This window comes from Panthera tigris, chromosome B3 (assembly GCF_018350195.1).
Source record: "Panthera tigris isolate Pti1 chromosome B3, P.tigris_Pti1_mat1.1, whole genome shotgun sequence".
Taxonomy (NCBI): Eukaryota; Metazoa; Chordata; class Mammalia; order Carnivora; family Felidae; genus Panthera; species Panthera tigris.
This window is the reverse complement of record NC_056665.1, coordinates 48,819,702-49,061,531: the sequence shown is the minus strand read 5'-3', so window position 1 is coordinate 49,061,531 and position 241,830 is coordinate 48,819,702. Positions and strand designations below refer to the sequence as shown.

Below are 241,830 nucleotides of genomic sequence, written 5' to 3'. Positions count from 1 at the left end.
TTCCCTTTCAATCCTCCCCACTCCTGAAGCCAAGCAGAGCTGTGACCAGGAGTTTACCTAGCAGGAGATCAAAAAAACAGACAATGGTAATGTGGCCCATTCACTATCTTTTCATTCACTGAACAAATCCAGGTTAGGAATTGGAGATGCAATAGCAAACAAGGTAAATTGGTCCCTACACTCAGTGGCTTGGTAGACCAACAAGTAAGCAGGTTAACTCCAGTGTGGTGAGACAAGATCCCTGAAAGTGGAAGTTAGAGTGTTATTGGGACACAAATAAGTGACACCAAATCAAAATTCCCTAGAGAAACTGTTGCATAAATTAAGAAGGATAAATAAGGTAGGAGGATAAAGAAGAGAATTTTAGGAAAAGAGAGCAGAGGAAAGACCTGGAGGCAGAAGAGAGCATCAGATATTAGAGCAACTGAAAGAAGTTCAGAAAAGCTGAAAAACTGAGTAGAATGAATCAATCAGAGAAGAAACTGGAGGAATAGCAGAGGCTGGATTTTTAATAACGCTGGAATGATTATAATGATAATAGCTAACATTGACTGACCATTTACTACGAATCAGCCAATATGCTAAGAACTTTGCATATATCCCCTCATATACTTCTCACAAGTGCCCTCTGAAATAAGTACTATTCCAGTCTCTATATCACAGATAAGGAAACTGAGCCTTAAAGCAATGAAACAACCTGATCAAGATCATACAGGTGAAAGTGGCACAGCCAGGACTAGAACTTAGAACTCATTTTCTAAATGGCTATAAGGCTAAGAATGGGTTTCAGAGGCCAATTAGCATGCTGAAATCCAAGTAAGGGATAACACTAATCTGGCTTAAGACAGTGATCATGAGGATGAAGATGAATAAACAGATTTGAGATATTTAGGAGAATAAATCAAGAAGACTTGATTGTAGATGAGGGAGAGAGAGAAATCTATGGAAATGCCCATTTCTGGTTTCAGTAACTAGGAACCATTGAGCAAAAGGAAGAGAGCCCTGTTGCAAAAGGGTAAATTTGGCCATAATGAACAAGTTTAGGACATTTTAACTTTGACATATCGGCATCAGGAGAACATACAAGTGCAACTGTTCAGTGTGCAGTTGAATAGGCTGATCTGAAGCACAGAAGACATGAACTGAAGCAATTGCACAAAGGGTACTCAAAGACATGAAAGTCATTGAGGTAGTCTAGAAAATGCACTACATGGGCAAAGAGGGGGCTTGGTACAAAACCCAGAGGATCACTCCGTTAAAGAAGTCTAAGAGTGCCCAGAGAGGTAAAAAGAAAACAAAGAGAAAAAGTTAATTACAGAAACTAAATATTTTGAATACATTTTGTGTATCAAATCAAAATCCTCTCTATACCACTTACTCTAGTCACAGAACTGGTCACAGCATACCTCTTGATTCCCACCCTGGGGCTTCTGTGACAATGCAGGCTGCTGCTTGAAACATGCAGAATCTGTTTCCACTATCACTAATATGGTTGAAATTGGAGGTATCAGTAAGAACTCATGCTTTTTAACACATAGACCTAGACAGCAATAGGATTATATATTGATATGCAGGTATGTATGTACTTTCCAGTAGTGTCTGCTAAGATATGCTAAAAGCAATTATATCACAGGAGTTGTGAATACACTTAGCACCCAGATTTTGATTTCTAAATACCCTTTTGCAATACAAGCAACAGGCACATGATTACATCTAAAATATCAGGAAAAATAAAACCTTAGAGCTAATAAGTGAAATAAGCAAAGATGCAGAATACAGGATCAGTTTTTTTCCCCTATACATTGGCAATGAGCTATATAAAAAAGAAATTAAGAAAAAATCCTATGTGAAGTAGCATCAAAAAAAAAATACTTAGGAATCAGTTTAACCAAGGAGGTGCTGGGCTTATACGCTGAAAACTACAAAAAGAAATTAAAGAAGACCTAAATAAATGAAAAGATGTTCCACGTTCATCATTACATAATATTATAAAGATAACAATACCTCCCAAAAGAAGTTACAGATTCAACACAATCCTTCCCAAAAGGAATGATTTTTGCAGGAATGGAAAAGTTGATCCTAAAATTCACATTAAATTGTAAAGCACCTCAAAGAGCCAAAACAATCTTGGAGAAAAAAAAAAAAAAAAAAGTTGATGGACTCACTTTCTGATTTCAAAAATTAATGCAAAGCTGCTAATCAAAACAGTGTGGTACTAACATAAGAATAAGCATATAAATGAATGGAATGGACATGAGAATCCAGAAATGAACCCATAAATCTGGGGTCAAATGGTTTTCAACAAGAATGCCAAGATCATTCAATGAGGTAAGAACAGTCTCTTCAACAAATAGTGCTGGAAGAACTGGATATTTAGATGCAAAAGAATAAAGTTGGACCCTTACCTCACATAATATATAAAAATTAACTCAAAATAGATCACAGACCTAAATTATAAACAGAATACTATAAGACCCATAGGAGAAAACATAGACATAAATCTTCATTACCTGGGATTTGGCAATGGCTTCTTAGACCTAATAAGAAAAGTATAAGCAGCAAAGGAAAAATGGGTTAAGTAGGCTTTATCAAAAATTTAAAATTTTGTTTAGCAAAGGACACAAGAGAGTGAAAATACAATATACAGAATGGGAGAAAATATTTGCAAATCATATATCTGATAAGAATTTAGTATCAGAATATAACAAAGAGCTGTTACAAATAGAAAAGACAAACAACCAATTAAAAATTGGGCAAAGGACTTGAAGACATTTCTTCAAAGAAGATATAAAAATGGTCAACAAGCACAGGAAAAGATGTTCAATGTCATTAGTCAATAGGGAAATGAAAATCAAAACCAGAATTAGATACTCATTAACATCTACTAGGTTGGCCATAACTTTGTTTAAAAAAAGAAAAAAAAAATTACAAGTGCTAGTAGCCTGTGGAGAAATTGAAACCCTTATACATTGTTGGTGGGGATGCAAAACGATAGTCACTTTGGAAAGCAGTTTGGCAGTTCTTCAAAATGTTAAACAGAATGACCATATGATCCAACAAATCCAATGTGATCTTGGATTAGTTCCCAGACAAGAAAAAAAAAAATTGTCTATTGACCTAAAGAGCACTAAAAGGACTTGGTAGAATTTGCATAAAATCTGAGATTAGATAATATTGTATCAATCTTAATTTCCTGATCTTGATCATTACACTGTAATTATGAAAGACAATATCCTTGTTTTTAGGAAGTACACACTGAAATATTTAGTAGTAAAATGGCATCATGTGGGCAATTTACTCTCAAAGGGTTTAGAAAAACAATAATGTGTGTGTTCATGTGTAAGTACACATATATGGAGAGAGATTAAAGCAAATGTAATAAAATGTTAACATTTGTGGAATCTGGGTAACAAGTAGATGAAAATTTTTTGTACTATTTTTGTAACTTTTCTCTAAGTGTGACATTATTTTGCAATAGTTTAAAAAAAAAAAAACTTTCAGAAGTCCCTTTAGAATATCCCTTTGGATAAAGTCTAGTGGCCCACTTAAAAATCTACCATTTTTTTTTGGCTTTCTCTCTCACCCTTTTACTCCCATTATCTGCCCTGCTGATCTTAGAATTGGAATTGATTTGTGATGAGACTGGAGAAACCACCACCTGATTGTTACATGGATGACCCTGATGATACTCCTTTCACGGAGGCACTGGTGAGGAGGCCTGACATCTTTGAAAAGATCAATGGTCGTTGCCCTTTATGGGTTGAGATTGACAGTTGAAGATGCTGCTGCAACAGGTCTCCCTAGTATCAACCAGAAATAAAAGAATCCCCACTCACTAAAGCTACAGGCATTTCCTGTTCCCAGCACTTGTCCCAAGCCTTGATAAAGCCTGCAGGTAAACACACTCCACACAGGGAGCACCTGAGGAATACCTGACTCTGGTGACCAGAGGGGCTAATCTGGTGGCCAAAATGGCTTATGTTCCTGGGCACCACAGGATTGTAAAAACTAGAAAAACATTTCAGGGCAAGGTACTATACCAAGAGCATTACATAGAAAACTGACCAAAACACAACCCCTGACTGCCTGCAGATAAGCCCTATTTACTTGTTCTGTAGCTTTAACCTGATGGACAGGCTTTAGGTTTGTCAGATATCTACAGACCACAGAGGCATTACCTGGGAATGTAGGCAGGGAATCACCGTCTTTGCATCCTCCCTTGACTTCATCACAGCTTACTGGTACTTCCCAGAAAGGAGTTTATACACTCATCTGAAGTCCTGATTTTTACGACTCTTACCCAAGAGAACCCTCCAGATCGCCTGACCTAGAGGTCAGCAGGGTCTACAATTGTGTGCCAAAGGACTATATATATTTACATATGTTAAAAGCTGCTGCCTAAGGATCTGGCTTCCAATCAGCCTGAACCCAGGTGCTGACTGAGATCACAGGTCTTAGCACACCGTCAACAACTGGAACCCCTCAAGAATAAATCAGTCTACTTAGGCAATCACAAAGATTCCAAAGACAAATAAGATCTAGGGCAAGGTTGAACAACAAGTTTCACCTCCTATCTCCTTCAAAGTAAGATACCTCCTTCAAGGCTGGGAAAGGTAGCTAGTTTGCATTATACTCAGAAACAAGCATGAAGAGTCAAGGAAAAAGAGGAAACAGTAAAAGTATGTTCCAAATAAAAGAACAAGACAAAACCTCAGAAAAAGACCTTAATGAGATGCAAACAAGTAATCTACCTGCTAGAGTTCAAAGTAATAGGCATAAAGGTGCTCTCCAAACTCAGGAGAAGAATGGATGAATACAGTGAGAACTTCAACAAAGAGGTAGAAAATATAAGAAAGAACTAAACAGAAGTCACAGAGCTGAAGAACATAACTGAACTGAAAAATACACTATAGGGATTCAACAGCAGGCTAGATGATGCAGAAAAATGGATCAGTCACCAAGAAGACAAGGCAATGGAACTCACTCAAACAGAGCCACAAAAAGAAAATGGAAATTTAAAAAGAGAAGATAGATTAGGAGACTTACAGAACAACATCAAACAGAATAACATTAGTAGTGTAGGAGTCCCAAAAGGAGAAGAGAGAAAAGGACAAAAAACTCCAAAGAGATCCACATCCAGACACATCATAATTAAAATGTCAAAAGTTAAAGAAAAAGTCTTAAATGCACCAAGAGAAAAAAAAAATATGTACAAGGGAACCCCTTAAGACTACTGGCTAATTTTTCAGCAGAAACTATGCAGGCCAGAAGGGAGTGGCATGATATATTCAAAGTGCTGAAGAAAAGAGAACTTCCAACCAAGAATATTCTACCCAGTAAATCTATCACTCAGAATTGGAGAGATAAAGATTTTTCCATGCAAGCAAAAGCTAAAGGAGCTCATCATCACTAAACCAACTTTACAAGAAATATTAAAGGGATATCTTTAGGCAGAAAAGAAAACACACTAATAACAAGAAAATATAAAAGTAAAAATCTCACTGGTGAAGGCAAATAAATATATAGTAAAAGCAGGAGACAAACCATTTATAAAGCTAGGATTAAGGTTAAAAGACAAACGTAACAAACATAACTATAATAACTAGTTAACAAATACACTAAATAAAAAGATATAAAATATGACATCAAAAACATAAAACATGGGGGAGGGGGGCACCTGGGTAGTTTAGTCAGTTAAGCATCTGACTCTTGATTTCTGCTCAGGTCATAATTTCTCAGTTTGTGAGATCGAGCTTCACATCAGGCTCCATGCTGACAGCATGGAGCCTGCTTGGGATCCTCTCTCTCTCCCTCTCTCTCTCTGCCCCTTCCCTGCTCTTGCTCTCTCTTTTTCTCAAAACAAATAAACCTTAAAAAAATTTTTTTAATAAAAACAACATAAAACATGGTAGGGGACTAGAAATGTAGAGGCTTTAGAATATGTAAAAATTTAAGTTGCTATTGACTTAAAATATACTGATTTTATATATATATATATATATATATATATATATAGGTTATTATATGTGAACCACATGGTAAGCATAAAGAAAAAACCTATTATAGATACACAAAAGATAATGAAAGGAAAAAACTAATCATAACACTAAAGAAAGTCATTAAAGCACAGAGAAAAAGAGTGAAAGAAGAAAAAAGGAACAAACAGGAAATACAAAACCAGCTGGAAAGCAATTAACAAAATGACAATAAGTACATACCTATCAATAATTACTTTAAATGTTGGGAATGCAGGCTGGTGCAGCCACTCTGGAAAACAGTATGGAGGTTCCTCAAAAAACTAAAAATAGAACTACCCGACGACCCAGCAATTGCACTACTAGGCATTTATCCACGGGATACAGGTGTGCTGTTTCAAAGGGACACATGCACCCCCATGTTTATAGCAGTACTATCAACAATAGCCAAAGTATGGAAAGAGACCAAATGTCCATCGATGGATGAATGGATAAAGAAGATGTGGTATATATATACCATGGAGTATTACTCAGCAATCAAAAAGAATGAAATCTTGCCATTTGCAACCATGTGGATGGAACTGGAGGGTATTATGCTAAGTGAAATTAGTCAGAGAAAGACAAAAATCATATGACTTCACTCATATTAGGACTTTAAGAGACAGAATAGATGAACATAAGGGAAGGGAAGCAAAAATAATATAAAAACAGGGAGGGAGACAAAACAAAAGAGACTCGTAAATATGGAGAACAAACTGAGGGTTACAGGAGGGGTTGTGGGAGGAGGGATGGGCTAAATGGGTAAGGGGCACTAAGGAATCTATTCCTGAAATCATTGTTGCACTATATGCTAACTAATTTGGATGTAAATTTAAAAAATAAATAAATAAAACAAGTTAAAATTTAAAAAATTACTTTGGGGCACCTGGGTGGCTCAGTCGGTTGAGCAACCAACTTCAGCTCAGGTCATGATCTCATGGTTTGTGAGTTCGAGCCCTGCGTCGGGCTCTGTGCTGACAGCTCAGAGCCTGGAGCCTGCTTCTGATTCTGTGTCTTCCTTCCTTTCTGCCCCTCCCCCACTCATGCTCTGTCTCTGTCTCAGAAATAAATAAACATTAAAAATAAAATAAAATAAAATAAATATAAAAAAATTACTTTAAATGTAAATTCTCGAATTAAAAGACACAGAGAAGCTGAGTGGACTTAAAAAAACAAGACTCATCTATATACTGCTTAAAAGAAACTCTGCAGAAGTAAGGACACACCTAGACTGAAAGGGAAGAGATTAAATAAATATTCCATATAATAAAAATGAAGAGAAAATTGGTGTAACTATACTTATACCAGAAAAAACAGACTTTACAACAAAGACTATAAAAGACAAAGGGCATTACCTGTTGAAAAAGCAGTCAACCCAACCCAGGATATAAAAATTATATTTGTGCACCCAACATAAGAGCACCTACATATAAAACAAATATTAGCAGATCTAAAGGAAGAAATTGTCTGCATCAATAATTGTAGTGTGCTTTAACACCCTACTTACATCAATGGATAGATCATCCAGATAGAACATCAATAAGGAAACATTGGCCTAAACCACACATTAGACCAGATGGACTTAATAGTTAAATCCAGAATATTTAATCCCAAAGCAGCAGAATACTCATGCTTCTCAAGTGCACATGAAACATTCTCCAGGATAGATCACATGTTAGGCCACAAAACAAGTCTCAATAGATTTAATAAGACCGAAATCCTATCAAGCATCTTTTCTGATCACAATGGCATGAAACTAAAAAAAATTACAAGCAGAAAACTAAAAAAAAAAAAAAAAATCACAACTATGTAGAAATTAAACAACATTCTACTGAACAATCAATGGGTCAACAAAAAAAATCAAAGAGGAAATCAGAAAATACCTTGAGACAAATGAAAATGTAACTATAACAATTCACAATCCATGGGATGCAGCAAAAAATGTTCTAATAGGGAAGTTCATAATGATACAAGCTTACCTCAAGAAACAAGGAAAATCTCAAATAAACTAACTTTACATCTCAAAGAACTAGGAAAGAATAAATAAAGCCCAAAGTTAGTAGAAAGAAAAAAATAAGAAAGATCACAGCATAAATAAATGAAATAGAAACTAAAAATAAAATCTAAAAATCAATGAAACTAAGAGTTGGTTCTTTGAAAGGATAAACAAATTTGACAAACCTTTAGCTAGACTTACCAAAAAGAGAAGGCTCAAGTTAGTAAAACTAGCAAGAGAGGTTATAGCTGGTACTAGAGAAATACAAAGGATCGTAAGAGACTTCTATGGACAATTATTTGCCAATGAACTGGACAACATAGAAGACATGGATACATTCTTAGAAACAGATAATCTTCCAAGACAGAATCAATGAAGAAATAGAAAATTGGGATAGACAAATTACCAGTAAGGAGGTTGAATCAGTAATCAAAAACCTCTCAACAAACAAAAGCTCAGGACCAGATGCTTCACCAGTGAATTCTACAAAACATTCAAAGATTCGATACTTATCCTCAAACTTTTCCAAAAACGCTTAAGAGGAGGGAATGCTTCTAAACTCATTTTACAAGGCTCTAATACCAAAACCAGGTAAGAATGCCACAAAAAAAGAAAATTACAGGCCAATATCCCTGATGAATATAGACACAAAAATTCTCAATTAAATATTAGCAAACTAAATTCAACAATACATTAAAAGGATCATACAGTATAATCACTGACCTTATGGAACCCTGCCTTAGACTGTTGTAACAGGATACCATAATATGGGTGACTTAAACAACAAATATTTCCTACAGTTCTGAAGGCTGGGGAGTCCAAAATCAAGGTGCTCATGGATTCAGTGTCTGGTGAGAAGGCCCTTTTCCAGTTTGTACCTTCTTGCTATAATCCTAACATGGTGAAAAAAGTGATCATCTCTCCTGTATCTCTTCTTATAAGGGCACTAATCCCATTCATGAGGGCTCCACCTGCACAATCTAATTACCTCCCAAAGGCCCCACCTCCAAATACCATCACACTGGGGATTAGGGTTTCAACATATGAATTTTGCCAGGGGTGTCACATTCAGTCCCTACCAAATCCTTATTGTAGAAAGAACCAACTGAAAGCCTCTGAATATGATTTCCCTGGCTAAAACAGTAAATGAGAAGCAATTTAAGCAAAGAACTGCAGACATTAATGCCATCTTTAAAGATTTTAAGGATGTGGGCAGTCTCTATATCTCCACTGAATTCACCTCTCTGGGCCTGGCAAAATTTAAATGGAAAGAGTTCTAGAGAAAAATGGATGGTGATGGTTACACAACAGTGTGAATGTACTTAGTGCCACTGAATTGTACACATAAAACCTGTAAAAATAATGAATTTCATGCTATGTATTTTTTATTACACATAAAAAACAAACTAGATGGATTGTGGCAGAAAGAATGAACTATCTCAATTGCAGCTATTCTGGATGCTGTATCCTTGTTTTCTTTTTTTTTTTAAGACAGCTTTATTGAGATAGAATTATTATAAAGTTCACTATTTTATAGTGTACAATTCCGTGTCTTTAGTATATTGACAAAGTTGTCACTGATCACCACTATCTAGTTCCAACACATTTTCATCACTTTGAAAAGAAACCCCATATCCTGGCAGCCACTAATCTTTGTTTCTCTCCATTTGCCTGTTCTAGACATGTCATATAAATGGAATTACAATATAGGGTCTCTTGTGACCATCTTCTTTCATGTTTTTCCAAGTTTATTCATGTTGTACCGTGTATCACTATTTCATTAATTATGGCTGAGTAATATTCTACTGTGTGGAAATATAATTTGTTATCCATCCATTGATAGACATTTGTGTAATTTCTACTTTTTTAGTTATTATAATAATGAAGCTATGAACATTCATGTATAAATTTTTGTGTGGACATGTTTTCACTTCTCTTGGATATATACCTAGAAGTAAAATTACTGGGTCATAAGGTAACACTGCTTAACTTTTTGAGGAATTGCCAAATTGTTCCACAGCAACTGAAGTTTTACATTCCCATCAGCAGTGGATCAGTGTTTCAATTTCTCCATATCCTTGCTAACACTTATTATTTTTCCATCTTTTTTGTTTGTATGTCAAGTGGGTATCTCATTGTGACCTTCATTTAAATAGCTGCAATATCTTTATTAGAAAAAAAAATTAACTCATTCTCTGCCGCTTGGTATGTAAATGCTAAACTGACAATGCCATCATTCTCAGGAATATCAAAAGCAGTTCAATTTAATTTGATGCTACATATATGGGTTTATCATTCCTTGGATATAACAGGATCATATATTCTTGCCCATTGTCATATGACTTGACTCTGTATCCTGTATGAAGTCTGTGTCCCTGCCCTTGACTCTGGGCTTGACTATGTGATGTGCTTGCTATAAACCAAAAGAATATGACAAGGCTTGACATTTGCCACAGTTGAGCAGAAGCTTACAATTCCAAGTTTCCTCTGTCTCTCAGTCCTATATTGTCATATCCCAGAAAGGGGATGCTCCTTGAGCCTGGGTTCCATGATGAGAAAACTCATGCAAGAGAATCCAAGCAAAGCTAAACCTATCACATAGTAAATACGTGGTAGATGAATTAAAATTTTCATGTGTATTTTTAAGTTAGCAAGAACACCATGGGGGAGGGGAAGGAAAAAAAAAAAGTTAAAGAGGGAGGGAGCCAAACCATAAGAGACTCTTAAAAACAGAATAAACTGAGGGTTGATGGGAGGTGGGAGGGAGGGGAAAGGGGGTGATAGTATTGAGGAGGGCACCTCTTGGGATGAGCACTGGGTGCTGTATGGAAACCAATTTGACAATAAATTTCATATTAAAAAATAAATAAAAAATAAAATAAAATTATCATGTGTACTTTTATGTGCATAGAGGAAAAACAGTCACAAAAGCTCACACTAAACTGTTGGAGGGACAGATTAAATCAGTATATGCATCAATAATTTTCACTTTTCATTTTGTTCATTTCTGTATCGTTTGAATTTTTAATGAACATGTACTATTTTTGTAATTTTTTCTTCACTCTTTTTAAAAAAAATTACCCATGCTGGCCTCCATTCAACATAGATAGCTTAGATTAAGTTATAATAAATTTACTTTTAAAGAAAAAGAAACAATAAAAGAGTTGCTTTAAATAAAGCATTTTGTACATGTGATTACATTGATAGCTCTCAATGAAAATACAAGCTTAAGATTAGAATAAAAATTATTAGTTCTTAGTGATTTCAAAAAATTCTTTACATACATAAATAATAGATTCATAACAAATTAATTCCACCTTTACCACCATTATTAATGTAAATTTGCTTATGTTAAACAGATCCTGTGTCATATCTGCCATCTTATATAACACTATCTTCTCTAAAACCCCACCTTGCTCTGGGCTACCCCAATTCTCAATTTATTCCTCCATTCTGCCTGGGGCTGAAAGACTGCTCAAGTATATTAAACCAGGCTAATTGTAGGCTACTTGAGGCACATTCTGCCTAAGGTAGTTAACTTGATCCACTTCATCTATAAACAGTGCTATAAACATCATTCTCAGCTATTTTAAAAATATAAAGGATCTTCCCATGATTCTGTATATGCTGCATTCCCAGAAAAATTAACCTCAACTAGGAAACAAAATACTCCTTAAGACATTCATTTTAGTCTTTAAAAAAATTACTAGGGTCACCTGGGTAGCTCAGTTGGTTAAGTGTCTAACTCTTGGTTTTGGTTCAGGTCATGATCTCACAGTTAGTGAGTTTGAGCCCTATGTCAGGCTCTGTGCTGACAGCGCAGAACCTGCTTGGGATTCTCTCTCTCCCTCTCTCTCTCTCTCTGTCCCTCCCCCACTCACACACACCATGCATGCTCTTTCTCTCTCTCAAAATAAATAAATATATTTAAGACAATACTAATCTGTCTTGGTTAAAAGACATAAGATGGCAAATAAAAGTAAACACAAAAATCGACAATGTTTGTTTTAAAATCATGGCCTATGATTTATTTATGTTTAAAATAGATTTGAGAAGTTCTTACTACATTATTTATAGTCAGTGTATAATTTCAATAGAACTTTAAACAATTGCAGTTCAATTCCATGTAGTATTAACTTTTCTTCTCTTCTGATTCTTGTGTCAATTTCAACTTTTCTTTAAATTCCACCTTATCTCGGTAGTACTCTTCAAATATTGGTTGATAAATATACATTCCTCCAGCAATTCCAAGGATGCTAGCAAAAAGCAGTTGTGGAAGAGTCAATCTCCCAAACATTTTGCAACAAATGTATTCAGTGCTTCTGCCACACACCGGTTTTGAAAAATTATACTCCACATCCAGGAAAGATCTTCAGATCTGCGTACAAAAAAAATGGGAAGCAAAGCAATAACTTAGCACAGCATCCCTGAAAAGATTCTATGTCTCTACCTTGTTCCAGAGTGAATAGTATTTTCATCATAATATGTACATATCACTTGATTTAACTAAAGCACGAATAGAAATATACAGGGAGTATGGCAAATGAGGGTTGGGGATGGTGTGAGACAAAGCTAAATCCTATTACAGCATATTCTCCATAGTTTTAAATGGATAATTTTTAAAATGGCAAAAGTGAGGGGGCGGAGAGAGACATACTGTTTACACCTTCACATACTACATGAAGCTAACTACTGTAATAAACAGCTCCCAGAAGTTGAAAGTGACTGTCAATCCAATCTGAAGTAGAAGAAAGAGAAGTGTTACTTTTCATTATTGCCCCCCCCCTTTTTAAAACTATTTTATGGGTTTTGGTAGTATGTGTGATTAAAAACAATTTTTAAAAACAGGCTAAAAGATTTTGTGAGTTCCCTTTGATGCTTTAGAAGGTACAAGTAGACATCAAACATAAATAATTTCCATCCACTTTTGATAAAAATATAAAGGAGATCTGGCTGGGTTTACTTTTAAAAGCTGAGGAGTTAAAACTCCACTATTTCTCAGAAAATTATACCTGAGAACACCTTAGTTTCTGGAGAAAACATGTTTATGAAAGAAGAAAGCAAAGTAAAAGATTTTCATGTTTTCTCATAGCAATCTTTCACCGTCACCTAGACCAGCCCCCGAGGTTACAAAAATTAGTGGCAGAACCGGTACTAGAAACCAGGTTGTCCTTAATATCGCTAAAATGGAGAAGAAATCTAAATAAATGACAGCTTACGAAGCATGCTATGGTTAATCGCCTGCTGAATGTAACAGAAAAAAAAAAAAAAAAAAAAGCAAGTCAGCTGTTTGGAAGATAAGCCACACCAAATAGTGAGATTCCCTCTTTTGCCGCTAGCTTGCTAAGTGACCCTACCCAAGTCATTTAACCTTTCCGAACCTCATTTCCCACATCTGTACATCAGCTTAAATCATCCTACCCTACCCACTTGGTTCGACAGTTACTGAGCGACCACCCAAATAGTGAAATGTCACGCAAACACGTTTACTATTTTCTTTACCACCAAAACGTCCCGGACGCGCGGCCGTGGCTTCGCTGACCCCGCCTCCTGCCTGCCCCAGCGCAAGGGAGCTCCGGCTCCTTCCAGCAGCTTCCGGAAGAGAAACCTGGGCTCAGAGACCTAGAAGCCAAGTCCGGGCAGCAATCTCACGAGAAGGAGAAGCCAAAGGAAAAACGCAGGCGAGCTGACGACAAAGCTTACCCGCGCCAGACAAACGTGCAGTATTCCGAAGCAAAGACAAACTTCGCAGGCCGGCGTGAGGAGGCTGCCTTTTCCCAGGTATCTCCGCGCCTGCGAGCTACGGCTGCTGCAGTGGCCAAACTTAATGAGCGGAAGAGCAACGCGCGTTACTTCAGGGTCCTTCTTCCGAGGGACTGAGGTGTCAGGGGATCCTCAGTAGGTATCGAAATAGGTGCAGGATGGAGCAAGAAGGTGGCAACGGCCGACTCTTTTTCCGCGGTCTGCAGAACCGCTCCCACGAGAAGATGAAGCTGCGAAAGAGAAAGTCAACTTTGTACCTCAGCCCCCCGAATAGCTCCGAGCGCAGCGGAGGTGAGTGATGGGGTGCCGGCGCGGAGCTCCGAGGCAGTGGCGGGAAGCCGCGGACCCTGAGCTAGGGCTCCATCTGCTGGGTAGGGTTGCCAAGAAATCGTGCGATCGAGACCGGATTCTCGATCCCTGCCTCTTGCAGGGTGCTTTTCTGCATCAGTTAATTCTGCCGCCGCCGGCCGTGTGGAGTGAATTTACAGGACGTTGCCACCCCCATTTTAGAAAGGGGGTACCCAGTCTGGGAGTTACCTGAGGTTTCGTAGCCGCGGAGGGGTTGATTCCTGGATGGGGTGAGACCAGGTCTGACTCCTAACCCATTTATTTTTCCCACCGCCCCCTCTGTCTTCTCTTTGGTATGTCGTGATGATGTTGACAGGAGAAAAATCACCCCAGCAAGTGGGTTTTTGATATGTCGGAGGGGGGTTTTAATATAAAGATGGACTTCTCATTCATTCAGTAAATATTTGAGCGCATTATATATACCAAGCACGGTGTAAGTGGCTGAAAAGAATGCCGCGTTTCTCTTCTGGAAACCTGAGACCAAGAAAGGGGAGAATCATTTTGCTAAATGAAGAAGGAGGGTTGTGACGCGGGGAAAGGGAGAGGCAGCTGGACAAATAGTTGAACTTTTAGGGATTCAAGATCACCTGTCCAAGGGCCAGTTCTGTGTACTGTTTATTCTCCCCAGTCCACAGAGTAAAAGGGTTTTTTTCACAAGGTATGCTTTCAGCAGATATATTTCAGTCGGGAGGTTTCTTTAAGTGTTTCTGAAAGATGAAAGTTGAGATGGGGCATGTATGTTGTGTTGAATGTACCAGTTGTTTGGAAAATGTTTAAATGTGATTCCTGGAGAAGAAAGGAGGAGAGTGGCAGGAATCTAGAATGATAGCAAAAGACTCAAAATGGATTAGAGTGCAAACACAAATGCTCAGGAGGCCAGACAGGCACGTCTAAGTAAGTTAAAGCACCTTATATTTCAGAACCAGCCAGTTGCTGCCAGTTGAGCTCTGCGTCAGTTCTTAGTTTTGAAATGCTACAATATAGATTTTAATATAAAATAGGATTTTAAAATGTTGGCAACTAGGTTCACATTAAAAAACAACAAAAAAACCCCAAAAACTCTGTATTCAGCCTGCAGACTGTCCACTTGTGGTAAAGAGCAGGGCTTTGGATGCAGCAGATAGACCTGTGTTGAGTCCTGTTTAGTCATTTACAACCTTTTTGACTTTGGACGAGACAGTTTAATGTCTTAGTCTCAATTTCCTAGGTAAAACGGGACCAATATCTACTTTTTAGCATAGTTTGGAGGGAGGATTAAACGAGGTAAGGCGTGTGAAGGAATGAACTCAGCACCTTGCATAAACATCAATAAAGGCTATTTAAAAACATACAAAGGACCATTTGATATGCCACTGTTTGACATATATAGAAGAGTTGCTCCTTAGTACTTTGTTAGCTGGTTTCTTTCATTAGATACCCATATAGCCTCAGGCTTTAGTTAACCCAGTCTCTTTTTCAGTATTTATCTTACTATTCTCTTTATACAGTTAGTTCCAAGAAAGATGAAAGGAGTGGCAATTACCCAATGGTGAGACTCTGGCCCTTGTATAACTTTCAGCCCAGTTCTGTTTTGACGGGAGAGGCCAGAGTGTAGAGAGGCCAGAGTTCTCTACGGTGACTTAACAGAATCTAAGCAAGGGGCCAACCAGAGCATTAGTTCTGCAAGTGGAACTTGCCTGGCTTTTATGCCACAATTACCTGTTTTGTTTTGTTTTTCAGATCTTCTTGGTGAAAACATTTATCTGGTCTTGTTTACTATAGCATTACGAATATGTAACTGTTTTTTAGTCCAGACAAGTTTTGTTCCAGATGAATACTGGCAGTCTCTTGAAGTTGCACATCACATGGTTTTCAAATATCCTTTGTAGTTTCTTTCCTATATTGCGAATGTATATTCATCTTAGAAATTGTGTTAGCTTCTATTATGTATTTTTAGTCGATTTTCCATATATTCTCTAAGTAATTTTAACTTATCAAAGTATACCATTATTTTATACTAATATTTCTTCTATATCTTTCTTTGATGTTAATATACTTGACTCAGCCTTTAACTAGCATGTATTCCCATAGTGCTCAGTACTGTGGAGGATGTAGATGAAGTAAAAAAGCACATTCTCATCTTGAAGAAGTTATGAGTTTAATTGGTCGATTCTATTTTTAGTTTGAAAAACCAGTATAAAATGCTGTGTTTTTAAGCTTCTTTGTCAAAAAAAGAGTTTTATGCATAGAAATGAAAATAGGTTTTGTTTCAGTGCTAACATTAGTCCTTAATATTACTAATTATGGTTATTTGACCTGGGAATGGACAGAACGATTGAGGGGTTACACTTATCCCTTAATCTTTGCAAGCATTTACAAGATTCTACATCTTTTGGGGAAAGATAGCGTTCAGCTGCTGGTAAGTTTAAATAAAAGTAATCAAAACAGTTATTAAAAGTAGACTTACTCCATCCTTTTAAAAAGGCTAACAATCTATATTAACTGATAGTAATTAAAAATAGATTTATTCTACCCTTTTTAAAAGGCTAATGTATTTTAACCAAATGATAGTGGTATCAGAATATTTGTTTTTAGAAAGATACTGCTAAACTCTGACCATATCTAGGAAGCCCACAGTTCCAAAGACATACTGTGATGTGTAACTCTTCATTACATGCTAAAACACAAAACCGAGCATGGAAGTGTCCTCCTTCAAGGAATCCTGTTAAGATATGCAGACTTTGAGGATGACTACATTGTATATTCATTATTTGGACTTTAGAAGTATTCTTCCTTCATGAAAGAATCACATGACAGCCGTGTTGTAGCTAGTTTTGTTTTTTTTTTTAATTTGCCAGCAGAAGACCATGTTATAGGAGCTTATGAAAACTAAATACATATAAACCTACTCAGGATTTAGTGTTGAAATTAAAACCTAGGGAAAATTAATTTCACAAGAATTTAATGATATACACAATCATTGTGCTATGTATGTAGTAATTAGGCAGCAGTAGTAAGTTAGATTGTAATTACCAGATCATAAATTTCTGGGGTCATTTGCCAAGAGAGGGTACAAAAGAAGAACTAATGGTGCCAAAGATTCTCTAAACTCATTTTCCTTTAAGCTGTCATCAGGTTAGACTCAGAAGTTTGGGACTTCCCCATTTTCTGTTAGGGAAGTGGCCCAGAATTCCAAAGGTAATACAAATCCTGAGGGGTTTTTGGAGCCTGGAAAGAAAGACACATGGAAGGATCATGGCGAAGGAGAATTTACAGCAGTTGCAGAGTTTCTCCCATTGATACATGCAGAAGTTAGGAGCTGTGAATTCTCTTCTCCTGTCAGGGCTTCTAGATTGTGTAGGATAACTATAAACTCTGGAAACACTGGCATATACATATTAAGGATATCTTATATGCCAAGAAGTAGGTTATATTATGAATGAAGGAGTCTTCAAGATAGAAAACTTCCTATTCCTTCAGAACCAACCCACTTTCCTCAACATGTAGCTGACCCACCTGGCCATTTTGTGATTTAAAGTAAGCCTCCTATAGTCCCCATCCCCACCCTGCTGTGTTCCCCAAAACCTCTGTCCTATCTGGAACTTGACCAGGTGGAGAAACATTAAGATGCTATCACTTGGTCACTCATACTGTCATAATTGATTGTTTTAAACATAGATTACATAATTTTGAAACTAGAAGTGGTCAGAGAAGTAAGGTAAATAGACCAAGGTCACAGCATGTCAAAAGCAGAGCTAGGAGAGCCAGGGTTGCTCAGGTGAGCGTCCAACTTTGGCACAAGTCACGATCTTGTGGTTTGTGGGTTCGAGCCCCGTGTCAGGCTCTGTGCTGACAGATCAGAGCCTGGAGCCTGCTTCAGATTCTGTGTCTTGCTCTCTCTGCCCCTCTCCTGCTCGTGCTCTTTCTCTCTCTCTCTCAAAAATAAACATTAAAAAAAATTTTTTTTAAAGCAGAGCTAAAACTAAATCCTAGGTCTACTTATTCACAGCCTAATGCTCTTACTAGATAGCTTCTCTCCAAACTGCATAAAGTGTGTATACAGAATTAGGAATGGCTTAGAATTGCACTAATATGGTAGCCACTAGCCACATGTGTCTATTAAACATTTGAAATGTGGCTAATCCAAATTGAGAAGTGCTGTTAGTGTAAAATACATACTGGATATCAAAAAATAAGTATAAAATAAAAATGTAAAATATTTCTGCAATTTTTTATTTTGACGAAATGATAATATTTTAGATATATTGGGTTAAAATAACTAAAATTAATTTTACCTGTTTGGGATTTTTTTTTTTTTTTTTACTTTTTAATTTGGCAACTATACACTTTTAAATTATGTGGCTCATGTTATATATAGTTCTGCTGGACAGCACTGGCTTAGCACATGTGAGAGGAAAGGGATATAGAAGGGAGACCTGAACAGGTTACCACACTGGGGGCTTTCAATAGTCAGAAGATGCACAAGGGCATTCGGCTTCTGGAGTTTAATGGAGGAATCAGGAATTTAAAGAACAGGAGAATGGTAAGCTGGCAACACAGCATCATACTCAAGGTTTACCCCTTGCATGTTCCTTCATACGCCCCATCCCACTACTTTTTATTTTCAAGGGCCATATGTAACCATTATTTAATTCTTCTCAGGTCCTTACTATAACCTAGAAAATTATGGTATCTTAAAAGTCTGGAGAGGGGGTTCTCTGTGCTGACAGCGTAGAGTCTGCCTGGGATTCTCTCTCTTCCTCTCTCTCTCTGCCCCTCCTCTGCTCTGTCTCTCAAAATAAGTAAACTTAAAAAAAGAAGAAAAATTAAATGTCTAAAAAAAAAAAGTCTGGAGAGACTTCTAATAACTGAGAGTTTACATCTCCATTTATTTTTGTGTTGTACTAAAAATCAACCTTCTTTTAAATTCAAGATTCCTACATGACAGCCATTCAAAAAGTTTTATTTATCCAGGATAAACGTCTCCAGTTTTAAGTATCATAATCAGATAATGTGCTTTAGACATCCTGTAATTTGTTAATATCTGTCTTAAAATGTAGGTCTCCAAACTGAATACATTATTAAAAGCTAGAGTAGGAGCACCTGGATGGCTCAGTCAGTTGAGCATCTGACTTCGACTCAGGTCATGATCTCACAGTTCGTGAGTTTGAGCCCTGCGTCAGGCTCTGTGCCGACAGCTCAGAGCCTGGAGCCTGCTTCAGATTCTGTGTCTCCCTCTTTCTCTGCCCCTCCCCCACTCACTCTGTGTCTCTCTCTCTCTCTCTCTCTCAAAAATAAACATTAAAATTTTTTTGAAAAAAAATAGAAAGAAAGCTAGTGTAACTACTTCAGAATACAGTGTAACCATTAACTCCATAAATACTATACTTCTGTCAATGCACAAGGATTCTTTTAGTTTTAGTGACTTCCTCATATTGTTGGCTTATATTATTTGTAGCCAAATTGGCTTTTCACATGAACTACTTTCAGGCCTGAAAGATAAGACATAAGCATATAGATCTTTATGCAGAGTAAACAAGGTATGTACATAGATGTCTTTTGCTGTATTTTACAGGACACAGTTTAAGTGAAATTATGAAGTACAGCATACCTTTAAGACTTAAACATTAATTTACAGATTTTTTAATTTACAGATTATTGACAAAGAAAAGGAACATAAAGTATTAGAAGCCACTGATACCTGATAGTAAAGCCACTCTAACTATAAAGTTAATAAAGACTGATCTAACAGAAATACAAATTTACATATATTTTTAGAAACACATCTTTTGAACAAACTAAGTTTAAAAAACCTGTTTTTAGGGGCACCTGGGTGGCTCAGTCGGTTGAGTGTCCGACTTCGGCTCAGGTCATGATCTCGTGGTCTGTGAGTTCAAGCCCCGCATCAGGTTCTGTGCTGACAGCTCAGAGTCTGGAGCCTGTTTCGGATTCTGTGTCTCCCTCTCTCTCTCTGCCCCTCCCCTGTTCATGCTCTGTCTCTCTCTGTCTCAAAAATAAATAAAACATTAAATTTTTTTTTAAAAAAACCTGTTTTTACATTTATTTATTTTTCAGAGGCAGAGCACAAGTTGGGGAGGGGCAGAGAGAGAAGGAGACACGGAATCTGAAGCAGGTTCCAGGCTCTGAGCAAGAGTTCAGCACAGAGCCTGACACAGGGCTTGAACCCATGAACCATGAGATCATGACCTAAGCTGAAGTTGGACACTTAACCGACTGAGCCACCCAGGCACCCTTGAACAAACTAAGTTTAAATTGTGTTCTATCATTGTGTTATTTTGTTAATAATAACTGACATTGTTTTAAAACTCTCAAAGATGTCAATGTGTAGCATTAGAATTACTAACTGTAATTAAGTTATAGTACATTTATTCTTTAGTTTTACTCTTAAATTTACTTTTTTTTAAAGTGTTCATTTATTATGAGAGAGAGAGAGTGTGAGCAATGGAGGGCCAGAGAGAGAATCCCAAGCAGCCTCTGGCTGTCAGCACAGAGCCTGATCCAGGGCTCAATCTCACGAACAGGGAGATCATAACCTGATCTGAAATCAAGAGTTAGATGCTTAACCCACTGAGCCACCCAGGCTCCCCTTAAATTACTTTTTAATGTCATCTGATTACTATGTTTCTATAACTGTGGAATACTTGTCCTTTTATGAAAAAAAAAAGTAATTTTATCATCTTTATTGCAGGATGGGGAAGTAATGTAACTTAGTAGTTAAAAGCACAGGCTTTAGAAGTAGGCAGACTTGGGTTTGAATTCTGGTTTCCACACTAACTAGCTGTGCAGCCTTGGGAAAATTATTTAACCTCTCTGTACCTCAGTTTCCTCACTTATAAAGTAGTACCTATCTCACAGGGATTGTTAGCAGGACTGAATGAGCTGATACATATAAAGTACTTAGTATGATACCCAGTACACATTACTGTATATAGTTCATAAAAATGTAACAAAAACCACTAAATGTCCTTGTAAAATAGAACCTTAACACAATGAAATGTTTTGCTAAATTAAAAGTAGTAGTGTTGTAATATATAAATTACAGAGCAAGAATGAGAATGATAAAACTACCTTGGGCATTTCCCTGAAAAATTAATATAATTTTTGTAAAAAAAAACAAAACTATTTTTGCAGAAGAATACTATATTGTCTATTTTTGTACTAAGAATGGCCTTTAATTGATAGTTGGATCAGTTTGTTGATTTCTTATGATAATTCAACATGAACCATTAAGATGTTTTTAATATCTTTTTTTTTTTTTTTAACTGTTGAAGATTTGGATTCCTAGACTTGCCCAAGCACTTCTGTCTGCTGTAGCAGACATCAGGCTTTATTCATTAATGAAGCAACTAGAAAATCAGCAAATGGCAAAATGGGTGGTAAGTCCTAAACACTTTAGAAACTATGTCACTTACTTCATTCCTACAGGCGTGAAACACATGGAAAAATATCAATTCTCAAAACAGCTTCAAAAGATAATTTATACAACTTTTTCGAGGTACTTCCATAATGAAGAATAACAAAATGCAAGTGGTGCATGCCATATATTTCCTTCTGATTGCACCTTGGGTGACAGAAGCCACTGATGCCCTCAAAATCTGTGAGAGGCTGAACCCTAGGAACAGCCTGTTTAAGGACCTTCACTCATCAAACCTGTCAGAGTCCTTGCCTCACCTTCCATAAAATTCAGTAGGAATTGCTAGAGGCACCTGGGTGGCTTGGTTGGTTGAACGTCAAACTTCGGCTCAGGTCATGATCTCGCAGTTTGTGGGTTCGAGCCCAGTCTTGGGCTCTGTGCTGACAGCTCAGAGCCTGGAGCCTGTTTCAGATTCTGTGTCTCCCTCTCTCTCTCCCCCTCCCCTGCATGCTCTCTCTCTCTCTGTCTCTCTCTCTCAAAAATAAATAAACATTAAAAAAAAAAAACTCTTAAAAAAAGAAAACTCAGTAGGAATTGCCTACCTCACAGATCACATCCACTGTTTACAGGCTTTGTTCACTACCTCTAGCTACCTGAGACTGAGCCTAAGAAGTACATTTTCACTGAAGCATTCCTTCACCTCTAGCTAGAATGTTTGAAATAGACTCTGTAAGGGAGAGAATGTAGTGTAGAAAACTGTCTTTTGTCAGACTTTTTATTTCACAGTACGGAGATTCCTGATCTCACACTCAGTCTTGGATTCAGCCATTCAGTGGTTCCCATTGAAACCATATTCTGAAGAGTGATTGGATTCTTTAATATTGTGGTTAACCTCACTTGGCTCTTTCCTAAATTAAATAAACTTATATGAGCCAGCTTAGAAATCTTACTGCCTTTTTAATCCTGTCTACTGGAAAATGTGTTCCAAGTTCCAAGTGACCAATCAATCAACACATTTCTGGAATATAATTTATTAAATATTTATTAATAAATATCAATAATTTAGTAATCATTAATAAGACATCTGCTGGTAGGGTGTTTGTTTGCCTTAAAAAGACAGATTGGAGTAGTGATTGACTCCTTCCTAATTTGATTCAAGGATAAAATCAGTCTCTATATACTGTACATTGCTGAAGGCTCAACCTAAAATGGCAAAAGCATAATGCCTTTGAAATCCTTACTCCATAGTAGCAGTACTAGATTCTTCTGGTTTAAGAAAAGTCTTTAAATCCACAAACAATTGGAACATTTTTTAAAGGCTACATTTCAAGAGACAGGAAGCTAGTTTAACATCCTTGCACCAGCTAACAAGCTTTTTGGAAGACATTTGCTTTGTAGACTTGACGGTTCTGTTTGCATGTTCTCCCAAAAACTGGTTTATTATTTTAGTCAATTTCCAAATTAAAATTTAACGATACATCCTGATAGTCATGTTTTTATTCTCTCCTGTGCTGTCTTAATTTTTCATCAAAATATAAGGCAACATTCCCAACCAAAGTCAATAAAAAACCGTCAAAAGACTTGTCAGTAATAAAAGGCAATTTTCAGGAATACTGACTGGAAGAATCTACTTATGAACTTCAGTCTTCTCTAAGCTCTATCATCAACTTGTTTTATGCCTTCTCTTAGTGGGAAGTGAGACTTCAATCAAATGCAATGCCATAAGAATTTACCTGAAAATATAAACTTAACTTTAACATATATATATGTGGAATCGTCACAGACCTGTGTGTAATATAACTTCTTGGAAACAATGTTTGGGCATGTCTGTTTTCAATATCATTTACCTTTTGATGTGATTTTTGCAGTATGTTGACTTGCTGTTTTCCATAGAAGAAGGTAATACCGAGCTTTTCCACTTCCCATTCAATATATGTTTGCTTATAATTGTTCTTAGTTTTTTTGCCAGTTATGCTCTTGGTTCACGTGGTATTGCTGTACCAGAACTCTTACAAACACCATGGAAACTGTTCTCACTATAATTGCTCTTTTCTACTATCCTTTGGAAGGTTCGAAGTCTATGAACAGGTGAGATATATTACTGTTAATAATCATGTACGAAACTTGAAAAATCTTAAATATCAACATATGTAATGTCTGGTGGACTCCCTAATGTTCAAGTTTATTAAAACCACACATTTTCAGTTGATATATTTATTATAGAAGGAAACAGATATATGCAAACTAGGCAATGAAGGGCAGTTTAATAAAAGGACTATGTACAAATGTTTAGTCAGTGTTTAGAAAAGTCAATAAGGAGATAATCAGAGTACCCCCGGGCTAGTCACAGGAGGAGATTTCTGTTACTCCTTCGTCCCCAAGGAGAGGAAATTGTTACAGGAATCCATATAGAACTGTAACGTTCAGAGAGGACCCCAATAGGAGACAGGCACAGCCAGCCTTTAGCCATAGCAAGGAGAAAGCTGGGGGGGGGGGGGTGGTGGTTAAAATACTCTGACTCAACTCTTCTGCCCTCCAGTTAACCAAAGCCAACCAGAAGCCAGAAAGCAAGTGGGCTCATTGATGTAGTCCAGACAGGTCAGCATCCCTCCACACAGAACAAGTTTAGAGTAAAGGAAAAGAGATATGGAAGGGCAGACAAAAAAATTTATGGATCCAGGAGATTAGGTCCAATATGGCAGCATAAGAAGATCCTGAACTCACCTCCTCCCTCAAACATACCAACTCTACAGGAACATATGGATTATTGCCTCCCAAAAAAGATCTAAAAATGAGATGAACTGCTGTCCACAACAAAGGGTAAAGATAGGTAAAAAAGGCAGAGACACAGTCTCACGACCCCCCCCCCCCCAACAGAATGGCAGCACCCAATAGGGAGGGTTCTCACCAGCTAGGCATTTATTACAGAAGAGCAAGAGATTGGTGCTCCACATCAGGCACTCCAGGTCCTGGGATCTGTACCAGAGAAACAAGCGCCCAGTACATCTGGCTTGGAAAATCGACAAGATTGATGTCCGGGGTCCCCAAGTGCTATCGGAAACTGAGATTCCCCACTTGGAAGGCTCACATGTAGGCTTGCTTACCATTTAGACCCAGTGGAAAAACAGTAGTTTGAGAAGTATCCAATAGTGACCCACAGCAGGAGGGATATCACAGGTGTAGAGGTCTTCTCTGTGGAGAAAGGGGATCAACTCCACATCAGGAACACCCCCTTCTTGGGGATCTGCATCAGGAATATGGGTCCCTATGATGTCTGCTTTTGAAATCAGTAGGGTTTAACTCCAGAAGACCCGAGGCCCATAGGAAATCTAGACTCTGCTGTTTAAGGACCTACAGACAGTATCACTTGATCCAAGAACCAGCAAAGAGGCAGCAGTTTGAAAATCACCTGAGCCAGACATAAGATTTAATGACAAATTTTAGTGTACTGGAGAGGCTGGGCACTTTCTTCAGGAACAGAAGTGCCAGTAGACACCATTTTTCTTGTCCACCTTCAGCCCAGCTAGCCCAACACTGGCAAGCAATAATTTAGTACTTTCCATTTACCTCGCTAGCATAGCTCATCATTCTCCTGCAGACCTGCCCCACCCAACCCACCCACCCTGGCAGGTGCCCCTCCAAAGCAGCTCCCACCCAGGGGGCAGCCTCTGTTGGGACTGGTACCCCTTCACAGTGACTCCAGCCCTGGGATGGGGGTAGACAGCCCTGCCCACCAGCATACCACACTAGTTGTGGCTGGGTTTCGGAGCCAGCCACACTGAGGCCTAATGCCATCCATCAGCATGTCCACAGCAGCCACAGCCAGGCCTCTCAGCCAGCTGTGCCAGGGGCTAGCCTGCCCACCAGCACGCCCACAGCATTTGTGGGCTAATCACAAGAGGTCACACAGCCCATACAGAGGATACCCCTAGAATGCCTGGTTCTGGTGACCAGGGAGAATTGTACTTCTAGGCCCACGGGACACTACCTTTAACACAGGACACATAGCTAATCTACCTAAAACCAAGAAACAAACACGGAGAGATAAAACAAGATAGAGGAATATATTGTAAATGAGAATAAGACAAAACCTCAGTTAAAAAAAAAAAACAAAACCTAAACTAAATGGAGACAAGCAATCTACCTGATAAAGAATTCAAAGTAATAGTCATAAAGATGCTTACTGAACGTAGAAGAGTGGATGAACTCAGTGAAAACTTAAGGAGATAGAAAAAAAAAAATATATATATATATACACACACACACCAATCAGTTCTTTACAATACAATAACTGAAATGAAATATATACTAGAGGGAATCAACAGCAAATTAGAGGATGCAGAAGAGCAATCTAGAAGACAGGGTAGTGGAAATCATCCAAACAGAAGAACTAAAGGAAAAGGAATTTTTTTAAATGAGGAAAGGTTAAGGGACACTAGGACAACATCAAGCAGACAAACATTTGCATTATATGGGTCCCAAAAGAAGAGAGAGAAAGGGGTAGAAAACTTATTTGAAGAGAAAATAGCTGAAAACTTCCCTAACCTGGGGAAGGAAACTGATATCCAGGTCCAGGAAGCACAGGGAGCCACAAAGAAGATGAACCTAAAGAGGTCCAAAACAAGACACATAATAAGGAAGATGCCAAAAAGTAAAGTTAGAGAATATTAAAAAACAGCAAGAGAAGAGCAACTACTTACATACAACAAAACACCCATACAACTACTAGCTGATTTTTTACCAAAACTTTGCAAGCCAGAGAGACTGGCATGATATATTCAAAGAGCTGAAATAAAAATAACCTATAATCAAGAATGTGCTACCCACTAAGAATTAAAGAGAGATTAAAAGTTTTCCAGACAGAAGTTTAAAGTTCATTACCACTATACCAGTGTTACAAGAAATGTGGAAGGAAATCCTTTAAGCAGAAAAGTCCATAACTAGCAGTAAGAAAATTATGAAAGAAAAATTTCACTACAAAAGCAAAATACAGTAAAAGTAGTAGATCAATCACTTAAAGCTAGTATAAAAATTCAAAGACAGTAATTATTTTTTATTGTCTTTTTACTTGTAAAAGTAAAAAGACAAAATTAGTAAAATCAACCACATCTATAATAATTAGTTAAGGGCTACAAAAATAAAAATATGTAAAATATGATCTCAAATACATAATCATGCAGAGAATAATGTACTGTGCTTTTAGAATGTGTTCAAATATAAGCAACTGTCAATTTAAACTGTTGTATACATAGTGTTATACATGAACCTCATGGCACTAAAAATCAATAACAGATACACAAAAAAATAGGAATCCAAGCAAAGCACTATGAAAGTCATCAAATCACAAGAGTAAAGAAACAGAGAGCTACAAAAACAAACAATAAACAGTTAACAAAATGACAATAAGTACATATCTATCAATAATTATATTAAATGTAAAGGAACTAAATGCTCCAACCAAAAGATATAAAGTGACTGGATGGATTTAAAAAAAAAAAAAAGACCGGTCTATGTGCTGCATAGAAGAGACTCAATTCAGACCAAAAAATATGTACTGAAAGTGATGAATGCAGATATTCCATGCAAATGAAAGTGAAGAAAAAAGTGGTGGTAATACTTAGACAAAAATAGACTTTAACACGAAGACTATAATAGGAGACAAAGAAGCACATTACATAAGGATGAAGGGATCACTCCAACAAGAGGATATAACAATTGTAAATATGAATCCAACAGAGCAGGACCTAAATATATAAAGCAAATATTAACAGACCTAAAAGGAGAAATACAGTAGTAGGAGGACATTTTAATGCCCCACTTACAACAATGAATAGATCGTCCAGACAGAAAACAGTAGCTCTACTGACACATTAAATCAGATGGGCTTAACAGACATAGAATAGTTCATCTTCAAACACCAGGATACGTTTTTTTTTTTTTTTTTTTTTTTAAGTACACATGGAATATCCTCCACAATAGATCACATATTAGGCTAAAAATTAGTCTCAATAAAGTTAGGAAGACTGAAATCTTACCAAGCATCTTTCCTGATCACAACAGTATAACACTAGAAATCAATTACAGTTTTTTAAAAAATGGAGAAAAAAAAACGTGAAGGTCAAAAACATGCTACTAAACAAGCAATAGGTCAACAAAGAAATCAAAGAGGGAATCAAAAAATACTGAGACAAATAAAAATGGAAACAACATTGCAAAATCCTTAGGATGCAACAGAAGCAATTCTAGGAAGGAAGTTTATAGCAAAACAGGCCTACTTCAAGAAATAAGATAAATCTCAAACAATCTAACCTTGTACCTAAATGAAGTAGAAAAAACAAAGAAAACCCAAGGTTAGTAGAAGAAAACAATAAAAAATCACAATGGAAATAAATTTAAAAAAAGAAAATATCTGTGAAACTAACAACTGATTCTTTAAAAGGGGGTGCCTGGGTGGCTCAGTTGGTTAAGCATCTGACTCTTTTTTTTTTTTGATTTTTTTTTAGAGAGAGACAGAGCATGAACGAGGGAGGGGCAGAGAGAAAGGGAGACACAGAATCGGAAGCATGCTCCAGGCTCTGAGCCATCAGCCCAGAGCCCTACGCAGGGCTCGAACTCACGGACCGTGAGATCGTGACCTGAGCTGAAGTCGGACGCTTAACCGACTGAACCACCCAGTCACCCCATGCATCTGACTCTTGATTTCAGCTCAGGTCATATCTCATAGTTTGTGAGTTCGAGCCCCACATCAGACTCCACGCTGACAGTGTGGAACCTGCTTGGAATTCTCTCTCTCCTTTCTCTCTGCCCCTGCCATGTGTGCATGCTCCCCCTCTCTTTCTAAAACAAATAAACTTAAAACAATTATAAAAAAATAAATAAAAAATAAAAAGATAAGATAAATAATGTTGATAAACCTTTAGCCAGACTCATCAAGAAAAAAAAGGACTTAAATCAGAAATGAAACAGAAGTTACAGTCAACACCATAGAAATATAAAGGATTATAAAAGTACTACAAAAAATTATATGCCAACAAATTTGACAACCTAGAAGAAATGGATAAATTTGGAAACATGTATTCTTTCAAGACTGAATTAGAAAGAAATAGAAAATCTGAACAGACTGATTTCTATTAATGAAATTGAATCAGCAATCAAAAAACTCCTAACCACTAAAAGTCCAAGATCAGATGGCTTTACAAACAAATTCTATAAAACTTTTACAGAAAAGTTAGTACTTATCCTCAAACTGTTCCCAAAAATTGAAGACAAAGGAACACTTCTAAGTTCATTCATTGTGAGGCCAGCATTACCCTGATAACAAAATTAGACAAAGACACTAAAAAAAGAGAAGGAGAAGAAGAATATTATGAGCCAATATTCCTAGTGAATATAGATGCAAAAATCCTCAACAAAATATTAGCTAACTGAATTCAACAATACATTAAAAGTTATCATTTACCACAGTCAAGTGGAATTTATACCAGACTTGCAAGGATCAATATAAGCAAATCAACATGATATATATACCACATTAACAAAATGAAGGTTAAAAAGCATTTGACAAGGGGCATCTAGTGGCTTAGTCAGTTAAGCATCTGTCTCTTAGTTTCAGCTCAGGTAATGATCCCACGGTTTCATGGGTTTGAGCCCTGCATCAGACTCTATGCTGGCAGCACAGAGCCTGCTTGGGACTCCCTCTCTCTCCCCCCGCTCTCTCTGCCTCTCCTCCATTCACACTGTCTCTCTCTCAAGATAAATAAACTTTAAAAAAAAATTAAGAAAAGCATTTGACAAAATTCAACATCCATTTAGGATAGAAACTCACAACAAAGTGGATACAGAGGGAACATACCTTAACCTAATAAAAGCCTTATATGACAAACCCACAGCTAAAAGCTTTCAGCTTTTCATCTAAGATCAGGAACAAGACAAGGCTGTCCACTCTCACCACTGTTATTCCACATAGTACTGGAGGTCCTAGCCACAGCAATCAGACAAGAAAAAGAAATTGGTATGGAAGAGGTAAAACTCACTACTGCAGTTAATATACTACATATCAAAAACCATAAAGTCTACACACACACACACACACACACACACACACAAACTATTAGGACTAATAAATGAATTCAGTAAAGTTATAGGATACAGAATTAATATATAGAAATCTGTTGTGTTTCTATACAAACAAACTAGCAGAAAGAGAAATTAAGAAAACCATTCCATTTATAAATGCATTTTAAAAATACCTAGGAATAAATTTAACCAAGGAAGTGAAAGACCTGTACTCTTTTTTTTTTTTAATTTTTTTTTAATGTTTGTTTATTTTTGACAGAGAGAGAGACAGAGCATGAGCAGGGGAGGGGCAGAGAGAGAGGGAGACACAGAATCTAAAGCAGGCTCCAGGCTCTGAGCTGCCAGCACAGAGCCCGATGCGGGGCTCGAACTCACGGACCGCAAGATCATGACCTGAGCCGAAGTCGGACACTCAACCGACTGAGCCACCCAGGTGCCCCAGACCTGTACTCTTAAAACTATAAGACATTCATGAAAGAAACTGAAGATGACACAAGTAAATGGAAAGATATACCTTGTTCATGAATTGGAAAATTAATATTGTTAAAATGTCCATATTACCCAAAGCTATCTCATCAATGTGCCAATAGCATTTTTCTCAGAAATTAACCCTAAAATTTGTATGGAACCACCAAAAAGCCCTGAGTAGCCAAAGCAATCTTGAGAAAGAACAAAGCAGTAAGTATCACACTCCCAGATTTCAAACTATACTACAAAGTTATGGTAATCAAAAAAGTATGGTACTGGCACCAAAATAAAAACATAGATCAATGGATCAGAACAGAGAGCCCAGTGCCTAGGTGTCTCACTAGATTAAGCATATGACTTGATTTCATCTCAGGTCATGATCTCACTGTCATGAAATTGAGCCCTGCATCAGGCTCTGCACTGGGCATGGAGCCTGCTTGAGATTCTCTCTCTCCCTCTCCCTTTGCCCCTCCCCCATTTTGTGTGCTCATGCTCTGTCTGAAAGAAAGAAAGAAAGAAAGAAAGAGAAAGAAAGACAAAGAAAAAAGAAAGAAAGACAAAGAAAAAAGAAAGAAAAGAAAGAAAGAAAGAAAGAAAGAAAGAAAGAAAGAAAGAAAGAAAGAAAGAAAAGAGAGCCTAGAAATAAACCCTCACTTCTGTGGTCAATTAATCTATGACAAAGCTAGGCAGGAATATACAATGGGTAAAAGACAGTCTCTTCAAAAAGTAGTGTTGGGAAAACTGGATGGCTACATGGAAAAGACTGAAACTCAACCACTTTTTTCAAACCATATACAAAAAAAATAAAACAGATTAAAGACCTAAATGTAAGACCTTTAACCATAAAACTCCCAAAAGAAAACAGGTTGTAAACTCTTGGATGTCAGTTTTAGCAATATATTTTTAGATCTGTCTCCCCAGGCAAGAGCAACAAAATTAAAAATAAGCTATTGGGACTACCTGGAAATAAAAAGCTTTTTTGCACATCAAAGGGAACCAACAAAATTTAGAGGCAACCTACTGAATGGGAGAAGATATTTTCAAATGATATATCTGGTAAGGGGTTAATATCCAAAATACATAAAGAATACTACAATTAAAAATCACATGAAAAAAATGGGCAGAAGACCTAAATAGACACTTTTCCAAAGAAGACCTATAGATGGCCAACAAACATGAAAATATGCTAAACATAACTAACCATTAGAGAAATGCAAATCAAAACTACAATGAGATATCACCTCACACCTCTCAGAATGGCTATATCAAATAGACAAAAAAATAAGTGCTGGCTTGGATTGGAGAAAAGGGATCCCTCATGCACTGTTGGCAGGAATGTAAATTGTTGCAGCCACTATGGAAAACAGTATGGAAGTTCCTCCAAAAATTAAAAATAGAAATACCATACATATAGTCCAGCAATTCCACATCTGGGTATTTATCCAAAGAAAATGAAAACATTAATACACACTTCTGTTTACTGCAGCATTATTTACAATAGGCAACATACAGAGGTGACCTAAGTATCCATCGATAGATTAATGGATAGAGAAGGTTTGGCATGTGTGTGTGTGCACGCACATGCGTGTACACACACACACACACAGACACACACAGTGGAATATTACTTAGCCATAAAAAAGAATGAAATCTTGCCATTTACAACAACATGGATGGACCTAGAGGATATTAGTGAGGTAAGTCAGACAGACAAAGATAATTACCATATTATTTCACTTAAAAGTGGAATCTAAAAAACAAAACAAATGAACAAACTTAACAAACAGACTCACAAATACAGGGAACAAACTGGTGGTTGCCAGATGGGAGGAGGGGTGATTGGATGGGAAAAACATGTGAACGGGATTATGAGGTACAAAGTTCCATTTATAAAGTAAATAAGTCATGAAGATATAAAGTATAGCATTGGGAATATAGTCAGTAATGTTGTAATAACTTTGTATAGTAACAGATGATAACTATATTTATTGTGGTAAGCATTTTATAATGTACATGTCAGATCACTATATTGTACACTTGAAACTAATAATACTGTGTATCAACTATACTTCAATTTTAAAAAGTAAATTAAAAAATATATATGGGCCTGATTTGGGCTTGTATAACAGGGGAAGCAAATGCCAAGCAAAGGGAACAACATGAGCAAAAACACAGGCTGTAAAAGGGTTTTATCTTATTGTGGGCAGGTTGTCCATTCTGCCACACACTCTAGTATTCTCACTTCTGTAGTGAGAAGAGAAGAATAAGGGATGAGTCAGAAATGGGACTCTGCCCTTCTGCAGAATTTAGACTTTATTCTGTAGGTTGTAAGAAACTATCGAATATTGAAGACTTTTGAAAAGCATGACATAACCAAATATGATTTAGAAAGAATTCTCTTGCAGTACCAGTATTTAGGATATAGTGAAAGGGGGAAAGCCAGAATTTGATCTAATTAAAAAACTAGTATCCATTCTTCCTATATAAAAAGGTTGTTGGGAGAATCAAATCAAATAAAATCGTTTCTGCATTAGACTCCTGATTGCAAGAATAGGCATTCAGTTAAGCATACCTATATGATGAGAGCGTTACTGTAAGGTTAAAAATAAAAAATAAGGAAAAGAGGCACCTTGTAGCCAGGCGCAGAAGAAAATTATAGAATATCTCAGCCACATAAATGAAATGAATGAATTTTATAGAATCCAAGGCAGTTTTGAGGAAAAGTCTGTTCTGTTGTGTCTTTATAGCCTCGTCTGTGAATCTGTTTTGGTTGTCTAATTTTAAGCTTATAGCTAGTCTCCCTTTCTGTCCTCACTACCAACTGTCCAACATTCTCTATACATTCAGTTTGAGAAAATCTGATTAGGTCTGTTAAATGCATTATCCCTATTTGGACATAGTTTCACACTAGCCTGTCTTAGATTGCCTGGGTTCAGATGCCCTCCCCTGATTCAGTCAAGCAGGGAAGGTCATGTAGAACAGACGACTACTGCATAAGCATTCTTCCCTGGATAAGCATGACAGGTACTATTCCTGGCCTTAGAATATATGACATTTTGCAAACTTCTTTAAAAATGCAGTTATTACAGGAGGGCCTGGGTGGCTCAGTCGGTTAATTGTCTGACTTCGGCTCAGGTCATGATCTCACAGTTGGGGAGTTCGAGCCCCGCGTCAGGCTCCTCATTGACAGTGCGGAGCCTGCTTGGGATTCTCTCTCTCTCTCCCTCTCAAAATAAATTAACTTAAAAAAATTTTTTAATAAAATAAAATGCAATTATTATAAATGAAAGATTTAATGATGGTGTGAGAATACCTAAGCATTGATTTCGGTAAAATGATAATAAAATGTCTCTCATTAGAATTCAGTGAGAATCTATATAAAACATATAGCACAGGGTCTCTTACAAAGTAAGTGCTCAGTAAGTGTTGCTGATGACAATGATGTTAATTAAGTAAAGGAATATTTGAGGGCAATACAAAGGAAGGAAGGAAGGAAGGAAGGAAGGAAGGAAGGAAGGAAGGCAGGCAGGCAAGGAAGGAAAGCTTGACGAAGGGGAGGAGGGGGGAGGAGAGGAGGAAAGGAAGGAGGGAGGGAGAGGGACGAAGGAAGGAAGGAAGGAAAGAAAGAAAACAAGAACTATGAAAATATTCCTGACAAGTGACAGAACTTGATGTAAAATGATGGGAATGGGAAGGAAACAAAGTGGATGTGTGGGATGAGATACTGCTATTTAAGGGACTCTAAAATTTTAAGACTGAGAAACTGAGTGATACTATTAAATATTAGACACTGAACAGTTTTCAGAGAAGGTTTGGAGCTTATTTCAGACACTTTGATTTTGAATGCCAGTAGAGATCTGTGTAGAAATACTCAGAAAAAAAGTAAGAAATACAAGTGTGAAAGTTTGGAGTGAGGTTAGGACTACAAGTGTACATCCATCCGGGGATGCTGTTAGTAGTTTCACTACAGCAGAGGTTGCATTAGGATGTATGCAAAACAAACCAACCTATGAATATATTTTATTTCACCTGCACAGTGGCTTTTGTTTTGTTTTTTGAAGAAACTACTTGGAAACATTTTAAAATTGGGAGATCCTACATAAAATCTGGATTTCTGGTTTCTTTTGAAAAAATGAGAGGCCCAGCAACATTTTGGGCAAGGATTCCTTCGTGTATCAGAGCCTCCCCATGGTCTGCATCACTCATTTTTATTTATGTGGTCTCTGTAGGCACTTGAATTTGAAATCCCTGCTCTTATATCCTCACCAACATCAGAAATTTCTCTATAGCTACTTATTAGTTAATAGATATATAATGGTACCATAAAGTTGTTTTGTTTTCCTTGCTTTAAATTTTAAGCAGGGCTAAGTCTATTTCCATGTAATAATCTACTGTCTGTAGTCCTCATGATTAAATTATTAGTCTCCTTTAGCCAGTTACTGAGAGAAGTCCTAATAATAAAAATCCACATTTCTATCCATGCTCTTAGAGTTTGTATAGTAGGGTTTGTTTTTTTAAATCAATTATACATACATATTTTTCATTTGGATAAAATTAGCAGCTTACTTTCAAAAGAAGATCATATGTACTCAGAAGCTCATCATTGCCTAAATAATCCTAATGTTTCCTTAAATGCATTTATTTTCTTTTTCTTAGAGAATGGTTTTGTGTGACTTTCTTTTATCTCCTTAAGAGAGACTTGATCATTTTTCCATCGGGAAAGCAATTGGCAGAGTTGTATAGCTAAAAATTATTATACCTTTCAGCAAACAAGACCAACATTAAGACAATGAATAGCTTCTTAATTTAAAAGACTAGAATTGGGATATCAGAGCTGGAAAAGACCTTAGATATTACCTCTTTTTATGGATAAGAAAAATTAAGAGTCAGAAGTATAAGTAACTTACCCAAGATCACATAGCTATTTATACCAAAAGGAAAATGCTATTATTTTTTTAAATGTTATATTACAGCATAAATTGTAGATCACTTCTAAACTTGTTTCCTATAACACATTTTCCTTGCTTATAGTGTCAAGTACTCATCCCTGGTGGCACTTGCCTTCATAATTCGTCCCACAGCTGTCATTCCATGGATACCTTTGGTCTTCAGACATTTCTGGCAAGAACAGAAAAAGCTTGATCTTATTCTGTATCAGTTTTTACCTATAGGGTAAGTATGGCTACAATCCATCCATTAATTTTAATAACCTATAAATTATAGATTATGAACAAGATTTTACATTTGTAGTCAATTATTATATCTTTTAATGTCAATGAGAATTATCAGACTAAGGAAACAATATTTCCAAATTTATATTTTATATTTTTATATTTATGATTATGGTTAATTGTAATTAATTTGCTTCAGTGGGAATCTTTGCAATTTTTCTAATTTAGAACTTTTTATACTTCATTTCCTAAATATGTCTCAAATACATTTTAGAAATATGTGATTCTTTTATATTTGTGTAAGGCTTTATAATTTATAATGTGTATTTAAGTATCATTTCATGATCACAATTCTTGGATCTAGACAATGTAGGTATTTTTAGTTTGTAGTAGAGGAAACAGACAAAATTAAAACCGAGTTAGCTAGAGTCATTGGTTGGTAGCTGTGATAGAACTGGGATTGAAACCCATGTCTTCTGTGCTCAGTTCACCAGCATATATACTAAAGTTAGGGGGGCGCCTGGGTGGCTCAGTCAGTTAAGCATCCAACTTCGGCTCAGTGCATGATCTCACAGTAAGGCTCTGTGCTGCCAGCTCAGAGCCTGGAGCCTGCTTTGGATTCTCTGTCTCTGTCTCTGTCTGCCCCTCCCCCACTTGCACTCTGTCTCTCTCTCTCTCTCTCTCCCTCTCTCTTTCTCAAAAATAAACAGTAAAAACAAAAAGGTTTATACTAAAATTGGAACAATACAAAGAAGATTAGCATGGCCCCTGTGCAAAAAACAACCCGTTTCTTCTAATTTTGAGCTCCTAGGATCATACATATCCCAAGTATCTAGTAGAGTATTCAAAATAATTATTTATTGAAAGGGCTGCATGCATTCTCTTATAACAATAATCTTTTTAATATACTAGTATTCATGCTGTCTGAGTATTTTTGGGTAGGAGTTAAAAAGGGCTAAATCATCTGGAAGCCAAGTTGCCACTGCTGTCATTTCTCAGATTAACATTGTTTTTAATGTATTATATTCATTCAGTAAATATTTGTTTAATCCTAGTATGTGCCAGGTACTGTCCCAGGTGCCAGAGATATAGCAACTTAACAAAGTCCCTGCCTTTATGAAATTTATATTGTAGTGGGAGAAGACCATTAAAAACATGAGTAATATATATTTGTCAATTGATAATACATGCTATAGGGAAAAATAACAAGAGATAAGCATAGAATGCTAGTGTAGGAGGGAAGCAGTTATTTTTTATAGGGTAAATGGGGAAGACCACCATGATAAGGTGACATTGGAGCCAAAACCTAAAGGAATTGAGATAATGAGATAAGGAAAGAATATTACAGGCAGAGACCAGCAAGTGCAAAGACCTTGACATAAGGGTGTATTTGGCATTTTTGAGGAACAGCAATGAGACTGAGCTAAAGGAAAGTGAGTTTGGGAGAACATGATAGTGAGGTCAGAGAGACAGCAGAGGCTCAGATCATGTAGGCTTTTACACAGGGAGATGAAAAGCCTTTTTTCTTCATCAGCAATACGATGTATAGTTTATTCATTCAACAAGTATTGATGTTTTGTATCAAGCATTTGATGATTCAGAAGTGAGGAAGATGCAGTGTCTGCTCCCAAGGTCAAAATTGGTGGAGGGAAAAGAGATAGAACAATAATTCTTGACCAGCAATATAAAGCGTTCTAAGTAGTTATATAACAAAATGTTATAGGAAAAAAGATAATAAAAAGCCTAATTCTGCTTGAAGGGGAAACATTATATAGGGAAACATTTATAAAGTAGGGGAAGTTTTAAATAACATCAAACATGAACATGAGTTTGCCAGGTCTAGGGAATCAGCATGCTTCAAGTTGTAAAAGGCCTGAAGGAGCCTATTCATATAGATCAAATACTTGTTTATTTTGAAGGGAAATATAGGAAAGAACAAATGAGATAATGTATATGAAAATACTTTGAAATTGTACAGTGCATGACAGATATGATTCACAGTCCTAATTAGTCTTACACTCTCAAGTATTGGTACATAGAGTTTGGCCCTAGCCAACAGCCTTTTATGTATTAAGGACACTTTATTTTTTTTTAATGTTTTTTTTAAGATTTATTTTGAGAGAGAGGGAGAGAGAGAGAATCCCAACCAGGCTCCACTCTGTCAGCGCAGAGCCTGACATGGGGCTCAAACTCACAAACTATGAGATTATGACCTAAGCCAATATCAAGAGTCAGACACTAAACCGACTGAGCCACCCAAGCGCCTCATGCATCCTTTCAAAATAACCAGTTGCAGGGTGCCTGGCTGGCTCTGTTGGTAGAGCATGAAATTTGATCTAAGGGTCATGAGTTCAAGCCCCACATTGGGGGTAGAGTTTACTTTAAAAAAAAAAAAACAACACAAAATTCATCTAATCTAAACACCCCCACTTTGTAGATGAGGCAGTGGAGGTTCAGGGAAGAAAATGATACCTGCAAGCTCTTTTGGCTGATCAGGGTCAGAACTGGGACTAGAACCAAAAACCTCTACACTTTGGGCTTTTTATTTTGAAAAAAAGAAAAGAAAAAACAAGCAAACAAACAAACAGTTGCATATCCAGACAAGAATAGTATCTCTAAATATGGAGAAAAATCTTGCTTTAGTCTTAGGAAAATTTCTAATATGTATGGACCTACTTCTTTTTGCCTTTTACATGACCTTGAGAATTTGGGACATCATTTTGTCATTCATTCTGTAAAATCAAACATAATTCAGTTGTCTTTCAGCTGCCACATTCTCTCACCAACAATTAGCAAGACAAAACATAGTATGGGACATCATTATAGATCATGTAGACATTAAGGAGATAAGAGGATAATATGAACAACTTTTTGCTAATAAATTTGACAACTTAAATAAAATAGATGAATTCCTAGGAAAATACAACTTACCAAAACTGGCAAAAGAGAAAATAGTAAATATGAATAGTACTATATATAATAAAGTGAATTTGCAATTAAGAACTTAAAGAAACGCCAGGCTCAGATGGCTTCACTGGTGAATGCTACCATATATTTAAGGAAGAAAAAACATTAATCCACACAAAATATTCCACAGAATAGAAGAAAAAAAAATTCCCAACTCCTTTAATGAAGATCCCATACCCTTGATCCCCAAATCTGACAAGGAACCTTGCAAGAAAAGTCAATTATAAATCAATCTCTCTCATGACTATGAATGCAAAAATCTAAACAAATCTTACCAAATTGAATCTACTGATATATTAAAAAGGAGAATGAATACATAACCAAGATTGGTTTTAGCCCAGGAATGTGAAGTAGGCTTAGTATTTGAAAATCAATCAGTATGAGTCATGACATTAACAGAATAAAGGAGAAAATTCATCTGACTATCTTAATAGGCACAGAAAAGCCATAGGATAAAAGCCTATTCATGATGGGAGAGAAGGGAAGAACCATTAGAAAATGTGTAATAGAAGGGGTCTTCATTAACATGACAAAGATTTCTATAAAATGTTAAAGCAAAATCACACTAAGTCTTGAAGCACTGAAATCCTTTTTTCCAGAGACTGGAGACAATACATGGATGCTCATTATTTCCATTGCTGTTTAACAGTATATGTCCTAGCTAGTGCTGTAAGGCAAGAAAAACAAATACTTGGAAAAAAAGAAGTAAAACTATATGGCATGACTGTATGTAGGAAATCCAAAAGAATCTAAACAATTAGGATTAGTAAATAAATTCAGCATGCTCACTGGATACAAGGTCAATATATGAATACTGATTGCCATTTGTATACTAAAACTAGTGGGTAGTCTCAATGTATCTTGCTATAAAATATGTATTAATTACAAAAGATAATTTTACAGTAGAGAAACTTGACAGATACTTCCTTAATCAAGTGATCAAAGTTAAGGGGCGCAAGCCTGGCTCAATCGATTGGTAGAGCATGCAATTCTTGATCACAGGGTTGTGGGTTTGAGCCCCACATTGGGTGCAGAGATTACTTAAAAATAAAAATCTTAAGTAAATAAATAAATAAATTTTTTGGAAGTGATCAAAGTTAACATTGCCAGTAATTGGAGAGGTCAGTATCCTGAAACTCCTGATTAGAAGCAGAGAAAACACCTTGACCCTTCTGTGGTATTACTGCCATAATGCATAGCCTGAATCTAATCATGAGAAACCATCAGGCAAACCCAAATTGACATACATTTTAGAAAATAAACTGACTTGTATTCTTCAAATATGCCAGTCATGAAAGATAAGGAAAGATTAAGTAAATATTCTAGATTAAAGGAGACTACAGACATACAACAAGTGAATACAAAAAATAATCAGGGTTTTCTTTTTCTTTGTATAAAGGACACTATTGGGCCAATTGGCAGAACCTGAACAAAGTGTAAATTAGATAGCCATAAAAATTTAATATTAATTTCTTGGTTCTCATTATTTGTGGTTTATGTAAGAGAATTTTCTTATTTTTAGGAAATACCACTAAAAGTATAGAGATGAAGGCAAATGATGTCTGCAACTTGTTAAACAGTTCAGGAAAAAATGCATATTTAGAGAGAGGAAAGAAAAAGATAAAGCAAATATGTAAAATGTTAACTTTTGGGGAATCTAGGTGAAGTATATATGGGAATTCTTTATACTATTCTTGAAACTTTTCTCACTCAGAATTATGTCAAAATAAAAAAAGGAAAACTATAATTTACAGTGGCATCAAAAAACATCAGATTTCTATGAATAAAATAATGAAAGGCGTACAAGAACTCTACACAGGAAGTTATAAAACTTTGGGAGAAACTAATGAAGACCTAAATAAATGGAAGAGTATATATACTATCTTCATGGATAGAAGACTCAATATTTTAAAGATATCAGTTCTCTCCAAATTGTGATCTATATATTAAGTGCAATTCCAACTAAAGCCCAGTATGGGGTGTGTATATGTATGAATTGATAAAGCTGATTTTAAATTTTTCAGTGGAATGCAAAATACCAATATTAGCTAAAAGAATCATAGAAAAAAAATGTTGGAAGACTTACACTAATAGATATTAAGACTTATTACAAAGTTATAGTAATTAAAATAACTTAGAATTATTGCAAGGTAAAACAAATAGACTGGTGGAACACAATAGTCCAGCAACAGGCCCAGACATATAGTCGCTCATTTATAACAACAGTGATAAGGCAGTAGAGAAAGGATAATTTTTTTCAATAAATATATAATTAGCTGGATATCCATTTGGAAAAAAATTAACTTTAACTCCTCTTCCCATAAGCAAATAAATGAATGAATAAATATCCAAAAGAATTATAGATCTTAACATAAAGGTAAGAGAGTAGCACTTCTTCAGGATATAATAGAATATCTCCATGAACTTGAGGCAGGCAAAGATTTCCTAAATAGAATATAGTTAAGTATTAACTATAAAGGAGAAGATAAATACATTTGAATACATTAATATTTAAGACTTTTGTTCATCAGATTCACCACTGAGAGTGAAAAAGCAAGCCGCAGACCAGAAGATATATGCAATACAAAAAACATCACCAAGAAAAAAATTCCAATCAATTATATACAGAACTTGTAAAAATCTGCAAGGCAGCAATAGAAAATTGATTAAAAGACCTGAACTTCAAAAGATAAAATTTAAGTGGCCAAGAAGTATAAAGATACTCACCTCATTAGTCATCAAAGAAATGTAAATTAAAACCATCATGACATGCTAGGGTACATCTACCCAAATGGCCTAAAAAGATACAGAGCCCTTACATATTCCTGTGGGAATATAAATTGATACAACCACTTTGGAAAACTGTAAGAATTTATTAAGGCTGATTGCACCTAAACCCTAGGGTCCAGTAATTTCAATCCTAAGTATATACTCAGCAGAAATGTATATGGGAAACAAAAGTTGCATAAAAGAACATTCATAGCACTGTTCATAATAGTTAAAAAAGGGAAGCATAGTGTTCATCAACAGAATACATACATTGTGGTATGTTATTCGTATTCAGTGGAATACTATATAGTATTGTAAATGAATGAGCTACTGAAATATACAAAAAACTGTGGCTTAATCTCATAAACATAATGATCGAAGGAAACTGGACATAGTACATATAGTGTGATTTCATTTTTGTAAAACTCAATAAAAGGCAAAACATCTACACTATCAGAAGTCAGGATAGTGGTTACCCTTGGGAAGAGAGTAGAGATTGGTTGGAAAGATGAAGAAGCCTTTTGAAGTGCTTCTAATGCTCCATATCCTGTAATCTATATGACAGTTACACAGCTGTGTTAATATAGTGATGATTCATGAAAGCTTATATTCATAGTGTACTTTTCTGTGTATATGTTTATGGCAGCCTCTGAGATGGCCCCCATTGATCCCATGCCCTTGATATTCATGTACTTGTGTAATTCCCTTCCTTTGAGCATGTGCTGGACATTTTGACTCCATTCTGACAAGTAGAAATGTGGCAGAAGGGATGACACTTCCAACATTGGGTTATAAAAGGACTGTGGCATCCAGGTTGGTGCCCACCTTATTACTCTGTCTTGGCTGGCTCACCCTGACGTGCCGATCTCCATGTCAGGAGGTAGTCTTAAGAAAAAGGTCACATGTGGGAGACTGATCCCTGATCTCGACAGCCATGTGAGGGAGTGTGGAAGCAAATTTCCCCACCAGGACCAGTGAAGCTTTCAGATGAAACTGTAGCCCCAGCCAACATTTTGACAGTTCATGAAAGGCTCTGACTCAGAGACACCAGCTAAGCTCCACTTGGATTCTTGACCCACAATACTGTAAGATAATAAATATTCATAGTTTTAAGTTGCCAGGTTGTGGGGTAATTTTGTACAGCAATAGATAATACAGTGTTTATTAATTTAGAAACTTTCCTTAAATACAGCCACTGTCAGTGGAAGATCTTTCAACATGTGTAAATCCACATTCAGTTGGCAAAATTGTAAAGCATTTTTAAAGTGACTTTTGATGCCAAGCATTTGCGAAGCCATATGCCAACATTGGGTTTTCAGTAGGTTCAGAATATTAATCACTCTTCTGTTTTGTTTTCCAGATTTATCACTTTAAGTTTGTCTCTGATAATTGATCGGGTTTTTTTTGGTCAAGTAAGTAAAAACATATTAAACTAACAGCTATTTTTAATTTAACCATTTATTACACTAAAAACTCAACCTGACTTCTTAATCTGTGAATATCTGGGAACACAGGCAAATCACTTTTTTAAAATTTTATGGGATACATTAAAAAAAAGCTATTGGCATATACCTTTCATTCAATTTGCTGTGCTTTCTATAAAACATAATTTTGTATTCCTAGTTGAAGTTAAAAGGAGTCTATTTTATGACATTTTTGTCAAGTTTGTACAATTAAGTCAGGTTTGTTAACAATAAAGTTGAACTTTTTAAATGATTTTAATTGCCCCCAAGTTAATCATTCAGAATTCCAAATTAAGCCAAATACTCTCTATTCTTCAAGCATTTTGTTTGACATTTTAATGTCATGACTGTTGATAATGGCCTTTGGTTGTTTTAAGTTCCCTGATTTTAAGGCACTTAGGGGCTCTGGAATCAAACAGCCACAGTTTGAAAGCTAGTGCCCTCATTATTACCTATGTGACCTTGGATAAGTTATGTACTTTTCTTGCCATATTATGTACGTTCCCTATCTGGAAATAACTGTGGTATCTGTCTCATAAGGCTGAAGAGTTAAATGAGATACTGCATGTAAAGGCTTACTTACTTACAACAGTGCCTGGGAGAAATGACCACTTACTGTTAACTGCTGTTGTTGATGTTACTATCTTCTTTGTGCTTTAATTCAAATGGTAATGTTTTCAAAGCTTTATCTTAATAATGTGTGATGTCATAAGGTACTAAAGTTTTGAATATCAGTAACACTCACATAAAAACTATTTTTGAGGATCTTTATCTATTATTGCATGTAAAACTTATATTATCAAAATACACATCAACATTTAATCATGCTTTCTTAAACTGCAGAAACTAGCTTATAAATCAAAAGAACACATTAAAACTTGGAATTTAAAAAAAATGAATAAAGAATGATTTCATGTGGTCATTAGTCAAAATTATTAATATAAACTATCATCTTCTTTTTTTTTTTTTTTAACTTCATTCCTGATTTAATGTCAAGATTCTGCCAAATTCTCTAATGCCAAAGATTCATACCTGGCACTAATACAATTCTATTTCTTTTTCCATCAACTATCCCAGTGGACCCTGGTTCAATATAATTTTTTGAAATTTAACGTGCTACAGAATTTGGGAACATTTTATGGTTCTCATCCATGGCATTGGTACTTCAGTCAAGGATTTCCAGCTGTTTTGGGTACTCACTTACCATTCTTTATTCATGGCTGCTTTCTGGCCCCAAAGAGGTACCGAATACTTTTGGTAACTGTACTGTGGACACTGCTAGTTTACAGGTAAGATTCTATTTGTCCAAATAATTAGACTTTTTTAATGCTACCAAGAAATTAACTAAATTCTTCAAAAAGTAAACTGTCTTCTGGAGATGTATTAACTCTTATGATTTGTTAATGATATTACTTAGCAGACAGAAAAGATAATAATTATGCTGATGCTCAGAATGAATACTTCTGATATCTTTAGTTCACTTGTCAAGGATTACAATCAATTTTTAAGAAGTTGAAAACATTTTATTTGCTTCTAAAAACTGAAACTACCAAAATTTTAAGTACTGAAGGACCAGAGAAATTATATTTTTCAATGAAAATGTATATATCTTTATTCCAAATTTGAGTAATAGGACTTAGTTGGATTAGTAATAGAAATATTTTTTAGAATGTAATTGTACTTTAGAATTTCACATTGACATCAAATGTTAGGATTACTTTTAACACATCATCTCATAACTAAAAAAGAGACCGCTTCCTGAAGCATGAAATTCAGTCTCAGTATTTAGAAAAACAGATGTTAACTATATTTCATTTTAAATATATTTATTTCTCAAACTGTCATGTAATATGAGAAAACACTATTTTCTCTTAATATCTGTTTTTATTATAGCATGTTGAGCCACAAAGAATTCAGGTTTATCTATCCAGTTTTACCATTTTGCATGGTGTTCTGTGGTAAGTATTTTTATTTAATATAGAAAAAGTTGTATTTATATAGAAATAGTTAAGACAATAAATTTTCCATAAAACACAAAAATAGTTTTTAACTAAGCTAAATGAGAAATTCCTAATTACAAATTATATTACTGCAGTATTCCTTTTGCAGCCTACTTTTTCCTGTGTCCTGTAATGTGAAATAAAAACAGGATTTAATATCCAAAGCCTTTGGGTGGTAATATTTCTGGCTGTTAGAAATCTTTCCCTATAAAGTAATGGAATAGGTCTATTTAGCACTTTAAGTTTATGATTAGACTATGAAATTCTTCATTCCATAAATGAAAAATATATTTATAGCTGTTGAAACTACTTTTTAATGTTTCTTTGTACACATCTACCCCTTTAAGACTCACTCTAATGCCTATGCAATTTTTAAAGTGATGCATACCTCTGATTTTATTTTTGACCTTTTCTCCATTTTTCCACTAGGTCTTTGCAGTAATTTTTGTTTTTACATATGACTTGTACAAAGTCTTCTATTCCTCAACTCTGGAAAATGTGAATTTTTACATTGGTTGGTTTGGAAAAACTGAAATTGAAATTACTAACTGCAAGTTTAATTCAGAATAAATGACTGTTGGCTTCTTTCAAATAATCACTAAAAAAAAAAAAAAATCACTGAACTAGGGAGGGAAGAAATAAGTAATCAACTGAGACTGGAGGCTGGGAAAAACTAGGTAGTCAATGGCATCAAACTTTTTACTTAAAAAACAAAACAAAACAAAACAAAACCAAAAAACAGCAAACCACCCAAGGTTAAGCAGCCACCTTTGACCAAGTATACATCATCTCCTACAGATCTCAGATGTACTGTCTTCAGTTGATAGACACACACACACACACACACACACAATCTAAATATTTGATACATCTGAAGTACTGAAACCAAAGGTCATTTGTGTCTCTATAGTCTTACGTCATATAAAAATGCAGGCACAAAAATATAGGCATCAAACAGAACAGCTATTTGGCAAGTCTTAAGAATACTGGGGCCATTCACCAGAGCAAATCTGTTTATGAACCACTATTCAGATTAAAATTTTTGCTTTACAATGATGTGAATTGGAGTTAAAGTTATAAATTGTTTGGTTTTTGCCCAGGTATATTGCCATACTGGAGGACAAATATTTGTGTGTGGTGTTGTTGTTTGGCTAATTTAGGAATTTGGTTTCATTCCATTTGTATAATTTGAGTTTTTCCAGCATTCCACTTCTGTGCCTTCTGTCTTTAGAGAATGTTTTAGAGAAAGACTGAGTTGTGTGAATCCTCATTCCCAGTCCAAAACAATGAATTGTTTAAATGGCAGGTTCCTGGTGACATTTCCAGTCCCAGAGATTGAGATAAAATGCTGATGAGGGTTGAAGAGATCCCCGTCTAATGAACGATAATCAGCCTTTGTGCCATCCTGTGTCCACTCAGAAGGATCCCTAAAGGACCAGGAACTAGCAAAACCCCTCATCTTCTCAGAGAATGTGATCTTTTCCTGTGGACACATGTATCTACAGTCCTTGAATTAGACCTAAAGATTCTAATTCCTAGGAGACTTGTATTCCCACTAAAGTCCGTAGTGAACCAACAGACATTAATCTTTGGATGTTCAGGAACAGTAGCAGGCAGTAGTTCTCTTTTGAGTTGTTTTAAATGGTCCAGTCTGTGTCATGAAATTTTGAGTTTTATTATATCTCAAATCTCAGTTTTTGTTCTTTTGTGACCTCTTTTAACCTGATTTTTATATAAACACAACTCTATCATCAATTGCTATGTAACAGCCACCTTTTAGTGGCTTAAAACTTCACTTATTATGTCTGTAGTTGGCACACTGTCCATTCCACCACATTCTTTTGGTCAAAGCAAGTCGCAAAGCCAGGCCAGATTCGAGAGGAGAGATAAACTTCAGGCTCAGGTAGGGACTGGACACATGAAGAGGAAAAACTGCAGCCATTTTTCAATCTCCAATAATTTCTCTTGCCTAATTTGAATTTCCCTGAGTACTATTCAAAATAGGACCTAACTCTGGAAAACATATCTTCTATATTTGGCTCTTATCCTTAGTGATCTAACCTGTGTCAGTTTCCTCATCTGTAAGACAGGTGCCATTGGTCTAGTAACATTGAAATTTTTAGTTGAACCTCTGTCATTTGTGCTGATGAGGTTCCAAACACCTGCTACTAATTCTACATTGGGTATCTGCTTAATTTGTTTCTACCAAAGTGGCCAATGCAAACTTGCTGGTCTCCGATTAGGCCACTTTGTTTCTCCATATACTATTTTTGTCAAAATTGCACATGCCTGTTGTTTCAAAAGCCATTCCCTAAGTTTGTTTTAAAAAACAATGGTACCCTTCCCACCCTCCCAGTTCCCCTTCTCAGAATCACTTAAACTCTTTTAGGTGGTCTGATATTCATCTCTTTAAATAAAATGCTCATAATGCCTTTAAACATCTTTGTTTTTGGCATTATTTAGGACTTCTCGCTATGAAGATGAAAATAGCTTTATTTCCTCAGCAAAGTAGGAAAACAAAATTCTTCCCGATACCACCCTCTGTGCCCAATATTCTTATTACTCTTATTCTTAATAAAGTCTCCTTTCAAATAAAAATAAAGCCTCTCTTCCCCAGGCCCATTCTCCTGTATGTTACATTACAGAATTAAACCACCCTTTTTCTCATGTAAACACTGAATTTAAGTTAACCTAACAGCTTTCCTAGAGTATTTCAAAATGAAAAGTTCAACACAGAGAAACACCTCTGGTTGGTAGAACCTGGTGGAGACCTTTTTCTTGGGCTTTTAGATTGGGTTTTCTATTACAACTTGCCAAAACCAGGATGTGTTTGATGGGATCAGGAATATACAGCCCCTTACTTTCTCATCCTCTCCATTACAATGAACCTTACCTTGGGAAGAAGGAACTCATCAGTTACTGCTTAAGAATACAGATTGTAACATTAAGTATCCAAAACTTAAAAAGTAATTGTGTATATCAAGATAAATCATGTGATGATTAGAAGATATGGCTGAGTAAAAAAGGAACCAACTCATGCAGGGCCTTCTTTGCATATTCAAGTTTTTAGATTTTATTCTGGAGAGTGGTCAACTGGGACATAATGGTTTAACAATAGTCTGATAGTGATTGGATAAGAACCAGTGTGTGTATTATAAAAATATACTCATGGTACAAAAAGACAAAACCCTATAGTTGTCACCCTCTGAATAATGTAGCCCCATTTCCCAGAGAGAATTTTCACTTTCTTATAAATTCTTACAAAAACTTCCTGTATGCCCTTTTTTATGTACCTTTGTTGGCATAGATAACAGAAGAAAATTAAATATTCTGGGATGTTATTTAGCACTGAGTTAGAATTTATGGTAGGCCTGCCTCGATTCATGGCTCACTTTCCACAATATCAGTTACCTGCAGTAAACTGTGGTTCAGAAGTACATGATCTCCTTTCTGACCATCCTGAGGTCAGTAATAGCCTAATGCTACGTCACAATGCCTGTGTCATTCACCAGACTTCATCTCATCACATAGGCATTTTATCATCTCACATCATCACAAAGAGGATGGCTACATAGAATAAATTTTGAGACCACGTTCATACAACTTTTATTATAGCATACTGTTATAATTGTTTAGTATTAGTTATTGTTAACTTCTTACCATGCCTAATTTGTACGTTAAACATCATCATAGGTATGTAGGTATAGGAAGAGTATAGGGTTCTCAACTATCAGCAGTTTTAGGCATCCAGTGGGGGTCCTGTAATGTATCCCCTGCAGAGAAGGGAGGACTACTGTATGTGAAGTGAAGGAATCTGTATCCTGACAAGTAGTCACTGGGTTCTTACCACGTCTTTATTCTCATAGAAATTACATTCCAGGCTGACAGATTTCTGTAAGTGGTTTATAGAACAGACAGAAAGCTCCCAGAATCTTCAGTAATTGGGAGAGAGGTCTCACATTTCAGGTTAGGTAATGCTTACATTACATTGTGAGGATTATTCCTTTCAGAAGCTAGTTCATTTTAGGGTGGATCCTTTCAATGAGAGCCGCATCTCCATATTATTTGTACATACAATTATGTAAACTTACTGGGCAGCAGTTACTAGGATCTTGTTAATTGCCTCTTTAAAATGGTGAAGAAACCATAGTACTTCCCTGTAAGAAAACCATGGATCCTAAGCTTCTCCTGTGGCACAGACTAGCACTGTAGCTATACTATATTTCAGACTCTCCCTTTAACAACTCCAGTTTCAGAAATCCCCTTGGAAATGTTCAATGTCAGTTTGAAAACCCTCAGTATTCAAATTCAAGTCTGTTCAACTGTTCGTTCTTTCCTTCTCTTCCCAGCATTTTCTATGTATTATTTCCACAAATAATATGGAGACTGAATTCTCTCTGAAAGAATCCACCCTAAAATCACCACAAAGAAATAGAAGCATTACCTAACTTAAGACTCCTCTCCTTACTGAATAAGCTGGAAATACAAGCACATTTTCTTCCAGCATTCTACCTCAAATGCCATTTTTACAACATTCACCAACCACCATGTACTCCAGTTTTGTATCAGTCACTCATAACATTGTCTCCCTAATGCCAGTTTCTGAAAAACTTTAAGGAACATTTAGTGAATGAACAAATTGTTAACTAGTGTACCACTTCCCAGATGCCCAAGTTATACTTTCTTTGAATATTCCTGAGGGCAAGCTGTCTTCTAAAGTACCTTGCCAGGATAGACTTGATAGCTTTTTGTAATCTGAGGCACTAGGTGAGAGGGATCTGTGATACTCCAACTGATGAATAGACTGAACTACAGGTAATGTTATCTAAAACATTTTCTCGAGGAACAAAATTGGGTATCTAAGATTTCTTGCACAAATTTGATTCAGCTATCAAGTAAGTGGCAGGTATCAAATGTCTTGGAATAGATGAAGTTATTTTCATTATTATTTTCAATAGCTGTATTTTCAATTATATTGTTTATATGCATTATGTTATCTATAATCTTCAAAGCAACGAATACAGATAAAAGAAAAGCTGTTAAGGCCCCATATCTAATTAACATTTAAGTGTACAATGAAAGGTGTCTTCAGTTTTTCCTAAACTGAATGTTAACAGTTTTCTTAATCTGCAACAATGGTAACTTGCAAGAATGAGTGTCTTCAGTTAGTGTCAAGTACTAGATGTGATTCAAGTGAAATACAGATCTTAATTTACTCCTGTTTTTGAAACAATCCCTCCTAGGCCAACCTTATGTTAATGTCCTTAAATGGGAATAGTTCAAAATTAATTTTATTCATGTTCAATTGTTTTTAGTGACTGAGCCAAGCTAAAACAGCTGATAACAGTCAATTAGGTGATAATCATGGAAAACAGTGCCTTGGCCCCAGTGGGAATTAGTGCTAAAATTTCAGGCAAGCCACAGACTAGATTCTGGGTACCCAAATTCCAAAAGAACAATGATCTAATTCCAGGAGACAGTACATGTGGATGGAGAATGAGCAAAATGGCAAGAAAGCTTTTTCTTTCCCAGTGGAAAGGCCTGTTCTTTTATGGTATTTTCATCAGATCCTAATGTGCTCATTATCAATGATTATTACTGGGGAGCAGGACTATAGGGGACTTTTACTTTTCATTTACTCTGTTCTGCTTGGGTTTTTTTGCCACATGCAAGAGTTATTTTACAAATGGCAAAAGTGTTCAGCATCTCCAAATTGCCCAACATTGTAGCAAAAGAAGACATAGTTCTTTCAGAGAACGATATCCATCCATGCCACCAAACATATAGGAACTACTGAAAATCTCCCCGGTAGTTTATTTTTCTAAGAGGATACTCTGCTGGTCTTCGTCCAGAATTACTGAGACTATATGTATGCAATCCAATGCTAGTGCTTGGGAGATGAAAGAGAAGAGATAGGTAAACAAACTACTATGTACCATGACAAGCACAGGACATACATTTTTCTAATACTTGGAAAAGTTACTGTTATCCCATTTGCAGATGGGAAACCTAATGCTCAGCAAAGGAAAGCAACTTGTGCCAGAGTTAGAATTCAAATCTGGGTCTGTTGGACTCCCTAGCCATACTTTTTCCACTATCATTTTTTCTAGAAAAAGGTCAAGACCAGAGGACAATGATAGTGAATGGTTTAGAGAAATTATAAAGATCACCTATTGCTTATTTCTTGTTTGTCTATGACAGCATTACAGTTTGTGCTACTTCCATTAAAGATTACAAACATATCTGCAGTTAACATTTGCTTAGCTATCCTAAAACAAGAGTGCCAGTATTATGGTTCAACATGTCTATCTTCATACAGGGTACTCACTAAACCACCTCAAAACGTGGAAGAAACCAGCACTCAGTTTCCTGTTTTTATCAAATATGCTCCTCGCCTTCTATACTGGTTTAGTTCATCAACGAGGTACTCTTGATGTCATGACTCATATTCAAGAACTCTGTTACAATAATCCCAATATATCTTCAGCCTCAGTGTTTATAATGATGCCTTGCCACTCTACTCCTTATTATAGGTAATACAAATTGTTCCACTATATGCTATTAAGAAAATGAAACTGACTACTTAAATTCCTCAGATTCCTGAGTTTAAATTAACTGACCACTGATCAAGTGATCTCTTTTCATATCAGTTGTCTCACCTATAAAAATTAGTTAATTCAGTTAGATGATATCCTAATGCTTGAATTAAGTGTTTCTGAGAAATATAACACTAAAATTGCCTTAATTTTGCAGGACAGTTTAAAAGATATCCATTTGGTCCTATGCTTCTGTTCTAAGCTGCATTCATTACCAAATGCCCAATAATGGTACAAGAGTAAACTGCTTTCTTTTAAAAAGTTATACACCTACTTAACCTGGCTTTAAACAATCTGAAGTTAATTTTCCATGTGCATAGTCAACTAAATATCAAAGCTGATATCATTTTAAGGTAACTTAACACTTTTGCAATACTCTGCTTAACTGAATCATCAATGCCGGATCATTGATACACAATTTGGAAAGTTGGGATTGGCTAGCAAAAGCCACCAGTTTGATTTAAGACCCCAAGTATCCCTTCAACTTGAGGCTCACCTACTATATAAAAAAGACCAGAGCTGAGAGTGGGACATTCACTATCTCTCCATGCTCATGATAGCAGTAATGCTGCAGACAACAGGAATTGTAAAGGCACCAAGATGCTTTTCATACATGGTTGTAGCAGTTGATGTCTTAGGCTTTGAATAGTTCACCAAGTTCTTATCTTACATTTTTCAAACTGCACAATGGAGCAAAAAATGTCTAATGCCTACTTTGGAGTAGAAGCCTGGCAACTTTTTCTCAGGTGTTTCTATTTTCTCCCTGAAGCAAGATTTTCATCTCCTAAATTATAAAAGTCCATGAAGTGTTAGGTCTTGTGTAAATTTACTTGTATGCATTTCACAGATAACAAAAACCTCTATCACATAGTTATTTTTCCTGAGGCTAAGTTATAAACATGGCTTTTGCATAGTGCAAGCAACTGGCTTAAGTTGTCCTAATTCATCAATCCATCTTTTTTACATGCACTCTAGTCTTTCTATGCCACAACAAAACCATTACTTATTTGGATTTTAATCAGTGAACATATGTTGCTCGGTTACTAAAGCTTATTTAAATAAATCTAAAACAAACAAAAAACAAAAACCACACAGGAAAAAACTTATTTAAAGGATGTGATCCATCCCCTTTCAGAGCAGAAAGGGAAGAAAGCGAGAATCCTTTGTGGTTCATGAAATTTTCTACCTTGCCAATTAAGCCTATGGGGAATTACTCTTATTAACAAGTAACCTACCTGGTCCCAAAGGCCCCTTCCATTCTTGCAAGAGCAGACTGTTACAGAAGATGGAGTCTCCCACACTACTTACTATCCCACCTTGAAGTGACGTTTCATGCTTTAGTTTGGACTTGAAGCTTATGCTGCTGCGGCAACAAGCAACATGGTGTAAAGAATCATATTGTCCATCTCTGAGAAAACTACATTAAAGGCTTGCTTCTTCACTTCAAATGGAACCCATTTAAGATTCAGATTTCACATTTTCTTATGTGAACATGATGGATTTTAAGAGTACTTTGAAAAAAAAAATTTTTATTACTTCTTGTAACTTTTAACTTAACTTTCTCTTCACAGCCATGTCCACTACCCACTTCCAATGAGATTTCTCCAATGTCCCCCAGACCTGACTGGAAAAAGTCAGTATCTTGATGAAGCAGATATATTTTATCTAAATCCCTTAAACTGGCTTTATAGAGAGTTTCACAATGATTCAACACTGCCTACTCACTTGATCATCTTCAGCATTTTAGAGGAGGTAAGGAAACATGAAAAAAGGGAAAACTTACTATTTATATTTCGCCTCAAGTTTAGCACTCAAGTAAATAGACAACATAACTTTTTTAAGGTCCCTTCCAATACCCATATATTTTTTTAAATGTTTTACTTATTTTTGAGAGAGCATGAGCAGAGGAGGGGCAAACAGAGGGGGACAAAGGATGTGAAGTGGGCTTTGCACTGACAGCAGCAAGCTGATGAGGGGCTCAAACTCAAACCGTGAGATCATGACACTCAATCAACCGAGCCATGCAGGCACCCCACCATCCCCCATATTTTGTAATTCGTCTTTTCCCTGGTCAAAATCCGTCCCAGTTCTATAACTATCAAGATACATATGTTACTTAACAAGTTAATTCTTTTATTGAGGAACTATATTGTTTTATTAAGAAAAAAGTGGTAGAGACGCAAATGAGGTCATTCTAAAATTCTTGAAACAGTGCTCAGCAAAATGTAGCCTTTATTTACTTAAACGTTTATTTACTTCTAGGAAATAAGTGCTTTCCTAATTTCAAGCAGCTACGAGAGAACTGCTGTGTTCTTCCACACTCACTTGCCAGAAGGTCGAACTGGAAGTCACATATATGTCTATGAACGGAAATTAAAAAGGAAACTCAACAGAAGCTGAAATTCTCAACTGTGTTTAAATCTTTTCTAGAGAAACAGACATTGCTGGGTAGAAATATTCAGATGCTGCATAAACACTCCTGTAAATACTGGGTAAAATTTATGAACTAGCAAAACACCACTGAACTGATTTACCAAATAACACTACTGAGGAAATGTATGAAAAATATCACAAAGTATAAAATCATATATTAATACAAATGCCAGATTTTAAATAAAGACCTTTAGTTTTCCTCATGGTGTAGTTTTATTGTTTCTTCCACAATATTCAGATGTGCAAGAAATTTCACAAAAGAACAAGTCAGCAAGCTCATAAGGCAGCAAATTCTTCACAAGTCAACGGGCTCTTGAACCCACAAAAAGACAAGAAGCAAGTGTAAGATTATAACGTGTTAAAGATGAAATTCCGTCACAAGGTACTTTTTCAAGCTCTACTGCAAATTTAACACAAATATCAGTGTTAATTACACTTTGTCATAGGATTTGAGCTTGCTTTAAGCTCATACACTGAAAGGAAGACTCATTTCATGCACAAAATCTGTTGCATGCCTGGCTTCCTTGAAACTACAGTTGAACATTTCCAGTGCCAAAAAAATTTCAGCAAGACTAAACTACAGGAAAATGCAAGTTAGTAAGCTTTTGCTTGATGCTTCTGAATAATAATGTAAAGTCATCAAACTGATACTTAGAAATGATAGAAAGACATTATCTTGATAATTTCATTTTAGTTTCAATACCAAACATTGTAGATACCATCCATGTTTGTTACCATTTTCTAATTTAACTTAATCATGACAATCAATATTTAGGGTCAAAAGGTAACTGCCCCAATTCTATTTCAAGATTTGCCATGTGTCTTCCATTAGTGCGACCATATTTATGCCATTTACCTTCCCTTTTATAAGGTTGTGGCTGAGGGTGCTTCTGCTCTTGTTTTCGATGCCTGGAGTTTTCAATATTTACCATACGTTGCTTTTTATCTGGTCGACTGAAAGCAGTAAACACATTTTTCATCTATGTTAGAGTTAAATTTAAACAAGAAACAATTTTAATGTTTTTCTCCATTAATTATCTGAACACTCTGAAAAAGGATGTTAAATTAACCTGAAGTATAATCCTAATACAACCATACCAAAAAGATTCAGTATTATACTTTTATCCTACAGACAGAAAAAATAGACAAACATAACTGTAGTGGCAACAAAGGGGAAATACTCAACAAATAAATAGAAATGTGACAATAAAATAATGAGATGTGTTTCCATTATTTTTCCTCTCCTGCAAAACCAATCCCTCCCCATTGGCTTCACCCCTCAGCAGGAATATGTATACATTTCTTACAAACAAAAGAAAGTCTTTTTTTTTTTTTTTCCTCTTTACAGCCACAGCTAAGGTTCATAAACAAAGGTCTGTATTTACTGTTTTCCTCAAACTCCATAATCAGGCTTCTTCACTAAAGAATCAGGCTTCTTCACTACCTCACTAAAACAGTCCATAATGCCATTCATGGCCACCCAATTCCCCAACCAAGAAATCCAGTCTCTTTTGTTTAATGTTTAAAGCATTTGACACACGTTTGTATATTCCTTTCACTTGAGATGATCTTTCAATTTTCATGATGCTATTCTATGGTCTTCTTCTCAGCCTTCATTCTCCACAACCCCTTACGTGTTAGTGTTCCCCAAGAATCTGATAAACACCCCCAGCCTAGACTATCTATATGCACACAGAATTTGGACTAGAGTCATGTATCTAATGGCCAACTAATTTTTTCCATGTGACTGTCAATAGGTACCTCCAAGCCCAATTCTCAATTCCAATTCCCCTTACTCAAAATGCCCTTGCATCCCTTACCTTAGTGATGCCACTATCCAACTAGTGATCCAACCCAGAAATCTGGAAGAAATGTTATTTTCTACTTCTCTTTCACAAGAAATAGCACCAATTTTTCTTCTTATATATTATTCAAATCTGTCTCTCTCCCACTCATACTATTAACCTAGTTAATCATCAGCTCATGTCTGTACTTTTTCAAAGACCACCTACCAGCTTCACTCTTTCCAACTAATCCTCCAGGCTATTGCCAATGATCCAAAATGCAATGAAGCAACAAGTCTTTTAGCATAAAATGAAGTCCTTCTGATCTTCACAAAAGATCTGTTATCTTTTCATACCCCAGCACTACCTTGCCTCCTTAAAAGGACATGTCTTCACATCTCCAAATGTGTGCAAATGAAGTTCTCTTTGAATAGAATGTCCTACTCTATCTGCTTGACAAATTCTCATTTCTCCTTCAAAAACCAGTTTAAAGAAGTTCAGTTCAAAGACCACCTCACTCATGAAGCCTCCCAAAACATCTCCAGGTTGAGGCCACCACATACAATATCTCCATTCCTCACTTTATTTCTTATATTTACCTAACTCTCCAAAAGCTTGTGAGCTCCTTGATGGCAAGAGTTTTTCATGTTTCATCAGGGCAGCCTCACACTGTTTTGCTCATTTAGGCACTAGATATTTAATGACTAAAGATACCAGAATCAGTCTCATTATTTTATAGACACATTACATTTATTCAGAAAGATTATATATAACTATCTTAAAGATAAAAAAATAAAGCTAACATTTGAAGATTAGGTGAGTTTCAGGTTACAGAATATAAAGCTAATAAGCAATGAATAGTTTTATTTAGAAATTATGCATATAAGCCACACATATTATAACCTGTAGCTTGCTAAGTTTGCCTCTACCTTTATCAAAGATAATTTTGTACTAACTATTAAGTATCATAATTTAGTTGCTAAGTGGAATTAGATAAGTAAGTGGGTCAATGCAAACTGTTATACACGAGTTCTTCCAATTTCAGAGTGAAATCTGAATTTACTCACCCAAAGTGAGTAAAAAAATAAAAGATTAAAGGAAAATAATTTCACTTAATTACCTTTTCATATAAACTATAATGAAAAGAAACAAGATAGGCTAAAATAGGATCTTTTTTCCTTAACATATTTTTAAGGCAGAAATTAAACCATTTGCTCGAGTCAAAGTGATCATATGAAATTTTCAGTTTATAATAGCTATTAAAATTTTATCTTTCCATTTAATTTATTCTAAATTCTCTAGCAATAAAGTACTTTTACAAATAACACTTTTTTTTCTTTACAAAAAGTACTTTATGGATAGTAACATTCCAAGATGTTAAAATGATAAAAATGCTACCCAATCTATAAATGTTAAAAACTATTATAATAACATGGTGCTATGTAAACCGACCTGGGTCCATATGGAGGGGAAAGAGTGTGACCAAAGAAGTGTCTATATATATATCCATCCAACTTCTCAAACACTCCATCATTATCTACTTGATATTCCTTCATGTCTTTAAGATAATCTTTAACATCATTAACAAAGTCTGTGAAGAGCTTCTGATCATGTATAAAGACACCATTTAGGAAAAACTTATTGATGAACTGATCAAGTTCTTTCCAGTGATGAAAACTATCCAGTTTTTCTAATAAATACCTTTCAATTAACTGTCTAAATTCATCTATCCTTACAGGATTCAACACTTTCATATTAAAAAGGTTAATGGATTCCTGTTGAGCACATTCAAATACACCAGAACAAGACTTTCTGAAAGAATCAAAATTTGCACTACAGTCATGCTCAGAACTGCATTTCTGTGATTTTGTATTTTTTCTAAATTCTTCAAAGTGAATTGGCTTTTCTTTCCTTCCCTCTCTTTGCATAGTAGGGCCTCTATTATTCTGGTTTTGTGTACGTGACTTATACTGTGGGTGTAAATATTCACTAAAGACTGTCGGTTTTTTAGCTGCTTCTTCTTTTGTTGCACCAAATCTTTTATTGCCCTTTTCATCAAAGATATTCTTGGTGGTATCTTTGAAATGCCTGAAAGTGGATTTAACTGAATCTGAAAACTTTTTCAGGTTTTCTTTCACAGCTTCTTTAGCTTGTTTAATTTTTTCTTTATGATGTCTCACAAACTCCTTGGTAGAATTCTTCATGGCATCAAATGTTTCCTTAACTGAACCCAAAAATGTTTCCTTTGACTTATTTTTAGCCCTGTGGTTTCCTCTGCTCCCTTTCTTTTTTCCATCAGTTTCTTGTTTTACATTTTGATCTTTTGCTTCAATATACAGCCTTTCCCACAAATCAGAACGCTGCTGTTCAAAGTTTAGCTTCTGCTCCAGCTCAGTGAGTCTTTCCCGTAAGATTTCTATTTCCTTTTTTTCAGTCAATACGTTCGGAGAGTCTGGGTTGCCATATGATTCACTAGAGCTTAACTGCTGGAGTTCCACCTTTAAAGCCATGGTTATCAGTCGTTCTCTCTCCAGTTCCTTCCTTAGCATCTTTGCTTCTGCCAAAAGAGTCTCCCTTTGATTAAGGAAGCTGTGTGTCTTCAGCTTTTCTTCTTCCAGATGCTGCTTAAGTTTCTGATTTTCTGTAACTAATTCAGTACCTGTCCCTTTATCTTCCAATAGCCTAATCTGTTCTCTTAGTTTCCTTAACTCTTCCTGTAATGAAGATAAGGCTTCTTCTTCCTTCTCCAGAGATATTCTTAAATACTGATTTTCTGTATCAAGGTTCTTTTTCTGAGTTTCAAAGGCCATCTTCTCTTCTTCAGTAAGGGCCCAACATCTTGCAAGGTTTTCCTTCAATGACTAAATTTTTTTGAAAGAGAAGAAAGAAAAATGTCAAATGCCTTATTTAAAAGCTCAATTTAAATCTGTAAGATGAAATCATATATAACCAATACTCATAAATTTTTAGTATCTATTTTTTTTAAGATTTTATTTTTAAGTAATCTCCACACCCAATGTGGGGCTCAAACTCACAACCAAGATCAAGATCCAAGAACCGAGATCACTCTACCGACTGAGCCAGCCAGGAGCCCCACGTGTCTATTTCTGCAGACTACCCTTTATGCAGTATATGTATTTGTAGTGTATATGTATGTATTTCAAGATGTAAAAATAAGAAGGTTCATATGGAAGAAAATGCACAGCACAGAGCTACATCAAAATAATAACATAGCTGGGGCCCCTGGGTGGTTCAGTATGCAAGTGACCAATCCTTGATCTCAGCTCAGGTCTTGATCTTGGAATCATGAGTTCAAGCTTCACACTGGGCTCCATGCTGGGGTGTAGAGCCTACTTTAAAAAAAATTTTTTTTAATGTTTATTTAGTTTTGAGACAGAGAGAGAGAGAGCATGAATGGGGAAGGGTCAGAGAGAGAGGGAGACACAGAATCTGACGCAGGCTCCAGGCTCCGAGCTGTCAGCAAAGAGCCCGACAGGGGGCTTGAACTCATGGACCATGAGATCATGACCTGAGCCGAAGTCAGAAGCTCAACTGACTGAGCCACCCAGGCGCCCCAGGGGTGTAGAGCCTACTTAAAAAATATATATAAAATGAAATGTTTCATTAAAAATAAATAAACAACAACAACAACAACACGGCATGTTGGAAGAATTTAAAGACTGGAAAAAAATTAGCTATAGCCTAGTTTATCCCTAGTAAGATTTCTAAAATAGAACTAGGAGTACTTCTGATTAGTGTTTATTAGTGATTACTATTTCCCATAATCATATTAAAGCCTTAATGGTTTCCAGGTCCACTTACAAGTTAGAAGAAAAGGAGACAGGTCTTCTATCTTTTGACTACAGGACTCTAATCTCTCCTGAGAAGTCTCCTAAAGAGAATTTAGGCAGGACTAGAGGCTTCTCGGACCCTTAAGTGAAGATAATTTTTTATAAAAATAAAATTATAGCTAGAAGTCAGCATCCTTGATAGAGAAAAAAAAAACCATGTTCAATTAGGTTTACAGAGTTCTGCTGCATTTCAAAGTAGCCTTGAATGATCTTTCTTTCAAGATGTTATTAGTAATAAACTTTCACCAAAACAGCAAGAAACTAAACAATATGCTTAAACAAGTTAATTGTTATAGCATTATCTAATCAGTTAGAGTATCTTATGTATAAATCAGCAAATGACACTTAAATTTTACTTAACTTACCACAGACATTATGGTTATTCATTTGAATGAGACAAAAAAAAAAAAATCTGATATACAAGAAACAAAAAAAAAGTCCTTTAAGAGAATGACAGGGGGCATCTGGGTGGCTCAGTCAGTTGGGTGTCTGACTTCGGCTCAGGTCATGATCTCACAGCTTGTGAGTTCAAGCCCCACATTGGGCTCTGTGCTGACAGCTCAGAGCCTGGAGCCTGCTTTGGATTCTGTGTCTCCTTGTCTCTCTCTGCCCCTCCCCTGCTCGCACTCTCTCTCAAAAAAATAAATAAACATTAAAAAAATTTTTTTATAAAGAGAGAGAGAGAGAGAGAGAGAGAATGACAATATTGGGGTGCCTGGGTGGCTCAGTCGGTTAAGGGTCCGACTTCAGCTCAGGTCATGATCTCACAGTCCATGGGTTTGAGCCCCGCATCGGACTCTGTGTTGATAGCTCAGAGCCTGGAGCCTGCTTCGAATTCTGTGTCTCCCTTATCTCTCTGTCCCACTCACACTCTGTCACTCTCTGTCTCTCAAAAATGAATAAATGTTTAAAAAAAAATTTTTAATAAAAAAATTAAATAAAGAGAATGACAGTATTTCCACTTGAAAGATAACCATCTGAAATGGATGGTTCACTGTCTTCAAAGAACAAATTAAAATTTAAAATTTCATTATAATCATTTTATCTGCTCTCCAAATGAGAGAGAAAACAAGTTTCATGTATGCAATGGAAGTGGACCACAGGGTAGTACAGAGTAATGTAGCATTATCTTTAAATGCAAAAGCATAAGGGGCCACAGAATGCAGGGTATATTCTGCATTCAGTAAACTCCATAGTCTTGAATTAAGTGCCTGATAAGCAAATCCAGGGGCAGGTCTCCCATGAAGATCTTCAAAGCCACATTTAACAGCTGGAGATAAGAGATCTGCAAGAACTGACTCAGTGAAGATCTATGCAGGGTCAGTCTCCTAAAAGTCACCATCATCCTATGGAACCAGAAACCATGATGGTAAAGAAGAAAATGGCTACTCTTTTTACAACATCCTTTGATCCAGGTAGGAAAAACTACACTATTAACAAATAACTTGAGTAGTCCCTGCCTGAAAGAATTCAGATGTCAAGTGGGATTCTTTTAAGGAAATGTAATGTGACCCTATAAGGGATACACACATCAGCTGAAGGAAATTTAAAGGAATGGGAGAAAAAAGCAAGAGTTTACTTTTCTACCCTGAGTTCTGCAAGCCCTATGCCCTTCTTATGGATGAACCAGATAGGAGACCAGCTATCTCGCTGGTCCTCATACCCACACAGGTATTAAAAGAGCTGCTGGATGGTAGGTAAGTTTTAGGTGGGAAGTAGAACATGCTCGCTCTTCCATCCGATCCAACAAGAAACCAAAGAAAAAAAAGGACTGGCTGATTACTTCATTTCCCTTGATGAAGGAAAGATCTTAGAGAGAGGCTACAAACTCCTCTTTCTCACTGATTGGAAATGTTTTGTTCAGTTCTATAAAAATAATGCTAATAATAACAATGTTTTCTATATATATATCAATTAAAAATGTTAATTATAATAATCAGAAATAACATCTTTGGTGTCAGATAAATTCAGCTCTGCCAGTTGCTAGCCTTGGAAAAGTTAGCTTTTTTGAACCTCTTTCCCATCTATGAAATGAAGTTAATACTTGCTTAATTCACAGAGCTGTGGTGAGCAATAAGAGTAATACTGTATGTGAGGTACTCACAGCAGTGACTAGGACACAGTAAGTAATCTACAATTACAATATTGTATTTACTCACTAATAATCTTCTTTGTACTTGTATCTGAACAGCACAATAATTATTGGCTAACAAGTCTTTTTTATAAAGTTTGTTACTAGTACCTACCTTATAATCTATAAAAGATTCTTGTTCCTGTTGACATTGGGAAAGATAATCCTTCATATCATTCAATTCATCTTCATGTATCTTTCTGACTAACTGTTGACGCTTCTGAATCTGAATTGTGCCTGAAAAATGAATAAGTAAAATCTCATGATGTCATTCATCAAATGGTGGTAGATAAATGTTAATATAAATCAGGCCAAGTAGGTTAATGCATTTTTTTTTTTTAATTTAGCACACATCCACAGATACTTAAGCAGTTCACTATCCTTTTGATTAAAACAAGCCAGTCTACCATAACAAGGGCACTCAAGTTTGTTGTTTTTGAGAGATGGCTGAGGTATAAAAAAATGTTGTCTTCAACAGGGAAACAAACAAACCATGAAATCCATTCACAGGATATAATCAATAAGGAAAAATAAGGTCTATTTTTTCTCACTACATTTTGCCTAAATGATGTAACACAGCCCAAAAAGTATAGCAAGGAAAATAATTGGCTGTGATTACCTACCCTTCTCACAGCCAAATCTTTTAAAAATTCTGCATTAGTTAGGTCTGTGCTAGAGTGCCACCATCCCCATCCCAGCAGTGAAAAATCTTAAACCAACTAAGAGTCTCTAAGTTTTCACCCTAAAAACCAAAATGTTAATTTGCCAAGACATGCTGTTCACATGCTGCTACATTCCTCATGCATGAGAGAGAAAAAAACAAAATAAAACACTAAGTCAAAAATAAGGCAAAAAGGGGTGCCTGGGTGGCTCAGTCAGTTAAGCATCCAGCTCCTGATTTCAGCTCAGGTGATGATCTCACGGTTTGTGGGATTGAGCCCCATGTCGGGCTCTGCGCTGACAGCATGGAGCCTGTTGGGATTCTCTCTCCTCTCTCTGCCCCTCCCCAGCTCATGCGTGCAAGTGCGCGCTCTCTCTCTCTCAAAATAAAGTAAACGTTAAAAAAATAAGGCAAAAGGCATTTGGCAACCATGACATTAACATCTACAGTGGAATTCTATTATGTAAAGACATCAGAGAATTTGGAATGAAAGATGTAATGATAGTTTACTACTTCTTCCCCTACTGCTAAAAAAAAAAAAAATAACCTTTGATTTCTTCAATAATCTTGAGAAATAGTAAAGAGAAAACTTTTGCCAAATCATAAACAACTGTTACCAGCTCTGATATTCTTCTGTTAGGGTTCACTTCCTCTCTTTTAATTTTCCAACTTATAAAAGCATGGTAAATTTGTTTCAATATTACTCAAAAGAATTTCAGATTTTTTAAATGTTGAAAATTCATTTGTAGTTCCCAAATAACAGAAAACCTCTTTGTTTTCAAACTGCTGACAGGATGAATTCCCTAACCCCCTTGGAAAATAACCTAAAACTATGTGTTGAGATCTGAATTTGCAGTACTATTACACAGCATGCGTTGGACATCTGTCTTAATGTAGCCTGATTTACCTCCTCTGCTATAGTCCAGCCAGTCTTCTCACTGCTCCCAAACCCAGCAAAGTTTACATTCAGATTATCATGTTCTCCGTTGCTGCAACATTCCACTTTCCTTCTACCTAGCATAAGCATAAAACCAGACCCGGCTCAAATCCTACCACCTCCAGGATGACTCAGGAAGTATAGCCTTTGAGCTATAATTCTTGTCTGTGCCACACAACTTAGTACTTAGTTATATTCTGTTACAATGTCTGAAGAGCAGGGTAGCCTATCAATACTTAAAGCAACTCCATGAGAAAATCGAATCAACTGAACTCCACTGTTGATTTAGAATATGGATAGCCGACATGTATAAAAAGAGTAAGGAAGACAGGTGCTTCAAACATGAAAAATTTTTTTAACTTTTGTAAGCACTTTCAGAACCTAAAGCAGTACCATATTATCTGTAGTACATTGTTTTACTATCCTCACTCCTGCTAGTTTTCCTTTCCTTCTAGGAAAGGTCTGATTCTCCAAGCTCATACAGAGCCAAGCTTGGTGAATGTTCGGAGTGATTCACTTAATGGGATGTTTTGTTACATAGTTAGTAGCCAAATGATAGATTATGGAATGCAATGACTAATTTCATGGTGCATGAGAAATTCAAACTGGCTCTGAAATCAACTCAAAAGAGCTCTTAAAGTGTTGAGATAAGTGCCAGAATTAAGAAAAAAACTGTGATGTCCTTTAAATAGTGACCTTGAAAAATTGTCAGAGAAGTTTTTATATGTTCACCGAGCTAATCTCATCACGATGGAGACCTATTTCATATTACCCAGGCCTTTCATATTCCAAAAAGATGCTTTTAAAAAGTATAAGAAAATGTTTTATTAAATATAATCATTAAAGTAAAATTTACAAGTAACCAAAATTTTAAACAGAGCAGTAGTTTCTTAATTTTGAAAGCACTCCTTTCTAAGTTATTCTTTCCACTAAATACTTAAAGGTCATGCAACTGGTGGGGTTTTAATGCAATTTGGATTAACATTAAATCACTGTCCAATTTTTTTAGTAAGAAAAAAAAGATTAAGAGAAGACCTTCTCCTTTGTTACCTCCATGTTTACCTGCGGGGAAAGAAATCATGCTCAAAAAAAACATTCATACATTTGTTCCAGCTAGAAAATAACAAAATTAAGCATATATTTCAAGTCAAATCTCATTACAACAAACTTCAAGGGAGGATACAAACTACAGTATCTCAGTACTAAATTCAAGCAGATATCCACCAGGAGTCTAAATGTTAATTTTTTAATATAAAGTTAGACAAGAAGAAACACATTTTATTGACTCTGACTTTAAACAAGTATTGACTGTCTTATTTATTCTAACATTACACTGTGTTGAATAATGTATCTTTTCCAAAAATTAACATATGGTACATTTTGCATTAAGGTACACATTGTTGAAAGGAACTAGCAAAACAGGAATATTCCAAAAGTTAAACTGTGGATCATATCAGCAAAACTCAGAAGTTCATGTAAGGCAAATTGAAATCTGTAAAAGTGACAAGACCTAAAACATTTGCTTCATGTGTTTTTTTCAAAATTCTAATACAGCAAAGAGTGTGAATGCTCAGTTCTCAGTCTTATCTTTGTAGAAACAATCACATTTACTAAGATTCAACAGTTAGGCTCCCAAATGAAAAATAAGACCATAGGGAATTCCCTCCTCTTTTCATCCAAAACACTTTTAAGGGCTTTGCATTAAAGATGATCAATATACATAAACACTAACAAGAACAACAATGAGAAAAGTATAATAATAAATTATAAAAAATAAATTCTCAATTCATATGGATCATGGAAGCAGCAACAAATGTCACAAAATATAATGTTTGCATAAAACCTGAGGGGAAAAATAATGAGCACCAATTATTATGACATTTCCAATATAACCATTTCAACTGAGATTTAAATAATCTTCCAAATAAAGCCACAATTAAAGCTAGTTTGTGATTCTAAATTAAAATGATGTCCCTTGTGGTAAGCACTTCAGATTTTTAATCTTTTTCTTTAAAGAAAAAAAAAAAACATGGATGCTACATTTCTTAAATAAATACCACCAAACTTCAGTGAAAAACAGCTTTGTGAGATAGGCAGCACTATCCCCATTTTCCAAATGAGAAAACTGAGGCTCAAACAGATGGCAAGCTTTGCAAGGTTATATATTTAATGAGGACACTGAAAACAGATCCCAGAATTCCTCACTCTTAGTAAGGGTCCATACACTAGACCATCAATTTTTATATAACCAATTTTCAAATACTTACCATAGAAATGTCCAAATCCCATGCTGATTGCAATCACCAGAGCAAGTATAACACATTTATTGAGACCACTGCTGAACTGGCGTTTATGCAACTCCTTAGAGGGTTCGGTTTCTTGTTCGGGGAGTAGCCGTTCTTCAGAGTCAGAACTAGAAACAGTCTTCTTCCTAACACGGCGTCGTCTAAAGGCAGGACTAGGCTGATGACTGGTCTCATCGCTACTTGATTCGTCATCGCTAGGCTGGGATGAAAATACTATTTTAAAAAGAAAAACGTAAATATTAAAAATTTTAGAATAGATTTTCTAGTAAATATGATTTAGAATAATCAATGCCATCCCTACATGCCCTTTTACATAAGACAGCCAAAAACAAAAACAAAAGAACACAAACACTCAAGTTTTCAAGTTTATCAACATAAAGCCATAAACATCAAAGATTTCAACTGTGATACATAAGAATCAATCATAGTCTGTGTCTTTGAGGGTCTATCTGGTTTTATTTTTCAAACCTCTCTTAAAGTTTATACTGTTAGAACAATCATTCTCATAGTCTATTAAATTTCTTTGCTATTAGAACCATAAACAGATACTGTTTCTGGAAGGAAAAAAAAAACTGTCAATCTCTTCTTTCAATTTCAAATAGAGGCAATTTAAGCTCAACTGTTGAAGGGACACAGGGAGGTATACAAACAGTTCCTGTGACTTACAAAGTACAACAACTACCTAAAGTTTTCTTGGGTGTATCTGGACCCTAGTTTCATTTCCATTCCTTGAGTCCACAATCAAGGTTCAAAGCACTATAGTTTAACACAGGTATCCAGAAGTCAGATGAGCCCTTCCCTTCGACTGCCACTCTTACTAGAAGGTTATTAATTTTACCCTCTAGTAAATATGTCAGCATGAGGAAGTGACACAACAGCTATCTCCGATATTAAGGACTAGTCTGGTGCTGCTCCTTTATGAAAAGAATAGTAAAGAACAACAACAACAACCAAAAAAAGCCACAAGAAATCTCAAGTCCTGGTATATCCACTAAAAAAAATCACCTTTGGTTTTTTCAAATTTATAATTTGTTAACACCGCTCCATCAATCAATAAACTATATGTTAACACAGAAGGTTAGATGGCTTGGTAACAATTTCCACAGGCCAGTTAGAGGAATAAAAAAAAAAAAAGCACCAAAAGGATAAATGTGAACCTCAATGTTATACAAAGAGCTCCAAAATAACAAACATTCATGCTTCAAAAAAGTAAAATCGTTCTTCAGAAGACAGGATAACCATGCCACAGGAAAGTTGGTGACTTAGGTTAGGCAATACTTTTTAAAGATGGATCACAGAGGAATTCAGGTAACTTTCACACTGACAACAACAAACACAAAGACAAAAAGAACTACTGAATGAATGAATATTCCTAATATTTAGTGATACAGATGCCACTGAGAGATCTTTTGGTCATGACCCTTATGCCCATCATGTTTATCTGGTTATTCTTGATCACTAGTTTTTCCCAGATGGCGTCGCCTCAGCTGTGAGGTTACATTTCTTGGACAAAGAGAAAGAAAGGAAGACTTAAACAAAGCATTACATAATACAAAGGCATTCAAGATCATGGTTGGAGCATTTAAGTCAGACTCTCTGGCAATATGTATTAAGATGGATAAATGCAAAAACAATTCGTCAAGATTCCTTTCAAATTTCATTTGAAATGTCACAAAATTAAATTTATTTAATTCTACATTAGCATATCACCATCATTATATATTCTAAGTAAACAAGGCAGCCTAATCTATATTAATAAATTCACCTCCTTATCTAATGCTTCCATCTTTTTTAACCCATACATAGGACAGCTAAAATATTTTGGTTTTAAATTTCTTCCAAAGCTTAATTTGGCCCACAGTCCAAGATGCAGGCAACGCAAAGGCATGCAGTAAGCTCAGCCAGCTTTATTACAAGACCAATTTGAACACCTGTTTAGAGTATCACAGATGACAACAGATATCTTTAAAGCACTAAGTAAATAGTAAATGTGACTAGGCACACTCAGCTCTGGAAAAGCTGATCAGATTTAGTCACACCACCTTGGAAAGCGAGTTGGCTAGGAACATGGTGTTTCAGCTGATCATCCCATCCCCTTATGCATTCAGGAATCTTCCACAGCTTCTCCCACCACCTTTCTTTTGTGAATAAACAGGAAAAAAAGATGTATAAAGCTTTGTTATAAAGACTAAAAAGGAAAAAGAGAATTGAAAATACTTATTTTAATTACCACTTAACATCGTTATTTGTGCTCCATCAAAATTTTACAATCATGCCTTTTAAAAAAAACATATGCAATACAAACTTTTCTACAGCTACCAACTTTGCTTTCTTGGGGGAGAATCCTCTGGCGGCAGTGGACAGTATTCTCAAATAAACAAAAAGTATATTGTCCCAAGAATCTAATTTAGAAGAAAAAACCTGAAGATGAAATCCTACAGACATGGAGAAGGGAAAGGAAAATCAAAATAACCAGGTAATAGGTAGTCAGGAATTAAACCAAGAAAAATAGGAGATAAGAGAGAGAAAACAAGACTCTTAGCAATGGATTTCTATATAGTATTTTCAACGTAATCCAAAATGTCCTTTGTTCTTATTACTTTGTAATACTTTATTGAAATAACTTACTCCTTTCGGAGAGATAGCAATGGATAAAAATACTCCTAATAAAATATTTCTCTTAACTGAAACTGTAAAATCCCCAAGAAGTCCAAGTTCAGAATGGAGATAAAAACTAGAATAATGTGCTTTGAAGTGTCCAAGTTCCTGAGAAAAATTGTTTATAGCATCAATTTCTTAAATGTCTGATTGAACTCTTCTGCTACTCCTGCTTCAATGTGACTACTTTTTCTGGCCCATGAATATTCTCAAATTAAACCAGCATCTATAGTTTTCCAAAAAAAGGAAGGATGGAAAGAAAGAAGACTACTTGAATACAGCATGAATCCTGGATTTAAACAAAATAAAATCTGATGAACAAAAAGTAAAATCATTTCATTAGTCCTTGTAATAAATGTACTATGTATACATTCTGGCAAAGGCTGACCACCACTAAGAATGCCAGATGAGTATTTAAATATTTGAATGAAAAGCTCTTGTATACTAACTGAAAATAACTCACCATTAAACGAGATAGCTAAAAATCTCTACTTGACATTTTTTTAGCTTAAAGTGGAATAAGAGAAATTCCATTTGTCTGATTCTGGCAAATGTTAAGTATTAAAGAATGGTAAATTCTAAGAAAATAATCCAAAATAGACACGTCCCTATTTTTCCATCAAATTAGGACACTTTGGAATCCCTTAGCAGTGCACCACCAACTTGTCTTTCCCACAATTCATCCTTGAGCTACTGCTCAAGTTACTGGTTAATAAGTGTGAGTTAATGCCAGGTCTGTTTATCTTCCAGTAACTTTGTGTCTACATATTTATGTCCATGTGAAAAGACGTTATTATATACGTCCCTCCAAATGAGCCAAAGAAATATAGAAAGGAATTAGCTCAGTAACTCACATTTTAACTTCCAAATCATTATCTGAACAGTAGGCATGAACTGCATTAATAATAGGACTTAAAATAGGCACCTTTCATAACTCAATCTAAAATGAAAGATACAAAGGTCAGAGGCTTTGGGATGCTGCTGTGCTGCCAGCTCTTTGAACCCTGTTTAGCACATAGTAGCATCCAATAAATGTTTGTTAAATGATTAATAACTGAAAGGATCTAAAAGACTTCAATTAATAAGCTTATTTCTAGAATATAAAATTTGTACCACTGTAAGTAGAAACCTTAACTTTCTCCTGTTTTTAGTTACAATGGCACAATCTCCCACCCTTAAAGATCTAAAAAATATATCAAATGCATTTGAGTGTTTCAGACAGTAACAAATCTCCTTGAAGATATTTTTTTCATCTTTCACTTAATAAAAGATGTTGTTATTTATTGTTATAGCAATTGTACTCTAAGCCCTACAATGTAAGAAAACACCAGATTTAATAGTAGGTTTTACAAAAAAAAATCTCAAATATATTAAAAACTTGACCATTATATATATAAAAGGTGGTCACAGGAGAACTTAAGTCTGTCATCAGTGTATTATTTATGCAGTTCTTACCAGTTTCTGGCTGACAGAATGTATACTGGCTGCTAGAAGAAGAGCCCATGTTAAAGTCTTCTGGACTCTGTGCTTCTTCAACAATTATAGCCTCCTGATTTCCCATTTCTTCTAACTTAGGTGGCTCAAGGGTAACAATATCAGAATCATCACTGACAGTTCCAAAATAGACATGGTCTTCCGACGACTTTTCTTCTCTCTGAGGAATAATTTTAAAAACAGTAAATTTAACAATTATTTAAGAGCCTTATGTTTTCTATGCAGTTCAAAGTGTACAACAGTACTTAAGTGTTATGGTAATTTAGGCTTAAAATAAAAGATATGAGTCCTGCCCAAAAGACAAAGATTACTCAGGAGTAGACTCATCTTTCAGATTGAAAACACCATCAACCCCCTTGACAATTATCTCTGTCAGAATTAGATCAAACTGCTGCCTAATTTTCATTGGCTACAGAAACTAAAAAGCTCACCTTTAAAACACAAGGACCATGGAAAAGAGGATTCATTTCTCACCGGTTCCATGGGTTTATTCGAGCATAATTCTATAGTCAGGAAGCCCATAAAAGACTGATTACAAATTTCTCTGGTTGCATATGTAATAAATTTCAATAGCTATGCTATGTAAAAATCATATAAACTAGTTTTATCTAGAAGTCAAGTAAAACACCAAAAAACAAGATTTTGTTTGTTCTCAAATTTAAAAACGAATCTTCATTTTTAGAGATCAGTCCTAATAACTTAATTTTTCAGTATAATTCAAGAATGTAATCTACTTCCAAGTAAAATTATATTGGAAAGTAAATGAACAGATCTTTCACACATTTCCAAAAAATTACTTTTGTAAATTAAAAGGCATTTCACTTAAGAGTTGAAACAGAAGCTAATGCTAATCATAAAAGTGACCAATCTGTGGAATCTCAAAATTTTTAATAAATGTTGCATAATTCAAAGAGGAATAAAAGTATAACTAGAAAGGGAAACCTTAATTATTCCTTAATATTCCCTAAGGAATATTGCTTACCATATATCCACAGAGTAAAACACATGTTTACCTCAAGTGCCGACTTCGTTTCCTCCAAAGCTGGATAAGCAGTTTCTCCCATTAACACTGTGCCATTTTGGCTACTCTCTGATATAAAGCAAAGATCAATTCAATCAATTATACTTAACTGACTTTTTATAGGCCACATATATTATAATCTGAGTACATAAAATCTACTCCTAATTTTGTAAGTGGATTTAATGAAATGTCATATACAACCATACCATCACTCTACTGTTGCTAAAAAGATCTCTGTATTTCAAATATAATTATTTGAAATTGTCAGAGGATAATTTTAGATACCGAACTGAACTCATTTAAATTCTACTAAAAAAAACAATACAATCTCTAAGTAAACAACATAATCTCTACTGTACAATACCAAAGTACTAAATTTAAGGTGTTTGTAAAAATCTGTGAATATGGGAAAACATTTTTCAGACATCTGATGGTACATTTCCTGAACTCTTAGTTTATTCAGAATTCCTAAAAGTAGCACTATTCTAATGACTGTCAATACCTGATAACTCAACAAACAAAACTACAGCTTCAAATTATGAGTTCTTTGCCATGAAAAGGACTATAAAAAATAAGGATTCAAAAGAACACAGAAAAACAAAATGTCACTACAGGAGATATATTTTATAAGAAACTCCTCAAAGAAAAAAATGTACAAAAAAACCCCTAGAGTTCATACAATTCTATTTTTCATACAAAAGGCTATAAAATTTTCATAGAAGTTAAAAATATTAAAATAATACATGATAAACATAAATTTTATGCACAGCCAAGAACATATACCAAACGTTATATGCATTTGCATATTTTATTACACTAATTTAAGAAGATTATTAATTTTATCAATTTTTATGTATAGCAGTTACCTCCAGATAAAAAGAATTAAGGGTGACTTAAAATTTGTTTTGTTCATCATTTTTTTCTGTCATTAATGTGTGTATTTCTCATAGAATTTAGTCCCTCCAAAAAAAACAGAGGAGGAAAAAAAAGAAAAACTTTGCCATCTGTATGTTACATAGCCCCTAATAGAGTATTAATCTGAAATTAAGTCTTTCAGCAAAGGTGGACTTGGGTCCAAGAACTCCCAAGGAAGTCTGGAAATAACTTTTATATATGTGAGTATGTGTATTTCTTGGGAGAAAAATCTGACCTATCAAAGATGAGGATCACTGTTCAAATGAGAATAATCAATACACAGGCTGAAAACAAGATTAACAGGTATAATCCATCATTACTTCTAGACATGACATATCCACTTAATTCTCCTGAGGAGAATATGTTCTATTTACATTTTAATGCAATTTTTTAAAACTGTTTAAGAAGTCATTTAAAAATGAAGAGTAAAGCAGTTAAATGCCTTTTTTACCACCTCTAACCAAAAGTAATTTGAAGTGAGATGCTAACTAGAAAAGAGTTTAGTAAATCTCTTGTATTTTGTATATCACTAGTCTTAAAATTAGTAGTGTTTAGTTACTGGTTACACTTGCATTATCAAAGAGTTTATACAGAGGCTGAAATAGATACTATGGCCGCAAATAAACCACTGGTTGGTGTCACTACCCAATCCACACGAAAATTTTAGTCATTTAGTGACCGGATCGGATTAGCCAGAAAGGCTGCCTGACTAGAAAGAATGCAAGATTCACACTATTGTTCACACATCCTATTTAAAAAAAATAAAATCAGATTCCTTTTAACATCTTACCTCCTTGCTCTGATTGTAATACTTGTAGCTCCTCTTGCTCTAAAGATGTGCATTCTGGAGCGAGCTCACAGCTGTCACTGGCTGTGCCATGTTCAGAATTCACCATCTCTATATCAGACCCCTAGGGATAAAATGATCATCAGTTATATGTCTATCAAATCCAGCTCAAAGCTGGGTTTCACTACATGTAGATGCTTCCATTGTTAAAAGTCCTGGATGCTGCCATACTTCAAAGGGAACAGTATCTAATCTGACTACCTTTTATTCAATTTAGTCCATAATGGCCTATGTCAGGGAAACAGCAGAATGGAATCACAGGGTTAGATTCTAAGAGAAGTCAGCCAAAAGTCAAATGCTGCACTCTATTTTATAAGCCCAAGCAATTAATTTGATCACAGAGGGTAGGTTTTTAAGCTTTGCTATTTCTATTAATTTACTTCTACTCAACATTTACAAAGGTACTATGCAAGGCACTTTGCCATGTGTTATGAGGTATAAAAACCTCAATTCCAAAATTCAAATTTGCAACCTATTCAGAGAAATTTCCACATGCAAATAACTATTTACTATGGCAATGCAGAACTAAAAGTCTAAAGGCAAGGATTAAAATGTATCTATAGAATTGATGGGAGTAAATTTTCACTATAAAATTTTAGATTATTCTTTATTCTTCCAAGGTTGTCCTCCCTACTTTGATGTCAACTACCTTCTCTTTAAGAAAATAGTGGATCTTACAGTTTTTTCTCATATCTTAATTAGTAAAATAAAGTTAACCACTAAGTTGATTCTACCTATCCTCATGCCCCTCTCCCAATTTTTTCTGTGATTTACTGATCCATGAAACTGAAAGGTCTAAGTTCTCCTAATATACATAACTCAAAACAGCAAAAATTAAAAGAATTCATTAAAGGAGTAGGTTTTGAGTTTAGTCCTAAGGAGAATTCTGAATGTTAAGACTCTGGGAATGCCTAAAGTGGTAGGGAAATGACAGAAACAGGGTAGGGCTGAATTGGGGACTGCAAGGGACACAGGTTCTGGCCTAAAACAGAATGGTAGCAATGGAAAAGTAAACACATGTAAGAGACATTAGCAAGAAAGAGTAGAACTGGATAACTAGATACAGAGGGAAGAGGGATGAAAATACGAATCTGATCTACTCTGTGACAAGATTATCTCCAACAGAAGCACCCTAATGACACCCTTGGCTAAGTGCATGAGAGGCTTCCTGCCTTGCTTCACAATGCAGAATCCTAAGTAAGACTCCCACAGCTTCCTTGTTCCTATAATGTTAATTATCCTTGAAGGAAAAGTTACTGCTATGGGAGCTGATCTAAGCTTTGTATAAAACAGGTTAAAAATAGAAAAGTCACTTATTTAAAAAAGAAACCACCCCAATCTCAATTGGTACAGCTGCTATTAAATTTTCCAACTATACTACAGAAAAAAAAAAAAAAAATCCTTCTTTGGTTAATAGTGATTTTTAGAAGACAGGAGTAACCAACTGTCTAAGCCTTAAATTATCAAAGTAATTATAAAAAATACCATTTAAAACTTTTATTAGTCAAGGAAAACAAGTCAAGCCTTAAGAGATCCTAAAAACAAATAGGAAAACTGTAGACAAATCCTTTAAAACTTTAAATATAGATGACTTTTAACTTATTGCTTCTATTTATCAGTATTTTATGATTTTTCTACAATGAACATATATTACCAATGTGGAAAAGAAATTAATGCTTATTATATACTAGTCACATAACATCATACTTCTGTAAGAATATTCATTTTTTTAAAGAGTTCTGGCCATAGCCTTGTTTCTGTCAAGTTCTGCTAATAACATAACATAACATAACATAGCATACCAAAAGTAGAACATATGTTCTCCATGCTCCTTTCTGGTGTGTTTAAATGCAGCCAACATTTCCTAGTTATAAAATTTGGCCAAATTACTTAACCTCTCTAATATCTAGTTTTCTCAACTATGAAATGAGAATGAAAACAATCTATACCACAGACGGTTGTTTACAATTCTATGAGAATGTAGGTAAGGTGCAGGCCCTACACAATAATAAACCTTCAATAAATATTTGCCTAATGTCTCAAAGCTGAGGAAAGCAATGTACTATAATGCAAAAGATACTGCTCGTTAAGAGTTTTCAGTAGTGAAGTTTAATATGGGTGCAAAAGTGTCCAAGCTATGGACAATGGAACCTTAGGCTTCAACGTAAAAAAATAATGGCCTTCAAAAAGCCCAGCTTACACCACTAACACTGTAATATTACAAATTGCCTTATTTGTATTAAATAGCATTAAAAGTATTAATAGCATATTAAATATTAAGGTATTAAATAGCATACCTCATGTATTGAAGTATTAAATAGCATACCTCATGATTGATGACAGTCCAACCACAAGATGAATCACTGTCACTGGAATTTTCAGACATTTTTCAGGTCTACAAATATAAAAATATATTGACATGTGGGGTATATTTTTAAAAATTCTATAGGAAGCACTACATGTGATCTAGTATGAAAAGTGGCTTGCTGCCTTCCAGGTGAAACTGAGACAACCCACCCACAGAATTACCATACAGGGCATATAACTGCCTATTTCTATGAACAAATACAACCAAACTTTTAAGACAAGAGAACCTCCTCAGTTAGAATATATGGACAGTCATATTGTTGGAATAAAAAAATAAAGTCTGAAAGAAAATGGAGGATTTGGCCAGGCAGAACTGAAGGGAAAGGAGAAGCCAATTTGACTTTGTGAGTAAATCAAGGGTTGAGAGACCAAATAGCGGAAGAGCTCCCAGGCCAAGCAAAATGAAGTCTATTGTGTTGGCAACATGAAGCAATTTAGATTTTTCAAGCAGGGAAAGAATACGATCAAACAGTTTTTATGAAAATTACTATGTCAGCAATACTCCACCTGAATTAAAATAAAGTGGGGAGAGGGGGGGAGACCAGAAATGGGTTAGAAACTTGAGGTCATTGATAATAACCCAGACTCAAGTCCTAAAGCAGTATATATATTGGTCACTCTACCTGGTTTGTTCTCCCCTTTCTATCTGAAACTCCTATTTAAACTTCAAAACCAAGCTAATCAAATGATATCTTACTGACTTCGTTCAACATATTTAAGTCCTATAAGTGCTCCTATTATTGTACATACACTGAGAACACATTAAATTCAAGTTGAATTAGCGTTTCTAACAGAACGCTAATGCAGATTCAATATGAAAACAGTGCTCATTTACAAACAGGCCAAAAAATATTGGTCTGAATCTTCTATTAGTGATTCTGGAAAAATTAACATTTTAAAATGAGAAAATACAAAGAGGTGCTTGGCCACTAATAATATAAAAATTAGCATGTATTCAGACAAATTACTCAAAACCTAAAATGAGACACAAAGACTGTATGACTGTGTGACTTATACTGTCATGCTAGAGCATTTTCTAGTAAGTCACCTGATTATCTGATTTCCTACTTACAACTGATTAGGGCCCAGGCAGTTTATAACTCCATAAATGTAAAGGTAAACTATTCCAGTAGAGAAGATTACCCCAAAGGCTACAGCACTCCATATTAAGCTATTATACAATTCCCAATTCCTCATTGAACCAGTTTTTATGAGTTAAAAAAAAAACAACAAAACTTTGATACATTACTATTTGTACTTGAATTCTTTTATAACAATTTGAAAATTATGAGCTGACATATGAGACTACACAAAAACTGAGCAATTAACTTCACAGGAGGAAAGAGGAATGGTCAAAGAAGTCTTTATGAGGTTACAATGTTTTTTAGACATGGGAGACAGCAAGTTTTTTTAACTGAATTAGTTGCCAAAATTTAAAAGTTGAGAGATTTCACAAAAAAATAAAGTTGTTTCCCCTTTAGAGATGACACCGGATGTCCCAAAAGAACAGAAAAAGCATTACAGAGCAAAAACAAAGGCAGAAAAAACTAAATATGAAAGTTCTAAGCAAGGCAATTAATCTAGCATGAGTGGAATGTTAAAAGAAATCAGGTATGAATCTTTAAAAGTGCATATATTAAGATGAGGTGGCAAGCAATTAAAGAGCCCTAGACCTGGGAGATGCAAGCCATCAGAGCAATACTCCCTGGAGAAGATGAGTATACATTCAACCAGGATTCATGAATAGGAGGGAACAAAGAAGGGACAGGGTTAGGAAAGATTTGAAAAGACATCAAAGATTTTTGTTTTAAAGGATTTAATAACCAAATACAGAAGGGAGAGAGTGTTGGTAGGATAACTCCCAGGTTTCTGGTTTAAGTGACTGGGTAGCTGGAAAAACCATGGAACAAGAAGTAGGATAAAGAAAACTACCTGAAGCCTAAACATTCTTCCTTCCTGTGAAAGCTTCTAACCTCCTTTATAACCCACATTCTCAATACTGCTTCATCTCACCTGAGACTTACCAGTGCTTTACTTTCTTAATAATCTTCCAAAACTTGTGGGTTGGTTACCAAACCCAGAGATATTTAGTGTGTACATATCTCCTACTTTTCTCTAGGTAATTTCCATTTAAACGGCTCTTTTAAACAGGTAGTTCCTAGCTTTCGTTTTCTAACAAAGTAATCTAGTAGCTCAGGTGTTCAAATTAACAAAGCCAACATTTCAAAATAAAGTTATATACATTGCTAAACTGGAACAACTTGAGCATATTTGAGATTTTCAAATCAAGGAGCCCCACTAAATCAGGCCCCAGTTTAATTCCTAGTTTACTCATCTGGAAGGAAGGACAAATTTGACATCCAGTCCAAATGAGAAAAAAAGATTCCCTACTGGACATAACACCAGAGAAACAGTTTGGTTAAGTAGAATTCAGAGCCTTACTAAAGAACCCACTTAAGTCAGCAATTCTCAAAAAGTTGGGTGCACTGCAATTAAAGCAAAATTTTAAAAACTGAGCCCCACCCTAAATACACTGACTCTAAAAGGTGCCATTGTATATGAACCTCCTCATTCGTCAGTGACCTTCCTAAGACGATAATTTTATTATATTATTCCTTTAACATGCTAAGATTTTCATACTGTCTTCAGGGTAATGCCCAAAGGTACTGAATATCTAATGTTTCATCTCTAGCATCTCATCCTCACTCCATTCATTCCCTTTGCTCAGACTTTGATACCCTAAAAGGCTTGACATTGCAGATATTCTGATCAGTTCCCTAGCCCCTTACCTCAACCCAAACTCCTGTGCCCATCCTTCCTACCTCATCCCCAAAGACTAGTATTTTCCCTAATCTACCACTTAAGAGAATGCTGTGCTGTAATTGCTTATTTACTTGCCTATTATATAATCCCAACACACAAGCACAGCGCTTGACACATATTAGGTACTCAAAAAGAAGAAAGGTAGATTACTGGATGATGATGCAGTTAGTAACACAAGTCTAAACTGTTCAAGGAAATCAAAATTCTGCAGGGACCCATGAGGTTCCTCTCCCATTATTCTGACCAAAGGTAAAGGCACAAACTCCTCCCATTTTAAGAGCATTACTAATAATTTAGAAATATGCAGTTTATGGGAAGTTACAAAGGCATAAACAATCATACAAAGTTAAGGTACTTTATGAAGATGATAAACTTGAAGCACTTTTCTAGACCCAGGCTTCCTTTCAGTCCTGAGTAGTTTCTTTGTCATACATTTCCCATTGCTTAGGCTTCTTGGGCATTTCAAATATAACATCTACAAGACTTAAAATCATCTTCCTGCTGTTCTTCCTATTTTTGCTATCTCAGAGAACAGCATTAGCCAAAAACAATCTGGCTATAAGGAAAAGCCACAAAATATCAACCCCTAGATTTAGGATAGCTCAAACTTCACCTTGACCCCAAAATCCACTCTTACCCCAACTTCATCATTTCCCACTTCAATTAAGGTAACAGCTCCCTCATGAATCTCTAACATGTGATCAATTCCCTTCCAGTCACTCCTTTACAAGGCTGCCCACACTAAGTTTATCCAAAAACATAAATCTAATCATTTGAACTACTCAAATCACTTAAAATTAGTCTCCACTGCCTTCCAGATAAAACCCAAAGTCTATAATAAGAGATTCCAGAATAGGAGACCTCATTTAAATGGACTCTCTCACCTCGCAATATGTTAAGATTTTGTATGTAGAACTCTATTGAAGAGAATTTGACAGTAAGTATTACAAGCACATGGTATCACCAGAGAATACAGCACAAGCTGGTGATGATAGGATGTAAATTTACTCCATGGAGTCTCATCTCATTTATGAAGCTACTTACAGCAGAAAGACCAATTCTACATGGGTATAATTACACATTCTTCAGCAGACAGGAGGCCTAAGGTGATTACCATTTTAAATTCATTCCTTTACCCACCTGTTCAACATTTATCAAGTATCTAGGCACTTGCTAGGTATTGAAAATACCATACACCAAAGTACAAAACAGACAGGAGTCTTGCCTCCTGGGGCTTGAATTCTATTCATAGTTGAGTATTTTGAACTGCATCTGAGCCCTGTGATGGAGGAAAGCAAGGAACACTGAAAAATCTCCCAGTCCTGTTTTGTCTTCTGACAAATGACTAAATGCAAAAGGACCAACCTTCCCTCACAAATCCCAGGTTAAGAGTCACTTCCACCTCTCCTCATGATTCCCTTGTTTACTTGCCCTTATAAAACCCCTTGGTTTCCTCTCTCTTTGAGATGTTTCTCATTAATGAACTTTCTCTATATTGCAATAGCCTGAATTAAAATCATCAATTATACTGTGCATTTCATCTTCCACAATGGAGACATTCAATAAACAATACATAAACAGCTAGAATACACAGTATATTTGATGCTATATTTCTAACTATGAAGAAAAACAAGAGAGGAGTACAGAAAATCCAAAGTTGGAAGGGACTGATTTTTAAAAACATAGTCAGGAAAAGCTTCATTAAGAAAAGTATATTTGAGCAAATATTTGAATAGGTGAGGCAATCCTTATGTGGTTAACTGGGGAAAGAGCATTTCTGACCAAACTGCAGGTACAAAGTTGGAATGAAGCCTGCCTCCATCTCTGAGGAACAGCAATGAGGCCTGTGTGGTAGAGAAGAGTGGCCTGAAAAGAAAGCAGGAAAAGATGAGGACAGAGGGCTAACAAGCACGTAGAGCCTTATAGATCCTAAGACTTTATAGCTTTTTACTCGGAGTTAAACTAAGAGTCACAGAAAATTTTTGAGGAAAGAAAGAAAACACTCTGGTAGCCTTCTTTAGACAGCACTGTGGGGGAGAGCAAAGGCAGAAGCAGGAAGATCATTTACAAAGCTACAATATCCAGCTGAGAGATTATGATGGTTTGGACCAGGGTGGTAGCCATAAAGATAATCAGAAGTGGACAGATAACACAAATATATTCTGAAGGTACAGCTAAGTAACGACACTTCCCAATATACTGAATATAGGGTGTGAGAGAGGAGTCCTGGCCTAAACAAATACAAAAACCAAATTGCCACTGAGACAGGAAAGACTTCAAAAGCAGTAGGTTATGAAAAGAAAACTGGTGAACTATTTTGGGGCATGTTAAATTTGAGACAGCGATTATCACATCCAAGTGGAAACATCAAGCAGGAAGCTGGAGACTGAGTTTAGGGGAGTTATGGGCTAAAGACGTAAAGCACTTCAGGTGGCAGTTGTCAAAAGTAATAACAGCAATGTTAATTTTATCTCAGAAAGTATAACTGGATTGAGTGTTACCTGATATAATGGTGCCCCTCATCCTTCCTGAGTAGCTACATTTTACTATGGAAAAGGGTAAGGTTTCCTATCACCATATCTTCTAGAATTAGACATGATGGAGAAGAATGGGAGCATTATTCTCCCACATGTCTATAATTCCAATGTAAGCCAACCAATGGGCTGTCAGCAAAGGTCTCAAAAGTGCTGCTGTGCTGTAAGTGGGATCAAAGATAAGGCAGTCTAGATAGCTTTCAAGAATCTATTTCTAAAATGTTTTTCAAAGGCTCTGGAACTTTCACCTCCCCAAAAGGATATCAAAATGCCTGCTTTAAACCAGACTTCATCATGAGAAAGGGAAGAGGATCCAACAACCCAACTAATAAAAAATTTTTAAACACCCTTTATATTTAATTATTTCTCCAATAACAACTCTTCAGAAATATTTTAAATGAGCCTATCTTGATCTGAAACATAAGTATTTCATTCATTGAGTCAGCATATACTTCTTGAGCAAGTACTATGTGCCATGCATGAATTATTCCAAGTGATGGGGATACAGCACAGCAGGGTGGCAAAACACCAGGACCTTCCCTGAAGAGTTCATATTCTAGGGCTACACACAAGCAGAATATATGGTAAGTCAGTTGGTGGCTAATAACTGTGGAGAAAAATAAAGCATGAAGGGGGAAAATTGAATGTAGGGATTGGAGGATAGGGATCAGAATAAGATTAGATAAGGTCAGGGAAGGTCTCCTACCAAAATATGAGGGCAACTATTTCTCCATAACCTCAAAAGGCTAACAACCATCATTAATGTCTGATCATCTCCTGAGCAAAAACTATCTTATTTTAATGCACATTCCCCAGATAACTTAGTGGGGTTGTAAATCTTTCCCAATGTTTACTGACTATCCTTATTTCCTTTTCTGTAGATTATCTCATGTTCTTATGTTCACTTTCTTACTGGATTATCTTTATTGATCTGAAATTCTTTAAATTGGGTCACAAAATAATTCACTATTACACCCATCACAAATATTTTCTTCTAAAATGCTTCAGTTTTTTAAAAATACCTTCTATCATAAATTTTATGCAGTCAAATACAGAGGATGGAGAACAGGGTGTTCTTTAGAACACCTCTATTATATATCTTGCTTGCTCTTAAAAAGTCTTTCCTAATCCAAGGATGACAAAACTATTCTCCTATATTTTCTATTAGGACTTTTTCAGTTTTGGCTTTACATTTAACTGTTTAAATCTATACATCTGGATTTTTTTCCCTTTTGGTGAGAAAATATCCCGATTATGGAAATTTCATACTTTTTCTATGATTTGAAATGCCAGTTTTTATTATGTAAAGTTCTATAGGGACACTTGGGTGGCTCAGTCAGTTAAGTGTCTAACTTCAGCTCAGGTCATGATCTCATGGTTCGTGAGTTCAAGCCCTGCATTAGGCTCTGTGCTGACAGCTCAGAGCCTGGAGTCAGTTTTGGATTCTGTATCTCCCTTGCTCTCTGTCCCTCCCCCGCTGTCACTCTGTCTCTCTCTCAAAAATAAACATTAAAAAAAATTTTTTTTAAGTTCTATACATTTATGAATCAATTTCTGTAGTCTCCATTCTGTTCCGCTGATCTATATTCCTGTACCAATGCTGTTTTAATTATTACGGCACTTGTCACTTTCTCTAGTACCATTTTTCAACACTTTTCTTACTCCCTTCATAAACATATATAAACACCCAAAACAATTATATACAGGCAAAGATGAAACTGACGGAAGGTTACATACAATACTTACTCCAATCTGACCTTGAGAATAACTATTCTCTACAAACAGTCAAACCCTTTACAGAGAAATTCAGAAACTTTCACTATCTGGCAATCACTTAAGTCTCCCTCCTGAACTATCTCACCTGGTCAAAGTAATCTACTTACTATGTCTCCTGAATACAGAATGGACACTCATTCATCCATGTCTTCACTTAATCAAGTTACACTTCCTGGAATGCTTTCCTCCTCCTTTCTTCTCATTTCTATACTTAATGCTCAGCTCTCCTTCATGAAATTTTCCTAGATCAGTTTCTGACACAATGGTCTCTACTCCTGAGTTTACAGCATTTACGTCTTACTTCTTAGCACAACTTGCCTAATGTAGTTTGTGTCACTTTTTTCCTTGAGTTACTCTGCTTGTTAGTATTATGTTCAAGGCTTTGTTTGATAAAGAGCTTCAACTTTAGCTCCACCCCTAAACTTGCCTGTGTTGAACTGAGCATAGTTATGAGTATTTTTTTTAATGCTGCGTATTTTCAAAAGGGATTTAGAGCCACTAAAATCACTACCTACCACAGTGAAGAGGTCGAAACAGAAAAGCTTAAGAAATCCATTATCATCCACCAATTTCACCCACTCTTCAACTTCCAAATGAAGTCTCTAGCAGCAAGGAAAGAAAATTTGATGAAACCTAATGCCACATCACCCCAGTGGTCTGACCATGTTACTGTACTTCTCAATTCTAAAAAGACCTCTTACAAAAGCATAGCAAAAATCTATTGTGAAAAATGAAAGTCTCCAGCTGGAGCTGGCTTCTGTATCACTTCATCTTACTTTCAGCAGTCAGAGACAATACTCTTGTATCTATCAGGAGACCAGCCTTCCTGGTGTAATACTGAGGATGCTCTCAATTAAGTCTTAAAGACAGTGAAGTCTAGTTCAGATCTACGCAAAGGCATTTTACTCTAACTCTGTAGCACAGACAGCCCTCATAAAAGTGCCACACCTTAACATTACCAACATCAACTTTGCTTTGTTGTGATGCCACTGATGTACATTAAGAGTTATTTTTTTTTCAAAAGTTTTTTAATATTTATTTATTTCTGGAAGACAGAGACAGAGTGCAAGCAGGGGAGGGACAGAGAGACAAAGACACAGAATCCGAAGCAGGCTCCATGCTCCTAGCTGTCAGCACAGAGCCCAACACCGGGCTTGAACCCACGAAGTATGGGATCATGACCTGGAACAAAGCTGTACACTTAACCGAATGAGCCACCCAGGCGCCCCAAGAGTCGCTTTAAAAAAGTCCTACTGAACTCACTATCTTGTTCCTTGAAATTGTTAGTAAGCACATACTTCACTACATTTTCAAGCATCTTCTTCACAAAAAAGATCAGTAGAAATTTCTGACTTTAGTGTTAGAAGAACTGAGCTTATCCTGAACAGGTGGCTTCAGTAACTGAAGAGTTTTCCCTCTTGATACCTAGCTTTGGTAAATAATATAGACCTCATAATGTATATTTTGAGTAGAGGAATATCTTCATCCCTGGTTCCATTTCATATTTCCTACCATTATGCTCTCATTTTTCTCTTCTACCTGTGTTACCTTCTTCTATTTTGTCTACCTCAATAAGTTGCTTCAGCCCTCTGGCAACAAGATAAATTCATTCATTCACGTTCATTCAGCAAATATTTACTAAACATCAACTATATGACAGTGTTCTAAATCCTTTTGTTTTAAATATTATCATTTAGGGGCTCGAAACAGGTTTTGATTAGGCAAAACGCAAGATGAGTACAAACAGAAGCAAAACATGCAGAAAAGATGGGGAGGGTATTTCAGGCAAAATGAAGAGCATGTACAAAGGCAATAAAAGGAACAGGCAAAGAATATCTTCCTCAACAGTGGTGGTACATACAGTTTATATTTGCTGCAAATTTCATTTTTTAAGTTTTACTTTTAATTTATATCCAAGTTAGCATACAGTGCATTGATTTCAGAAGTACAATCCAGTGACTCATCCCCTAATGTAACACCAGTGCTCATCCCAACCAGTGTCCTTAATGCCCCTTGCCCATTTAGCCCATCCCCCTACCTATGCCCCCTCCGGCAACCCTCAGTTTGTTCTCTATATTTAAGAGTCTCTTGTGTTTTGTCTCCCTCCCTGTTTTTATATTATTTTTGCTTTCCTTCCCTTATGTTCATCTGTTTTGTATCTTAAATTCCACCATTCATGAGTGGAAGAGATTTTCTTTCTCTAATTTCACTTAGCATAATACACTCTGGTTCCATCCACGTTGTTGCAAACAGCAGGATTTCATTCTTTTTGATTCCCAAGTAATGCTTCATTGTATATATATTCCACATCTTATCCATTCATCCTTCAGTGGACATTTGGGCTCTTTCCATACTTAGGCTATTGTTGATAGCGCTGCTATAAATGTTGGGGTGTATGTGCTCCCTAGAAACAGCACACCTGTATCACTTGGATACTTACTGCAATTGCTGGATTGTAGGGTAGTTCTATTTTTAATTTTTTGAGGAAACTCCATACTGTGTTCTAGAGTGGTTGCACCAGTTTGCATTCCCACCAGTAGTGCAAAAGGGTTCCTTTCTCTGCATCCTCACCAGCATCTGACAGGTGTGAGGTGGTATCTCATTGTGTTTTTGATTTTTATTTCCCTGATGATGAGTGATGTTAAGCATCTTTTCATGTGTCTGTTAGCCACCTGGATGTCTTGGCTTTGGAAAAATGTCTATTCATGTCTCTTTCTCACTTCTTCACTGGGTTGTTTTTTGAGTGTTGAGTTTGATAAACTCTTTACAGATTTTGGATACTAACCCTTTATCTGATATGGCATTTGTAAGTATCTTCTCCCATTCCATCAGTTGCTTTTTAGTTTTGCTGATTGTTTCCTTTGCTGTGCAGAAGCTTTTTATCTTGATGAGGTCCCAATAGTTCATGTTTGCTTTTGTTCCCCTTGCCTCTGGAGACGTGTGGAGCAAGAAGTTGCTGCAGCCAAGGTCAAAGAGGTTTTTGCCTGCTTTCTCAAGGATTTTGATGGTTTCCTATCTTACGTTTAGGTCTTTCATCTGCTTTGAGTTTATTTTTGTATATGCTGTAAGAAAGTGATCCAGGTTCATTCTTCTGCATGTCACTATCCAGTTTTCCCAACACCATTTCCTGAAGAAACTGTCTTTATCCCATTGGATATTCTTTCCTGTTTTGTCAAAGATTAGTTGGCCATACGTTTATGGATCTCTTTTTGGGTTCTCTATTCTGTTCCATTGATCTGTGTGTCTGTTTTTGTGCCAGTAACATACTGTTTTGATGATTACAGCTTTATAATACATCTTAAAGTCCAGAATTGTGATGCCTCCAGCTTAGGGGTTTTTTTGTTGTTATTTTCAGGATTGCTTTGGCTATTCGGGGTCTTTTCTGGTTCCATACAAATTTTAGTATGGTTTGTTCCAGCTTTGTGAAGAATGCTGGTGTTATTTTGATAGGGATTGCATTGAATATGTAGATTGCTTTGGGTAGTATCAACATTTTAACATCTGTTCTTCCAATCCATGAGCATGGAATATTTTTTCCATTTTTGTGTGTTCTTCAATTTCTTTCAAGAGCTTTCTATAGTTTTCAGTGTTGTTATCCATGGATAATATATACCTTACAGTAGTTTACACCGAAGTGAAATTGAGGCCCAAGAGAGAATCTTTGCTTTATTAATTTTCCAGCTTCTGGATCTCACTCTCTCAGCTTTTCTCATGCAACAATAAAGCAGACTAAAAGTAATTTCTCTCCCTGCTTTCAGTTTTCAGGATGCCCCACAAAGGATCAGGAAAGAACCCCCTCTTGTTAAAAATAATAACGGTATAATTATAAAATGGTATAATAATAATAAATGCTCAGCAAATAATGCAGTTAGGTTTCTCCCCCAATACTATAAACATGGAGGAGGAAAAGGCATTGAGGATCTTCTGAAACTGATTTTTCCATCACCATTGCACAACTTCGTTTAACAGACAACGGAGTTAAATCCCTTTGGAATGACAAAAAAAGAAAAAAAAAAGATTTTTCACCTCTTTGGTTAGGTTTACTCCTAGGTATTTTATGGTTTTTTTTAATGGTTTTTGGTGCAATTATAAATGGGATCAATTCTTTGATTTCCCTTTTTGCCGATTCATTATTGGTGTATAGAAATGCCACTGATTTCTGTGCACTGATTTTATATCCTGTGACTTTGCTGAATTCACGGGTCAGTTCTAGCAGTTTTTTAGTGGAGTCTTTTGGGTTTTCCATATAGAGTATCACATCACCTGAGAAGAGTGAAAGTCTAACTTCCTCCTAGCCGATTTGGATGCCTTTTATTCCTTTGTGTTGTCTGATTGCTGAGGCTAGGACTTCCAATACTATGTTGAACAGCAGTGGCAAGAGTGGACATCCTGTCATGTTCCTGACCGTCTCTCAGTTTTTCCCCACTGAGGATGATATTAGCCATAGGTCTTGAGGTATGATCCTCCTATCCCTACTTTCTTGAGGGTTTTTATCAAGAAAGGATGCTATATTTTGTCAAATGCTTTCTCTGCATCTACTAAGAGGATCATGTGGTCCTTATTCTTTCTTTTATCAATGTGATGTTATCACACTGATTGATTTATGGATATTGAACCAGACCTGCATCCCAGGTATAAATCCCACTTGATCATGGTGAATAATTCTTTTAATGTATCGTTGGTCCAGTTGGCTAGTACCTTGTTAAGAATTTTTGCATCCATGTTCATCAGGGAAATTGGTCTGTAGCTCTCCTTTTTAGTGGGGTCTTTGGTTTTGGAATCAAGGTAATGCTGGCCTCAGAGAATGAGTTTGGAAGTTTTCCTCCATTTCTAGAATAGGTGTTAACTCTTCTATAAATGTTTGGTAGAATTCCCCTGGAAAGCCATCCAACCCTAGACTCTTGTTTTTTGGGAGATTTTTGATTACTAATTCGATTTCTTTACTGGTTATGGGTCTGTTCAAATTTTGTTTCAGTTTTGGTAAAGTTTATATGTTTCTAGGAATTTGTCCATTTATTCCAGATTGCCCATTTAATTGGCATATAATTGCTCATAATATTCTCTTATTACTGTTTGTATTTGTGCAGTATTGGTTGTGATCTCTCCTCTTTCATTCTTGATTTTATTTATTTGGGTCCTTTCCTTTTTCTTTTTGATCAAACTCGCTAGGGGGTTATCAATTTTGTTAATTCTTTCAAAGAACCAGCTCCTGGTTTCACTGATCTGTTCTTTTGTTTTGGTTTTGATAGCGTTGATTTCTGCTCTAATCTTTGTTATTTCCTGTCTTCTGCTGGTTTGGGGTTTTATTTGCTGTTCTTTTTCCAGCTCTTTAAAGTGTAAGGTTAGTTTGTATATGTGTGGCCTTTCTTCCATCTTTAGGAAGGCGTGGATTGCTATATACTTCCCTCTTAGGACCGCCTTTGCTGCATCCCAGAGCTTTTGGGCTGTGGTGTCATCGTTTTCATTGGCTTCCATGTACTTTTTATTTCCTCTTTAATTTCTTGGTTAACCCATTCATTCTTTAGTAGGATGTTCTTTAATCTCCAAGTATTTGTTGTCTTTCCAATTTTTTTCTTGTGGTTGATTCTGAGTTTCATAGTATTGTGGTCTGAAAATACCTGCAAATTTTAAATGTACCTGGGATACATCCTTCCAAACATTTTATATAAGCATTGGGGTCAAAAAGTATCCTACTTTACTCTTTCCAATTAGCTGTTTAACAAACTTCTTAATGTTTAAAAATTATTCAAAAATGACTTTAATGACTAAAAAATGTAGTGTTATATTTATCATAGTTTATTATCCTATTAATGGATGTTTAAGTTGTTGATGGGTTTTTTTATCATCAATGAAAAAGGGTGATGCAAGAAAAAAGTCATCTAAGGCTTTTAGTGTCTAATAAAGATGGTTCTGTCACTATACTTTATGGTAATTTGGCAGATTCACATTTTAAAAAGTTACACTGACATAAATATTTCTGTAGTTAGATGGTGAGAAATCTCTTTAAGGAACTAAGTAGTCTTCAATAGGTTCACTTCAATAGGTTCATAGGGAGGAATGAACTCTCCACTGTATTTGCTTTCTTTTTTCAAAGTAGTCTAACCTTAAGTGATGGGTCAGTTTACACTTTTACCATCTACAGTGTCGACCTCATTTTGGTCCCCAAATTCTGGCAATAAATAAACCTAGCTTAGGAGACCAGTTCAGCCAGTAAGCCTTTGTGCTATGGGAAGCAGAAGTACTACCCTAGGGGAAGTTGATTTCAAGGCTTACTGGCTAGAATGGTCAGGAAAACCTTTTATTTGAAAAAGACTTAGAAAAAAAAAAAAAAGAAAGAAAGAAAAGAAAAAGGAAAAGACGAAGTTTCTGTAGGACTTTTAAATTGTTACAGCCGATAAATCTTGCAACGTATTTTCAGCAAGCAAAGGCCAAAACTAAGTGGCTTTCCAAAAGCATCAAGGAACAAAAAATTTGACAGGCAATTCTGAATATGGAACTAAGTGCTGGCTATCATTCTGGATGCTCACAACACAGCACAGAAGCTTCCCACTGTTGATGTAGAAGGTAGAGGATCAAAGAGATGCAGAAATACAGCCACTTTCATATAAAATATTTCCAAATTAAAAAAGAAAGCAAATTTCATTGTTCTCCCTATCCTGCATCCCAAAGGAAAAAACTCAGTTTTTGCCAAGTTGCATCATTCAGGAACACAACCTCCACGTTCATAAACATGATGTTACAAAAGACTTTCAATGTCATCTTTTGTTTCCCTTGTAAAAGATAAGCATTATTAATATACAGCTTCTTAAAACTTTTAAGACCACCTGGTAAAATAGGGCTAAATATTTAAATGTACAAAATGAAACAACAAAAAGAATCTAAGAAATTGGAAAACAGCTTTATAATCCAGAGGTAAAGATGATCTTTTTCTGGGGCACCTGGGTAGCTCAGTTGGTTAAGTATCCAAGTCTTGATTTCAACTCAGCTCATGATCTCACAGTTCACACAAGTTTGGGCCCTGCATACAGCTCTGTGCTAACAGTGCAGAGCCTACTTGGGATTCTCTCTCTTCCTCTCTCTATGCCCATTCCCACTCAGGTTCCTCTGTCTCAAAATAAATAAATGTTAAAAAAAAAAAAAAAAAGATTATCTTTTTCTAAGCTTTACACAAAACCCAGAAATTGTAAAGGAAATTATATAAAAATATACACTTGTTTGCCAAAAGTAACTATATGTAAAAATGAATGATATACTGGGAAAAGATCTGAGACATGTATGCAAGAGTTTTAAAAACACTTCAAATGCACCAATAACCAATAAGAAAAAAGGTTAAAGCACTGAGTGGAAAATTTAGCAAGGAACATGCTCAAGCAATTTTTAAAACACATAAAGTAGTGTAAAAAGAGAAACAAGATTATTTTAATGCCTAACAAATTAACAAAAGACTAAACAGGTTAGTAGGTTGGATAAGATATCGGGAAATAGGCATTGCACACAGGGGAAGTGTATATTGTTATCTTTCAGTGATGTTTTTAAAGTTTTAAAAGTAATCTCTACATCCCATGTGGGGCTTGAACTCATGATTCTGAGACCAAGAACTGCATCCTCTTCCAACTGAGCTAGCCAGGCGCCCCTCCTTTCACTGATAGGCAGAAAACCTGTGACCCACCAATTCCATTTCATTTCCTATTTATTTCATTTCTAGGAATTTATCTGACACAAATGCTAACTTGAGTATGAAAATATATACACAAGGGGCACCTGGGTGGCTCAGTCAGTTAAGTCTCCAACTTTGGGTCAGGTCATAATCTCACAGTTTGTGAGTTCCAGTTCCACATGGGGCTCTCTGCTGTCAGCACCAGGCTTGCTTTAGATCCTCTGTCCCCCTCTGTCTCTCTGCCTCTCACCCACTTGTGTGTGCACATACACACAAGCTCTCTCTCAAAAAAAAACATTTAAAAATTTGTTTAAAAATTAAAATATATATACACACACGTGTAAGAATGGTTGACGGAGTAATTTTTACAATATAAAATTAGAAAGTAAAATGCCCACCAAGAATGAATTTATTAAAATTAAAATTTGTAGCATCTATAATTAACACAGCCATTAAAAAGATTGAGTAGAGGGACGCCTGGGTGGCTCAGTCGGTTGAGCGCCGACTTCGGCTCAGGTCACGATCTCGCGGTCCGTGAGTTCGAGCCCCGCATTGGGCCCCTGTGCTGACAGCTCAGAGCCCGGAGCCTGTTTCAATTCTGTGTCTCCCTCTCTCTGACCCTCCCCCATTCATGCTCTGTCTCTCTCTGTCTCAAAAATAAATAAACGTTAAAAAAAAAAAAAATTAAAAAAAAAAAAAAGATTGAGTAGATCAACATGCCTTGGCATGGAGAGGTATCATTAAAAAAAGCGAGACAGAATAATATGTATAACAAAATGCTATTTATATTAACCTATGTGCGACATTAAAATTTCAGAGTATCTTTCAAATCTAAAAATTAAAATTATATGTAATATATCTGCCAAATTTTCAATGACCATTATTACCTTTATAGTCAGCAGAAAATAAACGCTTTTTTAAAATGAAAAGACAAACCCAATTTTAAGCATAGTATATGACTGATACAAATCCAATCATCTTCTGGATGACCAGTTTCTTCAAAACAAGTTAAAGGGCTTAAGGGAGTCATAGAAAAATGTTTACTATCTGAGGTATAAGAAGTTTACTGTGGAAAACTGACACTAGAGAAGACAGCATTACTCAGGGCTTTGACGAGTCCACAGTGCAATAATTACACCATTAAGATGTGGGTCCTATGGCTGCCCTGACTCTTGGTTACTATATTCATCATGTGAGTGGAGGCAAAGATAAACATAACCGATCTTTGTAAGTAACCCTCTCCTAGTTCTAATGGAATGGAATTTCATTTAAAACACTGAAATCTATCACTAAAAATAGGTATCTGGGAAAAAATCTAGAACAGAGTAGTAATTTCACATTATCCACACCCAAAAAGAGGCACCAACACTGTTACATACAGCAGAGTACAGCAGATTAACCTTTGGATCTAGAAAATAAATTCTCTAAGAAGTGAATCAATACACAGTTTCTTCACAAATTTCCTTCTATGATGTAACATCCCTCAAACAGGGAAACAAAAGCAACTACTGCCATATTCAAAGATAAAAGTATTCTATTTTTGCCTCAATCTAAAAGAAGCCACATCTTTGATAAAAAGTTTGAAATGAGGTAAACATTATGAATTCAAACTTCAAACACTATGATGAAATTAAGATGTCTGTTAGCATGTAAACATTCCCTTCACCAGTATTCTCATTCTAAGAAAAAAATCTGAGATTGTTATATCTTAATTCTGGAAGAGCCCAAAAGAGCCAATAAATACATAAACTTGACCAGGCTCCATACTCACTTGGGGACCATGAGCCTCTGGTGGCCCCTTTTTTCCTTTTATGAATAAATACATAAATAAAACTGTTGGGTTTTGTCTTTTTGTTCTCCTTTATTCTCAAATTTTTTAAAAAATAATTATTTTTGCTTGTTAAAAAATATTCATCATATATCTATACTTTTTCTTTAATTTGTCCTAATTTTATGAAAAACAAAGGGATTTTACACTTTTCTTGTTTTCCATTTTAAAAAATATAGAATTAAATATACATCCATTGTTACTTTTTAGTAGTAATATTAGAAAGTATTAGTAAAGATACTGACTTATCAACTAATCATATAAACAGCTGTTACCAACCCAGGATACATAATGTATTTCTTTGCCTTTCACTTTCATATACATTTACTTACAGTCCTTAAAAAGTTTCTAAAAGACTTTTTTGCTTTAATATTCTATACGTCCATCTTACTGAAGTTAATCTCAAGGGTCAGATGCTATAATAGGCAGCACTGATTTCCCAAGAAGGTGTCTAAGCTGTAAACTATTTCTGAAAGACCAAGGCTTACACATGCAATGTATCTCTCAGAGGACCTACGATTTCATATACAGTGTAAGCTCACTGTTATGAGCCTGTTATGAAATCAACTTAAACCAACATTTTAGAACATTAAACACATTTAGAACATTAAAAACATCCACTTCCTACTGTTAGAAGTTAGAATGATATGATGTGCAATTAAAAAAAAAAAAAACAAAACCAAAATTAAAAGCCCAACCATAAAAGCACACTAAAGTTTCAGGACCTTTAATGCAGAAGAGTGCAAAGTCACAGTCAGGACAAGGGCCAGGTTTCCTTCAACCTAGAAAAAGCCAAAAGTTCTACCAAAATATCAAAGTAATACCCCATTTGACATTTTCCATCAAACTTCCCTGTCAAAAAATACATTATCACATTATCATCACACTTCAAATGCATAATATATTTTTATGTAAATGTTACTTTATGTAGACCAATAATACTATGCATGCATAGATCACTATGCCACTTACAAAGTAATGTCTTTTTCATATCTGATTTAATCTTCACAAATACCCTAAGAAGTAAGGCAACCAGCTATTATGTACAATGTACACAGGGAAACAAAAGAGACTCATAAATTATGTGCTCAACATCATTAAACATCCTTACTCCCAATCCAATGCTCTTTTTACATGTCATCACATTGGTAACATGAACTAGAAGGTTTTAGGATTGTGATTTATGGACAAACACTAAAGAAAAATTAGATTTCTGATTTACTGTAATGAAGGAGGAAAATCTTTGACTCACGTTACTCATTTTTTAATACTTCCTTCAGAAAACCCTACTGGCCCTTCTTTAAACACACACCAGAAGCCCTTTTTTAAAAAAAGAAAATCCCTAAACTTACCAGTTAACTGCAATCCTTCTCACATTATAGGGAGAACTTTCATCTTAGAACTCAAACTGTAAACTTTTTTCAAGTTTATCTGATGCAATACATTGGACATATCCTTTGAAACACATTCATATCTCTAAATTGTTTTAATCTAGTCAAAACTGTAAAACTGCCACAAGGAAGTTCTTGAAAATAGAAGTTATCACATACATTATGGCAACTTCCTCACCTAACCACACATAACATGCAAACAATCCAGCCTCTAGTAGTTCTGCATTGTTAGATGAGTCTGCATTTTCTGTTTTAAGATATCCTGGGCTTAACAGGCCTTGCTGCTGTGTCCATGTTCTTTACATGTCAGAAACTACTGCTCTAGGATCTTAGCAGTTCATACTCACCTAGCTTTTTTAAATGTTTATTTAACTTGGATAAGAATACAACTACACAGTCTAGACTACAGTACCGTGGAAGCAGTTAGTAACTCAAACATGTTAATCAATTATGTTTCTTATGTCCAGTACATGGACCCAAATATCTAGTAAGATATTGAGGCAACACAATACACAAAATATACAAAATTAAAAAGTACAAAATAGTGAAAAGGATTTGGAATTTGAGGAGGAAGCAAAGCTCCAAAGAACAACAATCTAAGAAAATAAAATATGACTACTATAGCTTGAAAAACAAAAAGCTTTAGAATGGATCTTTTATTAACAGTTAATGGACACTTGGAGTTGAGGTTAAATCTCAATTTTTCAGGACTGATCATTGCAAACATAGATAGAATATTCCTATAGAAGACCAATGTGACCCTTTCCTTATGACAGAAAACCAAATGTGGGCTAAATAATGTGCTTCTTTTCCATGCATAACAGACATATCCATAATAGAAAATAAAACAAAAGTAAGCGTAATCCAAAATATCAGACATATTAAACATGGTACTCAAAGTGATTCAATGAAAACAAGCTTTAAAAGCCCACATTTTGTTACTGTTTAACTTCTTTATTTCCACTGGCAAATGCTTACAAATAATAAATTCAAATTTTCCCTATCTCCAGATCTTTTCAGATTAGTATGCCCATCTTTTGTCACCTGATAGATTTACAGGAATAATCAAGATTGTACTGCCTTAACGCAAGACTAAGCACTTCTGTCATTGATTTTATTGTACAAAATGAAAACAGATTTAAAAATAAAAGATGACATGTACAAATAATAAGAATTATTGTCATATGTGAGAGTTTTTTTTCCTTTTAATCCACCTAACGCCCCTTCTGCACAAATAATTTACATTCAAATTGTTACTCATATAGTCTGTGGATGCAATAGCAGGAGCTTTGTGTATGTTTTTTGTTGTTCCTTGTTTGCTTTTTAAAGTAATGTTTAAAAGGTTAACTGGAATTGCTGCTTAATTAATTTCTTTTCCATAGAAAATTTGGAAAATACCAGAAAGTATAAAGAAAAAGTCATTTGTAGTTTCACCATCTACTCACTGTTACAACTATCCTTTGAGCTTATTTCTGATCACTTCTAGCTTTACAGTTTACACAATTAGAATTATACTATTTTCTAACCTGTTTTCATTTAAAAAGTAATAATTCCCACACCCTTGAATATTATGAGTATGATTTTTTAATTGCTTCTTTAATTAGAATCCTATTCTTAGTGTAAAGGGTTAAAAATTATGCTTAAAATACCTTACTCCCGTCCTTCAACTTTACGATGAGAGCTCAGCAAAGAATAGTAAACCATTCACACTAGCGTTTAAGGTGGGATAAATTAGATCCCTCTGAGAAATGTGGGACCTAATAAGATTCAAACCTTAAACTATGAAGCACTAACAAGGATTTCAAGCGTTATCCAATGGATGTAACCTTAGCGGAGGAGGCAAATCTAAAATTCGCAGGACTCAAGTAGTTACCTTTCTTGCTACAAGAGAGCCTCACGTCGTTTCTACATAAAGCAATTGTGAAACAGTGCAAATTTCACCCCCTCAACAAAGTACCCTAATTGACTGAGTTCATTACAACTGGCGCTCCCAATGGCAGAGCTGGATTCATTAAACAGAGATAAATATGTAACGCATACAAGGAATTGTGTGGACAGCTGCTACAGGGGAGTTATCCATCCATTAGGAAGACCATACTACAGTGGGTTGGTGGATGGGGAAGAGGGTAAGTAAGAAAGGATATTTGACCACTGTCAGCCTGGCGTATAAGCAGAAATCTCAGCCGCATTATTTAATATTTAATCTTTCTATTCCTGGCATCACGGGGCTCAAACGTCACCAAAAAAGATGGACCGAATGAAAAACCCGGCCGGGTGACGCACGTAACATCTTACCATATGGATGCTCAACAATCAAGACAGAGAAGCGCCCCAAGCCAGCCCGGTGAAGGAAGGAGTGTCCCCCGGGTTATAAACTACCCCACGCCCCGGACACGCCGTTCGGGTCTGCCAGCGGGCATCTGAGGCTGCAGGACCTCGCCACCCGACGCCTCAAAGGCCGGCTCAGGCCCGGGGGGCTGCGGACTCGCGTTCCGAGACCACGCGCGCGCCTGCACACACCAGGCTCCAGGAGTCGGCCCCCGCCGGAGCAGACCCCAGTCCGAGCAGCCCCAGCCTCACAGAAGACCCCGCCTCTGCCTCCGGCAGAAGAGGGTGCTGGTCAGGGCCCGGACCGGTGGCCGCTACTCCTCTCCCGGGGTCCCAATCCGCCCAGGGCCGTACCTGAACGAGCAATGCCACCTCCGCCCGACTGCGCTGACTGTCGCGGTGGCGGCGGTCACAGCTCCGAGCACAGTGACGCCTCTCTTAAAAACAACAACCTGCTCGCAGGCGTCCGCAGCCGGGAGGCGGTGGCCGGCGGAGCGACGCAACGCATGCCGGGACTCGTAGTCCCGCCTGCTCCTCATGTCGGGCGCCGGAGGAGGGAAGAACTACGACTCCCGAAGAAAAGTGCAGCCCGCCGCTGCCAGGCTGCAGGAAGCTAGGCGGGGCAGCAGCGATCCTCACAACATCCGGGCCCCGGCGCTGGAGAGGCGCCGCGGCCGGTTGCTAAGGAGACGGGCTGCTCTGACCACTCTAAAGGATTCGCGGTTTCACCCCGAAAGCTACTCCCTGGATTAGGCGGATTAGTCGGTACATACTGATTCAGCCAGCGGATCACGTTCTCTTCGCTCCCTTAACTGGATGTAGTAAAAGGCCGCGTCCCCTGGATGCTCGCTGGTCTTCTTACCATCCGCTGCGGGGAAAGACTACGTTTGCCGAAAAAATAAGGAAGATACCGAGAATGACCGAGTACGACTGGGTGGGTTTCGGCAGAGAGCTGAATGTTTTTGACCGCTGGTACTCCTTGCTGTAAATTTGAGCATCGCCCACCCCCCGCCCCCGCAAAAAAAAACACACCTTTTTAGGCAACCACTGGGCTATACAGATGTAATTGTGCATTGCATTGAGCCAGAATTGCCTCTGAAAATATAAAAATGATTGGGGATGCTATGCAACTCGTACCCCATTGCAAACTGCGGTGATGGCTGTAAATGAAAAAAATGTACCTTGTTAATTTTACATTCTTACACTGTGCCTTGTTCAAAAGGGATAGGACCAAAAAAAGGATATGTTGCCCTTGTATTTACTGTTGGTGGAAGCAGTAGAAAGTTAAGGTTTAAGGTTAAAGTTAAGGTTTTGTCCCTCAATTGTGGCAAAAAAAAAAAAAAAAAAAAGATTAACAAGGGAGATGATGGGCCTGGGCAGAAAGAAAAAGGTACCCCAAAATTTGACTTTTGGAGGGTTTTTTTATTCGTTTGCTTTTGGTGTTGCTCTAGTTAACATCACTTGTGACACAACACCAAAAAAGAAAACACAAATTTTAATTTTACAATTACAGCTTCCATAAAGGGCATTTTCATTATCTCAATGACTTATTCTTATCTTTTTTTAAATGTGCATGTGTTTATAATGAAGAACTTTGAAAAGTCACAGTGGCTTGACTTTCTGTAATTCCAGAGGAGACTGAAAAGTACATTAGTGAGAAAGCTAATATCTATCTATAGATTTTTATTCTTTTCAAGGCAATTTCACAGTGTAATTTTAAGACAATTTTAGAAAAATCATTTACAATTTTAATTAACCTTTTTATCCTTAAGTAATATTTGCTGTGTAACCTGGCAGAGCATTTAAAATAATCCTTTTGTTATTCTTTGTATGAGGCTGTATGTTTTTAATTGTATCTAGTTTGAACTCTATATTTTAAGAATATCAGATTTGAAGAGGGTGAAACCCAAATAAGAAAACTACAGTGAGGCCATGAATAAAGTAAAAGCCATGAATGTTTTTTTTTTTAAGATTATTTATTTATTTTTGAGAAAGAGACAGCCGGGAATGGGCAGAGAGAGAGAGAGAGAGGAAAAGAAAGAATCCCAAGCAGGCTCCACACTGTCAGCGCAGAGCCTGACTTGGGGTTTGATCTCACAAATGTGATCATGACCTGAGCAGAGATCAAGAGTCAATTGCTTAGACTGATTAAGAGTCAGAGGTCAAGAATCAGACTGAGCCACCCAGGTACCCCTTGAGTATTTTGTTTCTAAGTCTATAAACATTTGTTAATTATCCTGGAAGTCTAAAAAGATTTAGGTAGACACTTAACATTTCCAGATTGTGTGGTACAAATTATGCCAACAAAGTTTGTCTTCTAGTTTGACTGGATTTGGTTTTCTGTATTATATTTTGGGCCAATGATCAGAATTTAGTAGCAGGTGATTTGATGAAAGAGTACTCTGTGACTGAGGTTGCTATGGGCAACCTGACTGGGTGTCCATAAAGTATATTAGGGTTGCTACTGTTTCCTACAAGTTACAGGGCAGCCGCCTTCCAACTAAGAAGCTTTTCCTGTGCTCCAGAAACCTACACACTTTTTAAAAAAATGTTTTTAAATTCATTTACTTATTTTAAGAGAGAGCAAGCATGAGCAGAGGAGGGGAAGAGAGGAGGAGAGAGAGAATCCCAAGCAGGCTCCACACAGTCAGCATAGTGCTCGCCTTGGGGCTCGAACCCATGAACCAGGAGATCATGACCTGAGCTGAAATCAAGAGTCAGAGGTTTAACCAAGTGAGCCACCCAGGCACCCCCAGAAACCTACACATTTTGAGAAAAGCTGACCTGTTGAGATACCATAGGATTCTGGTGACTTGCTATTATCCAGTCTACTGTGATATTTTTAAAAAACACTAATATGCAGTGTCACAAAGAATAAGTAGCAAGATCTGATGAGGTCTACTTCTAGGTTTGCCAGCTTCCTACAAGATTATGAATATACTGGGGCACCTGGGTGGCCTAGTCAGTTGAGCATCCGACTCTGACTCTTGATTTCAGCTCAGGTCATGATCTTATGGTTCATGAGATCAAGCCCCTCATGGGGCTCTGTGCTGACAGAGTGGAGCCTGCTGGGATTCTCCCTCTCTCTGCCTCTCTCCTGGGATTCTCTCTCTCAAAAAAATTATGAATATGAAGTATTAGTAAACTGTACTATACAGTTTATATATACTATACAGAAATGCAGAATCTCTGCCCTACCCCAGACCTGAGTCAGAATCTACTGTTTAACCAGATTCCTGTGTATTTCATATGTACATAAAAGTTAAGAGAAGGACTGTACAATGTAGTGTTATTAACCTGTAAACTTTAGAACTGAATTCTGGAACATCATCCATATGCACTGAGGTATATCTGAAAGAAATGATAAAAACTGATTCCATTTATATCACTTCAATTGTATTTCATTTTATCTCCATAACCACAGGAACTATGGCAATTTTGTTTTGTTTTTTATTAATTTATAGATGATACATAAACAATCTGCTATTTAACACAACCTTTAAAAATCAGAGTTACAGTACCCTGTCAACTACCATGAAGTTATTTAGATATAATAATGTAACTTCCTATCTGGAAGGATTTAGATCTTACATGTTCCAGAAGCTGCCAAATATTTTTATTTTTATATTTTTAAACTACCAAAATTTTTTGCCTATTTAGATAATAGAACATACTTATTAACTTATTATAACTTATTAACTTGTCACAAATAAAGGGCCTTATCATTAGTAAATATGCATATCCCTTTATGCTTTTTGAATAACAAAATCACTTAGATCTGTTAAAAAGAAAACCTGGGGCCAAGGTGGAATCACTTGCCCCCAGGATAGCAAACCAAGACTTAATTGCAGTTTAAGCCACTCCATAAGAGGAATTTAAAACCAATCAATCTGGAATTTTATAGTCAGCACCAATCAGGTGATCTGTCACCTTGGTTCACCCTCTCCCTCCCCCAAAGGAAAATGAGGTAATCTGCATGATAAAACCCTCTGTCCTTTCCCCTAAAGGAAGGTGACCTTGCCTGAAACAATCTTTTCTTTTGCTAGTAACTTATCCTTCCTATGAAAACCTTCCATTTTGTACCACTCCTCAGAGCTACCCACCACTTACTTGATGGGATGCTACCTGATTCATGAATTGCTTAATAAAGCCAATTAGATCTTCAAATTTACCTTGTTGAATTTTGTTTTTTAACAGTTGCTATTGCTACATTTGGAGGGTCCTGATATCTGAGTCCTCAGATTAGAAAACAACCATCTAATCCAGCTCCTTCCTTTTATATTTATAGACAAGGAACTTGAATCCTGGTAAAATAATTTCATCAGTCATCTAGCTATTAGTGCTAATATCAGAACACAGAACTGGTGACGCCTAAGAGGTGCTCTTTACAACTCTTAAAGCAGAAGGTACACAAGTAGCAAGTTTCCCAACTAGTCTGTTGGGAAATAAGCCATGCAGGTATGATTATGGCCCTCTCTCTACCCACACTCCTTTGCCTATCTCCCAGAGGCCTCTTTAACTCCTCACTATGGCTTAGCCACAACTTTCATAACATCATCTAGGGATCAGCAGCTTAAGCATCTCCTGGGACTTTGTTAGAAATGCAGAATCTTTGCCCTACCCCAGACGTGAGTCAGAATCTACTGTTTAACTAGATTCCTGTGTATTTCATATGTACATAAAAGTAAGAGAAGGACTGTACAAGAGAACACTACTATGGATAAAGGACTTCTAGTTTCAGATAACTTCTCCATGTTATTAGTAGGTAGTAAAGCACTACTAAGATTTTGTTCCTGATGAGACAAGTTAAGAAAGAAGCAGGACTTAAAGGTGGCTGGGTCAGTAGTAGCTGGAGGTTCCAATGAGATAAATATTCATAAAATAACGTTCTAATTCCCAAGAACTGAGCAATGAAGTTTTTCTGAGGCCAAATATTAAAGTCTTTCAGCTCAAGATACCAAGACAATAGAACAATAACCAAACACTTCAGACCTTTGTCAATTACAGTATCAGTCTTTAAAAAAATGAATAGTTAACCTGGAGAACTTAAGAAGAAAAAAAAAAGACCAGCAATTTCATTTCTAACACCTATGTTTGCAACAGGGAAATTTACAGTAAGAAAAAGGCTTTTCCCTTTATTCAAATACAGCAGCAAAACAAGTGCTCTTGGGTTGGATTTTCAGGAAGATCCAAGAGTTCTCAAAATTATTTAAAGAAGCTCTTCTGAAAAGTTACTTTGCCTTATGAATGTCATTAAAACAGGCACAGCATGAGAACATAGTATACTACTTTGTGATACTACCTCATTTTATAAACTATAAATTTACAAACTTTACAAGTTCTGTGGGATAAATGGAGTCATTAGATGATAATTAAAAGAACAAATAATCCAGGCTCTCTTATTTTACAAGCAGGAAACTGAAGCATAGAGAATCAGACTTACCCAGGTTCTCACGTTCCTGGCAAGTCCAGGAGGCCAGACCCAGCATTCCAGTGCTCTTTTCACTAAACTTGATTCAGATTTTTAAATCCCTTATTCACAGAAAAATACTTCCAAAAAGTTTATTAAGGGCTCTCTTCAAGTAGAACATTAATAGTTGACTGAAAAGTTGATTGAATATGATTTATAGTACTGTTACATAAAAAGGTAGCTTTTAAGGATGTTATTATGAGGAAAAGATTTTAACTCAGGTTAATTTCAACTTGTAGCGCCTTTTTATTTTTCAAGATTATAACCAGTCACAAGTACATCTATTTTTTTAATGTTTATTTATTTTGACGATCACTTCACATAATTAAGGTTATTTTTGTGGCAAGAACATTTAAAATCTCTCTTGCCAATTTTCAAGTATATAATATAGTAATGTTAACTATACTCACCATTCTGTAATTAGATCCCCTGAACTTATCCCTCTTATAACTGGAAGTTTGTACTCTTTGACCAATAGCTCTCCATTTTCCCCCATCACCCATCCCCTGGCAATCACTATTCTATTTCAATCAGTTTGACCTTTTTATTTTTAAAAAAATTTTTAAGGTTTATTTTTGAGAGAGAGATAGCAAGCAGGGGAGGGGAGAGGAGGAGACAGAATCCCAAGCAGGCTCCATGTGGTCAGCACAGACTCCGATGTGGGGCTTGAACTCATGAACTGTGAGTTCACGACCTGAGCCCAAGTCAGCCCTCAACCAACTTAGCCACCCAGGCACCCCTCAATGAGTTTGACTTTTCTAAACTTTTAGATTAATATATATGTGAGAATCTAGTATTCTTTATCTGACTTAGTTCATTTAGCATAATGGCTTCCACGTGGTCCAAAATGGCAGGATTCCGAATCCTTCCTTTTAATGGCTGATTAATATTCATGTGTGTATGTATACATGAGAGTATAGTATACTACATCTTTAGCCATTCATGCATTAATGGGACACTTAAGATTGTTCCCATTTCTTGGCTATTGTGAATAGTGCTGCAATGACCATGGGAGTGCAAATGATCTCCTCAAGATAGTGCTTTCACTTCTTTTGGATATATAACCAGAACTGGGATTGCTGGATCACATGTTAATTCAATTTTTAATTTTTTGAGGAACCTCCATACTATTTTCTATAGTGGCTACACCAATTTACATTCTTACCAATAGTGCACAAGGGTTCCCTATTCTTCACATCCTCCCCAATATTGTCCAATATTTTTGACACTAGCCATTCTAACAGTGAGGTGATATCTCATTGTGGTTTTAATTTGCATTTCTTTGATGATTAATGATGTTGAACACCTCTTCAAGTACCTGGTGGCCATCTGTGTGTTTTATGTGTGAAAAATGTCTATTCAGGTCATCTTCTCATTTTTTAATCAGATTCTCTTTTGCTATTGAGTTGTATGAGTTCCTTGTATATTTTGGATATTAACCCCTTATCAATATGGTTTGCAAATATTTTCTCCAATTCCGTAGGCTGTCTGTTCATTCTGTTGCTTCTTTTGCTGTGCAGAAGCTTCTTAGTTTGATGCAGTGTCATTTGTTAGTTTTGCTTTTGTTGCTTATGCTTTTGATGTCATATCTAAAAACTCTGCCAAGACCTAAATCAGAGCTTTTCCCCTGTGTTCTTTTCTGGGAGCTTTATGGTTTTAGGTCTTACATTTAAATCTTTCATTCATTTTGAGTTAATTTTTATGAGTGGTATAAGACACTATTGTGTTAAGTTTAATTTTGGTGGGGTTTTTTTCCCCCAAAATTTTATAATTGACAATAATTTTATATCTTTATATTTTAGGACAAGAAAAGTGCTTCAGCTTCAAATTCAGACACAGAAATGAAACCTGAACAACTTCCCCCTTGTGTGAACCCTGGAAATCCTGTGTTTTCATGTATGTTGGACCCAAAGACACTCCATACAGCTACCTCACTATCAAAACCTAAGATGATTATGTACAAAACCAGTTCAAGTAATTATGGTGAATTTTTACCTATGCCACAGTTTTTTCCCTGCAATTATAGTCCAAAGGAACAAGTATTTTCAAGCCATATCAGAGCTACTGGATTTTATCAAAATAATACTCTAAACACTGCACCTGACAGAACCAGAACACTTGATTTTCCTAATTTTCAACACACTCTATGAAAATATATTCCTGTGTATATTTAAGAGAAAATATACTCAGGAAAAGTGAGTTCTAAATCTAAGGCTAGAATACCAAATTTGGACTAGAAAAGCATTTGAATTAGTTAAAAGAAAACTTTTAAGAAATAAAGCATTTGAACTGATAACTGAATGACAGTGACTTCTTCTTAAATTAAAATGTGTTCAAAATAGAATAAAAGGTGGATGCGTTTTAGTACAAAATAGAATAAAAAGTAGACACATTTAGTACATTATTTAGTACATATTCTCCAAAAGTTTCAAAAGGCTTTAAGGATCTCACGTATCCACTGAATATATTTAACAAGACAAAGGAACACAGGAGCACTAAGAAAAAAAATTGAATTAAGGAAGACTGACCAGTAATTTCCCAGTTTTCTGTTATTTCAACTAATGGCTTAGAACCTGGGGGAATGTTAGTTTCCACTGCTAGGCCGGTAGAAGAGAGGACCTGCTATTCATTCATTCATTTGGCAGGTATTTATAGAACACTTGCTAATGACAGTCACTAATGCAAATGGAACACAGAAATAAAAGACAGTCCCTTTATTGTTTCAATGAGTAATATTTTAGAGGAATGAGATTAGCAAATTAATAAAATGTGATAATTTATGTAAATTATGCAAAAGGTCTTTCAGACACAAAGACAGAATTGCTCAAATTGAGACCAAGGACATCAGGAGAAGCATCCTGGAAAAGGTAAAACCAAATCAAAGGAAAGATCAGTAGAGGAAGAAGAAGCAATACGTAGAAGTACAAAGATGTAAGAGATGCGGTACTTTTTTATAAACGCAAATAATTTGATATATCCTTAACAAAGTGTAAGCAGTGGTGGATGACAGACTATTCTTTAAACTATGTAATTCCACTGTATACAGAGATTTATTTATTTCAGCTGCCATCTGTTGAAACCACACTTGAGTCTGAGTACCTTTAATGAAAAAAATCACTGCTCTTATTTTTCCCTATTAGTGTCAGATTCAGGATATTAACATCAATTAAAAAATAATCTTGAGTTGCTAGGGGATCAGAAATTTGTATCTTCTATTTATAAAAAAATGGTTTGATTTGAGAAAATATTTCAAACTCTGCCTCATAAGATTTTTCCAAACACCTCAAAACTTATTTGATAATGACATAAACAAAAAGAAAAATTAGTTTTGTTCACCTCCTCTAAAACACCAAAAATCAGGGCATTGGACAAGATATTGAGGTGAATACTGCAAATTTTAAAAAAACTTGAGTTTAGTTGCCTTTTCTCCACAAAATCTATACAACCTGTTTTCCCCCTTCACTGTAGGTACTCAATTTGTGGCAAGTGAAGTCAATTTTTTAAAATTTAGAATCTATATATTAACCTAAAGATTCTTACTATAGCAGGTGGTTAGGCCCTTTTTTGTTTGTTGCTAAAATTCTCAGGTAGGATGAGTATCTCAGAATCAAGCACATTGTCTGCAATAGCCACTATATAGTCATTTAGTGCCTGTTAAAGTCCAGGGATTTTCTAGGCACTAAGAGCATGTCCTCATGGAGCTTAGATTCTGGTAAATTCCAGTAGGGAAAAAGAGACCAAAAAACATATATATAGAGGGGTGTCTGGGTGGCTCAGTAGGTTAAGTGGCCGACTCTTGATTTTGGCTCAGGTCATGATCTAACGGTTCATGAGTTTGAGCCCCATGTTGGGCTCTGTGTTGACAGTGTGGAGCCTGCCTGGGATTCGTTCTCTCTCTCTCTCTCAGAATAAGTAAATACTCTCAAAAAAAAGTATAGATATATATGTGTGTAAGTACATATATATATAGACATATATTTACATTTACATACATGTATAAATGTACATATATAAATTATGTATACATAGTTACACGTAAATATTTATGTATGCCTATAAATATATATAAAATATGCCAAGTGATAAATGTTATGGGGAAAAAAGTAAAATAGGGTTGGGGGAAAGGGAGTGCTTAAGCAAGGAGTTATTTTTGGTAGACTGGTCTGGGAAGGTCTCTGATAAGTTGATGTCTGACCAAACCCCTGAAGGAAGTGAAGAGAATCTCTGGGGAAAGTAGAGCTGTTGTGAGACAACTGAACATGTAGTCTGGAGTTCAAGGGAGAAGCCCATGTTGAATATAATCAATTTGAACAACATCCACACGAAGATATTATTTAAAATCATGAGGCCAAATAAGACTATAAGGTATTCATAGAAAAGAGACCAAAGGACTAAACTCTAGGGAACTCCAACATTTAGAAATCATGGGAATGAATATAAATAAACAAATGAGATCAAGAAGTGATTAGTGAAGGAGGAAGAAATTAGCAAACTGATGCCCAAAAGCCAAGTAAAGGATTTGTTTCAAGAGGCCAGCTGTGTGAAATTATCTTGAGAGGTAACACATGGATTGAGATCTGAAGGTACAAATAGGCAATGCAGAGAACATTAGTCACCTCAAGGAGAAGTGTTTTAGTGAGGTCACAGAAAGGAAAACTTTAATGGAATAGGTTTAAGAAAAAATGGAAGTGGTACTTTTTAGTAGTTTTGCTGTAAACTGAACAGAGAAATAGACTGGAAGCCGGAAGTAGACATATGGGGCCAAAGGTTATTTTTTAAAAGATAGGATAATATAGCCTATTTGTATTCTGATGGGATAACTTTTTGTGAACTACTGACCTGTACTAATCAGCTCTAAAGATAAAATGTAGTTGAAGACAACTACAGAGTAATGTTTCTTTAATAAAGACTAAAAAAACTAAACTGTATAAAATCAAAAGCATGGATAGACAATATACAGAATTATTCGCCAGCTTATAGTATATTTAGAATCTGGATACAAACAACTTAAAAGAAGCTTTAGAGTTTGGACTGTGAAATTCACCACTTTGTGAGATATACAACATAAAGCAATACATTTTTGGAATATGCTAAAATGTAAGTAAGTAAACAAATACACAAATTTGTAACTTACTTTACAAATAAGTAAACAAACACAAACGAGTTTGTAATTTTTCCAAAAAGAAGGATTTCATTTCAGAAAACAGTTTGAACAACTCATTCTTGTAGAAAATATTTAAACACATTAGGTAAAAAATTCAGAGGGGCCCGTGCGTGGCTAAGTAGGTTAAGCATTGGACTCTTGATTTTGGCTCCGGTCATGGTCTCATGGTTGTGAGATGAACCCCACATCAGGCTCCGTGCTGAGCAGGAAGCCTGCTTGGGATTCTCTCTCTCCCTCTCTCTCTGCCCCTCCCTGGCTCTGAAAAAACAAAAACAAAAACTCATATACTTTAGGCAAACTTTCCTACCTTTATATGATTATCAGAATTGTTGACATTTCACTTCCATTTCTTGACTCATCATTACTGCAAATACAGCATGAGCTCTCAGCTTCAAATAAAACGAAGTTTATCTTCCCAAAGTAATATTTTATCAGTGAGTTTAGGTCTGCCTCTCTTTTAGCTATAAACTAAAAGACTATCAGAAATCTAGTTTACCCCATCAAAAATCTAATAAATATATTTGAACAAATAAGTTGATTGGTTTTTACCATGTATAATAGCTAAAAATTATTGAGTTTACTATTTCTATTATTGTACTGTTTTTTTTGTTTACTAAACAAAAAACATGTTTATTAGGTCATAAAAAGGATAAAACGAAGTGTAAATACTGTCAAAAGTAGTTCCTTAAAAAGACTATTTTAAGATGGCCATAGGGTCATCATATGCCTTTAAAACATTTTAGAAAAAAAAATAAATTAAAAAATAAAACATTTTGGAAAGGGGAATTACATTTCAAAAACTATGGGTAATGACAAAGAGAAGATGCTGGTAATGTGGTCATTATCTGAAGCATAAACCTGGTTTTATTGGAGAGTTAGTTACAGTGAGGTATGCCTTAGGGTTTATAAACAAACCTTATAGGAAAGAGGAAGCCTGTTGTGTACAATTGGATGCATGATGCCATGAAACATTCTATTCAAACTAATTCTCCTTGTTCTGATTCTATGTGTTAAAAAACAGAATTCAACTGAGTGAACTTGAAAAATTTAACTGGCTTTATTTAACAGTCAGGCAGGATCCCATCTAGCCAGCAGAAAAGTGCTCTGAGAGGCTAAACAAAATGGAAGATGTTTATAGGCAGAAACAGGGTGGGACAAAGAAGCTATAAACAAAAAAAGGGGGAGGAGGAGGAGGAGGAGGAGAAGAAGAAGAAAAAAGAAAAGAAAAGAAAAAAGAAAAGAAAAGAAAAGAAAAGAAAAGAAAAGAAAAGAAAGAAAGAAAAAGAAAGAGAAAGAAAGAAAGAAAGAAAGAAAGAAAGAAAGAAAGAAAGAAAGAAAAGAAAAGAAAAGAAAAGAAAGAAAGAAAGGAAGAAAGGAAGAAAGGAAAAAAGGAGAAAGAAGAATTGTTTCAGGCAAGGTCACCTTCCTTTGGGGGAAGCATGGGGTTCTAGCAAGCAATTTACCTCACTAGTGCTGATCAGAAAATTCCAGATTGACTGGTTAAAGTTCAGATTCTTGCAATTATATCCTGATTTGCAGCAATGGGGGCAAGTGACTCCATTTTTATTTTACTTTTTTAATTATTTTTTATCATTTTTAAAATTCCAGAATAATTAACATACACTGTTATATTAGTTTCAGGCATACAATATAGTGATTCAACAATTCTACACATTATTCAGTGCTCATCACGATAAGGGTACTCTTAATTCCCTTCACCTATTTCAGCCATTCCCTCCCCTCTGGCAAACACCAGTTCTCTATATTTAAGAGACTTTTGTTTTTCGTCTCTTTTCCCTTTGTTCATTTGTTTTGTTTCTTACATTCTACATAGGAATGAATTCATGTGGTATTTGTCTTTCTTATACTGACTTATTTCACTTAGCATTATACACTCTAGATCCATCCATGTTGTTGCAAATGGCAGAATTTCATTTGTTTTATGGGTAACATTCCATTGTAGATACATACCATACCTTCTTTATCCATTCATCTATCAGTGCATACTTGGGTTGCTTCCACATTCCAGTTAATGTAAATAATGCTGCAATAAACATAGGGGTACATATATCCTTTCAAATTCTTATTTTCATTTTCTTTGGGTAAATAGTAGCGGAATTACTGGGTCATATGGTAATTGTTTTTCATTTTTCAAGTAACCTCCACCCATTTTCCACAGTGGCTGCACCAGTTTGGATTCCCACCAACAGTGCCCAAGGGTTCCTTTTTCTCCATGCCTCACCAACACTTGTTACATCTTGTCTCTTTGATACTATCCATTCTGACAGGTGTAAGGTGATATTTCATTGTGATTTTGATTTGCATTTCCCTGACAATGAGTGATGTTAAGCATCTTTTTGTGTGTCTTTGGAGTAATGTCTGTTCATATCTTCTGCCTGTTTTTAATCAGATTTGTTTTTTGTTTTGTTTTTTTGTGTTAAGTTCTTTATATACTTTGGGTATTAACCCCTTATTGAATATATTATTTGCAAATATCTTCTCCAGTTTGGTGTCTTTTTGTTTTGTTGATTGTTTCCTTTGCTATTCAAAGTTTTTTATTTTCATGTAGTCCCAATAGTTTATTTTTGCTTTTGCTTCCTTTGCCTTAGGAAACATATCTAGAAAAATGTCAGAGAAATTACTGCCTGTGCTCTCTTCTAGGACTTTAGGTGTCATATTTAGGTCTTTAGTCCATTTTGAATTTATTATTGTCTATGGTGTAAGAAAATGGTCCAGTTTTCCCAAAACCATTTGTTAAACACCCTTTCTTTTTCCCACTGCATATTCTTGCCTCCCTGGCATAGCTTTATTAACCATGTAAGTGTGTGTTTATTTCTAGGCTTTCTATTCTGTTCCATTGATCTATATGTCTGTTTTGGTGCCAGTACCATACTGTTTTGATTAATACAACTTTGTAGTATATCTTGAAATCTGGGATTGTGATACCTCCAGTTATGTTCTTCTTTTCCAGATTACTTTGGCTCTTCAGGATCTTTTGTGGTTCCATAAAAATTTTAGGATTTTTTTATTCTAGTTCTGTGAAAAATGCTCTTGGTATTTGATTGGGATTGCATTAAATCTGTAGATTGCTTTGGGTAGAATGGACATTCTAACAATATTTGTTCTTCCAATCCATGAGCATAGAATATCTTTCCATTTGTGTCATCTTCAATTTCTTTCATCAATGTTTTATAGTTTTCAGAGTACAAGTCTTTCCCCTCTTTGGTTAGGTTTATCCCTAGGTTTTATTATTTTTGGTGCAATTGTACATGGGATTTTCTTAATTTCTCTTTCTGCTACTTCATTATTAGTGTACAGAAATGCAACAGGTTTCTGTATATTGATTTTGTATCCTGCAGCTTTCCTGATTCATTTCTCAGTTCCGAAGTTTTTTGGTGGAGTCTTTAGGGTTTTCTATATATATAGTATGTCATCTACAAGTAGTGAAAGTTTTACCTCTCCTTACCAATTCCAATGCCTTTCATTTCTTTTTCTTGTCTAATTGCTGTGGCTAAAACTTCCAGTAGTATGTTCAATGAAAATTTTGAGAGTGGAAATCCTGTCTTGTTCCTTCCCTTGGGGGAAAAGCTCTGTTTTTCCTCATTGAGGATGATGTTAGCAGTGAGTTTTTCATAGATAGCCTTTATTATGTGGATGTCTATTCCCTCTAACCCTACTTTGTTGAGGGTTTTTATTATGAATGGATATTGTACCTTGTCAAATGTTTTTCTGCATCTATTAAAATAATATTTTTTTATCCTTTGTCTTATTTTTTAATGTTTATTTATTTTGAGAGAGTGTGCACACACATGAGCAGGAGAGGGGCAGAGAGAGAGAGAGAGAGAGAGAGAGAGAGAGAGAGAATTCCATGCAGGCTCCCCACTCAGCATGGAGCCCGATATGGGGCTTGATCTCACAACCATGAGATCATGACTTGAGCCCAGATCAAGAGTCTTAAGCTTAACTGACTGAGCCACCCAGGCAACCCTATCCTTTTTCTTACTGATGTCATGTATCAAGTTGATTGATTTGTGAACATTCAGCCACCCTTATATCCCGAGAATAAATCCCACTTGATTGTGGTGAATGATTTTTTTTAATGTATTGTTGGATTTGGTTTGCTAATAATTTGTTGAGGATATATGTATCTATGTTCATCAGAGATATTGGCCTATAGTTCTCTCTTTTTTTTGTAGTGACTCTATCTGGTTTTGGTGTCAGGGTAATGCTGGCCTCATAGAAAGCTTTCCTTCCTCTTCCATTTTTTGGAATAGTTTGAAAAGAATAGGTATTAACCCTTCTTTAAATGTTTGGTAGAATTCACTTGTGAAGCCACAAGTGACTCCATTTTGGACCTGTTTCTTTTAACATGTTTACCAAGCAATTTTATGATGTGATTTACTATATACATCTGTTTATAAGGAAAGGTGAATTGTCATATAACCTATCATCCCCATGCAGATGCTCAATTTCTAATTATGAATTAATAAGTAGGCAGTCTGTTTTGCTGGGTTAATAATTAATAAGTAGGCAGTATGTTTTGCCCAGGCAGTCTCCTGAGCTGGGTTAATGTGAATCTGATACTCAGAGATGGATCAGCTATTGATAGGTCTTTGAGAGTGAGACTGAGCCAGATCAGATCAATACGATAATGAAATACTCCTATTGTCAGTCTTTTTGGGAGATCACCTACTAACCCTTTCCCCAGATGGTATGTGCAAAAATCCTTTGTCCTCATTTGGCACATGGATGAGATTCACTGGAAAGTACTTGGCTTGCTGGTGACAAGTGGTCTCTCCTTCACCAAACTCTAAACAGGTTCCTTTAGCCACTTTCCAACTGGGCCTCATCCTTGGGCCTTGTCAAGTTCAGTTGTTAGCAAGAATAATGCTAAGTTGGGTTAGCCAGAATCCCCACCATTAATTTCAATCACTCTCAATATTTGACCAAATTCCTCACCCCTCATCATCCCCAGGTAATGCCCAATCAACCTGGCCTGCCTTCAGCAAGAATCCTGTTAGATTAATATAGCCAGAATCTCCCTACCCCTGATGTTTCCTCTTAGTGATTTTCTATCCACTGACAACTCCGACCCCCACCCCCAACTTGTTCCTTAGCTGTTAATCACCACTTGTCCATTGCCCATGCTATATTATGAAAAGACCCCAATTCTACACTGAGATCTCTTTTCTTATCCTGTAATAGTTCCCAAGTGAAATGTGTTTTTACTGCTCTAACTACTGTCCAGCTCTGGTTTTCTTTGACTCTGGAAAACTGGACAGGATGTGTTTATACAAACATATGTGTTTACTTTCTACTTAACTATTAGATAGCACCTATCTATTAGGAATAACATTTTTACTTCTGTCAGTAAAGAGCTAAAATGTATTAAAAAAATTATACCAAACCTGGTCTGGGACAAACCACTTTTGCTTAATGTAATTCACAAACCTCTTTCTGGGAAGAAAGAGATGAACTGTCCTCATAAAATGCTTAAGCACTTTAATGACATAAAAACAGGTTTAATCAAACTAGTTACCCATCCACCCTGACTCCGAAGTGACTATCAAAGGGCAAGTGAGTGGTATATTAGAAAATATTTTTTTAATTAAGTCTAACAATAACTATTTTCTATTCCTGTAAAGCATCCACTGCAAAATGTGCTAAGTCTGATCTTTCCTTTGTAATCAATATTTTGATATAGTTTTGATATTTCTTCATAGCCAAATTTGTCAAAAAATCATCTTTAATTAACATGTATACTATGTATTTATGTGTATGGTAATCACATAGTAGTGGGGGATTAAAGATCCCTTCAGATGATTAAAGATCCCTTCAGTTTACATTTCTGTAACAGCCACATTTAGTTTGTTATCCATTTGGTATCTTGAAATTAATTTCAATTAAATAATTGACATTATGAAAAAAATCAAAGGACTACTATTAGAATTTTTTTATCTTTTATTCACAGGCCTTAATTAGCACTATTATTTGGGAGGTATGTTTTTATCATAAAAGAGATGGGAATGTTGTATCAATATTTCAACTCTGTCACTACTTCAATCTAAGACAAAAGTCCCTTGTAAACCATAGGAGATTGCTCAAAAGAGGTCAAGTATTTCGTAAATACAAATTCATCTGTTGCATTTAAACCAAGACTTTACTTAGAGGATAGGGTAAAAAATATTCACACATAACTAGTTAAGACTATCCCTTCTTCTATTCCTCCAAGGATAGATCTTTTGCCCTTAGGGCAGCTATTGGGCCCAGTCTTTTTCGAGAGGGTAGGGGGAGAGGGGGAGAGGATGGTAACAGGAAGAGCCTGAAGCAGCACTAGGTTGGTTAACATATTTTGAACATCAAACTGGTATTTGACACACATGAAGACCCATCTTCATGTTGGTAACACTTATTTTTTAAAAATAAATTAACAAACCAGTGTTGATTATAAGCAAAAGCAATCCTTATTAGAAGCAAGTCTTATTAGAAGGTGTAATAACTGGACAAGGCTGCTATGTAAGTTATCAAAAGTTGCTTTATAAAAGTCTCAAGGTTGCTGAACTAACCTTATCTGTTCCCATTCAAAAAAAATATTGAGTTAAAAAAAAAAAAAGAATGAAGCTGTCTTATGGTCCATTTGAATGATATCAGATGACCAAATGCTATAAAAACTTACTCCTAAAAAATTGTTTGATTTTTCTAAAAATCCTCTAAATATAAACAGACAATTGTGATAACTACTATGTGCAAAAGGGAAGCTATACTGTTTTTGCTTAATGCTTGCATCATCACAGTGATACAACACAAGTGGTGGTGCAATCAAATGCCAGTATCATAATATTCTGTGTTAACATTTCACCCTTTGCTGTCTTTTTTTCTTTTTCCTATTGTACTTGAAGGTACTAGAAAACTTACCTTCATCAGATAGTATGAAATATGATCAAGGCTTTGGGGAACACTGCCTGTAGCTGAAGTTGAAAACAAGGTTTCCCAAACAGTTGTTTTGCTAGATTGAACTGGTCTAACCTCCCACCCAGGTGGTGGAGAAGTATGAAAGGGAAAAAAAAGGTTCTGTGCATTGAAAACTAAGTGAACATCAGTATTGATTATACCAAGGTCAATCATTCAGACAACTAAGTAGTATATATAATTAAAAAAAATTTTTTTTAAGGTGGTCTTTTATTTTCAAATTTTACCTTGTCAAAAATGAATCCGTGTCTTAATACTCATCACACCAACAAATATTTGGTTAGTTTTAAGGGCAAGTTGAATTCAGTAACAACAACAACAACAATATATATATACATATATACATATGTATGTACATATATATGTGTGTATAAATATATATATATATATATATATAATTAATCTGTGTATTGAAGAAGAATTAAATCATTCTTGTTTTGATTTACTTATTGAGAAACCATTCAAGTCACACATTTAATCTTCCATAGATTTGTAATATATAAATCTATAGATTTTGCCCTCTACAGAACTAGAGAACTAAAGAGAAAGTGATTCTGCACAATCAGCCATATTTACAAATATTCCTAATGTCTCCAGTTATTTTTTTAAAAACTTCAAACAATATCTGGTACAATACCTAGTTGCTTCAGCAGTCATTAAGATTTTAGTTCTGTTCCTTGAATTATATTCCGAATCTTCTCAGCATCATTTTGTACAATTTCATTGGATGGGTCAATCTTAAGTGCAGCTTCATAATCCTGTAAGCCTATATTTATATAGCAGTGATAGTCAATAAAATCAGTATTTTATACATACTTGTGTTATCTAGACAATTTTTTTTTACTAAAAATAACCAATAAGAACATGGTTCAGGACAAGTACCAGGTTTTCAATTAGATTCTCATTTTCATATATGCATCTCTATGTAGTATTTCTAAAATACTGCAGAAATTTTTCAGTAATTTCAGAAGTAATTATACTCACTTCACTCAGGACTTTGTAAGAAGCAGTTTTTTTAGGGTTTTTAAAAATTCATTTAAGTAATCTCAACACCCAATGTGGGGCCAAGATCAAGAGTCACATGCTCTTCCAAATGAGCAAGCCAGGCACCTCAGAAACAGTTATTTTAAATTCAAGTACAAATAAGCTAACAGCTTAAACTCATTAAAGCATGAACAGACTCATTTTTGAAAAATGCCATCTTATTTAGAAATTCTAGATTAGGAGAGCCTGGGTGGCTCAGTCGGTAAAATGTCCAATTTCAGCTCAGGTTTTGTAGTTTGTGAGTTCGAGCCCTGCGTTGGGCTCTGTGCTGAAAGCTCAGAGCCTCGAGCCTGTTTCAGATTCTGTGTCTCCCTCTCTTTCTGTACCTCCCCTGCTCCCGCTCAGTGTGTTTCTCTCTCAAAAATAAATAAATATTAAAAAAAATTTTTTTTTGATTCTAGATTAAAAAAATAATTTTGTAGACTCAATCCATACTTTATATAATCCATAGATTATCGTTTATGTTTTTTTCTATAGCTATCATACCTACAGAATTCTTTTGAGGAAAAATTGGCTTAAAAGGAAAGCATTGTGGGCTGGTTGTTACATATATACACAAATAAGTCTAAATCTTCACCAAAATAAGCAGTGGGAAAATTTCTTTGAGAATAAGGAAACTTGAGTTCTAAGTGCTACTGATTGGCCATGCCACTTGAGGTAAAGCACTTAACTTCCCCAAGCCTCCATTTTCTCATCTTTAAAATGAAGAGTACTTTTAGCTCAGAAAGTCTATAGTGCTATCATTTCTAAAGAATGCTTTAAAATCTTTCATTCCTGCATTCATAATTTTTATCTTCACAAAGCTGGACGAGACACTTAAAAAACAAAAACAAAAACAGGGCATATAAATCTCATATGGGTGCTTTGGTTGGAAAAATCTCTGGGGTACCTGGGTGGTTCAGTCAGTTGGACATAGGACTCTTGATTTCACCTTAAGTCATGAGATTGAGCCCTGCATCAGGCTCTGCAATGCACGTGGAGCTGCTTAGAATTCTCTCTTGTGCACACATGTGCGCTCTCTCTCAATAAATTAAAAAAAAATTTTTTAATTTAAAAAACGAAAAAAATAGAAATCTAAAAATGTCAGAAACAAGTTTAAAAACAAAGTCAGAAATAATAAAACCATATAGACAAGCCCCTTCCCTGGCAAGGCATCATCAAGGAGTATACCTTTAGGCCTTGAATAAAGGAAAGCTGAATGGTCCTCTGGGTACAGAAGTATGGGAAGAAGAACATTAACGGTAAGACACTGACTACTAAAAACTTTTGCCTTTGGAGCAAAATGAGTAACTGCAAACCAGTCCCCAAACACATTAAAAACGAAAAAACAATAAAAAATCAGTGTTATGGCTTCTATCCACCAGGCTGAATTACAAACCTTAGCACAGTCCCACAAATATAAGCAATGATCATATACGGTAGTACATCAGTTATTTCTGAGCTTGTGTGTGTGTGTGTGTGTGTGTGTGTGTGTGTGTGTCCAAAGCAGTTCATTTTAAATTTCCATCATATCTTAACTGACTCATTTTAAAAAAAAAAAATTTTTTTTTAACGTTTTATTTATTTTTGAGACAGGGAGAGACAGAGCATGAACAGGGGAGGGTCAGAGAGAGGGAGACACAGAATCTGAAACAGGCTCCAGGCTCTGAGCTGTCAGCACAGAGCCCGATGCGGGGCTCGAACTCACGGACCACGAGATCATGACCTGAGCCGAAGTCGGCCGCTTAACCAACTGAGCCACCCAGGCACCCCTTAACTGACTCATTTATAACCTTTATCACACATCTTTCTATAGAAAAGTTGTCTGATGCTACAGCATTTTCTGAGACCTAAACTGGCTGTTCACTCCCTTCTACAACAATAAATTTTTTAAGTATTTCAAAATCATTTTTGTCAGATAAATTGCAAAGAATACATTAAATGCTAAAAATATAAAACAGTGGAGTCCTAAAAAGTTATGATCTTAAATAATCCCATTGATACTTTTTTCAGAGTATAATTTGTAACTTAAAACATTTCTATCAATTTCTTACCTTCTACATACAATTCTAGTTGACAGAATGCTGTTCCACGTCGTATATGTGCCTTCATTCTTCCATTAGCATTGTCTGCAACAGGTGGTGTCAATAATTCTAATGCCTTACAGAATAAAATGAGGGAAAGACAATTTCCTAATTTAAACTTGAGCAAAAACATGGTAAAAATATTAACTCTGAAACAAGCCTCAAGTCTGCACCCACCAAAATTTTGGGCTTAACTGATATAGAAATGTATCAAATACTTATATTTGGGTTGAACAATTTAAAGAATTGTTCAATTGTTCCTATACAAGATTCATACCCTCTCTCCCAAAGTTATCTCTGGTTTATCATTTGAAACCTCTACATTTTTACCTTCATTAACAGGAATGATTAAAGAGTATTGGAGATCTTTTATAAAAATTCAAATTGGGCATTTCAGTTCATTCAATCATTCAATAAATATTTGTGGCCAGAATTGTGCTAATAAAAGGAAAACTGGATCCTAAGAATATTGCCAGATCTTTTAGTAGCTTAATAAGATCAAAGTATGAGGATCTGGTTATTTCTTCCATATTTTCAATCTCAAGGGGCAACTTAAGAGATTTTGCATGTGATTTTCCCTGTAGACAGGTTACTTGGATATGGAAAAAAAAAGAGAAAAAAACTAGTTTATTAGTATTGACATGATATTAGTAATGAAATTAGGATATACTAAGTTACTCTGAAAATCGGGAAATTACTAGGGAGCTATCCTACCGTGCAAGTGGTAGTGATAACAAGGGAATACCAAGTTTTCTTCCTTCAACATTGCAGTAAGTCTGCAAAACTTTAATAAGAAAAAAGGGTAAGCACAACTGACAAACATTTACTAATTTCCTTGTGAATTTCAAATGATACATCAAGGAAATATAGGAGCAATTGATAGGGGATTTCTAATGAAACTTGAAATCTAAAAAAAAAAAAAACAGTTTCTTATCTATTCAAACACAGAAAAATCTTTTTTTCAGTAAAAAAAAAAAAAAAAAAAAAAAAAGCCCAACAAGATGACTCTTATAATCCTTGCATCTCAACTACATAAATTTAAAAGAAAACACATGAAGGGTATCATTTAAACCAATAAATAAGGATAACAATTTTAAAGCAACACACACACACACACACACACACACACACACACACACACACACACATACCTTAGAAGAATCTTCGATGGCCTTGTGTAAGTTTTTTAGTTTTAGGTGGCAAGCAGCCCGATTCAAATACAATAGTGGAATCTTGTTATTTAGTCTTATGGCTAAGTTATATGCATTAATAGCTGCCAAATAGTTTTCTGTTGCGAACAATTTACTAATGAGACAAAAAAAAAAAAGGAAAACAATATAACATTGAAATAGGAACACAGAAATACTATCTAGTAACATCTGGCAGAGGAGATGGTTTACCTCCTTTTCTATTCCCTATACAATGGTTTGTAGGCTACACTGCCCCCTACTTTCCTCCACATGTATCAACATATAATCTGAATGGGACTGACCTCACCCCCACCTCCAAAGGTAGCTATGGTAGTTTAAGCCCTAAGCATATTTCTATCCTCTTGGCTACAATGACTGACTTGGGGATAAGCTTGTGACCTAAACTGGTCTATTCAGAATGAAGCCTGTGACTTTGTTTCCAATGTTGGAGAATGAAAAGTTGGGAAAACTCCTCTTGCTGGATACAAATGAAGAAAGCATACAGCCCTAACTGTGGTGACCATTTTTAACACGATGAAAAGAGCCAGCACTAGAATGAAGCTGATACCATAGAATTATGAAAAGAATAAAAAGGCAGACAGAAGCAGAGTCCTTAGTGATACAATTAAGCTGCTGCATCAAGCTTTACCTGAAATATAACATACCTTTAGCTTTTTAGTTACATAGCCAATAAATTCCTTTTAACAGAGTTTAAAATTGTTTAAAAAATTTTTTTTATTACTTGCAAACAAAAGCATCTAATAGTTTAAATCTTCCAAAATTCTCTTCAAACAGATGTACATAATTAAGGGTTTTATTTAAAATGTAAAGTGGTTTTTATTTTTCATGTACAATTCCTAGAATTTTGGAAAATGCACAAAAAAGGGAAAAAATAAAATACCAAATATAAAACTGCTATATAAAGAACACTTTGTATTTATTTCCAGTTGACTGTACTGCATACTGCACCGTTCTAGAACTTGATGACATCAAAGTAAAAGCACCCAGTAAACCATTAGTAAAAGGTAAAACAACACTACTGTGACATCTAATGTAATCCGGATTCAAATTTAAAATAACTTGCACAAACTAGAAAAGCTAATTCTCTGGTAAAAGTTTATGTTTCTGAAATGCCTCATATCAGCTAGGATGTTTCGGAATGCAAGTAACAGGATCTCAACTCAAACTGGCTTAAACAAGGAAGTAAATGATCTCACATTTAAAAAGTCCAGAGAGGGAAGCCAGTGTGGCTCAATCAGTTAAGCCTTAGACTTCTGATTTCAGCTCAGGGCATAATCTCACGGTTTGTGCATTTGAGCCCCACGTAGTGCTCTGTGCTCACATGGCAGAGCCTGCTTGGGATTCTTTCTCTTCCCCCTTTCTCTCCCCACTTCCCTGCTTGTTCTCTATCAAAATAAATAAGTTTAAAAAATTAAAAAGAAAACAAACAAAAAAACAAAACAGAAAAACAACTCCAGAGGGAAAGGCTCCATGCCCAATGAAATCAGCAACTTGAACATATTATCAAGGCCTAAGGTTACTTACACTTCTCCATTATACTATACTCACAAGCTACTTCATCCTAGGGCTGGTTTTTCTCATAGTATAAGATGACTGCATAGCTTAAGGTGCCACATTCAAAGCACGATATTCATTAGAATAAAATGGGACGGTATCTTCTGGTATATGCTCCTTGAGAGCAAAAAAAACTTTTCCAGAAATCTCCTGGTTCACCTTCTTTCCCATCTCATTAACCAAAAGTACCCACCTGAAAAAAATATTAAGCCTTGGGGTACCTGGGTGGCTCAGTTGGTTAAGTGTCTGACTCTTGGTTTCTGCTCAGGTCACCATGATCTCACAGTTCCATATCAAGTCCTGTATCAGTTCCACACTGAAATGGATCCTGCTTGGGATTCTCTCTCTTCTCTCTTTCTTTCCCTCCCCCACCTCAAGCTCTTTCTCAAAATAAACTTTAAAAAATATATATTTTGTCTTAATAAAACCACCAGTCACTCCCTCTCTTCCTCAATCTCTCTCCCCATCTGTCTCTCTCTCTCCCCACTTTTACACCTCAGTACTACATATTGCTGTTTGGGAGCATTTAAGAAAATTCAACAATATGATAATCTTTTCATATTAAGAAAAATGGAGATACACTATTTTTAAAGATTTTTTTTTTTTTTAAGCAAAGTATTCTCTAATTTCTGCCAGGATTTCTGAAACCAGTCTCCTCCTAATGATGGATATTTAGGGTTTTTGTTTCCTAATACTCTGCTTTTATAAACATTATAATAAAACATAGATCTAAAAACAAAACAACAACACAAGCAAATAAACCCACCAGCAGTGCAGTGAAAACCCTGATTTGTTGAAGTCAATCAGAATTTATCTCAGGACTTGGTCACATGGGTAATACAGTCTACACTCCTAACCAAAATAAGGTCTCAGCCAATAAGGATAAAGGGAGGGCATACATTTTGGCTGGATAACCTATAGTGTCTACTACAAGCTCCCCCTCCCCTTTTTAATTATGGCACAATATACATAACATAAAATGTACCATTTTTAACCATTTTTAAATGTATAGTTTAGTGGCATTAAGTACATTCACATTGTTGTGCAATCATCATCAACATCCAACTCTAGAAGTTTTTCACCTTCCAAAACTGAAAATCTGTACTCATTAAACATTAACATCCCATTACCTCCTACCTTTGATGACCACCGTTCTATTATCTGTCCTATGAATTTGACTGCTGTAGGTACCTCATATAAGTGCAATTATACAGTATTTTTCCTTTTGTAACTGGCTTGTTTTACTTAGCGTAATGTCTTCAAGGTTCATCCATGTTGTAACATGTAACAAGAGTTTCTTCCCTTTAAGGCTATTGAGAATACACCATTCACAAAAATAAACTCAAAATGGATAAAGGACCTGAATGTGAGACAGGAAACCATCAAAACCCTAGAGGAGAAAGCAGGAAAAAAACCTCTCTGACCTCAGCCACAGCTATTTCCTACTTGACACATCCCCGAAGGCAAGGGAATTAAAAGCAAAAATGAACTATTGGGACCTCATGAAGAGAAAAAGCTTCTGCACTGCAAAGGAAACAATCAACAGAACTAAAAGGCAACCAACAGAATGGGAAACGATATTTGCAAATGACATATCAGACAAAGGGCTAGTATCCAAAATCTATAAAGAGCTCACCAAACTCCACACCCAAAAAACAAATAATCCAGTGAAGAAATGGGCAGAAAACACAAATAGAACTTCTCTAAAGAAGACATCCAGATGTCCCACAGGCACATGAAAAGATGCTCAACGTCACTCCTCATCAGGGAAATACAAATCAAAACCACACTCAGATATCACCTCACGCCAGTCAGAGCGGCTAAAATGAACAAATCAGGAGACTATAGATGCTGGTGAGGATGTGGAGAAACGGGAACCCCCTTGCACTGTTGGTGGGAATGCAAACTGGTGCAGCCGCTCTGGAAACCAGTGTGGAGGTTCCTCAAAAAATTAAAAATAGATCTACCCTATGACCCAGCAATAGCACTGCTAGGAATTTACCCAAGGGATAGAGGAGTGCTGATGCATAGGGGCACTTGTACCCCAATGTTTATAGCAGCACTCTCAACAATAGCCAAATTATGGAAAGAGCCTAAATGTCCATTAACTGATGAATGGATAAAGAAGTTGTGGTTTATATATACAATGGAATACTACTTGGCAATGAGAAAGAATGAAATATGGCCTTTTGTAGCAATGTGGATGGAACTGGAGAGTGTTATGCTAAGTGAAATAAGTCATGCAGAGAACGAGAGATACCATATGCTTTCACTCTTTTGTGGATCCTGAGAAACTTAACAGAAGACCATGGGGGAGGGGAAGGAAAAAAAAAAGGTTAGAGAGGGAGGGAGGCAAAACATAAGAGACTCTAAAAAACTGAGAACAAACTGAGGTTTGAGGGGGGGTGGGAAGGAGAGGTGGGTGGGTGATGGGCATTGAGGAGGGCACCTGTTGGGATGAGCACTGGGTGTTGTATGGAAACCAATTTGACAATAAATTTCATATTAAAAAAAAAGAATATTCTGTTGTATGGATATACCACATTTTGTTTACCAAAATATCCATCAATGGGCACTTGGGTTGCTTCTACCTTCTGGCTATTGTGAATAATGCTACTATGAACATGAGTGTACAAATATCTGTTTGTTTCCCTGCTTTCAATTCTTTTCTGTATATGCCCTAAAGTGAAATTGCCGGATCATATGGTAATTCTATTTTTAATTTTTTTGAGGGGGCTCCATACTGTGTACAATTTATATTTCCACCAACAATGTTCAAGGTTTCTAATTTCTCCACATCCTCACAAACACTTGTTATTTTCTGGGTTATTTTGTTATTTTGATAATACCCAGTGTAATCTATGTAAATTAGTATCCCACTGTGACTCTGATTTGCATTTTCTAAATAATTAGTGACATTCAGCATCTTTTCATGCACCTTTGCCTTTGGAAATCCTCTTTGGAGAAAAGCCTATTCAAGTTCTTTGCCTAATATATATATATATACATATGTACATATATATACATATACATATATATGAATATATATACGTATATATGTACATATATATTCATATATACATATATATGAATATATATGTATATACATATATACATATGTATGAAAAATATATAAATATTTATATATTTATATATTTATTTTCTTTGCCTACTTTTTAAAAAGATTGTTTAGTTTTTAAACTGTTGAGTTGCAGAAGTTCTTTAAATATATTCTGGATATTAACCCTTTATCAGATACATGATTTGCAAATATTGTCTCCATTCCATGGGCTGTCTTTTCATTCTGTTAATAGTGCCCGTCATGTACAAGTTTTTAATTTTGATGCATTTCCACTTACTTGTCTTTTGTTGTCTATGCTTTTGATGTCACATCCAAGAAATATTGCCAAATCCAATGTCATAAAGTACTCTGTGTTTTAGTCTAAGAAATTCATTGTTTTAGCTCTTCTGTTTAGATCTTTTATCTCTTTTGAGTTAATTTTTGTATAAGGTGTTAGGTAAGGGCCCAACTTCATTCTTTTGCATATGAATTTCCAATTTTCCCACCACCATGTGTTGAAAAGACTGTCCTTTCTCCACTGAATAACTATTGAAAATCATTTGATCATAGAGGGGAGAGCTATTTCTGGACTATCTATTCCATTGGTCTGTATAACTGTACAAATCTTATATTAACCTATACATTTGAAGAACAATTCCATTTTTCATCTTTAACATAAGTTTATAGTTTTATAATATAAACGTTTTATCAGAAAAATTTTCCCAGGTTTGAAGGGAAGAAAAGTTTAAAATGAAAATTATTTTTAAACTATTTTTACATTTATTTTTGAGAGACAGAGAAAGATAGAGCATGAGCAGGGGAGAGGCAGAGAAAGAGGGAGACACAGAATCTAAAGCAGGCTCCAGGCTCTGAGCTGTCAGCAAAGAGCCTGATGTGGGGCTTGAAACCACGAACTGTGAGATCATGACCTGAGCTGAAGTCGGACGCTTAACTGACAGAACCACCCCAGCGCCCCTACAATGAGTGTTATTAAAAGAACCATTGTAGGAGGCATAATAGCAAGAAATATAAAGTATTAAAATATTTTTAAAATTTACATATACGTATTAAAATATAAATCCAAATGAACATTACTTTTTTTTAACTTTAATGTCACTACAAAAATCCAAAAATCTGCCGTATGGCTTTCAGAATGATTTTGAACTTGGAAACAGCCAAATTTCAAAAGGAAAGGGAAAAAATTAAACCTGTATCCAAAGGGCAGTAACCTTTGAACAATTTAAGCAGAGAAGTTAATAACCATGAAGTCTTCATTGATGTTCGAAATAAGGCAATGCCAGTGAAAAGAATTATGCAAAAGTACTCATTAATTCAACACATACTGAGTGCTTATTATACTGAATGTATAGTGAGAATAAAAGAGACATGAACAATTGCAAACAATCCTGTCATTTTTATTTTTTTATTATTATTTAAAAAAAAATTTTTTTTAATGTTTTTATTTATTTTTGAGACAGAGAGAGACAGAGCATGAGCAGGGGAGAGGCGGAGAAAGAGAGGGAGACACAGAATCTGAAGCAGGCTCCAGGCTCCGAGCTGTCAGCACAGAGCCTGACACGGGGCTCGAACTCATGGAGTGTGAGATCATGACCTGAGCCGAAGTCAGACGCTCAACCGACTGAGCCACCCAGATGCCCCAAATCCTGTCATTTTTAATGTTTATTTATTTTTGAGAGACAGAGTGAGGGGGGAAGGGGCAGAGAGAGAAGGAGACAGAATTTGAAGCAGGTTCCAGGTTCTGGGCTGTCAGCACAGAGCCCAACATGGGGCTTGAACCCACAAAGTGTGAGATCATGACCTAAGCCAAAGTTGATGCTTAACCGACTGAGCCACCCAGGAGCTCCAACAATCCTGTCATTTTTATGATGACTGATGGGTATGCCTTTGTAAAGAAAGAAACATTCTGATTAGCAATAGCCAAAAGGGCCCAAGATTTTGTACAAGACTGGGAGAAGCAACCAGAGGCAGGAATGATAAGAAAGAAGTGATGTAGAGAGAAGTAAAGAAAAGGGCAGAAGACAGCTAGGAGAAATCAGAAGTAATGGGGCTTAGCAACAGCAATAGGGCCAGGAGCAACACATATTCCAACAGAAGACAGAACGGCTCTGTTTTGTGGGCAATAGGAACTGTAACAGCCACCTGCCCCTGAACAGACTTCAAAAATTGTTGTCTCTTTCAGCATCTTATCTTTCAGCATAGAAAACATTCTTGGGTATCTCTAGAGCTTCTAAAGCTGAGTATCAGTATGCCTTTGTGAAAGCACGTCAGCCACTACAATTTAGCACTCAGGATGGAAACAGGAAAAGGAAACTACATATTAAAATGACAAGTTAGGCCATAACAGGTAGTGTATTGCAATAGAGTATTATGGGCTATAAAATGCATACAAACAAGCAAATGAACAAAATGATAATTACGTCAAAGAAGTGATCTGAGAATAAATATGGATTCTAAACTTCTGTAATTCAGGCAAAAGGTAGAAGTATAAGAAAACCATCTTATCTCCAGAAACATAGTTTTTAAAATGCAGAAGAGGGGTGCCTGGGTGCCTCAGTTGGTTAAGCATCCAACTTCAGCTTAGGTCATGATCTCAGTTTGTGGGTTCAAGCACCTATGTTGGACTCTGTGCTGACAGCTCAGAGCCTGGAGCCTGCTTCAGATTCTGTGTCTCCCTCTTCCCAGCTCCCACTCTCTCTCTCTCTTTCAAAAATAAATAAACATTAAAAAAATTGTTTTAATAAATAAAATGCAGGAGAGCAAGGCATATTTGGCAGATCTGTCCTGAAAGTAGGCAGGTCCAAAGGACTGTTGGAAGATGACTCTTCATGGGAATTTTATGTTCGTGCATATCTTATGTCAGATGCACAGACGGCTTTTATTTGGGACAATCTTTTCAAAGATGTGCATATAGCACATAGCCTTGGAAAATATAGTGTCTCCCTCTGGGGCAAAGAGCAGATTTATCTGCTGTTCAGTATGAAAAAAAGATAGTATCTCCTTGTGGGTCAAAGGCTGGACATATTTGCTTATAATCCTCTCATGAAAAATTGTGTTAAGCATGGTGTTCTCAGCTGTGGTTCAAACCTAGGCCTGCCTATGCATTGGCCTTGTGGGACTTGAGGCGCAAAGGGAACCAGTATGAAGGTCACACTGATTGCTGTGCCTTGAATAACATTCCTTTGTCTCTAACCCATGAGTCTCATGTCTTCTCCTGGTATCCATGAAACTGTGGTAGGCTAAACCTTCACAGTTCTTGCTGGGGCATGGACCCAAACCTAAGTATGTGGAAGAAATTCAGTTTGGCAAGTAGAATTATATACTGTGTTGGGAGAAGATGGTCAATAATCAGCATCAAAAAGTCCAACATGAAGTAAAAGACATCCAGCAAGGCAGATCGAATCCAGACACAGAACATACGCAAACAATAAGGATACGGAAATACAGACTGGCAGACTAGGTTAGTCTGTTATCAGATAGTGGGCTCCTACAAACAAAGTTGGGTCTCAGAGTAGAATTAGCCTGGTGGCAAAAGGGAAAGCAAAAGCAAAGGACATCCTCAATCTTAAAAGGAATGGGGTACTAGGCAGGCGACAAAATCTGACATGACACTTAGGCCAAGAGACTAAAAAGAAAATTCAGACCCAAGAACCAGGGTAGAAAATGCTTTTATGTAATAATAGCAATACAATGCTGGATTGTAGCATAACATATCCTTGATTCCCTCCTATCTAACATTAGACTTGGCTGTAGAGAGTGAGGTATGCAGATGGGATTCAAGTGGCCCTAGTGTGGGGAAAGAAGGTGTGTAAGTCTAAAGTTAAGACAGGGTCCAAAAGAATTTACACTAAAAGTCAAGCACAGAGTAATGTCCTTGAGACAGAACAATGGTCCATTTACAGTCCATTTACTTCATGTGATTACAAGTGTCTAGAAGGACAGCTATTAAATTTATTTACAGATTCTGAGTCATGTAAGGCTGTTAAATAACATCATACATACCATGCATATACCTATATTAGAGCATCTAGACTCTGTTTTATGAGATGTTCTCAGTGAAAAGCTATCTGGTACATAACGTTAATTGGAAAAGGTAAAATGCTTTCATGAGCAAGTAAAATTACCTAAGCTTATGTATTTTCCCAAAAGGTAGAGATTTGGCATTTAAAACTAAGATACAGTAGTGGGAAGCTAGGCAAAAAACATGAAAACAATCTATGGCTTTTTCTAAGAAAAAGCTATTGGTTTTTGAAAGGCTTGTCCACCTCTACCCTTTTGTGAAGCAAGTGTCCCATGAGTTTTAGCACAGTAAGAACAGTTTTGTCCTGTGTAAATATAGAAGGCTATCATGAAACAAAGCCTCTGGAGATGAAGGTATTTCATCCTTTGGCTTAAAGTCAACTAACCGTTTCTGAATCAGTTCTATTATGTCTATTTCTATCTTTTGTATTGCATTACATTGCTAGTGAGGATATTCTTCTAACAAGTCTTACCTTTCATCTATTTGTACTTGGCATTTTGATTAACTGTACTTTGTTTCTCTGGGTGTTATTAGCTACTAAGTTTTCTTCCATCTCTCCTCATTCTCGGCTCTCTTCCTCTCCTCTTGTTTTGCTTCTCTTTCTTTTCCTACCTAATTGGAGGTAGTAAGGCAAAGTGGTACAAAAACAAGAGACTAAAAGTAATTATAATCTACCAGTCATGCCCGACTGCTGCAAAGTATACTTTTGCACTAGGTTGCTGCCAATTTGTTGCTTTTGCCAGCAATTTTATTTCAATATTTTACTTTTAAAAATTGTTATTTAATTTAATTTAAAAAATTTTAAACATTTTAATTTTATTTTTTGAGAGACAGAGAGAGAGAAGAGCACAAGCAGGGGATGGGCAGAGAGAGAGGGAGACACAGCAGGTTCCAGGCTCTGAGCTATCAGCACAGAGCCTGACACGGGGCTCAAACCCAAAATGCAAGATCATGACCTGAGCCGAAGTTGGACACTCAACCAACTGAGCCACCCAGGCACCCCTAATTTTTAATTTTAACTTAATTCACACACACACACACACACACACACACACACACACACACACGTGTGTGTGTGTGTGTGCATCAGTGTGTGTGTGCATCAGTCAAAATTCTAACCCTGGCTCAATGATCTCATCTGTCCTTTCTACTCTTAAACCCAAATCACATCTTAAGGGTATCAGAGGAAGACCAAACCAACACTCCTAGGACCTTTAGCCAGTCACAGCATCACAACACCTATACCAAAGACCTGTCTCACCGTGTCAATCAACCCTGTTATCTTTGAGCACTGATGTAAAAGCACACTTTTCCCCCGTCTTCATGTTGCCGTTCTTTCCTACTCCCATCCCCCTCTACTCCTTTGCACTTTCTTTTTTTTTTTTAATTTTTGTTCTAATGTTTATTTCTGAGAGAGAGAGAGAGAGAGAGAGAGAGAGAGTGTGTGTGTGTGTGTGTGTGTGTGTGTGTGTGTGTGTGTGCCTGAGCAGGGGACAGGCAGAGGGAAAGGGAGACACAGAATCCAAAGCAGGCCCCAGGCTCTGAGCTGTCAGCACAGAGCCAGATGCGGGGCTCAAACTCACAAACCGTGAGATCATGACCTGAGCCGAAGTAAGCTGTTTAGCCGACAGAGCCACCCAGGCACCCTTGCAATTTTTTTGTTGTTGTTGTTAAAGCAATCTCTACGTTCAAAGTGGGGCTGGAACTCGAGACCCCAGATCACGAGTTACACACTCTACCGAACAAGCCAGCCAGGTGCCCCTCCTTTGCACTTTCTTATTCCAGGTTTTGCCATAACTGACTCCACCTCTCATTCCTTTCCTATACCCTTAACTTTTCTTAACAATCCCATCTAAAATAAACTTGGCTCTGTCCTCAGGGCAATGCTAATCTCTACCACCCTCTCCACTGCGTCCCTTCCTGAGTCCCCACATCAGGGGTTAGGACTGTAGAAACTGGCATTCTTCAGACTCTCTTCTGCTAGATATAAAATCAAACTCTCTCTTTATACGCAGTCATTATCCTTTGATATTCCTGACATCTTTCCCCCTACAGCCTTCTAGTCACTGTCATCTCCTGTCTTTTTAAAAGTCACTATTCTCCTGGGACAACTGGCTGGCTCAGTTGTTAGAAGTGTTCAACTCTTGATCTCAAGGTCATGAGTTCGAATCCTATGTTGGGCGTGGAGCCTACTTTAAGAGAAAGAGAGAGAGAAAAGTTAAAATCACTCTTCTCATATTCATTAAGGCCTTTGAAACTGGTTCCCAGCATCTGTCTCTATCCCGACTTCTGCCATGATTCCAGAAGATTCTAAAGTTTATGTCTATGGTCCATTCATCAATTTAGTCTTGAAAAACCTGAAACTCCTTAAGTCATCATGCCTTCCTTTCAAGTGTACTTCTGCTACCCACTCCCAGGGCCACACCTTGGCCTTCATCATCACCTGAACTGCACTACCTTGGAAATATCAAACTCTGGAATCCCAGCCACTAATCACAACTTTCTATTCTGCCAACTTTCCCTTTATACTAAGTCTTCTGTCTTAACAGTACCCTCTAATTTCTTAATTGCTCCATTTTCTCTTAGTCCAATGAGCCCCTCATGGGATCTCTCCCTTCCTTTTTTTTTTTAAGTTTATTTATTTATTTTGAAAGAGAGAAAGCTTGCACTAGCACTAGCACAAGGGGGGGAAGGGCAGAGATAGAGGAAGAGACAGAATCCCAAGCAGGCTCTGCACGATCAGCACACAGCCCAACTCAGGGCTCAAAAACACTGAGCCATGAGATCATGACCTGAGCCAAAATCCAGAGTCAGATGCTTAACCAACTGAGCCACTGAGTTGCCTGGCATCTCTTCCTGTGTAACCCAACTTGGACTTTGTGGCTCAATACCTGAGCTATTTTTCTTTTTTTAAATTTTTTTTTTTTTTAACATTTATTCATTGTCTGAGAGACAGAATGTGAATGCGGAAGGGCAGAGAGAGGGAGACACAGAATCCGAAGCAAGCTCCAGGCTCTGAACTGACAGCACAGAGCCCGACAGGGGGCTTGAACTCACGAACTGTGAGATCATGACCTGGGCTGAAGTCGGATGCTTAACTGACTGAGCCACCCAAGCGCCCCAACTGAGCTATTTTTCTGTGAGCAATCTGGTCCCTTGCACTACTAGTCTTTTACTGTACTTGTCAGTTAAAATTCCCACTCTGGCCCAAGATCTATTCTTAAATCCGAAAGAAGACCAAACCCTAAAGGAGATAAATCACACAGCTGTACTGACATCTCTATGAATTCATGTTCTCAACCTGGCAGAGCCAACAGTATTCACTAATCAATTTCCCTTATCTAGATATATACTTGTCTCCACTATTCTTCCCTCCAATCTCAGAAAATGAAGTATCTCTGTCTATTCCAAGTCAATCCATCAACATTTTCTAGAGCAAAGTAATCAATCCAACAGGACAGCCCACTCAGCTTTGCCCATTTTATCATTCTCAGGCTGCAAGGAGGAACAATTCATAGCCAAACCAAACTCTGTCTTCACTAAGGCTAACCAATTGGATAAAAAGGACAAAATCAAGACAATCCATCCAATTCTTGGCTTTGACCCAATTTTCTCCACTCTGCTCAGGAGGATTTCCATCATCTCTTCTTTCTCTTGTCTCCAAATCTATTCAAATCTTTTATATTCTTAAAGAAACAAAACAAAAACTGTTTCAACTTTCTGCTCCATTGGCTTCTGGGAGTATTTTTGTGTACTCCTTCCTTTTGCCAGACCTTCAAATGTTGGTAGGTCACAGAGTGTTATCCACAGGCCACTACTCTCCAGGTCTACACACTCTTTGTGGATATCTCAGACACTTTTATAAATTTAACTACAATATAAATGTTGATAAGCTCCAAATCTATGTCTACAGTACTGGCTTCTCCTCTGAATTTCAAACTTGCCAGACAGTGTCACCCAGAATGGCCCAGAGACATCTCAAACTCAATATATTAAAAACTGAACTTACCTGCATTCTCTCCTGATGAGCCTCTCTTCTAGTATTCCCTAATTTAGCTGGTGACAGCATGCAATCAATCACTCAAACTAGAAACTGAGAACTCCTCCTTCTTACTCCCTCCAAATCCATCAAGAGGTTCTGCCTATTTTATCTCATCATTATTTCTCAATTTGCCCTCCTCTTCACCCCTACAACACCACCTACCACAAGGCCAGTTCAAGGCCTTTGCTGTGTTTTCTGCAACACATTTTTTCCCTCTCCTTACAGAATAAAATCTAAAAAAAATCTAAAAAAAAAAAAAAAACTAGACTCCTAAATATAGTGAACAGACTAGTAGTTGCCAGATGGGAGGTGGATGGGGGGATGGGTAAAATAGATGAAGGGGATTAAGAGTAACTTATCATGATGAGCACTGAGTGATGTATAGAAATGCTGAATCATTATATTTTATACCTGAAACTAATATAACACCAAATGGTAATTATACTTGAATTAAAAAATAAATTAAAAAAAAGAATTTTAACCAAACACACAAGGCCCTGATGATTTTTCTAGGTTCATTTGTCATTACTCCTAGCCTCAAATTTTATGTTTTAGCAAAAAATAAACCACACATAGTTCCTGACCCATATATCACACCATTTCTTGTCTCTTGAGCTTTTGTTCATATTTTCTCCAATACTTGAAATGAATGCCTTTATTTTCCTTTCTCTTAAAACTTCTACTTATCACTGAGGATCTCAGGTGCTATATTTGCTATGAAGCTTTTTCTGAACATACCTTCCTTCCTTTAGGGGTAAATGTCCCTCTTATGTACTCTCATTTTACTTTGTTCTTTTCTATGTATTGTACTTCTCACAAAGTATTATAAGTATTCGTATAAGTATGTCTCCTGCACTGATCTTTGTAGCTCAGAGGCTAGTTGGTAAATAGCAAACAATTAATAGATGTTTATTTAATGGTTGGATAAATGGAGAGGAAGGGAGGCAGGGAAGGGGAGAAAGAGGAGGAAGGATCATGTAAGACTTTAAATGTTGGAAGTAAAAGAAGCCAACTTGTCAGCCCCAGGCCTCTGACCTTCAGAAAAATTGTCACTTCAGTTCAACTCTACATATTAATCACTGGTGGTGTAACAAGCAAAAAGACCAAGAAAAAATAAGAAAAGAAAAATACAGATGCAGACATTGTGGTAGACAGATAATGGAGACGACCCTACCAAAAGATGTCCATATCCTAATCCTCAGAATCTGTGACTTTGTCACCTAACATGGCAGGAAGGATTCCACAGACTGGCCTAAATTAAGGTCTTGAGGTGGGAGATAATTCAGGATTAAGCAAAGGATACTAATGTAATCACAAGGATCCTTATAAAAGAAAGAGGGAAGCAGGAAAGTCAGAGCGAGAGAAGGAGATGGGATTATGGAAGCAGAGGTTGGAGTGATGCAATTGCTGGCTGGAGGCCACAAGCCAAGGAATGTAGGCAACCTATAAACTGGAAAACGAAAGCAAATAGATTCTTTCCTATAGGCTGTAGAAGAAACACAGATGATACCTTGATTTTAGCCCAGTGAAACCCATTTTGAACTTCTGATTTCCAAAACTGTAAGATCATAAATTTGTGTTGTTTTAAGCCACTAAATTCATGATAGTTTATTATGGTAACAATAAAAAAATAAAAGTCTATGTCATGAAATACAATAAGTAATATCTACAACTGCCTCAAAATATGAAATCAAATTGCCATTCATAATGTATCAGATTGTACTGTTTTTGATAACCGTATAAAAATATTCACACATAGGGGGGCCTCAGTGGTTCAGTCGGTTAAGCATCTGACTCCTGATTTCAGCTCAGGTCATGATCTCATGGTCGTGAGACTGAGTCCCAAATTGGGCTCCATTCTGATCATGCAGAGTCTGCTTGGGATTCTCTCTCTCCCTCTCTCTCTGTCCCTCCCCTAACTTGTGCGCTCGCATGCGCTCTCTCTCTCTCTCAAAATAAATAAATAAACATTTTAAAAAATATTCACACACAGAGCAACATAGAAACAAATAAAAGGATTTCATGGATATAAAATGAAAATTTGTAAGATAAATTTGGTAATCTTTTAAAGATGGAGATGAATAATCGAAGAAGCTATAGTTTCTGAAAAACACATTTCTAGGAAGGGCTTATGTTAAATATAAGTGATTTTAAAAGGGATTTTAATAAGTGATATGTTTCATTTCTATGACATTTAAATGCAAAATCAAATAAAAATAAGAGCCTTATTTGTTATACAATCTGACTTTTTAAATATGGAGGCCCTGCCTATCTAATTGGCTTATTTGGATTATCTTTCCCCAACAACATACACACATAAGCACATATGTCAAGATACCTAGAAAATGTAGTTAGTACTACGGTCTACCTAAATTTATTATAAATCTCATAGCCAGAGTCCAAACAACGTACTTTCCTTTGTCCTTCAGCCATTCTGGATTCTTTTCTTCTTCTTTTAAATCAGAAAGTTCAGGAATATCAGTATTCAATGCTCTCCGTGCTTCCGCTTGTTTGTGCAACCACTGAAATCAGAGAAGTCTAATGAAGGACACAAAAATCTTATTTTTATTAACAGCTACTTTGACATTTGCCAGCTTCTATATAAAATGGAAATACTATCTGTTATGGACTGAATATTTGTGACCCCCAAAATTCGTATGTTGAAGCCCTAATCCCCAGGGTGATGGTATTTGGAAGTAGGACTTTTGGAGGTAATCAAGTTTAGATGAGGTCATGAGAATGGGGCCCGCATGATGGGATTAGTGTCCTTATAAGAAGAGGAAGAGACCAGAACACAGCTCTCCTCCCACTACTCCCTGTACCCTGATCTTGGACTTTCCAGCCTCCACAACTTTGAGAAATAAATGTCTGTTGTTTAAGACACTCAGTCTAGGGTATTTTGTTACAGCAGCCTGAGTAGACTACTATACTATTTGATAATGCTGATTTTTTTAAACTTTCAGTTTTTATCCTTTTTTGTTTAACATTACCAGATAGTTAAGACCAAACACACAAAAATTTCTAGTCCAAATTTCATACAAATGGGAGTTTGTGGGAGTTCATGGGATTATTATTTTATTTTTCTTATCTATAACACATTTGTTTTTCTATATTGAAAAATACATAAATGACTTTTATTTTTTCTTTTTAAAAAAATTGTTTAATGTTTATTTTTGACAGAGAGAGAGACAGAGCATGAGTGGGGGAGGGGCAAAGAGAGAGGGAGACACAGAATCTGAAACAGGCACCAGGCTCCGAGCTGTCAGCACAGAGTCCAACAGGGGGCTTGAACTCATGGACAGCGAGATTATGACCTGGGCCAAAGTTGGACGCTCAACCAGCTGAGCCACCCAGGCACCCCATAAATGATTTTTAAATAATTATACTTTTATAATTCTAGAAATAACTTTATAAATAATAAAATTTAGAATATATTGTTTAATAAGAAAATAGTTAATATTTATAAACTGTCATTATGTCTTAAGGATTTTCAATCATTTCCACAAGTTTTGAATTGTGAGAGGCAACACTTAACACCTTGTAGTAAAAAATAATGCAGTTCTTAGAGTCTATATACCTAAAGATAAAACATTCAAAATGCCAGGGCCCAGGTATTTATAAATGAATGAGAGATATTCTAGAATGTCACATTAGAAATACCTAACGTTAATAATGAGTAATTGTTGTATTAACAATAAATGTCCAAATCCATTACCAAAACACAAGTTTACAAATCTAATATAGAAAATGATGTATGGGGCATATGGGTGGCTCAGTTGGTTAAGCTTCCAACTTCAGCTCAGGTCATGATCTTGTGGTCCGTCAGTTCAAGCCCCATGTTGGGCTCTGTGCTGACAGATCAGAGTCTGGAGCCTGCTTCAGATTCTGTGTCTCCCTCTCTCTCTGCCCCTCCCCTGCTCACGCTCTGTCTCTGTCTCTCAAAAATGAATAGATGTTTAAAAAATTAAAAAAAAAAGAAAATAATGTATTTGATAAAATAGATGGCAAGTGTTTATCTCCTGGAAAAAGCAATAATACTGCATACTGAATCTGGAGACAAAAAAATTCTGCAAAATACTTTTCCATAAGGAAATACTAAAATATATTCAAGAAGTAATATCTTTAGTCTAATGAATACTTAAATTCAGAACCAGTACTAGTTTTAAAAGATGAAATAAAAAATATTTTCATTGTGATCACTGTAACTAACAGCAAATATACTTACCTCCTCTTCTTCTGCTACTTGTGATTCCCGGAGAGCAGTTGGAAATACTCGAGGGGTAAAGTTGATTTTAATACTGCCAACAGAGCGAGGAGCAGGAATACTATTTTCCTTTAACTTCTCCAAAAATATATTTTCTGAATTTCTTCCTTCAAAAGCAGTATTAGCAAGTGAGTTCTCTCTCATTTTCTAGTTAACAAACTGACTCTTCAACTAATTACACAGCAAAGCTACCTCTAAAATCCTATACAAATAAACTAAAGATAACTTCTGCTAGAAAGAATGTAAAACCCATCATCAAAAGTGTGGCAGCAAGTTATCTGTCCTTTAATCAATGACCCCAGCTACTTTTCTAGGGTTCTCTTTGTTAAAACACAGTGTCTAATTTACATTCAATCTAGGGAAGGGAGGGCACTCTAGGCAACTCTACAACCGCTTTCCATTTTAGAAAGCCATCACTGGAAGCACTACCTCTATTTTCCTTAAGCTCCTACAGCAATATCTTCTATAAGCTTCCTTATAAAAGTTATGGTATAAAAGTGATGGTATAAAAGTTTTTCAGCCATCAGAGATAGCTAATGAAAAGAGGCAAAAAAAAAGTAATAATGAAAAGCTATACGTTTTAATAAAGATAGTTACACGTAATAATGGTTAAATCAATATAAGAGGAGAAATTAATCTACGTGTTAGAATATAAAGTATATGATTAAAAGGAAGGAAAATTGGGTTTAAAAACTGCAAAAGTACCAAAAGCATGATACACAGATAGAAAAGGCAAATATCAAAAATTTAAAGAAAATCAGATTTTTTTCACAAATATGACAGTAATATCTTTGTTATAAAATACAAATAAGAAAAAAAAAACTTCCAAATTAAAAAATTGGAAAATGGCCTAAATTGACATTTCCAAGAGAGGGAGGAAGGGGACAAGGAGGAAAAAAATAAGGACTCAAACAAACAAGAAAGCAACATTAACAAAAATTTGACTGCAAGTTTTCTATAGATGTCTGTAGTTGAGACAGCTATCTTCCAGTATCCTAGCCGTTCTCCCCTCTTCCTTTTAGAAATAGAATTTGAGTTCTAGGCTAGGTACATGACTAGGTCAGGCTAGAATCGATATAACCCAGCCTCCCTTAAGATTAGATGTGATTGGAGCGCCTGGTTTACTCAGTTGGTTAAGCCTCTGACTCTTGATTTCGGCTCAGGTCATGATCTCATGGTTGGGGAGTTCAAGCCCTGAGCCAGGCTCCATGCTGACAGTGCGAGGCCTGCTTGGGTTTCTCTCTCTCCTCCTCTCTTTACTACCCTCCCTTGTTCACATGTGAGCTCTTTCTCTCAAAATAATAAAGTTAAAAAAAAATTATGTGTGACTATATGCCAAATCTGAGACAACAAAATCTGAATAGAAGTGATGTATACAACTTATGGATCGTCATCTTATAAGTACATCTGCTTGCTGTGGACTTCTCTTCCCATTTCCCACTGGCTAAAAAACAATGCCAACTGCAGCATCCAGAGATTGAAGACAAATGAGGTAATAACAGAGGCGGCCCCACCAGCCTGGATGGCCACATAGAACAAAATCATCTTATCAGGCCTACATGGATCACTGTTACATAACAAGTATTAGATTATGGAGAACTATATTTCTGTCTTATTTGATCTGTAACTTGGATCTCCTTATTACAACAATTAGCTTTAACTATCTAATACAATGTCCCAAGAATTTTATATCTAAGTAAATTGTTGTTTACGTATAAAAGCAAAAGATGTTCCTAGATATGTAGAACTAAGTGAATATATTACTTAGCCATCTTTTCCAAAGACAGTAAAATCTTGGTTTGTGAGCATAATTTGCTTATAATCCAAAACACTTCTTTTTTTTTTTTTTGAAAGGCAGACTGCCACGTGTAGTGCCTCATTTGGATGTGTCTGGAGTCTTGGAAGCTTGACTACCCTACGTTCTCCTACAAATGGACCTTGAGAGCTTGTTTGGAGGTTCTAGCAGAGGAGCGCAGCTACTCGTATACCCTTGACTGAAGAACGGTCCTCCTCTATCGGGGAAGTTCCTCCTCTTCGACCGAGCGCGCAGCTTCGGGAGGGACACACATGGAGCAGTGAGGGAGGAAGGGGACACCCGCCTAGCCAGCCAGATCAGTTGAATCAACCCTGGCGATCAATGGGGTGACAGATGTCGCAGCCGGATCTCCCTCACATCCCCAAAACACTTCTATATCAACATAAATTTCCCCCATAAGAAATAATGGAAACTCAGATGATTCATTCCACAACCCAAAAATACTCATATGAAAATGATTATAATACCATAATATAATACAAAATAATAAATAAAATATACAATAAAAAGAAAAATAAATTAACCTGCACTTACTTTTGAAAACCTTCGTGGCTAAGTATAAGGGAAACAAGAGAGAGGAGGGTTATTGTGTAAGACGACTTTCACTATCATTAACAGAAATCACTGCTATCTATTAGCTCAATGGAATCTTTTTCTGCATGGGGGCCATTGTATATACTCATATGGATGTTGACTACAGTACTGCATTGATAAACTCTTGTCATGTACTGTATTTAATGTAACTGGCAAAAAGGCAGCAGAGGAAAGGGTCTATATCTGCCAGCAGCCTGACTTAGAATAAAGCAAAACATTCCTAAGTTTACGGTTGTATGGAAAGCAAAGGACTACCTGTAGGTGCTTTGAAGTGAAGAAAAATACACAAGTGCCAGTTGTGGGCACCTTGCAACATTCTGAAAAATCTGATTTCTGCCAAACACTACTGCATGAGATAGAGCATCTGAGCATGGTAGACAATCACCCACAATTCTGCAGCCAGAGAGAACCATTGGCTCAGTTGTGATCATGTGACATTCGGCATCATGTACAACTCATATTGCAAGACATCACTCATGTATCAGGTTAAAATTTATTAGAAATGTTTGCTTGTCTTGCAGAACATTCACAGAATAAGTTATTCACAGTCTAAGGTTTTACTGTAATATATTCAAAGAAACGTTCCAGAACATGGAGAAATGAAATTAAGAACCCAAGCATAGGGAACTTAATAGTAAAAATGGAAAGCATGGATTTTCTAAATAGTGGAGAAAACACTAAAAATTTATGAATAAGATTCTTAAATGGTAGTACAACAGAAGGAAAGCAGAATAAAAAGTTAAAATGAAGTATCTAACTTCAGTATAATACTACTAATGATTACTAGAATACTGAACATGAAGGAAATAAGCATTCTTTTCCATAATGATAAATTAAAAAATATTTTCTTACTAATTTTGCTAAAATAAAATTTTTTTAATGTTTATGAAAAACATTAAAGTGACCACTAGTTACCTTTTTATTTTTTTTCCTGAGAGAGAAAGAGCTCCATGCATGGAAGCAGGGGGGAGGAGCAGAGACAGAAAGAGAATCTCAAGCAGGCTCAACACTCAGCATGAATGCAGAACACAACTCCACAACCCTGGGATCATGACCTGAGCCAAAAATCAAGAGTCATATGCTCATCTGACTGAGACACCCAGGCACCGCAACCACTAGTTAAATTAAAAAATAGGGTATCCATTATAAAAATAGGGTATCTAGCCTCCAAAATCTTATGGTAAAATAAGACAAATAGTAAAACAACAAAATAAAAAGAAATTAGCTTTCTGTTTATAGAAGCATAAGTTAAAGGCTTTAGACACTTCTACAAACAATTTCCAGATAAAATGTTATATACACGTAAAATCCTTGATAAAAGTATAACAAATAAACAAAGGTTCAAATATACAGTTCAGTTCAAAAGGTAAGCAAAGAAAAAGTCTTATCAGAGATTTATAGTCAGGTAATTCAAAAGCTGACAAAAAAGCTGTTTGGACCCCCTACGTTCAGGAATAAGACAAGGATGTCCACTCTCATTATTACTATTTAACATAGTATGGGAAGTTTTAGCTTCAGCAATCAGACAACAAAAAGAAATAAAAGGCATCCAAACTGGCAAGGAAGAAGTCAAACTTTCACTATTTGCAGATGACATGATACCCTATGCAGAAAACCCGAAAGACTCCACCAAAAAATTGCTACATGAATTCAGCAAAGACAACAGGATATAAAATCAATGTGCAGAAATTTGTTGCATTTCTATACACCAACAACAAAGCAGCAGAGGGGCACCTGGGTTGCTCTGTTGGTTAAGCGACCGACTTCGGCTCAGGTCATGATCTCGTAGTTTGTGAGTTTGAGCCCCATGTCCGGCTCTGTGCTGACAGCTCAGAGCCTGGAGCCTACTTCAGATTCTGTGTCTCCCACTCTCTCTACCCCTCCCCTGCTCACGTTCGGTGTCTCTCTGTGTCTCAATAATAAATAAATGTTAGAGAAAAAAATGATTACATACAATGGAATATTTTATTACTCACCATCAAAAAGAATGAAATCTTGCTATTTGCAATGACGTGGGTGGAGCTAGAATGTATTATGATAGGTGAAATAAGTCAATCAAAGAAAGACAAATACCTTATGATTTCATTCATATGTTGAATTTAAGAAACAAAATAGATGAATATATGGGAAGTGGGGGAAGACGAGAGAAGGAAAGAAATCACAAGAGACTATTAATGATAGAGAACAAACTGAGAGTTGCTGGAGGGAGGCGGGTGGGAGATGGGCTAGATGCATGATGGGTATCAAGGAGGCCACTTGTTATGATGAGCACTGGATGTTGTATGTAAGTGATGAATTGGGCGCCTGGTTGGCTCAGTTGATTAAGCGTCCAACTCTTGATTTTGGCTCAGGTCATGATCTCATGGTTTGTGAGTTTGAGTCTGGCATCAGGCTCTGTGCTGACAGAGCAGAGCCTGCTTGGGATTCAGTTTCCTTCTCTCTCTGCTGTTCCCCTGCTTGCTCTCTAGCTCTCTCTCAAAATAAATTTAAAAATAAACTTAAAACAAAAATAAGTGATAAATCACTGAATTCTACTCCTGAAGCCAATATTGCACTGTTAACTAAAATTAAAAAAAAAAAAAGTTGTTTAGAAATATATCTATATCTATATCCAAAATACATATATAAAGACTAAAGGCTGGAAATTTAATGCTGATAGTTACAGAAGTAGGAAGCTGGAAATGAAACTAGAAGCTTAGAAGGGCTGCATTCTTAGTGTAAAGGATACTTATAGGGGCACCTGGGTGACTCAGTTGGTTGAGCATCCGACTTCGGCTCAGGTCATGATCTCACAGCTCTTGAGTTCGAGCCCCGCGTCAGGCTCAGAGCCTGGAGCTTGCTTCTACTTCTGTGTCTCCCTTTCTCTCTGACCTTAACCCACTCGTATTCTGTCTCTGTCTCTCTCAAAAATAAATAAACATTAAAAAAAAATTTTTTTTAAAGGATACTTATAAAATCTCCATCCACTGGTCTAGGAAAGTAAAGCCTGTTCTTCCTGGGGCTTTGGACAGGAGGAGAAAAAAAAATGTCTCTTGTGAGAAATCAAAACTCCAGGTATTCCTGTGAGCAACTCTTACTTCCACAAACTACAACACTTGAGATTTTTTTTTTTATATGCACCCATTGAACAAAAAATCCTTACTGAAGATGAACACATAAGTCACATAAGGAAACAATCCAGTATGAAGGACAGTTACCAGACACAACAAACAGGAGGAATGGCTTCCTAAGAATTTGAAAAAATAGAATAATCCGGAAGAGATTAAAATAATAATTTTAAACATGTTTATTTAAAGAGCAAAAACAAGCTAAATCCATAATGAAAAACTAAGAAACTAATGACAAAAGAACACACAAGAAACAAAAATGACAAAAGAATAAGCAAAACAAACAAAAAAAGGAACTTCTAAAATGAAAATTATTGTCACTGAAATTTAAAACATTTAGGACAAGTTTAGCAGCACATTAAGCATAGGTGAAGAAAATCTGCAAACTCAAAGAGATCTGAGGATAACAGAGCAATTAAGAAATATAAAGAAAACTGAGAAAGGTGATATTTGAAGACAATAGCTTAGAATTTCCTAGAACTGACTGAAGACATACATTCTTTAATAAAAGTAAATTCCAAGTTCTGACATTATGAAACAAATATAAAACTGCACTGAGACTAATAAAATCGAACCACACCAAAGTGAAGAATTTTAAAGCAACCAGAAACAAAAGATGGATTACCTTATAAAGGATCAATAGCTAGATCAAGAGCAGACTTCTAGCAACATTAGAAGGCAAAAGGTAATAGAAAAATATCTTTAAATTACTGATGGAAAATAACTACAACCAGCCAAACTATCCTTCAACAAGTAAAAATATAAAGATAATCAGTGTGCCTGGGTGACACAGTAAGTTAAGCATCCCACTCAGGATCTCGGCTCAGGTTATGATCTTGCAGTTCATGAGTTCAAGCCACACATTGGGTTCTGCACTTACGGTGTGGAGCCTGCTTGGGATTCTGCCTTTCCTTCTCTCTGCCCCTCCCCTGTTTGTGTGCTTGCTCTTGCAAGCGCCCACGTGTGTTCTCTCTCTCTCTCTCTTTCCTCCAAAATAAACAAACTTAAAAACATTTTTTTAAATATAAAGACAATAATTGAACTTACACCCATAAATCTTCATTAAAGAACTACTAAAGGATTTACTTTCATATAAAGGTTTTTTTTCAATGTTTCATTTGTTTTTGAGAGAGAGCGCAAGTGAGGGAGGGGCAAAGAGCAGGGGACAGAAGATATGAAGTGGGCTCTGTGCTGACAGCAGTGAGCCCAATGTAGGGCTGGAACTCAGGAACCATGAGATCATGACCTGAGCCAAAGTCGGACACTCAACTAGCTGAGCCACCTAGGTGCCCCTAAGGATTTATTATCAAAGGGAAGGCAGTTTGACCCACAAAGAAGTGAAACACAAAAAGCAAAGACAAATAAAATATCAGTAAATATGCATCAATCTAAATAGTAATGACTATTAGTGGAGAAAAAACCCACACTAACAATAATGACTAAATTTAGGGATTTAAAAATATAGTGAAGTCAACTGATCCCCCTGCCCCTCAAAAAAGTGGACTAAAATATTTAGACAATAACATAGAAGATGTGTATAACTATAATGTGCATACTAAATTTCCTTGTAATATTTACAAGTATGGTAGAGATTAACCTTAAAACTTTGTTTAGTATGCATGTTAAAATATAGTAATTGGAATTATATCTATATGCCAAAACATATACAAAAAAATTAATATTAATCATTCAAAGAATGAAAATAGAATACGTACCTTTCAAATTCGGAGAAAGAAAAGAAAGTAATTAAGAACACTTTTTAAATCCAAGGCAGAAAAACAGAAAAAAAGAACGAAAAAGAAAGTCTGGTAAATGTAAATCACGAAGATAGAAGAAAATCCTAAGACAAAAGTGTATTTTTATTTATAATAATAAATCTAAGTGTCCCATTGTTTATTAAAAGAAAGCCTCAGGATAAACAAAAATAGGGGCGCCTGAGTGGCTCAGTCAGTTAAGCATCTGAATTCAGCTCAAGTCATGATCTTGCAGTTTGTGGGTTCAAGCCCCGCATCAGACTCTGCTGACAGCTCAGAGCCTGGAGTCTATTTCAGATTCTGTGTCTCCTTCTCTCTCTGCCTCTCCCCTGCTCATGCTCTGTGTGTGTGTGTGTGTGTGTGTGTGTGTGTGCGTGTGCGTGTGCGTCTCTTTCAAAAATTAAAAATTAAAAAAAAATTTTTTTAAACACCACAAATACACATCATAAACTATAATTTATAAACATAATGATTCAGAAAATTTTACATATGAGAATTATAGTCATTTTCATTCTATGTATTTGGAAACTAAAACCAAAACAAAACAAACAAAAACTCCCTCGTAATTCAAGGGCCAAAGGAAAAAACAATGATGAGTTACAAAATATTTGCAATTAAACAAGAACAAAAACACAAGATTCCAAGACTTGGTGACTTGGTATTAACATAGTATTTAAGAGGGAAAAAAATTTAACTTAACATGCATGTATTAAAATATTACAAAATTAATGGAAACAAGTTGGACAAAAAATAGAGAAAACTAAAGAAACTAAGAGAACACAGGAGTTAATGGAATAGAGAACAAAGAAACTATAAAAAGGATCAACAAAACCAAAAATTGCTTTTTTGAATGGACTAATAAAGTTTACAAAATGTTACAACAGTAGATCAAGGAAAAATAAAATGGTGTTAGAAATAAATAAATAGAGATAATTATGTTATAATTAGAGATAGAGATAGATAAGAGAAACCTTATGCAAACAAATTTGAAAAGGCGATAAGGACAATTTCCTAGAAAAGAAATTATCAAAATTGACTTCAAAAAAATAGAAAATCTGGAAATCACTAACTATTATAGAAACTAAATGTACTTCTATGCCTAGATGTATTAGGGGTAGTTTTACTAAACGTTTGAGCAGCAGATATTTGTTAGTGAAAGCAGACTATTTTGAAGAATAGAAAAAGAAAACAGGTATAATTCCCAGTGTACCTGAGCAATAAATATTTTAAGAATTTGCATGTCTGAAAAGTTTTTATTTTTGCCTCATGCCTGATTAATAAGCTGGGTATAGAATTTCATAGTGAAAATTATTTTCACTTAGAATTTTGAAGGCACTGATCCATGTTTCAGGATTCCAGTGCTGAGGTTGAGGACAGATGCCAACATTTCCAGTCCTTTGTGCATGATCTGCTCCTCTTCTCTGGGAGCTTGCAAGATCTTTGTCTAAAGGGTGCTAAAGTTTCTGGTAATGTGTTCATCAGTGCTTTGGCATGAATATTACAAAATCTACCATGCTGGACCTGATAGACTCTTTCAACAAGGCAATTCATTAAAGTTTTCAGAATTTTTGTAACATTAAAAAATTATTTCCTCTGTCTTTCCCTCTCTCTTCCTTATACCCCTATGATTTGAATGTTGAACATCTTGGAAGGATACTCTGATTGTTTTATCTTTTCTACTTTAAATCTGTCCTTTTGTTCTACTTTCTGAAAAAAATTATAAAGTATATTCCAACCACTTGATTACAATTAAAATTTTTATCACATTTTAAATTTCCAAACTGTTGTATTCTCTTAGTATTCTTCATTGTAGCCTCTTGTTCTTGTTTAATGATTAAAATTTGTTTCGGGGATGCCTGGGTGGTTGAGTCAGTTAAGCATCTGACTCTTGATTTTGGCTCAGATCATGATCTCACAGTTCATGTGTTCAAGCCCCATGTCAGGCTTTGTGCTGGCAGTGCAGAGCCTGATTAGGATTCTCTCTCTCCCCCTCTCTATCTCTGCCCCTCCCCCCACTCTCTCTCTCAAAATAAATAAACTTTAAAAAATACATGTTTTCATTTCTTTGAAGACATTAGTTATAGTGAAGTTTTCTTCTGTTCCCTGCATTACTTGGCTGTTCCAAGTTGCATTTTTCTTTGTCTTGGCTGTCACCATCAATTAGAGATAAAGTATAAAAATTCTGACTGGAAGGTCTGTATACACGAATTGGAAATCTGTTGGCTAGTCAGCTTTAGCAGGGTGAACTAGCTGGGCCATTACAAATGGCGGGATTTTTTCATCCTACACTCACTAGCTTCCCTGTAGAGGAATTCTCCAATCTGCATCCCAGGTACACTAGGCTTGTGCATGCATATGTACATGTGCATGGGGATCCCTTGAATACGTACTAAGATTTTCACAATGCAGGTTTTCACTCAATCTCTGCATTTTCAATGCAGAAGAATCTTAGTCTACAACTGTGCAGAAAGGAAACCCCCAATCTTCTGTCATGATGAGGAAGAGATCTGGTAGTGAAACTCTACTTACACACTTTCAACCAATCTTTTTTTTTTTTCCAGACTTACATTTGCCCTACCTTTCTAAGTTGAAAAGGGACAAATTAACCTGGCCTCAAGTCTCATCTCTCCCTCTACAACACGTTTAGTAGCTTACCAAGCAAGTCAAAACTACATCAACAGAACAGGCTGATTCCAGTAACTGAACTCCTTCTAACAAGATAAGGAAGTCCCCATAGTTAATTAATTAGACGTTCAATCGGGGCGCCTGGGTGGCTCAGTTGGTTAAGCAGCTGACTTCAGCTCAGGTCATGATCTTGCGGTCCGTGAGTTCGAGCCCCGCGTCGGGCTCTGTGCTGACAGCTCAGAGCCTGGAGCCTGTTTCGGATTCTGTGTCTCCCTCTCTCTGACCCTCCCCCATTCATGCTCTGTCTCTCTCTGTCTCAAAAATAAATAAACTTTAAAAAATTAGACATTCAATGATTCCCTTTCCCAGTCTCCTATAAACACAATAGTACAAGGGCCAGGACCCTCAAATGGAGGCTTCACTATGTCCGGCCATAAGCATAACTGAGGAATAAGAAGAACTTGAGAAAATCATGTGCACTTTGCTGTTTTTCTGCCTAGAAATATTTCCAATATACTCTATTCAATTTTACTAAGAAATAATTTATGTACAGTAAACTGTACTAATTTTACAGTGTATTAATTCAATGAGTTGACAGATGTATGCACCCATGAAATCACAATCATAATCAAGACAGAAAGGTTCTATCACTTCCAAGAGTCCCCTATGGCCACTTGAAGTTCATCCCTTCCTTTTACCTCTGGCCCCAGATAACCACTGATGTGCTGTCAGTCATTATAGAATGGTTAATATTTTCTACAATTTCATGCAGTATGGACTGGTTTGGTCTCTCTTTTTTATTGCAGAGTAGTATTTCATTTTTATGAATGTATGAGAGTTTGTTTATTCACTCATCTGTTGATGAACATCACTTCCAGTTTTTTGCCACTGTGAATAAAGTTGCCATAAACATTTGAATACAAGTCTTTAGGTGTATACCTCTCTCTTGTGTAAAAACTGAAGACAAGGATGTCTGAGTTACATGATAGGTACGTACTTAACTTTTAAGAAAGGAGCCAAAAACTTGTCCAAAGTAGTTGTACCATTTTACAGTTCTACCATTGGTGTACAAGAGCTACGGTTGCAGCATATCCTCAATAACACTTGTGTTGATGGTCTTTAATTTTCTGTTTTAGTCATTTTAGTGGATATGTGCTGTGTACTGTATCTCACTGTGGCTTTAAAATTTACTTATTTTGAGAGGGGAAAAAGACAGCAGGCACACATGCGCATGTGCATAGAGAAGGGGCAGAGAGATTGACTCCCAGGTGGGCTCCAAGCCATCAGTGAGGAGCCAGACATGGGGCTCTGTCTCACGAACTGTGAGATCATGACCTGAGCCAAAATCAAGAGTCAGAGGCTTAACAAACTGAGCCACCCAGGTGTCCCTCTCACTGTGGTTTTAATTTGCATTTCCTTACTAACAAATAATTTGAATATCTTTTCATATGTCTATTGGCCATTCATATGTCTTCCTCTGTTAAAAGTTCATTCAAATCTTTCATCCAATTGTTTATTGGATTGTCTTCTTATGTATGTGTTATGTACACAGTGAGGTAAGAGTCTACCCTCATTTGTTTCCATAAAGATATTCATTTGTTCTTGACCTTCCTTTACCTATTGAATTATCTTGTTACCTTTGGTTAAAATAATTGAACTATACATGTGTGGATCTATTTCTGGTCTCTGTATTCTGTTCTTTTGAACTTGTGTTTGTCTTTCACCAATTTCATCTTGTCTTGATTACTGTAGCTTGACGCTAAGTCTTCAAATCAGGTAGTGTGAGTCCTACATATTTGCTCTTATTTTTAAAAATTCATTTCGCTATTCTAGGTGATTTATATTCTCATATAAATATTAGAATCAGCTTGTCAATTTCTACAAAAAGATTACTGGGATTTCTACTGGAATTGCATTGAATCTATAGATGAGTTTAAGAAGAACTGACATCCGAACATTGAGTTTTCCAATTCAGGAACATGTTCTATCACTACATTTAGCTAGGACTTTTAAAATATCTCCCAGCAATCCTCCTGTAGTTTTCAGTGATGTGATCTTACACTTCTTTTGTTAAATTATTCCTACATATTTTCTCTTTTAATGTTATTATAAATAAATTAAAATGTAATTTCCCAGTTGTTTGCCTCTGGTAAATAAAATTTTAAGTGACTTATATCCTGAATTTATTAATTCACCTATTAGTTCTAGTCGTCATTCTTCATATTTCTTAGGGATTTCCACATATACAATTGTGTCATCTACAAATAAGTTTTACTTCTTTCTGTCTAATCTTCATGCCTCTCATTGCTTCTTCTTGTCGTAATGTAATGGTTAGGACCTCCAGTACAATGCTGAATAGAATCAGTGAAACTAGACATGCTTGCCTTGATCCTGGACCTACAGGGCAGGGCAAAGCATTCATTAATTCACCAATAAACATGAAGCTTACTATACATTTTTTTGTAAAAGGACTTCATTAAAGTAAAAAAGTACCTTTCTACTCCTAATCTGCTGAGAAATTTTTTTCATAAATGGGTGTTGGATTTTATCAAATACCTTTCTGCAATAGTGAAATGATCACATGTTTTTTCCTTTACTGTGTTAATATTCTTAATTACATTGAATAATTTTCAAATGCTACACCAAATTTGCACATTATCCATTTCTATCAGTCAAAAGTTCTCTAAGCTGTGTGAAGAGAAAACATGACTACAGTTGATTAACCAAGAATGAGTTCTTGTTTTTTTTTTTTCACTTAACAAGCTTGAAGGAAGGTAGGAAGGTAGTCCAGTGCAGAGGTACTGGCTTTCCAATGTCTTTAATGTTGCAAGCTCCTTCTTCTTCCCTATTCCATCATTCTTAGTGTATGTTTTGCCTCTTTGTGGTCTCAAGATAGCTAATGAACTTTCTGCAAACACCTTCATCTTACGTAGGAAAAGGAAAGGAGAAGCAAGCAGAAAGGAGTAATACTTTTCTATAAATCTTTAGCAGATTTCTTTTTGCATATCATCAGCCAGAGCTTGTCACCTGGCTACATCGAGTTACAAGACAGGCTGGGGAAATGAGGTTTTTTTGTTTTACTAATTTAAAATTACTTTGTTTATAAAAATAATTCAATATGCTTTGTTCCTTTTTTTTTATAATAAAAAATTTCAAGCATATATAAAAGTAGGCAGAATAGAATAATTAACTATAATGCATTCATGACCTGACTTCAATTATCAACTCCTGGCCAATATCACTTCATCTTCTATCTAGTTTCACATATTATTTTTTTTTTTTTTTCAACGTTTTTTATTTATTTTTGGGACAGAGAGAGACAGAGCATGAACGGGGGAGGGGCAGAGAGAGAGGGAGACACAGAATCGGAAACAGGCTCCAGGCTCAGAGCCATCAGCCCAGAGCCTGACGCGGGGCTCGAACTCACGGACCGCGAGATCGTGACCTGGCTGAAGTCGGACGCTTAACCGACTGCGCCACCCAGGCGCCCCTCACATATTATTTTGAAGCCAATCTCAGACATATTTTTTTCATCCATGCATATTTCAGTAGGTATCTCTATGAGATAAGGACTTAACTTTCTTTTTTTTTTTTAATTTTTAAAAAATGTTTGTTTATTTTTGAGACAGAGTATGAGCAGGGGAGGGGCAGAGAGAGGGGGAGACACAGAATCCGAACCAGGCTCCAGGCTCTGAGATGTCAGTACAGAGCCCGAAGTGGGGCTCAAACTCACAAACCAGGAGATCATGACCTGAGCTCAAGTCAGATGCTTAACCAACTGAGCCACCCAGGTGCCTCTGGAAATTTTTTACTTCTATAATCACCTTAATATAAAATACTAAGTAGTTTTCAACAAAATGACATCACCCAATATTGAAGTTCTAGGTCCAAGAAGAGCATGGATCTCACACACACATTTAACTCCTATGCCCTGCAAAGTAACTGAATCATAGTATAGACTCCTAGCTTCACATTAAGAGATAAAATTAGGGGGATGTGCTTTATAACATGGAACTGGTAATTAAAACTTCCAAGGTTTTGCTATTTCTTCATTAGTAATATTTTGGTTAAGCACAAACTGAGTCACTCTTCAAAGTTATTTTAAGGCTTTGGGATGCTAGGCAACAAACATTTAAAAGGTAATATTTTTTCAAACCAGTATTATACACTTTGAGTACTTCTTCCCTAACACATTTCTGATTGCAAATGTCTCCTTCATACAAACAAACCCTGCCAAAATATGTTATGAATCAAATAATGAACATGGCTAATCTGCCTGTTTTATCTGTGTAGCAATATAACACAACAATGGTCTTCACCTACTCTGGAGCCTGATCACCTGAGTCCAAATTCTGACTCTACCATTTATGAGCAGTGTTACCTTGGGCTAGTAATACTCTCTATGCCTTTTCTCACCTGGAAAATGGGAATAATCATGGTTCTTAAATCATAGGATCATTTAATGACTTTTCAACACACTCAACCTCACTTAAAGTGAGGTAAAGACATATAGCCTAGAAGAAAGAGTATAGAGCTCAAATCCCACAAGTTTACTTATTGGGTAGGTGTTTATCATTTCTGAATATCTACTTCCTCTAATAAGAATAGCAGCACTTAGCCCAAAGTGTTGTTGTGAAGACTGAGTCACACAATCAATAAAATCACCTGGCATAGAGAAATCACCCAATAAATGTTAATTATTGTTATTACATAAGTGATTTTGCTACAAAATGTTCCATTTACAAAATATACGAAATATACCCAAAGCAAAGTTTAATATTCTAAAATCAGATAAAATCAAACTCTTAGCTTTCAATAAAGAAATGTGTTCTTTTACCTATTTCTAAACACATCAGGATCGAAGGCCAGGAAAACACTTGTTTGCTTACAACTAAGTTTGTGTAAGGGTACTCATGTTCCTCAGTCATGTGACGAAAATGTATTTTAATGAGATTCCTAGTTTCTTATCTCTAAAGAAATAAATGAATGCTCCTGGCGCTGCTAGTCCACTCCAAGTCTTTTTGGACCTGAGTTAAACACGTATTTAACAACACTTGCATACATTTCAAAATGAAGCACACAAGCAAAACCAACACTGAATCCTTGCTCATTGTATTTTGAAAATGTCACTACTTCCTAAAAGAAGAAATAGATCTTTCACCTTAGCCTTTATATTATAGTACTTATTCTCTATATACCAAAATAATGACCTAATAGTGTAAATAGATTATGAAAATAAAAAGTGACACATACACTTTACCAACAGGCCCCACTTTCCCAGAAAATATTAATCACTGTACCTTTAGTGGCAAGATTTCTAGATGCTGAAATTCTAGTATGGCTTTTATGTTTAAATTTTTTTCTCTCTTCTTCAATTTGCTTTTCTTGTTCACAGAATTTCTCTTCTCTATGAATTCTTTTTTGTTCTTCAGCTTTTCTTTGACATTCCTTCCAGGCTTCCAATTCTTTAGTTGCTTTCATTCGTTCATTTTCTTTCATATCTTCTATTTTTTTCCTCTCCTCTTCTTCAATCTGTAAAAATTACAATTACCAAAACTTTAAAACATGTAAAAAGCAACATTTTAAAAATAAAAACTGCATTATAATAATCTTACCTCTAAATCTTGTCATTGAATCTGCAGCAATTGTTAGTAGTGAATAAAAAATTAAAATGGGAATAGTAAATGATTTAGTATCTCCATGAACACAGGTTTTGGCTCCAGATTTACCATTAACTATTGATACCATCTTGAGCAATCATTTTCTCTAGCTTCAGTTTACTTATATGTAAAATGGGGGCAGGCATTCAATTAAATGATATCTAAGGGCTTGGTAAAAAAAAATTGTTTTTTTCTAAAAAACAAGTCACTTGTTCCAAAATTTACACACACACACACACACACACACACACACACACACACACACACACGCCTTTCTATGTATGCCAGCCTTACCTTGTCTTGGGACTGAAGTTGTGCCTACATTCACCTGAGAAACAAGGGAATAGTAAGAAAGGAAACAGGAAGGATGAACTAGGGAATTTGTCTCTGGTGGGTAGAAATGTTTGAACTTTGGATGCCGTTGCTGCCAAATATGTTTGCAGTAGCAGTTACTTGAAGCTTCCACAAGAAAAGCTAACTATCAGATGAATTTGAAAGCAGTGCATCATACAGGAGTGTGCTCTTTTTCCCTCTTATTAACATTCCTTCATATGGGCAAGAAAGAAAAAAAAAGCCTGTGAAAGCGTAACTGGTTGGTGTAAATGACTGACCATGTATCTCTGACTTTCCTATGGTTACAAAAATATCCTGACTCTATTGTCTAAAGAAGCAGTATCTAACAGAACTTTTCTCAATGATGGTAATGTTCTGTGCTATTCAATACAGCGGCCACTAGCTGTATGTGGCTAAGGAAGTACTTAAAATGTGGCTAATGTGGGGTGCCTGGGTGGCTCAGTTGGTTAGGTGACAGACTCTTGGTCTCAGCTCAGGTCATGATCTCACAGTTTTTGAGTCTGAGCCCTGAATCAAGCTTTGCAATAACGGTGCTGAGCTTACTTGGGATTCCCTCTTCTCTCTCTCTGCCCCATCCCCGACTGCACTCTCTCTCTCAATAAATAAGTAAACTCAAAAAAAGTTTTTTTAATGTGGCTAATGTGACTGAAAAACTAAATTTTTATTTAAGTTTCATTAACATAAATTTAAGTTAATTTACATTAAAAAAAATTTTTTTAACGTTTATTTTTGAGACAGAGACAGAGCATGAATGGGGGAGGGTCAGAGAGAGAGGGAGACTTAATTTACATTTAAATACTACATTTGGCACAGCTCTAGAATAACATGCTGAGATGGAGTTTCCTAGAAGCTGAATTATTTCAGAATACAGAATAAACATTCTAAGTATGAAACTGCACTGAAGAGGTGTTCTGTAATATCTCCATGACCTAATACCTTCTTCTGGAAGACTGTTATTTTCCTACTGGATCGTGGAACACTGACTTCAAAATAAATTTCACAGAGTACTGAACAGGAGTTTCCTATAGTCCGAGAATTGCACACAAGGCCTAAACTAAGCACAAAAGATGGTAATTTTTGCATGTTCTAAGTTCAGAGAGCTGCCAAAAGGTTGGGCCAGGAAGGATCTTACGTGTGGCAAAGAGCCAGCCTTTAAATGACTGACAACAGGGCATGATGACCAGTCACTGTTAGCCAGAGACAGCCACAACCTAAAAGGAGAAGATGACAACTTCACCCAGTTAAATATTATGTTTGCCTTTTTTCCTCTCCTTCCTCTCTGCCCCAACACATGGAAGAAGGGAAAAGTATGTGCAGTCAGAACGCCCTTAATCCCTCAGAATCTCTACAAGTGAAGTGAATTTTGAAAAGTTTTTAAAAACATGTAAGACTAAGCCTTAACTACCAAAAATGAGACTACCCTTATAACCAAAAGTAACAGGAAAATTATGGTATTATAGCAAAGATATAATTAAGAGAACTACATATGTATATACATATATATACATACATATAGAAATACACATACATACATATATACACATATACATTTATGATTTAATTTATAATACACTATATTTTTTAAAAAAGGCTAACTCTTCAGGGAGAAATAGGGAAGAGGAAGGGCCAAGAAAGGCTTTACAGAGCAGGTGACAGAAGGGACTAGAATGAAGAGAAAAACATGAAGAATACCACAAAGCTTACAATAAAAGGAAAAGAGAAACTAAATATATCAAAGAGAAAGACAAACAAATGTTAAACAATCCTTGAAGTTCCTTTGTTAAAAAAAATATGATATGGGAAACATACCTCTTAAAGAAAGGCTTTAATAGTAAACTACAGTAAACAGAAAAACTCAGAAGGGGACTGAAGATGGGGACATCTACATTTCTTTTTTTCCCCCTAATATGTATTTTATTTATTTATGTTTGAAAGAGAGAGAGAGAGACAGTGCATGTGAGCATGAGTGGGGGAGGGGCAGAGAGAGAGAGAGAGAGGAGAATCTGAAACAGGCTCCCTGCTGTCAGCACAGAGCTTAACTGACTGAGCCACCCAAGCGCTCCCATCTACATTTCTTTTAATTTGGAATGAATGTCTGGTTTATTAAGGCATTGTTCTTTATAAACCAATCTCTATTATGAATTACATGCAAAAATCATAAAATTAGCAAATTGAAATGAGGAAAATATTAAAATTATAATGCATCTTGATCAAATACCATTATTTCTTATTTATCATACTAAGAAATGAAAAGAGAAAAAACAATTTAATTTCATTACATGCCAAAATATCCATTGATACTAGGCATAAAAGAAAAATTTTACTTAAAAAGGACTCATATAACATCACACTTTATGGTGAAGCATTAGATATATTTCTAGCAAAGTCACTAAGCCAGCATGACTACTATTGTACTATTTTCCTAGAGATCGTAGCCTATACAATAGAATTTTAAAAACAAGAAATATAAGTACAGATTATAAGGAAATAAAATTGTCATTATTTGCAAATAATTAGATTACCTGAAAGAACCAAAATAACAAACTGACAAACTATTAGAACTATAAGGAAAGTAAGTTCAGCAAGACAATTATATACAAGATCAACTAATACAAACTCATAAAAACTAACCTTCCTACAAACTGGCAGTAAACGATTAGAAAAATACATTGGAAAAAAACATTGTATTAGTAATTGGCAAAAAAACTTTAAAAATCCTAAAAATAAGCTTAACAAAGAAGCTATTTACTAACAAAGTATTTACTAACAAAGCTATTTACTAACAAAGTAAATCCTATATGTATGTTAAATAATTTTCCTGAGGGATAAGTCCAAATAAATGGAGATAAATGCCATGTTCCTAGAGAGAAATCTCAATGTAAATATGTTGATATTCTGAAAATTAACTTATAGAGTCAACGTAGATCTAATCAAAATACCACCAAAACTTCTTAGGGAGCTTTGTAAGTAATGTAAAAATTACCTGCTTAGTTATCTCAGAGGCATGAAGGGGTTGGCAATTCCCATACACAAACATCAAGTATAAAGCTGGACAAATCTATCCAAAACAACCATTCTGGAGCACAGGAAACTAACCAAAGACAGCTTGCAAATTGAGAAGTGTTTGCTCTAGAATAAATGCTAAAGTTACAGATAAGAACAGTGGGAGGCTAGACCTGTCTGCCTGAGGTTGCTCCAGACCATCCACTGCCAGCATGAATAATGAGACTGGCAGTTCTGCCAACATAAAGCTAGCAAAAAGAATCCATCAGCTTTGTTGGCAAAAAGGGTGGACTCATTTCAGGGTGGGGCAGCAAAAACCCATGGATTTGGTGGATAAAAGTGATGGACTTCATTGTGAATAAATAGGGAAATTCTGAAGTTGGTAGAGGTCCTGGTTAGGATAAGTGCCTAACTAGTCAGAAAATTAATAGAAAGATCATGTAAATGAGAAAACCACAGAAAGTCTACGAAAAGCTTACAAGTCTGGCTAAATGGAAAGGTATGTATTTATTAGGAAGACCTGAGAAAGCCTGGCATAAAACGAAATCAAAGTGAGGTGACTGGCTGGCTCAGTTGGTACAGCAGGTGACTATGGACCTCGGGGTCGTGAGTTTGAGCCTCACATTGGGTGTAGAGATTAAAAATAAAATTAAAAAAAAAGTGAAACCAACAAAGAGTTGAAAACTGGCTCCAACTTTGAATGTATTCTAAAACCTACCCACAGACCAACCAGCAAAGGGTGGTAGCCTTTACCACCTCTGCCCATATCATTAGCTAACAATTAAGCTATGCAGACACAGGAAAGACCTCTAAGGAAGCCAGCCTAAAGAATAAGAATTAAAAAACTTAGCAGAAACATCAGCAATTGTGTACTACAAACGAGACCAGACTGATTTCACAGTTAAAGTACAGGCAAGTTACTAAAAAATAAACAGCCCTCGATAAATAAACTAACAAACAAACAAATACAACAGGACCCAGAATTTCTATAATCTATTAACTAAATGTAAAGGGTTTTTTTTTTGTTTGTTTGTTTTTTTGAGAGAGAGAGTATGCTCACCCACATGAGTGGGGGAGGGGCAGAGGGAGAGGGACACAGAGAATCTCAAGCAGGCTCCATGCCCAGAGCAGAGCTCAATGCAGGGCTCCATTCCACAACTGTGAGACCATTACCTGTGCTGAAATCAAGAGTTGGATTCTCAACTGACTGAGCCACCATAAAATGTATACTTTTCAATCAATAATATTTCAGAAAACAATTGATAAAAATTTCTCAAATTTGATGAAAACATGAATCCATAGCTCCAATAAGTTCAACAAACCAAAGTAAAATGAACACAGAGATATACCTGAATACAACTTAGTGAAACTGCTAAGTTAATACAAGAGCCAAACAAAGGAAAATCTTGAAAGCAGCAAGAATAAGACGGCTCATCATGTACAGGAAATGACAATACAAATAAGGCTAATTCCTCATTAGAAATGATGGAGGACAAAAAAAGTCAAACGCCATGGTCAAAGCACTGACAAAAAATATATAAACTATGAATTCCATGTCCAGCAAAACCACTCTTCATAAATGAAGATGAAATAAACACATTCCAAGATAAATAAAACTGAGAAGATGTGTTGTTAGCAGACCTGCCCTACGAGATATGCTAAAAAAAGTTCTTCAGCCTAAAAGGAAATGGCACCCAACACTAACACAGATCCATAAGAAGGAATGAAGAATATGGGAAATGGTAAATATGTGCATAAATATAAAAAACAATACAAATGGATAAACAAAATGTGGTATATACATAACAGACCGTTATTAAGCTTTAAAATGGAAGAAAATTCTGACACATGCTATATGTGGATAAACCTGAAGACATTATGCTAAATGAAATAAGCCAGTCACAAAAGGACAAACATGGTATGATTTCAATGACATGAGGGACCTAAAGTAGTGAAATTCATAGAAACAGAAAGGAAAATGGGTATTGCCAGGATCTGAGGGAATGGGGGAATGTGGAGTTATTATTGTTTAATGGGCACAGTGTTTCAATTTTGTAAGATTAACAAAGCTCTGGAGATGCATGGTGATGATGGGAGCACAACATTAATGTATTTAAAGCCACTGAGATTTAAAATTAATGATTAAAATAAAAATTTTAGGTTACATATATTATATTACAAAATAAATTTAAAAAGATAACGCAATTCAACATCCATTTATGATCAAAATTCTCAAAGTGGGTACAGAGGTGACATACCTCAGCATAATAAATGCCATGTACATCAAGCTCACAGCTAACAAGATACTTGACAGTGAAAAGCTGAAAGCTTTTCTTCTACAGTCAGGAACAAGACAAGGATGCACACTTTCACCACTTTTATTCAACACAGTATTAAAAGTCCTAGTCAGAGCAAGAAATAAAAGGCACCCAAATCAGAAAGGAAGAAGTCAAATTGTCACTATTTGCAACAGACATGATATTATATATAGAAAATCCTCAAGACTCCACCAAAAAACTGTTAGAATAAACAAATTCAGTAAAGTTGCAGGATACAAAACCAATGTACAAAAATCTGTTGCATTTCTGTACACTAATAATGAGCTATCAGAAAGAGAAATTAAGAAAGCATGGGGTGCCTGGGTGGCTCAGTTGGTTAAACATCTGACTTCAGGTCATGATCTTATAGTTCATGGGTTCGAGCCCCATGTCGGGCTCTATGCTGACATCTTGGAGCCTGGAGCCTGCTTCAGATTCTGTGTCTCCCTCTCTCTCTGTTCCTTCCCCATTCATACTCTGTCTCATAAAAGTAAATACTTAAAAAAAAATTTAAAGAAAGCAATCCCATTTATAATTATATCAAAAGAACAAAATACCTAAAAATAAATTGAACCAAGGAGGTAAAAGACTTGTACACTGAAAACCATTAAGACATTAATGAAAAGAAATTGGAGAAGACACAAATAAATGGAATATTCCAGGCCTATGAATTAGAAGAATTAATATTGTTCCAGTGTCCAAACCATGCAAAGCAATCTACAGAGTCAATGAAATCTCTACGAAATTCCAATGTCCTTTTTCACAAAAATTGAAAACAACAATCCTAAAATTTGTATGGAACCAAAGAAAACCCTGAATAACCAAAACAATCTTGAGAAAGAACAAAGCTGGGGCAGCAAGCCCACAGATTTCAAACTACATTACAAAGCTACAGTAATTAAAACTTACAAGTATGGTATTGGCATGGTGCCTAGGTGGCTCAGTCAGTTAAGCTATCCAACTGTTGGTCTCAGCTCAGGTCTTGATTTCAGGGTTGTGAGTTCAAGCTCCACACTGGGCTCCATGCTGGGCATGAAGCCTACTTTTTAAAAAAATAAAAGTATGGTACTGGCATAAAAACAGACACACAGATCAATGATCTAGAACAGAGAGCCCAAAAATAAACGAATGCATATACGGCCAATTAATTTATGATAAAGGAACCAAAAATATATAATGGGGAGAGAACAGTCTCTTCAATAAATGATACTGGAAAAACTGGATATCCACCACATGCAAAAGAATAAAATTAAGCCATTACCTTACACCATACACAAAATTTAATTCAAAATGGATTAAAGACTTGGATGTAGGATCTGAAACCATAAAATTCATAGAAGAAAACACAGGTAGTAAATTTCTTGATAACTTGTCATAGTGATTTTTTGGATTTGACACCAAAAGCAAAGGCAAGAAAAGCAAAAACAAACAAGCAGAATTACACCAAACTAAGAAGCTTCTGCACAGCAAAGGAAATCATCAACAAAATGAAAACAAAAATCTACTAAATGAAATATTTGCAAATTAAAATCTTATAAGGGGCAACTCAACACCAAAAGTACAAACCATCCAATTAAAAAAAGAACAGAGGATCTGAATAGACATTTTACCAAAGAAGACATACAGGTGGCCAACAGGTACATTAAAAAATGTTGAATGTCACTAAATACTAGGGAAATGCAAATGGAAACCTCAGTGAGGTATCACCTCACAGCTGTTAGAATGGCTAGTATCAAAAAAGACAAGAAATAACAAGTGTTGGTGAGGATGTGGAGAAAAGGGAACCCTTGTACACTGTCAGGAGAAATGTAAATTGGTGCAACCATTACGGAAATCAGTATAGAGATTCCTCAAAAAATTAACAATAGAAGTACCACATGATCCAGTAACTCTACTTCCAAAGAAAATGAAAACACATATTCAAAAAGATATACAATGCCCCTCCCCATCTTTACTATAGCATTAATTACAACAGCCAAGGCATGGAAACAACCTAAGTGTCTACTGCTGGGTAAATGGATAAAGAAAATATGGAATATATACACAGCAGGGTATTGTTCAGCCACAAGAAGGAATAAAATTTTGCCATTTACAACAATATGGATGAACCTTGAGGGCATTATGATAAGTGAAATAAATCAGAGAAAGACATACCATGTGATCTCACTTTTATGTGGAATCTAAAACAAACAAACAAAAAAAACCCTCAAGCTCATAGATACAGTGAACAAACTGGTGGTTACCAGCGATGGGGTGCTGGGTTAGGCAAAATGCATGAAAGGGGTCAAAAGGTATAAATTTCCAGTTATAAAACAAACAAACCATGAGGGAAAAAAAGTACTGCTGATTTATCACATTACATTGTTTAATCAAGAAAAAAGACAACACAGACTTTTTTTTGGCCTTTATTCTCTTGATTTATTTAAAAACCTAAGATTTTTTTTAAAAAGCAGTAAGTTTTTATTTAACTTTTTTTCTTCCAAGTCTTTATTTAAATTCAAGTTAGTTAACATGTAGTGTAGTATTGGTTTCAGGAGAATTTAGTGATTCATCACTTACATACAATACCCAGTGCTCATCAAAACAAGTAACCTCCTCAATGCCCATCATTCATCTAGCCCATCACCCACTAATCTCTACTCCAGCAACCCTCAGTTTGTTCTCTATAGTTAAAAATCTCTTTAAGATGGTTTGCCTCCCTGTTTTTATCTTATCGTATTTTTCCTTCCCTGCCTCTATGCTCATCTGTTTTGTTTCTTAAATTCCACATATGAGTGAAATCATATGGTATTTGTCTTCTCTGACTCATTTTGTTTAGCATAATACACTCCAGTTCCATCTACATTGTTGCAAAAGGCAGGATTTCATTCTTTTTGATTGCCAAGTAATACTCCGTTGTATATATATATATACTACATTTTCTTTATCCATTCATCTGTCAATGGACATTGGGCTCTTTCCATACTTTGGCTATTGTTGACAGTGCTGCTATAAATATGGGGGTGCATGTGCCCCTTCAAAGAAGTATTTTTGTATTCTTTGGATAAATACCTCGTAGTGCAATTGCTGGGTCGAAGGGCAGTTCTAGATTTAACAAAAAGCAATAATTTTTAAAGTACAGTAATATGTACTGTTGAGTTATAACAAATACATATACCTAAATGGCAAAGCAGACCAAAGAGAGGGGGAGATAACAGAGTTTTATTTGAACAAACTTGCTATATTTTACTGGAATAGAATCAGTGCTTACTTGAAGTAGATTGTTAGAAGTTAAAGGTGCATATAGCAACCACTGAAAAGTTTTACAACTATATATACATACATGTATATATATATACATATATATACATGTGTGTGTATATATATATATATATATATATGTAATAAAGGAGCTCTAGTTCCAGTTTTGACATGCAGAAAGCTTAGAAGTTGTTACTCCAATCCTTACAACAACAAAAGAAAGATGGACAAAGTGAAAAACAACTAGTTTTCTTGGACTCCTTAGAGAAGTGAGTTGCAGGGCAAACTGTTAGCCTGAAATCTGGACAGACAGGTGTATCCAAAACACACAAAGATGTAATTGCCTGTAGCAAAAATAACTAGAGCTATAAACTAGTAGGAACACTTAAATGGGTCATTTTGACAAAATACTAGAACTGAAGGGTGGACTAGCAGGACTACTGATAAAGTGTTTGAGGCCACAGTCTTGAGAAGTGCCCCTATATTTTTGTGGGCTTCACCTTCAGAAACCACATTAGGCTACATTGATGAAGCTCTGAATATTAACTTTGTGTCTCTGGCAGAGGGAGGGGAAGAATAATCATTGTGGATTACAGAAATACCCAGAGCACTCTCCTTAACAAAGATCTACTAGCCAGAGTAAAGGACCTTGCCAGAGCGGAAGTCCCGTACCTCTGCTGGGAAAGAAAATCCCTCCCACTTCAGTCTTCTCCAGCTTTCCTGTCCCACTTATGGGGAGAAGGAAATAGTCAGTAGTCAAGGATTCAAGAAAATTAGACCAGGAACAGTGCAGTCAAGGAAGGGAATAGGAGGCAGTGGGAAAAAGCTGTCTCACTGGAGGAAAACTTGAAAGATCACAGCTCCAAGATACAGGCCCATGGAAAAAGTGATATTTAACTGAAAGTCTATGAATGCTTCTCTTCCCTTATAAATTTACTACCATACCTAGGGGGTTCCAGGATAATGAGAGTAGATTATATAAGAGAGAGTCTTATGATAAAAACTCTCACAGAAGAGGAATAGAAGCCCAAAGTCAAAGGGGGAGTTCAAAAAAAAACAAAACAGACACCAGACGCCTCTGATACCAACAGCTACAGCTAACATTAAACATAGCCTAAATCCCAGCCACATTAAAATAAATCAGCCTAATAACCTGTTTCTACTACCTGATATAACATGTCTAGCTTTCAATACAAAATTGCAAGGCATGCCAAAGGCGTGTATATTTACATACATATTTAATGTTATATATGTTACAAAGTTCCCATTTGACTAGCCTTCAAATTCACGGGAACAAAACTAAAAGAATTGATGAAGAAAAATTACTTCTCAAATCAGATTTGGACTAATGGAAATGAGTTAATATATTTTTATATCCTACCCTTTATGTTTTCCTTTCTGCTCAGTAATAATCTTGTTCATTTCTGATAACAGCTTTTACAAACAGTTTCCTTTTTAGAGATGCTAAGTGCATTCTGCTACTTCCATCTCAAGACTTTGCTGTTGAGAAGATTAAGTACCATCTAACAATTTCAGTTCTTTCCATTTTTCTCTCAACAAAAGTATTTTTGCTTCCACACTCTCTTCTTTCCAAGGCTAACAAATATCCTAATGGGTATAATGAATGAATGAATGAATGAATGAATGAATGAATGAATTTTAACCACACTTCTGGAAAAGATGAAAAAGTTTGAAGTAAACAAAAAAATGGACATGTATGATTGCTGAAAGTGTACTTCTATACAGATGTTGTGAATCTGGGATACACTTACACAAAAAGGATGTAGGTCAGCACATCTGACAAAATGTACACATAAGAAAAGCAGTGTCAGAGATACTGTCTTTTCTGATGACTACCTGTTAATAGCTAAAGTTAATTTCTCATATGCTTAGAAATTTGGTAGATTTACACAGAAAATTAGTAAATTATTATTACAGAAAAAAGAAATTAAAGGTAGAAAAAGTAATCATCAGAAGGTAAGTGTTGCTCCTTTTTAAAAAAAGGTTTTCTTATTATGAAAAAATATGCATTTATTATGGTGAGAACACAGAAAATACAAAAGAAAAAAGAAAAAAGAAAAAAAATTACTAGTGATGTCACTATTTTCTATTCATTTTCTATTTTCTATTCATTTTTTAATTATAAAAATAAGATTTTATATAATGATCTTTTCAAACTGCCAAATAACACACAGATATGCTACAATAATAACTGAAGTGAAAAAGCCAATCTTTAAATCAAATAGAATTGCAAAGGCCCCAGAATAGCCAAAATATCTTGAAAAAAAAAAACCTGGGGGGCTCATACTTTCTGACGACTATAAACAACAAAATGAAAAATAACAAGTTTTGGCAAGGATGTAGAAAAATTGGAATCATCACATATTGCTGAAGAGAATGCCAAATGGTACAGTCATTATGGAAAATTGTTTGGTGGCTCCTCAAAAAGTTAAATGTCCCAGCAATTCTACTCCTAGGTATATACACAAAAGAATTGAGAACAGGTACTCAAAAAAATAATTATAAGTGAACGTTCATAGCAGTGCTATTTACGATAGCTAAAAGGTGAAAAGAACTTAAATTTCCACCAATTGATGAACAAAGAAACAAACTGTGGTATATCCATACAACGGAGTATCGTTCAGCTATAAAAATGAATGAAGGTCTCACTTATTTTACAAAATGAATGAGGGACACCTGGGTGGCTCAGTCGGTTGAGTGTCCGACTTCAGCTCAGGTCATGATCTCACAGTCTGTGAGTTCAAGCTCTGAGTCAGGCTCTGTGCTGACAGCTCAGAGCCTGGAGCCTGTTTCCGATTCTGTGTCTCCCTCTCTCTCTGCCCCCTGCCCTGCTCATGCTCTGTCTCTCTCAAAAAGTAAATAAACATTAAAATAAATAAATAAATAAATGAACTCAAAAACATTATGCTAAGTGAAAAAAGGCAGATACCAAAGGTCATATATTGTATGTGAAATGTCCGGAATAGACAAATCCATAGAGACAGAAGGTAGATAAAGACTACAGAGGAGGATAGAAAAGTGAGTGACTGCTAATGGGTATGGGGTTCCTTTCTGAAGCGATGAAAATGTTCTGGAACTACATAGTCATGATGGTTGCATAACTTGTGATTAAGCTAAAAGCCATAGAATTGTATACTTTATTTTTTTAATACTTTTATTTACTTATTTATTTTAATTTTTCTTTTACATTTATTTATTTTTGAGAGAGAGACAGAGCGTGAGCAGGGGAGGGGCAGAGAGAGAGGGAGACTCAGAATGTGAAGCACGCTCCAGGCTCTGAGCTGTCAGCACAGAGCCCTATGTGGGGCTCGAGCTCACAAACCATGAGATCATGACCTGAACCAAAGTCAGACACTTAACCGGCTGAGCCACCCAGGAGCCCCCAGAATTGTACACCTTAAGAGTGAACTGTACAGTGTATGAAGGAAATCTCAAAACTGTTATTTTTAAAAAAGGAGTAAGTGTAGGGCAAATGATGGGATAAGAGAGGAAAAGACCAACCAAAAATAAAGGTTCTGCTTACCAATATCTGAAAGAATTAAAAATGGAGGAAAGGGGAATGGGTAGGTTTCAAAGATACATTTTAAATTAAAATGGCATTGAGGACCAAATCAAAACCACCATGAGATACCATCTCACACCCATTAGGATGGCTACTACCAAGACAAAAAGTCATAAAAGAGTTAAAGAATATTCATTAGCTCAAGTATATTTTCTGACCACAATGGCATGAAAGTAGAAATCAGTATCAAGGAAAACAAAAATTAACCAATATGTGGAGATTACACATTACTCCTGAACAACAAATGGGTCAGAGAAGAAATCAAAAGGGAAATCAAAACATATATTGGAACAAATGAAAATGGAAACACAAAATACCAAAATTTATAGGATGAAGCAAAAACAATTTTAAAAGGGAAATTTATAGTAATAAACTCCTACCTTAAGAAAAAAGAAGGATCTCAAATAAACAACCTAACTTTACACCTTAAAGAATTAGAAAAAGCAGAATAAATTAAACCCAAAATTAGTAGAAGCAAAAAAATAATAAATATCAGAGCATAAAGAAATGCAGTAAGGCCTAGAATGATAATAGAAAAGATCAGTGAAACTAAGAGCTGGTTTTTTGAAAAGAAAAATAAAATTGAAAACTATTAAGCTAAACTAAGGTAAAAGGAGAGAAGACTCAAAAAATAAAATCAGAAATAAAAGAGGACACATCACAACTGACAACACAGAAATACTAAGGATCATAAAAAAGTAAAATGAATAATTATATGATAACAAAGTAGAAAACCTAAAAAAATGGATAAATTTATAGAAATGTACAACCTACAAGACTGAATCATGAAGACAAAACCTAAACAAACCAGTTATAGGAGAATGAATCAGTCATCAAAAACCTCCCAACAAAGAAAACTCCAGGATCAGATGGCTTCAGTAGTAAATTCCACCCAACATTTAGAAAAGGATACATACACATCATTTTTGAAAACCTTCTAAAAAAGTGAAGGGGGGAACACTCCCAGACTCATTTTATTAGGCCAGCACTACCCACATACCAGTCAAATAAGAACACTACATGAAAAGAATACCATAGGCCAATATCCCTGATGAATATAGATGCAAAAATTCTCAACAAAATATTAGCAAACCAAATTCCAGAGTACATTGAAAGGATTATACACCATGACCAAATGAGATTCATTCCTGGGATGCAGGATGGTTTAACATATGCAAATCAATCAATGTCATACATCAGTTTAACAAAATCAAGGATTAAAATCATTTGGTCATCTCAATAGATGTAGAAAAGCGTTTAGCAAAATTCAACATCCTTCCATGATAAAAACTTTCAACAAATTAGATCTATATGGAACATAGCTCAAAATGAGGGCCATATATGACAAACCCATAGCTGACATCATACTCAATAGTGCAAAGTCAAAAGCTTTTCCTCTAAGATAAGGAACAAGACAAGAATGTCCACTATCACCACCTCTACTCAACATAGTACTGAAGTCCCAGCCAGAGCCATTAGGCAAAAAAAAAAAAAAAAAAAAAAAAAAAAAAAGTAAGAAAAGCCATCCAAATTGGAAAGGAAGATATAAAAGTATCTAGATTTGCAGGTGACATACAGAGAAAACTCTAAGAACTCCAAAAAAGAAGAAAAAAAAACAAAACACCCTGTTAGAACTAATAAATGAATCCAGTACAGCTGCAAGGCACAAAGTCCATATAAAAAAAAATCAGTTACATTCCTATACTAACAACAAACTATCAGAAAGAGAAAATAAGAAGAAATCTCATTTACAACAGCATAAAAAAGAATAAAATACTTAGGAACAAATTTAACCAAAGAGGTGTAATATCTATACAATGACAACTACAAAATGCTGCTGAAAGAAATTGAAGACACAAATAAATCTTGAAGGATTGGAAGAATATTGTTAAAATGGCCATGCTACCCAAAGTGATCTACAGATTCATTACAACCCCTATCATAATTCCAATAGCATTTTTCACATCAATAGAAAAAACAATCCTAACATTTGTATGGAATCAAAAAAGATTCTAATTAGTTAAAGCAATCTTCGGCAAGAAGAAAAGCTGGAGTGTCACACTTACTAATTTTAAACTATATTACAAAGCTAGAGTAATCAAAACAGTATGGTATTACCATTAAAACAGACATATAGATCAATGAAACAAAATAGAGAGCCCAGAAACAAACCTATGCATGTATGATCACCTAATTTTTAACAAAAGCACTAAAAATGTACAAAGACGCAAAGATAGTCTGTTCAGTAAATGGTGCTAGAAAAAAATGGATATTCACATGCAAAAGAATGAAACTGGAACCCTACCTTACACCACACACAAAAACGAACTCAAAATGGATTAAAGACTTGAATGTAAGATCCAAAACCTAAAACTCCTAGACGAAAATATAGGTGATAAGCATCTCGACATTGATTTGGAAATGGTTTTTTAGATTTGACACCAAAAGCAAAGGCAACAAAAGCAAAAATAAGGTGGGACTACATCTTAAGAGCTTTTGCACAGCAAAAGAGAACACCAACAATATAAAAAAGTAATGTACTGAATGGGAGAAATATATGTAAACCACAGGGCCAATAAGGGATTAATATGCAAAATACAGAAGACTCATAACTCAATAGCAAGAAAATAAATTAAAAACTTTTAAATGTACCAAGGACGTGACTAGTCATTTTTCAAAAGAAGATACACAAATGACTAACAGGTATATATATTCAATGGAAATGAAGTCACTATCTCCAGGAGATGTCTACACTACCACGTTTAGTGAAGCATTATTCAAGATAGCCAAGATATAGAAACAATCTTCCGAATCCATTAATGGATGAATGGATTGAAATGTGATATATGTATATATACACACATGCACATTCATTCTGTTCATTATACACACACATTCATTCTGTTCGTTATACACACACACATATATATACATACTATGCATGTTATATATAACATATATACTGCATGGTATCATTTATACATCAAATTAAAAAAAAAATTGAACTCACAGAAACAGAATAGAAAGAATGGTGGTTGCCAGGGGCTAAGAGGCAGGGTAAATGGGGAGGAGTTGATGATAGGGTACAAATTTTCAGCTATAAGTGCTGAGATCTAATGTAAGGATAACTATATGAAGTGATATATGTGTTAATTAACTTCACTAAGGGATTCCTTTCACAATGTATATGTATAGCTAATGTTCACATTATATACTTTAAATATATTAGAATTTTGTCAATTACACCTCAGTAAAATTAAAAAAAAAAAAGAAGCTTAAAAATAAAGCAAAAGCCACCATGGTACACTTTGAAGGAGAAACAAACAAAACAAAGTGTATTTGGTCTGTAAAACTTGTCAATAAGAAATATCAAAGACAGGGGTGCCTGGATGGCTGAGTCAGTTGAGCGTCCAACTTTGGCTCAGGTCATAATCTCGCAGTCTGTGAGTTCAAGCCCTACATAGAGCTCTGTGCTTACAGCTTGGAGCCTGGAGTCTCCCTGTCTCTCTGCCCCTCCCCTGCTCACACTCTCTCTTTCTCTCTCAAAATTAAATGAACATTTAAAAAATTTAGGAAAAAAAAAAAAAGAAATATCAAAGACAGAAAAGGTGAAAAATAAAATTCAAAAGGAATAGTGATACAAAGACTGGGTATATGAACAGCATAATTGTCTTATGATGGCAATAACTGTTAATAACAAATAAGGTAAGACAATGAAGACTTCACATATAAAGAGTTGGTCAAAGGAGTTAGAACAGGAGTTACCAAAAGCACAGAGCGCTAAAGATGGGTTTATAGGGAAAATGCTAATTATGTAAAAGGAAGAAACAGGATTATGAGAAAATCAATAGGGCTAACAGGGTACTGACATATACTGAAAGGAAAGAAGATGCAGAAGAAGGAGGGGCTGGGGGATACAAAAAATGCTAGGAACATTAAAATTACTAATAAAAAATAGAATAAAAAATGGCCAAGTAGTTCCTTGCGGTATTTTTGTACATTGTACACTCTTCCAATAAACAGCGTATGTGGTTTCACAGATAAGAATTTTTTTTAACATTATTTTAGATAGAGAGGCACAAGTGAGCAGGAGACAGGGACAGATGGAGGGATGGAGGGATGGAGGGAGAGGGAGAGAGAGAGAGAGAGAGAGAGAGAGAGAGGGAGGGAGGGAGAGAGGGAGAGAGAGAATCCCAAGCAGATTCTGTGCTGTCAGCACAGAGCCTGACACGGGGCTCAATCCCCGGGCCCCAGGATTATTACCTGAGCTGAAATCAACCCCCACAGATAAGAACTTTTTAAGGCACTATAGTATAATCTAGACAACTCCAGAAAGCAACTCATACTTCATCTGCATGATTAGGCAAAATTTGTTTCACAGGTTGAGATTTCTGGGTTTTATCTTTAAGAAAAAGAAGAAAGCACCTCAAAATTGATCTACCTAGGTTAAAAGTTCAGAGGACAAAAGTCAAGTAGTACTTACCCTGAAGTAGAAAACAAAAGGAAAACTCAAAAGAGAACAGGGCAATCTATAAAACAAATAGTAAATAAGATAGGAAATCTAGGCAATAGCAGTCAACACTGTCCAACAGAGCATGTTTCAGATTAGTTTGGCATCTGTATTCCAAACTTTCATTAATCACCTCAAAACCTATAACTCTGCCTCAATCTCTTTCCCTCTTGCCTCCTTCATCCTGAGGGGAGAAAAAAAAAAGGATTCTTTTAACTATCTGTGTACTTAAGAATTTTCCAAATACTTAGTTATTCCTTAGTCCTGCCCTCTAGTGTCAAAAGATAAAATACCCCACAGGGCAACTGGGTAGATCAGTCGCTTAAGCATCAGACTCTTGATTTTGGCTCAGATCTCATAGTTGATGACATCAAGCCCCGAGTTGGGGGTCTGCGCTGACAGTGTGGAGCCTACTTGAGATCCTCTCCCTGTCTCTCTGCCCCTTCCACTTCTCTCTCTCTCCTTCTCTCTCTCTCCTCCCCCTGACTCTTTGTCTCTCCAAAGTAAATAAATATTTAAAAAATATATCCTGCTATTACTTAAGAGTAATTTTTTCACTGGTTCACCTTCATCCCACCCATTCCATCATCATCAATTCCCTGCTTTGGTTGTATTATCAACCTTTCCTTTACTGGCCTCTTATTCAACATGTAAATATGTTCAAAGTCTTTCTATCTTAAAAATACAAAAGTTCTGCCTCCACACTACAAGCACTTCACACTCAATAGCCAGAATGAACTTTTCCAAAATACAAACCCTATTAACTTGATATTCTTGCTGAAAATTGCTAAAGAGTGCCCCATTACCTTCAGGAAAATTTTCAAAATATTAAGATTTTATTTCTGACCAACAAATGTTCCCTCACTGTGCCACTTTCTGTCATGTGCTTATTCAAGCTGTCTGTAATTTTTCCATTTATTCTCCAGGTACCTGTGACTCATTCTCCAGTATTGGGCACAAACAACACTGCCTCATATTTCCTGCCCATACTCTCAGACTGAGATACCAGTCTTTTGTCAGTGTTCTCTTTTTATCCTCCCATGACCTCTCATGCATCCTCTGGTGCAATCTGTTTTTCTCGCCTGTCACTTTCTCTGTACCATGAGTAAACTGAAAGTGAAGACTGACTTGTTCAACTCTGTAGCAACACCTTTCACAGTATTCAACAAATGACTATAAAGTGAACAAATGATAGATCAGCAGCAAAGAAAGCGAAGAGCTGATTCTGTAAAATTAGTTTGAAGCAACAAAGACTTCATGATTCATGTGAACAGGTGTCAAACTGATTATCATTTCTAATATCACTTTAAATTTTTTTTTTTAACGTTTATTTACTTTTAAGACAGAGAGAGACAGAGGATGAACGGGGGAGGGTCAGAGAGAGAGAGGGAGACACAGAATCTGAAACAGGCTCCAGGCTCTGAGCTGTCAGCACAGAACCTGACGCGGGGCTCGAACTCACCAGCCGTGAGATCATGACGTGAGCCGAAGTCGGACGCTTAACCGACTGAGCCACCCAGGCACCCCCTAATATCACTTTATAACATCTAAAGCAATTGTTTTATGGGTTTACAAGGGAGCCAACAAAACAGCCTGTCTTCCACTGGGCCTTGTTATATGCCGATGTAGATCATCAGCCTAGGATAAAATAGACACAAAGAAAATGCAGTGCTAAAGATGATGCAGACAGATGGAATCAGAGCCTTGAATGAACTACATGTGATCACTGCTTTATCACTGAACTTGCAAAGTGGCCCCAAATTCCTCCCATCCTATATGCATGCCCCTTTACAATGTGATTTAATCCCTCTTTCCTAGAAGAGGTGTAGTCTTTCTCCAGCCCTTGAATCTGAGCTTGCGATATGACATATTTTGGCTAATGAAACATTAGTAAATATGATACAGCAAAAGCTTTAAAAGTGCTTATTCAAGCTTACCTTCCAGGCAAGGTTTCAGACACTTGAGCGAGGCCATTCTAGAATATCCAGCCATAACAAATCCAGCCCCAAACCACAAAAAATGCCTCACCAACATACAGAATGTTGAGAAATAAGTATTTGTGCCTTTAAGTCGCTAAATTTTGGATAGTTTATTACACAGTGTTATTGACTGGATGTTTCTGTGTCCCCAAATTAATCTGTGGAAGACTTAATCCCCAGGGTAGCTATATTTGGAAAACAGGCCTTTGATGAAGTAATTAAGGTTAAATGAGGTCATAAGGGTGGGGCCGGAAAGAACAGGATTAGTGTCCTAGTAAGAGGAGACACCTGATTTCTTTCCTTGTCTCTCTCTCTGTCTCTTTCTCTCTCTCTCTCTCTCTGCCAACTGCAAACCAGAATAGACTCCTCACCCAAAACTGACTTTGCTGGACCTCAATCTGACTTCGAGACTCCAGAACTGTTACAACTGTCTGTTGTTTAAGCCTTCCAATCTGTGGTATTTTGTTATGGTAGCCCAACCAGACTAATACAGCACAGTGAACTGACATTATAATGAGTCTTAGCACCAGCCCTGCTAATTATTTAAAAAAAAAAATTTTTTTTAACATTTATTTATTTTTGAGACAGAGAGAGACAGAGCATGAACGGGGGAGGGTCAGAGAGAGAGGGAGACACAGAATCTGAAACAGGCTCCAGGCTCTGAGCAGTCAGCACAGAGCCCGACACGGGGCTCGAACACACATACGGCAAGATCGTGACCTGAGCCGAAGTCGGACGCTTAACCGACTGAGCCACCCAGGCGCCCCAGTTATTTTTAAAAGATTACTACTAAAAACTGTTCTTTTTTGAGATGTAATTCAAATTTTAAGTTAAGTTTTTGGTTTAAGCTAATAACATGTTGCCTTTTGTTGTTGTATCTCTTCATCTACTCTTACTGAACCATGAAAGTTCTTTTCTGAATGTCTAACATCAGACAGAGTAAAAAAAAAATCTGTGTCTATCCATCAAACTAGAATGTTGCTACTGTCACAGGGTATTAGAGCAAGGTATTCACATTAATTAATTCAAATATTTGAGTACCTACTATTTAACTTGGCAATGGCTATAATAAGGAAGAAAGAAAACATAATCCCAACTCTGAATTCTATTGAAGGAAAGAAACAAACAACATGGACAGTTTGGAGTAAAGGCTATAGACTTACCATAGGTTCTATCCACTTTAACATAATCTACAGCTTCACATTTTATACACTAACACCCCTAAAACCATCTTTCCAAATACCAAAGTCAGGCTTTCAGATATCGGTATACTAATAACTTCGAGACATAACATGGTGGTACTGCCAGGTTTATTATTTTACCAATACAGAAGAATGCATACCATTATTTAACTATTTTATTAGTTCAGTAAATATTTGTCCGTTACCACAAATTTTATATTATTTTGCTTTTATTTTTTAAAATTCAGGAAAATGATAAAATCAAAAGGCTGATAGCAGCAATAACACAATAAAGAAAAGATGGAACTCAAATATACTGAAAGCAGGAATCTTTGGTCAGCTGACCATGTGTTCAATTTTCAAGTAAAAGACAAAGTATACAAATAACCATAGGCGCATGCACACACGTGCTCTCTCTATATATATGTATACACACACACATATATATAAAGTCAAGTAGAAGTAATGAAACAAGTGGAGAAACCTTTGGAATTATGAACTGTTCATTATGAATAAAATAGTAGTAATCCAAATACAAAAGAAGAGACTTGGATCCACAGAGCTCTTCATGAAATGTTAGTTATAGATTCCTTAATCATTTCAAGATGTCAACATGAGAATAGAGATAAGAAATTACTTGTAAAGGGGTGCTTGAGTGGCTCAGTTGGTTGTGCATCGGACTTTGGCTCAGGTCATGATCTCACCGTTCATGCGTTCATGGGTTCGAGCCCCTTGTCGGGCTCTGTGCTAACAGCTGGTCAGAGCCTGGAGACTGCTTCAGATTCTGTGTCTCCTTTTATCTCTGCCCCTCCCCCATTCATGCTCTGTCTCTGTTTCTCAAAAATAAATGTAAAAAAAATTTTTTTAATAAAAAAAAATTACATGTTAAAATTAGTCAGAATAGGTAAATCTATAAAGACAGAAAGTGGATTACTGGTTGCCTGGAGCTGGAGTGGGTGGGAGGAATGGTGAGTGACTCCTAGTGGGCACACGGTTTCTTTTTGAGGTGATAAAAATGTCCTAAAATTGATTGTGGTGATAGTTGCACATCTCTAAATATACAACAAACTAATAAATTATAAGCTTTACATGAGTGAATTGTATGGTATGTGAATTATATCTCAAAAAATATATTGCTGATTAAAAGCTTTAACTTGAAAGCCCCAACAGTTAAAAAAAGATACTAATATGTCAATATTTAGTGTTTAACTAGGCTCTTTTTTTAATTTTTTTAAGTTTATGTATTTATTTTGAGAGAGCAGTGGGGAAGGAGCGAGAGAGAGGAAAAGAGAGAGAATCCCAAGCAGGCTCCCCATTGACAGCAGAGTCCAGAGCCTGATGCAAGGCTTGAACTCAGAAACTGTGCAATCATGACCTGAGCCAAAACCAAGAGTCGGACCAACTGAGCCACTCAGGCACCTCAAGACTCTTCTTGTTTTAAATAATCATGTCCATTATTTCAAGATTTAAAAATAAGTAAAACACTTCTATCATACAACCTTACCATTTTTTTACTACCTTGGAAAAAGAACATTCTTCCTGAAACAAGTAAATCTATTGTTCAATCTTTATATCCTCCATTTTCATATAGATTTTCAGGAACACATGTAAGTGTAGATAGCCTACATAACATAATAAGTCCTATAACCAAAGCATGAACAAAGACTTGAGGAAGTACAGTGATTGTAATAAATTATCCTTACACAGTTTACTATTATCTCTTTAATTAGAGGACTTTCCTATCAATCTGCAACTTACCTGCATCATAACATTTAGTGCATATTTTTGATCTTCTCGCCTTGCTGCAGCTTTTGCTTCTGTAGCTTCTTTTGCTCTTTCTTGTGCTTGTAAAATAGATTTTTCCCTTATTCTTTGCATCATCTCTTTGTCAACTAAAACATAAGAAATATCATTAAATTAGGATTATGATGAATGATTTATTTAGGAAAAAACTGTCTGACATACTGATCCAAGATGAGATTTTGGGAGGGACCCAACTTCACATGGAAAAATGAAAACATTTTTCAATATTAAACTGGCCAAGAAGCTAACATTAAAAGGCAAGCAAGCAACTGTAACAGCAATAAATTACTACAGAGGGAGATAATGATGGGGCGTGGGGGAGGAGGATGAGAGAAAGTAGGAACAATAGAAAAGGTGAATAAGATGGGAACGATGAGGATGGGGAGAGGGACATAAAAGGGAGATAAAGGGTAATTAAATGAGAGAGGGAAAGAGGTGCAGAGAGGGGGAGGGGACAGGATGGAGGGAAATGTACACATTTATCCCCCTCCCTCTCTGTCAAGAAACCAGGACTATTTGCTTATAAACCTAATCACAATAAATATCACATGAGGTCTCCTACAAGAGGAGGGTTTTTTTTTGTGATATACTAACATGTGCTTCTTCATTAATGCATTAAATAATATATAACAAGTGTAATAAATACTCTCAAAGTATTTTAATGAGTATAAAAGATAAAGGTACTTGTGATATAAATGTATTTGTGATATTTGTATTTTTGATACAATTGTTGTCTGTTGCCTACATTCATAGTTGAAGGGAATGCTAAATTTCAGTGGAGGTTCAATTGAATTAGGGGCAATCCTCTCTCTCTGCAAAGAGAGCTTTGCTACTATTCTTCCTTTCTAATCTTATATTTTAATAAACTTTTGCCTGTTGTTCCAAAAAAAAGTATGGAATTAAAAAAAATTTTAAGTCTACTTACTTATTGGGGGGATGGAGACAGGGAGGGGGAGAAGGGGAGAGGGGGAGAAGGGGAGAGGGGGAGAAGGGGAGAGGGGGAGAAGGGGAGAAGGGGAGAGGGGGAGAAGGGGAGAGGGGGAGAAGGGGAGAGGGGGAGAAGGGGAGAGGGGGAGAGGGGGAGAAGGGGAGAGGGGGAGAGGGGGAGAAGGGGAGAGGGGGAGAAGGGGAGAGGGGGAGAGGGGGAGAGGGGGAGAGGGGGAGAGGGGGAGAGGGGGAGAGGGGGAGAGGGGGAGAGGGGGAGAAGAGAGGGGGCAGAGAAGGGGCAGAGAAGGGGGGAGAGAGGGGGAGGGAGGAGGAGGGGGAGAATCCCAAGCAGGCTCCACATTATCAGTGCAGAGCCCAGCATGGGGCTCTAAACCATGAACTGTGAGATCATGACTTGAGCCAAAATGATGACAAATCAGATTTTTAACTGACTGAGCCACCCAGTCTCCCCTGGAATTTTAACTTTGAAAGAAACTGTCTTAAAAAGGAAAAAAAAAAAAAAAAGCATGGCATTTTTATTCATTCAAGATCTTGACTAGGGCTTAAGGACTAAAATTAAGTCTGAAGCCTCCCCCAACCCACTTCCTGTTTAATAACAGAATGGAGACAGCTGGACCGGCTTTAAGGGCAAAAATAATTCAAAGAACCTACTTTCACTTCTAAAAAATGAAAAATATACCAAGAAAGAAGTCAGGAGGAAAAAATGGAGCAAATATGTTTTGAATAATGAGGCAGGCTTGGCATATAGACTGCAGTTCCACATAATTTATGTGAAAACCAGTATTTTTAAAGAAATAATTTCACTGAATTGCATGTGTAACTGAGTTTGATTTCTAAAGGAATCTCAAACCTTGTTTCTGAAGTAAAATCAATGTTAATTACTTGTTATATAAGCTAGTTTTAAGACTGTTCTGATTAGTGTAAATCAGAGGTTGGGAAACTACGGCCAAATCTGACCTGCTGCCTATTTTCCTCTAGCACACAAGCTAAGAATAATTTTTATATTTTTAAATAGTTGAAAAATCAAAATAATATTTTGTGACAAGATAAAATTCAAATTTCAGTGTCAATAAACATGAATGGTCTATTGGCTGCTTTTGAGACCATATGGCCCATAATATTCAAAATACTATCTGGTCCTATATAGAAAAATATTTCTTAAACCTTGGTTTAAATGGTCAAAGTGTGGAATGGATGACCATAAGACCATGAAAAAGAAGAATCAAGTAAATGTGCAATGAAAGCAGATGTAAAAAAGAGGAAGATCATGGTTAGGAAAGAAAAAAAAAAACTCTTCAGTTAGTCTGGCAATCACTAAAGAATTAAAGTAACCTCAGTATGGTAATCTACCTTAACCAATATTTTCTGAGCTGAACACCAGACTTTAGAGAAAAATCTACCTGGTCCTGGGGATTACAAAATTAAATTCCACTGCAAAATACCAAGAAAAGAGTAATATCAAGAATGATACTCACCTCCCCATTCTCAGTAATTCCTACTCAAGGCTTAACGCCAGAGACCTAAGAGAAATTTCAGGCAACAGACATAAACCCCTAGAACATAAGACAACTACAACAGGGAGGAAGGAAATAGAGGTAAAGCAGTAGAGGGCAATTACTGACCCACAAAGCCAATCTTGGTAGAAGAACAGAGTACTTATTAAGGGAATAGAGAACAGGGCATCTCAGCTTTGTACATTATAATCCCTGGGAAGTTTTTTTGAAACTACCGATACCTGTGCCGCACTCCCATAAACTGATTTGATTGAACTAGGCTGAGTTTCAGACATCTGTGTTATTTAAAAGTTTTGTAGATGAGTCAAAGAATCACTGCTCTATACTCAAACTTCTAGGGCTGCAGTTCCAGTCTGCCACTTACTTGTTGTGTGACCTGTGCCAATTATTCCACCCTTCTGTGCCTCGGTAGCCTAACCTTTAAAAAACAAACAAACAAACAAACAAAAAAACAAAAAAACAAAAAACAAACTGGCAGGGCAGGGGATGGTAACCTAATAGGGTGTTCCTGGGATTACCAGATGTGTTAATGCCTACACAAAATAAGGTCATATCAAGAGGCCTTAGCCTCTGAAGATACAAGTTCACATCTGCTTGAGAACTAATACAAATGCGCTCTAACTTTTGAATTATTCAATCTTTAAGTAATTTATCTTAAGTGTCAGCTGAAGCACTATATCCTTTAAACCATGTTCATGTTCCTATTTTTCTTCTACTAGAGAAACAACTGTTTTGAAAGAGAATTTTTTTTAAAGGTATAAAATACAAAACACACAACCAGATGAACACCTTTGAATAAAAACACTTACCACCTGGCAGTGAAAGGGTTTCCCACATGGCCACTTCTTTTTTATATAAGGTGAATATAATAGTGTCATTCCCAATCTTGGCTTTGCTGTTCTCATCATCTATGGGCGCACAGAGAAACACTTCAAATAAAAATGGAGGAAAGTTGACCTATTCAGAAGGGGGGGTAAACGGAAGTTAATTTAGTTACACAAAATAAAGACTAAGTCTTTAAGAAAAAAAAAAGGGATAGGGGCCAAAATCATTTTGACATGCCTGCTATAAATTTATTCGAGGTCCCATAAGATTAACAAGGCATATGAGGAAATCCTAGATAAGAATAAGGTCTGATCTGATGACATCGGTCTAAAGATGAGGTGTCACCTGATGGAATTCGGTTTGAAAAAATAGAACTAAATTTTAGGACGCTTATTTGCAACAACGCGCCCATGGAGTCTTCGGATCACGTCCCCGAGGGCCCTTCAGGCACAGCTCGAGTTCCTACCTTCAGATAGTTTTCCGTGCAAAACACGTCCGCGTCCCTGACGGAGACGCCTCGGAGGGGCACAGAAATAAACACCGAAGTCTTCGTCTGCTGCCAGGTGTAATCGCTAACCTGCAGAGGCATCTCGGGAGGCGGTAGTAACCGAGGATTCGGCTGTTTAGGACAAGCACCTGCTCGGTTGCTAGGGAAGCCGGGGTTACCAAGGGCCAGCCCTTCCGGGTCAGGCCCGGCTGCGGCGCCCCGCGTTCCCAGCGTGCCCCGGGCGCGCCCCTTCCACCGCCTTGTCATCTCCCCGTGAGCTTCTCTTGTGACTGCCGGGGCATCTTGCCGCCGGTGATGCCACCTCTCTGGCTCTTATCCGGTACCTGCGGTCTGAGTGAATCACCAAAGAAATAGGCCTTCGTCTTAAGAAAAAAGCCTTGCGCCTGTGAATGGAAAAAAAAAAAAAGGGGGGGGGGGGGGGGGAGGAGGAGCCTGGGTGGCTCAGTCCCATAAGCATCCCACTTCAGCTCAGATGATGATCTTAGGATTCATGGGTTCGAGCCCCCATGGGGATCTGTGCTGACAGCTAGAAGACTGGAGCCTGCTTTGGATTCTGTGTCTTCCCTTTCTCTGCTCCTGCTCTGTCTCTGTCTCAAAAATAAACATCAAATAAATAAATAAATAAATAAATAAATAAAATTAAATTTAAAAAAAAGAAAAGAAAGAAAGAAAAAGGAAAGAAAAAGACGTGCCCTTACTGGAAAGAGTGACCTGGGAGAAGCAGGTGTGAGCCCATGCGTCTTGCAGCACTGGCCTTTTGTTACTATGGAGGCTGTCAGAGCATCATTTGGTGTTCCTGTTTTGGAGATTTCCTGATCAGACCGATATCCTGGCCTGGGAGCTTGGCCTTACTCTTGTAGTGCTCCAAATCCTATCAACCTTAACGCCACCAAAAGAGTGTAGATCGGGTTCACTCCATGGTTTGAGACCTAGGGAGAATAACTCTATGACTCATGTGACAAATGCTTGGCTGCAACTAAGCTGTAGGATAGCGTGGATTTGCATGGGTACATTTTACAATTGCTTAAGGAGACTTAGAACTTTAGCTCCGGAAGGAGATATGAAAGTGATGTAGTTCATCCTGCATATTTAAGGAATCTGAGGCCCACACACTTAACCCTCTGCCCACATACATGAGTGGCAGAATTGTGATTAAAATCATGATCTCTTAACTCCTATTCCAATTATTTTTCTCCAGGCTACTTTCTCTAGACTCAGTTTATAAGTTACTGGAATCTGATGCTTAAAAAAGAAGATAAGAACACAATTTACATGAAATTTCGGCACCTATGAACTACTTGCCACCTACAGATTTGGAGTTTAAAGTTTATTTATTTTGAGAGAGAGAGCAGGGGAGGGGCAGAGAGAGAGGGAGAGAGAGGATCCTAAGCAGGCTCCACACTGTCGGCACAGAGTCTGATGGGCTTGAACTCATGAACCATGAGATTATGACCTTAGCCATAACCAAAAGTCAGACGCTTAATTGACTGAGCCGTCCAGTCACCCTGGATTTGGATTTTTAGCTTTTTACTTTTGGAGGCTTTTAACACAAATTTCAAGCCTCCTGAAAATTTCCCTGAGGAAAGTTTAGAAGCAGCAGACTTGAGAGAAAAAAAATATAATCTTGTCCCCCAAACAGGACACCCCTCAGTACCTTACCCAATTTTGTCAGGGGTTTATCATCTCAAGGTTCTCTAACTTTGAATACTGGGAGCCATTCTTAGATTTATTTTCCCTCGTCCTTACTTTTGGCATTCTCTCCCCTTTGGTTCTATTCTTACTCTTACCATTTTGTTTCAGACTTTCTATGCTCCAAAAGAGAGGATTTATGCATTTCTTTCATATAAAATTTTAAAGTCTAGATTCTCTGACTATGTAAAAATACAAGTGAGAAAATGTATGTATGGAAGATAGTAAAAGGGATACTTTGTGTTGTTTGGGGCTCCAAAAAAATCTGTTAGCAATCACTTTGTTAAGCACATACACACCTCTGCAGTTAAATTGTTCTCCAGCCTACCACAGTCTTACTAAACTTTCTGCACTGTGAATGAATTATCCTTTAAAAAAACTTGATAAGTTTATTACTGAATGATTGCATCAACGGATACCAATAAAACATTAACTTTTACACATTGTTTTATGTACTTATCTAAACAGTATTTCACAGGCCTTGAAACATTCAATCTTAAAGTCTTAAACTATTTCTTATTACATTTTAAAAACAGAAAAGCTCTAATTTAACCCATATATAAATAGAAGTTTGATATATGGCAGAGATGGCTCTGCATGCAAGTGGGGAAAAGCACAGAAAGGAATAGCTATTGAATACATTGCTGCTAGGAGAAATGGTTACCACATGGGAAAAAATGAGATTAGATTTCTACATGCATATGGCATCATACACACAAATGAATTTCAGATTAACTCAAGACAAAAGTTTGAATATTAAAAATATATATCCATATGATCTTAGAGTAAGACAGGAATTCTTTTTTTTTTTTTTTTTAATGTTTATTTCTGAGACAGAGAGAGACAGAGCGTGAGCAGGGGAGGGGCAGAGAGAGAGGGAGACACAGAATCCGAAGCAGGCTCCAGGCTCAGAGCTGTGAGCACAGAGCCCAACGCGGGGCCCGAACTCACAAATCGTCAGATCATGACCTGAGCCGAAGTTGGTCACTCAACCGACTGAGCCACCCAGGCGCCCCAACAGGAATTCTTAAATATGACATAAAAGCACCAACTATAAAGGGAAAACATTGAAAACTTGAGCTAAAATTAAGAACTGGTATTCACCAAAAGGCACAACAAGGAATGTTAAGATATTTTATATATAACCCTTCAGCCAAAGACCACAGAGGCCCATGTACTTGAACAAGCTGAGTTCATTACTTACTTAGCAAGGTAGAAGACACACCATTGGTATCTCAGGAAGAGGATGTTAGAATTTAGGGAAAGGTCGAAGGGAGGGAGAGTTCCCTCTAGACTGAGTCCTTTCAAAAAGCAAGGTTAATTCTATGATTAAAGAAGCAGCTTTCATAGCAATTTCCTAGCAAAAACCTGAGAACAAGCCAAATGTCCATCAGTAGTTATATTCACACAATGATATCACAGAACAGTGAAAATGAATTAATTATATCTATACACTGGATGGATGAGTGAAAAGAATAAATCATATGAGACCCTTAATAAATAATGCCGTTTTTATAAAACTTTTATAAAACTAAATCTATTGGTTAAGGATTCCTACATATATAATAAAACTATAAAACCAAGTAGAGGAGAATAAAGGACAATGATTAACTCCTAGGTGAAGCTTGTGCCAATGGGATCCTTTGTGGTAGACAACAGAGCTGATTTCCACATAGACACAGTGCATGATTTAAGATAGAGGTTCTCAGAGTGTGGTCACCTAACCATAATAACAGTATTATGTGGGAACTTGCTAGAAATGCAAATTCCCAGACCCCATTGCAGGTCTACTGACCCAGAAATTCTGGTAGTGGGACACAGCAATCTGTGTTTTAAGAAGCCCATTAGGTAAATCTGGCCCACACCAAAGTTAGAACCACTAGGCTAGGGCGCCTGGGTGGCTCAGTTGGTTAAGCATCTCACTTCAGCTCAGGTCATGATCTCGTGGTTCTTGAGTTCAAGCTCCATGTGGGGCTCTGTGCTGACAGCGCGGAGCCTGGCACCTGCTTGGATTCTGTGTCTCCCTCTCTCTCTGCCCCTCCACCACTCATGCTCTCTCTCTTTCTCAAAAATAACATTAAAAAATAATAATAATTTAAAAAGAACCACTAGGTTAAAGGTTAGGTTTTATTGGTGAAAAAGGAAGCCTACTTACAAAACTAAGGAGAAAAACACAATTTCCCCCATTCTGCCATCATCTCAAGGAGAAGTACATTGGGGCCAGAGCAATGTGTTGGATCTTCAGTGTGAATTTGCATTATAGGAGAGGAATTCCATCCCCCTGTGGCTCTCCCTTCTTACAGGGCAAACTTAAAAGGAATCTTGTCAGTAGGGAAATCACTGGGGCACTAGTCTTGGTTTAGGTGCAACTATAAGACCTGTCCAAGAAAGTCAACTACCCAGTATCTGGGGACTTGATACTTTGGACTTGACTCATATGTGACTTGACTCACATGGGAAACTTTAGTTGGAAGAAAGTAATAGTACCATGGCCACCTGAGTTCATATGCAGTCCTTCTTATGGGGAGACAAGAGATCTAGGCCATATTGTCTGGTTCCCCAAGAAGATACAGAGAGAACACCCAAGATCATTTTTGTTTGATTCTGATCATTACATCAGAGCAAGCCATTGGAGAGCACCAAAGAAATTGCCAAGTTATATCTTTCTTTCTCTGTCTCTCTCTAATTTTGGGTGATGGATGTACTATTTGTGTTATGATTCATAATGTACATATACAAATATATGCATTATTTGGACATGACAAATATATAAAATTAAAGTAAAAAATGTAAAAACTAGCTCTGTGGTAGAGGAGGGTCCCTATTTTCTCCTAACATATTGTGAAGTTCTTAGGGATTGAAAATGTACATTATGAACAATTAAATCTGATTTTTTATTCCTAACCTAAAATTAAGTAACTATAATTTGTTTATTTTTGATGGTCAAATTGTCATATTTGGCTATTGGGAAAGGTTGATTATGATTTTTAACACCATCCAGAATTTTAAAAGCCTTTTAAAAATCCTTTATTCTTAGAACAAGATGATTTAGACCCACCTTGAAATTCTTTCTGTTTTTTTTTTTAATCTCTAGGAAATGGAATCAGTTATTCTCCAAGAACTCTTAGTGCTTTTTAATGGAGAATACCATTTCAGACCAAAATATAGGCACTAGGTTTTAAATGTATTTGTTATTTTACTATTTTAAATTTGGGCTTTAGGAAAAGACAATGTGGTTGACAATTAGATAAGAATATATAGGTAGAGCTCATGTAGAAAGTATACAGTGACTATTCCTTTATTTTTGTTTATGGTCCATATATTTCAGATTTACACTTATAGAGTAGAGATCTTGATGATTTTTCCTATTAGATTGTTTTAGCACAATATCAGTTATTTAATTTTTTTAAAGTCTGATCTAATATATAAAGAGCTTGGAAGTTACCACTCCATCCTATGTAAAAAGCTGAACAAAGTAAAAATTCAACAATTCTTCTTAGATCCATAAAAAAGTGAGGTCACAGAGAAAATCACTGCCCCCCCCCAAAAAAAAAATTGGGATCACAACCAATCAGAAAAGTAACCTCCATGGGAGCCAGTGCCAAGGTAGAAAAACAGGAACGGTAGTTGACAAATTGCCAGAGCTCACCATGGGTAAGCCTCAGACATAAAAACTCCAGGAGGAACCAGTCATCAGGGAGCCCCTACACTTCTGTGAAATTTTACTTCCTGAAGCTGTACCAGGTTTTCACAGTCAATATCAGAGAAAAATCCCCTTGTGCTCCCAATAGGGGGAGGAGAAAAGGCACCATTTTGAAATAGGCCAAAACATTCTGTTCTTCTTATCAAAGTATGCCCTCAGATGAAACTATTTAACCAGACTCTAACTTGCTGGGGTTTTATCAAAATTTGACTGACTAGAGGGAAATTTACAGCAGTTAATGCATATGTTAGAGGAGAGAAAGATATAAAATCATTCATGTAAGCTTTTACTTTAGGCAACCAGAAAAACAGGAGTAAAATCTAAGCAGGAAAAAAAAAAAAAAAAAGAATACAAATTGGAGCAAAAAAAATCAATGAAATTGAAAACAGGAGCTCAATAGAGAAGATCAATAAAACAAAGTTGGTTATTTGAAGAGTAATAAAATTGACAAACCTCAAGCCAGGCTAACTAAGAAAAAATGAGAGAGGACACAAATTACTAATATCAGAAATAAAAGAGAGGATATAATTACAGATCCCATGAATATTAAAAAGATAATAAAGGAATACTATCAACAACTCTATGCCTATAACTTTGATAACCTCAATGAAATGGACCAATTCTCTAAGATATAAAACTTACTAGGCCTATATCTATTAAATAAATTGAATCAATAATCCATAATTTTCCCAAACAGAAAGCACCATGTCTAGATGGGATCACTCGTTAATTCTACTAAACATGTAAGGAAGAAATTATACCAATTTTCTACAATCTCTTTTATTTTTTAAAGTTTATTTCTTTATTTTGGGAGGGAGAGAGAATGTGAGCAAGGGAGAGGAAGAGAGAGAAGGAGAGAAGCGATCCCAGGCAGGCTCTGCTCTGTCAACACAGAGCCTGACATGAAGCTCAATCTCGCAAAGCGTGAGATCAGAATCAGAATCAAGAATCAGTCACTTGACTAAGCCACCCAACACCCCTCTACCATCTCTTTTAGAAGATAGAGGCAGAGGGTGTACTTAGCTCATTTTGTGAGGCCAGACATACCAGCTTCCTAGAAATCTCCAAGGAGCCACAGCCAGCCTTGTACCACATCTTGAAGTTGGATATTGTTCAACTTTGTTCTTTTCCTTCAGTATTGTCTTGGCTAATTTTGGGTGTTTTGCCTCTCCATATAAATGTAGAATCAGTTTGTCAATATTCATAAAATAACTTGCTAGTATTCTGATTGGGATTGCATTGAATCTATAGATCAATTTGGGAAGAAAATAATCAATGCAGTGTAGTCAAAGAAAAATAGTCACAGAAATCAATGGAACAGAATAGAGAGCCCCGAAATATACCCACATGAATATAGTCAACTGATTTTTGACAAAGGAGCAAAGGTAATATAATGGAGAAAAGAGTCTTTCCAACAAATGGTCCTGAAACAACTAGACATGCACATGCAAAACAGTGAATCTAGATATAACTATTACACCTTTCACAAAACTGAACTCAAAATGGATCACAGATTTAAATATAAAATGAAAAACTATAAAACCCTTAGAAAATAACATAGGAGAAAATCTAGATTGCCTTGAGTTTGATGATGACTATTTAGATACACCAAAGGCATAATCCATGAAAGAGAATTGATAGGCTGGGCATAATTAAAAATTTAAAATATCTGCAAAGCGCCTAGGTGGCTCAGTTGGTTAGGCGTCTGACTTTGACTCAGATCATAATCTCATGGGTTCATGAATTCAAGCCCCGCGTTGGACTCTGTGCTGACAGCTCAGAGCCTGGACGCCACTTCAGATTCTGTGTCTCCCTCTCTCTGCCTCTCCCCCACTCATGCTCTGTCTCTCTGTGTCTTCAAAAATGAATAAATGTTAAAAAAAAATTTTTTTTAACTTGGAAGACCAAGTTTACATTTGAAATTCTTAGTCTCCTTGGAATTTTCTGCAGGAATATTTCATAATGAAAGCTTTTCCTTGAGGAAAGGGATATGCACACAAGAAGTACAGGCCAACCAATGCAATCTTGAGAAAGAAGAACAAGGGGCGCCTGGGTGGCGCAGTCGGTTAAGCGTCCGACTTCAGCCAGGTCACGATCTCGCGGTCCGTGAGTTCGAGCCCCGCGTCGGGCTCTGGGCTGATGGCTCGGAGCCTGGAGCCTGTTTCCGATTCTGTGTCTCCCTCTCTCTCTGCCCCTCCCCCGTTCATGCTCTGTCTCTCTCTGTCCCAAAAATAAATAAAAAATAAAAAATAAAAAAAAAAAGAGAAAGAAGAACAAAGCTGAAACCATCACACTCCCTACTTTCGAACTTCACTGCAAAACTATAGTAATCAAAACAGTATAGTACTGGCATAAACAGACATATAGATCAATGGAACAGAATAGACAGCCCAGAAATAAAACCATACATATATGGCCAATTAATATATGATCAAGAATATACAATGGGGAAAGGACAATCTCTTCAATAACTAGTGTTGGGAAAATTGAACAGCCACACATTAGAATGATATTAGATATCACAAAAGAATATTAGACCACTACCTTACACCATAAACAAAAATTAACTCAAAATGGATTGAATACTTGAATATAAGACCTGAAACTGTAAAACTCCTACAAGAAAACACAGGTGGTAAGTTTCTTGACATTGATACTAACATTGAATTTTTGGATTTTATTCCACAAGCCAAGGCAACAAAAGCAAAAATAAATGAGTGGGACTACATCAAACTAAAAAGCTTCTGCACAGCAAAGGAAACCATCAGTAAGATGAAAGGCAAATCACATATCCACATCCAAAATATGTAAATAACTCAGAAACTAATAAAATGAACAATCCAATTAAAAAATGGACAGAATTTCTAAACAGACATTTTCCCAAAGAAGTCATACAAATGAACAACAGACACATAAGAAGATCTTCAATATCACTAATCATCAGGGAGATGCAAGTCAAAACCACAATGTGATATCACCTCACACCTCTTAGAATGACTGTTATGAAAAGAAAAAAACAACACAAGAAATAACAAGTGTTGGAGAGGATGTGGAGGAAAAGGAACTTTCATACACTGTTGATGGGAATGCAAACTGGTGCAGCTACTATGGAAAATAATATGCAGGTTCCTAAAAAAATTAAAGATACAATTACCATATGATCCAGCTATACCACTTCTGGGTATTTATCTGAAAAAGAAGAAAATACTAATTTAAAAAAGATATATCACTTTGATGTTTATTACAACACTATTTATATTAGCTAAGATATGGAAAGAACTTAAATGTCCATTGATGGATGAATTGAAAAAGAAGACATGGTATATGTACAGTGGAATACTATTCAGCCATAAAAAGAAGGAAATTCTTCCATTTGCAACACCACGTGTGGACCTTGACCTTGAGGGTATTATGCTAAGTAAAATAAGTCAGAGAAAGACAAATATTGTATGATTTCATTTACATGAAATGAACACACACACACACACACGTGTGTGCGTGTCTCAAACAAAACAAAACACATAGATACAGAGAACTGTTTGGTGGTTATCAGAAGGGAAGGGAGTGGAAGGTAGGCAAAATGGGTGAAGGGGGTTAATCATATGATAACACATGAACTGGAGTTATTGTGGTGATTGCTTTGTAGTGTATACAAAGATCAAATTATTATATTGTATACTTGAAGCTAATAATGTTATGTATCAATTTTAGCTCTATTAAAAAATAAAGCAGCAGCAGCACAGGCTACCCTTAGCAGGCTTGCCAGAGAAAAGACTCATGATGTTCCTAAAGCATCTGAGGGCTACTGGACAAGGATTACAGATTTGGGGAAGCCCAAACATGGTCTAGAAGAGGGAGCATGGGTGCCAGATGGCACATCCTTCCAACCAACATCTTCTTTGCCTTTTGGAGAAAATGCAGATAGAAGAAGTTCAGAGAAGGGTTATCAAAAACAGGGGATTCAGGATCTAAGGTCACGCATTCGGGCAAAAATCACTTATCAATTATTTATTAATTGTTTTAAATCAGGGTAATTGTGTTAGAACCCCAACTCTACTTTTATTAACTGTATGACCTTGAGCAAGTTTCTCACCCCCCTGAATCTTAGTTACCTCAATCTGTAAAATAGAGGCAATAATATCTATTTGTAGGGTGTTGAGAGGATTAAATAGGATTTTGTGTAAAGTGCTCAATATTGTTTTTATTTAGACATTTGAACAGATCCAGGGCTTTTCTCCTGGACTTCGTCATAAGCATTTTTTTTCTGATGCACATCCTGGCATACATGAAATAGCTTTCTACTTGAATAGGAATAATAGTGAAGCTCTTAATATTCCTGAACTGAATGCTGTTGACTTTGACAACTATACTTTGAAAGAGAGTACAAATACAATCAATCTCCAAGTCTTAAGTATTTCTCAGATCCATCCATGTTTCACTGCTCATTGTCTTAATTTCTTGAGCTATCGGTAGTTACCTAGGAGAGTAACTATATAAGCAAACAAGTACCTTGAAAAGTACCTAATAAAATCTTTTCTTCAAGACTCAAAGATTCTCTACCTTGACTGAAGACCCAGTTTTTTAAAATTTAATTAATTAATTAATTAATTAATTAGAGATCTAGAGAGAATGAGAGAAGCAGAGAGAGAGATAGAGAATCCCAAGCAGGCTCTGTGCTGTTAGTGCAGAGCCCAATGCAGGGCTCAAACTCATGAACTGTGAGATCATGACCTGAGCTAAAATCAAGAGTCAGACACTTAACCCAGGTTCCCTTGAAGACCCCATTTCTAACCTGTGGCTTACAGCAGAGACTTCAGGCAAGCATGAGAGAAAAACAGAAATACCCTCTTATGATGAGACTGATTGGTTGATGCTAAATGAGAATGAGGAGAGTAAACTTCTCTAAGAGGATGCAATACATAACTATTTAATAAGCATTTAATCAATGTTTCCCCCAAGGGGGAAAAACATACTGTGGATAGTGAGGACACTGACAAATTAAGTTCATAATCTCTCAAATATGTTTATATAAGTAGTATTTACCTAAAGGTTGACCTAGAAAAGATTTAATTTTTCTTTTTACAACTCTTTCCATGCAGTTCTTACAATAATGTTGAAACAATTAAGAAATATGAAACATATCTGGCAATCCAAAATATTTGGACCTTTTATTCATTTTTTGTAAGATAAAAGAATGAATCCTTGTGACTTCCCAGGGACCTCTTGGAAAAAGATATTTTACATCTAAAAGATGTTTTATTTTATCTTCTTAAATGTTTATTTTATTTTATTGAGAGATAGAGAGAGGCAGAGAGAGAGGGAGAATCCCAAGCAGGCTTGGCTCAAATCTCACAAACTTCCAGATCATGACCTGAGCTGAAACCAAGAGTCAGGTGCTTTTAAACATCTAAGCCACCCACGTGCCCCTATCTTAAATTTTTAAAAATCATCTTATGATAAAAACTAAGCAAGATTTGGGGTGGCTGGGTGGCTCAGTCGGTTAAGCATCCAACTCTTGGTTTCGGCTCAGGTCATGACCTCATGGTTCATGGGTTCTCTGTGCTGACAACGTGGAGCCTCCTTGAGATTCTCTGTCTCCTTCTCTCTCTGTACCTACCCTGCTCACTCCCTTTCTCAAAAATAAATAAATAAACACACACACACAAACTAAGTAAAATTTGACAAAATTTTTAACATATTTCATTGCTCCTTTTTAGACTTCTTACCTGTGCATATTATGAACCAAGGCAAATAAAATTAACTTTCTGCATAACTTCTATAATTTTCCTCATCCATTCATGTTTTTATCTTCTATAACATTCTGCATCAAATACTTTAGAATAAAACTACTCTCTTCATGATTTCTTGCCAGGATTGCACCTAGGATAGTCTTTATCATTCATATTCACAGAATACAACTTACACTTCACAGAAACTACTGGGAAGAGGCCACTGAGAATTACCTGTCATATGCAACAAGAATTTAGTGGACCAGTACAGCTCAGAAGTACACATAATATGGTCACACAGTCATCTCTTTCGTGCTTGTGAATTTCACAATAACAGGACCCAAAGACAGAACCACTCTATAACCAAGATAATGCAATCCAAAACTGTATGTATGAAAATTATGCAGATTATATTCTAAATGACTTAGAAATTATCAGAGCATCCAAAGATTATTAATTAATTAATTCAACTTAATATAGTTCAAGGTCTTAAAGTTAACATTTAAACTAACACCCTTTTAGAACATAATATATTCTTGATATTAAAAATGTTGTTAGAATTATAAAGCAATTTGATTAAACAAAATTTTTCATTGTTCCTCATCCTAAATATGTAGGAGTCATGATAGTATATTTAATCAACTCTATACACAAAATGGTAGGAAGTTCAGATTAATTATTCTCTTCAAGAGAAAACAAATCCACATCTTTAAAAGAATAAAATGTACATTTGTATTTTACTTCACACTAATATAATCAGGAAGAAGGTATAGCCGGTTTTTAAACCTAAATTATCATAAGTCTGATTTGATTGCATGAACTTGATTTCTTATTTTTTTAAAATGGCTCTGAGTTAGCAGCTTTTGTGAGAATAATTTTTTTCTTAAAAGATTACCACACTTAAAGTATTAGTTGTTTAGTTTCTTTATTTTGGGGAAAATTTGAAATTATTAGATTTATATTAATGCTTTTTAGTCTCTATAATAAGTTTTCTCACCATTGCCACTTATTGACATGTAGGGCAGACGATTCTTGGTCATGCAGGGCTACCCAGGACCTTGTAAGGTGTTTGGCAGCACACCAAGCCTCTACTCACCGGATGCCAGAAACACCTTCAAGTTGTGACAACCAGAAATATCTCTAGACGTTGTCAAATGTCCTCAAGGGGGGGAGAAGGGGACAAATGCTCCAATCCAGTCAGAATAGTGCTACTTTATTTTAAGAGTTTTATAATTTATCAGTACATTCTAGAGGTAGAATTATATCTCACTCACACAAGCAGAGGTAAAGGTGTTTTTCACTTGCAGATGCATCCAAACACAAGAATATTCCAGCTTCAGCTTGGCAGATTAGTGGTGGGTGTACCTTTAATTTTACAAGAAACTGCCAAACGATTTCAAAAGTACAAATGTTCTGTTCCTACCAGCAGTGTATGAAAGTTTTGGTTACTTTGCATATTTGCCAACCCTTAATAATATTAGCACTATTAAATAAATTTTAGCAAATCTAATAGTTGGTATATTTTATGCTTTTGAGTTGCATTTCCCTAGTGACTAAAGATGTTAAGCATCTTTCCATGTGCTTTTTTGCATTTCACTCTTTTCTAAATTGTCTGTTAATGTCTTTTAATATATATTTTTTAAAAATAGTCTATGTTCCTATTGAATTGTGAACATGTTTTATATATTTGGATACAAGTCCTTTGTCAGATATGTTTTTCAAATATTTCCTCACATTCTGTGATTTGGATAAAGCTTAGTTTATCAACTTTTAAGATATTTGAACTTTTTAAAATTTTTTTAATTTTTAATTTTTTTAATATGAAATTTATTGTCAAATTGGTTGCCATACAACACCCAGTGCTCATCCCAACAGGTGCCCTCCTCAATGTCCATCACCCACCCTCCCCTCCCTCCCACCTCCCATAGACCCTCAGTTTGTTCTCAGTTTTTAAGAGTCTCTTATGTTTGCCTCCCTCCCTCTCTAACTTTTTTTTCCCCTTCTCCTCCCCCATGGTCTTCTGTTAAGTTTCTCAGGATCCACATAAGAGTGAAAACATATGGTATCTGTCTTTCTCTGTATGACTTATTTCACTTAGCATCACACTCTCCATTTCCATCCACATAGCTAAAAAGACCATATTTCATTCTTTCTCACTGCCACGTAGTATTCCATCGTGTATATAAACCACAATTTCTTTATCCATTCATCAGTTGTTGGACATTTAGGCTCTTTCCATAATTTGGCTATTGTTGAAAGTGCTGCTATAAACATTGGGGTACAAGTGCCCCTATGCATCAGCACTCCTGTATCCCTTGGATAAATTCCTAGCAGTGCTACTGCTGGGTCATAGGGTAGATCTATTTTTAATTTTTGAGGAACCTCCACACTGTTTTCCACAGTGGCAACACCAGTTTGCATTCCCACCAACAGTGCAAGAGGGTTCCCATTTCTCCACATCCTCTCCAGCATCTATTGTCTCCTGATTTGTTCATTTCGGCCACTCTGACTGGCGTGAGGTGATATCTGAGTGTGGTTTTGATTTGTATTTCCCTGATGAGGAGTGACGTTGAGCATCTTTTCATGAGCCTGTTGGCCATCTGGATGTCTTCTTTAGAGAAGTGTCTATTCATGTTTTCTGCCCATTTCTTCACTGGATTATTTGTTTTTTGGTTGTGGAGTTTGGTGAGCTCCTTATAGATTTTGGATACTAGCCCTTTGTCTGATATGTCATTTGCAAATATCTTTTCCCATTCTGTTGGTTGCCTTTTAGTTTTGTTGACTGTTTCCTTTGCAGTGCAGAAGCTTTTTCTCTTCATGAGGTCCCAATAGTTCATTTTTGCTTTCAATTCCCTTGCCTTTGGGGATGTGTCAAGTAAGAAATTTCTGCGGCTGAGGTCAGAGAGGTTTTTTCCTGCTTTCTCCTGTAGTGTTTTGATGGTTTCCTGTCTCACATTCAGGCCCTTTATCCATTTTGAGTTTATTTTTGTGAATGGTGTAAGAAAGTGGTCTAGTTTCATTCTTCTGCATGTTGCTGTCCAGTTCTCCCAGCACCATTTGTTAAAGAGACTGTCTTTTTTCCATTGGATATTCTTTCCTGCTTTGTCAAAGATTAGTTGGCCATACTTTTGTGAGTCTAGTTCTGGGGTTTCTATTCTATTCCATTGGTCTATGTGTCTGTTTTTGTGCCAATACCATGCTGTCTTGATGATTACAGCTTTGAGGTAGAGGCTAAAGTCTGGGATTGTGATGCCTCCTGCTTTGGTCTTCCTCTTCAAAATTACCTTGGCTATTCGGGGTCTTTTGTGGTTCCATACAAATTTTAGGATTGTTTGTTCTAGCTTCGAGAAGAATGCTGGTGCAATTTTGATTGGGATTGCATTGAATGTGTAGATAGCTTTGGGTAGTATTGACATTTTAACAATATTTATTCTTCCAACCCATGAGCACGGAATGTTTTTCCATTTCTTTATATCTTCTTCAATTACCTGCATAAGCTTTCTATAGTTTCAGCATACAGATCTTGTACATCTTTGGTTAGGTTTATTCCTAGGTATTTTATGCTTCTTGGTGCAATTGTGAATGGGATCAGTTTCTTTATTTGTCTTTCTGTTGCTTCATTATTAGTGTATAAGAATGCAACTGATTTCTGTACATTGATTTTGTATCCTGCGACTTTGCTGAATTCATCTATCAGTTCTAGCAGACTTTTGGTGGAGTCTATCGGATTTTCCATGTATAATATCATGTCATCTGCAAAAAGTGAAAGCTTGACTTCATCTTTGCCAATTTTGATGCCTTTGATTTCCTTTTGTTGTCTGATTGCTGATGCTAGAACTTCCAACACTATGTTAGACAACTGCGGTGAGAGTGGACATCTCTGTCGTGTTCCTGATCTCAGGGAAAAAGCTCTCAGTTTTTCCCCATTGAGGATGATGTTAGCTGTGGGCTTTTCATAAATGGCTTTTATGATGTTTAAGTATGTTCCTTCTACCCTGACTTTCTCGAGGGTTTTTATTAAGAAAGGATGCTGAATTTTGTCAAATTCTTTTTCTGCATCGATTGACAGGATCATATGGTTCTTATCTTTTCTTTTATTAATGTGATGTATCACGTTGATTGATTTGCGAATGTTGAACCAGCCCTGCATCCCAGGAATGAATCCCACTTGATCATGGTGAATAATTCTTTTTATATGCTGTTGAATTCGATTTGCTAGTATCTTATTGAGAATTTTTGCATCCATATTCATCAGGGATATTGGCCTGTAGTTCTCTTTTTTTACTGGGTCTCTGTCTGGTTTAGGAATCAAAGTAATGCTGGCTTCATAGAATGAGTTTGGAAGTTTTCCTTCCCTTTCTATTTTTTGGAACAGCTTGAGAAGGATAGGTATTATCTCTGCTTTAAATGTCTGGTAGAATTCCCCAGGGAAGCCATCTGGCCCTGGACTCTTATTTGTTGGGAGATTTTTGATAACTGCTTCCATTTCTTTGCTGGTTATGGGTCTGTTCAAGCTTTCTATTTCTTCCTGTTAGAGTTTTGGAAGTGTGTGGGTGCTTAGGAGTTTGTCCATATCTTCCAGGTTGTCCAGTTTGTTGGCATGTAATTTTTCATAGTATTCCCTGATAATTGTTTGTATTTCTGAGGGATTGGTTGTAATAATTCCATTTTCATTCATGATTTTATCTATTTGGGTCATCTTCCTCTTCTTTTTGAGAAGCCTGGCTAGAGGTTTATCATTTTTTTTTTCCAAAAAACCAACTCTTGGTTTCATTGGTCTGCTCACCAGTTTTTTTAGATTCTATATTGTTTATTTCTGCTCTGATCTTTATTATTTCTCTTCTGCTGGGTTTGGGGTGTCTTTGCTGTTCTGCTTCTATTTCCTGTAGGTGTACTGTTAGATTTTGTATTTGGAATTTTTCTTGTTTCTTGAGATAGGCCTGGATTACAATGTATTTTCCTTTTAGGACTGCCTTTGCTGCAACCCAAAGCGTTTGGATTGTTGTATTTTCATTTGTTTCCATATATTTTTAAATTTCTTCCTAATTGCCTGGTTGACCCACTCATTCGTTAGTAGGGTGTTCTTTAACCTCCATGCTTTTGGAGGTTTTCCAGACTTTTTCCTGTGGTTGATTTCAAGCTTCATAGCATTGTGGTCTGAAAGTATGCATGGTATAATTTCAATTCTTGTAAACTTATGAAGGGCTGTTTTGTGACCCAGTATGTGATCTATCTTGGAGAAGATTCCATGTGCATTCGAGAAGAAAGTATATTCTGTTGCTTTGGGACGCAGAGTTCTAAATATATCTGTCAAGTCCATCTGATCCAATATATCATTCAGGGCTCTTGTTTCTTTATTGATCCTGTGTCTAGATGATCTATCCATTGTTGTAAGTGGAGTATTAAAGTCCCCTGAAATTACCACATTCTTATCAATAAGGTTGCTTATGTTTGTGAGTAATTGTTATATATATTTGGGGGCTCCCGTATTCGGTGCATAGACATTTATAATTGTTAGCTCTTCCTGATGGATAGACCCTGTAATTATTATATAATGCCCTTCTTCATCTCTTGTTACAGCCTTTAATTTAAAGTCTAGTTTGTCTGATATAAGTATGGCTACTCCAGCTTTCTTTTGACTTCCAGTAGCATGATAGATAGTTCTCCATCCCCTCACTCTCAATCTGAAGGTGTCCTCAGGTCTAAAATGAGTCTCTTGTAGACAGCAAATAGATAGGTCTTGGTTTTTTTTTTATCCATTCTGATACCCTATGTCTTTTGGTTGGAGCATTTAGTCCATTTACATTCAATGTTATTATTGAAAGATATGGGTTTAGAGTCATCGTGATGTCTGCAGGTTTCATGCTTATAGTGATGTCTCTGGTACTTTGTCTCACAGGATCCCCCTTAGGATCTCTTGTAGGGCTGGTTTAGTGGTGATGAATTCCTTCAGTTTTTGTTTGGGAAGACCTTTATCTCTCCTATTCTGAATGACAGACTTGATGGATAAAGGATTCTCAGCTGCATATTTTTTCTGTTCATCACATTGAAGATTTCCTGCCATTCCTTTCTGGCCTGCCAAGTTTCAGTAGATAGATCCGCCGCTAGTCTTATCGGTCTCCATTTATATGTTAAAGCATGTTTATCCCCAGCTGCTTTCAGAATTTTCTCTTTATCCTTGTATTTTGCCAGTTTCACTATGATATGTTGTGCAGAAGATCGATTCAAGTTACATCTGAAGGGAGTTCTCTGTGCCACTTGGATTTCAGTGCCTTTTTCCTTCCCCAGATCAGGGAAGTTCTCAGCTGATTTCTTCAAGTACCCCTTCAGCCCCTTTCTCTCTCTCTTCCTCTTCCGGAATCCCTATTATACAGATATTGTTCTGTTTGATTGCATCACTTAGTTCTCTAATTCTCCCCTCATACTCCTGGATTTTTTTATCTTTTTCTCAGCTTCCTCTTTTTCCATAATTTTATCTTCTAATTCACCTATTCTCTCCTCTGCCTCTTCAATCCGAGCTGTGGCCGCCTCCATTTTATTTTACACCTCATTTATAGCATTTTTTAGCTCCTCATGACTGTTTCTTAGTTCCCTGATCTCTGTAGCAATGGATTCTCTGCTGTCCTCTATACTTTTTTCAATCCCAGCAATTAATTTTATGACTATTATTCTAAATTCTTGTTCCGTTATATTGCTTAAATCGTTTTTGATCAATCCGTTAGCTGTCGCTACTTCCTGGAGTTTCTTTTGAGGAGAATTCTTCCATTTTGTCATTTTGGATAGTCCCTGGAGTGGCGTGGAGCTGCAGGGCACTTCTGTGCTGTCTGGAGTAACTTGTGTGGCGGGTGGGGCTGCAATCAGACCTGATATCTGTCCCCAGCCCACCCCTGGGGCCACAGTCAGACTGGTGTGTACCTTATCTTCCCCTCTCCCAGGGGCAGGGCTCACTGTGGAGTGGTATGGCACCTGTCTGGGCTACTTGCACACTGCCAGGCTTGTGGTGCTGCTTTGATGGGATCTGGCATATTAGCCAGGGTGGATCTGCAAGGTGCACAGGGGTGGGAGGGGCAGGCTTAGCTCACTGTGTCGTTGGTGGTGCCCTCAGAATGGGCCCTGCAGCACTGGGAGGGAAGCAGGCAGACCCGTTGGAGGGATGGATCCACAGAAGCACAGCATTGGGTTTTTGCGGGGTGCAAGCAAGTTTGGTGACGGGAACTGGTTCCCTTTGGGATTTCGGCTGGGGGATGGGAGATGGAGATGGCGCTGGCCAGCACCTTTGTTCCCTGCCAAGCTGAGCTGTCTTCCAGGGCTCAATACCTCTCCCTCCTGGTGTCCTCTCACTGTCCTGCTCTCCAAGCAGAGCTGTTGACTTATAACATTCCAGATGTTATGTCCCGCTGGCTGTCAGAACTCACACAGTCCAGCCCCTCCACTTTTGCCAGCCAGACTTTGGGGGCTCTGTCTTGCTGGGCGGGCTGCCCCTCCACCGCCCCACCTCCCTCCCGCCAGTCTGTGTAGCGCGCACCGCCTCGCCACCCTTCCTACCCTTTTCCGTGGGTCACTCGTCTGTGCTTGGCTCCAGAGAGTCCGTTCTGCTAGTCTTCTGGCGGTTTTCTGGGTTATTTAGCCAGATGTGAGTGGAATCTAAGTGACCAGCAGGACGCGGTGAGCCCAGCGTCCTCCTACACCGCCAACTTCTCCAGAATGGATCTTCCTCTTTGATAAACATAGAGCAACATGAGCCTCCTTTCCTGCTTGCTTTGGATGTTATTCTGTGAGAAGATGATATATAGAACAATGATAACCATCTTGCAACCATGAAAGGAAAGCCAAGAGAACCACAGAGAAATCTACATGGTTTCCTGATACTGAGCTGATGAATATACCAGTCCTGGAACCATCTATCTTTAAACTTCATTTTATGTGAAATAACAACATGCTATTGTTTTTGCCACATTTGGTTTAATATTCAAAATGGATCTTGATACATGTTTGTTATTTAACATATAACATATACTTGAGCTATCACTTTTGATACAAATTTCTTTAAAAATCTCACACAATTACTACTTTTTTCTTCCTGTAGTTGTGTTTTGTTTCATCTATGTTGAAACTCTGTGGTAAGCATATGTATTCACGATTGTTTGATCATTTTGGTGGGTCATTCCTTTTATAATTACAAAATGTTCTCCTTCCTATTAATATTTTTGTCCTTACATGTATTTTTAAAATGTGTAACCAGAAGTCGTTTTCCCAGTTTTATTGAGATATGACTGACATATGGCATGGGGTACAACCTGGTGACTTGATATATGTATTGTGAAATGATCACCACAATAAGTTTAGTTAACATCCATCACCTCACATAGTTACAATTTTTTTTCTTATGGCGAGAACTTCTAAGATCTATCCTCTTAGCAACTTTCAAATATATGATACTAGTATTGTTAACTTTACTCACCATGCTATATATTACATCACTAGAATTTATTTATCTTATAACTGAAGTTTATAGCTTTTGACCCCCTTACCCATTTTGACCCCCACCCTTCTACCTCTGGCAACTGCTAATCCAATTTCTGTATCTGTGATGTCAGTTTTTTAGCTTCCACATGAAAGTGATATCATGTGGTATTTGTCCTTCTCTGACTTCTTTCACTTAGTCTAATACCCTCAAGTCCACCGATGTTGGTGCACATGGCAGAATTTCCTTCTCTTTTATGGATGAATAATATTATATTATATTCACATTGTTTGTTTTTTACCATCTGTCCATTGATGGGATACTTAAGTTGTTTCCATGCCTTGGCTATTATAAATAATGTTGCATTATTTATGCAACATGGGGTTGCAGTTGTCTCCTTGACATAGTCATTTCACTTCCTTTGGATAGATACCCAGAATTGGGATTGCTGGATCATATGTTAGTTCTATTTGTAATTTTTTGAGGAAACTGTAGTGGCTGGACCAGTTGGCATTCCCACCAACAGTGCAAAAGGATTCCCTCTTTCCCACATCCTCACCAACATTTGTTATCTCCTATCTTTTTTATAATAGCCTTACATTATGTTTTGTTTGATACTAACATTGTTATAGTGGCTTCCTTTGATTAGCATTTTCCTGTTATACCTTTTGCTATCTGTTTATTCTTTTCTTTTTAAACTATGTTTTCTGATGACCAAAGGAATACATATTTATTGTTGACAATACTGAGGAGAAAAATCCAGGAAAAAAAAATCCAGGATTATTCCATTATCCAGAAATAAACACAGTAACATTTTATAATATTCCAGACAATTATCTCCAGGTGGGTATACATAGACATATAAAATGTTTATTTTAAAAACTAATTGTGATCATTTTGTATGTAACTTTTTAAACTTTTTTTTTACTTAACAATTGTCATTTCTTCCATTTTTTTAATACGACATGAAGCTTTTTAATTCTTCATAATTTTCATTATAGAGAAGGTCTTTAAGTATACAGTTATTTAGAATTTGGCTTTTCTACTTCTTAATGAATATCACTGTACATAAACCATTCCTTTGCTTTTGAAATTTCTATGTGTATCTCTTGTAAAAGTCATTTGGACAAAAAAAATTCATTGGTCTTATCTGAGAGTGTCATATAGGTGAACTGAATCCATTTACATTTGGTTTTAGGTACATTTTTCTTACTGTTTCTTTTTAGCTGCTTTTCTATCTTCTATTGGCTTGATAAAATTTTCTGTATTCTGCTTTGCCCTCTGCTGGTTTAGAAGCTATATTGTACTTATATTCTTTTAATTGTGACTTTTAAAGTTACTTAGAAGTTATGACTTTTTAAATACAGAATTCATGGGGTGCCTGGGTGTCTCAGTTGGTTGAGTCCAACTCAATTTCTGCTCAGGTCATGATCTCATGGTTGAGAGATTGAGCCCCTTTTAGGGCTCCACAGTGAGCATGAAGCCTGCTTAAGATCCTCTCCTTCCCTCTCTCTCTGCCTTTCCGTTTGCTTGCATGCATGCATGCACGCTCCTAAACAAATACATAATCCACTATTTTTTCTTAAAAAATCTGAAACTATCCAGTATCTTTACATGTCTTGAATGAGATAAGGAACTAACACGCCTTAACTACCACTTGAACATCCTCCTGTATGTGATAACTGGGCCACATTTGAAAATCATATTAAGTCTTATATGTCCTTACTGATTTTTTTGGCTCCTTTTCTTCCTGATGGACTTTTTTTTTTTTTTTTTTTTGAGAGAGAGAGAAAGTGAGTCGGGGAGAGGAGCAGAGGTAGAGAGGGAGGTAGGGTGGCAGGGAGGGGGAGAGAGAGAGAGAGAGAGAGAGAGAGAGAGAATCTTAAGCAGGCCTCACGCTCAGTGCAGCAGAGCCTGACAAGGGGCTAGATCCTGTGACTGTGAAATAATGACCTGAGCCGAAATCAGGGGTCAGACGCTTGACCACTGAGCCACCCAGATGCCCCTCCCCTCTGGACTATTTTTAAGCCAGGTGAAGAATCATAAGCATTTCAGTATTCATCTTTTTAAAAATAGGTGTTTTATTAAATAAACAATGTCATTATTATAACAAAACTAAAATAATCACCAATGTCATATAATCCAATTTCATAGTTACTTTTCCCCAGCTGTGTGTTTTGTTTTAATCAAGACCAAACAAGATCCACATTTTACTCCTTCCGCTGCTATCTCTGTGGTTATAATCACATCATCTCTCACAGGAATTCATTATAATAGCTTCCTAACTAGTCTTCTTCCTTCAACTCCCTACCTCTTGAATCTATTTTTCAACACAGCACTCAGAATGATCCTTCTCCCCTGAAAACTCTCCAATAAAAGCCAAAAGCTGTACAATGAACTACAAAGTTCCATATAATCTGGTTTTCTGTTAATTTTTCAACCCCATCTCCTGTCACTTTTCCTCCTGTTCACTCCATTCCAGACACACTGGCCTCCTTGAAATATATGAAATGTGCCAAGCATGCTTTCCACAGGGTCATTGTACCTGCTGTTACCTGTGTCTGGAATTCTCTTCCCCAGTTATCTGTGTGATGGTCTCCCTTACTTCTTCAGGTCATTACTTAAGTGTCTTTTAACTGAGCTATTAAAAATTAAGAACTTCCATCTCTTACCCTACCACTCTGAGGACTCCCTATCATTCTTTTTTATTTGTGCATAGCACTTGTTCTCTAACCTACTTTATAGCTTATTTTCTCGTTAGAATAACAACCTCCTAACAATGGTGATTTTTATGTTTCATGTACTGCTATATTTTTAGCATCTAGAACAGTGCCTGACATAAAAAACACTCAACAAATGTTGAGTAAATGAACGAATGTCTACTTACCACGTTTCATAACTTTAATTTTTATTCTTTAGTTTGCCTTTCAGGTTCCTGTAACATACTTATCTTAAAGTCCTTTTCAGGCTGTTCTAATATCTTCATCTTGAGTGGATTGAAATTTCAAAAAGTATTGGTTGGCTGTTTGTCTTATCATCCAGTTTCTTCATGCATTTTGAAACTTTGATTTACAGTGGGCATATTCTTTAATTTTTTCTTTCTTTCCTCTGGGTTCATCCTTTCTAGAAGTTTTAAGTTGCCTCTGAATTGTGTCCTAGAGACCTCAATTTAGCCAAGTGTTATATACTAATTCAATGTCTCAATTCTTTGATTTTCTATCACCAATTCTTTGGTGATAACTAGTGTCTTTGATGACACCAGTTACTAACTGAGCAAACCTTGGGCCCACATCTTCCTATGAGCTGGAGCCCCACGTATCACCTGGAGGTAGGTTTTGCTGTTTAGCCTCCTTTCACAAGTGGTGGCTGCAGCAATAGAGAGGAATACCAGCTTGGCCTTTACGTAGTGCTCTTTTTGTCCCCTTTTTCATTCTTGTTATTTTTGCCATCAAAAAAAAAAAAAAAAGTTTCACCAGAGGATCATCAATTTTATTCAACTTTTTAAAACTAACCTGCTTGTGGCTTTATTATTCCTTTCTTTTTTAGTTCCTATTTTTTTTTTTTTTACTATTTTCTTTCTTCTACTTTCCTTACATTTTTAATTTTCTTATCTTCTTGAGATCAACACTTAGTTCATTATATTTGGGGCTTAAAAATTATCTAAAGGTATACATTTCTTTTAAAAAGTACTGTTATTGCATCTTGCAAGCTTTGAAATGTAGTTGCACTTTTAGATCTCATTACCCTGTCAGATTAGAACTTCTGGCTGCAAATTTCTACTCTGGACCTAGAGTCAGGCAGGCTGCTGCTTCAGCATGGTTCAAGGTTTCTTCCTATTATTTTTCGCCCTTGGATATGTTTTTTGGTTTTGAACCCAATTTTCTTTTTATATTTATCATACTATGCTTCAAACACAGGGGGTGCTTTAGAGCATCCACTCACGATGTTATTTTATAGGAAGTCTCTGTACATCTTTCTTCTACAGCACGTAAGATAAACACATTTTTGATTTTTTCCTTCCACTTATTTAAAACTTTTTTAAGTTCTTATTTACTTAAGTAATCTCTACACACAATGTGGGGCTTGAACTCACAACCCTAAGATCAAGAGCCCTGCACTCTTCCAACTGAGCTGGCCAGGTGCCCCATCATTCCATAAATTTAAATAGAACTTTCATGCATTCAAATCTTATCTTGATATAATTTTATCTTGTCATTCCTATTACCTCGAATATCAAGTTGCATCAACTGACAGATCCACTTGCATCTTTCCATGTAAGTCTAGACACGTAATGGATGTTTCCAGCAAACTTTGGAGGTCTTTTGTAAACTTAATCTTATATTCAGACAAGTTTCTTCTTAATACTGCTACAGGGGTGTTTCTGTTTCAGGGATTGTTAAGCTGTGAGGTTGTAGAGCTCCTCTCCAATTAATTTTTTATTAAAAGAACTTAAGTCCTAATTTGTTAAAATCAAAATAGAGATAGATTATGCTCAGACTTTCTAAGGAAACTCCGGGCTCAGTGTTATGTATCAACTTTACAGGGGAAAAAATGCATGTAACAAGACCTATCCAAAAATATTGGTTTGGTCCTCAGTATAAAATTAAATTCCTGGTAAATTATAGGCTGTTGTCCTGGTAAGTGTTTCCTGGAACATTTCCTACCCAAAGCCAAGACTTTCATACCTATAACCTAAGATTGTCCTGTTGAAAGTCAAGCACTTAAAAAAACAGTTGTTTTTCTCTTTGAAAACTAGCTTTATTTAAAAGAATCTGAAGCATAACACTATAGGAACAAACTTACAATACATATTGTTCAAGAAAGCCTGCCATACATAATTTTTACCAATAGTAGGTCTAAATACTGATAAATAACATTCTTTATACAATGCACAAATGACATTTAGTATGAACCCTGAAAAGAATGGCCAACAATAACATGGACTGTTTTGAAAGTGGAACTTCTACTTGTCTTACTAATTATCTGCAGAATAAAAAAACTAAAATGTGGAAGATAAACTCCTCTTAAATTCTAGCATGGTGCTTAAGGAAGAAAGGGATCAAAAGCAAGAAATTAAAAGAATCAAAAGAAAAAGATAAATTGGCTTACCACTATTAATAGTAATTATTAAAAATAATTCAGAATTGAGAATTTTTGGTTTAATACTTAGAAGCCCTTAGACAAACTATCCATTATCTACTATATTCAATCAGTTACCAAGCCAATTTTGCTTCTCTGAAAACTGTAACCTGTACAAAACCATATAAAGAAAATAAACAATTTGGGGGTAACCTAGTCATTTCATACTTGAAATTTTTCCACAAAGCAATTCCTGAATTAATTAATACTAATACTTCTTAAAACCTCTATGATTTAAATAGAAGCAGACCCATTTCTAAGAGATTGTATTTGAAGGTACCAGGAAAAAATAAATTTCTAACATGTAATTCTAAATTTTTAACCCTCAAAATAGACCCATGAAAACATTAGGGATTCAAATAAAATATAATGGAATTATGCCACAGTATGGTATATGGTATTTTTTTAAATATTAAGAACTGAATCAGATTTATTGCTATGTCAATCCTATCAATAATTGACAACCAAGTGTACAAAATACACCACACAACAACCAAGCCAAAAATGATGCTGTATAGAGATACCATTAACATAACACAGGTAAACATTTATCTTATAATATACATCACTAATACAGCAAAGCCTTACTCAGGATAGTTTGAATTGATAAAAGTCTAAAAATTTGAATATTTAAAAAGATAATGCAGTTTAAGCACTCATGAGCATTCTTTTTTTTTCTTTTTCTTTCAAGTATATAATTTCAAAAATACAAATTTGCACTGGCCAAGCATTATCAATTACAATTCTTCTGTGTACTTGTTTTAATGGCAAAAGAATGCTTTTGTATTCTCAAACAAATGCTTTATAAAGCTATGCAGTATTCTTAAATGCTTTATAAAGCTTCACATTTTTCTAAGATTAAACATTTTTCCTTAAAACCTTATGACTTTTATTAACAAATCTTTTCATCAGATAGTACAAAGTAAACACCATTCAAGTCTTTGTATCAATGGTTACAAATTCTAAGTAAATTAGAGGAGTTTTATGGCATTATAATAGTTTCTTAAAAAATGAAGATTAGCATTTCTACTTATTTTGGTTATGAAGAAGTGAATGATATCTTTTGTTGGAAGATATCAGACTAGGTTCAAAGTCTAGAATGTAATTTTAATGATATGGGCTAAAAAAAAAAAGTCCTAATATGTACCACCAATTAAGATAATAATTCCTTAATAAGTTATAACTGTAAGAGGAAAAACAAAATTTTCAGAAGTATTTATTGTATTATGAGTGTTATGAATTGCTAACACCAAATTTTACTGCTCTCTCCCATTTCAAAACATCAGGCCATCTACTAATCCACAAATATTGATGTTTCACATACTTCATAGAGTAGCTTAAACATACCAGCGTAAGAAATAATTAGTATTACATAGTAATTTCCTTTGCCATAGGAATAAATGTTGGACAAAGTCTGGAAACATTTTATTTTCCAATTTGAATTACAGTAATTTTGCCACAGACCACAGCACTAGTGCATGTGTTACTTCAGACATGCTCTAAGAACAAAACAAAAAATTACTGCAAAAATACATGTCACCAATGTGGAACACACTCAGATTTGTATAAAAGTACTGAACTAATATCCCAAAAAGAGGTATATGTAAACAGTACATAAGGAAGAAATAGTTTTAATATGAAACAGTCATTTAAGTCACATACATCATGATAAGAAGCAGGACTTTCTTTTATAAAAGATATTTTAACTAACAAGCAACATCATCTATATCATCTACAGAACAAGAAAAGTACAGGTATTTAGAATAAGTTTTAATATAATTGCAAGTAATGTATTTTGACAAACTGACAAAGATGAAGCTTATCTCGGGTTTTCATTAAAAATTTTCAATGAAATACAGGCAGCCTCTGACGTATTCATGTCTGGCTTATTGACAGCCATTTTTCATTTCCCCTAGACCATATGTCTTAGGAGATGTTAATGCCAGCCTTAGCCTCCTTACTCCAGGAGTACCTCTAGACTTCCACTACTGTACCAAAAGTTGGAAAAATGCAGATGTGACTTCTATACTGCTCTACTGGATAAAGAGAATACAGAAAAGGGGGAAGTCACTAAAATGTGGAAATGAGAAGAAACCTCTGAGTTCAAAAGTTGAGGAAACTATGAAAATATCCAAAAACCTAAAGGAAATTGGGAAGTATTCTCAAGACAGCATCCATCAATTTGATAAAAATACTGCTTCCTACAGTACTTGAAATGTGGTCATATTGTCTGAAATCTTAGATATTAGATAAAACTTCATTCTGAATAAGCAGTCTTAAAAAAAATGTTTAATCCCACTTTCTTCACTATCTTCATTTGCATCTCGGTGGAAAACACTTTTTCCTTAAAATCTAGCCAGCCATAACCACAGAAAGAAATGGGAATTTTGATTGGAGGAAAAATATGGAATTTTGGAGCACAGGGCATCCAGTAAGGGAAGAGGCAAGCTGACTTATATAGCATTCCACCGGAGGGTTTAGGATGTAAGAGGGCAACTAGGAAACACTAACACCAAGAAACTAAACTTACCTGAATCACATCAGGAAAAAGGAAGACCTCTGTTTCTTTCTACTTCCTACACTGATTGGTTCCCTAAAGAAAACTGAGTGTTCAGCATGATACTATCGCTTAACTACATTATGGTTTAAATAAGCCTTTATGAGCTTTCCTAACAATCTAATCATCTTATATAATGTTCCAAACCACTATTTACAAATGAACTTTGGGAGCCTGGATGCTCTTAACCGAACTTTTTAATTAAAAAAAATCTAAAATAGCACAAATGTTCATGCATATGAAACCTCTATACACTATAAAAAAGAAACTCAAAAATTCTTTAGAGCTCCCTTAGAAAAAACCATTACTTACATTTTTTTTTTTTTTTACTATTAAATACAATTACTATAGTATGGACAATAAGTACTAGCACTCTTAATATGTTCAAGACAAACAAGTTTGAAAGAATACTAGATGAAGACTCCTGATACTTATTTGGATGATTAAAGTTCGCAGAATTCATGGTGACCCACACTATTGAGGTTTTTTTCCCTACCAGTAGGCAGAGATGGGAGTCTAAAAAAAAAAAAAAAAAAAAAGATTGGATTTTTTTATATTGTTACTCTAAGAAGAATAAGCACTATTACAAGAAAAATCTTGCTTTATGTACATAATCTAATTTGGATTAACAAGAATCATAATAGCAGTACTCTAAAAGTATTTCACACCAAAGGAAAAAAACACTGATCACAAATCTAATTCTAAGCACTCTATCTGAAGAATAAATTTTCTTTTACAAGCTAAGCTGTTTCAGCATTAGTGAGTCCAGTAGCATCTAGAAGCAGTGAAATGAATAAAAAGTGAGTTCTGAGAAAGGAACTGATGCATTAAAACTATCATGACTAGCTGTCGTGAGAGAGCCTAGTTGCTGAGGGTCAGTCAGGTTAAACTAGACAAAACTTGAGAAGGTAAGAGAAACTATGATTTCCTGTTCAATTGTGTGGGTGTGTATGTGGGTGTGTATCTGTGTGCATGCAAGATGAGGCCTTTCAGTGAAAGAAAAGGATTACATAAAAAAATGTGCAATGCTACTGGAAGGCTATTCGACCTATGTACATTTCTTTCTATCAATGAATATTTAAAAATGTTTAGGGAAGCTCATCACTTGTCCTAACAAAGCCATAACAATTTGTTTAATAGCCTTATTTGGGTCAAATTGGACAAATTGGTACCTGGCCATTCTTATAGTTCATCATTTTTCCTATCAAAAACTGTCTAGATAATTTTTGACTTAGTGTCATATGGAGACAAATGAACTAGTAAAGAAAAGTACTTCAAAGACATGAAAACATTCATGAACTATGATTTTATAGTTTTTCAGTGACTCACTGTCAGTCAACCATGAGTTTTCTTTTGAATATTTACAGATTCTTATTTAAATAAGGTGCTCTGAAGACCTAAATACTTGAATAAAAATTCAACTGTAAGTTTTTAAAAACAACTACTTGGAAATGGAAAAGAATCTCAATATGAATCAAGTATCTTTATACTAGCTTGGGAGAGGTTACTTCACTTTCACCCAACTACTGAAAGTGTAAGCAACAGATGGCTTAAGAAACCACAAAATCAATTTTAACAATAAGTACAACGCAAGTACTACCATGAAAAATGTTAACTCCTGAGGACACTGTAAGGTTCTACTCAATATCTAACTGTATTATCATAAAAAATCATGACCTGATGCTAGGAATAAGCATTTAGCATGCAGTGCATCATTTCTTAAAAATCAGCACTTACTAGGATTTCAAGAACATGACTAGATCCTTAAACATTTAAAAAATTGTGTATCTCTAATAAAAACTATAATGTAAGCAAAATGGGATTTTCAAGTATGCTACTGAACACATCAAATGTCAGAGTCAGCCAAAAATACTGCATTTAACCTGCTTCAACTGGTAAAGATGTCACACAGAGGAGTACCTAGTATTAGAATTTATATCATTTCATTTTCTAAAACTGTAAAGATATATATTTTACAACTGTATTGAAAATATTTTGTACTCACCTCTAACTAGTCACAGGTAAATGGAGAAAACCTTCTACTACTTTGTACCATATGAAATTGCTGTTTTTGTAGGTCAAAATTAAAACACTGTATTTAAAAAAATAAGTTTTATTCAATCAAAATATGTATGAGTATTAATAACTTTCTAGTAAGATATTAAATATTTCATTTTAAAAAAATTTGTCATTTTTTCAGATATATAAATTGTTCAGATCCTCCAATTACTACTTCTTAATTGGAGAACATGTTGTTTCTTAAAAAAAAAGCTTCAAATGATGAAAACGAAGGTAGTTCATTGGATAAAGGTCTGGTGACTACAATGGACATGACGACATTGAATATCCCAATTGAATTAACTTTGCTTTCGTGGCTTGTGACATGTGAGGTCAAGTGCTGTCATGTAAAAGTGTGGGCTCATGTTTATTAACCAAAGGACCTTTCTTGATCAAAATTTTCATGCATAATTTTACTTCCTCAGCAATATGCTGCTGCTGTCGTTTCACCAGGGTTTAAGCAATAGTAATTATTCTTTTGCAGATCACCATATGGCCTTCAGAACATTTTTGGTCACAACGATGATGGTGCAAGTTTGGGAGCTTCAAAAATATCCAAATATTGTATAAATTGCTATCAATTGTCATATATAGTATCTTTTTTTTTTTTTTTTTGGTCACAGTTCATGATCCACTCTAAAAATATGTTTCTGCTTTTTTGAATCTTAATGAGTACACCTCCAACTGTCTTCATTCTTGATCATCTCCCAGGAGGATGTTCTTGGATTCATCTTTTCACTTTTCCCAGTCACAGAAGCTCCTGTCTGCTTCAAGGCCTTGAATTGTTGTTTGTGAGTTAGCTCTCACCCTGGCTCTTAATTGGTCTTTAAGATGGATTCTGATCTCCCCTGAGGCTCATTTTTGAATCCAGATTCCCCAGAACAAGATTTTTCAAACCACCACTGAGTGGTGTTCTTTCCCCAGCGGAGCCTTGTAGGCCCAACTTGATATTTACACCTATCTCATTTGCAGTATTGTCCTGGCTTGAAATCATATTAAAAGAAGTATCCATAATTCTTTTGAGGATACTATATTATTTATTTGTCTGGAAAACAATAAGAAAAAACTCAATAATCAAAGGAAATTGAAGAGTGAAGGGCATAACACTGTTACAATTCTAAATAGCACAACTAGAAACATACTTCACTTCAACTCTACTAATTGCAGTCAATTTTCAACTGATCTAGTATTAGCAATTTCATGTGGTACAATCCACAAGTCAATCAACAAATACTTACTGAGCATCTACTATATGCTAACATCTGTCTCCTATCTGTACAAACAGATATCTTGGAAAGACTGACTTGAAAATAGGAAAGTCATTAATTTCAAGGACCCTAGTGGGGAGAAATCTGGTGTCATACTCTATTATTTTTTAAAACATCCATTAAAATGTATGCTTTCTTCCATGTTACAGCTACATATGCTTTTTTGAAAACATATGTCAAATAGATCCTTGAAAAATTTTTTGAACTGTTTAATGTAATATTGCCAAAGTTCAGCTCTGCAATGTACATTTTTCAATGATTCTAACTTTTAAAAGTCAAAACTCGCCTACATTTGCTATATATTATTTTGAAGCTTCAAGAGGCTTTTATGTTTATGATTAACAACAACAACGACAACTAACATTTATTTGTATAGTACTTTCTAAAGCACCCCCATATACATTATTCTCATTTAAGATAGCAAACAAAGACAATACAAAATTTGTACTGGTAATGAAGTAGAATATTAACAAAAACTGAAAGGTAAATAATCTTTTTGTATGTGCATTTAAAAAAATAATGTAAAACATTAAAATCCTGTGTCACTGAGCCTCTGAAATACACAGGAAAAAAAATCACTTTAACTAATGCCTGTGATTAAGCATCACTGCCCACTGCAGGCGGACCAAAAGTTTCTCGAGTACGCATTAACTGGACATCTTTGTCAGCCATACAGGTATCACAGCCCCATACTGCTGATGCTTCTGCAGTTAGGAGGCCATAAGCTGTTTCAGTCATTCCAGTGCAGATCCGATGAAACCATTTCTGACAAGAGGCTTCACATAAGATGGCATCCTGATCATCATTCACTTCATTTGTACAAATTCCACAAGGATACACTGGGTCAGAAGAAGAATGGCCATGACGGCTTGGGTGGAGAGAGGATTTATTGCTTTTTTCAGTGGTGCACACATCTGGGGCACCTCTAGGTTGTCGCGGCTTATTCTGTGTCCCATTTGCATGGCTGTTATTTGTAGCTTCTGTGGTACTGGAACGGCTATTCTCTTGATTTACTGCACTGTTTCGATTAACATTTTTTAATTCAATATTACTCTGATTCACTGTGTCATCCATATTTAAGTGAGGTGGATGAGCAGAGGAATTTTGATTAGTGTTTTTGGTTGCTCCTTGGCTAAAGTCTTGTTTTTGGGGTGGTGCTTTTGCTTGACCAAAAGTGTTTGGGGGAGGAATAAAAGAATGATTAGATTCTAATGGAGAAGTAAAATTTGAATTATTTCCAGGGACAAAGTTAGATGCCAAGTCAGGGTTAGATACTTGGTTAGTATTCTGTGGAGGAATCTGATTGAAGTTTTCAGCAGGATTTTGTCTAAAATGTTGATTAGGCATGTTAACATTCTGACTTAGTGCATTATTATAAGATGGATTTCCAAAGCTTGAATTATCATGTGGCCCAAAGTTAAAAGCATGAGGTCGATTAAAACCCATGCCCAAAGGATTCTGAGGAAATGGGTGTGGCTGATTCCTGAGTGAGTAAGGACCACAGTATGGGGAAGACATTCTTGGAGGAACGTGAGGTGGCATTCTGAATGTGCTATAGCCTCCAAAGCCAGGATAACCAGGGCCAAGATATGGATTTGATGAAGGTAGTGGTTTATAGGAAATAGTATTATAGTTGTCATCAAATGGATTAGCAGCCACTAGATGGTCAGAGTTTGGATTCGGTGGTGGAGCATACTCAGACAATGGAGGAAAAGAAGGCCCCTGAAATGAGAATGTAGAGTAAAATACATGTTTTGAGCAAAGAAGTCATTAAAATTGTTATCTTAACATGTAAGAACCTAGTTTTAATCAAATTTTTCTTGCTATGTCTTATGAAAATTTAATTCATCTGACTTTTCAATTCCAAATAAGTTTTATATTTACTTATATTTAATGATTAAAATGTATAGATTTCTTCCATTTAGGAAAGAAAATAAGGCATGCTTTTCTGAGCTCAAATTCATTGTCACTTCAAATTTCAAAGGTATTGATTAACCTTCAAAAGAAGCTTAATTACATAATTTGCATTTAATATGCTTAACTTTAGTTCTGGAATTTTTCACTTAAAATTCTAACTAAAAGTACCTGTTACACCCCCCAAAAAACCATAAAATTAAGTAACAATAAACAGGCTCTAAGTTTTTTTACTGGCTTAACTTCAGGGAGTAGCTATTAAAGTATTCCCCAAGCACTATGCTCTCGGCCTCAGAATGGAAAAATAAACTTCCAGTTTTAGTCACACTGTAATTTTAAGAGATGGTGGCCAAAATGGAAAAAAATAATCCTTACACACAAAATACTTACTTGCAGTCTTTAGAATAAAAAGAGTGCTTCAAATTTACAGAAGATAAAGCCACAAAAGCCTGTTTTGATAACTATTTATTCAACCACATGTTGTACACAAAAGATGCCTCCCCCATGACTGCTCAATGATATGTACATACTACTAAATTATTATAACAGCTAAATATTGCTTCAGGCTAAACCTATGTTCATATATTTTAAATCTTTTACTAAAACTACAGGCATCTGTGCTGTTTAAGTTAGTTTTAAGAATAAACATTTTATTTTTTTATTTTTTATTTTTTATTTTTTTTTATTTTTTTATTTTTTAATATATGAAATTTACTGTCAAATTGGTTTCCATACAACACCCAGTGCTCATCCCAAAAGGTGCCCTCCTCAATACCCATCACCCACCCTGCCCTCCCTCCCACCCCCCATCAACCCTCAGTTTGTTCTCAGTTTTTAACAGTCTCTTATGCTTTGGCTCTCTCCCACTCTAACCTCTTTTTTTTTTTTTTTCTTTTCTTTCCTTCCCCTCCCCCATGGGTTTCTGTTATGTTTCTCAGGATCCACATAAGAGTGAAACCATATGGTATCTGTCTTTCTCTGTATGGCTTATTTCACTTAGCATCACACTCTCCAGTTCCATCCATGTTGCTACAAAAGGCCATATTTCATTTTTTCTCATTGCCACGTAGTATTCCATTGTGTATATAAACCACAATTTCTTTATCCATTCATCAGTTGATGGACATTTAGGCTCTTTCCATAATTTGGCTATTGTTGAGAGTGCCGCTATAAACATTGGGGTACAGGTGCCCCTATGCATCAGTACTCCTGTATCCCTTGGATAAATTCCTAGCAGTGCTAAGAATAAACATTTTAATTTGTCTGCCTACACTTCCCTCTTGCAATATCCACTCTAGGCCTATAGGCCAACAATAGCCACTAGTTACAGAATTAAAAAAAAAAAAAAAATCACTGCAAAATTCACTATTAGGTTACAAATGAGGAGGGGAAAAAAATCCATGACCAAATTTAAATTTACCTCATTAGCCTGATCGTATCAGTGAACAAAAATGGTTATCAAAGAAAATGTCAATTTACCTGTGTATTTGTCTTGCGTTTTTTCTTATCTGGGCTTCCTAGTTGTACACCTGGTCCTCCTAACCCATCCAGTCCACTATCACCACCTAAAAGCAAATAAAATCCAGATAACATTTCCACTTGTAACTGAAATCATTTTATATCTCTCACAGCAATATCTATCATAATTACCTGTTAATATGAGTTCTGTTTTTGTTAGATAAAAGCAATACTAAGTTTTTAAAAAATATCTTTGCTTTTCAAAAAGTCTTCCCCATAATTTCAGTCAGAAACAGTCATTCATCTCTACTCCCATGGTATTTTTTTACTACTCTTTCATTGAGAAAGAAAGTCTCCATGCCACCCTTGAATCTTTAGTCATCTGGTTTCCTATCCCTGAAAGCAGCCACTAGTTTCTGCTGTATCTTTCAAAAGACAATCTAGATAAAATTCCAATATAGTACCTTTTGTGGGGTGTACACACACGATGGCAGACGCTCTATACACAATGCCACTGTACATTTTCTTTCTACTTGGAAATCATTCCATATCATTACATACTGAACAGCTCCATCCCCTAATAACTCAGTAGTATTTCATAGTATGATTATAATCTAATTCATTGAACTACCCCCTCCCCATTGATGGATATTTAGGTTGCTCCAAACCTTTGCTGTCTGCAATGAAAATCCATGTATAAATGTCTTAAAATACATGTACAAATCATTCTTAGAACTGGAATTAAGGCATTAAAGGAATGTGGCCTTTTAATTCTTAAAGGTATTGCTGAAGTACAATGCACATGAGTATTATTTTCTCAACAGTGTATGATCAAGCAAAAGCAAAAGCAAAAGCTTGACTGAATTCAAGAAGTTAAAGTTTATCAACAGATTTTTTTCCATTAGAAAAACATTTTTTATTATGGAGGATTCTGGGTCATTTAAAAAGTAGACAGAAGAATAAAGTTATGTACATACATATATAGATACACATTTGTAATAGGTTAATAAATAAGTTCAGTGAGGTGACAGACAATTAGAGGAGACCTGCTCACATATGTGGATTCTGAGAAAGGGGTATTTAAACGGGGACCTAAAGGAGGAAAACAAATCTCTGAGTAAAGAGCCTAAGGAAGAGCCTCTAGGCAGAGAACTGCATGTGTCAAGATTCTTAAGTAGAAAGAAGCTTGATGTGTTTGGAAAATTTAAAAGAGGCCAGCGTGTTAAAGGGACTCTGGAGAGTGCCACTAGAAAAGGTTAGAGACAGGCAGGGTCCAGATCATTTTAGAGCAGAGTAGACTGTGTCCCACTAAAATTCTTATTTTGAAGCCCTAATGCACAGTATGATGATGTTTAGACATAGGGCCGTTGGAAGGTAATGAAGGTTACATCCAGTCATGAGGATCAGGCCTTTATGATGGGATTACTGGCCTTAGGAGAAAGAAGAGTGTGCTTGCAGACCCCCTATGAAGTACAAATACAGGAAAGACCTTGTAAGGATATGGGCAAGACGGTGGGCATCTGCAAATGAGAAAGAGAGCACTCATCAGGAAGTGAACTGGCTAGCACCTTGATCTTGGACTTCCCAGCCGCCAAACTGTGAGAAAATTAATTTCTGTTGTTTAAGCCACCCAGTCTATGATTTTTGTTCTTGTAGACCATGCAGACTAAGACACAGAGCCTTGTAGCTTATGCTAAGGAACCTGAATTTTATCTGAAGAACAGTGGATGATCATTTAAAGGTTCTGAGTAGGAAAGTGATATGATTTAAGTTTTAAAAATATTATATTAGCAATTGTGTTCAGAATGAATTAGAGATGGGACAGGGGAAAAAGCAGGGAGACCACTATTTTACAATAATAGTTCAGGAAAAGAAATGGTACTTAGCAATAAAGAGAAATCAGTATGTTGGACATAGTCCAACCACCTAAACAAAATGCAAAGCAGATTTCTGTAAGAGCTATTTAGAGAAGTTTAAATACTGTGAAGGTGGAAAACTGACAAACAACAAAATTCAGTAAGGATTCTGGATGTTAAATTAATATTTAATATTAAAAAGCTTTCTTATGTACAAACTAAAACCAGTCAAAAGATACAGCAGAAGAAATGCTTCATTTATAGGAACAAAACTAAACTAAAATGGGTAGCAATAAATTCTAAAAATGTACAAGATCAGTATGAATAAAAACTTTCAAAAGTCCTACACTGAGAGACATAGAGGAAGATTTCTAAAAAGTGGGTAGAGTATTCCCTATTCTGGCTAGCCACCTGGAACAAAATAACATTTTTTTTTAACCTCACTTATTATCCCAAACAGCCCTGTTGTGCCCTCCTCAGAAACATCAGCACCAGGTATTTGAATCTTAGGCCCACAGGGTCCACATTCCAGGTCCAGAGGCATTAACTAGCCTAAGCAGTACTCCCATTCTCAGATATCTGAGTTTAACCTCCACAGGACCTCTCCTGTGAATTTATATATTCTAATAATTTCAACTTCTTTCCTTTGTCCCACAGCCTTAGGAATGGTAGCTGTTTCCCATAGTTGATATCTCTGTGAAAACTTTAGTAGCCTATTTTTGCCACTTCAGTTTAATGTCTATTAACAATACCTTTTTACTAAATTCTTTCTGTTAAAAACAACTGATATGGCCTGGCTAGACTCTGACTGATACATACACATCTCATGTCCCACCAGCCAGAAACTGTCATTACTACTAAGTTAACATTATTCCAGACATCTAGCTTATTATCTACCTATCTACTTTTCCTTCCGTGTATATAGAGCAATAGTAATACCTTTAGAAAGATAGGATACTATTTTTTAAATAAAAGCATTAAATTTTAAGTTAATTAGAATTTAACAAAGGAAAAAAGAAGTGAAACTAAAGAGTACATTAAATGTTTCTTTACCATAAGAGAAGTTAAAAAAAATTTTTTTAATGTTTATTTACTTTTGGGGGGGTGGGGCGAGCATGCACAAGTAGTGGAGGGACAGAGAAAGAGGAAGACAGAGGATCCCAAGCAGGCTCCATGCTGACAGCCCAAAGTGGGGTTCAAACCCATGAACCCCAAGGTCATGGCCTGAGCTGAAGTGAGATGCTTAACCAATTGAGCCACACAGGCGCTCACACAGTAAGTTTTTTTTGTTTTTTTTTTTTAATGTTTATTTTATTTTTGAGACAGAGAGAGAGGGAGGGATCCCTGGGAGCAAAGAGAGAGAGGAGAAACAGAAACTGAAGTAGGCTCCAGGTTATGAGCTGCCTGCATAGAGCCTGATGTAGGGCTCGAACTCATGAACCATGAGATCAAAACCTGAGCCTACGTTGAACAAATGCTTAACCAATTGAGCCACCAAGGTGCCCCTGCAATTCACCTTTAATCTGTTGAATTATCATCCTGTCTTTGAGATCTCATTTTTTTCATTTTTTGTTTTTATTAAGGTCTAGCACTTGAAGTACATGTATTTCCTTCTGTCTTTTAGGTTATAGGTCTTCATCTTCTACATGCTATTTCTTTTTTTTTTGTTGTTAGTTCATTAGTTTGCTATAGTATGTTTGCACAGTTATGCTTTTTTTTTTGTTTGTTTAGTTTTACGCTTATTATTTTGAGAGAGAGAGAGAGAGAGAGAAAGAGAGAAAGCACACACGCACATATGTAAGTGGGGGACAGGCAGAGAGAGAATCCTAGGCAGATTCTGCACTGTTGGTGTAGGAGCTCAGTGCAGGGCTCAAACTCATGAACTGTGAGATAATGACCTGAGCTGAAATTGGACGCTTAACCGACTGAGCCACCCAGGTGCCTCTGCTTTTATTTTTATCTTACAACCCTGCCTAGATCTTTTACCTGCTCTGATTTAACATAGGTGACTTTCTGACTTTCTTCTATTGCTTATATGCTATATCTATTGAGATAATCATGTGATTTTTTTCCCTTTAAATTATTTTAGTGTTCAACTCAAGAATGACATTCCTGAAATAAAGCTACCTTACTCACTTTTATATGTTATCATTTTTATATGACTGAACATACTAATATCTTTTTAGAATGCTTGCCTATATTAGTAAGATTAACCTGTTGTGTTTCCTTGGAACATCCAGGTTCTTAATTCCGACTTTTTGTTAAGTGCACATCTACCTAGTTGGGGGGTAGAGTAACCCATTCACATGGGATGGTTTCCCTGTGTTCTCTGATTCAGTGTATTCCTGGAGACTTGTACCAGAGATTAGTCCTTTTTTTTAAAAAACAAAAAACAAAAAACAAACTTTTTGTTTTACTCATTTTTTCCTTACTGAAAAGAATGAGAAGATAAGAGTACTCATTGAATTTGCTTCTCCCCAGACTTGGGGTTATTAGTAAGAATTCTCAAAATTCTGTAAATCATCAGTAGCTTCCAAGGGCAGACAGTGCATTCTGGGCTGTTTCTACTTTTTGGTTACTAAGAATAATGCTGCTGAATATTTATGTACAAGTTTTTTTGTTTTTTTTTTTTAATATATGAACATGTTTTCAATTATCTGGGGTATATAGCTAGTAATTGAATCACTGGGCTATATGGTATCTCCAAGTCTAATGTTTTGAGAACTGCCCAACTGTTTTCCATAGTGGCTGCAATATTATATATTCCCAGGTAAGTCTGAGGGTTCCAATTTCTTCACATCCTCCCCAACACTTATTTCCTGTTGTTTCTTTAAGTACTGTCATTCTAGTGAGCATAAACTAGTATCTCATTGTGGTTTTAATTTGCATTTTCATAATTACTAATGAAGTTGAGCATCTTTTCATGTATTTATTGATCATTTATATATATATATATATATATATATATATATATCTTTTCTTTAAAAAAATTTTTTTTACATTTATTTATTTTTGAGAGACAGACACAGAGCATGAGCAGGGGAGGAGCAGAGAGAGAGGGGGACACAGAAATCTGAAGCACGTTCAAGGCTCCGAGCTGTCAGCACACAGCCCGACGCAGGGCTTGAACTCACAAATTGCAAGATCATGACCTAGGAAGAAGTCGGACGCTTAACCGACTGAGCCATCCAGGCACCCCTATATATCTTTTCTTTGAAGAAATGACTAGTCTAGTCATTTGTCTATTTTTTAGTTAGGTTATTTATGTTTTTTGTTGTTAAGTTGTAAGAATTTTTTATGTAGTCTGGATACTAGACTCTTATCAGTTATAAGATTTATAAAAATATTTTCTTCCAATCTGTGGGTTGTCTTTTCACTTTGATAGTGTCCTTTGACACACATGTGTTTTTAATTTGACGAACTCTAATTTATTTATTTTTCTTTTGATTGTTTAGATAAAACTAGATTTATATACTTCTAAGGTACTAGTTTGCCTCCCTAAAATCTTATACACATACTGTCTTACTCAGCAGAACACAAAAGACAAAAATGAAAACTTGTGGTTCAAACTAAAGGAACTCCTATTTTTAAATTCTTTGATGTGGCAGTGATCCCATTTCATTAGATGGTATGTAAAGAACTAATAGTGAGATCCAGTCTACCCCTCAAAGTCATTGATTCAAAATCTGATGGTTCAGGAATGACTGAATCTATTACTAATTTATAACTTATTCAGTAACCTATATAAAATGAACTGATGATTACATATTAACAAACTGTATTCACTTTTCTTTAACAGTATATACTGACATGCTGAGCAGGGAAATGTGTTGTTCTCAAATCTGAATACCTAGAAATTTTGATGAGTTTGGTAGGGGAAAAGAATTAGCAATGATTTTAGAGGCCAAATAATAAAGTGGTTATATAAATAAACAAAGGTTCCAAACATCAAAGTCCTATACCTCCTAATATCTGTCATGGTTATTTCATTATAACAAAAATATAAATAGAAAAATGTAATTCCTAAAAATAAAAACAATTACTAATAAATTAATCTCTAATCTCCAATCTAGAATATATAAATTAGCACTCACAGCATTAATACTAAATGATTATAATTTTAAAATTAAAATGCTGTAATTTAAAGATGGGAAAAATGTACTCTTAATGGTATCTACCATCTTTGTTCACTTTCCAAAAATTTAGTAATCACTGCTTATGTTCACTGTAAGGAAAGGCTCTGACATTGGCAGTCATTTAAATAAACTTACTATTTTCAATTAATCTGTGAGTAAAATGAACTAAAATTCTTTTTAGAAACTGACTTTTTCTAACATTTCCCTCCATAAAGCAAATCTTCAAGTTCCCATTGGTGTCTGTTGCTCCATTTATTATTCATCTAAAGAGTTAACTACATAACACTTTCAATGGTTCTGACTCTTGGCATTACCCAGGTCCTTCTTGCTGCTACCTGTAATACTGATGGTTCTTCTCTAGGAGTTATCATTATGTTAGATCAGATTCATAGTCATCAAGGCTAATTAGAATACAAGCTACCAAGAACTTCCATGATTCTCTTTAAAAATAAAGTGAAAGGTTAGAATCCAGGTTACGGGAAAGTGGTGGTTATTAAGCTAGTCACTTACGTTACCCTGAGAACTTTTGGTACCACAACTTTTCTCTAGATGCTCTACATATTTGCTGCTGCTAATTCTGCAAGGTAAACCATGACTATTCAGTCAGGAGCTGAGAACTGTGGGGTAGAGAACCAAGAAAATGGGAACTGCCAAAGCATATTATTAACACCAGCTACTGTGATACTTTTAATTTGTTAATACCTGAATTTCTTTATCTCATCTCTTAACTCCTACCTGCCCAGTAAACTCTGAATGCACAAGGGGAATAGACTGTGGGAGGATGATGACGAAAATAGAACAAGAAGCCTCTCTCATTTTAAGAAAGCTAAGGAATTTTCTCTCTTTAGATATTATTACATTATGCCACTTAATCTCAATTAAGCAGAATAATTCTCTTACCTCTTTTTACCCTTTAACCTTTTTTTTTTTAGAGCTGGAAGTTGAAGTTATATGTCCTTTCATAGTCTTACAGGAGAGTCTAATCTGTTAAACAAGGAACTTTTTTCCCCATCTAAAGATTTTACAAATTAAAGATTTTTTTTATATGAAATCCATTTGTAACTGGAGATAAGTAATATGCCTCATAAAGAGTTCAAAGTAATGGTCATAAAAATGCTCACTGGACTGGAGAGAAGAGTGGAAGAACTCAGTGAGGGCTTCAACAGAGACAGAAAATACAAAAAAAAAAAAAAAAAATCAGAGTCGAAGACTACAAAAACTAGAGGGAATCAACAGTAGAGGATGCAGAAGAATGGATCAGTAATCTAGAAGACAAGTTAATGGAAAGCACCTAAGATGAATAGCAAAAAGAAAAAACAAACAAACAAAAAATGAAGATAGGTTAAAGGATCTCTTGGGCAACATCAAGTGAACAAACATTTGCATTATAGGGGTCCCCAAAGGAGAAGAGAGAGAAAAAGGGCAGAAAGCTTATTTGAAGAAATAAGAGTTGAAAACTTCCCTAAACTGGGGAAGGAAACAGGCATCCAGGTTCAGGAATCATACAGAATGCTTAACAAGATAAACCCAAGGAGATCCACACAATGACATATAATAATTAAAATGTCAAAGGTTAAAGATAGAGAATTTTAAAAGCAGCAATAGAAGTGAAAATGGTTACATACAAAGGAAATACCACAAGCTATCAGCTGATTTTTCAGCAGAAATTTTGCATGCTAGAAGAGAGTGGCATGATATATTCAAAGTACTGAAAGGAAAAAAACCTACAACCAAGAATACTCTAGCCAGCAAGATTATCATTCAGAATTGAAGGAGAGACAAACAAAAGTTAAAGGAGTTGATCACCACTAAACTAACCTTCTAAAAGATGTTAAAGTAGTAAAATCAATAGTATCTTAATTAGTTAAGAGGACTCACAGAATAAAAAGATGTAAAATATAAAAACATATATGTAAAATGGGGAGGGGGGAATAAAATTGAAGTTCTTTTATAAAATGTGTTTGTATTCAAGGCGTCTGGGTGGCTCGGTTGGTTGGGCGTCTGACTTCGGCTCAGGTCCTGATCTCATGGTCCATGAGTTCGAGCCCCGCGTCGGGCTCTGTGCTAACAGCTCGGAGCCTGGAGCCTGGCTCGGATTCTGTGTGTGTGTCTCTCTCTCTGACCCTCACCCGTTCATGCTCTGTCTCTCTCTGTCTCAAAAATAAATAAACGTTAAAAAAAAAAATTTAAAAAAATTTAAAAAATGTGTTTGTATTTAACTGACCATGAAATTATTATAGACTACTATATTCTTAGGATGTTATTTACGGACCTCATGGTAACCACAAACCAAAAACCTGTAATAGATAAACAAAAAATAAAGAGAAAGAAAGCCAAGTATGACACTGAAGAAAGTCCTCATCACAAGGAAAGAGCAAGAGAAAAAGGAATAAAAAAAACTACAAAAACAACCAGAAAACAATTAACAAAATGGTAGTAAGTATATACTTACAAAACTGTATGTAAATGGTCTAAATACTCCAACAAAAAGACACAGGTTAATGGAGTGGATTTAAAAAACAAGACCCTTCTATATGCTGCCTACAAAAGACTCATTTCAGACCTAAAGATACATACAAATTGAAAGTGAAGGGATAGAAAATTAATATTCCAAGCAAATGAAAGCAAAACAAATAAACAAAAAACAGACTTTAAAACAAAGACTGTAACAAAGAACAAAGAGGGGCATTACATAATGACAAAGGACTAATGATAAATTGCATAATGATAAATGATAACTGCAAATATCTATGCACCCAATATTAGAGCACCTAAATAAGACAAATATTAAAAGGGATAAACTGACAGTAATATAATAATAGTAGGGGACTTTAATACCCCACTTGTATCAATGGATAGATCATCAAGGCAGAAAATTAATAAGGAAACAGTGTCTTTGAACAATACATTAGACCAGATGGACTTAAAGATATATACAAAACATTCCATCGAAAATAACAGAACACACATTCTTTTCAGGGTACAGGGAACATTCACAAGAATAGGTCACATATTAGGCCACAAAATAAGTCTCAATAAATTTAAGAAGACTGAAATCATATCAAGTATCATTTTCAACGACAGTATGAAACTAGGTATCAATTACAAGGAAAAAAAAAACTGGAAAAAGCACAAACATGTGGCAGCTAAACAACATGCTACTAAACAACTAATGGGTCAATGAAGAAATCAAAGAGGAAATAAAAAATACATGGAGCCCAATGGAAATGAAAACATAATGATCCAAAATCCTGGGACACAGCAAGAGCAGTTCTAAGAAAAGAAATTTATATGGATACAGGCGTACCTCAAGAAATAAGGAAAATCTCAAATAAACAATCTAACCTTATAACCAAAGAGACTAAAAAGAACAAACAAATCCCAAACTTAGTACAAGGAATGAAGTAATAAAGATCAGAATGGAAATAAAGATGAAATGGAGGCCAAAAGGAAAGATCAATGAAACCTAGAGCTGGCTCTGAAAACATAAAGCTTACAAAACTTTAGCTAGACTCATCAAAAACAAAACTAAAAAAAAAAACAAAAAAAAAACCCAAAAACAAACAAACAAAAAAGAGAACATCCAAATAAACAAAATCAGAAACGAAAGAGGAGAAGTAACAACCAATACCACAGAAATATAAGGAATTATAAGAGACTACTACAAAAAATTATATGCCAACAAGCTGGACAACCTAGAAGAAATAGATATTTCCAGAAACTTCCAATCTTCCAAAACTGAATCAAAAGAAACAGAAAATCTGAACACATACCAATTATTAACAATGAAATTGAATTGGTAATCAAAAAACTCCCAAAACACAAAGACCAGGACCAGATGAATTCACAGATGAATTCAACCACATACTTACAGAAGAGTTAACACCTATTCTCCTCACACTATTCCAAAAAATAGAAGGATAGTTTCCAAATACATTCTAAAAATCCAGCATCATCCTGACACCAACACCAAACACACTACTAAAGAAACCAAGAAACAACTGCAGACCGATATCACCAATGAACACAGATGCAAAATATTAGTAAACTGCATTCAAATACATTAAAAGGATCACTTACCACCATCAACTGGGATTTGTTCTGGGGATGCAAAGATGGTTCAACATCTGCAAAGCAATCGACATGATACACCACACTAACAAAACGAAGGGTAAAAACCACATGATCATCTCAACAGATGCGGAAACAACATTTGACAAAATTCAACATTTGTTCATGATAAAAACCTTCAACAAAGTGGGTTTAGAGGGAACATACCTCAAAATAATAAAGACCACACATAACAAACCCAAAGCTAACATCATACTCGAAGGTGAAAAACAGAGCTTTTCCTCTAAGATCAGGAAAAAGACAGGGATGTCCATGCCCAGTGCTTTTATTCACCATTGTACTGGACGTCCCAGCCATAGCAGCCAGACAAGAAAAAGACATAAAAGGAATCCAAACTGGTAAGGAAGAAGTTACAACATCACTATTTGCAGAAAACATGTGATACTATACATAGAAAACCTTGAAAGACTCCACCAAAAAACTATTAGAAGTAATAGATGAATTCAGTAAAGTTGCAGGATACAAAATTAACACTCAGAAATCAGTTGTGTTCCTATAAACTAGTAACAACTTAGCAGAAAGAGAAATGAAGAAAACAATTCCATTTATAATTATACCAAAAAGAGTAAAACACCAGGAGTAGATTTAATCAAGGAGGTGAAAGACCTTTACTCTGCAAACTATGAAAACACTGTTAAAAAAAATTGAAGATGACACAAACAATTGGAAAGATACTCCATGTTCATGGAATGAAGGCTTAACATTGTTACAATGTCCATACTGCCCAAAGCCATCAACAGATTCAATGCAATCCCTATCAAATGCCAATAGCATTTTTTCAGAGAACTAGAATAATTCCAAAGTTTGTATGGAATCACAAAAGACCCCAAAGAGCTGAGCAATCTTGAGTAAGAACAAAGCTGGAGGTATCATAATCCCAGATTTCAAGCTAAACCACAATAGCTGTAGTAATAAAAACAATATGGTACTGGCACCAAAATAGACACATAGATCAAAAGAACAAAATAGAAACCCTAGAAATAAACCCATGCTAATATGGCCAATTAATCTACACAGGACATAAGAATACATAATGGCAAAACGATAGACTCTTCAATAAATAGGGCTGGGAAAACTGCACAGCTACATGAAAAATAATGAAATGGGACCACTTTCTCACGCTATACACAAAAACAAACCTAAAATGGATTAAAGACCTAAATGTGAGACCTAAACCTACAAAACTCCTAAAAGAAAATAGGCAGCAATTTCTCTGCAGCCACAGCAACATTTTTCTAGATATGTCTCCTAAAGCAAGGGAAACAAAAGCGAGAATAAACTATTGGGACTTAACACACAAAAAAGCTTTTGCACAGTGCAGGAAACCATCAACAAAAGGAAAAGAAAACCTGCTGAATGGGAGAAGATATATATAATGATTTATCTCATAAGGGTTCAATATCTAAAATATATAGAACACTTATACAACTCAACACTATTAAACCAAATAACCCAATTAAAAAATGGGCAGAATACAAAAATGTTTTTTCAGAGGAGACATACAGACGGCCAACAGACCATGAAAAGATGCTCTACATCACTACTAATCAGAAAACTGCAAATCAAAACCACAATGAGGTATCACCTTACACTGGTCAGAATGGTTAATATCAAAGAGACAAGAAATAATAAGTGCCAGTGAGGATGTGGAGAAAAAAGAACTCTTGGGCCCTGCTAGTTTATGTGCAAATTGGTGCAGCCACTGTGGAAAACACTATGGAGGTTTCTCAAATATTTAAAAATAGAAATACCACAGGATCCAGTAATTCCACTACTGAGTATTTACTCAAAGAAAACAAACACCACTAATTCTAAAAGATATATGCACCCTTAGGTTTATTGCAGCATTATTTACCAAGATATGGAAGCAACGTAAGTGTCTAATGCTGGAGGAACGGATAAAGAAGATGGGATACAAACACACATGTGCACACACAGTGGAATATTACTCAGCAATAAAAAAGAATGAGAGCTTGCCATTTAGGACAGCACATATGGACCTAGACGGCTTTATGCTAAATGAAATAAGCCAGACAGAAAAAGGCAAATAACCACATTATTTCAATGGACCTAGAGGGCTTTATGCTAAGTGACATCAGCCTGACAGAAAAAGGCAAATACCACGTGATTTCATTTGTATGTGGAATTTAAGAAAACAAACAATAAAAGCAGAAACAGGCCCACAAATACAGAGACCTAGTGGTTGGCAGAGGGGAGGGGGATGGGGGGAAAGGAAAAGTGGATGAATGGGAGTGGGAGATACAGGCTTCTAGTTATGGAATGAATAAGGGGGATGAAGTTACAGCATAGGGAATACAAGAAAAAATATCGTAATAGCATTGTATGGTGACAGAAGGTAGCTACACTTGTGGTGAACACAGTATAATGTATACAGCTGTCAAATTACTATGCTGTACACCTGAAACTAATCTAACACTGTTGCCAACTATACTTCAAAAATGTTTTTTACATATTTTATAATTTTTTCCTTCAAAAACAGATTTGTTTCAAGAGTAGTTCAAATAAGAATGCATTCTAATATATGTGTATATTGGTTTAAGTACATATACTATGCTGATTAAATGACACAAACCAAGTCTGTCCTTCCCAAAATTTACATGTTGAAATCCTAATCCCCACTTTGATGGTACTTGGTGCTGGGGCCTTTGGAAGGTGATTAGGTCACGAGGGCAGAACCTCTGCCCTCTAGGATGAATGGAATTAATGTCCTTATGAAATAGACCTGAAAGAGCTCCTTTGGTCCTTACATGTTATAACACAATGAGAAGACTGCCCAGGAAATAGGCCCTCACCAGATACAGAATCTGCTGGCACGCTGATCTTGGACTTTCTAGCCTCCTGAATTGTGCCAAATAAATTGCTATTGTTTATAAGCCACTCAGTCTATGGTATTCTGTTACAGCAGCTTGAACTAAGGCAGTGCTTAACACAATGCCTGGCACATGGGGACCCTCAAATACTAGTTTTCATTTTGCTTTCCTTTATTTTTTTAAGTTTATTTATTTTTGAGAGAGAGAGAGAGAGCAGGGGAGGGTCAGGGAAAAAAAGAGAGAGAGAATCCCAAGCAGGCTCCAGACCATCAACATGGAGCCTGATTAGGGGCTTGAACCCATGAACCATGAGATCATGATCTGAAGAGAAACTTAGAGTCAGACACTTAACCAACTGAGCCACCGAGGTGCCCCCATTTTGCTTTCCTTTAGACTAAACTATACCATAAGCTCACTTCAATTTCTACAGTATTTAACATCCTATCAAAATATCTAATATCCAGCATTATCAACACATTCAGTGGACAATATCAGTTTTTCATAACAGCAAAGAAGTCTGGGATGTAATGTCAGTTTATTCTATCATTTACTATGGATGTGAACATCTCAGCTAACAGCTTTACCTTCACCTGCAACATGTACTTCTGTAATACTAGTCTCTACCATGGAATGACAATATTAGGAATTAAGATGTGAAAATAGTATTATAAGACTTTCTCATGCATTTGGTGAAATAGCCTTATATGACTGGAATGAAAGTACCATTACACCCTTTGTGATGCCCAGATCCTAGATTAACCTGAGCATGTAATAAATATTAAATTCTGAAAACCCTCAATATCTGTGATTTAAGATTTTAAACAGTTGTGGTTCTAGTACCAACTGTTCTCCCCAAACTAATGATCTTTTTATTGCTGAGGTGCATGAGTTCTAAAGTTGCTAACAAATGTAAAGCTTAGGAGGGTGGGTAAATGGCATTTGTGTACAAAGCTGACTCTACAATAATGCCGCTAATAATAAACTTATTTTATTAAGAAAGTGAACCAAATTTTTAAATTAAAAAATTCAGGAAAAATGGAAAACAAAAATGCAAATATTCATAAAAAATCATGTAATAAACAGTTTGTATATGTCCTTTTTGGCAAAATTATAAAATCTGAAGGGTTTCTGCTTTTTTAATTTTTCTTTTGGTTCAGTCTTCCCTGTAAAGGGAGAGAACCTTCATTTCTGTTGAGTTCATACCCACTCCCAATCAAAACAAGAAAAAATATGCTGTCAGTCTTTTACTTATTGATTAAATATACCTAAAAGTGAATGCTGATCACATTACTTATATTTTAGAATGTATATTTTAGAATGTATATTCTAGTTCTGATTTTAAAAGTAAACAGATAAAGTGAACCAGGCAAGGTTTAAAGTGCTTTATGTATATTAACACATTTAATCCTTTAAACAACTCTGTATTTAAATCCTTTAAATAACTCTGTAACCAGTGTTATCCTCATTTTACAGGAAACTGATGCACAGAGTTTAAATAACTTGCCAAGGACCACACAGTTAGTAAACAGGAGAAATGGGATAAGAAACCCAGCAGTCAGAGACAAATGCTGTACTAATTCTCAATATTGCTATTAGCATGTCTATGGAGACTGGGAATAGGAAAGGAGACCCAAAATCACTCTTGACAATGCATTAGGATACCTTGAAGGTAAAGATGACTTAGACCCCTTGAGTTGCCTGGAACAAGAGTGTTAAAGAGAGAATTATTTATCTTCCCAAGAGGTAACTCCTCCACACCTCTGGCGAAAGCAAACTAGGAAGACTAAATTACCTGAATTTACTGAAACCTCTTTGTTAACATTTATCAAATTAGATTTCAGAAACATCTGTTGAGTTTATTTAAGTGTAGAAATAAAAACAGTAATTGCTCTCTATAAGGATCCCATAATCTAGAAGAAACAATTTTTCTTCCTTTTTTTGAAACTAAATGTAATGAGATAAATACTATGGTACAGATGAGCACAGGATGTTGAAGGAACATAAGGAAGTCCCATATAATAATGACTGAAGGAGGAATATCAGGAAAGACATCCTGGGAATTTTCTTTTTTTTTTTTTTTAATTTTTTTTAATGTTTTTTTAAATTTATTTTTGAGACAGAGAGAGACAGAGCATGAGCGGGGAAGGGGCAGAGAGAGAGGGAGACACAGAATTTGAAGCAGGCTACAGGCTCTGAGCTGTCAGCACAGAGCCTGACCCGGGGCTCAAACTCACAGACTGTGAGATCATGACCTGAGCTGAAGTCGGATGCTTAACCAACTGAGCCACCCAGGCGCCCCCATCCAGGAGTTTTCAACAGAGCTGATGCCTTGAGGATGAGTATTCTATGAAAGGTGGGAAAAAGAGTGGGCAAGCCTAGCAGAAGGAACAGAATGTGCAAAGAAAGTTTTAAAGGCAAAAGAAACCATTACAACATCTACAGACCTGGAGCACAGGAGAGCATTTCATGGAATATGAAGGTTGGAGAATTAAGGGGTAGGCCTGGACCAAATAAAAAAGGGTCAATACAAGAAGGCTGGATTTTTATCCAGAGACAATGGGGAACCACTAAAGAATTTTACAGGAGCGCCTGCGTGGCTCAGTCGGTTGAGTCTAACATCTTGTGGTTTGTGGGTTTGAGCCCCGCATCGGGCTCTGTGCTGACAGCTAAAAGCCTGGAGCCTGTTTCAGATTCTGTGTCTCCCTATCTCTTTGCTCCTCCCCTACTCACACTCTGTCTCTGTCTCAAAAATAAATAAACATTAAAAAAATTAATAATTTTACAAAAAGAGTAACATGAATTGTGTTTTGGAGCACTATGGCAATGGAACACAGTGGGTAAGACTTTTAGCCCTGGAGGTCAGCTCTAGTTTTGCAACTTACTAGCTGGGTAAATTTGAATGCGTTACTTAATCACGTGTTACTTAACCTCTCTAAGCATCAGTTCCTCAACTATGAATGATGATAACATCTAACTCAAAGGGTTATTGAGAGGATTAAGTAAGATGATCAATTTAAACCAGTTAACAAACTGCTTGGTAAGTACTCAATAGATAGTAGTTATTTATCACCAGTGGTGATGTGGAAAATGGATTTAGAGGGACAAAACAGGAGGCCAGGAAACCAGTGAGAGCTGCTATGATAATAATCAAAGAGAGAAAATCTGAACTAAAGGAGTGGTTGTGGAAAGGTCAAAGAGATGGTGGATTCAAAACACAATAAGGACACAGATATTCTAGGACTTTGGGACAGTGCTGGGTGGGAGTGGAAGACGGGTTACTGAATAAATGATGTTCACCAAGATAGGGAATGCGGGAGAAAGAGCATACTGGACATCTCACAGATAGATACCTTTCAATCAACATGTTAAAAACAAAATTCATTTATCTCCCTCTCATAAATCCACTCCTTTTATATTATCTTTACGGTTTTTCTCTTCTACCTCTCAGGCTACTCCTTCACATTCTGCTTTTCAGGGTCCTTTTTTCCCTTTTGTCTCCTAAATATTAGCATTCCCCAAGTTGCTTTCCTCAGTGCTTTTCTCTTCTCTTTTTACTCTCTCGGGTGAGCTATCTATTCCCAAGGCATCAATTAGTATTCACTTGTTTACTGATAACTTCCAGATCTCTATTTCTGGCTCAGACCACTTCCCTCAGTTCCAAACCATGTATATCCACTGTGTACACTGAAACATCCCGGGGGCATACTCACTTTCCTGATAATCTGCGTGGCCCTTATATGTACCAATTAAAAAAACAAAACAACAAAATCCCCCAAAATCTTTCTTTTAGACTTTCATTGGCTCTTCCCTTCCATTTTGTGAGTACATAAGTTATGTTTCTTCTCCAATCATAACCCAAACCCTCCATATATTCACTCAACATTTTTTTAGTAAAGTCTACTTTTGTACTTTCATGACATTTCTGTGCTATTATCCCAGCCTAAAACACATTCTAACCTCTCCAATGTCACTGCTAACTCAGGTTAAAAACATTTTATCTGGAATGAATGCCTTAACTTCCTTCTTCATCTCTAAATTTGTCTTTCTTCATTCTTTTTTTTTCTGTAAGACTCTTTATTTCAAATCCTGATGTTATTCCCCTTCTCTCACCTGCAGAGACCTGACTTATGAGAAGGAAGTCTTGTCTGTCTCATCCCAGCTTCCCACATTGAGTGCCTAGCACATGATACATATTTAAAAACATGTACTGAATGCTTTATTAATGAATTGCCCTCTCTTCTGCTGTCTTTCAGCTTCTTCTCTCTCCCTTTACATTGGGTTCTTCTTTAAGTATACAAATATGCTTGGGCCTTTTTTCAAGGGAAATAAAAAGACACTTTCTCTTGACTTTCTCTCTCTCTAAGCTATTGGCTATGTCTTTCTGTTTACCACCTTCCTTAAGTCACATCTTTATCACTTAATTTTTACTACTTTAACATGTGGTTTTCTCTCAAAAGTGCCTTCTTAAAACCACTGCTGATTTTTTGGACCTTTTTCTAATCACCCATCTACTTTGCTGCTCTTTCTACATAACTTCCACAAGGGAATATTCACTGTTTCTTAGAACTCTTCTCCAGGAGGCATTCCTTGATTTCCTTAAAAAGGGTAGGTTATATGTTCCCTTATTTCCTGTAGATGATCACAGTACTTATGTTATTCGTAACTGACTACTACTTGTCAGTATCCTGGTCTGAAGATTTCCTGAAGACAGTGTTATGCCTTCTTAATATTCCCACTGTCTGGCACTATGACTGCTCTATAAATATTTGCTGAATACATGAATGGATGTTGTGATCAGATCCACCCCCAAGAGTTCTAAGAACACTGGATAATGGGAATGTTGGTTAAAAGTAACATTCTAAGAAAAAAAGGCAGTAAAGTATTATGAGGAGCTATAGACAATAAGAAAGCATAAAGATATGAGTTACTTCATGTATTCACTCATTCATTTATTTGGTATTTACTACAGGGAAAGCAAAGAAGGGAGAAACAGAAAGATAACCAAGATATTGTACCTATTTTCATGGATCTTTTTTCTTTATGTTTATCTTGAGAGAGAAAGAGAGAGTGAGAGAGCACGAGCAGGGGAGGGACAGAGAGAGAGGGAGACACAGAATCTGAAGCAGGCTCCAGGCTTTGAGCTATCAGCACAGAGCCTGACGTAGGGCTCAAACCCACAAGCTGTGAGATCATGACCTGAGCCTAAGTTGGATGCTTAACCAACTGAGCCACCCAGGTGCCCCTCTTTTTTTTTTTTTCTTAAAGTTTGTTTATTTATTTTTTGAGAGAGAGCCAGCAGCATAAGCAGGGGAGGGGCAGAGAGAGAGAGAGAGAGGGAAAGAGAGAAGCCCAAGCAGGACTTGGGGCTCGATCCCAGGAACCTAATCCCATCAATAATTGTGAGATGACTTGAGCCAAAATCAAGACTCTTAACCAACTGAGCCACCTAGGCGTCTCTCCTCGGGGATCTTTCTTATAATCAAGGGTTGAGGGCTGGGGGAAGGAAAGAACTGGTAAAAAATAGGAGTAAGACACTTTGCCACTAAATAGCAATTCTGAATCTAATATTAAAATATCAGGACCACATTTGTGTGAAAGACCACAAATTTGTGTGAAAGACCACAAATCAGCTTCCTCGGGTCCATTCACCTTTTCAATCTATGTCTAACAGCAGCAATTCTCAAACCTTAGTGGGCCTAAGGAACACCAGGGGATCTTGTTAAAGATACAGAAAAATTTCCCTGAAAGCCTGATTCTGTGGAGCCAAAAACTTACATTTTTATTAAAATTTTTAAATGTTCATTTATTTTTGAGAGAGAGACAGAGTGTGAGCAGGGGAGGTGCAGAGAGAGAAGGAGACACAGAATCCGAAGCAGGCTCCAGGCTCCGAGCTGTCAGCACAGAGCCCGATGCAGGGCTCGAACTCATGGACCATTGAGATCATGACCTGAGCTGAAGTTGGATGCTCAACTGACTGAGCCACCCAGGCGCCCCCTAAAACTCACATTTTTAATAAGCATCCCAGGGGATATTATACTTTTGGTCTAAAGAATATAATACTGTAAAGTCCTTAGTCATTTATGTTGTCATAATTTTGCCACATCTGAGTTCCATCTATCATGTTATTTTCTTAATAATTTCTTCAAACTGAAACTCTGGTGTATGTATCTTAGCCTTATCCTAAATGAAAAGTTCTATATCTTGTATTTTTTATAATACCCATGAAATAAATACGTAACTATTTAAAAGTCTGTCTGTATACATGAGTGGATGGGAAACAGTTTAAGAAGCACTGCTCACAGTTTATGTTCTGCAAAGACCACATCCTGCATGTAGTCTTAGGATATAAATTACAACAAAAAGTTTCAGGGCAGTGAAGTTCAGCAGAACTGGGCTTCAAAAGAGCTCACGTAGAAATTCTGGTACCTTTTATAAATTAATCCAAAAATGTTTTTAAAATGAATGTTATAGTCACTACAAAGTGACTTATTGTAAAAATCCCTCCTCATATTGACTTTTTATTTTAAAAAGTGCTTTGTCTTTTATTCTGGTACTTAACTCGCAGCATATTCCTGAGCTGACACCTGAGCCAACTCCCAACAGCTAAGGCACCAAACTTAAAACCAGTAGCTGGAACAAAATAAAGATGGATCTGTGTTCTTGACCCACAATAAAATACTCATCCATTTTATTTAAAATTACATTTGATTAAGACTGATAATTGAGTTCAAAGGTATAAACTTGAGAGCCCTCTTTCTTTTCCTTCAACCCCAAAGTCATTTATAATAAAAGGCAAAATAATATGGTAAAAATATCAGAGGAATAATTGTATCTCAGAAAGGTCTATTCCTTAAAGTGTTTGGCCACTCAAAACCACAAACAGAAAAGAAAGCTGAAATAGAAAACCTTCACTCAATGAAAGATTGTGCTTATTAGGCCTTAAAAACAATATTCTGCTTTAAATTACATTTTTGCTTAAATGGCTAAGAAAATCAATCTCTACCTAAATATTCGAGTGATGTATTTTGGATACCACATTGGCACTGTGTCACAATCCAGTTCTAGATGTTTAATCTCTAGTCGCATGGAACAAAAACATAGATGAATGACTGTGGTTCTTGATCTCTACATCACTTAAGTCAACTGCAAAATTTACCTTACTACTTTATAAAGCACTGATTTATAAAGCACTTTAACCTGTTTGGATGAAAGGACTATTACAATAGCCTCCTAACTAGCTTCCCTGCTTCAGCCCTTGTTCTCTACAGTCTATTCTCCACAGAGCAGCCAGAGAAACCTGTTGAAAACAAAAGTCAGATCACTCTTATCACCCCTTCTGCTCAGCTCATACTATTCACCCTTTGCTCACTCTCTGCCAGTTACCATAACTTCTTTGCTGTTGCTTGAATACATGAGGCAAATTCCAGACCCAGGGCCTTTGCACTTGCTGTTCTTTTTGCTGAGACTGCTCTTGCCACACATATCCATATGGCTGTGGTTTATCACTTCCTTTGGGTCCTGGTTCAAACATCACCTTCCACATGAGTCCTCTTGCACATAATTGATACCTCTCCATCCTCATATGGATTTTCTAACCACTTTACCTGCTTTGTTTTTCTACAGAGCACTTACTATGTGGTATTCTATATCTCTATCTTTTGTTTATCATCTGTTTACCCCACAAGTGTGTGAGCCCCGGCTGGGTGAAGACTCTTTTTGCTTTGTTCACTGTTGCACCCCAGTGCCAAGAACAGAGCGTAGCACACAGTACGTGTTCAATAAATATTTGCTTAATGAACAAACAGGGCTATTTCAACTTTGGGACTTTCAGCCTTAACCCTATTTTGAGCTGGAAATCAGAGCTGCAGGATATCCCCCAAATTTCCCTCCGGCATTTGGCATCTGTGAACTTACACGCATTATCTTTTGTCTGGTACAGCGTTCCCTCCGATTTCTCTCAGATAGTAAGGCAGCACAAAATTTCCTAACTAGGGTGCAAGGAAGAAGCAAACCAATCACGTATAAAATTGATTTTAGGTGATTCGATTCTTACCCATAAGCCAATAAAGAAAATGCCTTTTGCATTTATATAGTGTCTCCTCTTAAACCCAAGAAAAATAAGCTGTATATTTGTTGCCTGTGAGGGTGGGAAGGGGGGCTGGGAGAGACGCGAAGGCCCGGTACACCTTCCTCAAAGCGTCAACTCTTGAGCAGTCTAACTTACTTTTTGGGGGGTGGGCATCGTCCGTGGTCTCTGCCAGGGGGTGGTTTCTTTCTCACCCTTCGAGGTGCCTATTGTGCTGTCTTGCGAATGAGCTGAGGTAGGAGAGCGGGGTACGGAGGGATGCTGAGTGCGGCTTCAACTGCCGCCTAACACAAAGTCGAGGAGGCGAGGGCTCCGCGCGGGTGTCTAGGGGCGAGCGGGCGCGGGGGCTGAGCGCCCGGAACCGCAGCCTCGGCCCCGGGGCGCAGGCGGGACGCGGGCGGCGCGGAGTTAGGCCCGGACAGAGCCCCGTGGCCTCCCAGCGGCCCGGCACGCGGCCCCCGCGCACCGCACTCACCCCGGTCCCCCCAATCCCGCGCCCTTCCCGGTTACCTCGAACTCTCTTCAGCGAAATGGGATCCTTCTCCTGTTCTGCTGACATTACAGACCGCAAAGCATGACTCCCCCCCAGGCCGCGGGAATTCGGTCTCTTTGATGCTGCGGCGGCGGCTCCTCCTCCTCCTCGCGGGGCCGCTGCGGCTGAGAGGCGAGCCTCCGAGCCGAGGCGCGGCCGAGGGCGGCGGGGACGCTGGCCGACTTTGCAAAGTTTGGGAGGAAGACGAGGCCTCCGGGCGGCCGGGCGGCGTGCGGGGGCTGGCGGGGCTCAGCGGCGGCGGCCGGGAGCGCGGCCTGGGGGCGGCCCCCCGCCCGGGGCCGGCATGTGCGGAGGACGAGTGCGCCGCCGCCGCCTCCTCCCACTCCTTCTTCTTCGCCGCCGCCGCCGCCTCGGGAGCCGCTGACAGGGGAGGCAGGAGGCGGGCGGCCGGGCCCTGGCGGCTCACTCACAGCGCCCTCTGAGGAGGAGGTCTGCGCTCTCGCCGCTCCCGAGTCGCAGACACAAAAGCCCCCAGCCTGGAGACGCCTGCAAAACCCGCTCTGGGGCGGGCGAGGGACGTGGCGCGGCCCCGCGGCTTCCCCGCCCTGAGCTCCCCAGCCCCGCGCGGGGACGGACTTCGGGGGGCGGGGGCCGCTGCCTGGTCCCGCGGCGCCTGCCGCCACCGCCGTCTCGCGCTCCGCCTCGGCCCAGCCCCCACGGCCCGCGCGCGCCTCTCGCTCCGCGCCGGGACTCGCGAGCCCGCGGTCCTCGCAGCCGGGGCGGGCAGTCGCGCGCCGAGGGGCCGCCCCGCCCAGCCCCGCGCCTGGCCTCCCCTGTCGCCCGCCAGGCCAGAGGACTCCCGGCTCTGCGGCCGGCGCGCCCCGGCCGAGCTTCTGCGAGGAAATGGCATCTCCGAACTTCGTCGGAGGCCACAGCGGGCATCTTGGCCTCGCAGCCAGGGATCTGAAAGAGGAACGTACGATCCGAGAAAACTTTATAAGCGGGAGCTGGAGAGTTCTCGGCCGGCTTGTGGAGACCCACATTCCCCGACTCCGTGTCCGTGGTCTGGACACCTGTTTGTTGAATGCCCCAACTTCAAGTTTTAATGACTTGACTCTTCAAGAAAGAGCGTTGAGGAATTTCATACAGCCAAGGAGGGTGGGTAGGAGCGGAGAGAAGGCTGGACCTGATTTAGACGTTACATTTTAGGAGAAGGAGTCCTAGTGTGATTGTACTTTGGATTTGGTCACTGATTCCACATCCATCGGTTGGGCTGTGTGACCTGAGGCAACCTAGGCAACCTCTCTGAGTCTCAGACGTATGATCTTTAAAAGGCGGTGGGGCTGCATCTCTAACGTCTCATCTAGTTGTGATGTTCTTTGACTTTTACAAAACTGTTGTCCCTGTTCGTTGTTAGGTTTTACAGTTATCCTACTAAGGAGAATCTGTAGGCACAGGCTTTGATCTTCAGTCAGTGAGACACTGGGTTTATTTTGATGTCATAATCACTGAAAAGCACTCATTAATCATGAGAGCTAACCGCAAACAAAAGGAGTCTCATCCTTTTGAGACAAGACCCCTAAAAGTCACTCAACTGCACAAAGAATTTCAGAAAGAAGGTGTAAACATGAAGCTAATGTATAGTCTTAACAGCTGCATCATGGACAAGCACCATCGCCACAGATTCAGCTTTAAAAGACAGGATATGGTATGTGCAGGAGACAAAATTTACCCTTTCTCTAGTAAGTTTTGAGGAAAATTCGTAATTAGAAGATCCAAACTAGGATAGGCTGAGGAAAATTTTGTACAGAAGGCACATCTAAGGAAAAACTCACCATCCCCTCCCCCCAGCTGGAATGTAAGCTCCATGCAGACAGGAATTTTATCCACTTCACTACCGTATCCTCTGGTACCTGACAATGACTGGCAAGTGTTCAAAATTTTATTGTTGTTGAATGAATGCGTGCATGAATAGACAGACTGGAAGTGACCGTAGGATAATGGGATTGACAGAGTTTTGTTCAGTGTGATAAAGCCTAAGCTTTGTATGATAAAGCAAATTGGGTCTTACATTCTACCTTGTTGAGAGATGAGCTTTGGAAATATCAGTCAGTATGGAAATGTAGAATTTTTATTACATAAACCTTAGTGCAAGGAGAGTGGTTGAGCAAAATCATTGCTAAGAGATTTTGAATTCTTTATTGTAATTCCCTAAAGCTAGAGACTCAGAAATAGTATGTAAATCAAGAGAAGCAAATTGGCCTTTTTTAAAATGATTCATCAGAAATAAAAAGACCATTTTACTTGGCTATGGATTTTTACATCAATTTGACTTCCAAATTCCGACTACTTAGTTGCTACATACTGGAATTACTTGGAGGGCATTCTGAAATTTCACATTCCCAAACCCCTCCCCAGATTTACTGAGTCAGAATTATTGGGAGTGAGGTCTGGAAATCTGTCTTTAGATGCTCTCTTGGTGATTCTACAGCAATGAGAATTGTGCATTATATTCCATATGCCTCCAGTATGACAAAATTGCTAACAAAAATATTCCTTCACTTTGCTATTGTAGTCTTTATCCATGAGGCTTGGTTATGAATTCGAGTCGATCTTTACTCCCTCTTTCATACAGAGAGATGCAGGTAAATCTATTGTTGGTGGGCTTACCCCACTGTTTAAAAATACATGCTCAGGGGCGCCTGGGTGGCTCAGTCGGTTAAGCGTCCGACTTCAGCTCAGGTCACGATCTCGCCGTCAGTGAGTTTGAGCCCCGCATCGGGCTCTGGGCTGGTGGCTCAGAGCCTGGAGCCTGCTTCCGATTCTGTGTCTCCCTCTCTCTCTGCCCCTCCCCCGTTCATGCTCTGTCTCTCTCTGTCTCAAAAATAAAAAAAAATAATAAAAAAAAACGTTAAAAATACATGCTCAGTCATGCCTAAAACTCCGTAGAAATACATTTTAGGGTCAGCAAATTTTTTTCTGTGGAGGGCCAGATAATAAATATTATAGGTTTTTCAGGCCATGTGTTCTCTGTCACAACTATTCAACTCTGCCATTATAGGAGGAAATCAATCATAGGCAATATGTAAACAAGTGGGTATAGCTGTGTTACAATAAAACTTTATTTATAAAAACAGGCAGTGTGCTGAATTTGGTCCAGAGACTAATCTGCTGACTCCTAGACTAGAGGTTGGATCACATAAAGGACTTTAGAGCTCAGGGACAGGCCTAGGCTGCAGATATAAATGAAGGAAGTATTACCTAAAAATGGATAAACTACCTAGGACTAATGAGAAATGAGAGTCGAGGACAGGATACAGGAAAACAGTGACATTTTAAAAGATGGGTAGAGATAGAGGAGTCTGTAAAGGAAATTGAGAGGGAATGGGAAAAAAAAACAACAACCCAGGAATGTCAGGGCAATCAAGAAAAAAGAGAAAAATGATAACATGATCACATGCTGCAGAGAGAAGTACTCATTTCTGTCATCACCCATCCTTGGCCTGGAATGTACTAAACTCCTCCTCGTGTTGTTTTGACATATTTTGAAGTATTGAATTTATAGTTTATGCTTTAAATATATTACATCTCAAATTTTGTCTTTTTGTATTGTGGAAGGTAGCACAGTGAAACGTTTAAGTGTAAAGAATCTGATATGAGTTGGTTTAGATTTATATGCAAACTTTTTTTCAGAAAAAAAGAAAATATTCCTTTAAGTTCTATTTTTCAAGAATATAAAATCAAAGATCCATTTAAAATAGAATAGAAATAAAAATCAAAGCCAATTCTAGGTGTTTGGAAGTTTTGCAACATTGATTTGAGTCCTTTCATGATATTATTGCAAATGTGGTCAGCTTAGCAACCTCTATACATTAGTCACCCACATCTAGAAGCCCTTTGTAGACAAATATAGATGGGCCATTAAAAGCTCAAAACTGGAGGGAATCACAACAGCAAACTTATGGGAATGGCTTTATGAGTCTGGATTCAATCAGGACACAGAAAACATACAGTAATTTGAATAGGGTAAGTTTAATACAAAGAATTATTAACTATAGCAGGAGATTGCTGTAGGGAGGGAATGGATAGTTAGAAGCCAAAAAAAAAAAAAAAAAAAAAAAAAAAAAAAAAAAGGGCTAAAGAATATGGGAAAAGCAGGAGCACCGGTCTGGCTCAGGGTAGAGTATATGACTCTTGATCTCAGGGTCCTGATTTCAAGCCTCATGGTGGGTGCAGAGATTACTTAAGTAATTTTTTTACAAATGGGAAAAGCAGATATGAGGAGGAGCCACTGCCCTTAAGGCTGAGATAGAGCACCCAAAGAAAAGGCGCCTCCCTTTCCAGACTGAGATTCTGACAACGTAGAGTACCAGAGGAAGCCGTTGGCCCTTGGGTGCTGCCTGCATTGCAAGAGCCTGGCCCTGGATAAGTTGCCAGCATTACAGAAGCTGGACATTGGAGAAGACATGGGTGCTGCAGGAGCCCACCAAGAGGAGCATCTGTAACAGGAAAAAAAAAAAAGCCCCTTCCTCCTGCAATATCCCTCCAGCACCCGCTACCGACAAAGTTTAACATCATTCCAACTGGTAAAGGAAAAAAATATTTTTTTAATGTTTATTTATCTTTGAGGGACAGAGAGACAGAGCACGAGCAGGGGAGGGGCAGAATGAGAGGGAGACACAGAATCCAAAGAAGGCTCCAGGCTCTGAGCTGTCAGCACAGAGCCCGATGCAGAGCTTGAACTCAAGAACCATGAGATCATGACCTGAGCCGAAGCCAGACGCTTAACTGACTGAGCCACCCAGGTGTCCCTAAAAGAAAAATATTTAAAGAGTCCATCTTAATTTTTATGAAGGATAAATTGGGGTTGAGAGGCAATGAATTGATATTCACACAATGCTAGTGTGCACTTTAACCTAGGAAAGATCCCTAAGTGACCTCATATCAATAGCACCTCTGGTTCTGGAATATGCTCTATCAAAAAATGGTGCCTTCCAAATTTTTGCTATCTTGCTTTTTAAAAAATTTTTTAATGTTTAGTTTTGAGAGAGAGAGAGAAAGACAGAGTATGAGTGGGGGAGGGACAGAGAGAGAGGGAGACACAGAATCCGAAGCAGGCTCCAGGCTCCAAGCTGTCAGCACAGAGTCTGATGTGGGGCTTGAACTCCAGAACCAAGAGATCATGACCTGAGCTGAAGTTAGATGCTTAACTGACTGAGCCACCCAGGCGTCCTGCTATCTTGTTTTAAATGTATATTTATTTTCAAGGCTGTGGAATATGGGGCAGAGTTTAGCTTCAAAATACCCTTGAAGTCATTCTCCTTAACCTCCTACATCCCATCCATAAATTTTATACATTTCATAAATTTTACCTCCTAAATATTTCTGAGATGTATTCTTTCTCTATTCATGCTGCTACCAACCAATTCCAGCCATGATCATTTATCTCTGTTCTAGACTAATACACTAATCACATAGTAGTTTCTTCCACATTCACCTTAACCTACATTCAATCCATTTTCTACCCTGTAGACAGAGTGCTCCTTTTTATTTCGAATTTTAGACTCACAATAGGTACAGGGAAGGCCTGTGCATTCTTACCCTGGCCTCCCCCAATGTCAACATCATGTACAACTATAGTACAATATCAAAACCCAGAAACTGACATTGGTACAATCCATAGAGCTTACTTAAATTTTACCAGTTATGCATGCACTGATGTGTGTATGTATGTTTGTGTGCATGTGTAGAGCTCTATGCAATTTTATCACATGTGTAGTCTTGTGTAACCACCACCACAATCAAGATATTTGATTATATCATCACCACAAGACTTCCTGATAGGAAGATTCCCTTGTATTATCCTTTTATGGCTATACCCACCCACTTCCCATCTCTAACTTATCAGTGGCAAGCACAAATCTATTCTGCATTTTTATAATTATGTTATTTCATGAAGGTCACACAAATGAAATCATGCAGTATGTATCATTTTGAGGTTTTTTTCCCACACAACATAATTTCCTTGAATTTCATCCAAGATTGTGTGTGTCAATGTTTTGTTCCTTTTAACTACTTAGTGATATTCTATGGTATGGATATACCACAGTTAAAGCATTCACTCATTGAAAGACTGCATGGGTAATTTCTACTTTTTGGCTAATATGAATAAAACCATTATGAACATTAATGTACAAATTCCTGTGTGAAAATAAGTCTTCATTTTTCTGGGATAAATGCCCAAGAATGCAATTGCTGGGTCGTATGGTTAGTCCATTTTTAGTTTGAAAGTAACTGCCAAACTATTTTCCAGAGTGTGGAGTGCTCTTTTTAAAACACAGAAATCATCCTGTCATCACTTTACATTAAACTCCTCAATGGCTTCCCACTGCTATTATAATTAAGACTAGATTTATTTTTTTTAAAGATGAACTATAAGGCTTATATAATATGATTTCCACTGATTTCTCCAGCCTCATCCTGTACCACTCCCCTTGCTTTTGAAACTCCCTGGCCTTTTAAAAATTTCCTTCAACATTCTCCTGCCACAGGGGCTTTGCAAATGTTTCCTCTTTGGAGAATGCTTTTCTCTCTGGTCCTAGTCCAATGAACTCCAACTCTACTTTTTTTTCCCTTGAAGTATTTATCTCCTCATTGAAGCCTTCTTATAACCTATCTCAGGTTCTGTTTTTTCATGTTCCTTTCCTTCAACACTTCTCTCAGTCTGAAATTACATATTAATTTCTGTGAATACCTGATTAAATTTTATCTTCACCTCTAGACTCTGAAATTCATCAGAGCCAGGGTTATGTTGATTTTTGCTTATTATTGTCTAGCACGTATCAGGTGCTCAATAAGAATTTTTTTAAGTTTATTTATTGATTTTGAGAGAAAGAGAGAGAGTCAGAGAGGGAGGGAGAAAGAGAGAATCCCAAGCAAGCTCCACGCTGTTAGCACAGAGCCTGATGCAGGGCTCCATCCCATAAACCGTAGCTGAAATCAAGAGTCAGATGCTTAATGGACTGAGCCACCCAGGCACCCCAGTTAACATTATTTTTTGAATGAATGAGTGAACAACATACTAGCAAAGAATTCAATGTCAAAGCCTTAACGTTCCATAATTTTGTTTATCCGTTATCTATTTAAGATGTATTAGCTACTCTAAAGCTGGTAGAAAAAAAGATAATTAACTACTCATGTTCAGGGTGGTCTGCTAAGCAATAGATTCCATTAACCAAATTTCAGATCCATATACAGTTTACATTAATACATTCTGAAATATACGTTACTTCAACTAAGATTTATTTCTAAATATTTTTATTGAATAAATATTATTGAAAAATTTAAAAAAATGATTAATAGGGCATTTGTAATTCTTTAAAAATATTAAGGAGGCTTGCAAGTCAAGAAAGGAACAAATGTCTATGTAGGCCTCCAGCTTGATCCTTGTTTGTCGTATGAACCTGACAAGCCTTTTGCAAACAACACCCAAAGACTTTAATTTAACATAACCATCCTAAGAAGGTCCGTGGTACCTTTCCCGGGGAAGACTGGTTAAAAACATTCCTGGTTACATAGAGGTGCCTCCAGTCAGGCACCTGTTTTTGATCTTTGATTTAAAAGGCAGTTAATCACATGCTTCTTATGTGACAGCTGATGAAACCAATATGGCAAAGTAATGTGGGATTTTTGCCTTGTTTTGCTCTGTTTCTTACAGCAATGGGAAAAGAGGCAGATTTTTTTCAGGATGTAAATACTGCCAACATAGGCAGACTGCAACACTGTGGGTGCTTGAGAAATTTTTTAAGAGCATGTGGGAATGAGCAATATATGTGCATACTCGTGAATGAAACACAGCAAAGCAGGACTACCTAAGAAGCATGACAAATCTTGGTGTTAAAACAACAAACTGTAAATATGTAACAATTGGCATTTTATGAAATATCTTTTAAAAGACAGAAAATGTGCCAATTTTAAGCCTTTTTGTTTTGTATGTGTGTTTGGAAGGAAAGAGTGGGAAAAAGAAGGCAAGGTAATGACAACTTTGTGCAATAACCTTCCTTGGAGTCCCCCCATTTCTTTGTACATTCACATTTTTTATGGAGACACAATTTACATGTTATAAAGTTCACTGTTGTAACATGTACAATTCAGTGTATAGTATTTTATTCACTTTTTAGTGTATTTTCGTATATTCACAGAGTTGTGCAACCATCACCACTATTTAAATTCAGAACATTTTATCACCCCAAAAGGAATAAACTTATTCAATGGATTGCAATATTATTCATTTTTCCATTTTTGACACTCAGTTTGTCCCAGATTTGGCTATCAAGAGCCTTTCAGCTGATTCCTGTGGTCTTTTGAACATATCTCGTAATTCTTTGTGCACTTCCTTAGTTTCTGACACAAGATGTTCTAGAATCCAGTACTGTCTCTGCCCCAGCCCTGAAATTAGCAGTTTTCCCCCCAAGAAGCCTTGATCCCTTTTAGTGGGGAATGATATTTAGAAAACAAACTCTGAGTACTTTGTTTGCTATTGCTACTAAATTGTCACTGATTATAGGTTATTTTTTGGGGGGGGGAGAGAATGCAATGTCATATAGCTCAACTATATATATTAAATCATGAATGCATATCAATATACATAGATACCTCTAATTCTGAGTCAATTTAATGTGGTTTTCCCCTCTTTGTATTTTTCTTCTCCTACAGTGAGAACGCTGGTTCCCTGAGTTCCCATATTTATTAGGGCTTTTATTACAAAATAAGCAAAATGTAATAGACACTTCTCTAAAGAAGACATCCAGATGGCCAACAGGCTCATGAAAAGATGCTCAACGTCACTCCTCATCTGAGAAATACAAATCAAAACCACACTGAGATATCACCTCACGCCAGAGTGGCTAAAATGAACAAATCAGGAGATTATAGATGTTGGAGAGGATGTGGAGAAACAGGAACCCTCTTGCACTGTTGGTGGGAATGCAAACTGGTGCTGCCACTGTGGAAAACAGTGTGGAGGTTCCTCAAAAAATTAAAAATAGATCTACTCTATGACCCAGCAGTAGCACTGCTAGGAATTTACCCAAGGGATAGAGGAGTGCTGATGCATAGGGGCACTTGTACCCCAATATTTATAGTAGCACTTTCAACAATAGCCAAATTATGGAAAGAGCCTAAATGTCTATCAACTGATGAATGGATAAAGAAGTTGTGGTTTATATACACAATGGAATACTACTTGGCAATGAGAAAGAATGAAATATGGCCTTTTGCAGCAACGTGGATGGAACTGGAGAGTGTTATGCTAAGTGAAATAAGCCATACAGAGAAAGACAGATACCATATGTTTTCACTCTTACGTGGATCCTGAGAAACTTAACAGAAGACCATGGGGGAGGGGAAAGGGAAAAAAAAGTTAGAGAGGGAGGGAGGCAAACCATAAGAGACTCTTAAAAACTGAAAATAAACTGAGGGTTGATGGGGAGGTGGGAGGGATGGGAAAGTGGGTGATGAGCATTGAGGAGGGCACCTGTTGGGATGAGCACTGGGTGTTGTATGGAAACCAATTTGACAATAAATTTCATATTAAAAAAACCCAAAAAACAAAATAATCAAAATGTGAAAGCACAGTTTTCATTTATAATTTCAAAATTATATTGACACACACAAATTACAAACACATGCACTCATGTATACATGTACAGACAACTTGAGAGTGTATCATCATTCATTACAATGAATTGTAGCCCTCTTTCCCCAAGATGCAAACCTCACTAATTATCACTCTACTATTATATTATGGCTTCATTTTTTTGGATGGTAAAATTACTTTGCTTTTGAAGGGTTATAAATTAAAATGTAAATTATGGCTTATAATCAGTTAATACCTAATACAATAGATATTGTAGATAGCTCTTATAAGGCTTGGTTGGAGGGAATTGAGATAAAGAAGGTTGAGACAGAGAGAGGTAAGGATTGAAGGAAGTCAGGGAGGGTTGAATAATACAAAAAGTTAAAATTTTCTAATTTTCAATTTTCTTTTATGTATGTATTGATCTCAGCATGAATATATGTGTAAACATATGTAGGCAGTATGTATAGTGGTTAACCTTTCAGATTTTTGGATCCAGCTGCCTGATCTCAAATACTGCTTCAATGTATATTAGCTGTATAATGTTGGGAAAGTACTTGGCCTCTCTGTGCCTCAGTGTCCTCATCTGCAACAGAGGGACAATAATAAGGTTGTGAGGATTAAATGAATTAATGTACATAAAGTGCTTAGAATAGTGCCTGGTACATAGTAAGGGCTATGTAAATGCTTGTTATTATTATTGTATTTAGTCTCTATTTTCTTACAAAAATAGAATCAACTTATACATACCTGTTATGTGAACTTGATTATACTATATATGTTTATTTCCACATCTATGAATAAAGATCTGCCTTATTCTTTGCCATGGCATCATCATATTCCATTATATAGATATACTGTAATTTAATTTTTCAGTCTCTATTGATGAGACAGGATGTTTCCATTTTTCCTATTATAAACTGTGCTAAACATTCTTGTACATAAATTTTATGTACAAAACTGCCCTGTAAAAAGTTAACTTATATATCCTTCAGTAACTTGTTTTTATTTCCTTCTTCCTAGGGGTCAGTGGTTTTCAATGTTTTTTCTGCTTCCATCCCATCCATAGCCACCGAGAGCATGTCCTGTCATCCAGAATATTTTGCATTAAATGGCTCGTAGCAGTTCAATGGTGCAGCAGAGATGCAGAAGCTGCAATTTGTGTCTCGGTGGACTTCCTCCTTCTGTCTTTCCCTTCCTTCTTTCTTTCCTTCCTTTCTCCTCAGAGTAACAGAACTCTGTGTTTAGCTGGGAAGATGTCTGCCTAGAATGAAGACTCTATTTTTCTAGGGTGTCTTGCAGAAAGGTGCAACAGTTGACTAAGATCTGAGCAATGAGATGCAAGTGTCCTTAAAAGTAGGAACCGTTCCCTTCTTTCCTGTATGTCAGCTGCAACAGGATGTGAATGTAATAATGGTGCTCCAGCAGCCACATATGACCGTAAATGAACTCAAAATGGAATCCATGCATACATGGAGTAAAAAGATAAAGAAAGCCTGCAACCCTAACACTGTTGAATCCCTAACCAGCCTTGCAATGATCACTTCCAGTCTTCCTGACAAGAGAGAAATAAACTTCTGTTTTGTTCAAGTCACTGCTATTTTCAGTTTATCTCTTTCTTCTTGTGAAACTGAATCTTAGTAAAGGGTTATATGAGAATCTTGGGGTTGAGGGTTTGAAGGGAAGGTGTTTAGGAACTTGAAAAAGCCTCTTTAGATAAAAATCCCTGATACAGGTCTTGCATATGTCTT

At 36.4% G+C, this 241,830-nt stretch overlaps 6 protein-coding genes and 1 pseudogene across 15 annotated transcripts; 3 read left to right on the top strand and 4 right to left on the bottom strand.

Moving 5' to 3' along the window:
- Nucleotides 1-12,026: 12,026 nt before the first annotated feature.
- On the bottom strand, nt 12,027-13,802 carry PIGBOS1 (PIGB opposite strand 1). Of its 2 annotated transcripts, none has more exons than XM_015537449.2 (2): nt 13,714-13,802; nt 12,027-12,388 (listed from the first exon to the last, which is right to left on the bottom strand). In XM_015537449.2, exon 2 carries the CDS (start codon nt 12,305-12,307, stop codon nt 12,143-12,145), a length of 165 nt encoding a protein of 54 aa, XP_015392935.2. In that variant the 5' UTR covers nt 12,308-12,388; nt 13,714-13,802; the 3' UTR covers nt 12,027-12,142. The 2 variants fall into 2 exon arrangements, with proteins under 2 accessions (XP_015392935.2, XP_015392936.2); XM_015537450.2 differs by lacking the exon at nt 13,714-13,802 and adding an exon at nt 13,513-13,677.
- Nucleotides 13,803-13,925: 123 nt separating this feature from the next.
- Nucleotides 13,926-53,619, top strand: PIGB (phosphatidylinositol glycan anchor biosynthesis class B). Of its 2 annotated transcripts, XM_007081869.3 has the most exons (12): nt 13,926-14,064; nt 15,841-15,976; nt 16,402-16,519; nt 21,393-21,497; nt 23,433-23,563; nt 35,051-35,191; nt 42,287-42,338; nt 43,467-43,678; nt 44,283-44,347; nt 50,709-50,922; nt 52,557-52,737; nt 53,248-53,619. In XM_007081869.3, the coding sequence occupies exons 1-12, from the start codon at nt 13,932-13,934 to the stop codon at nt 53,383-53,385; spliced, it is 1,626 nt and encodes a 541-aa protein (XP_007081931.1). In that variant the 5' UTR covers nt 13,926-13,931; the 3' UTR covers nt 53,386-53,619. The 2 variants fall into 2 exon arrangements, with proteins under 2 accessions (XP_007081931.1, XP_015392934.1); XM_015537448.2 differs by lacking the exons at nt 44,283-44,347; nt 50,709-50,922.
- LOC122239840 lies at nt 35,897-35,991 on the top strand (annotated as a pseudogene).
- CCPG1 (cell cycle progression 1) lies at nt 53,102-95,172 on the bottom strand. Of its 5 annotated transcripts, none has more exons than XM_042988807.1 (11): nt 95,082-95,172; nt 74,350-74,418; nt 71,967-72,087; nt 70,254-70,330; nt 69,202-69,400; nt 67,131-67,226; nt 65,050-65,301; nt 61,300-61,421; nt 56,655-58,063; nt 54,275-54,372; nt 53,102-53,730 (listed from the first exon to the last, which is right to left on the bottom strand). In XM_042988807.1, exons 2-11 carry the CDS (start codon nt 74,407-74,409, stop codon nt 53,714-53,716), a joined length of 2,451 nt encoding a protein of 816 aa, XP_042844741.1. In that variant the 5' UTR covers nt 74,410-74,418; nt 95,082-95,172; the 3' UTR covers nt 53,102-53,713. The 5 variants fall into 5 exon arrangements, 4 of the variants coding, with proteins under 4 accessions (XP_042844741.1, XP_042844739.1, XP_042844740.1 ...); XR_006218623.1 differs by having other exon boundaries at nt 53,201-53,345; nt 53,607-54,372; XM_042988805.1 differs by having other exon boundaries at nt 53,102-54,372.
- A 140-nt stretch (nt 95,173-95,312) lies between these two features.
- On the top strand, nt 95,313-102,490 carry CB3H15orf65 (chromosome B3 C15orf65 homolog). Its single transcript, XM_007081867.3, has 2 exons — nt 95,313-95,661; nt 102,000-102,490. The coding sequence occupies exons 1-2, from the start codon at nt 95,644-95,646 to the stop codon at nt 102,345-102,347; spliced, it is 366 nt and encodes a 121-aa protein (XP_007081929.1). The 5' UTR covers nt 95,313-95,643; the 3' UTR covers nt 102,348-102,490.
- Nucleotides 102,491-105,590: 3,100 nt separating this feature from the next.
- On the bottom strand, nt 105,591-175,063 carry DNAAF4 (dynein axonemal assembly factor 4). 4 transcript variants are annotated; one of them, XM_015537451.2, is made up of 10 exons: nt 174,889-175,063; nt 174,407-174,554; nt 171,091-171,224; nt 148,805-149,036; nt 133,570-133,715; nt 131,757-131,866; nt 116,589-116,742; nt 115,408-115,513; nt 112,968-113,096; nt 105,591-105,619 (listed from the first exon to the last, which is right to left on the bottom strand). In XM_015537451.2, exons 1-9 carry the CDS (start codon nt 175,009-175,011, stop codon nt 112,987-112,989), a joined length of 1,263 nt encoding a protein of 420 aa, XP_015392937.1. In that variant the 5' UTR covers nt 175,012-175,063; the 3' UTR covers nt 105,591-105,619; nt 112,968-112,986. The 4 variants fall into 4 exon arrangements, with proteins under 4 accessions (XP_015392937.1, XP_007081933.1, XP_007081932.1 ...); XM_007081871.3 differs by lacking the exon at nt 105,591-105,619 and adding an exon at nt 107,367-107,405; XM_007081870.3 differs by lacking the exon at nt 105,591-105,619 and having other exon boundaries at nt 112,701-113,096.
- A 25,992-nt stretch (nt 175,064-201,055) lies between these two features.
- Nucleotides 201,056-230,715, bottom strand: PYGO1 (pygopus family PHD finger 1). The gene is made up of 3 exons (XM_042988803.1): nt 230,460-230,715; nt 208,931-209,016; nt 201,056-207,259 (listed from the first exon to the last, which is right to left on the bottom strand). Exons 1-3 carry the CDS (start codon nt 230,506-230,508, stop codon nt 206,135-206,137), a joined length of 1,260 nt encoding a protein of 419 aa, XP_042844737.1. The 5' UTR covers nt 230,509-230,715; the 3' UTR covers nt 201,056-206,134.
- Between the last annotated feature and the right edge of the window lie 11,115 nt (nt 230,716-241,830).

What these genes read in the sequence shown, in the direction of transcription:
- DNAAF4 (XM_015537451.2), bottom strand. Translation starts at nt 175,011, where the DNA reads ATGCCTCTGCAGGTTAGCGATTACACCTGGCAGCAGACGAAGACTTCG. An exon ending in CCATCGAAGATTCTTCTAAG is followed by an intron (nt 115,514 to 116,588) that starts GTATGTGTGTGT and finishes TTATTCTGTAAG; the next exon opens with GCATTAGAATTATTGACACC. An exon ending in ACTAGAATTGTATGTAGAAG is followed by an intron (nt 113,097 to 115,407) that starts GTAAGAAATTGA and finishes ATATAAATATAG; the next exon opens with GCTTACAGGATTATGAAGCT.
- CCPG1 (XM_042988805.1), bottom strand. Translation starts at nt 74,409, where the DNA reads ATGTCTGAAAATTCCAGTGACAGTGATTCATCTTGTGGTTGGACTGTC. An exon ending in GGACTGTCATCAATCATGAG is followed by an intron (nt 72,088 to 74,349) that starts GTATGCTATTTA and finishes TTTTATCCCTAG; the next exon opens with GGGTCTGATATAGAGATGGT. An exon ending in AAACGAAGTCGGCACTTGAG is followed by an intron (nt 69,401 to 70,253) that starts GTAAACATGTGT and finishes ATTATTCCTCAG; the next exon opens with AGAGAAGAAAAGTCGTCGGA.
- PIGBOS1 (XM_015537449.2), bottom strand. Translation starts at nt 12,307, where the DNA reads ATGTTTGGGAGATTGACTCTTCCACAACTGCTTTTTGCTAGCATCCTT.
- PYGO1 (XM_042988803.1), bottom strand. Translation starts at nt 230,508, where the DNA reads ATGTCAGCAGAACAGGAGAAGGATCCCATTTCGCTGAAGAGAGTTCGA. An exon ending in TTCGCTGAAGAGAGTTCGAG is followed by an intron (nt 209,017 to 230,459) that starts GTAACCGGGAAG and finishes ATTTGCTTTTAG; the next exon opens with GTGGTGATAGTGGACTGGAT. An exon ending in AACGCAAGACAAATACACAG is followed by an intron (nt 207,260 to 208,930) that starts GTAAATTGACAT and finishes TTCTCATTTCAG; the next exon opens with GGGCCTTCTTTTCCTCCATT.
- PIGB (XM_007081869.3), top strand. Translation starts at nt 13,932, where the DNA reads ATGGAGCAAGAAGGTGGCAACGGCCGACTCTTTTTCCGCGGTCTGCAG. An exon ending in GCACATCACATGGTTTTCAA is followed by an intron (nt 15,977 to 16,401) that starts ATATCCTTTGTA and finishes TAATATTACTAA; the next exon opens with TTATGGTTATTTGACCTGGG. An exon ending in TCTTCAGCATTTTAGAGGAG is followed by an intron (nt 52,738 to 53,247) that starts GTAAGGAAACAT and finishes ATTTACTTCTAG; the next exon opens with GAAATAAGTGCTTTCCTAAT.